At 44.5% G+C, this 241,561-nt stretch overlaps 4 protein-coding genes across 7 annotated transcripts; 2 read left to right on the top strand and 2 right to left on the bottom strand.

Annotated features, from left to right (window-relative positions):
• Positions 1-6,343: 6,343 nt before the first annotated feature.
• On the top strand, positions 6,344-76,285 carry SCTR (secretin receptor). Its single transcript, XM_052635762.1, has 13 exons — positions 6,344-6,403; positions 20,632-20,737; positions 38,115-38,222; positions 42,788-42,891; positions 48,961-49,058; positions 50,270-50,402; positions 52,477-52,630; positions 61,942-62,002; positions 63,188-63,257; positions 67,528-67,619; positions 69,379-69,505; positions 74,828-74,869; positions 75,973-76,285. The coding sequence occupies exons 1-13, from the start codon at positions 6,344-6,346 to the stop codon at positions 76,120-76,122; spliced, it is 1,305 nt and encodes a 434-aa protein (XP_052491722.1). The 3' UTR covers positions 76,123-76,285.
• A 2,543-nt stretch (positions 76,286-78,828) lies between these two features.
• Positions 78,829-84,740, bottom strand: TMEM37 (transmembrane protein 37). The gene is made up of 2 exons (XM_052636151.1): positions 84,682-84,740; positions 78,829-79,713 (listed from the first exon to the last, which is right to left on the bottom strand). Exons 1-2 carry the CDS (start codon positions 84,700-84,702, stop codon positions 79,123-79,125), a joined length of 612 nt encoding a protein of 203 aa, XP_052492111.1. The 5' UTR covers positions 84,703-84,740; the 3' UTR covers positions 78,829-79,122.
• Positions 84,741-102,727: 17,987 nt separating this feature from the next.
• Positions 102,728-219,205, top strand: C2H2orf76 (chromosome 2 C2orf76 homolog). Of its 4 annotated transcripts, none has more exons than XM_052662540.1 (7): positions 102,728-102,843; positions 164,349-164,417; positions 165,740-165,884; positions 195,251-195,301; positions 203,178-203,215; positions 210,244-210,325; positions 219,060-219,205. In XM_052662540.1, exons 3-7 carry the CDS (start codon positions 165,752-165,754, stop codon positions 219,134-219,136), a joined length of 381 nt encoding a protein of 126 aa, XP_052518500.1. In that variant the 5' UTR covers positions 102,728-102,843; positions 164,349-164,417; positions 165,740-165,751; the 3' UTR covers positions 219,137-219,205. The 4 variants fall into 4 exon arrangements, with proteins under 4 accessions (XP_052518500.1, XP_052518523.1, XP_052518509.1 ...); XM_052662563.1 differs by lacking the exon at positions 102,728-102,843 and adding an exon at positions 119,475-119,550; XM_052662549.1 differs by lacking the exon at positions 102,728-102,843 and adding an exon at positions 127,187-127,203.
• Positions 121,887-127,052, bottom strand: DBI (diazepam binding inhibitor, acyl-CoA binding protein). Its single transcript, XM_052662575.1, has 4 exons — positions 126,916-127,052; positions 125,743-125,860; positions 123,487-123,549; positions 121,887-122,171 (listed from the first exon to the last, which is right to left on the bottom strand). Exons 1-4 carry the CDS (start codon positions 126,922-126,924, stop codon positions 122,098-122,100), a joined length of 264 nt encoding a protein of 87 aa, XP_052518535.1. The 5' UTR covers positions 126,925-127,052; the 3' UTR covers positions 121,887-122,097.
• Positions 219,206-241,561: the final 22,356 nt, after the last annotated feature.

The raw sequence follows: 241,561 nt of genomic DNA, 5'->3' as shown, positions 1-241,561 counted from the left end.
TTTTATTGAGTGCACATGAAATCAGACTCTGATGCACATCACTGGCTTCTGATGGCAAAGACAAGTAGAAATCTTACCCTTTCAGCCAGACACACATAATCCATCACACACATGCTAACTGTCTTTACCAAAGGAAAAACAAAACTCTGATCTTTTTGACAAGCTGGAAAATTACAACTTGGAGTCAAGCATGTAGGCTGAACTACCACAGTATTAGGAAGACAGGGCACCATTCTCCTGGACAATCATGTTTCAAAGAGAAGGTTTCAAGATCTTCAAGAAAGACGGTCCTGGGATGCAAAACTGGCAACAGACTTATTTAGCTTTTATAAAGATTTACATACATCTCAGAGACAGAGGTGGAGGAGGTGATGGCACCCCACTCAAGTACTCTTGCCTGGGAAATCCCATGGACAGAGGAGCCTGGTAGGCTGCAGTCCATGGGGTTGCGAAGTGTCGGACATGACTAAGTGACTTCCCTTTCACTTTTCACTTTCATGCATTGGAGAAGGAAATGGCAACCCACTCCAGTGTTCTTGCCTGGAGAATCCCAGGGACGGGGGAGCCTGGTGGGCTGCCGTTTCTGGGGTCGCACAGAGTCGCACATGACTGAAGCGACTTAGCAGCAGCAGCAGCAGCAGAGACAGAGGGGATTTACAAGTTTTCTAAGGGAAATGCTGAAGGAAAAGGGAGAGAAGAAAAGCTTTCTTTCTCTTTTGACACTAGGGAAATTTTTATATTTTGATGTGGCGGGGGAGAAATCTTATTCTTTCTCCTCTCTCAGGTTCAATGGCTGAAGCCTGAAATCAATCTGACAAGACAGATTAACAAGAGAAAAAGTTTTAATTGCCCAGATAGGCACAGGATTTCACAAGGAAATTTCACAGAGCCCAGGAGGCAGCAAATGACTGAGGTTTCTACACTGTTTTAGGCTAACAAAGGAGAAGTGGTTTGGGGGCTTCTGGGTGGGGGAGGCGAGCTGGGAAGGAGATGGGGGAGCTGGACGGTAAAAGGGCTCCCCTTGTGTCCTCCTGTGCAGGTTAGACTCTCGAAGGTAAAAAGACCAGTTCTCTTCCTCTCCTCTCCTGTACAAATGAGTCCCTTTGTAAAGCAAATTTCCACTTCTTAAAAGTCTCCTTTACAAAGGGGCACTTTCGTACTTTACACTTTGGCATCTCTGGGGAGGTGAAGAGCTTTTCCTGTACCTGCTGGTTCTCAGTTGCCTTTGGCTCAAAACAATACTTATGCCAAAGTGGCATCTTTTGGCTAACATTCAGTATTTCTGACTATATTTCTGAATATAACATTCATATATTCTGCCTCCCTGGGGTGATAAAGACTATCTGTATGAAGCAGTAGAGAACAAGTCACCCTGGAACCAAATACATGACCTCCCATCCTCAGGGTAACTTAAAAATTTTTATTGAAGTATAGTCCTGAGTATTCATTGGAAGGGCTGATGCTGAAGCTGAAGCTCCAATACTTTGGCCACCTGATGCGAAGAACTGACTCATAGGGGAAGACCCTAATGCTGGGAAAGATTGAGGGCAGGAGGAGAAGGGGACGACAGAGGATGAGATGGTTGGATGGCATCACCAACTCGATGGACATGAGCTTGAGCAAGCTCTGGGAGTTGGTGATGGACAGGGAAGCCTGGCATGCTGCAGTCCATGAGGTCTCAAAGAGTTGGACATGACTGAGCGACTGAACTGAACTGATAGTTGATTTACAATGTTGTGTTATTAAACAGTTGCAAGTGTATACAAGGTGATTCAGTTGCATATATATATATGTATATATATAGTAGTTTGTATTTGCTAACCCCGAACTCCTAATTTATCCCTTCCCCACCCCTCTTCCCTTTTAGTAATCTTAAATTCGTTCTCTGTGTCTGTGAGTCTTTGTTTCTGTTTTGTAAATAAGTTAATTTGTTTCACTTTTTTAGATTCCACATATAGTGATATCATATGATATTTGTCTTTCTCTGTTTGACTTATTTCGCTTAGCATGGTAGTCTCCAGGTCCATCCATGTTGCTGCAAATGGCGTTATTTCATTCTTTTTATGGTTGAGTAATATTCCGTTGTGTATATGTACCATATCTTCTTTATCCAGTCCTTTGTGGATGGACATTTTAGGATGCTTTGAAGTCTTAGCTATTGTGAATAGTGTTGCTGTGAGCATTAGGGTGCATTATCTTTTTGAATTGAAGTTTCACGGTAACTTTTAAGTTACTGTTGTGAGAACATGACTTAGAGTGTTTGGGGATGGTCGTGACTTAGTTTCCTATGCCCCGCTACACCTACCTCTCCAGTGTAATTTGGAGAAAGGAATGAGGCTCCAGACCTGGAAAAGCATCAGAATCAAAGAGACACCCCTCTCTGTTGCTCCTGGGGGTTATAATGGATTTAGAGGGTGGACATAAAGTATTTCCCCACAGCCCCACTAACAGCACTGGTATTAGTACTAGTACTACTAGTACTAGGGGCCTCACGTGCTCCTCCAGGATCTTCCTACTTTCCATCAAGAGGCAGAGTCTGTGTTGCCTCCCCTAGAACCAGGACTGGCTTTTATGATTATCTGGACAACAAAAAGCAGTAGCAGCAGACGAGGCTGGGTCATAAATCACGGTGCACCTTCGGCCTGCCCTCTCTCAGGACAAGCACCTTTGGGATCACGGTTTAAGAAGCCCAGACACCCTGAAGCTGCCTGGAGCTAGGGCCACATGGAGCAAGCCCAGCCCCAGTCATCCAAGAGAGCATGTCTCCGGGGGGACTCTTGACTGCCACCGTGTGAGACGTGCTAAACCAGGGAACTGTCGGCTGAGCCCAGCCAGCCCCCAGGACTGTGAAGTGATAGTAAATCACTGCTCTGATTTTCCAGCACTAGTTTCAGGTGTAACAGACATAAGTGTGGTGGAGAACTCAGGCTGGGAATAAAAAAACCAGAGTTTCAGTGCTAACAATCCTGTGTGATCTGCAGTTCAGGCCCCACCCATCTTCATCTGTTCGGGTTTCTTCATCTGTTAAATGGCTAGACTGATATATCCTAGTGGGGTTATTCTTCTTATGCCTCATCCCTCTCAAATCTCTTTTCTGCCTTCTCCACCCAGGAGGGAGGTTAAACTCTATGGACATAGGGAAATGCTATGGACAGTTTCTCCCCAATTTGTCTGTCTTGTCTCTGGCTTTGGGTTGGGTTCAGCCAATGGAAGACATAGCCAGGAGATTCAGAGGGCAGAAGAGAGGTCAGGGTATTTATCCCAACACCTGACAGTTTTTCCATTTGTTTGTTTTGGTTGTATTATGCAGCATGTGGGATCTTGGTTCCTAAACCAGGGATGGAACCTGCACCTCCCCCCTCACAGAGTCTTAACCACTGGACCACCACGAAGTCCCAGACTGTGGTTTTGACAGAGGCTGCATTCCCCTCTGGTTAAGATCCTGTGGGTGGCTCCACTTCCAAGGATACCTCTTGCCTGCTTGGGGAGACACTGCTTTCTCTCTTTGCTCCTTGTTAAAGGAAAATTATCCTGACACTTATTAAAATGGTAAAGAAGCCTTCATTCAAGTCTGTTACAACAGGCGTGTTGCAACAGAGGAGAGAACCAGGGCTCAACTCAGAATATAACAAGAAACAAAGGGGATTTGTAGCTATGGAGCAGGGTGAGGGCAACCGTGGATGGACGATTACTAAGAGGAGACATCAAGACAGGGAGATTTCTGCGAAACTGACTTAACACCCTTCTTGCTGAAGGCAGGACAGGATTATCCATCAAAGGTGGGAGAGACAAGGAACTTGACGAGATATCAAGGGGGGAGATTCTCACTAACCCATGGCAGGAGTCTTGCTGAGGCAGGCCAAAGACAGGTGGGGCCAAGGTCAAAGCAGAAGAGGCGCAGAGGAGTCTGACCAGGCCTATCGCTGCTGACCTGGTCACCTGCATGTCCCCTGCTGGTTCCCTGAGCCCCACCCACACCTCTGCATGGCATCTTCTCATTAAACTTTCAATGAAACCATGTGAGCAATGGAGTCTCCCTCTCCTGTAGCCCCTGATCGCCGGTCCTACAGACCCCACAGAGCTGTTTCAAGGATCAAATTAAATGCTGCATGCAAAAGAGCTTTGGAAAGACTGAGAGTAAGAAAGTCATCTTCAGGATTGAGAGAAGTTCTAGTGCCATGCAAAGGACATGGGCCTGGGCTTCGGACTCAGTCCTGGGTTCAATCCAGGCCCTGCCCCTTGTTGGCTGCATTGTTGAGGCAAATGGTTACCTTTCCCAAGCCTCAAGTTCCCATCTGATTCATCAAGGAAAGTCAGTGTCTCTCAGACAGTCTTGGAGGATTGTCTATGATGATACACCCAATTATTAAATAACTCCCCAGCACATGGTGGGTATTAAATACATGATTAGTTCCCCACATGCTCCCTTCCACCCTATTCTGAAACTGTGTTCTCAGGCAGGTTCTACAAAGCCACTGACGGCATCCATGGCTTCCCACAGAGCATTTCAGATCATTTCCTCGATATTCTGAGAGACAGAGACTCCTATTTAAGGAACAATGTCTTTCCACAGGCCAGAAATTGATTGAATTGCCCAGAACAAATGTCGTTTTGCTTTTTCACTGGTGATCACGAGGCTCTGGTATAGAGCACAGATTGCATTTTGCATTATTTTCTTTTTTTTGTCTTTCCATCAAAAAAGCAATACATCCAGTCATTACAGAAACTATTCATCAACATGAAAGTCTATAAGTAAAAATGGCATATCCTTACCACATGCACTTTTTCTAATGCACATTTATGATGTCAGAGAAACTAGTTCATAACATTTTTCCGGCCTGAATCTTGAATCAACTGAGAAATACGAGGAAGACAATGGGACCCAATATCACTTTTGTTGGTGATAATGGTCTCAAAGACTGTGGTTTATACTTGTGGACCAGAGGGGAGAAACCACCACCTGCCACTGGCCACACCTGATCAAGGCAGTTAGAACCTTAACTTTCAAGGACAGCCTGGGCCAGGGCAATCCAGTTACTGGCTCTCTGCTGGTGGGGACGCTATGAAAGGAAAGGGTGTGTGTGTGTGTGTGTGTGAGTGCACGCGTGTGTGCATGAGGATGTACACATGCCCAGAATCTCATGCCAGTCCTTATTCCAGGTAGAGCTCACCTCCCTTCCATGTGTGGGGAAGAGGGTGAGGGAGAGAAGTCAATGAGCTGATGGCCTTCAAGTGCCTGAGAAAAAGATCTAGATAGAAAGAGACACAAAAGGAAAGGGGATGTGCACCAGAGCAGAAACAAAAAACAAAAAAACAAACAAAAAAAACTGGGTCTACAAAAACCCTCGGAGGGTGCCTTGTACTGTACTGAGAGGCCAAAGCCAACCTTCAGGAGATCCGATGAAGAAGGAAATGGCAACCCTCGCCAGTATTCTTGCCTGGAGAATCCCATGAACTGAGGAGCCTGGTGGGCTACAGTCCATGGCTTCGCAAGAAGTTGTACACGACTGAGTGACTAAACAACAAGGAGATCTAAGCCCTCAGACTCAGGATGAGCAGCTGCTGGGCACACCTGCCTAATACTGAAATAGCTCCCGGGGAAACCAGAGAGCACAAAAGCTCCAGCACAGCGCCAAACGCTGGGGTGCACCGATGGTCCTCCTTGGTCTCACCTGATCATCAAAGGCTTCTCAGTGTGATGGAGCTCATATGTGTGCAACTTTCTGGAAGGAGTGTAAATATCTAATAAGAAAGAAAAAAAAAGTGAAAATCGGAAATGGAGTAGCTGTCCCCCCGAATAGTGCCATAGGGATTTAACGAGCACCGGCTGTGTCACAGGGCGCTAGTACAAACTTTTCACCCAGAAGGCAGGTATTATTAGAGGTACTGTTCGGATGAGAACGCTGAGGCTCCAAAAGGTGGCCTCCTGCCCATCCTCACGCAGCGCAGCGGTGGCTTTTGGGGAAGGCTCTTTCAGTCCGTGGGGGTGTGGCAGCGGGGCCTGCCGACCATAGCCTGCGGGAGCCGCTCTAGCCTCGCGTCCTCCCTCCACCTCCTCCGCAGCGGGCCTTCGCGCTGGCCCCCGCCAGCCGGCCAGCCAGCAGGGGTAGGTGGAGGAGCGCACGCCACGCCGCGCCGCGTCCTTATCAACCGGCGGGGCGGCGTGGTGCGGGGCCACCCCGTCAGGGGAGGCGCAGTCCCGGGCCCGCCGCGGGTGGGGCCATGGCTCCCCTGGGCGCGGCGGCCAGCCGGGGTCCGAGAGGCGGCAGGGAGCGCTGAGTGCTGAGCGGCGGTGCGCGCGGGCAGGCGGCCGTCGGGGCGCCAGGGGAGCGCACGCCGCACCATGCGCCCCCGCCTGCCGCCACTGCCCGGGCTGCTGCTGCTAGCCTGCGCCGTGCACGCGGTGAGTACGCGCCCTTCCGCGGGTCCCTCTAGGGGTGAGGGGTGGAGGGGCCCCACCAGATCTGCTGGGCAGCGGGAGGCGTTTCTCCCCATCCTTTCCCCGCAACTATGATTTTTGTCTGCTCCTCTCCGGAGGGTCCTCTCCTCCGAAATAAAATCTGTATGTGCCCGGGCGCAGGCAGCGCTGAGATAACTTACCTCGCCCTTCACCCCACCCGGGCGCTCCTGGGCGGAAATTCGGAAGCCGCCCCGGCCGTGCCTTTTGTGTGCGGGCACTTTGCCTGCAGTATTTCCTTGAAACCTCATCATCGACTTTCGAAGTTGCTATTTTCACCCTCACTTTGCGGACAAGGAAAGCGAGACTTGGGAAAAAAAAAAAAAAACTTGCCCCGAGAAAAGACAGCTGGAACCCAGTCTGTCTGCCCCAGAGCCTTGCCATTTGCAGGGACAGCGGCTGCGGACGGGGAGGCTTGAAAGCTTGGCCGTAACTGCCAGCGTTTGCCGCTTCCTCCTTGGTCTTGTGGGTTTGGCTCCGCGATGTCGATGGGTCTGGGGACTTCTGGGAGCAGCTGGTCTCCCCAAACCAGGTCCAGGGAGGAACTGGCAGAGAAAAGGGAAGGCAGCAGAGTGAGGGGCTTATGTTGCTTTCTCACAAACTCCAGGAGTCCTGGCCTCTGCCTGTGGGGTTTGTGAAAGAGGGTGGCTGCGGCCAGTGGGGAGAAGGAGCGGTGAGGAAGGGGCACACAGATCCCAGAACTTCCCCTTTCCACCAGCATTCCAAACAGGCCCCCCACCGCCTCAGTCCCAGGAAACTCCCCAGGGAAAGCACTTAGGAACTCAGTTCCGAGCCTGAAATCTCTGTCCTGGGCAAACCCTTCCTGCAAACACATCAGTGGCCCTCCTGTGGTCCTCTCCTGGTTGGCTATAAGAAAGACCTGCTTCTGGAGCTGGTGGGAGTGTTGACACGCAGGAGGCACAGCTCCTGTGGTGTCCAGAGTGGGGTTTTCGGCTCTCCTGTGCAGCTCCCTTGTGTTAATAACTTGGAGCCTCCTGTCCTTAGCGCTGCAGTTGGAAGGTGCTAGGACAACAGCACCTGCTTGCAAGTCTGAGCTCCCACTTTGGGGAAACGCCATCTGAGACATGGGGACAGTTCAAAGCCAAATTCAGCCTCTGAGTGTGTTATTTGGTGCCCAGAGCTGGGAGGCAGCCCTTTTGGTGACCTCACCCCACCTCCCGCCCACCGCCAGCCTCCTTTTTAGGTATCTGCAGTAACACTGCGGTTGTCAGAAGAAATCAACAAGTGGTTGGGTCTTCAGGACTAAGGTTCAATGTACATTTTAATCTCCAGCGTCATTTTAGGAATAAGCCCAGGGGAAAATGAGATCCCTTGGTTCAGGTCTTCCGTGTGCCTTGGAAGGATGCTTTATTATGCCTTGGTCCACTTTCCTCCTTTTGCAGGGGAGCAAACTGATACCCACAGAGAGCAGGGACCTGCTCCTTATCAGTAAGTTTGTGGCAGCTCTGGGACTGGAGCCCAGATCTCGCCTTTCTCAACAGCCCAGGGCTGTGTCTGAGTTGTCGCTTGTCTTTGCTCACATCTTCCTCTGCTCACGCACCACTTTATGTTCCTGCCAGGTGGTTTCCTGTGTGTAAGTCTTGGCTCTCTGGTGGTTTTATGGGCTTATCCAGATCTGAGGTTCACACTTCTTGGCAGAGAACTCTGTCAACAAATAGGGATGGAATTGCTCGGCTTTGGTTGGAGGATTTCCCAGCCTATGGAACCCTGCTTTTTTCCTGTTTGAGTGGTCAGACATTTAATTTTGAAACTGAAGGACATTCAAACAATTCTTTATCATTTCATGCTTCGTCTTGGGGGAAATCATAGGCAACTTCCCAGTTGGTGGTGGTGGGGGATCACTAAGGCCAAATTGCCTATTAGTACTCCCCCCAACTCCCCACCTTTTCACACAGAGATGTAGGGAGGGTCCCTTGCAAGTGGACTGAAAAGTGCTGGTGGCTGGTGGGGCAGTTTTTTGAGACCCCCATAAGAAACTCTGGCTTCACCTCCCCTTACTGTCCCCACCCATGTCTCTCATGAGAATTTTTACCTGGAACAGTATTGTCATTATTTACCAGCGCACCTGTCCTTCCCGTCCTCCCCAATACGTTCACTTAGAGCTTGAACCTTGAGACTCAGTCACACTCATCCTTTATCCTTAGAACCTGTCATATCAGAAGAAAGAGTCAGTGACTGTGTGTGGGCTGAATGAATGAATGAAGTGATGGTGCTATCCATAGTGGCTGCCCTCATGTGGGGCACTTTCATGTAACAACAGGTAGTGAAGAATGACATCTTACAAACAATCATTGCTTACAAAATTGTACATAAATCTGCCAGGCAAAGGTGCAGTCTCTCAGGCGAGGGCTTTTAAATCCAGGGCATCTTGCCAACTGCCCACCTGAGAACCTGAGTGTGTTAAGTGGGGTACAAGGGGCTACTTTTTCCTTCAAGCAGGGTTTCTTAACTTGGACACTGTAATTCTGGATATTAAATCTGAGCTTTCCACATGGGATGCTGGGACAAGAGCTATGCCCTCCCCTGGCATGGGAGGGAATGAGAGGGTGGAGATAGTGGTTAGAGAGAGGGGAGCAGGGGGTGGGGGTGCCCTGTACATTGTGTGCTGTCCAGCAGCGTCCCTGTACTCTGCCTACCAGAAGCTAGTATCTTCTCTCCAAGTTGTGCCAACAGAAATTGTCTCCAGACATTGCCAACTGTCCTCTGGGAGCAGGCAGGGCAAAACTGCCCTGGTTGAGAACTACTGCCTTAGAAGTTATTATGTCTCAGGGGAAATGTGTGAACAAGATTCGCAATAGGTGTCACTGGATGTTGGATTCAGGGTAGTGGGGTTGGTGACAGGGAATCTGAGCTGGAGACAGAAGCAGGTGTACCAGTGAAAACCCATCTCCGGATGAGAAGACCTCTGTAGGGCATGGGTTCCTTTGGCTTCTCCACCCTCCCTTCCCACTCCCCCATGTCCCTCTTCATTTCTTCTCGGCTGATGGCTCAGAAACACAAAAACTCTAAGGTGGGGTCTGGCATGTGGTGGTCCCTACCACTTTCTGGACTGCATCTGGACCCAGAGGTTGACAAGCTGGGTGAGCAGAATTTTAGGAAGGCCTGCAAGGTCACCAGAGGATCTGACTACTGATGCCTCTTAGAGAAAAGTCACTGGGAGCTTTGTATCCCTGAACAATATTCCGAGGTAGTATTGTGGATTTCTTTTTTAGTTTTTGCTCTTCCTAAAATTCATGTGACTGATGACCATGATGATGATGATGGTGAAGGCTTCCCTCAGTGCCTACTTCACACCAGATACTCTGCCAAGCTGTGCCTGGCACTACTTGACTTCTCTCACCAACAGTCATCATCCTCACTGTGCATGTGAAAAAACTGAGATGCAGAAAGAGGTGAAACCATTGGTCAAGTCACCCAGCTGACATGATGGTGTAAGGACCCAAAGCCAGCTGTGCTTAGCCAGCACGTGCATCTGCTTCCAAAGAGAGGCCGCTCTGGTTTTTGGCTTCCAAGGCACTGTCATGAAATCTTTCTCAAACCACGAAATGACAATAACTACAGTTTAATCTAATCACTTCATAAAAGACAAACCAAATACAGAATTACACACAGCATTTTATTGAGGGTTGCCAAACATAAGCTTGGGGCCACAAATTCAAAAAAACAGGAGAGATGCTTCCCACACTGTTTAGGGGAGTCCTTTAGACTTTGGCACCCCCTTTAGGAGTTGCTACAGAGCTCCCCTCCTGTCCCGTCCCCCAAATCCCCTCCCTTGACACTGGAGGGCACAGGTCTCTTCCTGGCACCCCTTGTTGAAAGCCCAGATTCCACAACCAGGATTAGAGCTCTGCCCCCAGAGTGGCCTCTGGTTTGGCCCCTGCATCCCTGACCTTAGCCAGCTGAGGTCACCACTGACCTTTGCTCGGGCTCTGGAACAACCTGCAGCCCCAGATAAGACCCACAACACTCAGATTCTATCTACTTGCTTACATGACAGAGTATATAAGTATTCATGAGGATATGAGAAGGCAGGGATCTCTTGGGGCCCACCCAGCTTCAATATTCCATGTCTGAAAGAGTCCAAGGGGCGTCTGGGGAAGGGACCTCCCTGATGGGTCATCTCCTGGTGGTTGTGCTGCCAGGATTCCTGAGTTTTCCAGACTTCTCCAGAATCACCACATTCCCCACATCACTTCCCTCTCTCTTGGCTCCCCAAGGCTCCCCTTGGTGTCTTCAGAGATTTCTGACCTTACTACCTCCTTTCATTTTCAATAGATGGGTGTACCTCCCGTATCCTGAGAGTCAGAGAATGCACTTCCTCTGAGCAGCATCTTGCCCTCACAGATGAATCTAAGTTGGACCCTCCTGTTCCTGTCCTCCTGCACCCAACGTCATGCCATGCCAGAGCAGCATGGACTGAGGGGCTTGAACAGTGGAAATTTATCTTCTCGTAGGCCTGGAGGCTGGATATCCCAGATCATGGTTGGATTCTGGGAAGACCTCCCTCCCTGGCTTGTAGTTGGCTGCCTGGTCCTCATGTAACCTTTCCTCTGACTTCTGAGAGAGTGAGTTCACTGATATCTCTTGTAAGGATGTTAATCCTATCAGATTTGGGCCCCCTATGACCTTATTTGACCTTAATGAACTCCTGGGCCCTGTCTCCTAACAGAGCCACACCTGGGGTTAGGGAGTCAATGTATTCTTTGAGGGATACAGGCATTCAGCCTGCATCACGCCTGAATGGAATATAGGCTTTGCTCCAGCCCCATGCTCCTAACCTCTTCCCCCCACCATGCTCAGTGACTTTTGTCCTGAGATGACACAGAGGTAGCCTTCATCCTGCTCCTCTTGACTGGATTTTCCATCAGCTAGTCAACCTGCCCAAGCCCATCCAGCCAAGTGGCAAAGGAACTTCACAGCTCTGGCCATGGTTCCTCTGCTACCGCTCATGGCCAGCATTTTGGAAGATGCATCTATGATCCCTGCCTCCACCTCTGTCCATTCCTCAGCCTGCAGCACCCTGGCTCTCACCCGTTCCCTACTCGCATCAGTCTCACCAGGCCCTGCATTATCCCACTTTCCCTAGACATGGCGTGGTCTGTGTCCCACCCAAGGGGAACACATGGTTGATGAGAGTTTGGACGCTATGACTAATGACATCAAGGCAGCGAGCACACTCCCTGACTGTTCTGGGCAAGATGGGCAGGGCACCCATGGGACTCCAGCCTCTTAGAGACATTTGGTGCTGGGACACTCTGTCCCTCCCCCTCTTCCTCACCTTGGTGCCTGCCTTTCACAGGCTTGTGGTTCCCACTGCGCCCCAAATGAGGTTTTCCCTCTTTCGAGGTTTCCCCGTGTCACATGGTTCCTTCCTCTTGTGTGATCCCTCCTCCCGCGTGGTCCCTCCTTTTGCTCATCTTCCCAGCCTGTGAGGGTCACTGTCTCAGGCACTGTCTCTGGCGCTTGTTCTGCTTATGCTTGCTGCTCTCTCTTACTATGTGAGTTTCCTTGCCCATCTTAAGGTGATGTAAATCCAACCTTAACCATGCTTATCTCACTTCAGCTGCTGCCAAACTCACATCTCTTGTCCTTGTTTTCCCTGTTGTTGGAATTACTGAGGTACCCAAAGCAGACACATAGGAATGATGCTGGCCCCTGTCCTCAGCTGGCCCTCAGCCCCTGCTGGCCCCTGTCACATCTGTGCACATGCCCTCCTTATGGGGGTGACTTCTCACCTACGCGGTGCAGTGCCTCCCAGGGGTTTCCTGCCACTGCTTGTGGTCCATGGTGGCCTGGCCACTACCTTCCCGCATGCTCCTGCCACAGGTGCCTCTGGACCCCTTGGAGCCTGTGAGCTACGGCAATAAGATCTGCGTCCGCTCACCTTCGATTGCAGAGCATCCTAGGGACCCAGTAAGTGTTAGATGCCATTTTGGGTTTGGAACTAGTTGTAGGATCGAGTTCCCTCTTTATTTGTCACTGTATAAACTAGACTAATGTCTCTCTTTTTTCCCCTGTGAAACTATTCTTTTCCAGTCTCAGGTTGGCAGCAAAGTGTGTTGAGTTTCTTCCCATCCTTTGGAACTCAGTAGTTTTTCATTGGAGAAGGTAATGGCAACCCACTCCAGTACTCTTGCCTGGAAAATCCTGTGGATGGAGGAGTCTGGTAGGCTGCAGTCCATGGGGTCGCTAAGAGTTGGACATGACTGAGCGACTTCACTTTCACTTTTCACTTTCATGCATTGGGGAAGGAAATGGTAACCCAGTCCAGTGTTCTTGCCTGGAGAATCCCAGGGATGGGGGAGCCTGGTGGGCTGCTGTCTACAGGGTTGCACAAAGTTGGCCACGACTGAAGCAACTTAGCAGCAGCAGCAGGTGAATAAAAGCTTTTTCACTCCTGAAAAGATTCAAAAGTTGACATCCTTATTTGTGCTTTCTCAGGAAGTTACTGTAGAATGTGTTTCTGAAGAACAAGGAAGCAAAGCCAAGAAAAAGACAGAGAATATAGGAAATGGAACTGTGCCTGGGGGAGCCGGGGAGAGGCCCCCTAAAAGCACAGCCAGGTGCCAGGCCCCACTGGCAGAGGTCTGTGGGAGAGAGGGCTCCAGGGACTGAAAGAATAGACCTCTTGATAAATGTCTATCAAGGCTGTTGGAGCATTGGATAAATTAATCCTATCTACCTAGATAAACTAATCAAATGAAAACGCAAAGTCAATTGTTGACCACAGGAAAAACAAAATGTACAAGAAGAGACATAATCATTTTACATGGCTAGACTCAGCAGTGTACAATATTTCATAGTCAAAATAAGTCATTATAAATACAGACCATTCATTTAACTAAAAATTAAGAGAAGGCTATGTCAATATATCATATGGGGGGAGGGAAGTATATGTAGGGAGGTTTAAAAACATCTAAATCTTTCTCTTCCATAATAGAGTTTTGGATAATGTCTCAAACTGATAAACCAAGAAATAACAATATGAGATAATTTTGAAATACAGAGATAAAATGAAAATATACATCTAAAGAAAAGGAAAGTGGTTTTCTCTGGAGAGCAGGAAAAGTTTAGGCAAGGGAACTGCTGTTTTTCGCTATAAGCACTTTAGTACTAGGACAAGTAAAAGAAAAAAAAGTGCCTATCCAAACTTGATTTTTAAAAACTATTAAAAGGGACCTTTTCAAGACTAATAGCTCTTGCTTTGAGGAGTATTTTATATAAATTTTAGCAATACTTTCACCGTCACTTGTTTCTCCTGTGAATTTAGAGGAAAGTTTTAAAGGGGTGCACTATAGAGCATAGTCTGTTTTTGTCTTAAAAAGATTTTTTTGGCTGTGCTGTCCAGCTTGTTCAATCTCTGACTAGGGATTGAACCTGCCCGTGCCCTTGGCAGTGAAAACACAGAGTCCTAAGCATTGGATTGCCAGGAAATTCCCAATATTTTGAAATTTATTGATTATATAGAAACATGCACAAGCATACATACATTTGACCTCTAAATATCAGCCTCTTCTTTCCTCTAGGAAAACCTAGATGATACGGGGGCTTTTTTCCCCTTCATTCTACCTCTGAGGCATCTAACAAACTGTTGCTCCATGAACACAATCTTCCCAGCCACTCCCAGCTACGCTGATGGCCCCACTCTGTCACTGAGGCCACTGTCTGCAGGCTGAAGACTCATCCACAGACTCAGCCCTTTCAACAGAATACTGTTGCTGTCATACAAACAGTGGATGCATACGTTTCTGCAATGGACATGCCACCACACAAAATAATCTTGCTTTATTCAGTTTTAATGAAAGGATTAAGGGTAAACGAACTGTGAAATGATCTACTTCACACCCACTAAGGTAGATATTGGAGCTTGCCAGGTTACGCTACTGGTAAAGAACCTGCCTGCCAATGCAGGAGATGGAGAAGACGCAGGCTTGATCCCTGGGATGGTAAGATCCCCCGGAGGAGGAAAAGGTAACCCAGTCCAGTATTCTTGCCTGGAAGATCCCATGGACCGAGGAGCTTGGCAGGTTACAGTCCATAGGGTCGCAGAGAGTCAGACATGACTAAAATGACTTAGCACAGCACAATAGATATTATTAAAACAGAAGAATAAGGGTTGAGGATGAGGATGTAGAGAAACTAGAACTCTGTGCATTGTTGGCAGGAAGGTAAAATGGTACAGCTGATGTGGAAAATGGTGTGGTGGTCCCTTAAAAAAGTAATCGGAATTACCATATGATCCAGCCATTTCGCTTCTGGATATGTGCGTGCTGCTGCTGCTGCTGCTGCTAAGTCGCTTCAGTCATGTACGACTCTGTGCGACCCCAGAGACGGCAGCCCACCAGGCTCCCCCATCCCTGGGATTCTCCAGACAAGAACACTGGAGTGGGTTGCCATTTCGCTTCTGGATATGTACCTAGAAGAACTGACAGCAGGGACTCGAAGAGATACTTGTACACCTCTGCTCTTGGCTGCATTATTCACAATAGCCAAGAGGTGGAAACACCCAAGTGATGAGTAGATGAACAAAGTGTGGTCTGTCCATAGAGTGGAATAGTATTCATCCATATAAAGGAATGAAATTCCAATAGATGCTACAAGATGGATGTGAAATGAGATACAGAAGAGCAAATATTGTATGATGCCACTTACAGGAACAGACATATTCACAGTCAGAAAGTAGAATAGAGGTTGCTGTTTAATTGGTACAGAGTTTCTGTTGGGCTGTAGAAGTCCTGGAAATGGATAGGAGTGATCACTACAACTTTTCATTTAATTCCACTGAATTATACACTTAAACATGATTGCAATGGCAAATGGTATGTATATTTTGCTACAACTTAAGAAATTTAGAATTAAAAGAAGCTAAACTATCCTCTAATGTTTATTTTCCCATTGTTGTTGTTTAGTTGCTAAGTCCATCTGACTCTCTGTGACCCCGTGGACTGCAGCGTGCCAGGCTTCCCTGTCCTTCACTATCTCCTGGAGTTTGCTCAAGCTTATATCCATTGAGTCAATGATGCTATTCAACCATCTCATCTTCTGTCACCCCCTTCTCCTCCTTCCCTCAATCTTTCACAGCCTCAGGATCTTTTCCAGTGAGTCAGCTCTTCCAATCAGATGGCCAAAGCATTGGAGCTTCATCATCAGTCCTTCTGATGAATATTCAGGGTTGATTTCCTTGAGAGTTGACTGGTTTGATCTCTTTGTTGTCCAAGGGACTCTCAAGAATCTTCTCCAGCACCACAATTTGAGGCACCAGCCTTTGGCACTCAGCATTCTTTATGGTCCAATTCTCACATCTCACATCTAGTCAAAAACCATAGCTTTGACTAGACCTTTGTTGGCAATGTGATGTCTCTGCTTTTTAATATACTGTCTAGGTTTGCCATAGCTTTCCTTTTAAGGGCAAGCATCTTTTAACTTCATGGCTGCAGTTACCTTCTACAAAGATTTTGGAGCCCAAGAAAAAAACAAAATCTGTCACCGCTTCTGCTTTTTTCCCATCTATTTGCCATGAAGTGATGGAACTGTATGCCATAAACTTAGTTTTTTGAATGTTAAGTTTTAAGCCAGTGTTTTCACTCTCCTCTTTCACCCTCATCAAGAAGCTCGTTAGTTCCTCTTCACTTTCTGTTATTAGAGTGGTATCATCTGCTTATCTGAGATTGTTGATATTTCTCCCTGCAGTCTTGATTCCAGCTTGTGATTCATTCAGCCCAGCATTGTGAGTGATATACTCTGCACAGAAGTTAAAAATAAGCAGGGTAACAATATACAGCCTTGATGTACTCCTTTCCCAATTTGGAACCAGTCTATTGTTCCCAAATGTCCAGTTCTGACAGTTGCTTCTTGACCTGCATATAGGTTTCTCAGGAAACAGGTAAGGTGGTCTGGTATTCCCATCTCTAAGAATTTTCCAGTTTGTTGTGATCCACACAGTCAAAGGCTTTATTGTAGTCAGTGAAACAGAAATAGATGTTTCTCTGGAATTCCATTGCTTTTTCGATGATCCAGTGAATGTTGGCAGTTTGATCTCTGGTTCCTCTGCCTTTTCCAAATCCAGCTTGTGCATCTGGAAGTTCTTGGTTCATGTATTGCTGAAGCCTAGCTTGAAGGATTAGCATAACAACCTTGCTAGCATGTGAATGAGTGCATATTTTCCCATAGTCCTAGGGAAAAACATGAAGAAGTTGAACCTTTCTTGGAGAGAATTCCCACTGTAGGTGTTCCCCCGTTCCTCATCTTGCTCCATCGCTTACAAGAGCCCTCTGTGCTACAGTGCTGCTTTCTTCAACCTCCAAGAATGCACATCACCACCCACTTTCAGGAGATGCCACCCCTACCCAGTCATCTATGCTGTGTAACAATCACAAACACTCAGTGGCATGTAGCAATGCATGTTTCTCTCTTTCTTAGTGTTTGCGAGTGAGCTAGGGCTTGACTGACCAACTATGATACTGACATTGATCCAGGCACTGTGCAGAGCAAGTCTGCGACCCTGAAGACCCATCATGGCGCACTGGTACAGTCATACCTGTCTCCCTCCCACCCTCAGCTTTCCTTCTCAGCTGACACATTAATGTCTCAATCTCTACAATTTTACCACCGCAAGAATGTTATGGAAATGATGTGGAATCTAAAAAATGATGCAAATGAATGTATTTACAGGACAGAAACAGACTCACAGACATAGAAAATGAACTTACGGTTACCAAAGGGGAAATGCCGGTGGCGGTGGGGGTGATAATTAAGAGTTTGGGATTAAAATATACACACTACTGTATATAAAACAGATAATCAATGAGGACCTACTATGTAGCACAGGGAACTATACTTAATACTGTGCTGTAGCAACCATATGGGAAAAGAATCAGAAAAATAATGGATATATGGATATGGATAATGGAATCACTTTGCTGTACGCCTGAAACTAACACAACATTGTAAATCAGCTATACTCCAATCTAAAATAAAAATTAAATTTAAAAAGAACATTATATAAATGAAATCATACTGTAACTCTTTGGGATTGGCTTTTTTCACTGAACATACTTCTCTGGAGATTCATATAGGTTGGTCCATGTATCACCACTTTGTTCCTTTTTATTGCTGAGGGCTTCCCTGCTGGCTCAAATGGTAAAAGAATCCTCCTGCAATGTGGGAGACCTGGGTTTGACCCCTGGGTTCCCTTGGAGGAGGGCATGGCAACCCACTCCAGTGTTCTTGCTTAGAGAATCCTCAGGGACAGAGAAGCCTGGCAGGCTACAGTCCATGGGGTCACAAAGAGTTGGACCTGACTGAGAGTCTAAGCACAGAATTTCATAGTATGGATGTTCCATAGTTCACCTCTTACACATTGAAAGGCATCTGGATTGTTTCAGTTTTGAGGTATTAGCAATAAAGCTGCTGTAAATATTAGTATACAAGTATTTGTGTGTGTGTGTGTGTGAACATAAGCTTTCACTTCTCCAGGATAAATGCCCAGGAGTGCAATGGTTGGATCACGTAATGTTAATAGTTACATGTTTAGCTTTTCTTAAGACCTTGCCAACTTGTTTTCCAGAGTGGTTGTCTCATGTTACAATCCCACCAGCAAAATGTGAGGGACCTAGTTTCACCACAGCCTTGCCAATGTTGTGATTTTTTATTTCAGGTCTTCTAATAAGCATGTAGTGATATCACATTGCAATTTCAATTTGCATTTACCTAATAGCTAATAATGTTGAACATCTTTTCATGTTCTTGTTTGCCATCTGTATATCTTCTTCTGTGAAATGTCTCTTCATGCATTTTGCCTATCTTCTAGTTAGATTTTTAAAATTTGCTTACTATTGGGTTTTGAATGTTTTTTATATATTCTAGATATTAATCCTAATTTGTTAATTGCAGATATTTTCTCCTAGTCTATAGCTTGTCTTTTCATCCTCTTAACAAGGTTTTTCTTGGAGCAAAAGTTTTTAGTTTTGATAAAGTCCAGTTTATCAGTTTTTCTTTTTATGGATCTTGCTTTTGGTGTCAAGTATAAAGAATCTTCATCTTGCTCTGCATTTTGAAGTTGTTCTCCTGTGCCTTTTTCTAAAAGTTTTAGTTGAATTTTTTGTACTCAAGTCCATCATTATTTTGAGGTAATTTTTATCATAGGTATGAGTCTTAGGTTTGTTTTGTTATCTATAGCTGTCCAGTGACTATAACACTGTTGCCTATTCTTCTGTTAATACCAAGTTCTTTTGACTACTATCAGTTCAGTTCAGTTCAGTTGCTCAGTCGTGTCCAACTCTTTGTGACCGCATGAATCGCAGCACGCCAGGCCTCCCTGTTCATCACCAACTCCTGGAGTTCACTCAAACTCACGTCCATCGAGTCGGTGATGCCATCCAGCCCTCTCATCCTCTGTCGTCCCCTTCTCCTCCTGCCCCCAATCCCTCCCAGCATCAGGGTCTTTTCCAATGAGTCAACTCTTTGCATGAGATGGCCAAAGTACTGGAGTTTCAGCTTTAGCATCATTCCTTCCAAAGCACACCCAGGGCTGATCTGCTTTAGAATGGACTGGTTGGATCTCCTTGCAGTCCAAGGGACTCTCAAGAGTCTTCTCCAACACCACAGTTCAAAAGCATCAATTCTTCTCGGTGCTCAGCTTTCTTCACAGTCCAACTCTCACATCCATACGTGACTACTGGAAAAACCATAGCCTTGATTAGATGGACCTTTGTTGGCAAAGTAATGTCTCTGCTTTTGAATATGCTATCTAGGTTGGTCATAATTTTCCTTCTAAGGACTAAGTGCTTTTTAATTTCATGGCTGCAGTCACCATCTGCAGTGATTTTGGAGCCCCAAAAATAAAGTCTGACACTATTTCCACTGTTTCCCCATCCATTTCCCATGAAGTGATGGGACCTGATGCCATGATCTTAGTTTTCTGAATGTTGAGCTTTAAGCCAACTTTTTCACTCTCCTCTTTCATTTTCATCAAGAGGCTTTGAGTTCCTCTTCACTTTCTGCCATAAGGGTGGTGTCATCTGCATATCTGAGGTTATTGATATTTCTCCCGGCAATCTTGATTCCAGCTTGTGCTTCTTCCAGCGCAGCGTTTCTCATGATGTACTCTGCATATAAGTTAAATGAGCAGGGTGACAATATACAGCCTTGACATACTCGTTTTCTTATTTGGATTCAGTCTGTTGTTCCATGTCCAGTTCTAACTTGCTTCCTGACCTGCATATAGGTTTCTCAAGAGGCAGGTCAGGTGGTCTGGTATGCCCATCTCTTTCAGAATTTTCCACAATCTGTTGTGATCCACACAGTCAAAGGCTTTGGCATAGTCAATAAAGCAGAAATAGATATTTTTCTGGAACTCTCTTGCTTTTTCGATGATCCAGCATAGCTCTGCAGCAAGTCTTTAAATTAGGTGGACTGATTTCTCCCAGTTATTTTTTTTTTAATTAATAGAACTTATTTTGTTGAGAGGACTTAAGTTTACAGAAAAATTGTGCAGAAAGTGCAAAGGATGACCATATACCCCTCTCAATCCCTCCTCCCCAGTGTCTCTTGTTATTAATGTTTTGCATTAAAGTGGTGCATCAGTTATGGTTGGTGTACTAATATTGACACATTAACTAAAGTCTCTAGCTTCAGTTACTTTTTCTTGCAAGTCTATTGTTGAAGTATAGTTGACGTATAATATCACACAGGTTACAGATGTATACGGCTAGTGGTTCACATTTTTGAAGGCTATGCTCCACTTATAGTTATTGTAAAATATGGGCTATGTTCCCTGTGTTGTACAATGTATCCTTGTGGCTTATTTTATACCTAACAATTTATGCCTTTTACTCCTCTGCCCCTATTTTGTCCTTCTCCCATTCCCTTTTCCCACTGGTAACTACTAGTTTGTTTTTGTATCTGTGGGACTTCCTTGATAGCTCAGTTGGTAAAGAACCCACCTGCAATGCAAGACACCCTGGTTCGATTCCTGGGTTGGGAAGATCCCCTGGAGAAGGGATAGAAGTCCGCTTCTTTTTTGTTACATTCGCTATTCTGTCTTCCTCCTTTTGAATCTCTGCTGTCTGGCCCCAGTCTTGCTCACAGAGAGGCCTTATGTGCTAGAATCAGCTTTGTGATGCTGACTGGTGCTCTTGGTTTTGGGTTTTCAGGTTGGTACCCCACCTCGACTGTGTGATGTGCTGCAGGTACTGCGGGTGGAGAGGGACCAGTGCCTGCAGGAGCTCTCCCGGGAGAGCGTGGAGCATCCAGCCCCAGGTACGTGCCTACCTGCATCCACTCTGGGATGTGCTCGTGTCCAGGTCCACTGGGTTTGTGGGAGGTAGGGGCTGGACCAACTGTATTCTTTCAGAGAATAAGCAGAGGGGAAGGGTCTGGAGCAACCCTGGTGAGCTGTCTACATGTGCTGAAAATCGCATCATCACCCCTCTTTGTTTCTCCGAGTTTATGGGTACAACCAGGGTTTTTAAACCATTAGCTTCTGCATGATGACTTCACCCAGGTGAGTGTTTTGATGAGAGTTACTTCTCATGGTGGTGTACCTCTTATCTGTTCTCTCACCTCCATTGATAGTTTGATGGGAGAGGTAACAGAAAGGCAGTGTGGGGTCTGGAAAACTCAGGGTCCATTGCTGGCTGACCCTCACTGGCTGTGTGAATGAGAACAAATTATTTAATGTTCTGAGCCTCACTTTCCTGATCTATAAATCAGAGGTGATAAAGTATGTTAGGATTATAAATATATGTAAATAAAGATGTTAAATATAGGTGCTTCTTAAAGATTATTAATTTAAATATTTATTATTAGTCAAGACAGTCAATATTATTAATTTGCTCTTTACATATTAATTTTATTTCTATTCCCTTCCTTCACTTATCTTCCTAGCTTTTATTCATCTAAAGGCAGTGGAGGCTGTGGCATTAAGAAAAGAATCCTTCACAAATAGTCAAACAAAGACTTGTACAGACAAGGTCTTCACTGTACTGGTTACAGTAGCCAACAGGTAGAAACAACCCAAGTGTCTGTCAGCTGATGAAGGATGAAGATGTGGTCTGTACCTACAATAGAATAGTGTTCAGCCTTAAAAAGGAGTGAAGTACTGGTATATGCCGCAATGTGGATAGATCTTAGGTGGTGCTGTTGGTAAAGAATCTGCCTGCCAATACAGGAGATGCAGGAGACAAGGGGTTTGATCCCTGAGTTGGAAGACCCCTTGGAGTAGGAAATGGCAACCAACTCCAGTATCCTTGCCTGGGAAATTCCATGTACAGAGGAACCTGGTGGGCTACAGTCCATGGGGCTCCAAAGAGTCAGACGCGACCGAGTGACCAACCACACGTGCATGTGATATGACTCTACTTATAGGAAACGTCTAGATTCGGCAAATTCACAGAGACAAAAGTTAGATTAGTGGCTGTCGGGGGCCCAGGGGAAACGGCATGCGGAGCACCTGCGTAGGCACTGCCTCTTAGTGGCGGTTTAATGTGTAGAACTAGGTAGAGGTGCTGGCCACACAAGACTCTGTCCTAAATGCCACTGACTGTACACTTTAAAATGCTTTCACTTTCATGCATTGGAGAAGGCAATGGCAACCCACTCCAGTGTTCTTGCCTGGAGAATCCCAGGGACGGGGGAGCCTGGTGGGCTGCCGTCTGTAGGGTCGCACAGAGTCGGACACGACTGAAACGACTTAGCAGCAGCAGCAGCAGCAGCAGTGGTTAATTTTATGTTCTATGAATTTCTTTTCAATAGACTTTATTGAAAAGTCTCTTCCAAGTGGCTGCACCGTTTGAATTTCTACCAGCGATGAGTGATCATTCCTGTTGTTCTATATCCTCGCCAGCATTTGATGTTGTGCTTTGTTTTTTTAATTGTAGTAAAATACCTACAACAAATTTTATTATCTTAACCATTTTCATCTATTTATTTTTCTTCCAGTTTTATTGAGATATAGTTGACATACAGCGTTGCATAAGTTTAAGGTATATAGCATAAGGATTTGACTTACATACATAATAAAAGTATTATCACAATAAGTTAAGTGAACATCTGTCATCTCATATAGGTACAAAGTTAAGAAATGGAAAAAAGTTGTATGATGAGAACTCTTAGGATTATTCTCTTAACAACTTTCATACATACCATACAGCAATGTTAATTGTCTTTATAATGGTATACATTATATTCCTAGTACTTACAACTGAAAGTTTGTACCTTTTGACTACTTTCATCTAATTCCTCCTAACCCCGCCTCTGGTAACCACAAATTTGAATTGTTTTTGATGTATAATTGACCTATAAAACTATGTAATTTCTGTTACATAATTAGTAATTTGATATTCTATACATTTCAGAATGATCACTGCTGATGAATCTAGTTATGATATGTGACCATACAAAGATACTACATAGTTGTTAACTGTATTCCCCTCTCTGTACATTTCATACCCCTAGCTCATATGCTTTGCACCTGGGACATTTGTATCTCTTAATGTCCCTCATCTATTTCTTTCTTCCTCCACCCAGCTTCCCTCTGGCAACTCCCTGTTTGTTCCCTGTATCTGTAACTCTGTTTCTGTTTAGTCTTGTCTGTTCATTTGTTTTGTTTTAGAGATTTCACATATAAGTGAAGTCATACAGCATTTGTCTTTATCTGACTTATTTCACTTATCATAATACCCTCTAGGTCCATGCATGTTGCCACGACTGTCAAGATTTCATTCTTTTTATGACTGAGTAATACTCCGTTGTGTATATATACACCACATCTTCTTTATCCATTCATCTACTGATGGGTACTTGGGTTGCTTCCATATCCTGACTATTGTAAATAATGCTGCAATGAACATATCTTTTCTAATTAGTGTTTTTGTTTTCTTTGGATAAATACCCAGGAGTGGAATTGCTGGATCACATGATAATTATATTTTTAACTTTTTGAGGACTCTCATAGTTTTTCCAGAGTGGCTGTACCACTCTACATTCCCACCAACAGTGCATGAAGGTTCCTGTTTCTCCACATCTTTGTCAACACTTGTTATTTCTTGTCTTTTTGATAATAGTCATTCTGAGAGGTGTGAGGTTACATCTCATTGTGGTTTTGATTTGCATTTCCCTGATGATTAGTGATGCTGAGCATCTTTTCATGTGCCTGTTGGCCATCTGTATGTTTACTCTAAAGAAATGTAATCTAAAAAAATACATAAATTTCATCATCTTAACCATTTCTCAATGTGCAGTTGTGTTAAGTTCACATTACTGAGAGCTCAATCTCTAAAAACCTTTTATATTGCAGAACTGGAGCTCTGTACCCATTGAACAGCAACTGCTCTTCCTTCTTCCATTATCCCCTGGGAACCATCATTCCACTTTATATTTGTATGAATGAAATGGTTCTAGGAACCTCGAATAACTGGACTCCTACAGTTTCTGCCTTGTTGTGATCGCCTTATGGTATCTCACTGGGGTTTTGATCTTCAGTTACATGATGATCAGTGATACTGAGCATGTTTTCCTGTGTTTCTTGGCCATTTGTATGTCTTGTTTAAAGAAATGTTCTCTCAAGTCCTTTGACCATTTTTAAGTAGGGTTGTTTAATTTTTAGTTATTGAGTTACAGGGTTCTTTATATATTTGGGATATTAGCCCCTTATCAGTGTGTGATTTGAAAATAATTCCTGTCATTCTGTAGTTAACCTTTTCATTCTCTTGATTGTATCCTTTGATGCACAAAAGTTTTAAAGTTTGACTTATTATAATCTATCTAATTTTACTTTTGTTATCAGATCTTTTGGTATCATATCCAAGAAAGCACTGCCAAATCCAGTCTCATAGAACTTTCTCCTGAGAATTTTAAAATTTTAGCTCTTATATTTAGGTTCTTGGTCCATTTTGGATTAATTGTTAAATGGTATAAGTTAATTGTTCTTTTGCATTTGGACATTCAGTTTTCCCAGCACCATTTGTGAAAGGATAGTCTTTTTCTCATTGAATGGTCTTGGTATCTTAGTAAAAAAAATCATTTGACCATACATGTGAAGGTTTATCTGTGGGATGTTTAGTCTATTCCATTGGTCTATATGTCTGTCTTTATGCCAGTACCACACTGTTTTGATTACTGTAGCTTTCAAATAGGTTTTGAAATCAGGAATTATGAGATCCTCAACTTTGTTGTTTCTCAAGATGGTTTTAACTATTCCAAAATCCTTAGTTAAGTCACTTGCTCAGTCGTGTCCGACTCTTTGCGACCCCATGGACTGCAGCCCACCAGGCTCCTCTGTCCATGGGATTTTCCAGGCAAGAATACTGGAGTGGGTTGCCATTTGGATATTCCTTTAGGAATTTTAGGGTGAATATTTCTATTTCTGAAAATGAAAGAAAAGTGTTAGTCACTCAGTCATGTCCAGTTCTTTGCAACCTCATGGACTGTAGCCTGCCAGGCTTCTCTGTCCATGGAATTCTCCAGGCAAGAATACTGCAGTGGGTAGCCATTCCCTTCTCCAGGGGATCGTCCCGATGCAGGGATGGAACCCAGACTCCTGCATTACAGGCAGATTCTTTACTGTCTGAGCCACCAGGGGAGACTGATTATATTAAATAAATTCTAAATAAATAAATATTAAAATATTTCTGTCTTTTGGATTTTTAAAAAACGGCTATGCCACATGGCTTGTAGGATCTCAGTTCCCTGACCAGGGATTGAACCTGGGCCCCTGAAGTGAAAGCGCTGGGTCCTTACTACTGGGCCACCAGGGAACTCCTTGTCATTGGAATTTTAATACAGATGGCATTAAATCTGTAGATCACTTTGGGTAGTATTGACATCTTAAAAATATTAACTCATCCAATACGTTAACACAGAATGTCTTTCCATTTATTTGTGTTTTTAATTTCTTTGAGCAACATTTGGTAGTTTTCAGTGTGCAAGGCTTTCATCTTGTTGGTTAGGTTTATTCCTAAGTGTTTTATTCTTTTTAATGCTATTATAAATGGATTTATTTCTTAATTTCCTTTGTAGGTTATTTCTCATTAGTGTATAAGAATGCAACTAATTTTTGTGTGTTGATTAAAAAAAATTTTTTTACAGTCTTGTGTTCTCTTCCACTGCACAACAATGCAATCAGCTACAACTACACACATATCCCCTCTCTCTTGAGCCTCCCAACCCCACCCTGCCTCTCTAGATCATCCCAGAGCACCGGACTGGACTCCCTGTGTTATACAGGAACTTCTCACCAGCTAGCCACGTTACACATGATAGTGTACATATGTTGATGCTAGTTTCTGCATCCACACCCCTCTTCCTCCCCCACTGTGTCCACAAGTTCATTCGCTACATCTGCATCTCCATTCCTTCTCTGCAAATAGGTTCATCAGTACCATTTTTCTAGGTTCCATATGTGTGTATTAATATACAATATTTGTTTTCTCTTCAAATATTGTATAATATACAATATTTGTTTCACTTCATTCTATATAACAGGCTCTAGGTTCATCCACCTCATTAGAACTGACTTAAATTCACTCTTTCTATGGCTGAGCAATATCCCACTATATGTATGCACCACATCTTCTTTATCCATTCATCTGCTGATGGACATCTAGGTGCTTCCATGTCTTGGCTATTGTAAATAGTGCTGCAGTAAACACTGGGGTACACGTGTGTTTTAGAATTGTGGTTTTCTCAGGGTATATGCCCAGTAGTGGGTTTGCTGGATCATATAGTAGACTTATTCCTAGTTTTTAAAGGACTCTCCATACTGTTCTCCGTAATGGCTATATCAGTTTATATTCCTACTAACAGTGTAGGACGGTCCCCTTTTGCTCACACCCTCTCCAGCATTTATTGTTTGTAGATTTTTTGATGATGGCCATTCTGACTGGTGTGAGATAATGCCTCATTATAGTTTTGATTTGCATTTCTCTGATAATTAGTAATGTTTGTGTATTGCTTTTATATCTGCCCTGTCACTTAGCTGAATCCACTTCAGAAATCACTGGGGCTTTCTACATGTAAGATCACATTGTCTAAAAACAGATAATTTTACTTATTTCCTCCAATTTAGACAACTTTTATTTATTTTTCTTGCCTAATTGCTGTAGACTAGCACTTCCAGTGGGCTTCCCTGGTAGCTTAGCTGGTAAAAAAGCCACCTGCAATACAGGAGACCCTGGTTCGATTCCTGGGTTCGAGAAGATCCCCTGGAGAAGGGATAGACTTCCCACTCCAGATTCTTGGGCTTCCCTGGTGGCTCAGATGGTAAAGAATCCAACTGCAACGTGGGAGGCCTGGGTTCAATCCCTGGGTTTGGAAGATCTCCTGGAGGAGGGCATGGCAACCCACTCCAGTATCCTTGCCTGGAGAATCCCCATGGACAGAGGAGCCTGGCGGGCTACAGTCCATGGGGTTGCAAAGAGTCGGACATGACTGAGCAGTTAAGCACAGCACAGTACAGGGCTTCCAGTACTAGGCTGAATATAAGTGGCAAAAGTGGGCATCCTTGTCTCGTTCCTGATCCTACAGGAAAAGCTTTTGGGCTTCATCACTGAATGTGATGTTCACTGTGGCCTTTGCATATATGACCTTTATTTTATTAAGATAGTTTCCTCCTATTTCTAGTTTAAGTGTTTCTATCATGAAAGGATGTTGGTTCTTGTCGAATACTTTATCTGCACCGGTTGAGATGATAATGTGTTTTTTGTTCTTCTGTTAATGTGGTGCCTCACATAAAGCAATCTTCACATGTTCAACCATCCTTGCATCCCAAAGATAGATCCCACTTGGTTATTGGGTATAATTCTTTTAAAGTGCTGTTCAATTCAGTTGCTAGTATTTTGTTGAGAATTTTTATATCATTGTTCATCAGGGATATTTGTCTGTAGTTTTCTTGTAGAGTCTTTATGTGTGTTTGGTATCGGATAATGCTGGCCTCATAGAATGATTTTACAAGTATTTCCTCCTTTACAGTATCTTGGGAGTGTTTGATGAGGCTTGGTGTTAATTATTCTTTAAATGTTTGGTAGACTGTATGAGTGTGGCCATCTGGCCTTTCCTTTGTTGGGAGATTTTTTGTTACAGATTAAATCTCCTGACTAGTTAGAGGTCTGTTCTGACTTTCGTTTGCTCCTGCCTCCGTTTTAGTAGTTTGAGTGTTTCTGGAAAATGATCCTTTTCATCTAACTTATTCACCAGGCGTATTCTTTTGCAGTATTCTTCTCTCCAGGTCATGGCCTTTGTTCATGAAATTCTTGAGCTGTTGGTTATTTGCTTTCTTATTGTCCCCCATGGCCAGGCCCGTGACCCCTTTCCCACCCCACCCCACACCCCCCCAGGAACCAGCCATCACCCGAGCTGCTGCTCCTGCTGTGTTGCAGCCTCCTTGTCCTCTTAGCTGTGTCTGCGGGGCTCTCCTCTCTTCTCCCTTCCTGTCTGCTTCCTTGCTCCAGGGAAGACACCTGTTTGACCTCTAGTCTAGTTGTGATGGTGGCTGTAAGGTGGAGGCAATCCCATCTCTGTATGTGAATTTCATTTCAATTTTTAAAGGAAAGAAAAAGGAAGAGGAGTGGAGGTGAGGAGAGGGGAAAGGAGAGGCCCAGGCTTTTAAATTAGACAGTGTGATCTTGAACAAGTCCTTAATGTCTCTGGACCTCAATCTCCACATCTGTTTTATGGGATTGGTGTGAAAATAAAAGCATTCATTCAAAAATATTTCACACTTCTTGTTTTGAGATGAAAATGGTAAGATTGTTGGCACATAGACTCCTCTCTTCTGGCTTAGGAATATGTTTTTGTACACGTGGCAGAGACTTGATATGCAAGCTTCATGATACAGGGGTTGCTTTTTCACACATCACAAAAGATCCAGAGCTCATGCAGAGTTCCTGGGTATCATCAGCTCCCATATTCCTCCTCTCTTTCTGCTCAATGTGTGACATGCACCGCCAGGTTGTAAGGTGGCTGCAGCACCTTGGGAGGAGGGGAGAGTATTTTGGGTGAAGAAAAATGAAAATCATGAGTTCGGATCAAGACACACATAATGGAGACTTCAGAGGAGGATTGGGCTGGGGAACGCTTTTCTTTGGGTGGCAACTGAGACTGAGGTTGTAGGAGGAGTGGCCTTGAGATCCCTGCACTTACCCGCCAGGTGCAGCCAGAGACAGGAGGAAGGTGGTGCCCTGGGAAGCAGAGGTCAAGCAGTGTGGATGCTGTGATGTGCTCTGGCCAAGTTATTAGCCTCTGCATGAGGGGTGGGCAGGATGAGAAATTCCTTCCCCTATGCTGGCTGTGGAAGGTGCTGTGGGGGAACCAAACTGGGACCTTATGGCTCAGAGGGGGCCCACCATTGAGTCCCAGGGCACCCCCTGCCACCCCAGGAACAGCAGCTGCCCTCATGTCCCCAAGGAAAATGTCTAAAATTCCAGTGACAGTGGGACTTGTATTCAGGCCTTAGGGATAAAGCCCAGAATGTCAGGCCCCTGGGAGAGATGATGGTAAACTTCAGCTCACACCAAGAAGTTATAGATGATTATTTTAAAAATTAGCATCTGGAGTGTTTAAATGTGCCAATTGTTCCCCAGGGCTCCAGGATGAGGGTCAGCTCCTGACTTGGCCCTTGTTCATGCATCCACTCCAAATGTTTCCGCTTGGCTCATCCAGATTGCTTACAACTTTCTGGCCATGTCAGTTCTCTCATGCTTCTGGGCATTTGCACATTCTGATCCCTCTGCTTCAGCTCCATTTCCTCTTCTCCAGTCCTGTCAGCCACTCCTCCAGGAAATGATTTCTGCTGGCATAGCTGGCCACCCTGACTTCTGCAGGACCACCCCACCTCCACCCTCCACGTCTCTTCCCCTCCTGGCACGTCTGTACTGCATCGTGGGCATGTGTTTGCTGACTGGGACAGACTGCGTCCCTTTCCTCTAAGACCGAGCACTTGGTGTGTGTTTGTTGATTGACTTACAAGGTGAATGAGTGCAGACCCTCGACTGAGAGCAGAGAGAGGAGACGGGAAGGAGACGGAGGGAGATGAGGCAGAGCCTTTGTGGTAGAGGATGTGGGTGCTCCCAGCTTGCCCAGCTCATCACAGACCAGCCGAGGTGAGTGGTGTGGCCACGTTGCCCATGGCAGGTGCTTCCCAGAGCCTGACCTGGCCCATCACCCTGTGGGCACTGACCTCAGATTGCAGGACCAGGGAGGCTGTGAATATACCCAGGTTGACTGACTTGCAGCAGGTCTGACTGTCTTCTGTCCCCAGAATGCTACTTGTGCATCCAGGGCTGAGAAGGCTCATTAGGGACTCCCACCAGGTTCTGCTGTGAGCTCATGGGGAGACCTTGCTCTCTCCATGCAGTGAGGCCGTCCTTTACTCGCAGTGTTTGCCACTATGTCCTGCCAGGCCAGTGAGCAAAGGGGCCCAGGTTGACCCCACCCTAGCACAAAGGCTCAGACCTCTTCGATCTCTTTTGCATTTTGGCCTTCTGCAACTTTATTTAGGAAAAAGTGTCTGTTGTTCTGAAAACCTGGTTTAAAAGCCCCTGGGGCAGAAGATGTGTGAGGACCCTGCCTCCTGGGAAAGTCTTCAGGCCTTTTCTGCTCAGAGGTTGAGAAAGCTGAGCCAGAAAAGCCATAATGGAACTTAGAACGGATGTGGTGGCTGCAGGGGAAGAGTCCCTCTAAGAAAGAAAACAGGAGAAACAGCAAAGCCGTGCGGCCCTTGGGCAGGCTCAGCCCCAGCATCCCCATCAGAACCTGGTGGGTGGAGGGGCTGGGCTGAGGCTGCCTGGATGCGGGTCCAACCCCGTAACTCCGCTCAGGAGCATGACTCCTGAAGGCCCTTCTATCCCCAGGAAGGATCTGTCTGGTGCCCGAGGCCAGGAGGGGCTGGCAGACTCTCTGTTGGGGGTACAGGGTTAATGGTTAAGCTGCCTGGTCTTCCCTGGGGAGGAGGTTAATGTTTGAATGCTAAGAGAGAGACAGGAAATGCCACTCACCAAGCTGTCACCAAACTCGGCACACTTACCACAGATAAAAAATTACCTCCTCAGCTATTCTGGGCTAGGTAAGGCCTTCCCAGCATTTCCTGGGAGCATTTCAGGGTCACCCTAATAGCTTCATGGCCTGCCTTACTGGGCTATTTATTACTTTGTTTTCAGAAGCTGATACCCTCTCAGAGCTGGCTGGTGGAAGGGCTCTGCCTCACCCTAGGGAGGAATGTTCCAGAGACAGAGTGGAGGCAGGAAAGGTGTGGGCTTAGTGGTCGGACAGATCTGGACAGGGGCACTGCTCTGTCACTTAGGGGCTGTGTGACCTTGGGCAAGACCTCTCTGGTTCTTCATGTCCTTGCCTTTAGAGGGGGAACTCCCCATCCCCTTTTCCTCTTCTCTTTGACAGTGGGCTCCCCACTCCCAAAGAACATGGGCTGCCTTCTAAAGGGTTGGGGGGGTCAGTGTGCCTTTTTATTGAGGTGAAATTCACATGGTATTAACCATCTTATTGAACAGTTCAATAGCATTTGATGCATTCACAGGGCAACCACCACCTCTATATAGCCCCAGAGCATTCTCATCATCCCAAAATAAAACCTGTACCCATCGCTCCTCATCTCCCTCCTTCCTCTGCCCTACTCCTGGCAACCGTACCTCCACTCCCTGTCTCTGTGCATTCGCTGACTCTGTTCATTTTGTATGAATGGAGTCACAATCCGTGACCTTTGAGTCTATCTCCTTCCACTAATGTTTCCAAGGTTCATCTATGTAGTGGCACGTATCAGTGTGTCTTACATGCTGGCCTTTGATGCGGTTTCTCTAACAAACATTCCAGGTCCTTTTCTGGATTCCCCTGGCCCCTGATGGCCTCTGGCAGACAAACACTCTGGGACAACCCTCACCCTACCCAGAGCTCACCTCTCCTTTCCTTGCCACAACTGACCTTGGCTCATTTTTCAGAAACAAGAAACTTATGTTTATGTAGCACTTTAGACATTTTTTTTTTTTTTTTTAGTTCTTAAAGCAACCCATGCAGTTAAGTACTGTTACCATCCCACTTCACAGATGAGGAAGTTGAGGCTCTTAGAGGCACAGGATCACCCAGTGCTGAAAGAGGACTCTCAGCCCACATCTTTTGACTGCAAATCCTGAGGATTGTTTATTTTGCGATCCCGACTGAACTGAGTGACTGATACTCTCACTCTCCCCAAGAAGATTTGCATTTGAAAAAAAAATAGAGGAAGAGAGAGATTGTTGGTGCCAATTAATGTCTAATTAGAGTGAGAACATGAAAGGAAGCATTTCAGCTGGAGGAGGAAGAGCTCGTGGGTGGTTGAGGAGGACTCTGTGGGGCCAGTGCAGTTTGTACAGTCTAGGGAGGAGGAGGCTCAGGATCAGTGCTCACAAGCTCAGAAGCACTTGCCTTGGGCAAGTCTCTTGGAGAGAGAAGAACCAACCTGCCCCAGGGAAGTGGCCCCCAGCCTCCCACTCAGAGGCTCTGTATCTCATCCAGTGCAGCCTCCTAGCTGCATGACCCTCTCTGCTTGGATTCTTTCGGTAGTGGAGAGCCCACTTCTCCCCAGGATAGTTCATCCCAAGGACTAGCTTGTGCTTCTCGGTTTAAAGAGAAGCACCCCAGGCTTTCTGTTGTGCCTGCCTCCTGTGCTGTGCTTTTTAATGCCTTTGCTGCCTGGGCCTCCAGTTCCCCTGACCCCACCCTGACCACCTCTGTGTGTGGTCCAGCCATCACAAGTAGGGCAACACGGTTCCCGACCTAAATACTGTAGGTCAGGTCATTCGCACAGAGGGCCGAGGAGACCTCCTTAGGGTGCCCTTGGGGTGGGCGCAGGAAGGCAGAGGGGGCTTGATGGAGCCCGGAAGCCGGCTGCTGGCTGTGCTTGTCTGATGTGTCCCCATAGCCATTTCCCCTCTGGGTTTTCCCACTGTCTGGGGCAAATGGGCAGCAGGGCCCTTGAGCCTCTTTCGGGAACCTTCTGTTCCCTGCTCATCACATCACTCTTGTCTCCCTAGTCTGAGTGAAGTCTTGCTCTGTTCCTGTTTTTTCAGAATTATGATTGCAACGTTGCCATCAAGAAAATCAAAATTATGATTTTCTCAAGAATTGTGATTGCACCAGAATTCCTCTTTATCCTCCTGCGTTAGGGGCCCTTTGGAAACAGGTTAGGGAGATTGTAAGTTTTCCTGCCCTTCTAGGAGGCTGTGAACCAGTAATCTAAGAAGGAAGGAGAGAAAAAAGGGAAAAAAAATGCCAGGAGGGAAAAAAGATCCACTGCACACACACATCATTTACTTCCCACCAAAATTCTGGGGGGCATTATTTTATAGATGAGACCAATTTTATAGATGAGGAAGGTGGGGCTCATACATGTAAGTGGTGTGTTCAGAGTTCACTCTGTCCCCACCACACTTCACCTCAACCCAGGACCCCACGCTCTGCCGCGGGCACTGGGCAGGCACCCCCTGCTGCCCACATGGCATTAGTGGCTGATGGTGTCTTTTCCTGTTTCCCTACTTGAACTTTCCCCAGTCTTCCCCTCCTGTCCCCTCCAGCCAGGTGGTCAGTGTTGACAGGTGACCTCAGAGATGGTAGAGGGTCAGGGGATTCCCTCTGCCCTGCCCTCCCTAGTGGCTCAGTGACAGTAGCTCTGCTTACAAAACTCCTCCATCTCTTACCTCCTGGGTCCCCCCCAACCCCGACTCAGGCACTGAGCTTTGCAGCTCTGGGTCTAAAACTCCTAGCCCTCCCCCAACCCACTGACCCGAGTGCTGTGCCAGAGCCCCCGGGGAGGCCAGACCAGGACGCCATGCCACCTCTCTTTCGTGCTCCGCCTGTGCAGCCATCCCTCGCTCAGCAGGAGCCTGTAGGGAGTGGGGTCCAAGGCCCTCCGTTCACACCCTGGAGCGGTGCAAACGGGGTCCCTGCAAGCAGCCAGGAGGCCACTCTGCTGCCTGCTCCCCCGGCCATAGGCCTTCCAGCCCACCTGCACCAGGCACCATCTGTACTGTGGTCTCCTTTATATCAATGGGGTGACTCTTTTTTTCATCATGCTGTACATGAGATCTTAGACTTACTCATCATATACGGCTTCCCTGGTGTCTCAGTCAGTAAAGAATCTGCCTGCAATGCAGGAAACCCGAGTTCAATCCCTGGGTCAGGAAGATCCCCGGAGAAGGAAATGGCAACCCACTCCAGTGTTCTTGCTTGGAGAACTCCATGGATAGAAGAGCCTGGTAAGGTATGGTCCATGGGGTCGCAAGAGTCAGACACGACTTAGCAACTAAACCACCACCATCATATATAACTCCAACTCTGTAATCTTTGACCAACCTCTCTGTCTTCCCCCCAACACCCACCCCTGGTAACCACCGGTTCTATTCTCTGCTTCTATGAGGTTAACATTTTTGGATTCCGCATACCAGTGAGATGATAACAGTATTTGTCTTTCTGTGTCTAGCTTTTTTCACTGAGCACAATGTCTTCTAAGTTCATCCATGTTTTCATACATGGTAGGATTTCCTTTTTAAAAAATTAAAAAATTTTTAGGCTGAATGATGTTTCATCATGATTTTCTTTATCCGATTCTTCCTTTAATGGACACTAAGGTTGTTTCCATACTTTGCCTGTGGCAGTAATGCTGTAGTGAACGTGGGGCTACCGATAGCTCTTGAGACAGTGATTTCATTTCCTTCAGATGTGTATCCGGTAGTGAGATTGCTGGATCATTTGGTGGCTCTATTTTAATTTTTTTGAGGAAGCTCCACTGTTTTCCCCAGTGGCTATACCAACTTACATTCCCACCAACAGTGCATGAAGGTTTTCTTTTTAAACTGACTTTTTTTTTTAACTTAAGTCAGTTCAGTTCAGTCGCTCAGTCGTGTCCGACTCTTTGTGACCCCATGAATTGCAGCACACCAGGCCTCCCTGTCCATCACCAACTCCCAGAGTTCACTCAAACTCATGTGCGTCGAGTCAGTGATGCCATCCAGCCATCTCATCCTCTGTCGTCCCCTTCTCCTCCTGCCCCTAATCCCTCCCAGCATCAGGGTCTTTTCCAATGAGTCAAGTCTTCACATGAGGTGGCCAAAGTATTGGAGTTTAAGCTTCAGCATTAGTCCTTCCAATGAACACCCAGGACTGAACTTAGCTTCATCCTAAACAGCAGTAACTACAAAATCACAGCTGTGATATACTTGTTGTATAACCTTTTATGCATATTAAATTGTTTTTAAAAAGGTGTAACTATTAAAATTAAAAGTGTTCAACCGTGTACCAGCCACCAGAGCCTACCAGTGAAACGTGCTCCTCACATGCTGGGCCAGGTCTGTTCCAGTGCTGAACCTGTCCTGACAGCGAGGCCAAGGCTCGGAGAGGATGGCCGTGTCACAGGGCTCAGGACATGAGCAGTACTGTGTGGAGTTAGTGTCCAGGGCTGCTGCCACCTATGGTCAGCCTGGAGGTGGGATCCTAGCTGCTGGCGCCCTGTATGTCACTTTGCCTCTTGGGGCCTAGGTTCCTCATCTCTGCTTTGGGGCAGTGACCCTACTTGACCCCTGCATTGTACAGCGCCAGCCTGGATAGCCCCTTCCCAGCCTTTCTTTCCCCCTGGCCAATAGGAAGGATATGGGCATAAGCCAGCTGTGGGGGAACCTGTGTCCCTCTCGCTCTCACCCACCACCAGCTGCTCCTCCCTTGCTTTCCGCAGCACCAGGCCATTGTCCCTGTGGGCCAGACCTGACATGACCCAGCTCAGGAAGCCTGCCAGATGCCCTGGCACCCTTCCCATCTGTCTGGCTAGCCGGACGTGGGTTGGGTTGTCCGGCCTCAGGGACTCGGGCCAGTGCCCTGGCTGACCTGATCAGCCTCAGTCCTGAAGCCGCTTCTCCCAAAGGGAGAGGCTCCTTCGTGTTCCCATCAGCCCCAGTGCTTCTAGGAGGAAGGGTGGCCGCGTTGTAAACGGGGCTTCTGCAGAAGGAGTCGGGATGTGGGGTGGGCCTCACCCTCCAGCCTCCAGGTGCTGTGCCAGGCGAAGTCACACCGTGCCCCCCTGTCCAGGGCCTCTCAGGACCATGTCACTGTCCCAGGGGCATCTGGGGAGGCGAGAGTCACTCAGGGGCCTGGTGAGCCACATCTATGGTGGGAACCTGGAGGACCGGTGCCCAGACAGTGCAGAACCTTCCTGTGTACCCTGGGGAGGTTCAGGAAGAAAGAAGGTCCAGCCTACCTTCTTTCAGTGCACACCGTGAGAGTTGGGGTGAAGGCTCTGGAACATCCAGGGGGGTTTCTTATGACCCACTTTCCTCAAAGAACTCAGACACTGGTCCTTGGCCCCCTGGAAGCTTCCACTGTCACTGTGGGAGCTCCATTAGGCCCCACTCTGAGTTCCCGTGGCATTCTCCTCCTCTGTTCTCTCCCCACTTTGCTCAGGGCCAAAACCTCCCAGAGCTGCTCTGCCCCAGCCAGGCATCTTTCCCTAAGAAACTGGGGCTGGTGCGTCTGGAGACAAGCAGGTGGGCAGAGCCCATGAGGTGGCACCCAGGAGCCTGGCTGGACAGTTACCTCACAGCCCTTCCGTTTCCTGGCTGGGTGACTCCAGGTACCCACCTCCTTGCTTTATTGCTTCATTTGTAAATGAGGGCAGAGTTGGGTGCCTTGCAGCGCTGCTGTGGGTTGAATGCTCTCCTGTGTGTAAAGCACAGAGTGACTCCTGCTGGCATCAAGCAGAGCTGGCAAGCAGAGGACGTGGGATTCAGAAATCATGTGTGGTATCACGGCGAATGCCCATTTACAAGGAATGGGTGACGAGGAGGGGAACAGGGGCCAGAGACTCGGGCATTCATCCTTTCCTTAGATGGTTGTTGAGTGCCTGTGCCTTGCCTAGTCCTTGTGGGCACAGGCCTCCAGCGGTCATGAATCAGACTGGTTCCTGCTCTTTATATCGACTGCCTGGGGCGGGGAGCCATTTGCACCCAGGCACCAGGAGGAGCCCTGCCCCCTCCAGCTATGACCTCCCTTGGCCTCTCACAATCATCTTGGATGGGCTCCTGGAGCCCAAGGCTGGTGTGAGCCCAGAAGAAGAGGCCTCTGCAGCAGGAACGGAGGGATGCAGTATGAAGATTCTCAAAGCAAAGCCTAATGACCACATACAGAACACCTGTAGGGAGGTCTTAGCCTGCAGATTCCTAGGACTCAGGACGACTGAATCAGAACCTCCCCAGTGACACAGATGTCTACTGCAGGATCAATACCTCTAAAGTGGGACAGATCGCCAGGGGGACTTCACGTGGAGGGAACAAAAGTGTCCAGGATGATGCTGAAACTTTGAGCCTGGTTTTATTCATGCCTGAAAAGAGACTCTTGCTCTTTATAAAAACTGGGAATTAGCCAGCTGGGTAATCCAGGGACCCCTTCAGACCGCTATCCATTAGTCCCTGGAGCTAAAAATTGCCTTGCAGTTCAGAGGACCCAGCTGGGTACCGCCCCCCCGCCCCCCATGCCAGGATGAAACAGAAGACTTGGTGAGGAAGAGGACTGGGGAGGATGACAGGAGGGAGCTGCCATTCCCTGGCACCCGGTGAGTGCCAGGCTTTCCACGTGGAGATGATCTCTTCCCCTGGACAATCTCAGGAGGAAGCCATCTGTTTCCATAAAAGAGCTGAGGGCTTGGGCAGCGAGGTGTGGTGAAGAGGACTGGAACCCAGGTCTCTGGGACTCAAGAATCTTGAGTTCTTTCTGAGGTCTGTGGGCTCAAGGGTGGTGTGGTCTGCTTTGTGTTCCCCAAACTGGATGCAAGGTGACTACGGACCTCATGGTATCACCTCCATTTCCAGTGTGCTCCAGACCTTCCTGGTGATGTCCTCCCAGGTGGCATGGGCCCCCAGAAGTCTGTCACAGGAGCAGTTTCTCTGATTTTCTTCCCCTGGGATCTACTGTGGGAGAATTGGTGGCTGGTTGTGTTAAATGATAATTTCTAACAGAGTATGCCTGCCAAACATTGTGCTTAAGTAATGAGAGAAACAGTGATACATTAACCACTGGTTCACAGGAGAATTCAAAGTACTGCATATATAAGGCAAATAGATGCAAAACTGGCTGGAAACAATTTCACATAAGTTTTAGATAATTCATAGTCATGCAAATGCAAAGAAAGTGACAGAAATGTGGTCCCAAATGCCTCTGGACAGGAATCGTTAGCATGGCCATCAGTTATCTACAATTTATTGAGCTGTGAAATAGCTCAAAGACACAACAGGCCAGAGAACCACAGAATCAGGTAAACCAGAAGGCCGTGCTTAAGACAGCATCTAGTTTTGCATTATAGACATCCAGTAATTTTTTTCATGTCAAAGTCTTTCAGTTACCGGAAGTGGGCCACTGAGCTGGCTCTGAGCTTCCTAGCAGCCAAACAAAACAAAGAAGAAACAACCTCAAATTCAGTGTCTATAAGGACAGATATATACTAGCTGTTCACCATAAGTTCAGCTTTGTGTTGTATTGAGACCAGATTATCCGTGGAAGGGATGTGGGGGGCAACACCAGGCACAGGTGCTGGGGATGTGCTAGGCTGTGGGGGTGGGGTGGGGGGCCGTGTCCACGTTGAGACGCTGTCTGATGCTGCTGCTCTTCTCGGCAGGCTGCCGGGGGCTATGGGACAACACCAGCTGCTGGCCGTCCTCTGCACTGGGACAGACGGTGGAAGTGGCATGCCCGCGGTTCCTCTGGATGCTTGTGGGCAGGAATGGTAACAACTCAGCCCGGGGGCCCAACTGGGCAGCTGTGGGGCAGCCCTCTGGGTGGGCCTTGGCCTGGAAACATGAGGCCAAGACTTCTCTGCGGACAGGAAGTGAATGGAAGGATGGGAGTGGTCCTTGCTGGTGACTGGAAGCCTTGCTTGGGGGTGTGTGGGGTGGGCTGAGTTGTCAGTGCCAAGCAAGGGGCCAGAGGGCCAAGTACCAGGGAAGAGGTAAAGGAGGCCAGGCTTGCTCCTCTCTGCCCTGTGTTCCCATTGAGGGGCTCCCCTCCTTCCTTGCACATTTCTGGCCCCTTAGCACCCAGGGCCCTTGCTCCAGCCCTCGTGTCTGGGTCCCACTTAGCCCTGGGTGGCTTTCCAGGATGCTCACTTCCTCTGTGCCCTCTCTACTAGGCCCTGCTGAAGAACTCTGTCCTTTATGGAAGCTTCTGGTCTCCTGGGGGATCTCTCACCCAAGCAAAGCTTCAGTTTATAAGGATTTCCTTAATTTCAGACGAGGAAGTGAGGAAGTTGTCTCCGACAGGGAACACTTAGGGACTAACAGGGACTAATGCTGGACAAAACCCTGTCATGTACTAGGCATTTTTACAGACAACTTTAGTTGTCACAAAACCCCTGCAAACCACAGACCTTTTCTCTTCACTTGGCTTAGTTAAACAGTGAAAATAACAAGGTCTGGGAGGGGTTTAGCCTTGGCTTCAGGTTCACAGCTGGGAGATGGAGAGACAGGGACTGCAGTTTCTTCTCTCAGCCACCCAGTGTTGCTGTGGGGCTGCAGGATCCACCCACCTGCACGGTCTCACGGAGGCGCTGCCCCCTGGGTTCCATGCTAGGGATCCAGGGCATGGTTGGGGGATGAGGGTCAGCGGGGATCATCTCAGCCTGGAGCCTACTGTGCTCGTACCCAGCTGCGGGCCCAAGGGATTGGCCAGCCCAGGAGCATAAGTCAGGAGCAGTCCAGCCTCAAGTCACCTAGAACCATCTGTCCTCTATCTGCTCTCTGCCCATAAATCTACCTTGGGTCTGGAGTCTGAAGAAAGGCTCTACAATAGTGTCTCAAGGGTTCCAGGGCTCCCCACCCCAAGAAAGGAAAGTGTGTCCAGTGAGAACAAGCTGGTGCTCCAGACTCTTCCTTTTGAAGGAAGAAAAAAAGTAGAATAAACTGTTTCTCAGGGTACCTACTACATGGGCCCAGGCAGAATGAGTATCTGTGTGGCTGGGAAACCACAGGCTAGATTATGTACCCAGATACTTGTGTGTCTGTGCTGGAGCCTAGAATATTCCATCTATATATGCATCAAAGGATGCATTCCTTTGATTCTTAAGAGGGCCCTGGTCTTCCAGTATTTCTTCTTTAAAAGCACACTTCCTGAGTGGGGTCAGGCCTTGGCTTTCTTCCCCTTCTGTCTTGATGGGGGATGGGAGCCTTACAGCAGCAGAGAGTCCTAACCTGATGAGGCTTTTGAGAGTCAGATAAAAGCTTTGACCTGGCTCTTCCCTGGACTGCTTGCCTGCACATGCACACACAAACACACATTTGCACAAAAATACTGACTGTACTTTTGGGGACCCTTGAAGTGTTTACTGACCTGAACCTCGGTTAGAACCCCTGACATATTAGGAATTAAACCCAGGGGGAGTGGATAGGAGCCCATGGGAGCCCACCCCTTGTGTCCTCTGCGGTTCTACTAAGAGCCATGTCCGCAGAGGGCACCTGGCCTGCATCTCATGCAGTGTTGTCATGGGAATCCTGCTGTGTCGGTGAGGAGAGGCATCCAGACAGACAGCCCAGCCTCCAGGGATACACTGTCTGATAACCATTTCTGGATTCCAGGGAGTAAGTGTGCTTTTATTTCAGTTTCTTGTCCAACCAGCCACCCTTTGACCACCATTCTTTCCTCTCTGACAACCTAGCTTGCTTGATTTAATAACAGAAAGCTTCCACTCATCTCCTGAATTCCAAGACTCCAGGCCCCAGCATTTCTGGTCTAATTTAGAAAGGCCAGAGGCAGAGGGAAGTAGCCTGATGGCTTCCTCTCTGTGTCCAGCACCAGCCTGGGTTTCCTGCAGTGTAGGTGATTATTCCTATTTGGTACAGAAAAGTGATGCACCTAAGGGCACGCAGCAACCGAGAGCCAGTGCTGGGTTTCGAACTCAGATTCTTGACCCGTGCTCCAGGTCTCCTGAGCCGTCATAGACCTGGCATGCCTAGAGCCCAAAGGCCATGGTCTCCTGCTAGAGTTGCCTCTGGGATCTCAGGGAGGGGGCAGGCAGGAGGGTGGGACAATGATGGGCCACATTGAGGCTGGGCTCTGTTGCCCAATTCTGGGCCTTGGTTTTCTTATCTGTGAGGTAGGCCCGCAAAACCTCCTTCAGAGGAGTGCCATTAGGATCAGCATGTTAACATAGTGGCTAGTTCTAGAAATGGCCACCATGTTTTCTCCAGCTGAGTGGAATCTGTTTGGTCCTAAACCCTGAGAGACGGTGGCCTAGACCATGGGGCCAGTCAGAGAGAAACACACCAGGCCCAGCTCGGGTGGCTGGGGAGCCCAGACAGGATACTGATTGGAGCAAAAGGAGCAGCAGGGCTCCTTTGGTCAGAGCTGGGGTCAGCCCCCTGCAGCCTCGACAGCAGCCAGACCTGGGGACTGGAACTCGGCCCCCCCTTGGCAGCCCAGAGTGGAGGATGCAGCCGAGCAAGTCTCTGCAGGCAGGGAAGCTCCCTGCATGGCTTTCCCAGACTTCTGTCTTGGCTTGGCAGCTCCTCTACCCCAGTCTTCGGGCTCTTGCTCTAAAAAGCTCCGCCTGGGTAAGCTCTTCCCTCTTCCCTTATGAAAACGTTTAGAACGGGCCCTTCCTCCTCCCTCATTTGTTTTCCTAGCCAGCCAGCCTACAGATGTTTGATGAGCAAGGGCTCTGGGGAGGCAGGCCCTAGGGAGCCCCTGAGAATCTCTGGGAGGGGAGGCAGGGGAGCCACGGTCACTTCCGTGTGAGAGGTACACACTGCAGGCTTGAGAGACAGAGAGGGCTGCAGTGGTCTCGTGGTTTATAGCACAGAGAAGCACCGAAGAGAGGCTCCCTGGGAGGTTATGTGTGCTAGCTCTGCTGATTTTCAGACACTGAGCAGCAGGGTGTGAAGTTATGTATAAAGTAGAACTTCTGGGACTTCCCTGGTGGTCCTATGGCTAAGACGCCACGCTCCCAGTGTGGGAGGAATGTTTGATCCCTGGTCAGGGGACTAAGATCCTGCATGCTGCACAGCCAAATAAATAGATAAATAGAGCTTCTTAGCGCAGGAGTAAAACCAGGAGCCTGTAAAAAGTTAATTATGGGCGTGGCCAGGTCCTCACCAAGCAGGCAGATTTCTCTGGGGCACTCACCCATTAGATGGCTGTCCCTGATAGCTCAGTGGGTAAAGAATCCGCCTGCAATGCAGGAGACTTGGGTTTGATCGCTGGGTTGGGAAGATCCCCTGGAGAAGGGAAAGGCTACTCACTCCGGTATTCTGTCCTGGAGAATTCCAGCCCATGGGGTTGCAGAATCAGTTGCAAAGACTGAGTGACTTTCACTTTTCAGGGCCTGGGAGTAGGAAGAGCAGAGTAAGAAAGGGATTAGTACAAAGCCTGCGGCTAAGAACATAGGCCTGAGCCCTGGGGTTCAAATCCCACGTTCTACATTGACTGGAGTGTGGTCTTGAGCAAGTTCTTTAACCACTGTGTGCCTCAGTTCCCCTAGCTATAAAATGGGTGTAGTATTTTCATGTTACAATACATTTTACTATAAAAGTAACAGTGCCGACCTCATAGTCTTGTTAGGATTGAATGAGCTAATACCTCTCACATGCTTAGAGCAGTGCCTGGCATATAGCAATCACTGTGTATTGTTATAGTAGAGCATGCGGTTTTATAATTGAATAAACACACTGTCATTAGTGGGAGGTCAGTGTTGTTTGGTTTGGGGTGTGTAACCTGCTGTTCTTAAGCACTGCATATGGCCTCTCTCATCATTGGAGGCATTGCCATGCCTGCCAGAGGAAGGTTTTATTATTCTCTGAGGGGCACCCAGGTAGCTGAGCAGTGACCCTGGAAGTTGTGCTGGGCCTGGGGCCTGGGGCCTGTGTCAGTCACCTCCCTCGTTGTGGAGCCTGGTGCCTGGCACAGGGGGTGTGGGGCACGGGCTGTGGGTGAGGCAGTGGGGGCCCAGGGGAAGATGAGCAGTGCTCAGAGGCTGGGAGGGCGGGGGTGGCTAACGGTTCAGGGCCCACCAGGTTTGCAGGTCAAGGGATCCAGAACCGCGGCTCTGTGTCTCGCATATACACGCGCATCCCCACTTGGGCTGTCTGCCCACACCTTTCCTGCCACTTTTCCGGACTGACTCTTACAAAGCCTTCAAGGGTCAACTGAGCAATTGGAGCTGCCCTGTGTGGTGTGGTTCGGAGAAAGGGACAGAGTGACAGAAGGAAGCTCCCTCCACCTGCAACTAAGTGGGGCAAGGCACCCAGAAACCTGGCCATCAGTCCGTCCCTCCGCTCACCACAGCATGCTTGGTCCCCACAGGTTCCATGTTCCGGAACTGCACACAGGGCGGCTGGTCAGAAACCTTCCCCAGACCTGACCTGGCCTGTGGGGTCAATGTGAATGACTCTTCCAACGAGAAGCGGGTAAGCCTGCCACGCCTCCCTGTGGGGTGGAGGGGCCTGGGGAGGTAAAGTGAAGCCGGCCCAGGGCTAGGTCAGGTGACCCGGGGCTGCCCTCCTCAGCCCCACACCCTCCCAGCTCTGTCCTGGCCTACCAGCCTGGAGGGGTTGGCCCTGAGGACCGTGGTGCAGTGAGAACTGCCACGTGCCTTGGGGATGCTGTGGCCAGGTTGGCCTGAAACCCAAAGCTCAGTGACTGGGGCTAACTGCTTGGGCCAGTGGTGAGTCCGAACCTGCCCTGCGGCCTTGGTGGAGGTGAGGAGGAGATAACCTCTGTGCCTCAGTTTCTCCATCTGGGAAATGGGGTAATAGTCTTGAGCTCGTCAGGAGGAGCAGAGTGAGCCCTGGAAGTGCTGGGAAGGGTGAGGGGCCACAGCACCTGCTCACAAAGGTCCCTTCTCAGAGGAGATTCAGGCTCCAGGAGGCAGGAGCACCCAGCTGCAGGCAGGCATGGTTTAAGAGAGGATGCTGGTGTGTGGGCACCCTGAAGAGGCCATTCGGTTCAGAGTCCTTCCTAAAGGAGATTGGGTGAGGGATGGTAGTGGAGGATGGAGTTCCTTCTCTCCCAGAGCTTATCATCCAGTTAGGGAAGATACATGAGGTCTTCAGATCCAGGTGGAATAATTTAATAGGGATTACGCATGGTCTTAGAGGGCCAGTGGATGGGCCCAGACCTCTGTAGATTTCTGTTTCTGTCTCTGACCTATGTGAAGACAGGAGGCTTATATGGATCACATTTGTAAAGTCTGTAAGATTCAGAAGGATCACATGTATAATGGATGGCAGGATGGAGGTTCAGAAGGATGCATAGGCTGCAAGTGACAGAAACTTCCAAGGGGCTTCACAAGTTAACGTGGCTCATGTAACTATGATACAGTGGATGGGCGTCCGGCTCTTGTAATGAAGCAGCACCCCAAAGCCACTCAGGACGAGGTTTCTTCTCTCTTCCTGCTAGCCTAGTGACTTATCCCGGGGCTGGGATCCTGTTGTCATGTGTGTGCCATTGGTGATAGCAGCCGTAGACTCCCAGGCCTGCTTGTCCAGGAGGAGGGACAGCCTGACCTCTTGCTAACCACAAGAAAGCTTCATATGCAAACAGCCAGTAAGCCCGTCCTCACATCTTACTGACCCAACGTGACTTGAGCCTGTCCACCTCTGCACGTTTCCAGGCAGAGGGATGGGACACATGCATGGCTTGGACCAGCAGTTCTCAAACTTATTGGCCTCAGAACCCTTTTATACCCTTAGGAATTACTGAGGACCCTAAAGAGCTTTTGGTTTTGTGAGTTATCTCTGTTGAAGCCACACTTAAGAACTGTTGGCTAACACTAGTCAGCTGGATAAGAACAAAGGCCAGGGCCTGAACCATGATATTCATGGCTGGGTTGAAACTCTAAAATGCCAGAGAAGGCACAGAGATTTAACAAAGATAAATGCAAAGTTCTGGACTTAACTGAGAAAATTAATTGCCCAAAAATAGTAAAAAAAAGAAAAAGAAAAAAAAGAAGAAGAAGACCTACTATAACTTCAGCTCATGTAAAAAAATATTAGAATCCCTAAGATTGGTGTAAGTTTTTCCAGACCATGGGATATGCTGGTCCCTGATGCCAGACCACAGACAAGCACTGCTGCTGCTGCTGCTAAGTTGCTTCAGTCGTGTCCGACTCTGCGACCCCAGAGATGACAGCCCAGCAGGCTCCCCCGTCCCTGGGATTCTCCAGGCAAGAACAGGCTTTGTCTTTTCTTCTTTTGGCTATGTGGCTTGTGGGATCTTAGTTCGTCAACAAGGAATTGAACCTGGGCCCTTGGCAGTGAAAGTGTGGAGTCCTAACCACTGCCCTGCCAAGGAGTTCCCCACAAACTTAGTCTTTTATGCTGAGAATTGAATCATCCTTTCTGAGTGTTAAAATGTCTTTTCATCTTTTAATCAAATGATTGTGAAAGTATGTATTTACTGATTGTCTTTTTGCAACTTCCTGACTTGGCATACACCAGTTGCCAACAGTGGACTCAGATTAGCAGAAAGACCAGGCAAAGCTGCCACATGAGTACATAAAGCTGACTTTGTTTACCCGGAGCAGAGGTTAGAAAACTAGTGCCCTTGGGCCAAATCCAGCCTATCACCTGCTTTTACAAATGAAGTTTTATTGAAACACAGCCACATCTATTTGCATTGCAGGGGCTGAATTGAATAGTTGCAAAAGAGACGGAATGTTTACGCTTACATGTTTGCTATGTGTCCCTTTATGGAAAATGTCTGCTGTCTCCTAATGTAGAGGATGGAGAAGGAAGGGACCCAGTCAGGACACACAGCAAAGATACAGGTAGCCTCATCTAGGACCGACGGCAGCGAGGCTTCCTTCTGGACCCCTAGCCCTCTGGGGGCAGGTGTCGCAGAGGTTGAGGGCACTGAGGTCACATCTGGCTTCGGGGGAACAGGGGTCTTTTGGGGTCAGAGCTCGAAGACAAAGGCAGAGCTGGCGGGGATGTCCTGAGGGTCACCTGGCAGACAGTAACCCAGCCACAGGACAGCATGGGATCCTCAGCCTGGACCCTCCACACTTGTCATTCATGCCTCCTCGTGCTGCCACAGGCTGACCCACTGCTCCTGACCCAGGGCTGCAAAACCAGGTGTCTCCTGAGTCAGCTGATACCCTCAGCTCTGGGGTGCATCCCACACGTGGCAAGATTCTAGGGATGGCACATCAGTCTCCAGATTTTTGACAAATCACTGCTCTTTGAAATCCTAAAGGCTAGAAACCATTAACCCAATGCAACCTGCTGCCCTCTTGGTTCCCCGCACTCATTCCTGAGAGGTGGTTCCTGGATTCTGGAATTGCAGTCACCTCAGTGGGGAAGGCAATGACACCCCACTCCAGTACTTTTGCCTGGAAAATCCCATGGACGGAGGAGCCTGGTGGGCTGCAGTCCATAGGGTCGCTAGAGTCGGGCGCGACTGAGCGACTTCACTTTCACTTTTCACTTTCATGCATTGGAGCAGGAAATGGCAACCCACTCCAGTGTTCTTGCCTGGAGAATCCCAGGGACGGCGGAGCCTGGTGGGCTGCCATCTATGGGGTCGCACAGAGTCAGACACGACTGAATCGACTTAGCAGCAGCAGCAGCAGCAGCAGCAGTGGGGAAGGGCAGTGTCATATGGCAGCTAACCTGTGAAAAGTCCCCTCTGCTGTCAGAAGAATTTTGGTCCTTCTAAGTCAAATCTACTTTCTGATAACTTCTGCCCTGTCTGGAGCTTACAATTCAGTCTTACTCTTTTATACGTCAATCAGTTTAATACCCTTCTTCCCTAAGTTTGTTTCCTTCAGGATGTGGTGCACTCAAGTATTTTAATGCACTCTTCAGATGACATGGTCACCCCCCTCCGGAAATGCTCCAGTTCATTAATGTTCCTCTTAAAATAACATACCCAGGCCTGGAACACTCCAAACATTCCAGGGTGGCTTGCTGCTCCACAGCGCTCCATTAAGGAAACTGAGAAGAGGCCTAATTGTTCTAGCAGCTCCCTCATGCCTCATACTTCATACCACAGTCTTAGACTGCTGACTCAGACCGAACAGTGGATAGTAGCGTAGAAGGTGAAGATGGAGAAAATTAACAAGGGCTGAGTGTCTTCTAAGGGCCAGGCATTGTCTAGATACTCTACCTGACACCATTTCTGTTCTTCCAAAAAGCCTGCACGGTGGATGTTATCTGCATTTTACAGATGAGGAATCTGAGGCTCCCAGAGAAGTTTAGAGATTTGCCTAGGGTCACCCAGAAGTTAAGCGATTTGCCCAGGGCTGGTGAGTAGTAGCGGTCCTGGTTTGGAACCCTTGTCTCTTGACTCTGAAGCCTTTCTGTGTTCCCTCGGCATACACTTCTTTAACACCATGGAGCGTGGACCACTCAAACCTCAAGGTCATTTTTGTATAAACGCCTGTCAGATTTCCTCAATAGTATCTGTGTGCTGGTGTTTTCTTGTTACCCTTTTCTTCTGGTTACAAGACAATACTTACCACTGAAGAAAAGTGAAAGATACAGAAAAAAATACAAATGGAAATAACGACTGTATCCACCAGTTTGTAATCCAAAGTTAATCACTAATAGTATCTAACACAACTCCTTACAATCTTGTTTCTATGAATGTGTGAGATTGAACTGCCTGAGATGACCAATATTCAATCTTTTTTGATCTTCAAAAAAGGGAAGAGTCATACAATTCAACAACACTTTTCTTTGCATAAATCAGAAATCACATGTAAAATGTGTATTCTGCCTTTTCACTTAGCATTATGTTATGTCCTGACATCTTTTGAAACTCTTGATAAGTAGCATTTTAATATAGCCTAATTTTGAAATAATTTGAATTTAAAAGAATTTAGTTAACTATTCTGTGTTTGGCATTTGCATGTCTTTCATTAAAAACAGTTCTGTGATAAACATCTTTATATATAATATGCTTTTATATTTCTGATAATTCTTAGAATTAATTCCTAGAGGTAGAAGGGAAGTCAGAAGGAACGCGTGTGGTTTTTGCTCTGTGCTACTTTCCAGAGAGACTGAGCCAGTTTTCACTCCCACTGTACCCTCACCTGAGGCTTCCCTGGTGGCTCAGTAGTAAAGAATCTGCCTGCAATGCAGGAGACCAACTGCAATGCAGAAGACGTGGGTTCGATCCCTGGATCAGGAAGAGCCCCTGGAGGAGGAAATAGCAATCCGCTCCAGTATTCCTGCCTGGGAAACCCAATGGGCAGAGGAGCCTGGTGAGCTGCAGTCCATGGGGTTGCAAGAGTCAGACATGACTTAGCAACTAAACCACCACCACCACATGACCTCACCTACATAGAATATTAGTACTTTTAAATATTAGTTAATTTGGTTGGTAAAAAAAAAAATGGTATGGCATTATTGCTTTACTCTTTATTTTTTTGGTTCTTTTAGAGACTGTTGTACAATTTATTTTTTGAATCTAAAAAGTACAGGTCTTTACATTTATTTCTATATACATTATTCCACTCCATTGAGATGCTGAGTCAAAGCTGAGCCAGTGGTGTGTAGTGGCTGCTGAATAAGTCAATGACTGCCTGGCTGCGTTAACAGGAGTACAGTGTGTAGAACAGGGATTGCCAGGTATAAACCAGGTCCCCCTCTATTTCTCCCTGGTCAGAGAGCACATCTGTAGCTTTTCAAGTGTCCAGTTCAGGGTGTCCTGTTTAAGAAGGACATTCACAAACTGTAGCATATTAATTGAGGAAAATGGTGATGGGTAATGGAAAAAGATTAAAGACATAGGGAATACTGAATGCTGAGTAAGCGGGGGAAAAGTTGGGCAGAAGAGCTATATTCAGAAAGGACAAACCTCTCTGTGGCGTCTTTGTCACTCTCCTGTAAGTCTAAAGCTATTCTACCATGAAAAAGTTATTTTTAAAATAATGATGAAGAAAATGGGATTTCCCTGGTGGCTCAGTGGTTAAGACTCTGTGCTTCCACTGCAGGGGCCCAGGTTCGATCCCTGATCTGGGAAGTAAAGATCCCACATGCTGCACAGTACGATCTAAATAAATAAAAATACTTAAAAAAATGATGAAAAAAATAAAATAATGATAGGCTTTAGGTATAAGACAGATTCACTTTATTTGCAGTGACTCCAGAAGCAGAAAAGGGACCAATAGGTACAATTTTAAAGTAATAGATTTTAGATTCATTGGAGAAAAAAATATCTAATTCTTTGCACTGTTGTCTACCCAGTGAGTTCCTCAAAAACCAGTGAAGATACCATCCCTGGAGGTATTCAAGCAAAGACTTGAATTCAGGGTGGCAATCAGGGGCCTTGTATATGGGGTAGAAGTTTGAACTGGCATCAGATAATGCCCAAAGTCTTTTCCCAAGCCAAGATATCATGAGTCTATGAATTTGTGTCCTTGGGGGTATGAACAGAATAGCAGTCAGAATTGAAGGGGTTCAAGCCACCTGGAGCAGGTAAAAGGGCAGATTCCGTCGGTGGATAGGTGACACAGGTCTCTCTCTCTGCAGTACGAGTACCTGCTGAAGCTGAAGATCATGTACACTGTGGGCTACAGCTCCTCCCTGGTGATGCTCCTGGTTGCCCTCAGCATCCTTTGTGCCTTTCGGTAAGAACAGGTACCAGCTCTCCATCTCCGTAGCCTTCCCCAGGCACAGCACTTTGGGTCTCTTTTATCTGCTCAGACCAGAGAAGAGAAGGTCTGGTGGGCCACTTTGTCTTCTCTAGATCTAAAGCTTACCTGTGGCAAAACACTGAAGTTTCTGTGACCTCCTTCATCCCTTCATTCATTTGACATTTACTGAACATCACTAAGAACTTACTGTGCTGGTTGCTTTAAATGTATTATTTCTGATGTTCACACAATATTAAGAGATAGGTATCACCCTCATTTTACAGATATACTAGCCAGACTCATGTTTGCAAGAAACAGAAATCCATCTTAAAACATCTTAAGAAAAGCAAAGGTGACCTGAAGCATTTAACTGACAATTTCAGGGGCATCTGGCTTCAGGTGTGGCTGAATCTAGGTACTCAAAGGTATGTGCAGAACTAGGCTGTCTCCTACCATTGCTTTGCCCTGCATTGGCTTCAGGCAGGCTTTATGCAGGGACAGTAGGGACAACCACCAGCAGCTGCAGAGGCACATTCTACTAGCTCAGAAACACCAGGGCAGGGAGACCCCTTTCTCCATTGGCTGCAATGAAAGTCCTGGGGGAATTCTTATGGGCGAGCAGGCTTGGGTCACGTGCCCAGCCCTGAGCCAATCACCACAGCCAGGTGTGGAGTGCTCTGATTAGTCAGGTCTCTCATGAGGGTGGGAGTGGTGTTGTCTGTACCCAGAGCTGGAATGGGTCCCCCCATATGAAAGCCTGGTCCCTGTAGGGAAGGAGGGGAACAGGTGACAGACTTCTGCCCCTACCGCAAGGGGAACACCTAGGCTCTGGTTGAAAGGCTTGCTCAGCTAGGTCGTGTAGCTGAAAAGAGGCGGAGCCTGGATCTGATTTCTCCCCACAGCCTGTGTACTTTCTGTGCCACATGCCCCCTTCCCCACCCTCCCTTCTAACAATTCTGGGAGCTGCAGGAGGTGGTCGAGGCAGAATCGAATCTCACTCTTATAATCTCAGCTTTTTTTTTTTTTTTTCAATTGCAGCATGAAACAGAGTAGGCTGGCCACTGGGGGCCTGGACTCTCATTCGGAGATTCATAGAGATGTCACGTCCAGTCCCTGGGTTTCCCTGGTGCATGGGGTAGGGGGTGGGGGTGCTGAGCTGAGCCCTCCGGCTCTGCCACCTATGGCCCTGCGCGCTCTCTTTCCAGGAGGCTCCACTGCACCCGCAACTACATCCACGTGCACCTCTTCGTGTCCTTCATCCTGCGCGCCCTGTCCAACTTCATCAAGGATGCCGTGCTCTTCTCCTCCGACGATGCCACCCACTGTGATGCCCACAGGGTAACATGCCCACATGGCCCATGGTGTGGCCAGGCCTGCCTGCTTCCCCCCAACCCCATTCATTGAGCCTGGATTTAATGCCTAGAATCAAAGGGGCCAGCACTGGGGCTGGAATAGGAGGTTCAAGGAGTCCCATGTCCCCACACGTGCAGCCTGGGACTCCTATGAAGGCAGTTTGCTGAGAAGCCAGGGGGGCGACTGTTCAACTCCCAGTGTCCTGGAGTGCATCAGCCTCTCTGGGAATTAGACACATAGCAAGGCTCCTCCTTCCTCTACTCCTGCCAAGTCCCAAATGTAGACAGATGGCCAAGTCTAGAGATGGTTGGGATTGTAGAAAGAAAAAGGTGAGTGCACCCTGGACAGGTCTGCATCTGCATGCCCAGATGTGCAGTGGAACATAATCTCACCCTCTTCCTCCTTCTGAACAAGCAGAGGAGTCTTCATTCATTGCAATATCACTCTGTGTATCAGTTGAGAATCTCTTCCGCTGTACATAACATAATCTCTTCTGCTGTATATACATCAGTGGCTTAAACAGCTGGGGGTTGTGCCCCACAGAAGCAGTCCACAGATGGGCAACCCAGAGGTGGCACAGTGGCTCCTTGCCACAATGAACACAGTCCTTTTACCTTTCTGCTCTGCCAGTTTTGATCCCATGCTTTATACTGCATATTAGCAACTTGACTGCTGCAACCCCACACCTCACATCTATGTTTGAGGCAAAAAGGAGGGAAGTCGAGGTTAAACATTTTTCTCTTTGGGAGGCTTTGGCTTTTCATTTGGAAAAGAATGTGCTTCTCAAGACTGTGTTCACATCTCACTGGCTAGAACTGTGTCATGTGACTACATCTAACTGCAGAGGAAGCTGGGAAGTTCAGTTTTTTACTATCATAGTCTCCATAGTGGAGGCAAGCAAGGGTGAAGGGACTGGAGATAGAGATTGGTTTAATCAGCCCGCCTGTCGCTTCCCACCACTCACATCTGTAATTGCTGATAGTTCTGTTAAGTTTGTATATTGCTTGTAGTTTTTCACACGCATGTGTATGTGCGTGTATTTTCTGACTCAAACTGAGAGGTCCCTCAAGCTGTGCTCCTGTGTGTCAGGGAGATTTCTAGGATGAAAGAAGAGTACCAGCTTGGAGTTAGAAGATTCTGACCCCACCTCATCACTGACCAGTGAAGTCCAGCAATGCCCAGCAGGGAACCTTTTCAGGTTCTTCTTAACTGTAGACTCACCATCCAGCCGTGGGCCATGCCTGGAATAAGATAGGAGACCACAGGCAGGAAGCACACCTGGCCAGCAGGGTGGCCCTGGGCGCTCCCCTGTGGCCGTGACCCTCCTGCACTTTGTCAGCAGCCCTCTGGCCATCCCAGGAGCTGTCATCCCTGAGCTGTCCTCAGGGAAAGACTAGGAAGAGAGGATGAAGGGAAGGGAGACCCTCATAGGGTGCAAGTGGGAGCCGTGAGGGCGTGGAAGCTTCGTGCCCCACAGCCCTGCAGGCATGGCTTCCCGGGATCCTGACAGGGGACACGGCTGTCACCTAAGTCATGGCGGCAGGCAAGGCCACCCTATGGCACCCCCTTGAATGTTTCAAGGTCTGCATTCCAGATGCAGTACAGGCAGGGGTCCTGTGTTCTCTCATCAGTACTGGCTTGTCCCTTCTCCATCTGTTTCTAGGAAACTTAACCAGGAAAGAATTTTATCAACCTTTTGCTCAGCAATCCATTTCCCTCTTTAGGCCTCAGGTTCCTCCTCTAAAAAATGCCCTCATTTGCTGTTGGGAATTGGGCAATATCTGACACAGTTTGACAACTGGCGGCCAGTTCCAGAATTTGAGAGCTGCTCCTGCTGCTGCAGCAGCCCATTGGCTGTGCTGACAGAGCCTGCCGGCCTCTGGACTTGCACTCTAGAGACACTATGAGCCTGGTCTTCTGATAGTGGAAGGCCAGGGGGCATGGCCGTGAGCCCGAGAGATGCTCTCTGTGGCCTGGCTGCCGACTCCTACTGCACCCCTCGTCTCCTGGGGGGAAGCCCAGGATGGCTGGCCTGTGACTCAGCTGCCTCTCCTTGTAGGTGGGCTGTAAGCTGGTCATGGTCTTCTTCCAGTACTGCATCATGGCCAACTACTCCTGGCTGCTGGTGGAAGGCCTCTATCTTCACACGCTCCTTGTCATCTCCTTCTTCTCAGAACGGAAGTGGCTCCAGGGATTTGTGGCCCTCGGATGGGGTATGTTCTCCAGGGTATGGTGACTGTGTGACAGGTGGGAAAGGGCACTGAGGCAATAAGGGCTTGGGTTCCAGTTTCAGCTCCACACTTAGTTAAGTTAGTGAACTTGGGTGCTGGTAGACAAGTTTCTTGATGGTTAACTCTCTGGCCTCGGTTTGTCTGTCAAATGGGAAGTAATAGCTAAAACCTAGGTCCGATTTCTGGCACCCAAAGCCTTTTACGATTTGATACCCCCAACACCTGTTGCCTTATCTTCTCTAGACATTCCATTCACATGTCCTCATTCTCACCTCCTTTCTGTATCGGGTAGGGTGCTTTTAACTGTAGCTATCAGAAAACCTGACTTAGATAGGCTTTAAACTTAAAAGGAATTAATTGGTTCATATAACTGACAAGTCCAGGGATCACCATTCAGGTGAGGCTGAATCCAGCAGCACAACATTATTTCTTTTTGTTTTTCTACTTCACCTCCTGTAACATCAGTGTTATCATTAGGCTGGTGTTCCCAGTGTAACTGTCAGCAGCTTCTGGGCTTTCTCCTGGCTTCATTGCTACATCTAATGAAAGAAAGAGGCTGTGTCCCAGCATTCCAGCAAATACTCAGATTCACTCTGATTGTGTCATACACATCCTTGAACCACTCACAGGGGCCTGAGGGAGTGGAATCCTCTGATTGGCTTAAGCTACTCAGACCACAGAGCTTCTCAAAGGAAATTCAGGATTCAGTCCAGGCAGGAGAAGAAATGGTAGTAAGACAGCCAACTGTAGGTTCCATTGCTTCTCTTCCCCCTTTCCTTTCTGGTCAGTGAAGGTGATAACAACTCCGATGTCTTGCGCACCTACTGTATGCAAGGCATTGAGCTGAGCACTTTAATCATCACAACAACCTCCAGAGGCCTCGTAGGAACCTTGGCTCAGAGACGTGACACAACATGCTCAGCTCGCACTGTGGACAAGAACAGAGTCAAGATTCAAACCAAGGCCTGTCTCTTTGCAAATCCCCTTAACTCTTACTCTGCCACAAACAAACGTCCATCCATCCATCCTTCCAGTCATACACACGTCCATCAACCTGTCCACCTGCCACCCATCCATCCATCCTTCAACTGTTCATTTGATAAACATATGTAAGCTACCCACTGGGTTCTAGACAGAGTCAGATTTCTGTGAGTGACTCACAGGCTTACAGAGGTACTCATGTGTACCAGCCATTAGCTTCATTTACTCTCTTCTTGGTGCCTTTAATTAAGAAGTGTCCCTGCCAGGAATGCCCTCCACTGTCTTTTCTGCTTGTCTAAATCATGTGTAAGGGTTCTGCCTCTATCAGACCCTCAGGGAGGTTGCCTGAACTGCCAGAGTTTGCCAAGCCCTCCTGCTTCTGAACTCTTGACAGTCTGATTAACACATGACCCTTGGCCAGCGGAAGTTTTAGGGCCCTGCTGATCTGGATTTCCACACTGGCCAGTAGTCCCAGAGGGCCTGGGACAAGGGACTTACCTTATACAGCCAACTCTGCCCCAAACATCCCCAATATGGAGCCAGCTCCCTGAGCCTTGACTCCCAGATCTGGCAGAATTTTCCTGAATGAACATGGGCAGTTTCATCATCTATAGTATCAGGATCGTAATTTATTCAGCTTTCTTTGAGCACTTCTTTGTGCTCAGAAGGGCTTACAGAGGTTCCAAAAATAAAACTGATTCCATCACTGAAGGGGTTTGTAGTCTAGCAAGGAGACAAAATTGCACTGTGATAATATCTCCATCACAGATTCTTAGCAGGTTTAATGAGATGAGAACCTTCTTTTCTTCCTCAAATATTTGTTGAGCATCTACCATATGCCAGGCCCTGGGGTTAGAGCCGCACATAAACCAGCACCGGTTCCTTCTCTCCAGGCCTCTTTGCCTGCACAGCCCCAAGGGGACATGAAAGGACTCAGGAAGGTCTAAACTTTTCCAACTGTGAAAGGCTTTTCTCTTGCAAAAGCAGTAGCCCCTGCCTCAGTTTGTCCTTATTTCCTGCTGCAGGCCCCGAGATAAGTTGCTTAAATGAGTATGTGATCAACCATAAATCTTTGCAAAAACTTTTTTTTTTTTCAAATTAGAAAAAAAAAATTACCATAGTCTCATCTATTGAACATTTTCTGGGGTTTCTTTTCAGACTTTTTTATACTCCTAGTTTTTCCCACTTGGTTACAATCATCCTGTATGTAGAATTTTGAATCTTGCCTCTTTCCTTGAACACAGAAGCATGCTCTGTATTCTTTCAAATCTTCAATAAACATTTTTAATACTCTGTGGATGTATATAACCAAATACCTATTTTTTTTTGATGTTAAGATTGTTTCTCATTTTTCACTGGGACAAATAACACAGTGAGGAGTGCTTTTGTGGGCAAAGCACATATGTAATAGAGAATCCTGGAACTGGGACCCCTGAGTCAGAAGGCACAGGCATCTAAAATTTTTAATACTTATCCAGAGCTTTTACTTTTTCAAGGTGGCTGGAATGTCAGTCTGTGCCCAGAAAAGTGTGACACCTCAGGCTTTTGTAGAAGATGAATCAAGCTCCCTCCCACTCACAGAGGGAACTCAAACCAGTGCTCCTCCAGCTGGAGCTGCATTGGAATCATGCAGAGGGCATGTCCACCCACCCGGCCCTGGGCCCCTCCCCCGGCCAGAGTCTTGGTCTGCTGGGCAGGGGTGGAGCCTGAGACTCTGCATTTCTCACTGGGCCCCAGGTGATGCTGACACCCTTGTCCCAAGGGCCACACTTAAAACCATAATTTAAGCAGTTATCAGGTTTTCTAACTTTTCCACTGACTCACTGTTAAAGATGTAAAACAAATAATAATAAACAAGTGGCCCTCAGAGTCCATATTTGCCCAAAGTACCCAGAATTTAGGTAAAGAAGTTTTTTATCAATGTCATACGTGCACTTGGTTTAAAGAATTAAATAGAAGTACAAGTCTAGGACTTCCCTGGTGGCACAGGGATAAGAATCTGCCTGCCAATGTAGGGGACATGGGTTTGACCCCTGGTCTGGGAAGATGCCACAGGCCACGGAGCAGTTAAGCCTGTGTGCCACAACCTCTGAGTCCAAGCTCTGGAGCCCCCAAGCCGCAACTACGGAGCATGTGTGCTGCAACTACGGAAGCCCATGCGCCTAGAACAAGAGAAGGCACCGCCGTGCGAAGCCCTTGCACCACTGCAAAGAGTAGCCCCAGCTCTCTGCAACTCGAGACAGTCTGCACCAAGCAACAAAGACCCAGCACAGCCAAAAATTTAAGAATAAATTAGAATTTTTAAAAAGAGGATAAACTTCCTTAAAAAATAAAATGTCAGCCTAAGACAAAAAAAAAAAGAAAAAAGTGCCCTGAAAAGGCTCGCACTTCTGCCTCTCAGAGGTAATACCTTCCCATTTTTCAGTTCTTCCTCCTGATATTTACTCTCATATTTCTAAACGATATTCTACTATTTCATGATTTGTCCATCTGAGATATTACTGGTTGACTCCTTGTGATGAAAGGGAAGGACATGAAATTCTTCATCTACCACCTCATCTTCCCATTAGAGTTGTTCACATTTGGGGCTGAATCATATTCAGTGTATACATTATTATGTCTATATAAATTTTCCTCATAGCTCAGACGGTAGAGCAACTGCCCGTAATGTAGGAGACCCGGGTTCAGTCCCTGGGTCGGGAAGACCCCCTGGAGAAGGAAATGGCAACCCACTCCAGTATTCTTGCCTGGGAAATCCCATGGACAGAGGAACCTGGTGGGCTACAGTCCATGGGGTTGCAAAGAGTAAAACACGACTGAGCGACTAACACACACACAAATCATATTCAATGTATACATCATTCAGTTCAGTTCAGTTGCTCAGTCATGTCTGACTCTTTGTGACCCCATAGACTACAGCATGCCAGGCCTCCCTGTCCATCACCAACTCCTGGTGTTAACTCAAACTCATGTCCATCGAGTCAGTGATGCCATCCAGCCATCTCATGCTCTGTTGTCCCCTTCTCCTCCTGCTTCAATCTTCCCCAGCATCGGGGTCTTTTCAAATGAGTCAGTTCTTTGCATCAGGTGGCCAAAGTATTAGAATTTCAGCTTCAGCATCAGTCCCTCCAATGACTATTCAGGACTTATTTCCTTTAGTATGGACTGGTATACATCATTATGTCTATATAAATATTGTTCACTACCAAGCCAAGTGGTATAGAATCATTTTACTTCCAATATTTGACTTTTTATGTTTTATGGAGTCATTTTTAAATTTAATTTTTATTTTATATTGGAGTATAGTTGATTTACAGTGTTGCATTAGTTTCAGGTGTACAGCAAAGTGGATCAGCTGTACATATGCATGTATCTACTTTTTTTCAGATTCTTTTCCCATATAGGTTATTACACTGTATTGAATAGAGTTCCCTGCGCTGTACAGCAGGTCCTTGTTGATTGTTTTATATAATGTCATTGTTCAGTTGCTCAGTCATGTCTGACTTTTTGCAACCCCATGGACTGTAGCACGCCAGGCTTCCCTGTCCTTCAGCATCTCCAAGAGCTTTCTCAAACTCATATCCATTGAGTCGGTGATGCCATCCAAGCATCTGGTCCTCTGTCACCCCTTTCTCCTCCTGTCTTCTATCTTTTCCAGCATCAGGGTCTTTTCAAATGAGTCAGCTCTTCGCATTAGGTGGCCAAAGTATTGGAGTTTCAGCTTCAGCATCAGTCCTCCCAGTGAATATTCAGGATTGATTTCCTTTAGGATGAACTGGTTGGATCTCCTTGCAGTCTAAGGAACTCTCAAGAGTCTTCTCCAACACCACGGTTTGAAAGCATCAATTGTGTGGCGCTCAGCCATCTTTATGGTCCAATTCTCACATCCATACATGACTACTGGAAAGACAGACAGTCAGCAAAGTAATGTCTCTGCTTTTTAATATGCTGTCTAGGTTGGTCATAGCTTTTCTTCCAAGGAGCAAGCATTTTTTAATTTCATAGCTGCAGACACCATCTGCAGTGATTTTGGAAAATAAAGTCTGTCACTGTTTTCATTGTTTCCCCATCTATTTGCCATGAAGTGATGGGACTGGATGCCACAATCTTAGTTTTCTAAATGTTGAGTTTTAAGCCAGCTTTTTCACTCTCCTCTTCCATCTTCATTAAGAGGCTCTTTAATTCCTCTTTGTTTTCTGCCATAAGGGTGGTATCATCTGCATATCAGGTTATTGATTTCTTCCTGCAATCTTGATTCCAGCTAGAGCTTCATCCAACCGAGCATTTGCATGATATACTCTGCAAATAAGTTAAACAAGTAGGGTGACAATATATAGTGGTATGTATATGTTAATCCCCAAATTATGGAGTCAATTTTAATTGACTCGTTTTATGTTGCTGTCATTAATTCTCCCAAATTCTCAACAGAACTGGAAAACCATCCAGTGCCAGGTTTCCTATCATCAAAGGCAACAGAATGTAATCTATCAGTCCTATTTGTTTGGTTTATTCCTGCTCTATTAGTGTCCTAGGGCTGCTGTAACAAGTTGCCACTGGCTTAAAACAACAGAAACTTATTCTTTCCCACCGTGGGGACCAGAAGTTCAAAGTCAGGCTTTGGCAGGGCCAGTTCCTTCTAAGGTCTCCGAGGGACAATATGCTCCATGCCTCTGTCCCAGTTTCTGGCAGTCCTTGGTCTTCTTTGCCTGGTAGGAGCGTCACTCCAATTTCTGCCTCCATCTCGACATGGTCTTCTTCCCTTGTGTCTCTCTTTGTGTGGGTCTCAGTGCCTTCTTAAAAAAATAACAGTCATATTGGATTAAGGCCCCTATAAATATGACCTCATCTTAACTAATGACACCTTAAAATACCTTGTTTCCAGGAAAGGAAAAGGTCACACCTAAGGTTCTAAGGATATGAACCTCTGGGGTGGAGGAGGATATGCCATTTAACATAATCTACTAACCCGTGTTCTTTCTAAAGGAGCTTTCTGCCCTCTTGCTCTGTCCTCTGGTCGTTCTGTAGACTCACTCACTCCCTTAACCTTCACGCTGAGTTTTTCTTCATTTCCTCCACAAATCCTATACCTTGACTTCTTGTTTCCCTATCTTTGGTTTACTGTTTGGTTGTGTTGGAGTTCATCCTCTAGTATCTGTCTAACAGAGAATGCATGGAAGGTACATTCTTTTGCACTCCATATCTAAACATATCTTTTTTATTTTAAGTATATTTATTTATTTGGCTGTACCACGTCTTAGTTGTGGCATGTGGGATCCAGTTCCCTGACCAGGGATTGAAGCCTGACCCCTGGATTGGGAGTGAGAGTCTTAGCCCCTGGACCACCAGGGAAGTCCCTAAACATATCTTTGTTCAGCTTTCACACCTAAGTTATAGTTTTCCTGGGCATAGAAATTAGGTTGAAAATTGTTTCCCCAGAATTTTGAAGGTCTTCTATTTTGGCATCTGGTGTTATGGGACTTGCCATGTCATTCTGTTTCCCAAGCTTTTACTCACCTCTCTGTATAAGCTGCAGAATCTTGTCTCTGTCCCCTGTGATTTTTTTTCTTTTTTTCTTACTTTTTGACTGTGCCATGCAGCATGTGGGATCTTAGTTCCTCAACCAGGAATGGCACCTGTACCCCTTGCAGTGTAAGTGCAGAGTCTTTTTTTAAAACCCTTGCCTGAGATTGACATGTACACGCTGCCTTATTTATGTAGCTTTGGCTGTGCTGGGTCTTTGTTGCACACAGGCTTTCTCTAGTTGTGGAGAACTGGGGCTACTCTCTAGCTGCCATCCGCAGGCTTCTCGTCGTGGTGGTGTCTCTTGTTGTGGAGCACAGGTTCTAGGCACACGAGCTTCAGTAGCTTCATTAGCTCTGGGCTTGAGGGCCCTCGAGTGTGCAGGCTTCAGTAGTTGTGGCTCTCGGGGTCTAGAGCACATGCTCAGTTTGCAGCTCTCAGGCTTAGTTGCTCCTCAGCACGTGGAATCTTTCTGGACCAGGGAATCAAACCCAGGTCCCCTGCATTGGCAGGCGATTCTTATCCACTGCACCACCAGGAAAGTCTGGAAGCATGGAGTCTTAATCTCTGGACTGTCAGGGAAGTCCTGGTCCCTTGCGTTTTGAAATGTCATAGGAATGTGCCCCCATGCAAGTTTGTTTTCATCCTTTTTGCTGCTGAGTGGCGGTCCTTTCATCTGGAGACTCACATATGTCATTTCTTGGACAGTCTTCCTACACTGTCCCTTTGATCTTTTTTCCCTCTCTGGTTTTAATCCTCTCTTTCTGAAACTTTTAATCAGATGGTTCACATCCTGGAATTGACTTCTAATTTTCTCCTTTCTTTCCTCCTATTAATACTTTTCATTCCACACTTTGTGTTCTGGGCAGTTCCTGGTCTTTATCTTCTAGGCAATCTATGGAATTTTTTAAAGTCTTGATCATCATATATTTAGTTTCCAAGCCCTCTTCCTTGTTCTCTGAATGCTCCCTGTTTTCAGCATCCTGTTTGTGTCTTGTAGAGGTAATCTTCCCTCTGATCTCTCTGATGATATTCCTTAGAACTGTTTTGCTCAAGTTCCTCCTGTAGCCTGTATGGTCTATTTCCTCTGAGTTCCTTTTCTCTGCTTGTTTTGGTCTTTGTCTTTTATGTAATCAGCCTTCCTCAGATGTTGGTGACCTTGACCATTCATAATTAAGAATGAGTCACTTCAGTGTTGACTGAAGCCTGTCTGTGTGTGTGTGTGTCTGTGTGGGGTGGTGGTGGTGCTTGGGGGTTGGGTCACATCTCTCATGGGAGACTGGGCTGGAAATGGCCACTGTGTTGGGGTCCTCAGCATGGCTATCTACAGACCCTTTTTCTAAGGCTGTTTGCTTCCTCCAGGGAGGAACCCTTTCATCTCCCACCTGGGGTGGAGGTTGGAGGGCTGGAGCAGCGTAGAATCCTGGCTGCTGGAGGTCTGAAAACTGAGCAGCCTAGGGGTGGGGCTCTTCTCAGTTAGGGGATAGATCGGCATGTCCATTAGAAATAGAATCTGAGTTATATTTTATATAACTTAAAGTTTTTCAGTAACCACAGTAAACACAGTGAAAAGAAACTAGTTTCAATAATTAGTGAAATTCAATAGTATGTGTTATGTAACCCAATATAACCAAAATATCAACCTTTTAATGTATGATTTAAAAAATTGTTAATAACATATTTTACATTCTTTTATTCATGCCAGATCTTCCACATCTGCTATCTTGTGCTTCTGGCACATCTCATTTGAGAGCAGCCACGTAGCAAGGGCTCGGAAGCCACACGTGGTGAGAGACGGCAGTACTGGGCAGCACAGGCATAGCTCAGCTGAGAGCCCCTCCCACCCTCTGCTCAGTTGCCCCCAAGAATTCATTTCTGTCAGAGATGAGCAGCTGACTATTTGGCTGTGGGAGGGTGGTTCTGACCACCTGGAGTGGTTACCTGCCTCCTGTCCAGACTTCCAAACCATCCTGCTGCCCACCCCCAGGCGCAGAACAAGTGCCTTCTCAGAGGCACCCCCTGTGCAGCACTCTTGCTTCAGCTTTCTCTGCTCCGGGACACCAGTCAGTTACTGCTCCTCTGCCAGCTACCAGCCTCCTAAGCGTGTTGACATCTCTCATCTGCTCTACCCTCCTTTTCCATTCTTTGGGCTTATAGGCTTGTAGCATTTTAATTTTTTACTATCATTTTGTAGGGGTGTCAGTGAGAAACAGATAAATGTGTAACTTCAACTTAATGTGTTCAACTAGAAGTCAGGAAATGTTCTTGTATTTTGTCTTTAAAGTTCTTGTGTATTACAAGTCTCTAGTCTAAAATCTATTTTTGTTTAAATGATGTCGATAGGTTACATTATCAGTCAAATGGCTAAAGTTCTTACAAATCAATATTTGAATAGAACTGATTGTTCTCCTGTGGTCTTGAATCCCCTCCCCAAATATCCCAGTTTGATAAAGGGCCTGCACCAGTGGCCTCCACAAGGTCAGGGTCCCCTCCCTTCTCCCCTGCAGCAGTCCTTCAGAGTCTGGCCCAAGTCTGGCCCAAGGAGACCCCTGCCCTGAAGTGGCCTTCAGGATATGTCTGATCCTGCGTCAGTTCCCAAGGATTCCTTGGCCCCGTTGAAGCATGAGGCTGCACATTTACACAGGATGGCAAGGGGGTTTCCATGGCAACTAGACCTCAGCATCTGCTCACTATCTGGCCTAGAGTCACTGATTGTCCTGTTTCTCATAAGGGTGTGGAAAACTGAGTCATCTCCCTTCTGCCCACCCTCCCCCTTTATTTTTAACCCTCAGGTTCCCCAGCCATCTTTGTTGCTTCGTGGGCTGTCACCAGGTACTTTCTGGAAGATGTCGGGTAAGCTGTTGGATGGAGAGGTAACAAGAGTATATTTTATATGGTTCAGTTCTTTCAATAGGATGGACCCTTCTCTGAAGCTGTTATCTAGGAGAGGCCTGTGTCTCAGACCCGGAGCCACAGGTGGGTTCTCTGCCATGCAGGCCGCTGAGTGCCCAGCTCTCCTGGATGTGTGTTTGCAGACATGCTGAGCCACCCTCCTACTGCCCGATCAGCTCTGTGCTTGGGTCAGGTGCCTGACGAGAGTTGTGCTGCTCAGGGAGGAAGCTCTAAGGACCAACCTAGCTTTTCTCTTCCTGGCAGCTCCCTCCTCCACTCCTCCCGACATGGGATGTGTGAGTCCTACAGACTCAGGAGAGCAGGAGGGGAGAAGCAGCTTTCAAATGCCCGATGGGTGCAAAGAGATCTAGTCTCATTCTCTAAAGATTTGGCTTAGGGACAGGGTGAGCCTGGGGGCTACTGTGAGTGGGCTCATGGATGGAAAGCTTGAAAGAAGCTGGGGAGGTGGTGAGGCAGCATGGCCCCATGGGAGGCCATGTTTCATCCACGTAATGACACAGCCAGGCCATGGCGGATGAGGTGTAGAAGTGTCTTGCTGTCCAAATTCAGTCTAAAATAATCCTTTTAATTGAATTAATTCCCTTTTAAAAAAAAATCTGGATTTTTAATTTCTCTAGAACAAATGGAAAGTTCTGTCAACATTCCCTAGGTCCCCTGTGGCAAAATGAGCTGGGCAGAGTTGTGGCCACCTTAGACCAAGCGCAGTCTGTCTATTTGCTAAGTCCCCCCATTCCCCCAGGGCATGATGTCCCCAGAGCTGAGGTCACATGACACTCACCCAGACACTTCATTCCCTGACACTTCACCTGCCTGGCTGCTGTTGGCCACCATGCTCCCCAAGGATCTTGACCATGCACTTGGCTCTGGGGTCCAGAATCTTCCATCTCAGATCTGTGTGCTTTTGCTCCCTAGACACTCACTGGGCTTGCCTGGAGCCTGGATGCTCCCCAGCCCTGGCAGTGCTCTTGGCAGCAGAAGACAGTCAGTCCTAAGGGTGTTAAGCCCACAGTCTCCAGGGGGCAGGACCACAACGTAGTCCTTCCTGCAAAGGGCACCTCTGAGAACAGATCTCTTCTAGTCAGCCCAGTTCCCCACTACTAGTGATGCCTGGCTGTCCTTCCCTAGGTGCTGGGACATCAATGCCAATGCGTCCATCTGGTGGGTCATCCGAGGGCCTGTGATCCTCTCCATCCTGGTAAGTAGCTAGCCCCCCTGATCTGGGCTCCAATGGGAGAGACCAGAACAGTGACAGGCTTGCGGGGTGGAGGGCCTTGGCAAGGCCAGCATTGCTGCCTCCAGGTGTGTGGAGGAATAAACCAGAGTTTCCAGAGGCTGGGCAGCAGCAGGAGGGTCTGGGAGCCCTGCCTCCAGAGACTGCCAGAGGGGAGGGGAGCGAGGCCAGAGCAAAAGTTTGCCTTGGCCTTGTCCACTGGGAGCAGCTTCAGTGTACCAAGCAGAGCTCCTTACCCGGAGTGGCTGGCTCGGGTCACTTGAGATTCTGCCTCCACTGGTTCAGATGGTTGGATCTTGATCATTTTTCTAATCATTCTCTGGTTGAACTGGGAAGACTCACTGAGCCAGAATCACGGAGGGGCTAGCACCTGGGGAAAGCCAAGGCTGCTGTGGTCTTGTCCTCTGTGGTGATGTGCCGGGGCAGGAGGGCAGGCCTGAAGGGGTGGCCTCAGGGGCGAGATTGAGGAGTGACTCTTAGACAGGGCAGTTCAGGGTGTCTCAACCTTTGCTCTCCTGTCACCTGGGAGCCTTTAAAAAAAATACCAATAGCAGAGATTCAGGCTCTCCTTGTCCTGGGGAGGGGCCTGGGCACTCAGCTTGGTTTTAAGTTCCCAGGTGATTCTGCTCTGCAGTCCAGAGCCCTGTAGCTAAGCCTGTGGGTGTGGCTAAGGATAAGGAAGATCCACGAGGTGGGGAGGGCGCCGTGGGGCAGCCCTTTTCCTAAGTAATATGCACAGTCTCAGAAGGATGCCAAGACTACAGAACCAGGTGACAGGAAGTGCCCTTCCTAGGCTCACAGGAGGGTCAGACTGGGCAGCAACCCCCTCTTCCACTAACTGGCTGGCTTGCCTTGCGTGTCTGGTTGAAGGGGCCATCCCATAACCCATTTTCCTTTTTTTTCTTTTTTCAAAAATAGTAGAATTGGGGGGTGGGGGGAATAGTAAAATTTGGGACTTCCCTCGTGGTCCAGTGGTTAAGACTTGGCGCTCCAAATGCAGGGGTCAATCCCTGGTCGAGGAATTGAATATCCTGCATGCTGCATGGTGTTGCCAAAAAACAAACAAACAGAAAAGAGTAGAATTTTACACCATCCTCCCTATTATCTCAACTCACAACAGGAGAGCTAGAAATTGTAGAGAAATCTGAGTAGCAGCCACAGTTCAGTTCAGTTCAGTCGCTCAGTCGTGTCCGACTCTTTGCGACCCCATGAATCGCAGCACGCCAGGCCTCCCTGTTCATTACCATCTCCCGGAGTTCACTCAGACTCATGTCCATCGAGTCAGTGATGCCATCCAGCCTTCTCCTCCTGCCCCCAATCCCTCCCAGCATCAGAGTCTTTTCCAATGAGTCAACTCTTTGCGTGAGGTGGCCAAAGTATTGGAGTTTCAGCTTTAGCATCATTCCTTCCAAAGAAATCCCAGGGCTGATCTCCTTCCGAATGGACTGGTTGGATCTCCTTGCAGTCCAAGGGACTCTCAAGAGTCTTCTCCAACACTACAGTTCAAAAGCATCAACTCTGCAGCACTCAGCCTTCTTCACAGTCCAACTCTCACATCCATACATGACCACTGGAAAAACAGCCTTGACTAGACAGACCTTAGTCGGCAAAGTAATGTCTCTGCTTTTGAATATGCTATCTAGGTTGGTCATAACTTTTCTTCCACGGAGTAAGTGTCTTTTAATTTCATGGCTGCAGTCACCATCTGCAGTGATTCTGGAGCCCCCAAAAATAAAGTCTGACACTGTTTCCACTGTTTCCCCATCTATTTCCCATGAAGTGATGGGACCGGATGCCATGATCTTCGTTTTCTGAATGTTGAGCTTTAGGCCAACTTTTTCGCTCAGGAGAGCATAATGACTTCTCCCTATTTCTGCTTCTCTTAGAGGGTGTGAAGGTCATTCATTAATTTGGAACCACTCAGGGTAGGAGTTAGGGTTAGAAACGCAGTGACTGATATGGTCGGAATGCACAGTTATCACCAGTACAGAGGGTGTCTAGTGCTTTAAACACAACTTTATTTTTGCTGCCCTGAGACATTGCTACCCAAAGTTACTTTATGTTAATAAATAAATAATTTGATTATAATTTTGATTAGGCCAACTTTAGCATAGTGTTTTCTAATCTGACTAAATTAAAATTTAAGGGATAGTGAAGGATATTAAGCTTTCATTTCCTATTATAGTCTTAATACACTGAAAACTGTATACTGAAATCTGCTATTATTTATCAAAAGTTGTTTTTTGCCAGCTTGTCACATTTAAATAATTTCTGAACATTTTTTATTAGCATAATAATATGCCAGAAAAATATTGACTATTCTATCACTAATTATGTTATACAAAGAATGTACTTGTTTTATGTTAAATCAAAACATTCTTACTTCTAAAATAATAGTAATACAATTTATATAAAAATGGAAAAATACAAAATGTATTTTTAAAAAGGGACTAAAATCACCCATATTTGTAGCACCTAGATGGACATTATGATGCTGTGCTTTTCTGTCCTGCAATTTTCTTTGAGTGCAGGTACTTTTTCAAAATGCTTATTACAGTTTTGTGTCCTAGTTTGTTTTTTTTTCCTTAGCAGTAGATGTAAGCTTTCCAATGCCACTTGAAATTATTTGATCAACTGCTGTGCTATAGCTGCTAAATACTGAGCCAGTTTCCTTGCTATAATTCTGGAACTTTGACAGGCCAGTCCGGGAAAGCCCCAGGGCCCAGGCTGATTTCATGAGACTGTGGTCTCTCTAGTGATTGAGGATATTGGTGGGCGAAGGGGCACTCCTGATGCCAAGTATCTCTCTCTCAGCCTGTCACGGGGCCCAGAATTCCTCTATTTAAGATTTATTCTTGAGATAGTTAAATTTTTCCCTTTCGCTTTCAAATGCTTCCTATTAAATACAACTCAAAGAGCCTTTGTTAGTTTATACCATGCTTAGAGCAAGATGCACAAAGAGTGAGCTGAGAAGTGTTCTGACCAGGGGTGCTGAGCTGGGGTCCTAGACATGCCACTAATCCTGTGTCTTCTGGCAAGCGGCCCTAGGCCTCCAGGCTACTCGTCTGAAAATGAGGGTGCCCGCCCAGTCAGTTCCACTGATCCTGCTTCTGCAAAATGATTCTGGAGCTGGTGGGTGAGGGGAGGAGAGAGGGTGCTATATGGGCAGCCTCGTAGTGTGGCTGGCACTGGGCACTGGAATGGGGGAAAGGATGTGGTCCCTGTCCTTTAGAAAGGCAGGATTGAATCGGCAGTTAATGGACACACGTGGATGCTTGCACTTGGCCCCTTGAAGTATTTCAAGTGCCCTTACAAGTAGCATCATCCCTAACTACAATAAATCAGGAAAAGGAGGTGTTCAGAAGGCTTCCTGGAGCTGGTGATTGAGCTGCAGAGCAACTGTAAGTCTCTGAAGCAGTGATTCTCAAAATGTGGTCCCTAACCTGGCAGTTTCACCAGGGAGCTTGTTAAGAATGCAAATTCCCCTGTGGTCTGGTGGTTAGGACTCCAGGCCTTCATTGCCGAGGGCCTGGTCTCTGGTAGGAGAACTAAGATTCTGCAAGCTGCAGCTAAAAGAAAGAAAGGAAGAAGCAGCAAATTAAACCATAAATGTTGGGGGTGGAGCCTGGCAATCTGCACCTTAAACTTTGAGAACCTCTGCTTATAAAGCCTTTGCTACTTGGGCGTAGTCCAAGGTCCAGCTTTGGCATTCATTCCCTGGAAAGTGAAAATGAAGTCGCTCAGTCGTGTCCGACTCTTTGCGACCCCGTGGACTGTAGCCTACCAGGCTCCTCCGTCCATGGGATTTTCCAGGCAAGAATACTGGAGTGGGTTGCCATTTCCTTCTCCAGGGGGCATCTTCCCGATCCAGCGATCCAGGGATTGAACCCGGGTTTCCCGCTTTGCAGGTAGACACTTTAACCTCTCAGCCACCAGGGAAGCCCCTAGAGCTTGCTAGAAATGCTGAATCTCAGGCCTGCATTTTAATAAGATTCCAAAACATTCCAATTGTGAGTGATCCACCCTGCAACTGAGCAGACCTCAGAGCTCCTGCAGCCCAGGAGTAGAGGCTGAGCCATGGAAGACTGTGTGTTTCTCCAGGACTGGGTGTGCTGGAGGGCGTGATGTGCCGTCTTGCTGTGGCTGAACTGCCTTCCCTGCCTGGGGCTGGAGCCAGGAGAGGTAGCTGGAAAGCAGATCATCTTTAGCCTCACCTCTGTCTTGTGTTTTACAGATTAATTTCATCCTTTTTATAAACATTCTAAGAATCCTGATGAGAAAACTTAGAACTCAAGAAACAGGAGGACATGAAGTGAACCATTATAAGTAAGTGGAAGGCAAAGACAGGCACTCAGTCAGTCAGCAGGCATTTACAGAACACCTACTGTTTACCCAGCTGGTGCTCGATACTGTTAGAGGTAGAGGAGGAGGAAGAACTGGGACCTCATCCCAGGGAGTTTACAGTGGGGTGGAGGGAAGGAGGAGTGGGTCCTTTCCTCTCCATAGAACTGCCCTGGAGGTGGGGAGAAAAGAAATCTAAGCAGGACCCCTGTAGGCAGATATCTAACCCTTGGGATGAGGCTAGGGAGTCAGGGGCCCAAATTCAAGTTTTTATGGGGACAGTGGCCGTCCTTATCTGTGGGTTTTGCAACCAAGGATTCAACCAACCTTGGATTGCAGATTGCAAATATTTGGGGGAAAAAATCCAAATCAAAACATTTTCATTGTGTGAGGTATTATAAGTAATCTAGAGATTATTTAAATATATGGGGACATGTGCATAGATTTAAGCAAATACCCCATTTCATATAAGCGACTTGAGCATCCAAGGATTTCATTGTCCGCAGAGGGTCTGGAGCCAATCCCCATGGGTGCTAAGGGTCGACTGTGTATTTTCCAGCTTTCACTAGACTTTCACCAGATTTTCAAGATAATGTGATTCAAAAATACTTTAAAATCATTGAGATGGTCAAGAAAGATGCTATATTAGTCTGCTCAGGCTGCATAGCAAGACACCACTAAAGTGGTGACTTAAGTGGTTGAGTTAAGAAAGAGAAACTTAATTTCTCACTATTCTGCAGGCTAGAAGCCTAGGAATAAGGTGTTGGCAGATTTGAATTCTCCGGAGGCCTCACTCCTTGGCTTGTATACAGCCACTTTCTTGATGGGTCCTCACATGACCTTTTCTCTATACATGTGCAATCCCCATATCTCTTCTTAAAAGGACACCAGTTGATTAGACTACAGTCCCACCCTGATGGCCTCATTTAAACTTAATCACCTCTTCATAGTCCCTATTTGCATATACAGTCACATTCTGAGGTAGTAGGGGTTAGTTAGAGCTTCTACTTAAAATTATATTTTGTGGGGAGGGGGATACAGTTCAGCCCATGACGACTGTTAAAGGCAAATCAGTATCCACCAGGGGCTTTCTCTGTGATGTTCTGGGTTCTCAGAATCTGGCAGAGGCCTGGATGACTTGGTGACAGATTTTCCTAGGGTATCTTTAGAGCAGTGGCTCTGAAGTAGGGTCATGCTGGGGTCAAGAATAAAGTTGCCAGATAAAATACAGGATACCCAGTTTAATCCGAGACTTGTATAAATAGCTAATAGTTTTTTTGGTACCTACACCAAAAAAACCCCCCACAAAACTATCTGCTGTTTATCTGAAATTCAAATTGAACTGGGCATCCTGTATTTTTGTTTGCTAAATTTGGCAACCTACCCTGGGAAGAAAACAAAAGAGCTTCTCCTTACAGATATTCATTAACCAACAAATGAGAATGGTGGCTTTGCTAATAATATGTTAGACAGTGTGTGATATCTTAATAGTAACATATGCACATATGTTATAACGTAATTCCTGTGGCTATGGGTTCAACGCATTTTACTGATAAGGTTGCATAATCCAAGAGTTTGGAGAGTGAATCCAGGTACTGGGTATGTGGGAGCTGGAGATTTTCCAAAATGAAAGCTAAATAAACAAGCAGTGGGGACACCGTGGCAGAGCGTCCTGTAGTCAGGCAAGATGGGGGTGCTTGTGGGTGTGGGGTTCCCCGAGACTGCAGTGCCTCTTTGCCCCCAGGCGTCTGGCCAAGTCCACCCTCCTGCTGATCCCCCTCTTCGGAATCCACTACATCATCTTCGCCTTCTCCCCAGAGGATGCCATGGAGATCCAGCTGTTTTTTGAACTGGCCCTTGGCTCATTCCAGGTAAGCTCCAGGGGCAGCAACTTTAAGATGAAAGGAGGCATTCTTTCTCCTTAGGCCAAAACCCAGATCTTCCCGAAGGTAGAGGAGTGCCTCATCTGGCAGAGACCCAAGAGAGGCAGGGGCAGGGCCTCACTGTGCTGTGTGACCCTCAGAGGGTCCCACGTTCCCCACCAGTCACGTGTCATATGGGGTGGGAGATGCAACTCAGGAGAGAGAGACTGACTCCCGGGAGGACAGAAGCGAATGTAGCTCTGCTGCACTAGACCACACAGCTCTCAGCAGTTAGAAACAACGCGAGCAGTGAGGCCTTGAGCTGAGCCATCGAGGGGTGGAGGGGGGCAAGATGAGCCAAGCGGGAGAGGAGGGTGGGGTGGAAGGCTGTTTAGAAGAATATCCTCATCTACACACTGGGAAGTCCATAAAAACGCCCCGAGCTGAAAAATCCAGAAGGAACCGCATCAGCACATTATGCAGAATCAGTCAGGAGAGTTCCAAGTCTGAGGAACAGGAAACACAGGCAAGGAGGTCAGGAGGCTACTGTTTTTTTCTTTTCTTTCTTTTCGTTTTGGTGACAAGAGACATTTGACTCTTTGAAACAAATTACATACACAATTTACTAAAAATAAAAACCAACTTTAAAAAAAGGGGGAAAAGGGGAGAGGAGAAACGACCTACCTACTAATTCAACAAGATGTTGTAGTTAAAAAGTATAGTAAACCTATCTGGCCAGAAGAAACTTTTAACATGAATCCCAAACTTCACAATGTTATTTGTTTATTTACTCATAACTATCTCCTTCCAAAAATAATGATGTAGCTTTCAGAGAAAACATAACAAAGGACAAAAAATAAGCAGATGAGGGATCAGTGAATAAAGAAAATAAAGCCAAAACTGAGTTCATACACAGAAACAAGTTTGATGCAGTTCTGTAAAGAGGGGAGAAGTGTGTCATAAATTTTGGTCTGGAGCTTCCCAGTAGCCAAAGCAAAGACAGGAACACTCTGTTTCAAGACTTAGATGTAAGCAGCCTGGTTCCCAGGGAAAGCCTAGGATTATAGTTTTGGGGCCTGAGAGAAATCTCTCTCTGTGGGCTTTTCTGAGGAAGCCAGCTTGTCATCAACACACAGCCCATCCACAGAGACTTCCTCACCTGGGCAGGCCTTGGCCTCAGGGTGAGGCTGGGTGCCTCCCTCATTCCTGGAGTTCTGTTCGGAACAGGGTGTGCCCAGAGTCATCTCCCCCTGTCCTGCTCAGGTTCCAGGGAAGACACATCAAGAACGCATTCCTGAGTGGGGTCTGGCCCTACCCCATGCCTGCAGACCCCACCCCAGGGCTGTCCCTGATGCACTCTTCTGAGCCTGTTCTCTGCCCAAAGACTCTCGCCAGCACCCCAGACCCCTGGAGACTTAGTCTCTGTGTATAATCATGAGCTTTTTCTCTGGATTAGGAAGTTTCCGTGTAACATGGGGGAAAGTTGGGCTCACCATGGCCCTTTTATCAGGTGGGCGGGGCTGTCCAAAGATGGGTGGAAGGTCTTGACCCAGCTGACAGAAGTGGGTAGTGACCCCGATGAGACCCAGGACAGCATAGATGAGGACTTCCTGTCTCTGGAACTAGGCTTGTGGCTAGGGCTGCAGACTACACCCAATGGAAGGCCATTTAGCTCCTCTCTGGGGACGTGCTTATTAAGAGAAAACTGAAAGCACTTTCCTAAATGTTCCCATAGGAATGTTTTAGTTCAATTCAGTTCAGTCGCTCAGTCATGTCCGACTATTTGTGACCCCATGGACTGCAGCATGCCAGGCTTCCCTGTCTATCACCAACTCCCAGAGCTTACTCAAACTCATGTCTATTGAGTCGGTGATCCCATCCAAACATCTCATCCTCTGTCATCCCCTTCTCCTCCTGCTTCAACCTTTTCCAGCATCAGGGTCTTTTCCAATGAGTCAGTTCTTCACATCGGGTGGCCAATGTCTTAGAATTTCAGCTTCAGCATCAGTCCTTCCAATGAAAATTCAGGACTGATTTCCTTTAGGATTGACTGGTTGGATCTCCTTGCAGTCCAAGGGACTCTCAAGAGTCTTCTCCAACACCACAGTTCAAAAACATCAATTCTTCGGTGCTCAGCTTTCTTTATAGTCCAACTCTCACAGCCATACATGACTACTGGAAAAACCATAGCTCTGACTAGACGGACCTTTGTTGGAAAAGTAATGTCTCTGCTTTTTAATATGCTCTCTAGGTTGGTCATAGCTTTTTTTCCAAGGAGCAAGCGTCTTTTAATTTCATGGCTGCGGTCACCAGCTGCAGTGATTTTGGATCCCCCCAAAATAAAGTCTGTCACTGTTTTCACTGTTTCCCCACCTATTTGCCATGAAATGATGGGACAGGATGCCATGATTTCAGTTTTCTGAATATTGAGTTTTAAGCCAACTTTTAAACTCTCTGCTTTCACTTTCATCAAGAGGCTGTTTAGTTCTTCTTCGCTTTCTGCCAAAAGGGTGGTGTCATCTGCGTATCTGAGGTTATTGATGTTTTTCCTGGAAATCTTGATTCCAACTTGTGCTTTATTCCAGCCCATAGGAATGTTTACGAAGAAAAAAAAAGATCTTTAAGGGTTTTTTTTTAAAAAAGAACCATTGTTCAAATACAAACATATATATCATTTATTATATTTTATACATACATATAGTGATATAATAAATATTTTTAAAATTCTGTATTATGGAAATTTTTTCCATATACAAAAGTCAAACGAGCAATATAATGAACCTGCGTATAGCCCTTACCCTTCTGTGACCTGTCCTATTTCACCTCCATCTACTCCCCATCTCTCATCATTTTAAGTAAACTCAAGCCATCATGTTATTTCAAATGTAAACATTTTAGTATATACTTTCTGAAAGACAAGAACTTAAAGGACACACGCAGAACCACAATACCATTATCACTGTCATATATTTCTAAAGACTGAAGTTTATTAGGGGCTTCCCTGGTGGCTGACAGTAAAAAATCCACCTGTAGTACACATCTGGGTTCCTTACCTGAGTTGGGATGATCTCCTGGAGAAGGGAATGGCTACCCACTCTAACAGTGTTGCCTGGAGAATCCCATGGACAGAGGAGCCCGACAGTCCACGGGTTGCAGAGTCAGCTCCTCCTAATTATAGAAATACTTGCTTACTGAGGAAAATTTGGAAGTAAGGAGAAGTTAAAATAGAAAGGCAAATTCATCCAAACTCTCATAACCCAATGTAATAACCTCTGTTAAAATGGTGTGTTTACTTCTAAGTCCCCTTTCTAGCCAAGAAGACATACACATGTACACACACTTACACACATGTAATTGAGATCATGATGTGTGGTTTTTTAATCCTCCTTGTTATATTTAATTCTCTATCATTCCATCATGAACATTTTCCCAGCTCACTAAAATTCTTCAGAGACTGCATTTTTAATGACTGTATAAAACTGGCATTTCCTAAACTTGTTGGCTATGGGAGGCCACCCTTTACTTACCTGGGGCACATCTAACCTGCCCTCACCCAGGGCTCCTGCCCTCACTTGAACAGAGAGACTGTGTCTCAACATCTCTGAGGCCGGGCAACCCTGGTCCAGAGAGGGGCAACAGCCTGACCTCCAGCTCCAGGCCCACCAAAACCCGTAACTCAGGTCCCTCACCTGGAAGCAGGGATCCTCCCTGCCTACCTTCCAGAGCTCTGGCAAGGATTAAGTGAAGCACCTGGAACCCAGAAGCCACGATTACATAGGCTAAGCTGTGGCCCAAATCCAGCTCTTGTTTATTGCAAAGCCTGCCTTTCACACTCTCTGACAGCAACTCCTGGTCAATGATGCACATTTGAACCATCTGGGGCTCTTTCAGAGCTGCTGCTGGTCCCACCCCAGACATTCGGATCCGGGGCACAGAATGCACCTAGGCCAGAGCTCCCAAGTGATCCTCATGTGCGGCCAAACTTGGAAACCGCTGCCCTGAGTACATGTTCCTGCCCCACCCACATAGTCCCCGTTTTGTGTGACATCATCCATGTCTGAGACTCCAGAGCAGATCCTTCTAGTTTGTCTCTAAAACTCTTGTTAGAATGTCAGGATCCCAGCGCAGTTACGTGTATGAAACCCACTGTAAACGGGCTGGTTCATCCCTCTTTGGAATCCTGTCCATGTCTTAAGTAGCCAGGAGCAGGCCTGGTTGGCACTGGGAGGAGGGGTTGGGCTACCTGTAGTCAGGGCTGTGGCACCCAGGCCTCTGTGGGGCAGGGTGCTCACCAGCCTAGGAGGTCTGAGGGCAGGGCCTGTTAGCAAGGGCAGGCTGGCCTTCGAGGGTCCTTAGGTGAGCTGGACATCTAGACTGCTAGACCCTGTTCAAAGCTCATGGTTCCCTACAAGCCTTAGGCCTCAAATCCCGCATCTCAGCCTGGAGTCCCTGCCTGGTGGGCTCCATGCCAGAATTCTGGGTATTCCATTAGGAAAAGAGGAGTCCAGGTGCTGGAGAGGGAGGGTCCTGATAGTTACGATGCCCACCCCACCAGGGAACTTAAAAGCAAACATAGCCCTGAGGCCTCTGACCTTGGAGATGTGAGTGGGGAGTCAGGCCCCCTGTTCGCTGGCTGAGACCTGCACTTGAGCTCTGCTCAGACTTCAGTTGCATTAAGCAGAAGCTGCTAACTCAGCCACAGGGACCAGGCAGGTCACTGGAATTAATAAGGGAGGCCATCCAGGAGAAGCAGGGCTTGGTGGCACCTGAGGCATTCCCATCCTGCCTGGAGCTGAGCAGGTGGAGCAGCCATGTGAACCCCTGGGCCTGGGTGGGCTTGTTTGCAGGACCAGCTAGAAATCTGGAGAGGTTTAAACAGGGATAGCTACTCAGATAGAAAGACAAAGCTGTGACTGTGTGGTCAGAGCAGAGCTCTGGGCGGGATGGACAAGTCTGAAGTGCTACCGCTCCCTGCTTCTCCTGGGTGCCCCACCTTACTAATTCCCATGACCTGCCTGGTCACCGAGGTTGAGTTAGCAGCCTCTGTTTAATGTAACTGACACCACCCTGGCGCAGGGCACCTCCCTGGACCCGGGGTCATTCTTGCCCCCAAGAGTCTCAGTCTGTGTGGGTGATGCCAGCACAGCTGGGTGCACTGCAGGGCCAGAAGAGGAAGCCCCTATTCCCTCTGGGGTAGCAGAGATGTGGGAAGGCTCTGGAATAGTCATGGGGAGAAGTGAGCCTGGGGTTGGTGATGAAAGGACCCCAAGGGCCTAGGAGGCCTAATGCCAGAGCCCCTCGCCAATCCCGTTGCCCCTGCTTCCTCCGCAGGGCCTGGTGGTGGCCATCCTCTACTGCTTCCTCAACGGAGAGGTGAGTGTTCTGGGGTTGCTCTGCTGCCTGGGGAGCTCCCTTGTCATTGGATTGTGGTTCAGAAGGGCCACCTGGAAAGGGTGGTAGGGAGTGGGGTATGGTGTGGGTGGGGGAGACCAGGGCCTCCTGGCTCAAAATCTGTCTTCCAGGAGTCTGAGCTCACTTAATGGGATCAACAGAATCACCCGGAGGCCTCGTTAAAACAACTGCTGGGTCCCACCTTGTTTCTAAACAGGCAAAAAGGCATCCTTTAGGTCTGGACTGGAGGCTGAGAATGTTTTAACAAGCACTCCAGGTGATTCTAACCCTTAGGCAAATTCAGGAAATGGAAAGTGGAGGAACCCCAACCCTAACAGAGGCTGCTGACTGCTGGTTGCCTGATGAGTGACCTCGGTCACTGCCCTGATCTGGGCCTCGGGCTTCCCATCTGTAAAGAGAGTGACTCAGGTGAAACGTCTGCCCCTCCATCCTCAGAGACCTCCAAAGAGTGTGACTGCTGAGCAGGGCTGTGGGAGCTGCACACTTAACTTTCAGTCTCTGTGCTTGCCCAGAGCATCTGGATCAGATCAGGAGGCTCCCGGCACAGAGGCCATGCAGTTGACATTAGTTGAACACAGTACTGCATGCAAATAAACCCTTCCTGGGGCTGTCAATCATCTGGTTCACCCCACTTGAATGGGAGTAGCCTCTGATATTTTCCCAAAAGTCAAGCATCAAACCTAGCCCCAAATGCTTTGCTGCTGCAGCTGGGGGTTGTGAAGGAAATTCCAAAGAGTAGCCCCTTGGTCCCTAGATGAGTTCTGAGCTAGAGTGGCTTCATGGGGACGTGTCCAGTTGTCCCAGGTGACCATCTGGAGATTGTGGAACGATCACAGGGCCCTTCTTCAGGATAGGTTTGCTGAGGTTTCTGGTGAAAGGTCCTAAGGGAGAGGGGCCCCTCAGTACCTATGGATGTCAGGGCTGAAAATGGTAAATCTGAGTGGAGGGGAAGGCATGCCCTCTGGGCAGGAGTGGCAGAGCCTGTGCTGAGGCCCCAGTGGAAAAAGCAGGACTCGGGCAAAGATCACCCTTCCTTCTTGACTGACTCCTGGTCTCCGGGGCAGGTGCAGCTGGAGGTTCAGAAGAAGTGGCGGCAGTGGCACCTCCGTGAGCTCCCGTTGCAGCCCGTGGCCCCCAGCTCCTCCTTCAGCAACGGCATCAAGGCCAGTCCCTCGGAGCAGAGTCGGGCCACCCATAGGACCAGTGTCATCTGAGGCTGGTCACCCCAGGTCCTGAGGGCTGACTGTTGCAGTAGGAGAGCCTGCCTTCCTGCCAGATGCTGTGTGGTCTCTCCAGTGACTATTACACCCCTCCTCCTGGCCTTGGGGTGGGGTTGTGGTCATGACTCCTCACAAATGATGGGGCCTGGGATAGCAAAAGGGCCTGGGATTCAGATCTGTTGAGTTTCCAGGAGAGGGCAGGGGAATAAATGGTAACTGGGATGAGACTTGGTTGGTATTTGTCGGTCTTCTTGTCCTTGAGACACAAGGTGGAGGATGCTGTCCCCCACTACTTTCTGGAGAAGGGGGCTTCCCTGACCTCCCTGCTGCAGTTTTCAGGAATAAGCTTAGAAGCCCAGTGATCCGGAAGATAGTGAGGAATAATGAAGCCTGGCGTGCTGCAGTCCATGGGGTCACAAAGAATCAGACATGACTTAGCAACTGAACAATAACCAGTGAACCAGAGAAATTGCCCTTGGCCTTGGGTGGACCCTCCCCAGCCCTCATTGCAACTCACCCATCCAGCTCTTACCCCGGAGCCTTCAAGACAACTCGATCAAGTTACAGGGAACCTTTTAATGACCCTAACAAGGGATGAGGCACCCTGTTATTCCTGCTTTCAGTTATCTGTGGTGGTGGTGGTGGTGGTTTAGACACTAAGTCATGTCCAACTCTTGAGACCCCATGGACGGTAGCTTGCCAGGCTCCTCTGTCCATGGGATTCTCCAGGCAAGAATACTGAAGTGGGTTGCCATTTCCTTTTCGAGGATCTTCCCGACCCAGGGATCATACCTGGGTCTCCTGCATTGCAGGCAGATTCTTTACCGACTTAGCTACGAGGGAAGCCCTCAGTTATCTGTAGTACTGCAGAAAATGGGGCAGAATCCATTTGACAGAAGAGAAACTGGTTCACCAATGTCCTGTGACTTGACCAAGACACCCAGCTGGAAGTGGCAGCTCAGTGCAGGACTTTTGATTTTAAATCCCCAGGCTCGCTCCAAGGCTGTCTGTCTTCCCTGCTCCCAGGCCGGGATGAATGGGGGCTTGTCTCCCTGTCCCACTGGGAATTTTCATCTTATCCTTAACTGTCTGGATCTCAGTTCCCTCGAATATCAGCATTCCTTCTCTGCTGGACATGTGAAGATTAAAGGACTGAATATTTGAACCTTTTTACAAAACACTGCCTATGTGCTCAGAGAAAGCATTTAGGACAGGAGCAGAGGCAACCCCTCTCCCGAGTAGAGGGAAGGGCATCTTGCTGGTGGGTGGGCCCAGCTCTAGTCCTGGCTTTGGGTGACCTGGACAAGTGGCTCTGGCCCCCAACTTCTGCATCTCACCCCTGCAGACAAGGAGGTCACCCTCTCTCACCTCATAGACCGCCCCTGGGGTGAAAAGGCCAGCTTGCCCATTTTCCAGGGCTAAGAATACATGTCTGCCTGTATGGTTGATATAACTTTCTCCAGAGACCCCAATGAACTCTGTACATCTTCGAATCAAGTTAAAAAAAAAAAAAAATCACGAGGTATAGGCACCCAGAAAGAGGACCTGGCAGGCAGAAACCCAAACCTCATGAGGCCAGAATGAACCAGGGAAGGCCTGAGCTCATCAGGTCAGGGAGGGGCACGGGGCTAGTATAGAATGAAATAGGCTGAGGGCAGAAAAAACCCCCAACTACTGGGCAGAAAAGGGACTGAAAAGGGGGCAATTTAATGCACAAAAATATAAAGCGGCCGGAAAGGGTGGAAATCTCCACTGATTCCTGTCTCCTTCACCTGCAGGCCTCTGTATCTAGGCTGGTTGTTAATCATTATCCAAGGTTTGGCCAGTTCCCTGTACCCCGTGGAGTCCAGATACGTGCTGTCTGGAGTGTGTTCTAGGATCAAAAATGGTACTGAGGCTATCTGGCCCTGACCAAAGATGGACACACATGCTATGTCAGAGATCCATTCATCACATGTTCAGTTGTGTCCAACTCTTTGCAACACCATGGCCTGTAGCCCGCCAGGCTCCTCTGTCCATGAGGATTTTCCAGGCAAGAATACTGGAGTGGTTTACCATTTCCTCCTTCCGGAGATCTTCCCGACCCAGGGATCGAGTCTCCTGCATTGGCAGGTGGATTCTTTACTGCTTGAGCCATCGGGGAGGTCCCTACATCAAGAGGACAGTATTATAAGTTAGGCAGCTCTCCTGGAAGGGCTTCAGGCAGTACTCACTAGGAGAGTACTCAGAGGGACAGCCAGCTGCTGGAAGCAGGGGTTATCCTGGGATTTTGAGGTACCCACAAAGGGCAGGGTTCAAATAAAGTCAAATGGTTTGAAAGCCTACTATATGCAAGCAATCCTGAACTCTGCTTCCCTGGCATGACCAAAGCTAAAGCAGGGAAAATGCAAAGGCCCTTTGAGCTGGTGGAAGAAAGTCTGAGGCACTAATTGGACACCCTTTGCTGGAAGGATGATTCACTCTTAGTCTCCCAGGAGGCCCAGGGGCCCTACAGCCCACATCCCAGCAGGGTCAATAAAACAGGTGTGAACTGTGCTTCCCTGTGCAGCCAGCCTGGGCACCAGTGACCCGAGCTGCTTCCAGGTCTATTCCCATCCCAGGAAGTGTTCAAGTAAAGGTTTTAAAATATGTTTATTCTTGTAAAATCAACATCCTATATAACACGGCTGCGGGTAAACTGGTGCAGCTGGTGGCATGGAGGCTCCCACCTGACCTCTGGGCTGCAGACCAGCTGCAAAGACCCCTGGGCCACTGGCCCAAACACACCAAGGCCAAGAGGCATCAATTTGAATGTCATATGTTGGAATTAGAAAAGTCATCTTTTCCGACCCCTCGCACTGCACGGCATGTGGGACTCAGTTTCCCAACCAGGGATCTAACCCATGTCCCCTGCATTGGAAGCCCAGAGTCTTAACCACTGGATCACCATGGAAGTCTGGAAAAGTCCCTTCATAGGCAGGCTTTCCGGTAACTTGATGTCCTTGGAGGAGGGTCCTAAACTTTTGTAGGCAGGCCCCAGGGATGCATGTTGTTGTTGATGTGGGTGATGCTGTTGATGTGCAGGCCACTGATAGCATTCAGGAAGAGAAGGAAGGAAGCTGTGAAGTCACTCCAGAACATCAGGCTGAGGCCCAAGAGCGTAACCTGGCTCCTGAGAAGGACCAGGAAGCTCAGGAGGCCCCCAAAGGAGAGGATGAATGAGATGAGTAGGAGGGTGGAGCCCAGAGCCCACTTCCGCCAAGCGAGGGAGTCCTCGCACACTTGGGACACTATGAGAAACTCCAGGCCAAAGATGGCGACCACCACGGCCAGGGTGGCCACGACACGGGCCACAGCCATGCCCGAGGCCAGCCAGGGCACCTGGGCCTGACTCAGGTCTCGGAGGCAGTGCAGCTCCGTCTGGTTGGAGGCAGTGCAGAAGCGCCACAGTCCGAAGAGGCGGTCGTCTGCCAGGAGCCATTCGCCATCACAGATTGATATGGAGGAGAGGACCACAGCCAGGGAGGTGCACAGGATGATGAGGGCTCGGGTAAAGCACTCAAGGAAGGACCGGTGGGGCCTCCTTTGGCCCAGCAGCCTCTGTGCCTGGAAGACAGCATGGGGCAGCATGTCAGGGAGTGCCCCCCGCCACACCCCACCAGCCTCTTCAGGGAGGACCCACAACATGCGATTCAGATTCCCACTGCCACTGGAACCCTTCTCCCATCCTGCCTGTTCCTGGCCCACCCTCCATTCAAGACCTATAAGCACTGTCTGTGGATCCAGTTATTTATCAGGCAAAGAGTTCCCTGCCCTTTCTTTAATGATTTTATAATGAATAAAAAGCCCAAATTCCATTTGCCTGTCTATACTCTTTAGCCCATTCTGAAGTCAGAAAACCTGTTTGACCTGGCTGTTGTGACCTTGGGCCAGCAGACAGCCTTGGTTTCTTTATATGCGAAACAAGAACACGACACAGAGTTATTAGCACATCAGTGATAGTTTCCTCCCCTGACTCCTGGTCTCCCCCAGTTTCATCCTAATCTGTACCTTCTGAACTTGCCAGGACCCAGGTGCTCAGTGACGTTTGCACTTCACCCTTCAGTCTGGCTTAGCCTGTACCCCACCCAGAACATGCCACCACTAGGTGTTCCAGCAGCTTCTGGGGTTGGAAGGGGAGTCCCTGGGGCTCCCCTTCAGTCTCTGGTTTCAGCCCTGGAAAAGTGCACTGTCCTCTCTCCTGGCAACCTGGGCCAAGCGCCCAGTGAGGTGTCTCTTGTTACAACTCTGGGGCACCCTCCAGTCACAGTCCCTCAACCCAGAAGCAAAAAGAATGCTTCAAAGAGTGGCACGCCTTAGATGGCCCACAAGAGCTCCCAGAGCATCCTCCCCACCACCCTGCTCAGGCATACAGCCCTCTTCCCATGCCGAGGACAAGCCTAGAACTTTCTTCCTCACCTACTGGCTCCTCCACTTGGAAGACTCTTCTGGCTGCCCCCCTTTCTCCATTCTTCATGTCTCGACTAAAACACCGCCTCCGTAACCACCCAACCCAGAAGGGACTCCCTCTGGTCACTCTCAGAGGAACCGTTCTGATAAGTTACCTATTTCTGTCTGAATAGTGGTTGTATGTTATCTTCTGTCTCACTCGGAGACTGAGGTCTCCAGGAGGCCAGGGCCTTTCCCTAGCACCTGGCACCGTGCTCAAGAGCCATGAGATAAATGAACGTCAAGCTTGCAACCACTGCCGCTTTCACCTGAAGCTCCCTTTAAACCATCTCCTGCCCAGTCCTAAATTATGTCCTTTATAGTGAGTGTGGAGGCAGCCCAGGTTACTCCTTGGTTTGGGAAGTAAGCAAAGCAGAAAACTCAAGCGTGACGATCACTGCTAGGGAAACCAACCAAAAGGGGACTCTAGGGTCAGCCCTACCCACGTGCAAACAGAGGCTTCCAGAGGCAGGCCTGGGCCACCCCCTCAGTGAGGGGCAGAAAACAAGGCCTCACTCCTGGGAGACCCTGTGGTCAGAGCCCCAGCAGGAACATCAGGCTGCCTGCTAACCTGCCCACCTTAGCAGCCCCAGGGATACAGGAAAGAATCCTATTTGCTTTCAGCACTGCTGCCTAAGTTAGGATCCCATTTCACCCTTAAACCCGAGTCTGGACTTCCCTGGTGGTACAGTGGATAAGAATCTGCTTGCCAATGCAAGGGACAAGCATTCAATCCCTGGTCTTGGACAATTCCACATGCCAGAAGAACTAAGCCCGTGTGCCACAATTAAGCCTAGAGCCTGTGCTCCACAACAAGAGAAGTTACTGCAGTGAGATGCCTGGGCACTGTGATCAAGAGTAACCTCTAGGCTCACCACCACTTTAAAAAAAAAGAAAAGAAATAGCTGCTTTTTCATTAAAAAAAAGAGAACAAACTAGTCTGGTGGAGTAGGAAACTTCATGGGGGGTATGCAAAGACAGCAACTGTCACAGAGGCCAAGGGACCTGCCCAAGAGCATTGACCTACATCACAGTAAAGTCTGACACAGCGGCTCAACAGCTGTATCATGTGGCGAGGTGGGGGTGGGGATGCATGCTGCCAATAAATACTGACTTGGGCCATCCTGTGAGGGGCTCAGTATAGTGGTGAGGAAAAGGAGTGGAGGGGACTGAGAGACACCCAAGGACACCGATGCAGATCCAGACATAAAGGCAGCCTGGTGTGCTGTAAAGAGCATTCAGGTGGGAGTGTCCTTGTCTCTTAGCAGGGGGAGGGGGGCCCCTCACTTCAACCCATCAGATCCTTTTTTCCTGCCAGAGCCACTGGGAATCTGAGTCTGTACTGGATTTCAATAGAAAATTTGGCTCTACTGCTAGGAAAACCAAGGGAGCTTTGAAACCTCTGATTACAAACCATAAAGGTGCTTGTCTTTGCAAGGTTTCTTAACCCCCTTGACTCTGGTTTCTCATCTACATTCTGTAGGAGTTAGTGACTGCTGCAGGAAAGCATAGCCATGTAGGCACCTCATGAGGTTTTAACACCCCTAGAGGTTGTTAAGTTTCTAGGATGGGAAAACCCCAGACGCAGGCAACAAGTCACAAGAATACAGTACCCAGAGGCCTTTTGACCTTGGACATCACGCTGTCTGGAGAAAAAGCACATGCTATCCTGCGCTCAGCCCTACCTGTCCTGGGCACTGACTGGACTTTAATCTCCAGGCCCTCAGACATTCAGAAAGACAGCTGACATCAGGTCATTTTCCCCCTCCCATCCCAAAGTAGGGCCTCATTCAAACTCTGACACCAATAAAACTCCCAAGGATTAAATGAGATTATGTATATAAAGATGCTTGGCACATGAGCAGTCCTGATTTACTATAGCTAGTCCTAACATTAGGAACAATAAGTCCTCATTCCTCACCACTCCCCCTCCCCCCCCCACACACCTGAGCTTTGAGCCATCCAAGGCCTGAACCTCTCCTGGAGGTCAGTTGAGCCTCAGCATGGTAAGTGGAAGGTTTGTGGACCACCCAGGATGAGGGCAGTTGAGCCCTGTCCCTGATACTGCCCAGCCCAGCTCCTTGACCTTGGGCAAGTCACTTTAGTCTCTTAGGGCCTGGACTTTCTCCACTAAAAAAGAAAAAAAAAAAAAATGGAAGAGGCATTTCCCCTTTTCATCCAGCTCCCTGAATGATTTCCAGTGACCTGTAGAACAGGTCTTGACACTCTTGGGCTGCTGAGTCCACTGCCAAGATCCTGTCTTCCTCTACAACCCAAGACCCCATCTGATTCCATCAGCCCCTAAGTAGACACTCCGGGCTGCTCACTACTCATTCTGCACATCACCCCTCCCTCCTTATTTGCCCCAACCCCCCATTGCCCACTGAGCCCAAGGCCAGGTCAGGCCCTTCTCCTCATCAGCTGGAAATCCCGTCTGTGCTCAGCCGCTGAGTCGTGTCCCACTCTTTGGGACCTCACTCTAGCCAGGCTCCTCTGTCCCTGTGATTCTCTAGGCAAGAGTTCTGGAATGGGTTTGCCATTTCCTCCTCCAGAGGAGCTTCCCCCACCCAGGGATCAACCTGGGTCTCCTGCATGGGCAGGCGGATTTTTTTTTTTTAACCACTGAGCCTCACAGAAAATCCCTTCTACAGCTTCCTAAACAGTAAGCCCATTCTTGCCAGCATGACCCCAGGACACTGATCAGAGAGGTACAGGAGCCAGTCTGCTTGGTTTTTAGCTCTTTGACAAGTTATTTATCCCTGGAGATAACTAGTCTTGCCTCCTGCCCTCTTGGTGGAGCTGAACCGAGTTCTGAACACCGCAACTGCATAGAACAGTCCCAGGCCTGCGGTTAAGTGCTCCTAAGTGTCAGCGACTATCTTCAAGCACAGCCTCCCACCCAGCCAGTAGCGCTCCAGGGTTTTAACTTCATCTTTTCCGCCCACCCCCCCAACCCCCTTCTCCATCCTTCGCTAAAAATCAAGTCCTTCAACCCGGCTACCAGTCTTCCTGCCCCTCCCAGCCCGGTAAGAAGCTCTCCCCGACCCCTTAGTCCTGTCGCAGTTTCTGATCTAGCACTCACTTCCCCGGACCCATCTGAATCGTGCTTGCAAGTCTCTCCCCAGCTGGGCCGCGGGCCCCTCGAGGCGCGATCACACCCGATCCCACCCCCCACGCATAAGGTCCGGAGGCAGACCGGTCGGGACTTCAGATTATGCCCAGAACAGTAGGGAGTAACTCGCTGCATCCCGCTCTCGGGCTGCTGAATCCCGGCCGCAGGAGGTTTGCGGGAGGCTTGTGGGTGGAGTTTCTCCTGTTCGGGTCTAGTCTGGCTCTCACTCGATTCTGGGGCTGAGCTGGCCGCCACCGGCAGGTCACTTCACCTGAGCCTCAGCCTCCGCATCTGTAAACTGGGCGGAGCTCTGGGGTCAGTGCTGTGGCGCTCTGAGCGCTCGCGGGCTGAGCGTGCGGCCCGCCAGGACCATCAGGTCGGGACACGGGCCGGCGGGACGCGTCCGCTATGGAAGCTCGGCCGCCGGGTAGGAGAACGACACGCCCGAGGGGCGGAGGGAGACGGGCAGGTTCCCCAGCAAACGCCTCGCATCGCTGAGAAACCTCATCTCTGCAAGGCCGGCCCCTCACCTCACTACAGTGTTCCCAGGTTTCCGCGCGTCCCAGCGAATCCACCCCCGTCCCCGTCCCCACAAAACTCAGTTTTGCGGAGGGGAGATGGTACTCCTGGCTCGGGTTCAGGAAAGTTCTGGCTTCCTGAGACATGTCTCCTCCTCTGAGGAGCGAACCTCACTCTATAAGTGGATTCCGTCCATCCTCCGCCCCCAAAGCGCCCCCTTTTAAGAGGGACCCTTCTGTTAAACCTAACCGATGGAAACAGAGGACCCCAAAGAGAAGTAAGACAACCCCCTGACCCCGAGACTTTTGGGAGCCTCGTGTGTGCGAAGGACCCGAGCGACAAGACCGAGCCACAGAACAGTGCTGGGGTGGAAGAGGGGTCCCAGGTGGCTTCCTGACTGCCCCCTGGACCCTGGCAGGGCACTCCTACCGCTCTCACCGCGGCCGCTCGCTCACCTGAACGCCGAGGGCTGTCATCCTGCACCCGGGCTCTTCGCGAACTCCCACCAGCTGCCTCCACGATCCCTAGCGCCGATCTGCCGAGGCAGACCCTCGCGGCTTAGGAATCTCTTCTCAGGGGGCGGGGCCGGGGGCGCAGGGTGGGTCGGAGGGCGGGGCGAGCGAAGGGCGGAGCGGGGAAGGGAGGGGAGGGGAGGGGCGGGGAGGAGCGGGAGGGACGGGGGGGAGCGGGAGGGACGGGGGGGAGCGGGAGGGACGGGGGGGAGCGGGAGGGGCGGGGAGGGGCCCTGGGTATCAGCAAGCTTGGTGCTGCTGGACGGGCTGCCGGCGGGGCTGTTCCCCGCCCCGGGCCCCTGGGTGGACGCAGAATCTGCGGGGCCGCGGGAAGGAGCCACTGGGGAGGGGTGGGAAGCCAGGACAAGGCCAAGAAGTGTAGGCTTGGTCGGCGGACCCGCGAAATCCAGGCCTGGAGTTATTCCCTCGCTCTGAGGACTGCTGTGCGCCCGGCACCGATTTCCCAACGGCCAGGACCGCGCAGGAGGAAGGCCAGCGACCCAGGACCTGATCCCGCCCCAGCGTGTCCGCCTGAGCGTCAGGGGAGGCAGAGGCGTCTAGAGCACAGCGCCCGCCTGGGCTCCGCGGCTTCCAGCATCTTGTACTGTGTGATCCCGGGCTCTTCTTTTTCTGTTGTTCAGTCGTTGAGTCGTGTTTGATTCTTTGCGACTGGACGGACTGCAGCACGGCAGGCTTCCTTGTCCATCACCACCTCCCAGAGTTTGCTCAAACTCATGTCCATTGAGTCTATGACACCATCCAACCATCTCATCCTCTGTCGCCGCCTCCTTCTACCTTCAATCTTTCTTAGCATCAGGGTCTTTTCCAGTGAGTCGGCTTTTCTCATCAGATGGTCAAAGCATTGGAGCTTCCTCAGTCCTTCTAATGAATATTTAGGGTCGATTTCCTTTAGTATTTAGACTTCCCCGGTGGCTCAGACGGTAAAGCGTCTGCCTACAATGCAGGAGACCTGGGTTCCATCCCTGGGTCGGGAAGATGCCCTGGAGAAGAAAATGGCAACCTACTCCAGTATTCTTGCCTGGAAAATCCCATGGACAGAGTAGCCTGGTGAGATATGGTTCATGCGGTCACAAAGAGTTGGACAGGACTGAACGACTTTCACTTTCACTTTTCTTTAGGATTGACTGGTTTGATCTCTTTGCTGTCCAAGGAACTCTCAAGATTTTTCTCCAGCACCACAATCTGAAAACATCAATTCTTTGGCACTCAGCCTTCTTCATGGTCCAACTCTCACACCTGAACATGACTACTGGAAAAACCATAGCTTTGACAACACAGACTGTTGTTGGTAAAATGATGTCTCTGCTTTTTAATATGCTGTCTAGGTTTTTCATAGCTTTTCTTCCTAGGAGCAAGCATCTCTGAGCCATGGTTAATAAATGAGATAATATTCATGAAAGATCAGAGTCTTGCCAGGCCCTCAGTTAAGTGTGAAAATAGTGGAATCTTCAGGCCAGTCTTTCCTGTGTCGCTTTTCTCTCCCCCAAAGAGGGATGTACAGCTCTAACCCTAACACCCCCTCCTTCCCAAAGGGAGAATGTATAACCCTGCCTGCCTCCTTGCCACCTCCTGCGTGCATGCTAAGTTGCTTTAGTCATGTCTGACTCTTTGTGACCCTATGGACTGTAGCCTGCCAGGCTCCTCTGTGCATGGGATTCTCCAGGCAAGAATACTGGAGTGGGTTGCCATGCCTTCCTCTGAGGGATCTTCCTGACCCAGGGATGGAACTTGCACCTCTTTTGTCTCCTGCATTGGCAGGTGGATTCTTTACCACTAGCACCACCTGGGAAGTCACCTTGCTGCCTCAGGGACCATCAAAAAGGCAAATGACAGGGATTTCCCTGGTGGTCCAGGTGGTTAAGACTCTGCACTTCCATTGCAGTGGGCATGGATCCCTGGTTGGGGAATTAAGATCCCTCATGCCAGGTGGGATCAAAAAAGGATTAAAAGAAACAGCAAACAGGACAAAACAAAACTCATTGTTTTTCCTGGACTTTTGACAAGGCCAGAGTTCTCAAGTCCCCACCCGCAAAAGGGTAAATTCCCACTAAGACCCTCCCCTCCCTTCTCAGTTGTAGGAAGGTGTGTGTTGATAAACAGGGAGGGGGTTTCTCCTTAAGGTAAAGCAAGATTGCCTTTCTCCTTAACTAAGTGAGTGAAGTGAAGTTGCTCAGAGAGTTCAACTCTTTGCGAACCCATGGACTGTAGCCTATCAGGCTCCTCTGTCCATGGAATCTTCCAGGCAAGAGTACTGGAGTGGGTTTCCATTTCCTTCTCCAGGGGATCTTCCTGACCCAGGGGTCGAACCCGGGTCTCCCACATTGCAGGCAGATGCTTTACCATCTGAGCCACCAGGGAAGCCCCTTAACTAAGGAGGTTGAATTAAATGATTTGGCTCATTCAGGCAGGCAGGTAGCTCCCCAGTGACTTCACTCATGTTTTTAGTTGCTGTTCATTCGCTAAATTGTGTCCATCTCTTTGTGACACCCCATGGGCTATAGCCTGCCAGGCTCCTCTGTCCATGGAATTCTCTAGGAAAGAATACTGAAGTGGGTAGCCATTCCCTTCTCCAGAGAATCTTCCCAACCCAGGGATGGAACCCAGGTCTCCTACACTGCAGGCAGATTCTTTACCATCTGAGCCACGAGGGAAGCCCCTCACTTGAGTTTGAGTGAGTGAAGTCGCTCAGTCGTGTCTGACTCTTTGCGACCCTGTGGACTGTAGCCTAACCAGTTCCTCTGTCCATGAGCTTTTCCAGGCAAGAATACTGGAGTGGTTGCCATTTCCTTCTCCAGGAGATCTTCCCAACCCAAGGATTGAACCCAGGTCTCCTGCTTTGTAGGCAGATGCTTTACCATCTGAGCCACCAGGGAAGATCACTTGAGTTTACCCAAGGATATTTTCACTGAATGCTCCCACCCCCTTCTCCCTGTTGGATGTTCATCTGATTCCAGTACTGCCTAAGACACCTTGTCAAATCCCTTAACCTATCGCCCACTTTGTTCTTCCTAAGATTCTGTGTGTGGTCAGGCACATTTGTGTGTATGCTGCCTGTTATGTTTTTTTTGATAAGAATAGAAAGTCTTGAATCAGTGGAAATTAGAGTGACATGTCTTGTCAGCAAGATCTCTGGAGAAGCAGAAATGACTTAGGAATAATAATGAGGAAGTGATGGTCCTCTTCCAATCATTTTATGGTCATAAGAAAGCCCAGGTTCTTCACTGATGGTCCAGTGATTAAAACTCCATGCTTCCACTCCAGAGGGCACCAGTTCAGTCCCTGGTTGGAGAACTAGATCCCATATGCTGCATGTGGTCCAAGACACAGTCAAAGTCTAGGTGGAGTTTGTGCCAAGGACCAGGCATCCAGTCTGGGCACCTGGGCCAGCCCTTCCTTTGAATTATAGGGTACCAGGGTTTCCAAGGTCCCTCCACAGTGCCAGTGAAACAGAAGGGAAGAGGGTAGGGCAGCCTGAGAACATGACATAAACTGGTTAGAACCAAATGGGAACAAGATGGTGGACAAGTCCAACTTCCACTAGACTTTGAGACTAGTATATGTTCACTGTAACACATTAGATAAATGACTTACCCACAGGTGCCATGACAGTTCCAAAGCCAACCATTAAAGACCAAAAAGTGGGTGATAATCCAATTCCTGGAAATCTCTTCTCCAAAGTAGTTGCAATAATCCTTCCACTCATTAGCCTGTGAAATTACTCAGTCCATGAAAGCTAATCACACATTTTGAGGCTGCTCTCACCTTCTGGGATGGCCCATACACTCTGTCTTTGGAATGTGTTTTTCTCTAAATAAATCCGTTTCTAGAGGAAGAGATGTTTTGACAGAAGCAGAGGTCTGAGTGAGACCATTGCTGGCATTGAAGATGAAAGGGATGAGAGCAGCCTCTAGAAACTGGAAAAGAATTTCCAGGCTTCCAGTTCAAGATGGTGGAGTAGAAGGATGTGTGCTCATCACCTGCGAGAACACCAAAATCACAACTAGCTGTTGAACAACCAAGGATAGGAGAATGCTGGAACCCACCAAAAAAAAGATACCCCATGTCCAGGACAAAATAGAGGCTGCAGCAAGATGGTAGGAGGGGCACAATTATGATAAAATCAAATCCTACACCCACCAGGTGGGTGACCCACAAACTGGAGAACAATAATACGAAAAAGTTCTCCCACTGCTGTGAAGATTTTGAACCCCACGTCAGGCTTCCTGGTCTGGGGATCCAACATAGGGACTGACCCAGGGAATCTGGCCTTGAATGCCAGAGGGATTTGAATATAGGACTTCCACAGTATTGGGAGAACACAAACAAAATCTTGCACGCACCAAGACCCAGAGGAAAGGAGCAGTGATCCTACAGGAGACTAAACCAAAATTACCTGCTAGTGTTGGAGGGTCTCCTGTGGAGGTATGGGTCAGCAGAAGTTCATCACAGGGATGGCACTGGCAGCAGCAGTCTGGGAAGGTCCCGCTTGGCATAAATCCTCTTGGAGGTCACCATTAAGTCTACCATAGGGGTCATAGAACCCTGGGTCACCTCAGGCCAAAGAACTACCAGGGAGGGAGTGCAACCCCACTCATCAGCAGATAATTGGATTACAGCTTTACTGAGCAAATCCCTTCCCACCTGAGCAAGATCCAGTCACTCCCATCAGGAAGCTTACACAAGCCTCTTAGCCTCTTCCATCAGAGGGCAGACAGAAGAAGCAAGAAGAACCACAGTCCCACAGAGGCTAGAACAAAGCTACATTACAGAAAGTAAACCAGCATGAAAAAGAAAGTTCTGTCCCACATGAAGGGACAAAGTAAGTTCAGTTCAGTCGCTCAGTCATGTCCGACTCTTTGCGACCCCATGAATCGCAGCACACCAGGCCTCCCTGTCCATCACCATCTCCCGGAGTTCACTCAGACTCACGCCCATTGAGTCCGTGATGCCATCCAGCCATCTCATCCTTGGTCATCCCTTTCTCCTCCTGCCCCCAATCCCTCCCAGCATCAGAGTCTTTTCTAATGAGCCAACTCTTCGTGTGAGGCGGCCAAAGTACTGGAGCTTCAGCTTTAGCATCATTCCTTCCAAAGAAATCTCAGGGTTCATCTCCTTCAGAGTGGACTGGTTGGATCTTCTTGCAGTCCAAGGGACTCTCAAGAGTCTTCTCCAACACCACAGTTCAAAAGCATCAATTCTTCGGTGCTCAGCCTTCTTCACAGTCCAACTCTCCCATCCATACATGACCACTGGAAAAACCATAGCCTTGACTAGACAGACCTTAGTCGGCAAAGTAATGTCTCTGCTTTTGAATATACTATAACTTTTCTTCCAAGGAGTAAGCGTCTTTTAATTTCATGGCTGCAGTCACCATCTGCAGTGATTTTGGAGCCCCCAAAAATAAAGTCTGACACTGTTTCCACTGTTTCCCCATGTATTTCCCTTGAAGTGATGGGACTGGATGCCATGATCTTCGTTTTCTAAATGTTGAGCTTTAAGCCAACTTTTTCGCTTTCCTCTTTCACTTTCATCAAGAGGCTTTTTAGTTCCTCTTCACTTTCTGCCATAAGGGTGGTGTCATCTGCATATCTGAGGCTATTGATATTTCTCCCGGCAATCTTGATTCCAGCTTGTGTTTCTTCCAGTCCAGCATTTCTCATGATGTACTCTGCATAGAAGTTAAATAAGCAGGGTGACAATATACAGCCTTGAGGTACTCCTTTTCCTATTTGGAACCAGTCTGTTGTTCCATGTCCAGTTCTAACTGTTGCTTCAAAACAACCAAATGAAGTGGAGATAGGCCATGTTGTAGAAAAAGAATTCAGAATAATGATAGTGAAGATGATCCAGGATCTCAGGGAAACAATGGAGAAGATACAAGAAATGTTTACTCAAGACCTAGAAGAACTAAAGAACAGAGAGGAATAACACACTAGAAGGAATGGATAGCAGAGTAACTGAGGCAGAAGAGCAGATAAATGGCCTGGAGGATGGAACGGTGGAAATCACTGATGCAGAACAGAATATAGAAAAATGAATGAAAAGAAATGAAGACAGCCTAAGAGACCTCTCGGACAACAATAAACACACCAACATTTGCATTATAGGGGCCCTAGAAGGAAAATAAAGAGAGAAAGAGCCTGAGAAAATATTTGAAGGGATAATAGCTGAACACTTCCCTAACATGGGAAAAGAAATAGTCAACCAAGTCCAGAAAGCACAGAGAGTCCCAGGCAGGATAAACCCAAGGAGGAACACACCAAGACACATAGTAATAAAACTGGCAAAAATTAAAGACAAAGATAAAAGATTAAAAACAACAAGGGAAAAATGACAAATAACATACAAGAGAGCTCCCATTAGGCTATCAACTGATTTCTCAACAGAAACTCTACAAGCCAGAAGGGAATGGCATGATATATTTAAAGTGATGAAAGGGAAGAATCTACAACCAAGAATACTCTACCCAGCAAGACTCTCATTCAGATTTGATGGAGAAACCAAAAGCTTTCCAGACAAGTAACAGTTAAGAGAACTCAGCACCACCAAACCAGCTTTACAACAAATGCTAAAGGAACTCCTCTAGGCAGGAAACACAAGAGAAGGAAAACACCTACAGAAAATAAACCCCAAACAATTAAGAAAATGGTAATAGGATCATACATATTGATAATTACCTTAAATGTAAATGGATTAAATGCACCAACCAAAAGACATAGCCTGGCTAAGTGGATGAAAACACATGCATGTATGCACTTCCACTTACCACATCACTCTGCTTGACCCCCCAAATTGTATGTAATTATTTTATATTGTTAAGTTAATCATGTTCCCATTATGGCTTGCAATTGTAATTATCTTTTATGTTTTCCTCTGTCTGTTGAATGTGAGGGCTTCCCTGGTGGCTCAGGTGGTAGAGAATGTGCCTGCAATGCAGGACACCTGAGCTTGATTCCTCGGTTGGGAAGATCTCCTGGAGGAGGGCATGGCAACCTACTCCAGTATTCTTGCCTGGAGAATCCCTGTGAATAGAGAAGGGAGTCTGGTGGGCTACAGTTCACGGGGTTGCAAAGAGTTGGACACGACTGAGTGACTAAGCAGAGCACATTGATTGTGAAAATTGATAAAGATCTTTCACTATTGTGATTATGTAACTATACTCACTTAATACCATTGTTTCATGATTGGTCAACAGAAAAATAATAGAATCCTATATAATCAAAATGATCATTTGGTAGAAAAACCTGTTATCACTTTTAAAAATCCAGATGCATATCAGAATTATCTTGGAATTTTTTGAAAAATACCCAGAAAAAAGAAAAAGCCCAGGTATTGCCTGTTCTCTCCAGAGCTCCAGATATGTTTCTAGTGAGCAGCCTTGGACTGGACTATATGACACTCTTTTACTTTTATCTAGTTTCTTTCACGTTTTCTATTTCATATTCAGTGCTCCCATTTCATTTAGTTTATGTTTTCCAGCTTCTCCATCTCTCTCTCTCTCTCTTTTTTTTTTTGATGTTCTTTCTCAAGACTTTATCAAGCATAGTAGAAAAGCTTTTGTATACATATATGTAAATAGTATGTATAATACATATTTTAGAAAGCTTATGAATTTTTGCCTGACTAAAAAGTTATGTCATTTTGATTCCACTTGTTGGACAGTATGAATAGAATGCTAGATTTCTAATTAAAAAAAATAGATATGCAGCAAGCGACAAACATTTACTGTATAGCATGGGGAACTATAGTCAATATCTTGTAATAACCTATAATGGAAAATAAGCAGAAAAATAATATATGTGTATATGTATAACTGAACCACCTTGCTGTACACCTGAAATATTGTAAGTCAATTATACTTCAATAAAGAATATTAAGAAACAAGAAATTAATCCATTTCTTTCCTATAACTTTGTCTCTCACCAAATTCTCTCTGTGATGAGACATGAAGAACTTTCATCAAATCCTGAAACCAGGTGTGTGACCTCAGTTGGAAGACTGGGTTTTGACTGAGTTCGAGTCCCGGCCACATGGGTTCAAGTCCCAACCTGAGTTGCATGGTTTCACCAGGTCTGAGCAGAGCAGGTTGGCAGTGCCCACCGCATTCCCAGGTGAGGCAGTGAGAGGCTGACAATCCACTTAGCAGGAGGCGACTGTCTGGAGGGGCAGGGCTTCGCAGTGCGGGGTGGAAGGAGGGAGTTGGCAGGGGCAGAGGTGCAGGGGAATGAGAGGGTGGGCCCTTCAGGGGTGAAAACCAGAACAGCCTGGCGTGAGTGGTGGGAGAGCAGAGAAGCTACCTTCTTGCTTGGCTCTCTCTGCCATTTTTGCACCTGTCCTACTTCTAGGCCTGGCCAGTGTTGGGGAAAGAGGACTAGTATAAAGAAAGCAAGGATGTGGCCCCCACTTGCCCCTCTGACCACTCTTGTCTGATGAGAAAGACTCAGGCACTTGTCTTATAATAGAACACTCCAAGGCAAGGGCACAGGTATCATTTAATGACTCAACCAGCTCAGCCAGCAAGTACTGCTCACCTCCAGACCGTCTTACTCTAGGCTGCTTCCTCTGCCTGAAATGTACTTCCTCAAGACCCTCACATCTAAGACCCACCACCTCACCCCCTGCCGTGATCACCACATCTGAAAGAGAGCTCCTTTGTCCTCTTTTCGCTTCCCCATTACCACCCCCCACCCCCTACACGTCTCCTCTCCCTCCACCGTGTAAACTCCAAGAGGCCAAGGACTCTGCCGTGTTCACTACTATATCCCTGCTGCCTAGGACAGAGCCAGGCACACGGGTTGTTGTTGTTTAGTTGCTAAATCGTGTCTCTTTGAGACCCTGTGGACTATAGCACGCTAGGCTCCTCTGTCCTCCACTATCTCCCAGAGTTTTCTCACATTCGTGTCCATTGAGTCTGTGATGCTGTCTAACCATCTCATCCTCTGCTGCCCCCTTCTCCTTTTGCCTTCAATCCTTCCTAGCATCAGGGTCTTTTCCAATGAGTCAGTTCTTCACATCAGGTGGCCAAAGTATTGGAGCTTCAACTTTAGCAACAGGCACCTAGTAGGTGCTCAATAAATATTGAATGTATGGATGAGTTAACTATACCTATTGTGTTTCCACTGTCCTGGCTAATGAGAGACAAAGAAGAAAAAGACAAAGTTCCTGTCGGGGTAAGATGCTTGGGTTTTAGGGTCAAATTCTGCCTCCCTTCATTTCTGTTTCCTCCCCAGCCTCCCCAGTTGAGGCCCACATCCTCCTCCCATCTGTCCCCCCATATCCTGGTCCACACCATCCTCTTCTGTCTCCAGCTCTAGGCTCCAGCACTTCTAATGTGGACAATGTTTAACAGCCTCCAGCTGGACCTCCCTGCCTCCACTCTCAACCTCCTCTGTCCCTACGTGCAGCTTCCCATTCCCTCCTTCCCAAGGCCCATGAGGCTGCTGGCTGCTCTACCCTCAGAGCCTCATGCTCTTGGCTGGCCCAGGTGGATGTGTGGCACCCTGAGTGGGGAGCTCTGTCCAGTCTTAGGTTTCCTATGCTCATGGTCCCCTGGTGTGACAGGCCTTCCCTGGTGACAGCTGGACAGGCTGTCACCTCTTCAAGGACCTCCTTTGACTTCACCAGCTAGAGTAGCACCCCCCCACACTTGAGCCTGTTACTTTTGTATTTCTTTTCTTTTCTTGTGTATATACTGTCTCACTCTTTAAAAAAAAAAAAATTTATTGAAGTACTGTTGATTTACAGTGTTGTAGACCTTCATATTCTCTTGACCATTAGCTAAACTTCTCTACCTGTCTGTTTCCCTCTCTAAAACACAACACACAACCGCAGCACTAGGCCTCTCTCTCACCCCTGCATGCCCATTGCAAGAGCAGGGAATGGTCCATAGAGCTTGCTGTTTGATGAAGCAGGCTCAGATGCACTGTGGGCAAATGACTCCTCTTCTGTGAGCCTCAGCTTTCTGTCAGATGGGGAAACACATCTTTCTTGGTGTTGCGGGGGTCGTGGTAGTGGACTGGAGCAGTGGGTGTGTAGGGTCCAGCCAACTGCCCGGCACAGAGTGTGGAATGACCCCTGACCCCAAGGAAGCTTAGATGGGGCAGGCGGCTCTGCTTTGACATTTAGTAGGCCCCTGCCCTGGGGTTTTCTCCTTTGAGGAGCTGGGGCACAGGGTCTACAAGATGAGGTGGGGCAGATACCCAGGGAGACCCAGAGGCAATAGTGGGGAATCTGTTAGGAGTTGCCTGGTTCACTGGGCAGTGTCAAAGCTGATAACTACCTCTGCCTGCCTTAAGCCTGGATGTTGGGTCCCTCCAACTCTCACCTGCCTTATGGGCCAGCCCCCTTCCCTGACCCCTGCCCTCCCCACCCTCTCCCACGACTCTGCCCTCACCCACCAGGTCTTCCTCTTTTCCTAGCCCCCTCCTTGAGGTTTCTTGATTCTAGCCCAGTCCCATCCCCTCCATGCCAGACCTCCCCTGCACTTTGCCTTTTCTTCCTCAAGCTCCAGCCCTGCATTCTGACCTCCTCCAGGTGCCCAATTGCAGCACAGACCTTGTTTTCTGCATTCTAGTGGCCCAGGGGCTTCTCTGCCCGCCCTGGGGTTTTACTCTATAGCACGTCCCCCATGGCCAGGAGGGCAGCAGGTGTGAGAGCCCCAGGGCATCAGTGATGGTGATGGGAGGTGGGCAAGGGGACTGAACTGACCAGTGGAAGGGATGAATGAATGAAGCAGGAACCAGACATCCTACCTGAGCATCCCTGTATATCAGAACCACCTCTCTGCCATGTTGTCCAAAGGTGAAAGGGAGTGATGTAGGTGGGCTTGGAGGGTGGTCTTTCTGTAGGGTCTCCCCTTTCTAAATTCAAGTCTGCCCTTGAAAATGGGTGCCCTTTCAGAGCACTAGTACCTGCATATTTCCAGGCAGAGTCAGAGAGACTTCTAGCACCTTCTCTTCTTTTTTGTGGCTATACCACAGGGCCTGGGGGAATCTTAAGTTCCCAGACAAGGGATTGAACCCGTGCCTGAAGTGGGAGTGCAGAGTCTTAACCACAGGACCACCAGAGAAGTCCCTCTAGCATCTTCTTAGCATCTTCCTTGGACTTCTCAGCACACACTCCGAGACACCAGTCACTAGCGGATGGTCTCCACTAACCAGACACACTAGACATATACAGGGTGCTTATATAGAGCAGACTGCCGGCCCGTCCCTTCCCAAAATGCACTGGTGCTCCCACCTGTCACATCAAAGGGTCCAAAAAGCAAAATTAGATGCCAGAAATTGATCATGAGCATGAATGGTGACAAGGGAATTTAAATGGTTTGGACAGGAATTCACCTAAATCCTGGGGAAGCCCAGGCAATATCCTACTACCCACTTTATAAGATTTGATATTTACAAGGAAGGTAGACTTCCCTTCCCTCAGAAGGTCCAGAGGAGTGGTAAGGGAGAGAGGTATGGTCTCCATTGGGGAGTAGAGGGATGGGGTGGGAGGTAGCTTCCAGACTTTGAGGCAGCAGGGTCTGGGAGTCTGGCCACTTACTACCTCAGTCTGTAGACATGTTAAAAACAAAAAATGTTGTCAATTCAAAACTTGGGAGGTTTGGGAGGCTTCCCTGGTGGACCAGGGGTTTAGTCTTCCTGCTAATGAAGAGGATACAGGTTCAATCCCTGGTCTGGGAAGATCCTACATGCCTTGGAGCAACTAAGCTGGTGCCTCACAACTACTGAACCGAGCTGTAGAGCCTGAGCTCGGGAACAGGAGAAGCCACCACCAGTGAGAAGCACCGCAGCTAGAGACTAGCTCCTGGTTGCCACAACTAGAGAAAGCCCATGTGTGCGTAACAAGGAAGACCCAGTGCAGCCATAAATTAAAAAGAAAAAAAGGGGGGTGGTGGTTTGGAACGTCCCTAAAGGTCAGGACCTTCCCTGATGGTTCAGACTCCTTGCTCCCACTGCAGGGGGCACAGTTTCAGCCGCTGGCTGGGGAACTAAGATCCTATATGCTGTGCAGCGCAGCCAAAGAGAAAAGATGATTTGGACCCCCAAGCGTTCTTTTACTGTGTGAACAGTGGCCACTTTGGATGACTGCCCTTTGGATGGATGGTCTTCCCAGGTGGTGCTAGTGGTAAAGAACTTGCTTGCCAATGCAGCAGACATGAGATGCAGGTTTGATTTCTGGGTCAGGAAGATGCCCTGGAGGAGGGCATGGCAACCCACTCCAGTATTCTTGCTTGGAAAATCCCATGGACAGAGGAGCCTGGCAGGTTACAGTCCATGGGATTGCAAAAGAGTCGGGCACAACTTATCAAATGAGCATGCAAATGCCTTTGGATGGACTGTTCTCTCTGGGGCCCCCAATCTTACTGTCGGCTCTGTTCACTCCACCACGTTGCCTGCCTGGCCCTTGTAGGATTTAAGTTGATAATCCCAGTCCTGTATTGTGCTGGTAAATAACCCAGCCACAACTTCAGGGTCTGTTTCCACCACTTCTTCCCTGACAGGCCCCAGATTTTGTTCTCTGTAACTCGGCTTGCTTGAGACCCAGCCATCTCTCTTGTTCAGATTTGAGAACTTCTGCTGCAGTTTCACCCCCATGGCAGTGATTGCCCCCTTCCTGGTTCAGGTTCCTGAGAGAGAATCTCCTTAGTCCAGAAAGGTGAGGTTGCTTGAAAAAGCAGGTGGCCTGAGTAGGTCATTCTGGGGCTCGGGGTCCAACTTTGTTTGAAAGAGCTGTATCCAAGAGCTGGGAGCAGGGCATCCTCCTGAGCAGCAGAGGCTCTGGGCAAGAAAGCAATGAGGCAGGGGCTGTACACTCAACAGAGAACCCCTCCCTGGAATAATGGTATCCCCCAATCCTGGGCCCCTCCCCTGAAGTGTGCCAGGGTATGCTGTCCAGCCAGACCACTCAGACTCTCCTCTTTGCCAGCCTCCAAGCCGACTACCTCCTTTCCACCTGGTATCAACTCATGCATGGTGAGGGGACCCTTCTTTCTCTCTTCAAGCTTTGCTCTGGGTGATATTTTGTCTCTGACCTTATGAAGTGATCGTTTATGTACATTTCAAGAATTCTAAACGCAGCATTTTCCAACTCTGATATATTTCCTGGCTATTCATGTGATTCTCAGACTTCTCCTGTAAATGACCCACCCTCATCTTTTCATTTTGTTGAACTGAGGTTCAGAGCCTAGCCAATCATTCTTAGACCATAACACTTGAACATTCAGATCCCCCAGGAGTTTCTTTTCCTTTTTTCATTTCCCCAATGGGATGGCCTTTATGTGTTTGATGTATATCCTTAACCATTGTGTATCATTGTGTGTGTGTGTGTGTGTATGTGTGTGATTTTTGCTTTCCTAAGTGGCATTATGCTATAAATCTTGTTCTGTTTCCCACTATTCTCACCCAGAAGCATGATGAGAGGCCATCCTTATTGATAATATGTATAAATCTGACTCAATATTTTATACATAGTAGGTTGGGTCCCAGTAGTGGCTGGTGAGATCAATTCTGCCGGGGCATAATCACCATATATAGGAAAAGAATACAATATATAAGACAATATCAGAGTGCCTCAGACATCATCAGGGTAAATATTGTTTCATGGGAGCTTCCCAGGTGGTTCAGTTGTAAAGAATCTACCTACTATTGCAGGAGCCACAGGAGACCCAGGTTCCATCCCTGGGTACAGAAGATCCCCTGGAGGAGGGCATGGCAACCCACTGTAGTATTCTTGCCCGGGAAATCCCACGGACAGAGGAGCCTGGCATGGTATGGTCCATGGGATCAGAGTCAGACACGACTTAGTGACTGAGTACATACACATTGTTCCATGAATTTTTCCCAAATATAGATCGATTAGACTTCCTCGATGGTCCAATGGTTCAGGATCCGCCTGCCAGTGCAGGGGACGTGAGTTTGATTCTTAGTCCAGGAAGACTTCACAAGCCACTGGGCAACTAAGCCCATGCACAACAACTACTGAAGCCCACTGCTGCCTAGAGCCAGCGCTCTGAAACAAGAGAAGCCACCAAGACAGGAAGCCCTCACACCGCAGCTGAAGAGTCACTCCTGACTGCTGCAACTCGAGAAAGCCCGAATGCAGCATTAAAGACCCAGTGGAGCCAAAAGTAATAAATAAAGTGTTAAAAATACTAATAAAAAATAGATCGACAGATATAGGTTGCATTGTAAAAACTATTCTTTACTGAGGGTCCCAGTAAGAAAACTTTAAACAGTCAAGTTCATTGCTGCCTATTGCTTTCAATTGCTCTGTTATTCATCCACTGCCTTTTATTTGTTCACCTTAGTGATGAACAATAGGTCACTCAGAACCTGCACCCTACCACCAACCACACTGATGAATATCTTAATCCATGTCTGTCATGTGAGCCTTTATGTCTTGGATGCCTCCAAGCACAACACCAAACAGGCTGAGCCAGAGTTCACAAAATAGAAAGGCTCATAGGCCAAATTAGATGCCTGGATCACACAGGCTAATAAGTCAATTAGCGCTCAGCGAGAAGGCCAGGTGGGCGGGGGAGATGGAGCGGGTTCACATGCAGACCTAGGATGCCGTACAAGAGGCTGGGAGGTATGTACCACCTGAATCTTGGTATGTGGGCCTCACCTGTCTTTTCCTTCTTACTCTCTCTGATACTGGCCTTTTGCAATGAAGGTGAATTATTAGCACAACAGTTGAGGTTTGAGCCAGGGTCCCAGCAGACAGAAGGTGACTGAGGGCACGCGATCAGAGTCAAAGGACAAAGGATGAGTAGGTCTGGCCACAGCTGTGACTCAACATTTAGTCTGATCAGCAGCCCTGGGCTTGCTGCAGCAGAGGACCCTTAGGGCAGAGCGGTTGTCACCAAATAAGAGCTGCATCCAGATCATGACTGTTATGTGCCTAATGTTTCACAGTCTGTGCCTCATGAAAACTGAATGGGGCAGGGGCACTGAGCGCCTTCTGGGCCCTCCATCCCTTTTCATCTATATTCACGGTGTGTTCTCTGGATCTGTCTCATGTCTTATCTACCTACACTTCACAAACCTTCTGAGTTTCACCCTTCCCATTTGCCTGATGGAACTGAATGTTCTCCAGCAACTTGGCCGATGCACACTACCTACTCCCTAGATGCCAGGTCAGGGGCATATGTACACACTTAGATTTGTTACACATGCCCCTGGCTGCACAGAATGACCCCTCAGTGGACATGGGCACCCAGAGCAGCAGAGTTTTCATTTCCCAACATCCTTGCCAAATGTGATTTTCTCCTCCTACTAACATTTGTTATTTTGATGGGTATAAAATATTGTGATGGATACATACTTCATAACTGCACTGCTTGGTATCCTGGGTGCTCTTTTTAAAGGGTTTCACAAATCTATCTCAGATATTTCCTAGAGACTTTGCAGAATGTCAAGCCACTGAGATGGTGAGCGGGGAACCAGAAAATGCCTCTCTCTGGGGAAAGTATCAGTGGGGATCGGATAGAGTGGGAGATTTGTGGACCTGGGGCTCTCAGCCTACCCGCCCCATTGCCCCAGGCAGTCTGGCCCGGCTAGGCAGTGCTAGAGACAACGGAAGACACCTTCTGTCACTCTTCCCTCCCTTGCCACTCACCCCAGGTTGCCACCCACAGAACTGGTCCCAGCTGGGAATACATGGGGCTTCCCAAGTCTTGTCTACTTGGGCAGGATGCCACAAAATCCCAGCAAATCACTACACCTCCCTCTGCTGGCCTCTGCCTGCTATTGTTACTGAAAGGAATTCGTGGGTCCGGCTGCTCACCACTCAAAAGGCAATAAAAAGGTCAGGTTGGTGGAAAGGAAAGTTTGTTTTATTTCAGAGCAACAGCCCTGGGCGAGGGTGGCGGACATCTGTCCAAAGGCCCGCTCTCCACCCCTGACAAGCAGGCGTCAGAGCTTTTACAGACAGAGTTGCTGGGGTGGGGGTTGGGAGGGGGGTGCGTGTTACAGGCAGAAACAGCACAGTCATCTTCAACAGTCATCTTCAAATTGGTTGTCAGTGGTCTGACCAGCATCATGATTGTTTTAGGTAGTTAATCTTCAGTTCCGGGGTCCATTTGTCCCCATTTCTTCGTGGTCCATTCTCAGAACTGTGGCAGCTCCTGTCCTGGATCCAGCCTGGTCATCATGTAGCTAACTCCTCCACCTGGTGTTTCGGTATCTATAAGACAGGTCACAGGATATGGCTCAGAATATTATCTGTAGCCCTTGAGAAAGAACTAAAGTCCTTGACTATGTCTAATGACTACATTATTATTATTTAGTCTCTTTGACTGTTTTCCTTTGTTTCCGCATTTCTCACGTCTCTGATTAAACTTATCCTTTGACTAAAGTTTTCCACAGGCAAAGGCAGGCAGAGGACGTGGTCTGGGGTTGGGAGGCCTACGGTCCTGCTCCGTCTCAGTACTGCAGGCAAAGAATCCACTTGTAAGTCTGGCAAAGCCTGGCACCAGAGCCTGGCACCCCATTGCCTCCTTTCAACACACACCTCTGCTGATGCCGCCCAGTTCTCCTGGACAAGGTACGGCTGTGGGTGTTGTGGGTGGAGTCTTGTCCTCTCCACCGTGAAGTCTTGTCATCTTGTCCACGTCACTCCATCCCACTGAAGCCAGGATCTCAGAATCGCACACCCTGGCTGTGACAATAGGCACACGGTCCGGGGCAGCAACAGTGATGGCCTGCTGAGTGGATGCATAACCCAGACAGGGCAGTCCAGGGCTTCATATAGGTACACGGTGCTAGTCCCCTTGCTCCGGGCCTCTCAGGCGGGTCATCAGCTTGGGCTGTGTGTGGCCTCAGCCCTCCTCCTGGCATAAGGTAACCCATCCACAGCAGGAGGGAAGCAGGCCAGTGTCTATTTTCCATAGCAGACCATCTCAGCTCCTGGATCCAGTCTGAGTGGGCTCCCCAGTTCCTTTCTTGAGAGCAGGGTTTGCTGTGGGAGTGGAAACAAGTGGAGGAAAAGACCCCCAAGGAGGAAGCTGGGGGCTCCCTAGAGGGGTGGTCACTTTCCATCCAGTTTTTGGATATTCAAGATGTATTATATATGAACACATATTTTTTGGCTGGCAGCATCTTAGTTCCCTGACCAGGGATTGAACTTGGCCCCTCGACAGTGAAAGAGCCAAATCCTAACCACTGGACAGCCAGGGAATTCTCAAGATGTATCATATTTAAAATCTATGATTATTATGTTGTTTCCAGATATTTTATAGCTGGTATGAATGCAGATTACTTTCTTATACGTAGTAATACAATTGAATAGAGAGGGTCATGAGCATAATGTTCTTCCTTATTTCTTTGTATTTTGAGAGAAATTGTTAAATGAGAGAAAAACACAGTTTGAGCTCCTTCCTGGCAAGCTCCAAGGCATGACAACTGTGTCCCAGAGCTTCAGATAGTTATCGCTTTCTTAGTCACCTCTGGCTCTCAGTTTCCAAGTTGAGACAAATCCAGAGTTTTCCACTTTTATCTTCTGCTTCAGTTATTTGTGATCATGATCAAGACTGCATCGTAGTTAATCACGGAGGATTTTATTCCAATCAGAGTTGCAGTACTATGTATCTTAATAGGTTGACGATCCAGCAAAGAATGTGATGGTAGAAATGGGCATCTCTTTTCTAGGGAGAGAATAGGTTTTACTTTCCAGTGGCTTAAAAGACTGATGACTCTCTTGTTCTTCAGGCGGTAGCTCCAAAGAATGAGGCATGTCCCAGGCAGGAAAGCAGGCATGGCTGGAGCAGGGCGGCAGCTTCATCAGCAGAGGCTGAGGCACTAGTACATTGAATGGCTTTGCATCCCGGCCAGGAGGGGGCGCATGTCCTCTGACTATTGACCCCGAGCGTCCTGCTCGGCCCTTAGTGGCCGGCAGGTGGAGCCAGAACCTTCCTGGCCTCTGCACGGGCGCATGCGCACCTCTCCGGCGTCCTTGGCAAGGAGCGGATTTTTCCCTCAGGAAGACCGAGGGCCCGCCACGGTGGCTCTGGGGCAGTTGCCTGGCGTGGTCGCGTCCGAGGCGGCAAAGCGCTTCCGGCTACGCGGCGCGTCTGAGGAGGTGATCATGTGAAGGGGCTGGTTGTGCAGCGGGCGCCGGTGCGGAAGCTGGGACGGAGGGCGTGCTGCCGAGATGTCTGTCAGGGGCAGGGTGGTTTGTGGGGGATGGCAACCCACTCCAGTGTTCTTGCCTGGAGGATCCCAGGGACGAGGCAGCCTGGTGGGCCGCCGTCTATGGGGCCGCACAGAGTCGGACACGACCGAAGCGACTTAGCGGCAGCAGCAGCAGCACAGATGTATCGTCGAGGAGGGAGATGCGGTGCTGGGGACCCCGCAGCCTCGGGAGAGGGATGAGGAGGACTAGGACCGGCCTTGGGAGACGCAGGATCCCTGGGCAGAAGGGAGAGTTTACAGTTATCCCCGTTCTTCCGTTACTGTGCTCACTTGCCCTCGAAAAGTTATAAAAATGTCTGTTTTCCTTAGTGCCTGAGAGTGTTTGCCTCCCCTTGTCCACAGGGCACTGAACTATTCAGTCACTGGTGCAAAGATCTTTACTAAATTCCTGGTCTGTGCGGACAATACGGATAGAATGGAATAGTAGTTGAAAAAATACTGAAAAAGTAAAGAGGAAGTGTGTTAACATTACTTTAATATTTTAAGTATGCAAAAACCAGGATTTTCTATAACTTTAATTTCCTGACTTTAAAGGAATGCAAATTATCTAAAATATACTTATTATACTTCTTAACCTCATTTCCAGATAAAGATGCTTGAGAAAGGAGCTTATTAAAAAATAAGATTATAGACATTCTAATTTACCATTCGAATCGAGATATACAAAATTAATCTAAATGCCTTCAGATATTGAAGTTATTAGGAGAAAGTTTATAATTTACAAAAGTATTAAAAAAAAATACTAGCCATGCTTGACAGTTTATTTTAACACAGTGGCCATCTTAGATATGTGTAAATATTAGGTCATTGAAACATCTTTTGCAGGATTACAATGCAACTAGACATGTTAAAATAATAATATCCAGGCCACTACCAAGTTTTTATAAGAATATAGTGAAAATACTGCAAATCACTTTTGGAAGATCCAAAGACAGTTGTGATTTAAAAAAAAATACTAGCCATTGTCTATTAAGATAATTTAAGATGAATTATATTAAAACTCAAAACTTTAGCATATTTAAGAGCCGAGACTGGCTGCTGATTAGAAACTTTTGTAAATTATAAACTTTCTCCTAATAACTTCAATATCTGAAAGCATTTAGATTAATTTTGTATATCTTGATTTGAATGGTAAATTAGAATGTCTATAATTTTATTTTTTAATAAGCTCCTTTCCCAAAAGAATTGATATTTTTATATGTACTTCTTCATTCCCGATTTCTTTCCTTTTCCTTTATTTATTTTTTGTATCAGAAAATGTATGTCTGTGTCTTGTTAAAGCTTTTCATTCTTCTAACATATTTCAGGAGGTACATTCTCTTCCTGTAAACAAGGAGAGAGCCCTTCTAATAAGCATGCATTTTATATATAATCAGGAATTTTCCAAGGAGCACGTAACAGTTTCCACTTGGCTTACAGTATCATCTTGTCTTAAAGCCTGCATAAATATTTGTACAATAATGTCCTTTTACCAACATGCTTCTGATTTCACCATGGTATATTTCCTGATGTGACTTTATTTTATCTTATTTTTTCATGTCATTTTTTTAAATTGGAGTATAGTTGCTGTACACTGCTGTGTCAGTTTCTGCTGCAACCCAATCCAGTATTCTTGCCTGGAGAATCCCAGGGACAGAGGAGCCTGGTGGGCTGCTGTCTATGGGGTCGCACAGAGTCAGGCACGACTGAAGTGACTTAGCAGCAGCAGCAGCATCCCACTATATATTCCTGTTTTTGAATTTCCTTCCTATCTAGGTCACTACAGAGCACCAAGTAGAGTTCCCTGTGCTATGCAGTAGGTTCTTCTTCTTAGTTATCTATTTTATACATAGTAGCGTATATCTCGGAGAAGGCAATGGCACCCCACTCCAGTACTCTTGCCTGGAAAATCCCATGGATGGAGGAGCCTGGTAGGCTGCAGTCCATGGGGTTGCTAAGAGTCGGACACGACTGAGCGACTTCTCTTTCACTTTTCACTTTCATGCATTGGAGAAGGAAATGGCAACCCACTCCAGTGTTCTTGCCTGGAGAATCCCAGGGACTGGGGAGCCTGGTGGGCTGCCGTCTATGGGGTCGCACAGAGTCGGACACGACTGAAGTGACTTAGCAGCAGCAGCAGCAGCAGCGTATATCTAGGGCTTCCTGGGCAGTACTAGTGGTAAAGAATTGCCTGCAGTGCAGGAGACACAAGATACCTGGGTCAGGAAGGTCCCCTGGAGGAGGGCATGGCAACCCACTCCAGTATTCTTGCCTGGAAAATCCCATGGTCAGAGGAGCCTGATGGGCTACAGTCCATAGGGTCACAGAGAATCAGGCATTACTGAAGCAACTTCGCACACATGTGGTGTATATATGTCAATCCCAATCTCACAATTCACCCCACTCCATTTATCCCCTTAGTGTCCATATGTTTCTTCTCTACATCTGTGTCTCTATTTCTACTTTGCAAATAAGATCATCTATACGGTTTTTCTAGATTTCAAATAATGATTTTATTTAAAATATTAATCTAATAATACAGTATTTTTGACTTTGTTTTTTTATCATATACTAATACATACTTTAAGAGGACACATATTAATGTTTGCTAAATGTAGTTACTTTGCATGAGATGGTAGCTGATTGCATTTCATCTTGGTGCCCATTGGGCATTCTTATGAGTGTTTAAACTACTTTTTAGAACAGATATGAAAATATCTCCCATCAGGAAGCTTCCATTAGCCTCATATCCTTATCTGTCAGAGGACAGACAGAATGAAAATCACAGTCACAGAAAACTAATCAAACTGATCACAGGAATCACAGCTGTGTCTAACTCAATGAAACTATGAGCCATGACATGTAGGGCCACTCAAGACAGGTCATGGTGGAGAGGTCTGATAGAATGTGGTCCACTGGAGAGGGAATGGCATATCACTTCAGTATTCTTGCTATGAGAACCCCATGAACAGTATGAAAAGGCAAAAAGATACGACACTGAAAGATGCACCCCTAGGTCGATAGGTGCCCAAGATGCTACTGGAGATCAGTGGAGAAATAACACCAGAAAGAATGAAGGGATGGAGCCAAAGCAAAAACAACGCCCAGTTGTGGATGGGACTGGTGATGGAAGCAAGGTCCAATGCTGTAAAGAGCAGTGTTGCATAGGAACCTAGAATGTTAGGTCCATGAATCAAGGCAAATTGGAAGTGGTCAAACAGGAGCTGGCAAGAGTGAACATCAACATTCTAGAAATCAGTGAACTAAGATGGACGGGAATGGGTGAATTTACCTCAGATGACCATTATATCTACTACTGTGGGCAAGAATCCCTTGGAAGAAAAGGAGTAGCCATCATAGTCAACAAAAGAGTCTGAAATGCAGTACTATTTCAAAAATGACACAATGATCTCTGTTTGTTTCCAAGGCAAACCATTCAATATCACGGTAATCCAAATCTATGCCCTGACCAGTAATGCTGAAAAAATTGAAGTTGAACGGTTCTATGAAGACCTACAAGACCTTCCAGAACTAACACCCCCAAAAGATGTCCTTTTCATTATAGGGGACTGGAATGCAAAAGTAGGAAATCGAGAAACACCTGGAGCAACACGCAAATTTGGCTTTGGAATATGGAATGAAGCAGGCCAAAGGCTAATAGAGTTCTGCCAACAGAACACACTGGTCATAGCAAACACCCTCTTCCAACAACACAAGAGAAGACTCTACACATGGATATCACCAGATGGTCAACACTGAAATCAGATTGATTATATTCTGTGCAGCCAAAGATGGAGAAGCTCTATACGGTCAAAAACAAGACCAGGAGCTGACTGTGGCTCAGATCATGAACTCCTTATTGCCTAATTCAGACTTAAATTGAAGAAAGTGGGGAAAACCACTAGACCATTCAGGTATGACCTAAATCAAATCCCTTATGACTATACAGTGGAAGTCCCTTGTGACTATACGGTGGAAGTAAGAGATAGATTTAAGGTACTAGATCTGATAGAGTGTCTGATGAACTATGGACAGAGGTTCTTGACATTGTACAGGAGACAGGGATCAAGACCATCCCCATGGAAAAGAAATGCAAAAAAGCAAAATGGCTGTCTGAGGAGGCCTTGCAAATAGCTGTGAAAAGAAGAGAAGCGAAAAGCAAAGGAGAAAAGGAAAGATATACCCATTTGAATGCAGAGTTTCAAAGAATAGCAAGGAGAGATAAGAAAGCCTTCTTCAGTGATCAATGCAAAGAAATAGAGGAAAACAATAGAATGGGAAAGAGTAGAGATCTCTTCAGGAAAATTAGAGATACCAAAGGAACATTTCATGCAAAGATGGGCTCAATAAAGGGCAGAAATTGTATGAACCTAACAGAAGCAGAAGATATTAAGAAGAAGTGGCAAGAATACACAGAAGAACTGTATAAAAAAGATCTTCATGACCCAGATAATCATGAAGCTGTGATCACTCACCCTCACCTAGAGCCAGACATCCTGGAATGTGAAGTCAGGTGGGCCTTAGGAAGCATCACTAGGAACAAAGCTAGTGGAGGTGATGGAATTCCAGTTGAGCTATTTCAAATCCTGAAAAGATGATGCTGTTAAAGTGCTGCACTGAATATGTCAACAAATTTGGAAAACTCAGCAGTGGTTACAGGACTGGAAAAGGTCAGTTTTCATTCCAATCCCAAAGAAAGGCAATGCCAAAGAATGCTCAAACTACCGCACAATTGCACTCATCTCACACACTAGTAAAGTAATACTTAAAATTCTCCAAGCCAGGCTTCAGCAGTATGTGAACTATGAACTTCCAGATGTTCAAGCTGGTTTTAGAAAAGGCAGAGGAACGGAGATCGAATTGCCAACATCCGCTGGATCATTGGAAAAACAAGAGAGTTCCAGGAAAACATCTATTTCTGGTTTATTGACTGTGCCAAAGCCTTTGACTGTGTGGATTAGAATAAACTGTGGAAAATTCTGAAAGAGCTGGGAATACCAGACCACGTGACCTGCCTCTTGAGAAACCTGTTTGCATATCCGGAAGCAACAGTTAGAACTGGATATGGAACAACAAACTGGTTCCAAATAGGAAAAGGAGTACGTCAAGGCTGTATATTGTCACCCTGCTTATTTAACTTCTATGCAGAGTACATCATGAGAAATGCTGGGCTGGATGAAGTGCAAGCTGGAATCAAGATTGTCAGGAGAAATATCAATAACCTCAGATATGCAGATGACACCACCCTTATGGCAGAAAGTGAAGAAGAACTAAAGAGTCTCTTAATGAAAGTGAGTGGAGAGTGAAAAAATTGGCTTAAAGCTCAACATTCAGAAAGTGAAGATCATGGCATCCGGTCCCATCACTTCATGGCAAATAGATGGGGAAACAGTGGCTGACTTTATTTTTTTGGGCTCCAAAATCACTGCAAATGAAATTAAAAGATGCTTACTCCTTGGAAGGAAAGTTATGGCCAACTTAGATAGCGTATTAAAAAGCAGAGACATTGCTTTGTCAACAAAGGTCCATCTAGTCAAGGCTGTGGTTTTTCCAATAGTCATGTATGGATGTGAGAGTTGGACTATAAAGAAAGCTGAGCACCGAAGAATTGATGCTTTTGAACTGTGGTGTTGGAGAAGACTCTTGAGAGTCCCTTGGACTGCAAGGAGATGCAACCAGTCCATCTTAAAGGAGATCAGTCCTGGGTGTTCACTGGAAGGACTGATGTTGAAGCTGAAACTCCAGTACTTTGGCCACCTTATGTGAAGAGCTGACTCATTTGAAAAAAACCCGATGCTGGGAAAGATTGAGGGCAGGAGGGGAAGGGGACGACAGAGGATGAGATGGTTGGATGGCATCACCGACTCAATGGACATGAGTTTAGGTTGACTCTGGGAGTTGGTGATGGAGAGGGAGGCCTGTCATACTATGGTTCATGGGGTGACACGACCTAGCGACTGAACTGAACTGATATTTGTCAGGTATATTTGTCAAGTCAAATACCAACAGGCAAATTTGGCCTTGGAGTACAAAATGAAGCAGGGCAAAGGCTAACAGAGTTTTGCCAAGAGAATACATTTGCCATAGCAAACACCCTCTTCCAACAACACGAGAAGATTTTACACATGGACATCACCAGTTGGTCAATACCAAAATCAGATTTATTATATTCTTTGCAGCCAAAGATGTAAAAGCTCTACACAGTCAGCAAAAACAAGACTGGGAGCTGACTGTGGCTCAGATGATTAATTCCTAATTGCAAAATTCAGACTTAAATTGAAGAAATTAGGGAAAACCACTAAACCATTCAGGTATAACCTAAATCAAATCCCTTGCAATTATACAGTGAAAGTGACAAATAGATTCAAAGAATTAGATCTTATAGACAGAGTGTTTGAAGAACTAGGGCGGAGGTTTGTGACATTGTACAGGAGGCAGTGATCTGCCGGGAGCCAGCACGAGGAGTCCCGCTCTTGGCAAAGGTCATGAGGTTAAGGGGTCTGACAGGCAAAGGTGAGTCCGGCCTTAAGGGAGCCTCGCTGGCTTTTCTTGAGCATCTACCCCTGAAACCAGAGTCTGCCTGCCGTACTGCATTATGCTTTCGCTTACGCTTCTGACATTAACAGGGGCTGTCCCCCACCACCTTCCTCTAAAAGGAATTAACTTAGAGCTCCAGTCAGTAAGTCTCCTGGGCATAAAAGGAATGTCTCGGCTTAAACCCCTCTGATAGCTTTCTAACTTACCTGATTGGTCTGTCTGGACTTTTACAACTACGCATGTGATTGTTTACAGCCCCCCAACTGTGAGAGGCACTAAGCTTAAAACATCTTAAAGATACAGAGCCTTTTTTAAAAAGCTAAGAATTATATCGGCGTAGGTTTTCATTGTTGAGTTAATGACTGCCGCCAGGCCTCCATATCCTTTATCTTTTAGGCACCTGGAGGATATTAATCAATGTAATTGGGATGTAGAAAAAAGAATATAATAGTTTTGATGTTAGCAATACTAGACTTTTGAGTTAATGAATTTTCTCTTTGTTATAAATCACCATACTCCTCTTTCCTTGTTATAAATTGTTGTGTCCTTGCTATGTAAGAATGTAACCTTAATTAGTGCTTTCTGAGAGTGGCACCAGACTTTAGTAAGAACAACACTTTTAGGGCAAATAAGTTTTCTGGTTGAGGGACCCTTATCAGAAAAGGGCCATAAAATACTAATAGGCCTCCTGGCCAGAAGATGATGTAAATCACCTAAGACCTGTGTATACAGCTAAGTATGCAGAGAGAAAGCCTGGTCTCGATAAGGGTCAGGGCTGCTGACCCTGCATGACTTTGTATTATCCATTGATATCTATGTACAACTAAAAGTATAAAAGCTTTTCCTGGAAAATAAAGGACGGACCAGTTTCTCAGACCAGTTCCTGGAAAGACTGGCTTCCCTCGTGTCTTTTCTTTCTTACTCTATTTTCTGGCTGATTCCCGTCTGGAGCATAGAGGCTCATCGTGTCTACTTATTTGCCTGGGCTTCTAAGACCCACATGAGAGGGAGCCCAAGACAGGGCACCCTCTGCTATTCAAGGGGGCGCCTGTGGGCTTACGCAGATGGTGAAAGTCTCTTGTCTGAAGCTTTATTGGCTTTCTATGTAAACCAAGAAATACAGCCTCTTTCTCTCGTCTATTCTCTTAACTGCAAACTCTTTCCTTATCTCTCTCTAAATCTATATATCTCTCTCGCCGTGCTGTCCCCGCTTCGAATTACCCTGGATCCACCGGGGCTGGGCCCTGGCAGTGATCAAGACCATCCCCAAGAAAAAGAAATGCAAAAAGGCAAAGTGGTTGTCTGAGGAGGCCTTACAAATAACTGAGAAAAGTAGAGAAGCTAAAGGCAAAGGAGAAAAGGAAAGATATACCCATTTGAATGCAGAGTTCCAAAGAATAGCAAGGAGAGATAAGAAAGCCTTCCTCAGTGATCAGTGCAAAGAATAGAGGAAAACAATAGAATGGGAAAGACTAGAGATCTCTTCAAGAAAATTAGTGATACCAAAGGAACATTTCATGCAAAAATAAGCTCAATAAAGGACAGAAATGGCATGGACCTAACAGAAGCAGAAGATATGGCAAAAATACACAGAAGAACTATACAAAAAAGATCTTTATGACCCAGATAACCATGATGGTGTGAATACTCACCCAGAGCCAGATATCCTGGAATGTGAAGTCAAGTGGACCTTAGAAAGCATCTTTATACTCTCTTAATGGTATTTCCCACTGTGGTTTTAAATGAAATCCTACATAATGAACAGTTTTTCTTCATCTCAAATGAAAACTTGCTGGTGGGCCCTATAGTTTGATACTTTCCTCTCACATAATAAAGTGGCCTTAGATGAAGTGAAATAAGCCTTACAGAAAGGATACACAGGTATGATTTCACTCACATAAGTTGTAGAACAGGCAAAACTAATTTATGGTAGAAAAAAAGTGAGAGTGATGTTTGCCTCTGGGAGCATGATGACAGACAGTGACTGGAAAGGAACGTGAAGGAACTTTCTGGATCAATGATAGCATTCTATATTTTTGTTGCAGGAAAGGGCCCCCTTCCTGGGCCCTAGACTGAGCTCTTGTCTAACACTCAGAAATGGATTGTCCAAGAACAAACATGGTGCTGACAAAGCAAGTGACTTTATTGGGAAGAGGCACCCCAGTGGAGAGCAGGAGGGTGAATGAACCCAGGAGAAATGTCTACCATGTGGCTTGCAGTCTCCAGTTTTAGGTGATGTACTGTCCAGATTCTCTCTGATCAATCGTTCTGGCTCAAGGTCCTTCCTGTGGTATACACCTTGCTTAGCCAAGATGGATTCCAGCAAGGAGGATTATGGGAGATTGGTAGGACTTTTGGCATCTCTTGCTGACCTTTCCCGAACTCCTGTGGTTGGTGGTGGCTTGTTAGTTCCATGTTCCTTACCAGGACCTCCTGTTGTAAAGTATCTGGTGCAGATGATTACTATGGTGCCTGGCCCAGGGTGAGTGGTTTCAGTCAGTGTTTCCTCTAAGATTTTGATAGGGATCTGGGTTGTACAGGTACATGTACTTGTTGAAACTTACCACTTGGTGTATTTAAGATTTTGCATTTTATTATAAATAAATTTTATTCCAAAGAAATAATAAAATGTGAGCAAATGTTGAGCTGTACTTAATAATATTCCATAACATCTTACAGAAACACCAGAATGAACTTTTTGGCCAACCCAATATATAAGCTGAAGTATTCAGTGAGAAGCATATGAATGCCTGCAACTTACTTTGAACGGCATCCAAAAATCATTCAGGTTGCCGGATAAGAGCAGTGGAAGGATAGCTAGCTATATGATAAAACAGCTAGAGTAAAATCCTGTGGTAAAAATCTAGGTAGGAAGTACTCGAGAGCTCACTGTAAAAAACAGTATTTTCACTTTATGTCTTCAGTTTCATTAAAAATGGGCAGAAATAAGTTAAAAGTCCTTGAAAAGTCCTTTAAAGTTGGGCGAGGCTAAAAGAAGGCCAGTTTCTCTTGCTCTGCTGTGCTGTGCTTAGTCGCATCAGACTGTTTGCAACCCCATGGACTGTAACTCACCAGGCTCCTCTATCCAGGGGATTCTCCGGGCAAGAATACTGGAGTGGGTTGCTATGGCCTCCTCCAGGGGACCTTCCCAACCTAGGAATTGAACCCAAGTCTCCCGCATTGCAGGTGATTCTTTACTGTCTGAGTCACTAGGGAGGCCCAAGAATACTAGAGTGGGTAGCCTATCCCTTCTCCAGAGGATCTTCCTGACCCAGGAATCAAACTGGGGTCTCCTGTATTGCGGGCAGATTCTTTACCAGCTGAGCCACCAGAGACGCCCCTCTTGCTCTGCAGTCACCTGTTTCTGAGATCCTTTCTCAGTCTGTGTCCTCCTGTCCTGTGGCTGCCCATGCAGGAGAGCGGCTTCCTCCCTCCTAGCCAGGAGCTTATGTTCCCGGGCAGGCTTGTGTGTCTTGACTGGTTGGCCTGGTGTAGGAGGACTGAGTCCTCACCCACTGCCTGCGGTGACTCCAGGAAAGGCTAGGCACTTAGCCTTCTTCTCCCAGCCTGTGGCATCCGGCCTGTGCAGCCTGCCTGGGGAAGGCACCTTTGCCCCATGCCGCTTTCTTGGGTGCCGTCCAACTCTGCACTCCTGCCATCTCCAGGGGCTTCCTAGCTGACCATTTAATATACATGGCCTTGGTTAATGGAAAACATCTGGCCTTGTGCTCCCTAGCAGAATGAGACTTTGGAGAGCAGAGGTGAAACTGAGAAAGAAACGTTTGCTCCAGAGAAATGAGCAGAAACTGTGAAAGATGATGAAAGATGGCTGGGAGGCTGAGAGAGAGAGAGGGAGAAAGAGTCTGTAGGAGCAGAGGTCACTAAAGAACCTGGAAAAGACAGCCCTCAAACACTCTCACTTTCAAGGGAGTCTCAAACTGCAAGACACCACTTTTTACCTGCCAGATCGTAAAAAGAAATTTTAAGTGATAATATTCAGTACTGGCAAGGAAGTCATAGTGAAAAACCATTATTTTGGAAATAACTTAAAAATAGGTATAAAAGATGATAAATTTTGAATCAATAAATTACATTCTAAGTGAAAAATCAAAATGTTTTCAAAGATCTGTATATAAAGATGTTTAACAAATTATCATAATAATAACAAAAAGTAGATATTGTCTATCAGGGTACTAATTAAATTATAGTCCAACAAAGTGATGCAACTATCATGCAGACATTTTTCATGAAACGATTTTAGGAAAGAAGAATCAGGGTACAGAATTTTATATACCATGTGATTCCCATTATATGCTATAAGACTATGAGATTTAACTTGTTCTCTTTTTCACATTTCTGGCATTTCCCAAGTTTTCTGCAATGCATGCACATTGTTTTTCAAATCACAAAATAATTTGTTTAATTTTTATTTTATTATTTATTTCATTTTTGGCTGTGCCAGGTCTTCACTGCTTTGCATGAGCTCTCTCTGGTTTCTGAGAGCGGGGGCTACTCGTGACTGTGCCGTGCCGGCTTAATGCGGTGACTTCTCTTGCTGTAGAGCAGAGGCTCTGGGAAGCTTGGACTTCAGTATTTGCGGCATGTGGGCTCAGTAGTTGTGGAGCACGGGCTTAGTTTCTCCGAGCATATGAAATCTTCCTGGACCAGGGATTGAACCTGTGCCTTCTGGATTGGCAGGCAGACTCCTGTCCACTATGCCACCAGGGATGTTCAGAAAAAAAAATTTTTTTAAATGCTGCACAGTCTGGGACTGGGCTATGAGAGCGATGTCTGCATAGGGATTTGGGATATGTTGTAAAGAAACTGTATCTTAAAAGACTTGTTTAAAAACTCTTAAAAATCAATTTGCAAAATCTTTTGTTTATAGTATAAAGTCAGTACAGGTCCCAGTTTTGGATCATATTGATGTAAATGTTAAGTTGGTAGGTAGAAGGAACAAAGATTGCTGCCTAAGAGCAGAGCTCTGTCTGTACTGGGCTGGAGCCATGTATTACAAATTTCCTGAGTGTACTTGTAAGCATAGGGTATGAACTGTCCATGATGATAAAGGTTGCTGCTACTGCTGTTTTGCAACATGCTGCTACTGCTGCTAAGTTGCTTCAGTCGTGTCTGACTCTGTGCGACCCCATAGATGGCAGCCCACTAGGCTCCACCGTCCCTGGGATTCTCCAGACAAGAACACTGGAGTGGGTTGCCATTTCCTTCTCCAATGCATGAAAGTGAAAAGTGAAAGGGAAGTCGCTCAGTCGTGTCCGACTCCTAGCAACCCCATGGACTGCAGCCCACCAGGCTCCTCCGCCCATGGAATTTGCCAGGCAAGAGTACTGGAGTCGGGTGCCATTGCCTTCTCCGGTTTTGCAACATAGATGACATTAGTTGTGGATTCTCACTATCCACAGGGGAAATGAGTTATTGGAAGGGAAGGAGCGGGGATAAGGGAACTTTGATTATGGAGCTCTTATAGTTTGCACTTTGCTGTGAGTTTTGCAAGCATTAGCAATCATCTAATCCTTAGAGTAGCCCTGTGAGATATTGTTATATTGTTGTAACCAGGAAGTGACAGAAACCTATGTTAAGCCAGCTGAAGCAGAATGGGAGTGTAGGGGTTCAGTTATCTGGAAAGGACAGTTTGATGGTGGCCACATGCTATATGGTCATAAATCTCTGGCAGGTTATACTAATATTTTCCCAAAAGAGCAGCAACAGTGTCTCCTATCTCACCAGCCTTTCCTACATTGTGATCATGAGACTTTCCATCAAGAATGGGGTCCGTGTTCTTTCTCCTTGAATTTGGGTAGGCTTGTGACTATGGTAGGGGTCATGCCATGTGGCTTTCCAGGCTAGGTTATAAAAGGCAGTACGGATTCACTCTGAGTCTCTTGGGACACTCACTCTGGGAACTCAGCCACCATACTGTGAGGAAGTCCAAGACACGTGGAGAATTGTGGATCGGTGTCCTGGCTAACAGCCACTAGACATGCGAGTGAGGAAGCTCTGAGGTGACCCCTATCCCCACCATCATCTAGCCTCAACCATATGAGCCATCCTGAACAAGAGCCACTCAGCTGAGCCTAGTTAAGTCCAGAACCATGAGAATGATAATGAAATCATTGTTAAGTCACTAACCTTGGGGGTGACTTATACAGCAACAGATATCTTTTTTCTTCTGGTATCCAGATAGAATCTCAGGTAAGAGATTTTACTGAAATCATTCTTTGCTATGCCAAACAGCTTCTTCCGTGCTTCTGGGAAAGATGGCAGCAAGCAGCTCCCACTTATAAAGTCCCTATAGTTAGAGATTTTGGAGGACGGGAGAACTTTCCAACAAGGCCTGGCCACTTTAAGGTGTTCTATGCCCCTGGCCATGAGATTGGTTCAAAGACAGTCAAGTGACCCAGGCAATCACTCTTTCCTAGGATTTTCATGCTGAGACCTTCAGGAAAAATGACCCCTCTTATACTCTAGGACTCTGGTGGACTAATTGCCCTTGAATAGGGGAGGGGGTGTTATTCCTCAAAAGCAGGGATGCCGGTCCAAGCACACATGAACACAAAAGATACAGTTTAAGATCAGGGAAGAGTCTGGGCTGTCTCAACCAGAACCTCTCAAATTTAAAAAATCTAAATAGATGAATCCATTCTTTAGTCATCTTAAATGCTTTTGTTGATAGTGTATATTCATTTTTCTTTTTTGTGTTAGGCATTTATTAAAATCTCCACTCAATTCTGCACCATAGAGATTATCCCTATTTTATAGACAAAAAAAAAAAAAGAAAAAAATCTGAGGCTCAGAGGAAATAAGCTGGCTCAAGGTCAGAAAGAGCAAAAGTAGCCACTTTGTGGTTCAAATTTAAATCTATCTGGGAAGCCCATCAGAGAAGGCAATGGCACCCCACTCCAGTACTCTTGCCTGGGAAAATCCCATGGATGGAGGAGCCTGGTAGGCTGCAGTCCATGGGGTCGCTAAGAGTTGGACATGACTGAGCAACTTCACTTTCACTTTTCACTTTCATGCATTGGAGAAGGAAATGGCAACCCACTCCAGTGTTCTTGCCTGGAGAATCTCAGGGACGAGGGAGCCTGGTGGGGTGCTGTCTATGGGATCACACAGAGTCGGACACGACTGAAGTGACTTAGCAGGAGCAGGAGCAGGGAAGCCCATGCTATTTCCACCAGTACATATCTTCTGGTGAACATAGTGTCCCTCAGGGCCACACTTAGGCAAAGCTGTGTGAAGGGCTGAGGTAATCATTCTCTCCAACACCCTCCCACTTTGCAGTCCCCACTCTCTTTTGGTAAAACTCATGCCCCGGTGCCCATGGGTGATTTCTAAGAATGGTCACCTTGGCAGCAACCTGAGCTTTTAGCTTTTTCATGATTTCCATCAAAACTGTGCTAACTCTCATAACTTAAGGCTGGTGATTTTTAACTGCTGCTGCTGCTAAGTTGCTTCAGTCGTGTCTGACTCTGTGTGACCCCATAGATGGCAGCCCACCAGGTTCCCCCGTCCCTGGGATTCTCCAGGCAAGAACATTGGAGTGGGTTACCATTTCCTTCTCCAATGCATGAAAGTGAAAAGTGAAAGTGAAGTCGCTTAGTTGTGTCCTGACTCTTAGAGACCCCATGGACTGCAGCCTACCAGGTTCCTCCATCCATGGGATTTTCTAGGGAAGATTACTGGAGTGGGGTGCCATTGCCTTCCGTGTATTTTTAACTGAGGTGAGCCCAATCAGGTATTCACCAGAGAGCCCTCTGGGTAATGGTGTCTCATTTGTACTTGACAAAGACCTTAAGGGTCTTCTGAAGGAGGGCTGCTGGTGGACAAGACCAGCCCATGGACAGCCGTATGAGGATTATTAGCAGGCATATTAGTTTCCTGGGGCTCCTCTGACAAATCACATAAACTGGATAGTTTAAAACAACAGAAATTTATTTACCACAGTTCTAGATGCTAGAACTCCAGATTCAGGGTGTCGGCAGGCCTGGTTCCTTCTGGAGACCTAGAGAAGATCTGTCCCTTGCCTCTCTCTTGGCTTCTGGTGCTGCTGGTAGCCCTTGGCACTCCTTGGCTCCCAGATGCCTAATTCCAGTCTCTGCCCCCATGTTTACATTGTCTTTCTCTCTGTGCTTATCTGTGTCTCAATTTTCACTTTCTAAGAGCAACAGTTATTGGATTAGGGCCCAGCCTTAATCCAGGATGATCTTGTCTTGAGATCCTTATCTCAATTGCAACTAGAAAGATCCTCTTTCCAAATAAGGTCACATCCTGAGGTGTGGTGTGTGTATTTGGGGGTGGTGGTACTTAGGACTTGGACCTATATCCTGAGGGAACACCATCTACCCCACTCTAGCAGAGTATTTGGAAGCCCCACAAGTTACACACTGAAGCTACTTGAGATTACCCCCCCCCCACCAAGTGCAGAGTCCTTTACTGTCTTTTATATCTCACTGATTATTCTGGAAAGGCTTTGTAGGGGTATCTAAATGTTTGCAGGCTAGACTTACATTAGTTCGTTCATTCCTGAGCAAGGATACTTATCAAAAAATCATAAAACAAAAATGGTGTAGGTCAACTAATTTCCAGTCCTCCAAGGATTGAGTTGCATCCAAGGCAGGAGGGTGTTGTGAAGCAAGGGGGATGCTCTGCTTGGAGGTGTGCTCAGAGGGCATTCCTGGGCCCTTCTGGTGCACTTCCTGGTTTATGGCTCTTTCAGAACAAGGAGGGCATCTGACTGATCTTTAAACCCTAGGATCCTGGTGGGGCCATGCTCATTTGGGGGGGTCTGTTCTTAGCTACCCCACGTCCCTTCAAAAGACAGGTTGTGTGTAGTCACACAAATAAATAAAAAGGGAAGAACCATTCTGCCCCTTTCTTTCCTGGGAGCTGCTGAGGGCAGAGGCGCTGTCCTGCACTGAGCCAGTCCAAAGCCTCAGCTCCTTAAAGCCTGCCTCCGCTGGTTATTTCTTTTGGTTCATCCTCAACTCTGAATACCTGTAATTTTACTTTACACACCTTTATGCTGCTTAAACCACCCACTCACAACTTTCCAGCAAGCCAGGAAGCCCTGGGGTCTTTGCGTTCCCGTTTTGCCTCCTTCCTTTCTGTGCTGGACCCCATGACCCGCTCAGCCCCATTTTACTGATGAAGAAGCTGAGGGTTACAGAGGTGACACAACTTGCTCTATGTCTATGTAACTTGGGCAGTGCTTAGCCAAGGTCCAGTTGCAATCCAGGGGCCTTTCTGTGTCCCCTAAGATGCCTGGTCTCTAGCAGCAGTTCCCAGGCTTTTGGATCTTGGAACTACTTTAGTGTAGGGAAAACATGGTGACCCCCTCCCCCCAGCCTTATTATTGAAGCAGTACTAAGGAGGGGGCGCTTCCCAGGTGGCTCAGTGGTAAAGAATCCGCCTGCCAATGCAGGAGACCTGGGTTCATTCCCTGGGTTGGGAAGATCCCCTGGAAAAGGAAATGGCAACTCACCCCAGTATTCTTGTCTGGAGAATCCCATGGACAGGGGCTATAGTCCATGGGGTTGCAGAGTTGGACAACTTGGCAACTAAAGAGCAACAAAGTGGGGAGCCGCAGCTTGTGTCCTCAGGCCACGGCTTGTCCAAACGGTTGGGCAGGGAAGTACTGAGGGTGAGGATGCTGGCTAGGGAAGGCCTCCAGGCTGCTGCTGCTGCTAAGTCACTTCAGTCATGTCTGACTCTGTGCGATCCCATAGGTGGCAGCCCACCAGGCTCCCCCGTCCCTGGGATTCTCCAGGCAAGAACACTGGAGTGGGTTGCCGTTTCCTTAGTAGTCACTATTTGCTGGGCATTGTGCCAAGCACTTTCCCCATTTTACGGGCTCATTTTCCAGATGGAAGAAAGTGTGGCTCCAAGAAGACAGGTGATTCAGCACCTGAGAGGCTGGAGTGGGATTCACATGTAAGTCTGTCAACTGCCTGCAATGCAGGAGACCTGGGTTCAATTCCTGGGTCGGGAAGATCCCTTGGAGGAAGGCATGGTGACCCACTCTATATTGTTGCCTGAAGAATTCCATGGACAGAGGAGCCTGGTGAGTTGCAGTCCATGGGGGCTGCAAAGAGTTGGACGCGACTGAGTGACTTTGACTTTATGTTAGCCTAGCGAGACAGGGGTCACCAGGTAATGAGTGGTGACCAGAGGGGACGTGACAGAAGTGGACAAGCAAGGCCCTTCTGGTCAGAGAGCCCTGGGTTCGATCAACTCATCACCTGAGCCGCCTTTTCTTCATCTGAATAATGGGCATGGTAACACAGCAGGGAGGTACAGTTCCCACCTCAAGGCACCGTGGATAAATTTCAGAACTGAAGCAAAGAGCCTGACCCTGCAGGTCCTTTGCAAATAATGGCCATTCATCAGAGGCCATGCCCTTGGTGGGCAGAGGGGCCTTGGGTCTGTCTTTTCACTCCAGTGTCTCTCCCATTGGCATCCACTGGAGAAGAGATACAAGTCATCATAGTACAATATAAGCCGAGTGTAACTGCAGAGGGCCATACTGTGCTCTTTGTCAGGGCTTCCCTAAGCTCAGGTCCACTCTTCTGGGATCCTGGCTGGCAACGAGGCAATGACATATCTGAGCACAGGTCTGCGCTGCCTTTCCAAGCTAGAAATAGGGCAGGGTACCAGGTAGTTGATTTTCTTTCCCACCATCTCCAGTGTTAGGCTCTTGGGCTAGGTCCCTGACTGATAGATATTGCAAGGGATGCTGCCAGGGACAAAAACTGGTTTGAAGGAGGGTGGGAGAGATTCCTGATAAAGTGCTACACACTGTGGTGTCTCCTTTATGGCAGGACCTTCTCACACCCCCTGGAGGCTACACTAGGCCTGACCCTGGAGCCAGGTCTATTTAAGACAAGCACCATACCTTGGACTCTAAGATTGTTTTTCCTTTGGCTTACTCCCCAAAACAGCCAATAACTGAGCAAAGATGATCTAAATATGGGTCCAGGTGGGTGGCTATGGCTCCTTACTGCCTCCCTTAGGGCTCAGAGGTGCCCCCTGAATTGGGTGGTCTTGGCAGCCTGGGTGGAGTGGAGCCAGGTGGGAGGCCAGGTTCCCTGCCTCATATACCCTTAATCACATCAACACCTAGAACTGGTGCTGCACAAATGACACTGCTACTCAGGACATCACCTCCCCTACACTGCACATCTGAACTGTGGGATTTCATTTTCCATGGGCAGCCTGGGCTGGAACTGGATGACTCACTATTCTCAATAATCACTGATACGGTCAGACTGACTGTCTGAATGCCTTGACCATGTTGCCTCCCCTGTAGCTCCCCATCACCTATGGTCAAACTGTACTTTTAAACTTGGTTGTCAACTTCCCACTACCTAGTCTCTTTCCACATTGAAGGCACGCTGTATTCCAGCCAACCAGATGCCCTCCCTGCTTGCTCCTGTTTTTCCCACCAGTGCTACTCACTCCATTGAGGCTGCCTTGGCTGGTACAGGTATCTGAACCAAGACCTGCACCTGAATGCTGGTCCTGGGTTTCTTTGCCAGCTGAGCGACCTTAGGCAAGTTACTGTAGTGCTTAGGTCTCACTGTCCTGGAGCAAGGCTGAACTATGTCTAGGAGCAGGGCACTGGCTCTGGAGGGGAGATTTAAGAGCTGCCTGGCCTCAGAGAGCCTCTCTTTAACTCCTTTCTGCCTCAGCATCCTCACCTGCAAAATGGAAATATGACTGCCTCCCTTGCAGGACTGTGGAAGTGACTGAAGAGGAACAGGAGGCACAGAGGATCTGATTGCTGTCTCCTTTAATTCTTACTATTCAACCACCTGCAAAGTCAAGCTTCAGCCTGTCTTCTTTGCAGCCTTAACCCCTTGCCCTTCTGAGGTCCTGACTGCCCTTCTCCCTGCTAAGCCCTCACTTCTCTTACTGGCTTTTTGCCTGCCCAGGTGCATGTGGCCAAGCTTCCTCAGAGGACACTGGGGATGCTCCCTGAAAATGCACATTTCGCCCTGACTGGGGCTTCCCTCCTTACTTGTTTACCCTGCAACCATGGACTGGTTGGACCTCAGCCAAACCTCAAATGCTCATCAACTCTGCCTTCCTCAGAGTATGAGGCCAGCAGTGTTCTTGACAGAGGGTTGGCAGTACCTGCAGATTGGTGTCTCAGCTCACCTGACTGGTGTAGTTGAAGCCGGGGAAGATGGAGACAGGGAAGGCCACTGCTATAATAACTCCTCTGCACCGAGGTGAACACAGGTCAGGTCTGAACAGGTGGGTGCGCCTGCCCACCCTCCAGCAAAGTGTACAGGGGGAGATAGGTAAGTTCAAACACTTCTAGATGAAATCTTTAGAAAAAGTGAGGAAGAGAGATCGGAACAGAGGACATTATTTCAAGAACCCAAGTTATCGAAGTAAAGTAACAAAGATACTTTTAATTCATCTACTGATAAAAATTACTCAGCAAGGATTAGTAACCGTTTCAGCTCCTAATCTGTTAATATCCTGGGCTGTCTTGAGCTTCTGGTTTAGCTAGTTATTTATTAACTTCATCCACAGTATTAGAAAAACAAGGCATTAAATCAGTTTAGGTGAAATGAATGGCTGGCAGCCAAACCCAGTCCTCTTATATTCCATATTTTTTCTTTAGTTCTTCTACTTTGTCAACATAAGCTTTCATGGCATCTTCTTTAGAAGTCCCTGCAAGGCATCAACAAGGTTATTTGTCAGAAAGGCAGTACTGTAGAAAGGCAGCAAACTTTAGAGCCCCAGGTTAATGCTGTGAGGCTGTTTCTCACCTGTGAAGGGGGTGGGGTTCTACTACCTACACCTCACAGACCTGGCCAGGATGTGACTTTTGAAGTCCTTAAGGAGCCTGGCCCACAGGGAAGGCTCCATAAAGCACTGAGCTCATAATGTGTGTGCAGCTGCCTGAGGCCTGTCACTGGCTTGCTGGCCAGGTGAGTATCCCACTGTTGTGTCCCACTGACTTTCACGATTGGCTTTGATCTATCAAGTATTTCTCTGTTGGGCTCTTATCTCTCAGAGCTGTTAAGCTGCCAGGGAAGAAACAAAGCCAGATACCCTCTTCTCCCCAGAGAGCAGCTTTGGGAACTCTGAAGACAAGCAGCTGGCCCTTGGAGCAGAATACAGAGGACACTGGAGATATCCCTCAGAGATAGTGATGCCTGGTGTCCTGGATTCTATGCTGAAGGAGAGATACTCAGTGGGAATTAGTGTATGTTCTGGAGCAAGGGCGAGTACATGGGGCCTCAGAATGGTATGGAAATGCCCGATGGGAATGGACAGGCAGAGGGGCATTCCTGTTTCACTTACTTGCAGATCCTAGGAGTGTATTTATTGTATTCTGGCCCCTTTTGAATTCAAGGGTTTCTCATTTGCAGGAAGACAGAGGGCTTATTCAGAAACGAGCAAGCTAGGACACAAAAGCTGACAGGCACTTCAGTGCCAACTTCTGGGTCTTGCTGCCGCAGGTGGCATGTGATTAAGTCACAGCCGGGATACTTTTTGGCCTCTGTTCTTAGCATATAATAGCTCCATTCACCGAGGCTACGATGTGCCAGCAACCTGCCATGCATTAATTCATTTCTGTTTTTAGGTGCCTTTCTGGCTGGAAGGGAACTAGGGAGGGCTACTTGGGCCGGGGGGTCACTGCCTGGCCTTGTGAGGGAAAGGAAGGTGTGGACAGGAAGCCAACCCTATTCTGAATATTATAAAGCCCAAGGCAACTCATCACCTCCCCATCTGTTTGTCAGTGGCCTGGTCCCCTGCCCCTCCACTCTCCAGATGATATTATGACTCAGAGATGGTGTTTTTGGAAATGGCACACATGGTATCATAAGCGGTCTAGTTTTTTTTTTCCATTCTGATCTAGGTCAAACTGGTTCCCAGCATGTGCCTCATCCATTCTGTTCTCTCTCCTCACCCCTTACACTCCTTAACAGTATTTCATTACTGGGGCTCCCAAATGAGGGAAGTGTATCAGAACAATTACCTTTCAGCTCATTCCAGGCATCCCACTTGGCCTTGCCTTTGAAGTCCAACATTCCAGGACGTTCTTAAACAAGGGAAGGAAAGACATTAGACCTGCTGCAAGTTCTAATGGGGAACTTTATCCATTTTCTTGCCATGATAGCCATATTTTATCTTCTTTTTCCAGGCTCTGCTGTGGAGTTAAATGGGTCTAGTATAGTGGGTTCTGCCTTCAGAAACCCACATGTACAGAAATTCAAACTTAAAATCTAGAGAAAATAGGAGGAAAACTGTTCTCATTACTAGAGAGCCCCTTTCTTATAAATTAACTCCAAAATTTCTTTTAAAAACCGTACTGTATTTTTTTTAAACAAGTACCACAATCCATTCACCTGGCTTAAAATTCAAACACCACAAAGGGATTACTATAAAGTTTCCTTCCACTCTTCCCACCCAAGGTCTCTCTCCCATGTTATTGTTATCAGTTTTGTAGGTGTCCTTTTCTGTGAACTGTCTGTTCATATCCTTGCCCCGTTTTGCTACCAAATTGTTAGTCTATTTCTTATTGTTTTAAGGGAATTTTATTCCACCCCTCCCCACCGAGGGCAAGCTTCTTTTAAGGTATACCATGGTTTTATACCTGTAGACCTGTTATCAGTTGCACTTAGGGAACACACTCACCGCCTCCCTGCTGACCTAGTTCACTGCCATGCTAAGAAGAAAGCCCAGGGGAGCAATCGCAGTGCCCACAGCCAGGACCACAGAGTCTGAGAAACATAAAGTCTCCCCCGAAGTGCTTGCCGGGAAGCATTCCCAGGGACAGCTGAGGGAAACCGCGCCCCGGAATCATCATCAGAATCTGAGATTGGCACATCCCAATGGCCCTCTCATGATGATGGAAAGGTGGTACATTTGCACTGTCGAACTCAGGGGCCTCCTGCCACTGGTGCCAGCTGAGCACCTGAAGTGTGACTGGGGAGTTAACTGTTGACTTTATTTCATGTTAACTATTCTCAGTTTAAATTTAGATAGCTGCATGTGGCTAGTGGCTGCTGTATTGGACCGAACAGCCCTAGAGGGAGCTGATCAGGAAGCTGTAAGAATCCCAAGCCAGTCTTCCTACACTAATGCGAAAGCAGGGCAGAGGACCACTCTGTGACAATCACATTTGTCAGAAAAGTGTCTCAGTCACTTTGGTCACCCCTACTTCATTTCCCCTGCCTCCCTGGGAAGAGGCAGAATTTATAAACCCAGGGTAAAACTTACCTTCACCACAAGACCTTTCTTAACTAAGCCCTCCCTGTGATTTTTATTTTAAAATATTTTATGTATTTGGCTGTGCTGGGTCTTAGTTGTTGCATATAGGATCTTTAACTGTGGGATCTAGTTCCCTGACCAGGGATAGAACCTGGGCCCCCTGCAGTGGGAGTATGGAATCTTAGCCACTGGACCATCAGGGACGTCCCACTCCCTGTGATGTTGGATTTGGCACTGCCCAGGATCCTTAGCAGCCAGCCCACCTGCTCTACCCTCTACCCTAACTGCAATGGAATTAGGGGCTATGCTCACCATCCTAAACAGGAGCGAGGGGTGACCTCCTCTATGCTTCTGTGGTCAACATCTCTGAGTTCCTGTGTACAGTGCATCATGCTATTGCCATATACTCTGGAGTTTGAAGAACTTAGGGGCAGAATGAAAACTGTCCAAGCGAGAAAAGACATTATAGAATATGGTGGTCCAAACCAAGGCTTCAAATCTGTACCTAGATTTTTTGACAGGGAAGAAATGGTGGAATTGCTGTCAGCAAAAATGCTTCTGACCTGCCGCAGAAACCCTGGCTGTAGGAGCTGACATCAGGCTTGGCCCAGCTGCCAAGCTCCCCAACTTTGATCCTATTGGACTGGGGTGGAAACAGTGTGGTTCAACAAAATTACTACTGAGCTGAGAGCTTGGAACAAGGCTCTTCAAAGCTGGGATCTTTGTTCCTCCCAAATAGATGGAAAATGCTGGTGATAACGAGACAAGTCCTCAAACTGGGATTTGAATTCTGCTATCTGAGCCACCAAGAAACCAAGAACTGTGTAGGGTCTGTAAACCCCATTCAGGAACATGATCTTTGGGCAACCTCTCCCAGCTTAAACCCCAGGAACCGCCTTAAGAGTAGGGCTGTGGGTGGTTTTGAGAATGAAGTTCCCAGAGATAAACAGTTTCAGCACCAACCAAGGCTGCCAAGCCTACTTTGATGAATCTGGGCCCTCCCAACTCCACCTCAACATACCTGTATTTATGTCACCCACAGTTGCTTGTTTGTAGTGGCTGTAGATGAACAGCATCTCCTCATCTGCTGGCTTGGTCTTAAGCTGCTTAACTTCCTCAGCAGCTTTGTCAAACTCAGCCTAAATATGAGGGAGAGAAGAGGCCTGACTAGAGTTTGGTAATGAGGATGGAGGGGTTGGAAAGGAAGCACTCTCTTGCCCTGCTGGTGAGGAAAAGCAGTCTTCCTCATCTCAACAGGGCAGCTAGAGAGATTCAGCAAAACCAGGAGAGTAAGCACATCCCTTCACTCACTTGGACAACTATGTATGGGGCTCTCTCACTAAACCAGGTATTATGTGCTGGAAACAGAGGTGAAGGAGGCAGGCTGAGACTGGCTGCAGTGGACACACACTTCACAGAAAAAGCAGCACAGCCAACTGGCTGGCCAGACAGAGGTCTCAGGATAGCCCTGACTTGCGATAGGGCTGGAAATGGGTGACTGAAACAGCGGAGAAAACTGCATGAGCGCAGCGGTGTCAGCGGCCAGAGCCCGCTGGTTCCCTCCCTCTGAGGCCAGGGGATCCGGCGCCGATCCCTGTCCCAGTGTCCGTACTGAAGACGGGGAAGGAGCCAAAGATCACCGCCCCCCCCCCTCCCCCGCCCCGCCCCAACTGCTAGGTCCAGGAAAAGCGTCTACAGTCGAAGAGAAAGGCCTCTAGGTCACCCCTCCTCAGGCTGCGACCCTCCCCTGGCCTCGCGCTGGACACTCGGCCCCCTGACCTCCAAGCTCTCAACCGCGGCCTCCTGGCTTCTCCACTCTATATGGCACCCCTACTCCTGCCGTGTCCTTCCGGATGGGGCACTCTGTCCCCTTAGTCTTTCAATCTATAAAAACCATTACATCCCATCTGTCTATGTTGGACGCTAGCCTTCGACCTCAATTCCTGCTTCACTGCGAACGAAGTCTTCCTTATGGGCAACTTGCTAGCCGTTGCGGGCTCAGTAAGGGTGTTAGGAGCCCCAAACCGGAAAGTTTCGCTTACAGGGTTCTGTTCAGTCTGGGCTGGGCAAGGGTCCAGAAATAACAGCAGAGCACAGAAGGGAAAGACCCTGCGGAGTTGTGTCTGCGGGATGACCCCGCACCAGCTTCCCGCCTCGTGGTACCTTCGCAGCCAAGGCTGGGCACGCATATTACCTGAGACATGCCGGCGGTGTTGCAAAGATTCCAGGAAGCCCGCGGAGGCGGCGAAGAGTAGGAAGCAGGAGCACAAGAGACTCAACTGGCAGCGCCTCAGGAAGCGCAGCCTTAGGCCTTTCCACCGGTGCTCGGACCAGGAGAGACAGCCAATCAGAAGCCGGATGTACGCTGGGGGCGTGCCCAACCAACCCACGCTGCCAACCTCTCTGTCAACAGCGCTTGAACCAGGGAGGGTTTGCTTGCGCAAGCGCAGCGGGGAGGAGCGGAAGGGGACGCCAGGAGCAGGTGAGGATAGCGGAAGTACAGCGTTCTCGGTGGTGACTGCTAGTTGGTCAGAGCGGGAGTTGGGTTCCCGGCTCACCGTGGGGAATGACCAGCGAAGCAGAAGACAGGGGGTAGAAGCTGAAGAGCGGAGGTTTTAAAATTTGTTTCATTAAATCTTGTGTCCTGCGTGAAATGCCGGAAGTCGCGTCGCCGGACGAGCAAACGCTCACGCTTGGGGAGGGCGAGGGGCCCGGTCCTTCTCTGGGGACTAGAAGAGACTTTCTGGGGGTGGTCCCTGGAGAACTGCGCGAGAGAGGGAAGCTGGATTGGTTCCCAGAGGGTCGAAGCCGAGGCTCTTCCTCTGAATTGTTGACATGTTCTGTGACTTGCCGTTGGCCGTGATTTGCAGTCCTGTTTCGTGTGCAGTAATCCGTCTGGTGCACTCAAGTCAGGGGCAGTGTCTTAGTTGTCTTGACCTCCCTGGTGCCTCAGACGGTAAAGAATCTGCCCAGCAGTGTGGGAGACCCAGGTTGGTTTCCTGGGTCGGGGAGATCCCCAGGAGGAGGGCACGGCAACACCTTCCAGTATTCTTACCTGGAGAATCCCATGCACAGAGGAACCTGGAGGAGCTACAGACCGTGGGGTCGCAAAGAGCAGGACACAACCGAGCGAGTAACACTTTCACGTTCACAGACTCGGCCCGGACTAGGTGCTCAGCAGGCATCTGTTACGACTTTTCTTCCTTCATGAATGTGTACTAAAGTCTTGTCAGGTTGCTTGCACTGCTCCAGACCGTAGTGTGAAGGATTAAGGGAAGGTAACTTTTGAGAAAGCCCCTCAAGAGGAAGCATTCCAGGCAGAAAATGAGTGTAAATGTATGAGCAGGGAGTGAGGGGAAGATAGGGGATGAGGCTGGAAGGTTAAGGAGGTGGCAGGCTGGCTGGATGATGCAGAACCTTGAATTTTATTCTGAGTGAAATGGAAAGTTAGAGGCTTTTGAGCAGAGGATAAGAAGACTAGCGCAGTTTTGCAAAGTTGTTGCAGAGGCTGATAGTCTCCATGGGAGAAAGGTGAGTGGGGGAGTTTGAAGGTGATACCTAAGAGACCAAAGGGAGAATTTTCAGGCTGCAGCTACAGAGGAGCTAGGTGAAAGGAGGGAATTGATGGAAAATAAGTCTCCAGAAATCTTTTGATAAAGAGAGACCATTCCTCTCCAATTCCTAATTTGTAAGGAGGAGTGGACTGCAGATCAGCCTCCAGATCCTTCCCACATTAATTTATAGCTGTAGGTGTTTAAAGAAAGGCCAGGTAGATGCTTTCAGATATAACTTACTAACTTAATGGAGATCAGGCTTTATAAAAAGGGGAAAAGTAGAGATGCAATAGCAGGGAGCACATCTCGAGTCTTCAGCCTATGTGTAATTTTGTTTGAGAAAGCAAAGCCAAGTGAATTAACAAATTTTGGAGCTAACTTTGGGGAAAATTACGTTTGAATTGTAAGAGATGTGAGTTTCTTCCAAAATGACAATTCAGAACTGTCTTTTTGCCCTTAGTCCCATGTGAAACTTGGATTCACTTTTGCCTCCATCATTTGGTGCTTACAGCTTCCTTGATGAAATTCAGATTATTCCTTGTGTGGATCATATTTGCAGTCAAATATATTTTCTAGTAGGTAGGTTTTGTGCTTCCCTGGTGGCTCAATGTCAATGATTCTGCCTGCAGTGCAGGAGCCTCAGGAGACGTGAGTAAACACAAAGTTATTGTGTTTATGTTGTGTTTGGCACATTTGAAAAGATTAGGTACCTCTGAAAATGAAATTTTCTTTTTATTCCTCCAAGTTTGGGTAGTGTGATTGAATTTTGACTGAAGTTCAGCATTGGAGAAAGCAAAGCTAGTGTTTTAAATTAACTTGGTAATCTCCAGCTTAAGTGGGGTTGATTTTTTGGTTGCTTCTTTGGAATATATACCACTCTTCTTGAAAAAACCGACCTTCCGCACGGTGGTTTTGTGCCCAGGTTGCTTAAAGTGATGGAAGTATGGAACTGATCTCAGGGAGCCTGAGTCTGCAGTGGCTTGAGGTGGGGCTTCAGTTCCTTAACCAATGATTGAGGCCAGGTTGCTGTGGTGAGAGCCCGAAATCCTAGCCACTAGGCCAGTGGTCAGTGACAAGGGCCCTGGCCCTTCAGCTTTGCAGAAAAGAATTTCCACGAAGTCAGAAAGTGGTGAAGCAAGTGGAATATTTATTGAGAGGAAAAAGAGTACATTATATGTGGATAGAGACACGGGAGGACTGAGAGAGAGTCCCTGAGTTGTGCCTTTGTGGTAATTTGAATTACTTTTATGGGACATTTCTTCCAAGTTTCTGTTGGCCAGTCATTTTGAATTGCCTGGTTCAGAGTCCATATTTGATACATCTCAGGATCCTCCCACATGTGTGTATGTATCTCTTAGCCAAGATAGATTCTACCAAAAAGGCCTAAGGGTAGAACATCTCTTATCATCACTCCCCTTTTGACCTCCACAGAACCCTTTTGCACGTATGTAGCTGGGGAGTCTCCTGACTTCAAGAATGGGAAATATGTGGTCTGGGCAGGGAACAGCCTCCTCAATTGTTCTGCTGTTCTCCACGTGGAGTTCTGGTCCACAGAGAATGAATCTTCAATTGCTTTACCCTGGGGTTGTGGGTGGGAGGGGAGCTGTGGCATCTGCCTCCTGCCTCAGAACTAGTAGTGATTGCAGATCCCAGGGAACCGGGTGCTATGTGATCTTGAGGAGAAGGAAGAATGTTTTTCCTTGTTAGGGGATCCAGCCTAGGCCAAGTTTCAAAATAGCTGAAGGCATGCTTACTTTGTGCTTCCTTCCCTCACTTTTCAGTGACCTTTCACCTATGCAAATGCTGCTTTATGCCCTGGAGATCAGTCCTGGGTGTTCTTTGGAAGGAATGATGCTAAAGCTGAAACTCCAATACTTTGGCCACCTCATGCGAAGAGTTGACTCATTGGAAAAGACTCTGATGCTGGGAGGGATTGGGGGCAGGAGGAGAAGGGGACGACAGAGGATGAGATGGCTGGATGGCATCACCGACTCGATGCACATGAGTTTGGGTGAACTCTGGGAGTTGGTGATGGACAGGGAGGCCTGGTGTGCTGTGATTCATGGGGTCGCAAAGAGTCGGACATGACTGAGTGACTGAATCGAACTGAGCTATCTCTGCTCTAGGGAATTGGAATGTCATTCAGCTTTTAACATAAAGAGAGGGTAACAAGTCAGCAGCTGGTATTTAATTTTTTAAAAGTAAATTTTAACGTATAGTTGGGGTCAATAGATGATATGAATTTAAAAAAGTAATTTATTTGTTTTTGGCTATGCTGAGTCTTTGTTGTCAGGCAGGCTTTTCTCTAGAGTTGGCTAGCAGGTGCTGCTCTCTGGTTGTGGTGTAAGAGCTTCTCGTTGCAGTGGCTTCCCTTGTTGTGCAGCGCACGCTCCAGGGCACGTGCAGGCTTCAGTGGTTCTGGTACGTGGCTCAGTAGTTTCAGCTCCCGGGCTCTAGAGCATGGGCTCAGTAGTTGTGGTGCACGGGCTTAGTTGCTCTGTGGCATCTTCCCGCACCAGGGAACCATGTCTCCTGCACTGATTGGTGGATTCTTTACCACTGACCCACCAGGAAAGCCCAGAATTTTTTGATTCTACGTTTTGACACTACTGGAAGGGTCTTCATATCCCAAGAAAGGGCAAGGTTGTTAGCTCTGTTCGTATTCTTGTTAGCAACTATCACGGTTGGTAATTACTTTTTGTACTTATTTTATTTACAATCATTTTATTTTAATTTACTCCTCTACTGTCTGAGCCCCTGCCCTACCTAAGTCAGGGAGGATAGGGATCACTGAGTATCAGTTAGTGTTCTGTCTCCAAGCACCTGGCTCTTAAATGGTGGGTGAAGGAACAGAGTATTTTTCTCTCTATGACACATTTTCCTTCTAATTAGCCATGAACTTAGAAACCAGCCAAGTTTATTAGAACTAAATGTGAGACTATGAGCTAGATTAAAGTAGATGAACTCTGGTGCAAGGGCTGTGTCATCTCTATGTTCTGCCTGCAGTCTTGGAAATAGAACACTTGAAATATTAAGGGAAGATGAGAACCTGATGAGCTGACTTGTCAGCCTAATTGACCCTCCGAGTTAGTGGAGGGGCCATTATCATTACTGCAGTTTTCCCCCACATCCTTGTCTTGCCAGTTTTGGCTACTCACAGGCTTCACTTGCCGGGTGTCAGTGTAAAGCCAGCCAGGCAAGTTATATTAACAGGTGAAAGCAGTTCTTGCCCAGTGGGTGTGAATAGTAGTTTAATATTATGTTTCTTGGTGTAAACTAAATCTCTAATTTCTAAGAGTAACCTAGTCATTAAAACGTGAAAATTATTACCAGAAGTTTTATGGTAAAGCTTTACTAGAAGGCAAGGGTTAGTGTATTCACAAATAATGAATTATATTCATTTTGTATTTATTTTCTGGTTTCTTGGCATAAGAGACTGGGGTTAATCATTTTGGTGACATTTTAAAATTGTAATTTCTAGTTTCGGGAGTCAGGGTGCTCAGGTTTACCGTTCTCTGGCCGGGTAGTCCATGGCTTGGGGGTCTATTAGCTCATGTTGTCCTGGAGAAACAACCTGAGTTTGTTCATTAATGATGATACCTATAATAGCAGTTTTAGAAAGATGTTATCAGTAACAGCGATTATAGTCATCTGACTCTGGTTGCTTAGTGCTCAGCACCCAATTGAGGTCAGAGGGGATAAAAAAGGGAATAAAATTTTGAACAGAGAGATTAACCATAAACTTGGTAAGGGAACTTGATTTTAGGGGGACTTGGGTTCAGAGGCACTTGGGAACTGCTGCTGGGATAGGAGTGGGGAGAGCTGGATAGAGTTGTGGCCTTTATTTTGTGAAGGTGGGGGGAACTGACAGCTGAGGTGAAAATGTACCATAGCTTTTCTTCTCCCGCCCACCCCCCACCCTCCTGCCTTTTCTCCCCTTTTGTCTCTTTTTCTTTTCTGATGAAAAAAACTGGTAAGAGGAGGCCTGGTTACCAGAGATCTTAACCAGCCCTTCCCCTTTGCCATTCTTTTCTTCCTTTGGGTATTTATATTTGGAGAAATTGGGTGAGAGAAGAATGGGCATGGGTGTAAGACACATGAGTGTATGAATCTCACCTTTCCCCTGTCCTGTTTTTGCCCAGCCAACATGTGTTGGGGGAGTGGTTTGGGCTTAGTTGAGACATGAAGACCAGGGCTTGGGTAGAGGTGGGGTGTATTCCTGGCAGGGAGTGACCTTCACTGGCTGGGAGTTAAGAAGTAAGGAAAGTTACTTATAAGTTGGTCATGCACTGGTGAGCTGCTACCTGTGTTCTATTTAGAAATACTTAAGAATGTGGGCAGGCATAATGAAGTGCTTTACAGAGATAAGTTCAGTACTGTAGTTCCTGTTCAACTTCACTAGAAGAAGTATAAACTCTCTTCTAAATCTACTTTGTCTTCCTCACTTTGCCTGTTTCCCTAGCTCCTAGTTGCATGTGACAAGCTCTTGGTAAATGCTTTGAAACTAGGTTGTTAGGGATGAATTTTCTAGTGTGCTTTCCTATTGCCTGTCAACAACAACAAAAAATAGAAATATTAAAATTTGATGACAAATGATTTGGCTGATAATTCCTTTGGAGATAATGCTGCTGCTGCTAAGTCGCTTCAGTTGTGTCTGACTCTGTGCGACCCCATAGACGGCAGCCCACCAGGTTCCCCTGTCCTTGGGATTCTCTAGGCAAGAACACTGGAGTGGGTTGCCATTTCCTTCTCCAATGCATGAAAGTGAAAAGTGAGAGTGAAGTCACTCAGTTGTGTCCAACTCAGCCAGATAATGCAGTTTTATTTATTTGCTTATTTTTGATTTTTTTTTTTTTTTGGATGTGGACCATTTTAAAAATCTGTATTGCTTTTGTTACAATATTGCTTCTGTTTTATTTTTTTCATTTTTTTGGCCACCAGGCATGTGGAACCTTAGCTTCTCAACCAGAGTTTAAACCTGTGCCCCCTGCAGTGGAAGTGTGGAGTTTCTTAACCACTGGACAGTCAGGGACGTCCCTCTGTGCTGTTATCCCTTGTACTCTTTGTCCTGATGGTAACAGCTTGCACAGCTATTGTACCTCCCACAAATAGTACATTGACAATAATAGGTTGAAGATACAGAACATTTTTATCATCGTCCTTTTATTGCCCTGTGATAGCCACAACCACTTCCCTCCTGTCCTTACTCTTCCTCTGTTCCTGGCAACCAGGAATTTATTCTATTTCTATAATTCTGTCATTTCAAGAATGTTATGTAAGTGAAATCATGTAGTTTGTAACCTTTTGGGATTGGCTTCTTTACTCAACCTAATTCTCTAGTGATTTATCCAGATTGTTGTATGTACCAGTAATTAATTCTTATTGCTGAGTATATTCCATCATATGGATGAACCAGTTTGTTTAACCATTCACCTGTTGAAGGACATCTGCACTGTTTCCACATTTTAATTGTTACCAATAAAGCTGCTGCTAGTCACTCATGTACAGATTTTTCTGTGAATGTTTTCATTTTTCTGGAATGAAAGCCCAGGAGTGCAGCTCTGGGCCATATGGCCATTCCATGTTTGGTTTTGTAAGAAATTGCCATTGTATCTGTACCATTTTACATTCCTACCAGTAATAAAGGAGAGATCCAGTTTCTCCACATCCTTACCAGAATTTGGTGTTATCACTATTTTTTATTTTAGGCACTCTTATAAGTGTGTTATGGTATCTCATTGTGGTTTTAGGTTTGCATTCCCTAATTATTAATGATGTTGAGCATCTTTTTATGTGTTTTTTTGTGCCACATGTATAATCTCTTTTCTGAATTTTCTGTGTCTTTTACTTGTGTTTAAATTGGATTTTTTTTAATGTTGAGTTTTGGGAGTTCTTAATATATTCCAGATACTATTCCTTTGTTGGATATGTGGTTTACAAATATTTTCTTCCAGTTTTTAGTTTGGTTTTTTTTTTCATCTTCTTAACAGAGTCTTTCACAAAGCATAAAATTTTAATTCTGGTGAAATCCAGTTTTTCCAATTTTTTCTTTTATGGATTACACTTTTGGTGTCATGTCTAATAGATTTTGACCGAGCCCTAGATTCTGAGAATTTTCTCTCTTTTTTTTTTTTTGTAAAAGTTTTATAGTTTTGCATTTTAAAATTCACATAATTTATTTTGAGTTAATTTTTGTATAAAGTATAAGATTTAGATTGAGGTTCTCCTCCCCTCCCCTACCTTGGATGTCTTATTGTTCCAGCACCATTTGTTGAAAAGATATCTTTCCTTTAATGAATTGCTTTTTGCACCTTTATCTGTAACCTCTTGGGCATGTTTATGTGGTCTTTTCTGGGTCCTGTTTTCTGTTGATATGTGCATCTGTTCCTCCACCAGTACTGCACAGTTCTGATTATTGTAGCTGTATAATAAATCTTGAAATCGGGTAAACTAATTCTTTCTACTTTATTCTCCTTTTTCAGAATTGTTTAGTTATTTTAGTTCCTTTCTCATTCCATATAAATTTTAGAATAAACTTGTCTATGTCTAGAAATTCCAGAACTATGTTCTAGAACCATAACTATATTGAATAAGAGTGATGAGAGTGAATATATACTTGCCTTGGATTTGTAGAGAATATTGGTCTGTGGCTTTTGTTTTTATAATGTCTTTGGTTGGTTATCCTGTAACTATTAACTTCATAAAATGAATTAGGAAATGTTCCCTCCTCTTCTGTTTTCTAGAAGAGAATGTATAGAATTCTTCAGTGAAACCTTCTGGGCCTAGAGATTTCTCTTTTGGGAGTATCAAAATTATGGATTTTCCTTAATAGTTTCCTTAAAAGTTCCATTCAGATTATCTATTTCTTATTGGATTAATGATGTAGTTGGTGTTTTTCAAGAAATTGGCCCCTTGAATCTAAGTTGTGAAATGTGTTTATGTAGATTTGTTCATAGTATTCCCTTATGAAATGTACAGAGTCTTAGCGAATATTTGTTTCATTTCTGATATTGATCATTTAGATCTTCTCTCCTTTTTTGGCCAGTCTTGCAAAAGATTTATCAATTTTTTTGATCTTTCTGAAGAACTAGCCCTTTTTTCATTGATTTTCTCTTTATTGTCTTTCTGTTTTCAACTTTATTGATTTCTGTTCTCTATTATTTCTTTCCTCCTGCCTATTTTGGGTTGTTTTGCTTTTATTTTTCTAGGTGCCTGAGATGAAAGCTTCCTGACTCTTCACCAGGCCCCTGTGACACTAGCTGCTTTGTTTTATTAACGTTTGTGAAGTGGAGCGCAGGTTGCTGGATGGCGAGCTGTGGTCAACGGAGGACCACAGAGAAATTGAAATAGAGATGTTTATTATTCACCCGTCCTGAAGGAAGTACATGGCACTACTCGAGGACCCACGTGGGGAGGAGGTCAAGACTGAGTACAGGGAGAGAGTGAGCTGTAGGACCTGGAACACATGGTCTATGGGTGGAACCCCTGGGGTTCCCAGGTTAACACTGGATTGATCAGTGCAAACCAAACGTGCAGGGTTCTAGTAAGCTCTGTGGGGGTTTTATCTAAGGAGTGTCAAAGAGCAGGCCCCGGAGGCAGGGGAAACTGGTGATCACAAGGGCTGTTGGGGAAGTCTTATCAGGAGCTTGTTTTTCTCTGTGATTCAGGGCTGTTATCTAGGGCACATACTTCCATGAGGGGGCAAGTTTCAGTTTAAGGTCCTTGTGGGGCTACACAGCCAAACAAAATGTTTGCTGGGGCAGCAGTATCACGTAGTAGCTTAGGTAAACTCTCCACAGAGCCCCCATGGGGAAGGGGAGGGCCTTTTATTTCTGTGGAGGTGGGAGAGTCCAAGCTCTTTACTGACTCCAGGATGCTGAGGAATCAAGCGGGTGATTGATTGCCCAGCTCCCTATCAGCCTTCTCTAATGTGACCCTGGCGGGGAGGTTGGGGCTCCTCATTAAGGCCTGGGGAGGGCAGAAGTCTAGGCTCCGGCTCTACCTTTGCTAGTGGGGGTGGGGCAGCAGTTTCTTATGTGATTTCTGGCTGGATTAGAGGGCCCCTTTGTCTAAAAGTTTTCTTTCTTGGCTAGGCTGCCTCTTTCCTGGTCCTTTGGCTAGATAGAGAAGACTTGTTCAAGCTTTTCTTTTTTTTCTTTTCCTGCACCTGTTTGTGATTCTGGGTTGCTGACTTCTTCAGCTCTGTGTCTGAGATACATGAAAAACCAGGGACCTCTCCACCAGGTTGTTCCTTAGGTCTGTAGATCCCTAGCTAATCTGTTGCCCTCCCTCCACCTTTCTGATCCTCTTACATTTGTTTTATAGATAATGTCCAGGATTTTTAGTTGTATTTTATCAGGACATATAGGGAAAGAAACATCTACTCCATCTTCCTACAGACAGAAATGAAGAATAGTACCACTTAAAATTCATCATTAGTTTCTCCATGAATTAGACTAGATTCTGAATTCATAACCTAAGTTGTGGCTTTTAAAGTTGAATAAAAACTCAGTGTTCTCCATTCTTTTCAGAAGAGCATTAGTTCTCTTTTGGCTGTTTGAAAGTTGTTTCACATGGTTGAAGCTTGAAGTGAAGTGAAGTGAAGTCGATCAGTCGTGTCCGACTCTTTGTGACCCCATGGATGGAGTAGTCTGCACCAGGCTACTCCATCCATGGGATTTTCTAGGCGAGAGTACTGGAGTGGGTTGCCATTTCCTTCTCGAGGGAATCTTCCTGACCCAGGGATTGAACCCAGGTCTCCCACATTGTAGACAGACACTTTACCGTCTGAGCCACCAGGTTGAAGCTTACAACCTCCCAAATTCAATAGCAGGATTATTTTCTTCTTAAGAAGCCAAGTGATAGGGGAATATAGCCAATATTTTGTAATAAGTGGAGTATAACCTTTAAAAAATGTTGTTCTCTTGTAACTTACATAGTATTCTATAGCAGTGGCACCCCACTCCAGTACTCTTGCCTGGAAAATCCCATGGACGGAGGAGCCTGGTAGACTGCAGTCCATGGGGTCGCTAAGAGTCGGACATGACTGAGCGACTTCACTTTCACTTTTCCCTTTCATGCATTGGAGAAGGAAATGACAACCCACTCCAGTGTTCTTGCCTAGAGAATCCCAGGGACGGGGGAACCTGGTGTGCTGCTGTCTCTGGGGTCGCACAGAGTCGGCCACGACTGAAGCAACTTACCAGCAGTAGTAGTAGCAGCAGCAACTTCTTCAATTAAAAAAAAAAGAAGCCAAGTGGTCAAATACAAGCCAAGTGGTTTGCCATTAAAAGTGAGTTTGTGCTGTGCTATGCTAAGTGGCTTTAGTCATGTCCAACTCCGTGCAACCCTATGGACTGTAGCCCACCAGGCCCCTCTGTCCATGGGATTCTCCAGGCAAGAATACTGGAGTGGGTTGCCATTTCCTCCTCCAGGGGATCTTCCTGACCCAGGGGTCGAACCTGTGTCTCCCACATTGAAGGTGGGTTCTTTACCACTAGCACCACCTGGGAAGCCCAAAAAGTGAGTTTCAGTAAGGCCAAATCCAACTTTAGCTAGTGCTTAAATAATGTATGTTTTAAAATATTAATTTAAAAACAATTTATTTTAAAAAGCATCCTTCCTGGGATGGGTGATACAAAAAGTAAGTTTTGAATTTATCTTAACAGTATTTCAGGCTTCCCAGGTGGCCCTAGTGGTAAAGAACTCACCTGTCAATGCAGGTAGAAGTAAGAGATGTGGGTTTGATCCCTGGGTCAGAAGGATCCCCTAAAGGAGAGCATGGCAACCCACTCCAGTATTCTTGCCTGGAGAATCCCTGGCAAGGGATTCCAGAGGAATCCCAGGCTCTAGAGGAGCCTGGAGTCCAAAGGGTCCCTTAGTCCATAGGGTCACACAGAGTTGGACACAACTACAGTGACTTAGCACATGACAGTATTTTCTGATTATGTGTAACAGTACCAGAAATGTTGCTGCAGTGACACTGATTGTTCTTTAGTAGAGCCTGCCAAATACATTATTTGTGTATAGGTAGCTCTTGATGGAAGTCAAGGCATGTGTTCTAGTCTTGTCTCTGCTACTGAATTAGCTGTGTTATTCTAGATTCACACGTCCTTTGTTTCCTCATTGGCAAAATAGGGGCAGTTGCACCTGCTTTGCTGATAGGTAATTGAGGATTATTAGTGACATTGTACATGAGACAGGGAGCAAGACCATCCCCAAGAAAAAGAAATGCAAAAAAGCAAAATGACTGTCTGAGGAGGCCTTACAAATAGCTGTGAAAAGAAGAGAAGTGAAAGGCAAAGGAGAAAAGGAAAGATATACTCATTTGATTGCAGAGTTCCAAAGAATAGCAAGGAGAGATAAGAAAGTCTTCCTCAGTGATCAATGCAAAGAAATAGAGGAAAACAATAGAATGGGAAAGACTAGAGATCTCTTCAAGAAAATTAGAGATACGAAGGGAACATTTCATGCAAAGATGGGCTCAATAAAGGACAGAAATTGTATGACTATGCCAAAGGCTTTGACTGTGGATCACAATAAACTGTGGAAAATTCTGAGAGAGATGGGAATACCAGACCACCTGACCTGCCTCTTGAGAATTCTGTATGCAGGTCAGGAAGCAACAGTTAGAACTGGACATGGAACAACAGACTGGTTCCAAATAGGAAAAGGAGTACCTCGAGGCTGTATATTGTCACCCTGCTTATTTAACTTCTATGCAGAGTACATCATGAGAAATGCTGGACTGGAAGAAACAAAAGCTGGAATCAAGATTGCCGGGAGAAATATCAATAACCTCAGATATGCAGATGACACCACCATTGTGGCAGAAAGTGAACAGGAACTAAAGAGTCTTAATGAAAGTGAAAGAGGAGAGTGAAAAAGTTGGCTTAAAGCTCAACATTCAGAAAACGAAGATCATGGCATCTGGTCCCATCACTTCATGGGAAGTAGATGGGGAAACAGTGGAAACAGAGTCAGACTTTATTTTTGGGGCTCCAAAATCACTGCAGATGGTGACTGCAGCCATGAAATTAAAAGACACTTACTCCTTGGAAGAAAAGTTATGACCAACCTAGATAGCGTATTCAAAAGGAGAGACATTACTTTGCCGACTAAGGTCCATCTAGTCAAGGCTATAGTTTTCCCAGTGGTCATGTATGGATGTCAGAGTTGGACTGTGAAGAAGGCTGAGCGCCAAAGAATTGATGCTTTTGAACTGTGGTGTTGGAGAAGACTCTTGAGAGTCCCTTGGACTACAAGGAGATCCAACCAGTCCATTCTGAAGGAGATGAGCCCTGGGATTTCTTTGGAAGGAATGATGCTAAAACTGAAACTCTAGTACTTTGGCCACCTCATGGGAAGAGTTGACTCATTGGAAAAGACTCTGATGCTGGGAGGGATTGGGGGCAGGAGGAGAAGGGGACGACAGAGGATGAGATGGCTGGATGGCATCACTGACTCGAGGGACGTGAGTTTGGGTGAACTCCGGGAGTTGGTGATGGACAGGGAGGCCTGGCGTGCTGTGATTCATAGGGTCGCAAAGAGTCAGACATGACTGAGTGACTGAACTGAACTGAATTGAACAGAAGCAGAAGATATCAAGAAGAAGTGGCAAGAATACACAGAAGAATTGTACAAAAAAGATCTTTATGATCCAGATAATCATGAAGGTGTGATCACTCACACTCACCTACAGCCAGACTTCCTAGAATGGGAAGTCAGGTGGGCCTTAGGAAGCATCAGTAGGAACAAAGCTAGTGGAGGTGATGGAATTTCAGCTGAGCCATTTCAAATCCTAAAAGATGATGCTGTGAAAGTGCTGCGCTCAATATGCCGGCAAATTTGGAAAACTCAGCAGTGGCCACAGGACTGGAAAAGGTCAGTTTTCATTCCAATCCCAAAGAAAGGCAATGCCAAAGAATGCTCAAACTACCACACAATTGCACTCATCTCACATGCTAGTAAAGTAATGCTCAAAATTCTCCAAGCCAGGCTTCAGCACTATGTGAACTGTGAACTTCCAGATGTTCAAGCTGGTTTTAGAAAAGGCAGAGGAACTGGAGGTCAAATTGCCAACATCTGCTGGATCATCGAAAAAGCAAGAGAGCTCCAGAAAAACATCTATTTCTGGTTTATTGACCATGCCAAAGCCTTTGATTGTGTGGATCATAAACTGTGGAAAATTCTGAAAGAGATGGGAGTACCAGACCACGTGACCTGCCTCTTGAGAAACCTGTATGCAGATCAGGAAGCAACAGTTAGAACTGGACATGGAACAACAGACTGGTTCCAAATAGGAAAAGGAATATGTCAAGGCTGTATATTGTTACCCTGCTTATTTAACTTATATGCAGAGTACATCATGAGAAATGCTGGGCTGGAGGAAGCACAAGCTGGAATCAAGATTGCCGGGAGAAATATCAATAACCTCAGATATGCAGTTGACACCACCCTTATGGCAGAAAGTGAAGAACTAAAGAGTCTCTTAATGAAAGTGAAAGAGGAGAGTGAAAAAGTTGGCTTAAAGCTCAACATTCAGAAAACGAAGATCATGGCATCCGGTCCCATCACTTCATGGCAAATAGATGGGGAAACAGTGGCTGACTTTATTTTTTTGGGCTCCAGAATCACTGCAGATGGTGACTGCAGTCATGAAATTAAAAGACGCTTACTCCTTGGAAGGAAAGGTATGACCAACCTAGACAGCATATTAAAAAGCAGAAACATTACTTTGCCAACAAAGGTCCGTCTAGTCAAGGCTGTGGTTTTTCCAGTAGTTGTATGGATGTGAGAGTTGGACTATAAAGAAAGCTGAGCGCCGAAGAATTGATGCTTTTGAACTGTAGTGTTGGAGAAGACTCTTGAGAGTCCCTTGGACTGCAAGGAGATCCAACCAGTCCATCCTAAAGATCAGTCCTGAGTGTTCATTGGAAGGACTGATGTTGAAGCTGAAACTCCAATACTTGGCCACCTGATTCAAATAGCTGACTTGTTTGAAAAGACCCTGATGCTGGGAAAGATTGAGGGCAGGAGGGGAAGGGGACGACAGAGGATGAGATGGTTGGATGGCATCACCAACACAATGGACATGGGTTTGGGTGGTCTCCGGGAGTTGGTGATGAACAGGGGAGCCTGGCGTGCTGCCGTTCATGGGGTCGTAAAGAGTCGGACATGACTGAACAACTGAACTGAACCGAATGATATTTCTAAAGCATTTAGCACATTCCGAGTAGCTATTATTATCATCCTTAATGCACTTTGTTAAAGCAAAAACCTTGAAGCATATTCATAGCAATATTAGAGATAACTTGCCCCAGTCCTTGTTATAAATGATCATAGAGTTGAGATTGAGGAATCTGTGACTTTTCTTCATTGACTCCATTGTAGTTTTTCAGGAACTGTTTGCAGTGCCATTTAATACAGATTGGTGTAGAGACTTTTTTGGGGGGGCAGCTGGTTGAATTGTGTTCCTAGACTCAATTCCAGTGTACATATATGGAGGCTTCCCCACATCAACAAGCAGTTCTTGATGCTAGGAGGGTATTCAAAAATTCAACTCAGTTCTGACACTACCTGTCCAGATAGAATCAGATTCCATACACAAAGGGCTCAGTTGCACAAGTCTGCCCTCCACTTCAGAGGCCAGTCACACAAGTTGTTATCTGTGCTTTTGACCAGCTGCAGACTGGAGGTTCTGTTTACCCCTCCAATTCAGGGTGCCAGCTGCAAGTCTAGGTTGCAGCCCATACTTCTGATCAATTGGCTATAAGTCAGAGGTTCCCACAACTCCCTCTTGGCATTTAATTAGCTTGTTAGAAGAGTTCACAGAACTCAGGAAAACCTGTTTACTCACTAGATTACCAATTTATTATAAAAGGATATTAAAGGATATATATCAACAGCCAGAGAAGATACATGGGTTGAGGTCCTACAAAGGGACTTCCGTAGTCATGGCTGATGAAGCTGAGCATGGGGGCATGTGGAAGTGTTCTGGTTCTCCGACGTGGAAGATCTCTGAAAAAGGTCCAAAAACCTGTTATTTGAAGTTGTTTATGGAGGCTTCATTACATAGTTATGATTGACTAAATCACTGGCCAGTGGTGATCGATTCAACTTCCAGCACAGGGTGGGACTGAAAGTTAGTTTTCCTAACCACCAGCCCCTACCTTTGTGTGGACCCCAAAAATCATCTTCCCTGGAGTGGTTTTCAGAAACTGAGGATGAGAGACCAAATTCCATTCCATTGTTCAAGAGATTCTAAGAGATTTGGAAACCGTGAGCAGAAACTGTGGATGAGGACCAAATATACATATACTTCCTATAAATCATGACGTTTCTGTGTAGTGAGGCTTCACTGTGACTGTGGCTCATATGTATTTTGTACTGTACCATGCAGCATGGAGGATCTTAGTTCCCTGGATCATCCCCCCTGCAGTGCAAGTGCTGATTCATAACTCCTGGACCACCAGGGAACACCTGTTGTTCATATTTTAATAATTAGGTTACTTTCAAAAATGAAAGTTTTAGTTTAAGCTGACAAGTGTTAAAACTGTCATTCGTGCCCCTTTATCCACTGCCTCCCTCTGTAAGAACAGCTTTCACTTCTATATATGTCTTTGCAATTTGACATTTGTGTTAGTCTCCTAGGGTTGCTATAGCAAAGTATCATAAGCTGGGAGACTTCAAACAACAGATATTTATTGTCCCTTAGTTCTGGGGGCCAGAAGTCCAAAATCAATGAGCAAGCCTGATTCCTTGTGAGGGTCGTGAGAGAGAATCTGTTCCTTGTCTCTCTCTTATCTTCTGGTAGCCCCAAGCATTCCTTGGCCTGTAGAGGCATCACTTCAGCCCCCCATCTTCACATGGTGGTCTTCTTGTGTGCTTGTCTTTACAAGGCCCTCTGCTTTCATAAGGATGCTAGTTGTATTGGATATGAGGCCCAGCCTACCCCAGTATGACCTCACCTTAATGAGTTGCATGTTCAGCAACTGCATTTACAAATAAGGTCACATTCTGAGGAAGGGGTAGGTATTAGGATGTCAACTTATCTTTTTAGGGAGAACACAGTAACACCCACAACATTCACCTAAAAATCAGAAATGAATGAATTGGTATTAAAAACAAGCACTTTTCTTCAATCATTATTGTTTTATAGTAGGGGAAAACAGAGCAAAGGAATAATAAGTGGAGCTGAGTCAGTCAGAAAAGGTCCTCCTGATGTGGTACTAATTACACTGATAGGGAGGATCCAGTTTTAGAAAAAGCAAGAATGTTTCAAGCTAGAGAACAACCTGTTGTCTAGTTTCTGGAATGATCCAGAAAGCTGGATGTATTGGAAGAACCAAAGGAGGACTGGTGTAATTGTTGAGCAGTGGCATAGGGGGAGATGGTGTCTAGGGCAAAATCATGCAGGGACTAGCTGGCCATAATGATGAGTTCACTTCTTTCCTTTAGGGGCTCTGGGGAGCCTGTGAAGAATTTTAAGCAGGGGAGGCATATTCAGATTTACATATTATGGAGATCACTCCTGCTGCTATATGTTACATGGATTGAGAGAACTGGACTGGTATTGGGACCAAGACCAGTTTCTATTATTTCAGTAGAGACAGTGAGAGTGGAGGCTTAGACTAGTGTAATGGAGGTGGAGAGAAATGGGGAAAGTCAAGATACGTTTTGGGGAAAGAGCTGAGAAGATTTGCTGGGTTAGCTAAAGAGTAGGGAAGAAGGAATGCTCTGTTGATGGCTTGAGTAACTCAAGTGTAATGGACTGAGATGGGGAAATTAGAATTAGGGGTTGGGGTCAGATTTAACTGCCAGGTTCAGTTTGGGATATGTTATATGCCTGGGGTGATAACTGACTAGAGAACTTAAGTAGCATCTGATGTCTGAGTTTTAAACTTAGGTATGGAAATGTATTTGAGAGAGTGGTCAGAGGAGCAGTAACATTTCAAGGTCTCGGAGAGGAGAGGAGCCTGGAGAAGATCTAGGAAAGGAGCCATGCAGTAATAGACAGCTGGAGAGAGGCAGAGAAGGATGAGCAGGTTCTTCAGCTCTGTTGAGTGCTTCTAAGAAGTTGAGTGTGATCAAAGGGATATGAAGAAAAGGAGAGAAATGTATTCAGTGGATTCACCTCTGCTATTTTAACTGAGGGGTGAGTGCAAAGTCTTTCAGTTTTATTCAGTTCAGTCGCTCAGTCATGTCCGACTCTGCGACCCCATGGACTGCAGCATGCCAGGCTTCCCTGTCCATCACCAACTTCTGGAGCTTGCTCAAACTCATGTCTGTCAAGTCGGTGATGCCATCCAACCATCTCATCCTCTGTTGCCCCCTTCTCTTCCTGCCTTCAGTCTTTCTGAGTATCAGGGTTTTTTCCAATGAGTCAGTCCTTCACATCAGATGGCCAAAGTATTGGAGCTTCAGCATCAGTCTTTCCAATGATATTCAGGACTGATTTCCTTTCTCTAAAGAGTCTTCTCCCACACCACAGTTCAGAAGTATCAGTTCTTTGGTGCTCAGTCTTCTTTATGGTCCAACTCTCACATCCATACATGACTACTGGGAAAACCATAGCTTTGACTAAACAGACCTTTGTTGGCAAAGTAATGTCTCTGCTTTTTAATATGCTGTCTAGGTTGGTCATACCTTTTCTTCCAAGGAGCAAGCATCTTTTAATTTCATGGCTGTCGACATCGTCTGCAGTGATTTTGGAGCCCAAGAAAATAAAGTCTGTCACTGTTTCCATTGTTTTCCCATCTATTTGCCATGAAATGATGGGACTGATGCCATGATCTTCGTTTTTTGAATGTTGAGCTTTAAGCCAGATTTTTTACTCTCCTCTTTCACTTTCATCAGAGGCTGTTTATTTCCTGTTCGCTTTCTGCCAAAAGGGTGGTGTCATCTTTATATCTGAGGTTATTAATGTTTCTCCCGGCGATCTTGATTCCAGCTTGTGCTTCCTCCAGCCCAGCGTTTCTCATGATGTACTCTGCATATAAGTTAAATAAGCAAGGTGACAATATACAGCCTTGATGTATTCCTTTCCCAATTTGGAACCAGTCCATTGTTCCATGTCTGGTTCTAACTGTTGCTTCTTGATCTGCATACAGATCTCAGGAGGCAGGTAAGGTGATCTGGTATTCCCATCTCTTGAAGAATTTTCCACAGTTTATTGTGATCCACACAATCAAAGACTTTGGCATAGTCAATAAAGCAGAAGTAGATATTTTTCTGGAACTCTCTCACTTTTCCAATGATGGAATGGATGTTGACAATTTGATCTCTGGTTCCTCTGCCTTTTCTAAATCTGGAAGTTCTTAGTTTGTGTACTGTTGAAGCCTAGCTTGGAGAATTTTGAGCATATCTTTGCGAGTGTGTGAGATGAGTGCAATTTTGCAATAGTCTGAACATTCTTTGGCATTGCCTTTCTTTGGGATTGGAATGAAAACTGATCTTTTCCAGTCCTGTGGCCACTGCTGAGTTTTCCAAATTTGTTGGCATATTGAGCGCAGCACTTTCACAGCATCATCTTTTAGGATTTGAAATTGCTCAACTGGAATTCCATCACCTCCACTGACTTTGTTGGTAATGATGCTTCCTAATGCCCACTTGACTTTGCATTCCAGGATGTCTGGCTCTAGGTGAGTGATCACACCATTGTGGTTATCTGGGTCATTAATATCTTTTTTTTTTTTTTGTAGTTCTTCTGTATATTCTTGCTAATATCTTATATTCTTGCTTCTTCATATCTTCTGCTTCTGTTAGATCCCTACCATTTCTGTCCTTTATTGTGCCCATCTTTGCATGAAATGTTCCCTTGGTAGCTCTTATTTGCTTGAAGAGATCTCTAGTCTTTCCCATTCTATTGTTTTCCTCTATTTGCATTGATCACTGAGCAAGGCTTTCTTATGTCTCCTTGCAATTCTTTGGAACTCTGCATTCAGATGAACATATAAATTTCCTTTTCTCCTTTGCCTTTCACTTCTTTTCTAAGCTATTTGTAAGGCCTCCTCAGACAACCATTTTGCCTTTTTGCAGTTCTTTTTCTTGGGGATGGTTTTGATCACTGACTCCTGTACAATGTTAGAAACCTTTATTCTAATGTCTTCTTTAGAATAGATTGAAGAGAGAATGGGAGGTGGGGAATTACATCAGCAGAGTAAACATACCACCCCTATGCTGGGGGCAGACACTATCTTCCAAGGCCATAGACTATATAGATATCCTGAGAAAAGATAGCTGAGAACAAAGGCCGCCAGTGCTTCTGCTCAGTAAGACATGTAGAAATTCAGACTCATGGAAAATTGTCACTGGCTAGGAGCCAGTCCCAGGTGGCACTGGTGGTAAAGAACCCGATTGCCAGTGCAGAAGATCTAAGAAATGGGGTTTGATCTCTGGATCGGGAAGATCCCCTGGAGAAGGGGCACCCCACTCCAGTATTCTTGCCTGGAGAATCCCATGGACAGAGGAGCCTAGTGGCTACAGTCCATGGGGTCACAAAGAGTCAGACATGACTGAAGTGACTTAGCACGCATGGCAAGAGCCACTCCTCATTTCTATAGCATATTCCAGTGAATTTTCCTCTGAGTATGCCACTCTCTCAGCCAGTCTGGTTAATCTACTGACAGGCTGGGACTATATCAATTCTGTTCATCTCAGACAGCATTTTGTTAGGACTACTGTCAGTAAGACTCCAAGCAGCAGGACTAGGGCAACCTGCAGTGTTGACCTCCACCATACCACCAGGGTCCTGAGCAAATCCCAGAAACTACCCATGGGCCTTAAAAAACCAGGGCCCTTTCTCTTTAAGTTTCTGTATTGACCTTCCCTCTGGGTACAAGACATCAATCTAGGTGTAGCAGCTTGTATTAGCCTTGGCAGAGACTTCACCCTGGGCAAAAGGCAGGAGTCTAGAGTCTGCCACCCATAGCCACGCTGGCCAGTGAGTGAACCCTTGCTAACCTGCAGGACAAGGTGGTGTCACTTATCGCTTTAGCTTAAGCTGGGAATGGATTTCAAACCACCCTTTCTGATTGGATGGCTCACTGTGGAGGAAACTGCCCATAGGGTCTACTTAAGATAGTTAACCCTCCTAGAAGCTTTCCTGAGTTCCCTAGGGCTTTTTTGGAGAGATTGCTACCTCTAACCTAGTTGCTGGTCATCTGAGATCTTACTCATGTGTGTTCTTAGACCTGTTTTTGGGAGAGAGGCAAGTGGTGTGCACATGCACACATACACACATACACATTCACGCATACAACCAGTCACAGGCCTGGAGGTGCATTTGGTATCCCTGGAAAAAAATTTCTTTACAGTTTGCAACTGGGACTCACTTGGTTCGGAACAGATAGGTTGTCAGGGCCTCCAGTATGACCCTTGACCTGCTCAGCCCAAATGTATCACTTGGGTTCATGTTATTGCACTTAGGCCTTGTTTTTGGAGGCACTGCGTGAGGGCCGACAGTCAGTCTGTCTTGTTTGTTTAGGCTGCCCGCTGAGTGTCATTGTCTGTAACACCACATGCTGAGCAGTGGCTGTGGGAATGGGGTGGAGAAGATGTCTGGAGGTGTGGACAGATGTCTTGTATGAGAAATACAGGAGCTGGGACAGATGTTCTGAGACACTTGTTTTCTTGGTAACAGTGATCACATAGGGGTCAGAGCCATCTGTCAGGGGTGGCAAATTCAGGAGTCAGTTAAATTTGAAGTGCTTATACCAATTTTGGGGAAGCTTGTCAGGGTGTTTTGCTTCATGTGAACTGCTCCAGGGCAGCGCGGAAAGATGAAAAATCGTTAGGGAATGATCCTTCCCACCCGTATCTCCTGGGGTACGGAGATACCCCAGGTATCTCCAGGTTCTCTTCTTCAATGGTGAGGTTAATTCCCTCCCTCCACCTCCACAAAAATGTGTGTGTCCCATTCCAGGCCCATGGACACTGCTGGGTTTGAGCTTATCCAAACCATCTGTGAACTAAGTCCAGGCATTTAGGGCAACCTCGGTGAACAGAGCATCCTGCTGAGTCAGTAGCTGTGTCAAGGAGGTGAGGAGCCCAAAACGCAAAGGAGTGCCTCCGAATGGAGGCTGTCTCCCTTTGCTAGAGGCTCTAGTTGGCAAAATCATTAGCCACAGAGACTGGTACCTCAACGAGGTCGTTGGGTTGTGGGAACCAAAGTTAGACATGTAGTGCAGCTTGTTGGACCACTTTTGATGCAGTCGGTTGATTTGGGCACCACTCAGGATGCTGCCTTGTAGGTTAAAAGACCATGTAGAGTGTCCATGTGAGGACTGTATCAATCAGGGTTCAACTGGAGAAGCAGCAGAACCAGTAGGGACAAAATACACAGACACACACACACACACATGGAATTGACTTACTCCATGGTGGGGACTGGATAAGCAGGTTGGAAATCCAGAGGCCAGCAGTCAGGAAGGGCCCATGAGGAGCAGACTGGACCCCACAGACACCAACCAAGGCCTGTGGTCCCAGGCAGTGATCAGGAGGGAGGACCCAGGGGGGAGGGAGAGCAAGTGCAGGCCTCACTGGAGTTTGGACTCTTTGAGCCCAGGGATGCCTATGTCCTCCTGTGCTGTGCTTAGTTGCTCAGTTGTGTCCAACTCTTTGCGACTCCATGGACTGTAGCCCACCAGGCTTCTCTGTCATGGGGGTTCTCCAGGCAAGAATACTGGAATGGGTTGCCATGCCCTCCTCCAGGAGATCTTCCCAACCCATGGATCCAACCCAGGTCTCCTGCATTGCAGGCAGATTCTTTACTGCCTGAACCACCAGGGAAGTCCTCGTAAAGGGCTTCTAACTGATTAGGTCAGGCCCGCCCAGGAAAATCTCCCTTTTGATTAATTTAAGACCAGTTGATTATGGACTTTAATTTATCTACAAAATGAATATGCTACAAAATGGTCACTGCCCCCTTCTTCCTCTGACATTCTGGAGAGAATATCCCTTGTGCATTCTGGGGACTGTAGCTCAGCCTGGCCACGATGAGCCACCCCAGGCATATACTCTCTCCAGTACCCAAAGAGTGTAGCAAGGTGCTAGGCTTTCTCTTTGGTGGTGGGAGGCTGAGGAGGCAGCTGTTGTTCCTTGATCACCAAAGGGCTTGGGCATTGTGAATCCACCCACATGATCCCAGGAAGCTTTACTTGTTGAGTAGGGCCCTGGATTTGGCTGGCTGAGGTGTGGTAACAGCACAGGCAGGACTGTGGAGACTGAGGTGTCTGATTTGCCAGCCAACAGGACATCTTTTATATACTGAAAACTTTGAACATCAATGGGTAGGGCAATTACATGTTGTCTTGACCCACCCACTGATGACACACAGCAGGGGAGCTTCTCCCACTAGCGTTTCTCTATCTATAGCTCTTCCTCATGGGGAAGAATCTCCTCTGGCACTGTGGACGGGGAAGTATTAAGGATATATAAGCATCATTTGTACAATCAGATGTAGAAACAACAGCAGTACTTTGAATTGGCCTGAAGCACCCATCTGCTACATCGTGTTAGTTTCCCTCTCCCATTGTGAATCTTGTCCAGATTCCGTTAGCTGAATCTGAGTACCTCCTCCTGCACAGGGCCAAGTAGCACAGTGACGTGGGTGCCTGTATCCACAGAGCCACAGATATTTGAGTCCCTCCTTTCCTTGGAGTTCTCCAGTATGCTTGGGTGCGTCAGGTCTTCAGTCTCTCTTGGGAGCAGAGAGGCCTCAGGCCACCGCTGATGCTTCTCCTAAAAGCAGATGTCAGGGTAGAGGGCACAGGGCAGGATCAGGGTTACAAAGGGGTAGAGGAGCTTTGTGCCAGTAAGCGTGTGTGTGTGTGCTAAGTTGCTTCAGTCGTGTCCAGCTCACTGTGACGTCATGGACACAGGCTTCTCTGTCCTACCAGGCTTCTCTGTCCATGGGATTCTCCAGGCAAGAATACTGGAGTGGGTTGCCATGCCCTCCTCCAGGGGATCTTCCCGACCCAGGGATTGAACCTGTGTCTCTTAATGTCTCCTGCATTGGCAGGCAAGTTCTTTGCCACTAGCGCCACCTGGGAAGCCCCACTTATCTTTAGTTCCATATGGCTTGGTGAATAAACATGGCTCAACTTAATGATTTTTCAGTTATGCAAAAGCTCTGCATCCTCACTGATGACGTAATCTGTTTCAGCTCTGAGGACTCTACTCAATAGCTGCAGCTGCATTGCTTCTCATCTGGAGTCAGGGGCTGGTGCTTCACTGCCTCAGTAACATCCCTTCCTGCTCCCACCCGAGGGAGTGTGAGCAACAGCAAAAGGTCCACTGGGCAGATGTTTCAGTCCTACCTTTTGCTGCTTGTCCTCTGAGGTCAATTAGTCCTAACACCCCCAAACCCATCACTTGGAGAAGAACCTTTGTTACTGCATCCCAGGGAATCTTCTTGTGTACCCTAAACCCATGGGACCCTTGTCTTTTCTGTTCCAGAAAGCCATGTTTCTGCCAGCATCCCATCCTTGTCACCTACTGTTAAGAACTGTGAAGAGTCTTGAGATTTTACCCAACTTGGAAGCCAGCAAGTCAGCCTGTCATCCTGGATGCTGGCAGAAGACATGGGACTCTTGGTTCGGAGACAAAGGACTGTATATCAGCACAGCCAACAGCATGAGCTCCCTGTCTGTGTCATTTCCTTTTGTCCCATGAGTCCACAGCTGTGAATTTAGGTAATCCAAATATTGCAATATATTTTAAAGAACTACAGCGAGCCTACCCAACGTTAGCCCAGAGGGAACCGTTGTTTTTTTTATACTAGACAGGAAACACACCTGCCCTCTATTCTGGAAGGGGGAGAATATCTGTCTTCCTGGACTGTTTGCTCTATACACATCCTTGAAAAGAATATCTGAGCACTAGAGCAGCCAGTGCCTCTGCTCACAAGGTGTACAGAAGTGTGAGAGCACCATGGAGAAGTATCTCCAACACACTGTGTAAGGATTGACGTTTTCATTGATGATTGTGTATCAAGAAAAATCGAATTGGTATTCCATGTACCTTGTTACAAACAGGAAGGACGGCGTGAAATATTTTTACCAAATGGTTAACTGTTAAACCCTTTGGAAAACTCAACTGTCCAGAATAGTTAGCTCTCTGAGAGTTTTGTTTTTGTCCTTGAGCAGAGAAACCAGATTATGATTTTGTGTATTTGCCCCAAATCGAAGGTCATAAAGGCAGGTCTGTGGAATTGTAGGCGTTGATTTGTCAGTGAGTGACACACTCAGGGTGAACAGCAAGAGTTTACTTATTAGAATTGACCATGTCTCCTTCTCAGGAAAGGCTAGCTGCTAATGCCTTCTTGCAGGGAAGCAGTTACAGTATGAGAATTATTTGCATAATCATCTGATTTAGCAAATGTTTGCTGTTTAGTCTCTAAACTAAACTATGTCAGACTCTATCGACCCCATGGACTGTAGCCTGCCAGGCTCTTCTGTTCATGGGGTTTCCCAGGCAAGAATAGTGGAATGGGTTACCATTTCTTTCTCCAGGGGATCTTCCCCTCCCAAGGACTGAAACCATGTCTCCTCTATTGGCAGGCAGATTCTTTACCACTGAGCCATAAGGGAAGCCTTAATTTAGCTAATTATTTGTCTTGCACCTTCTGTGTTATCTTACACATCTAATGTATGAGATTTTATTTTTCTGACCTATCTAAAAAATGGCTGAGGTCAAAGACTTTGAAGTCTTTCATAAGTTAATACATTGAAAATCTCTTTCTCAAAAGTTTTGTGTCACTGAAAGATGAATAACTGATTTTTCTAATGTAATAGTGTTTTGATTTCAATTATACAACTAAACATTTGGAAGAAAAAGGCTAGGAGATTTTCACATGTTTATTTGATTCTCCCATGGACCTATTCTATAAAGTTATAGCTTATGATCCTAAAATTTATACTTTTGAAAGTATTTAAAGCAAATTTCTGTTAACTTTTTTTTTTATTATAAAGACCAGTTTTTGGTATTTCATTTTTACCAAGGTCTAATTTTAGAATAAAATTTTGTTCTTCATTTATGAGTTTAAAAATAATTACACTTTTAAAGTAGGCTGGAATATATTAGAATGAAATTAACATTTTAGACATAGTCTAAAATAATTGACTTGATTATAATTTGTCATTCTTATCAACTTCAGTTAAATTGGAATTTTATATAAACTTACTAATTTGCCAAGGTTATGTTCTCTTTAAAAGGTGAACATTTCTCATTCACCTATTTAGCAGTGTGCTAGGTGCTCAGTATTTTTAAGAATAGTATAAAGAATGTAGGTCAATTGTAGTGAGGTGGATGAACCCAGAGCCTGTTATACACAGTGAGGTAAGTCAGAAAGTAAAAATCAATATCATATATTAAAGCATATACTCAGGAACCTGCTTACAGGGAAGGAATGGAGGTGCAGATGTAGAGAACGGACTTAGGGACGTAGCAGGGGAAGGAGAGTGTAGGGTGAACGGAGAAAGTAGCATTTACATGTAGACATTTTGTTGTTGTTCAGCCGCTAAGTCGTGTCTGACTGACTCATTGTGACCCCGTGGACTGCAGCACTCCAGTCTCCTCTGTCCTTCGCTGTCTCCCAGAGTTTGCTCCGATTCATGTCGATTGAGTCAGTGATGCTGTCTAACCATCTCATCCTCTGCTGCCCCCGTTTCCTTTTGCCTTCAATCTTTCCCAGCATCAGGGTCTTTTTCAGTGATTCGGCTCTTCCCATCAGGTGGCCAAAGTATTGGAGTTTCATCTTCAGCATCAGTCCTTCCAATGAATATTCAGGACTGATTTCCTTTAGGATGGACTGGTTTGATCTCCTTGAAGTCCAGGGGACTCTCAGGAGTCTTTTCCAGCACCACAATTTGAAAGCATCAATTCTTACACGTACCATCCATACACTATCATGTGTAAAATAGGTAACTAGTGGGAAGCCGTTATATAACACAGGGAGTCCAGCCTGGAGCTCTGTGACCTCCTGGAGGGGTGGGATGGAAGGGGGGGAGGGAGACACTGGAGGGAGGGTGTGTGTAGATAATTATGACTGATTTGAGTTGTTTAGAAGAAACCAACACAACAATTTAAAGCAGTTATTCTCCAATTAAGAAGAAAAAAGGCAAAAGCATTAAAGGAAAAAAGAATGTAGGTTTTCTTTCCTCTCCCTCTTTGGCCTCAAACAACTTTTTCTAGGAGTAAAATCACATATTTGGGTGATATTTAGTAGTACATATGATTATTTTCTTCAGAATCATTGTCAGACTCATTTGCATATTGAGTAATTTTCGTCTTAGCAGGACTCTTCTTTTCCCTAATTTTATGCCAGTTTAGTTTCCTCATATAAAAGAACAATAAACTGTATTTCTTCTTTTTATTGATTTGTTTCAAAAGGAAGGCAAATTTACTCCTTGCTGTGTTCTGTTAGTTCCTAAATCTAGAGGAAAATTAAGCATTTAGTGTAATATGTTTTTTGTATGTGCTTAGAACATTAGTTTTTTGAAAGCTGTACCTTTTTCATATCGGTAAGACAAGTTTTAAAGCAAACTTGGTATTATGACAGTTTTGATTTTATAATACTTAAATTTAGGAAGTAGATATAACTTTACAAAATATTTTAGTTTTTCCAAGTGATTCACCTTAGGAATCTGTTAAATTTCAAGTTACGTACACCCTTTCTCCTTCCTGGTGATTACAGAGTCTGAATGCTTAACTGCCTGAGTGGTGAGTGCTTTTCTACACTTAAAACTTCTGATTCTTTACATGTATGTGTATGGCTGCGTCCCTTCACCTGAAATTATCACAACATTGTTAATCGGCTATACACCAATACAGAATAAAAAGGTTTTTAAAACTTTTAACTCTCAAGGACATTTGGATCCTCTTCCATTCTCTGACGAAAAGTGAAGAGCGTGCTTTCTTCAAATACTGGAAAGCACATGAAAGTGAAAGTTGCTCAGTTGTGTCCAGCTCTTTGCGACACCATGGACTATATAGTCCATGGAATTCTCCAGGCCAGAATACTGAAGTGGATAGCCTTTCCCTTCTCCAGGGGATCTTCCTAACCCAGGGATCAAACCCAGGACTCCCACATTGCAGGTGGATCCTTTACCAGCTGAGCCACCAGGGAAGCCCAAGAATACTGGAGTGGGTGGCCTATCCCTTCTCCAGTGGATCTTCTCAACCCAGGAATTGAACCTGGGTCTCCTGCATTGCAGGTGGATTCTTTGCCAATTGAGTTATCAGGGAAACCCGGAAAGCACATACACTTTTTTTTTTAAACTGTAATGCAGTCAATCCTTGTTACTCACAGACTGTATATTTGTGATTTGCCTACTCGCAACCCCCAGAGCAATACCCAGGCACTTTCTTGGTCATTCTCCAGTCTGCAGGGCTGTGACACATTTGAATCAACAGAATTCACATTGCCAGCTGAGGTGAAACGAGGCAGCTTGCTGCCTTCTTGTTTCAGTTCATATTGTAGACAGGTGTCCACACTGTGCTTCGTTTAATGCCATGCTTTTCACATTTTCATGGTTGTTTGTTGGTGATGTCACTTTAAAATGGCCCCCAAATATCTTGCTGTCTGTGTGTGCTTTAGAAAACATGTGTGTTAAGCGAACTTTGTTCAGGCATGACTTGTAAGACTCCTGGCTGTGAGTTTAACATTTATGAATCAGCAGTGTACAGTATATATCAAAGAAGGTGTCTTTAAACAGAAATGCACATAAAACAAGGTTATGTATTTACCAGTTGATGAAAATTGTGGCTAGAGGAAACAGATGTCCCAGAACCTGACTCTCTATTTCCCCCGGAGCAGTGGTCTAGTATTCATGAATTCAGTGTTCGAGGCCACTTTACAGACAGCATCCACTGCAAGTAACTAGAATCAGCTGTAGTTATTTTATTTTATTTTGTTGAACTGATAGAGATCATCAGTCAAGTATTTTACGCATACATGTGTTTCATGCTTATGTTAATGCTGGGCTGTGCACTTTCATCTCAGGAGCGCCCTAGCTAGTTTACAGCTCATCAGCTCAGAGCTTTGCCTCAGAGAGAGGCATCAGCGCTGGCATGAGAGCCATTGGCTGGTTAGGGAACCTGGCTTGCAGCTTGTCTTGGCTTTCCCTGACCACTCCATCCTGACTTTCCACCTTCCCTTTTCATGCTGCTGCAGCCTGGGCCATGAAAAGCAGCTGCAACCTGACCTGTGATGCTGGTCCAGGAGGGGAGGATATTGGACTGCGTCTATTCTTGGCTCTGATGGTGCAGGGACGTGGGATGTGGGAACTCCTCGTGAGAGCCTTCTTATGTGGGTTTCTTGCTTGCTTGCTTTGTTTCTTTAAGAGTTTTGCTTTGCTATGGTTATGGGTTTTTCTTCATTATCCCAAACCAGCTGGGTAAGGTACCAGCCATGACAGGTTTCTAAGGCAGGGAAGTTTAAAGACCTTCCTAAGCCCTGAAGTGAAGTCGCTCAGTCGTGTCCGATTCTTTGTGACCCCATGGACAGTAGCCTACTAGGCTCCACTGTCCATGGGATTTTCCAGGCAAGAATACTGGAGTGGGCTGCCATTTCTTTCTCCAGGGGATCTTCCCAACCCAGGGATCGAACCTGGGTCTCCTGCATTGCAGACAGATGCTTTACCGTCTGAGCCACCAGGGAAGCCCTCCTAAGCCCTAGGCACTGTTACTTTTCAAATCCCCACCCTACATTGTAGAAAATGGTCTTGTATCCTGTATTAAATCTGAGATTTAAAAGTAGAGTTGAATTGGTGTTGAAATGTTACTTGTAGTTACTTAAATGTTAAATTTGATTTTTTAAAAATTTCATGTTCTAGAGCAGTAAGTTTTTTCTCCAGATCTCAAGCATTTTCATGGACCCGGGAAAAAACTCATAGGTACCTGGGTGCTTCTCTAGTGGCTCTGCGGTAAAGAATCTGCCTGTAGTGCAGGAGATGTGGGTTTGATCCCTGGGTCAGGAAGATCCCTTGGAGGAGGAAATGGCAACCTGCTCCAGGATTCTTGCCTGGAGAATCCCATGGACAGAGGAGCCTGGGGGGGCTACAGTCCATGGGGCTGCAAAAGAGTCGGACACGACTGAACGACTAAACAACAATAACCGTGTCTGTAGTGCTGGACTGTGTCAGGAATTCAGGTGTTCCTTAGCATTGCAGTTATCCAGACACTGATGGGGGCTCTGATGTGCCTCATGACACATATGTTGCTTTGGTACAGAAACAAGCCATAAACAGATGACTGCAGTATGATGTGGTCAGGTGCTGTGGCTGGACAGAGGGCCTTTAGCTGGGGCAGAGGAGAAAGTATTGTGATGCTATCCTGGAGCAGATGGTGCCAGCCTGGGTTTTGGAGGCTGCCTGTGTAGTAAGGTGAAGAGTGGAGGGACAAAGGGAGTTTGGAGAAAAGCTGGGGGTGGAAAGGTGTGGCAGGGGCTTGGAAACAGCCTGATGTGTGTGGGAAATTGTGGGCTGACATTACCGCCGGGGTAATATGTACAAAATGGGTTGTGGTGGTGACAGATACCTTCAGAGGAGCAGGGAGGGGCTGAGTATGGAAGGCCTTTTGTACTTCTTAGACAAGTGTAAACTCGTCTTGGGCCTGTGACCTGCTTCTAGTGCCTCTTGACTGCTGAGTGATACTTTCTGAATTTATCAATAGTTGGTATCCTTCAACGCATATCAGTAATATAACTAAGTTTCTGACCCTCTCTGTCCTTTCTAGTATTTGCTAAGTTCTGTTTTGTTTGCTTTTGCTCAGTAAGCTCTTTTTTCTTAAAGGAAATAGAAATACCTTAGTTTTAAAAATAACTTTTTGTTGATGTATACCACATTCCTCAGAAATGTGAAAATGTAAGTATACAGAGAAATTAGCCTAATTTCAAAACACATACTCATTCTTAAAACATCAAGCAATATTAAAAATTTATAAAACAAGTAGCAGTCTGTTGGATTTCTACCATTCGTAGCTGCTGTGAACATTTTAGTCAATGCTGCTCTGAACCTGTCTCTGATCTTATGTAGACACCATGCACCCATGGTTTTCTAAATTTATTTTTTCATTCACCAATATTTCATACCCATCTTTTAAAGTTAATATCTGTGGATTCATTTCACCCTTTAATGGCTACAAGGGATTTCATTTTATGACATGACATAATTTACTTCATTAATGAACTCAATTGATTTAATTGATGAATTCAGTTACTTCATTGAATTCTAATTTTTATAAACTATTAGAAGCACATCAGTGGAAAAAACCTTCCTAGAATGTACATTTTTGTACATTTATCTTTTCTTAAAATGATTTTATTATTAAAAAATTTCAAGCATCTAAAAACTGTGTAGTATGATAAGGTCCCATATACATTCAGCTTCAGCAGTTACTAGTGTTCTTTTCAGTCTACACATCCATAATTGTTTTTCCTCTGTCAAGAGTATTTGAAAGCAAGTACCAGGCATAGTATCATTTTACCTATATATGTCAGTCTTTTAAGTTAGACTAACAAGCATAATAATATTAAATAAACAGAATTGATACTGATTCCTAATATCTTCTAGTATTATGCAGATTAAGATCCATGCATGATCTAAACATTAGTTGACATATCTCTTTTAAGTCTCTTAGTTTACAACCTTCCTCCCCTTCTGTGTATTGCATGCTAATTATTTTGTGTCATTTAACTTGTTCTTGCAGACACTGTCATAACCCCTAAGCTGGGAGTTAGATCCAGAGGCTTAATTCATTTGTTAAGTTTGGTTGCTAAGTTTAGCCCTTGAAGTATCCATTCTAAAATTTCCCATCAATCTTTTACCTAATGGTTTTGTCACCCCTTTCTGATCACTGCCTACTGTCATTACTTCATTAGGGTTTCCAAAATGATGGGCTTTAGCAACTTTTATTTTGAGATAATTGCAGAGTCACATGCAGTTATAAGAAATAATACCAGTGATCCTTTCTGCCCCTCATCCAGTTTTCCCCAAGGGTGACATCCTGCTTCAGGGTGGTCTTAGATCAACCACATCTAGGGAACTGATGTTGATACAATCCATGGACCATATTCACGTTTCACTGGTTTTACAACCTCTTCTGTAGGCATGTGTGCACGTGCATGTGTATTTGGTTTTAGGCAATTTTATCACATGTGTAGATAAGTGTGGATAACACCACGGTCAAGAATTAGAAACTTCCCATCACAAGGATCTCTTTTTACGCTTTTACAGCCGGAGCCACCTCCTTCCCTCCTTGCCAACCCCAGGGACACTAATTATTCTCCGTTTCTATACTTTTGTCATTACAAGAATGGCATACAGGACTCCCCTAGTTGTCTAATGGTTAAGAATCCATCTTCTGATGTAGAGGGCATGGATTTGATCCCTGGTCCGGGAGGATTTCACATGCCATAGGGCAACTAAGCCCATGTCCCCTACCGCCCATGCTCTGCAACAAGAGACACCACTGCAGTGAGTAGCTGTGCACTGCTACGAGAGAGTAGCCCCTGCTTGCCACAGCTAGGGAAGGCCCATGCGCAGCAGTGAAGACCCAGAACAGCCGGAAATAAACACACAAGTAAAAGTCTGCTGTTAAAAAAGAATGATGTATAATGGAACTACGCAGTATGTGACCTTCTGAGATTGATTTTTTCTTTTCAATTTAATTCCCTTAAGATCTATCAAAATTGTTATCTGTGTCAGTAGTTTTTTCTTTTTTATTCCCCAGTGGTTCATGATATGGATATACCACACTTGGTTTAACCACTCACACGTTGAAGGATGTTTGGGTTGTTTCCAGTTTTGGGGTATTAAACATGGATATACTATGAGCATTTATAGATAGTTTTTTTGTGTGTGAACATAAGTTTTCATTTCTTTGGCATAAATGCTCAAGAGTGCATTTGCTAGGTCTATGGTAAGCATGTGTTTAGTTTTGTAAGAGATTATCATATTCTTTTCTAGAGTGGCTGTACCATTTTGCATTTCAGTAGTGAGTGAAAGATTAGTTTCTCTGTACTCTCACCAGTATTTGGTGTTATCATTGTTTTTATTTTAGCCATTTTGATATTTATGTAAATCATAATTTTTAAATTCTGTCATTCCTTCAGTGCTTTTTAGCTATCATTCTTCTTTAAAGAAGAAACTTTCCATCAGCTATTTGGTAATCTTGAAATACAAACTGTATAAGAATCTGATTATTTTTCTCATTTTCAATGCCCTGTTCCCTACCTTGGTAAGCCAGTTTTCAGGAAAACAAATAAGTGCCCTTTTAGCTTCCCGAGTGACTAATCGACTTAAAAAAATATCATTATAAACTCATGGATTTTAAAATATTTGATGTGATTGTCTTCTCCGGATAAATTAGTAGAAGGAAAATTGTCATGTCAAAAGGTAGGCAAATTTAAAATTTTGATATCGGTTATCTCACTCCTGGATGGCATCACTGACTCGATGGACGTGAGTCTGAGTGAACTCCGGGAGTTGGTGATGGACAGGGAGGCCTGGCGTGCTGTGATTCATGGGGTCGCAAAGAGTCGGACACGACTGAGCGACTGAACTGAACTGAACTGAACTGATCTCCACTCCTCTCCAGAAAGACTATCATTTAATGTTCTTGGCAAGAGTATGTAAAATATTTACTTTTCTATATCCTTGCCAACACTGGTGTGACCAGTTTTTAATTTAAATATATTTTACCAATCTGTGGCTAACCAGTATCTTACTATTTCTATTTTTCAGTTCTACAGTTACCAGTAATATTGACTTAAAAATTTAGCCTATTGCTCATTGATTACCTTTATCCATGTTATCAAGACATTTGTCTTTTCTTATAATTTTTTTTTTTTTTTTTGCTATATCTGTCAACCTTTTCCTTGGTGGTCGCTGATTTTTATTTGCTTAGAAAGGTCTTTTCTACCTTAAGCTTATAAAAGTTTATTCCCATTTTTTGATGCCTTCCTGTGATTTTACAGTTTAGTTTAAATATTTGTTCTACGTATAGTTTATTTTGTATAAGATATGAAGTAAGGATCCAGAATTACCTTTTTCTAAATGTCTGACCAGTTTTCCTAATGCCATTGATTAGGGTGTCTTTTCCTCACAAATGTGAAATGCCATTTTTATACTAAATTCTTGCATCTTGAGTCTTTTCTGAGTTTTCTCTTCTCTTCTACTGATTTGTCAGTCTCCAGTGTCACATAATTTATGGTGCTGCTGGTCTCTCTGTCTCTCTCTCTTTTTTTTTTTTTTCTTTTATGACTTTAAAGTTCACAAGCATGTTCTTCTAGATTAGAAATACTTGTTTTAAATCCAGACCACCCTGTTATATTTTGATGGGGACTTTATTTAATTTATAGATTAATTTAGGGAGAATTATTTCTTTACAACTCTGAGCTTTCATAGTTAAGAAAATGGTCTATCATTTCATTTATTCACACATTTTTTCTTGTTTTTGAATATGTTTTGTTAATTTACCTCTAAATTATTGCTTTTGGTTTCTCTGTCCCTTCATTTGAAGGATACCTTTTAAACTTGATCAGATTCATTTTTTAAAAGTAGGTCAAACCTTCTGGGAAAACATCACATTTATAATTTGTAATACTTGCATTCCAAGCTGTCTCTTCAGTATGTTTGGCTCCCTAAACTAACAACCTATATTTCCCACAGTACTTGAGACAAATTAAATAATGGCGTCATTCTAATAGTAGCTAATATGGCTTAGTTACTGAGTATAAATTACTACAAATTTCTGATGAAGATGACATTACATTGTTAATCAAATTAGACAGTAACGCACATTTGGAGTTTTAAATCGAAAACTTCAGCTATTTCAGTACAGCATATGGGGCAGCTTTTTTTAAAGTGGAAAAAATAAGCCTACAATTATAAAAGTTTCATAAGGCATACATGTGCTAGCTTGCTTGGCCTCTTTTGTTAGTCCATTTACATTATTTATTTCATTGCACCTGGGAATCTTGTATCTTTATTTGCTGCCTACATGAGCTGTCTTTATGCCCAAACCTGTTTAATCCCAAGTAGACCCTTGATAAAAGCAGCTACTATTTATTGAGATCCAACTATACATTAGGGCTGAGAAGTAGAGTCAGTAATTAAGTTTGATCTGTCTAGCTCTGAACGCTTTAGGAATTTGGACTTCATTGTAGGGCTTCTGTCCATGTGTGTGTGTGAGTGTGTGTGTGTGTGTGTGTGTGTGTGTGTGTGTTTTGGAGAGCTTCTTTGTTGTTTTGGGGGCTAGGTGAGAGGAGGAAGAAATTGGTCATAATTTTCACAAACCTGTTAACACTGCCTCTAAAATATGGAGTCTTGTTTTCTTTCTTTTTAAAATTTATTTATGTATTTATTTGGTTGCTTTGGGTCCTAGTTGTAGCGTGCAGGATCTTCGTTGTGGTGGGGGCTCTCCAGCTGTGGCTTGCAGGCTCCAGAGTGCATGGGCTCAGTAATTGCAGCACTTAGTTGCTCCTCGGCATGTGGGATCTTCGTTCCCCCACCAGGGGATCACACCTGAGTCCCCTGCATTGCAAGGGATTCTTGCAATGGATCCTTAATCACTAGACCACAGGGGAAGTTCCTAGAGTCTTTTATGCTATCCCTTTCTTGAGAGAGATTCTTTATTAGGTATCTCAGTAAATTTTAAATTGTAATTTTGTAGATGTCTTGCTAAACTGCCATTATTTGGTAGATTTTAGGGTCAGAATTTTGGGGAAGCCCTGTAAAGCCAGATTTAATAACAAATAGTGTAACAGCTAATAATGGAATTTCCAAAAGATTTAATTTAAGCTCTCAAGCCACAAAATAAGATTATATCCTTTATTTTAGAGGAAAAATACTATTTTTAATTCAAGACCAATTAATTAAAACCATTTGTTTAATTATAAACAGTACACTATAATTACAGATTATTTTATGCATTAAAACAGCTTGAACCTTTGCTTTTCACACGTAATATGCTGCATATTCTCTCAAACTTAGTGAAATATTTGTATAAGCATTTTGTGATCCAAAGAAACTTTCCAGATCAAATTAGTGTGGCTTCTTTGTGTATGTTATGAAATATTATGAAATATTCCAGACACATTAAAAGGCTTAAAGAATGGTAGCTATACTGTCCATATACTTGACATCCTGCTTAAGATATAAAATGCAACCAGTATGATGGAAACACCTGTTTTACTTCTCCCTAATTGGATAATCCTTTCTTTGCTCCAAGAATCACCTCTTTTTCAACATAATGAAACCTTTGTTTTTGAATTTTGTGTAAATGATGTGTTATTCATGATTCAGATAATCATGATGATTTGATTACTAATCTAGAGCCAGGCATCTTGGAATGTGAAGTCAAGTGGGCCTTAGAAAGCATCACTATGAATGAAGCTAGTGGAGGTGATGGAATTCCAGTTGAGCTGTTTCAAATCCTGAAAGATGATGCTGTGAAAGTGCTGCACTCAATATACCAACAAATTTGGAAAACTCAGCAGTGGCCACAGGACTGGAAAAGGTCAGTTTTCATTCCAGTTCCAAAGAAAGGCAATGCCAAAGAATGCTCAAACTACCGCACAATTGCACTCATCTCACACGCTAGTAAAGCAATGCTCAAAATTCTCCAAGCCAGGCTTCAGCAATACGTGAACCGTGAACTCCCTGATATTCAAGCTGGTTTTAGAAAAGGCAGAGGAACCAGAGATCAAATTGCCAACATCCGCTGGATCATGGAAAAAGCAAGAGAGTTCCAGAAAAACATCTATTTCTGCTTTATTGACTATGCCAAAGCCTTTGATTGTGTGGATCACAATAAACTGGAAAATTCTGAAAGAGATGGGAATACCAGTCCACCTGACCTGCCTCTTGAGAAATCTGTATGCAGGTCAGGAAGCAACAGTTAGAACTGGACATGGAACAACAGACTGGTTCCAAATAGGAAAAGGAGTACATCAAGGGTGTATATTGTCACCCTGCTTATTTAACTTCTATGCAGAGTACATCATGAGAAACGCTGGACTGAAGGAAACACAGGCTGGAATCAAGATTGCTGGGAGAAATATCAATAACCTCAGATATGCAGATGACACCATCCTTATGGCAGAAAGTGAAGAGGAGCTAAAAAGCCTCTTGATGAAAGTGAGTGGAGAGTGAAAAAGTTGGCTTAAAGCTCAACATTCAGAAAACAAAGATCATGGCATCTGGTCCCATCACTTCATGGGAAATAGATGGGGAAACAGTAGAAACAGTGTCAGACTTTATTTTTGGGGGCTCCAAAATCACTGCAGCTGGTGACTGCAGCCATGAAATTAAAAGACGCTTGCTCCTTGGAAGAAAAGTTATGACCAACCTAGATAGTATATTCAAAAGCAGAGACATTACTTTGCCGACTAAGGTCCGTCTAGTCAAGGCTATGGTTTTTCCTGTGGTCATGTGTGGATGTGAGAGTTGGACTGTGAAGAAGGCTGAGCGCTGAAGAATTGATGCATTTGAACTGTGGTGTTGGAGAAGACTCTTGAGAGTCCCTTGGACTGCAAGGAGATCCAACCAGTCGATTCTGAAGGAGATCAACCCAGGGATTTCTTTGGAAGGAATGATGCTAAAGCTGAAACTCCAGTACCTTGGCCACCTCATGGGAAGAGTTGACTCATTGGAAAAGACTTTGATGCTGGGAGGGATTGGGGGCAGGAGGAGAAGGGGACGACAGAGGATGAGATGGCTGGATGGCCTCATGGACTCGATGGACGTGAGTCTGAGTGAACTGCGGGAGATGGTGATGGACAGGGAGGCCTGGCGTGTTGCGATTCATGGGGTCGCAAAGAGTTGGACATGACTGAGCGACTGAACTGATGTGTTATTCTGATGCTTTTGTGACTTGCTTTTTTTGCATTCACCGTACTATTTCTGAGATTCCATCTGTGTTGATGTACATCGTTCAAGTTCATTCATTTTCACTGCTTGAAGTATTTTGTTGAATGAAAGTACCATAATTATTTATTCTCCTGCTGATGGACATTTAGTTGTTTCCAGTTTTTGCAATTAACAATGTTAATATTGATGTTCTTTTACAGTTCTCCTGTGCACACATGTGAGAGATTCCCAAGAGCACCTACATGTGAATGACATTGCTGGATTGAAAGGTATATGAATCTTCAGCTTTACTAAATATTGCCCAATTGTCTCCAGAAGTAGAATCCATTTGGATGCCCACCTTAACTGATTAAACTCTCATTTTTCTGCACTCTTGCCAACAGTAGGTATTGTCAGGCTTTTTCGTTTGTTAGTTTGATGAGCAATATATAGCTCATTGTTACTTTGAATTTCTCTGATTACTGGTGAGGTTGGACATCTTATTTTATTTTGTTAGCATTACAGGTATTTTTTTTTTAGTACTTGTGTATTATGGCTGAAAGTTATATGCAAAGTTGAAGGCATGAAGTAGTTGCTGCTAATTAGAAATGTACCATAATTTTATTTTTAAAACATTGGCAACTTTGGAGATTTTTTGGAGGAAATTATTTGGGGTGAATTTGTTTTTAATAGTATATTATATATTAGATCATGAAATTTGGAATTAAATTGGTGCTTGAATCCTGGCTCCATGTTTTATGACCTTGGGCATTTAGTGCAATGAATTTTTCCTCATCTTAAAGTAAGTATCATTTGGTAATAAAGTATGGTTTGGTAATAGAATTAAATCTGATAACATTAACACTGGCATGTAGGACTATTACATAGTTTAGGGTGAAATAAACATATTCAAATTAAACAATAGTGTGGACAATGGGTGATAGTATGCATGCTAAGTTGCTTCAGTTGTGTCCAGCTCTTTGCAATCCTGTGGATTCTAGCCCACCAGGTTGCTCTGTCCATGGCATTTTCCAGGTAAGGATACTAGAGTGGGTTACCATGCCCTCCTCCAGGGGATCTTCCCAACCCATGGATGGAGCCCTGAGTCTCTTTCGTCTCTTACATTGTCAGGGGGATTTTTTATCACTAGCACCACCTGGGAAGCCTAGGTAATACTATGACGCATGATTAAATCAGTTCTGAAATCTGGCAGCATTTGTGAAATGAAAATGCAGCCTGATAGTTGATGCTAGTGTCAGTGAACTTCCTCTCAGGGCCAAATGAGATTGGTGGTGTAGCACACCAGAGCAGAAACGTGTGCAGCCCCTCTTCTCCACATACACCCACACTCCTGCGTCGGTGTTCATCTTCTGTACCTTGTCAGTTTTCTACCTGTCAGAACATCAGGGACTGTGGTAAAGCTGTCCAGGATCACGGTGGGTAGGTGGGAGCGACCTTGACACCATTTGGTTGTCCTGGAATCTGGTCTGGTTCTAGGAATTCTGTCATTAACTGTGCAGTGTGGGAGAGATGGGCTGGGTGCCTGAGAGCTGATGGAGGAAATGCAGGCTGATGGATAATTATGAGTTGATGTTATTATCCCTTGCCACAGGAATTTCTGCACATGGCTTCCGAAGATGTGACCATTACAGTTCGCCTCATTCGTTCATTTGAGCATCGCAATTTCAGACCTGTAGTATATCATGGAGTTCATTTGGACCAAACTGTGAAGGATTTTATAGTATTTCTAAAGCAAGGTATGAGATGTCTCAGCCACTTGGCTTTATTAGTGTTTCAAAAAAGAGTAGTTGAGTATTAGAGTGATAGTAACCTTTTAAAAGCACTTTGAAAGATACCAATCTGTGTTCTAAGCCAGGTGTGAGGCTTGCTCTTGCTCTGGGCCTTGGTATCAGCAGCAGTATCTCTCCAAGGCTTATTTAACAACATGTGTGCCTTCCTCAGGGATTGTCACTAGCATGTTAGACTTCTCCTTTTTTTTTTTTTAATTAAAAAACGTTTAAGATCTACGATTCCTCATGACAAATGGCTTTATGTATTTGGAGGCTAGTTAACAAGAGAAGGTAGTGTTACCTGGCTGAGCACACAGAGGGCATCCTGGGGAGCATGACAGGAAGGTAGCAGGCCTCCATCTGTCCAGCCAGGAGATCACGAGAGCATCTGGTCGTTGTGGGCACAGAGTGATGACCAGCCTCACTGGTGTAGTGTATCATTTCAAGCTCAGCATACAGCAGGTGTGAATGTAGTCTTCATTTAGATAGGTCCTTGGTGGGTTTCTGTCCTCTGGTCTTAATTACAGAAGTGTTCCAGTCATCAACATTTGACGAAACATCTAGAATAAGCTTTTATTGCTTTAATTGAATGGCGATTTATATATGGTATAATGTACAGATCTTAGTGCACATTTCTGTGAATTTTGGCAGATGTAGCACTTTATATCTAACTTGATTTTTTCAACTGACGTAATTTGAGACAAAGAAGTTGCCAGAACTCCTGAAAGCTCTTCACACAAGTTCCCCAAATGTCACCATTTTGTTACATTTGTTTTTCTCTCTCCTCATCCCCAGTTCCTTTCTTACTCTTCCACTTCATTTTTCTCTCTGAACCATTTAGAAGTATGTTGCAGACATTATTCCCTTTTACCTCTAAACATTTCAGGGTATATTTTCCAAAAATAGGGAATTTGCTTATATAACTGTAGTTACAGTAATGAAAATCAGACTTAACATTGAAACAATGCTATCAACTATTTATAGACCTTACTGAGATTTTACCTGTCCCAGTAAGGTCTTTCTGAACAAAAGAAAATCTGAAGACATATGTTAGTTCAGTTTTTTTAATCTGAATTAATTTCTTTATCCAGGAGTCTTTTTTGTTGTTGTTGATTTTAATTATTTTTTTTGAAGGGATAATTGCTTTACAGAATTTTGTTGTTTTCTGTCAAACCTCAACATGAATCAGCCGTAGCTATACATATATCCCCTCCCTTTTGAACCTCCCTCCCATCTCTCACCCCATCCCACCCTCTCTAGATTGATACAGAGCCCCTGTTTGAGTTTCCTGAGCCATACAGCAAATAGATGGTTGGCTATCTGTTTTACATATGGTAATATAAGTTTCCATGTTGCTCTTTCCACACATCTGATCCTCTCCTCCCCTCTCCCTATGTCCATAAGTCTGTTCTCTATGTCTGTTTCTCCATTGCCTGTAAATAAATTCTTCAGTACCATTTTTCTAGATTCCATATATATGCATTAGAATACAATATTTAACTTTCTCTTTCTGACTCACTTCAGTCTGTATAATAGGTTCTAGGTTCATCCACCTCATCAGAACTGACTTAAATGCATACCTGTTTATGGCTGAGTCATATTCCATTGTGTATATGTACCACACCTTCTTTATGCATTCATCTGTTGATGGACATCTGGGTTGCTTTCATGTTCTAGCTATTGTAAATAGTGCTACAGTGAACAGCGGGATACATGTGTCTTTTTCAATTTTGGTTTCCTCAGGATATATGCCTAGACGTGGGATTGCTGGGTCATAGGGTGGTTTTATTCCTAGTTTTTTAAGGAATCTCCATACCGTTTTCCATAGTGGCTCTATCAATTTACATTCCCACCAGCAATGCAAGAGCATTCCCTTTTCTCCATACCCACTCCAGCATTTATTGTTTGTAGACTTTTTGATGATGGCCATTCTGACTGGTGTGAGGTGATATCTCATTGTAGTTTTGATTTACATTTCTCTAATAATGAGTGATGTTGAGCATCTTTTCATGTGTTTGTTAGCCATCTGTATGTCTTCTTTGGAGAAATGTCTGTTTAGGTCTTTTCCCCACTTTTTGATTGGGTTGTTTGTTTTTCTGGCATTGAGTTTTGTGTGAGCTGCTTGTATATTTTGGAAATTAATCCTTTATCAGTTGTTTGATTTGTTATTACTTTCTCCCATTCTGAGGGTTGTCTTTTCACCTTGCTTATAGTTTCGTTTGCTGTGCAAAAGCTTTTAAGTTTAATCAGGTCCCACTTGTTTACTTTTGTTTTTATTTCCATTACTCTAGGAGGTGGGTCATAGAGGATCTTGCTTTGATTTATGTCATCGAGTGTTCTGCCTATGTTTTCCTCTTAGAGTTTTATAGTTTCTGGTCTTACATTTAGGTCTTTAATCCATTTTGAGTTTATCTTTGTGTGTGGTGTTAGGAAGTGTTCTAATTTCATTCTTTTACATGCAGCTGTCCAGTTTTCTCAGCACCATTTATTGAAGAGGCTGTCTTTGCCCTATTGTATATTTGCCTCTTCTGTCAAAAATAATGTACCCATAGGTGCATGGGTTTATTTCTGGGCTTTCAATCTTGTTCCATTACTCATTCTATGAGGCCACCATCACCCTGATGCCAAAACCAGACAAAGAAAACACGCAAAAGGAAAACTATAGGCCAATATCACTGATTAACACAGATGCAAAAATCCTCAACAAAATTTTAGCAGATAGAATTCAGCAAGACATCAAAAAGCTCATACACCATGATCAAGTTGGGTTTATTCCAGGAATGCAAGGATTCTTCAATATATGCAAATCAATCAATGTGATACACCATATTAACAAATTGAAAGATAAAAACCATATGATCATCTCAATAGATGCAGAAAAAGCTTTTGACAAAATTCAGCACCTATTTATGACTAAAACTCTTCAAAAAATGGGCATAGAAGTACCCTGCCTCAACATAGTAAAGACCATATATGATAAGCCTATAGCCAACATTATTCTCAATGGGGAAAAACTGAAAGCATTAACCCTAAGATCAGGAACAAGACAAGGTGTCCACTTTCACCATTATTATTCAACATAGTTCTGGAAGTGCTAGCTACAGCAGTCATTGAAGAAAAAGAAATAAAAGGAATCCAGATCAGAAAAGAAGTAGAGCTCTCATTGTTTGCAGATAACATGATATTGTACATAGAAAACCCTAAAGATAGTATCAGAAAAATACTAGAGCTAGTCAGTGAATTTAGCAAAGTTGCAGGATACAAAATCAATACACAGAAATCACTTGCATTTCTATATACTAATGAAAGGTTGTTGTTGAATCATGATGCCGGGATTCTTGGCCCCGGAGGAGAAGAATTCAATCCAGGGCCAGAGACGAGGCTTGATTGCTCAGAGCTTTTGTGTAATAAGGTTTTATTAAAGTATAAAGGAGATAGGGAAAGCTTCTGACATAGGCATCAGAAGGGGGCAGAAAGAGTACCCGCTTGTTAGTGTTAGCAATGAAGTTATATACTCTCTAGTGAATCCAAAGAATGTCTGGAGGTTGTAAAGACCTCACCAGACCTACTCCCTTAATTTACCTTTTAAGATAAAAAAAGTGTCCTTTCTTTCTCCTTGAGAATTCCAGACCCCTCTCTCCTTGGGGACCCCTAGACTTTTTATCAACCTGCCTAGGAAATGACTCTCTCATTCCCCCCTTTTCTTTTAGGAGAATTATGTTGCCTAGGGAAAAGGGGCATCGTTCTCGTTCCATAACTGCTTTCGAGCTGAGAAGGGGCGTTGTCCCTAAATTGGCGAGGCAACATATTCTCCTAATCCTCATATTGAGGATATCTGATCCAGGGGCCCCAAATAGTAGTTGGAGGAAGGTGCAGCAGTAGCAGGAGTTTGAGCAACCATTTGTAACTTAAAAGCTTTCATGCAGCTAGAAACAAATCCAGTTATACAATACAGATGTAAGGCAACATAGTCATTAAAACAAGTTAAAATCAAAATTAAAAGTCACATTATGTCCATAGTTAAAATGCAACGTGTTGTACCAGTCCATTTTAGGGTTGGTAGATGTCATCAGATGAAGAAGAGGCATTGCATGTGATTGTTGTTGAAGGTATTCACAGACTTGGAGAAAGTCCTTTCCTTGAAGTGGAGATGTCCACCACGGGAAGCCTTCCACTGATGAAGAGAATCTTTATAACCTCCTTAGCCTGTTCACTACCACAGAGAAAAGCCTCAATCCATCCAGTAAAAGTACCTACCCAAACTTGTAAGCAAGAATATCCATTAGCTTTTGGCATATGAGTAAAATCAATTTCCCAGTCCTCTCCAGGATACTTCCCACTTCGTTGTACAATATATAGCAGTTAAAAGTCTCTCGATCTCCCTGAAATGCTTAATAGGTTCTCCTGTTGCCATTTTAAACTGTCTTTCTTTCCATATTGCAGCATGAGCATGTAAAGTCAAATAAGCATACTTAGAACTCGTGTAGATATTTACCTGCTGCCCTCTGCTTAACTCTAGAGCTCGGGTCAGAGCCACAAGCTCTGCTAACTGAGCACTGGTTCCCTGGGGGAGAGATTTTGCTTCCAAAATCTGTTCAGCAGTCACCACAGCATAACCTGCTTTACGCTTTCCATCCCGAACAAAAGAACTGCCATCTGTAAATATTTCCATGTCAGGATTGTCTAATGGGGTATCCATTAGATCTTCCCGAGCTGCATAGTTTAAAGTTAGGAATTGAGAATAATCGTGATCAGGTGTTTCATTTTCCTTCTTAGGAAGGAAAGTGGCAGGATTTAAATTTCACAAACTTTAAGCTTAGTTACTGGTCCTTCCAACAACAATGACTGGTATTTAAGAAGCCTACTGTCTGTCATCCAAATATTAACCTTAGAATTTAAGATTCCACTCACATCATGAGAAGTCAGTACAGTAAGGTTTCGTCCATTAATTATTTTTAAAGCTTCAGGTGCTAATAAAGCCACTGCCCCAATTACTGTTAGGCAGTGGGGCCACCCACGTGAAGGTGAAGGTGAAGTCGCTCAGTCGTGTCTGACTCTTTGCGACCCCGTGGACTAGCACCTACCAAGCTCCTCCGTCCGTGGGATTCTCCAGGCAAGAATACTGGAGTGGGTTGCCATTTCCTTCTCCAGGGGATCTTCCCGACCCAGGGATTGAACCCAGGTCTCCCGCATTGGAGGCAGACGCTTTAACCTCTGAGCCACCAGGGAAGCCCAACCACATGAAATTACATCTAATTCTCTGCTTGGATAAGCAATAGGTTGCTGGTGAGGCCCTCAGGGTTGTGTCAAAACTCCCAAGGCCATACCTTTTCTTTCAGTGACAAACAAATTAAATTCTGACCCTGTGGGCCAGCTCAGAGCTGGAGCTTGCAGGAGAGCAATCTGAAGAACCTTAAAAGCCTTTTGAGTTTCTGGAGACCAAACCAGTTTGTCAGTTTGGGCCTGCTGAGTTTCAGCTATAAGTTTATATAAAGGCCGGGCAAGTTCCCCATAACCCGGAATCCAAATGCAGTAACCTGTGATTCCCAAAAATCCTCTCAATTGTCTTAAACTCATAGGTAGGGGATGATTAAGTATAGGTTTAATTCTCTCAGGGCCTATGGCCCTAGTCCCTTCTGATATGATTAGGCCCAGATACCCATATTGTTGACAAAGCTGAGCCTTTTCTCTGATGCCTTGTAACCACAGCCTGCCAGGAAGTTTAAGAAATCTTCTGAAGCTCGAGAACAAGCTTCCTCTGTCTCAGCACAGAGCAAAATATCATCTACATATTGTAACACCACCACCTCAGAGCTATTAAAGTTTTGTAGATCCCGTGACAAACTTTGTCCAAATAAGTGAGGACTGTCACGAAATCCCTGGGGCAAAACTGTCCAGGTTAACTGAGAAGCTGGCTGGGTAGGGTCTTCAAAGGCAAATAGAAATTGACTTTCCTCCGCCAAAGGCACTGAATAGAAGGCATCTTTTAAATCAATTACTGAGAAATATTTGGCTCGTTCAGGAATTTCAGACAATAGAGTATAAGGATTAGGCACCACGGGGTGTAAAGGAACTACAGCCTCATTTATTACACGTAAATCTTGAACTAGTCTCCATTTACCATTCGATTTCTTTATACCCAAAACAGGAGTGTTCCAAGGACTGTTACAGGGAATTAATAGTCCCTGTTCCTTTAAATTTTCGAGGATGGGTTTAAACCCTTCCTTAACCTCAGGTTTCAGTGGATACTGCTTCTTATGTGGAAATAAGTGCAGGTCTTTGAGCTTGACAACTACAGGAATAGCATTTTGTGCTCGACCCACAGATTTTCCATCAGCCCATACTCTAGGATTTACATTTTGTTCAACTAAAGGGAGAGAAAGGGAGGGCTCCATATTCATGAAAACAGAGGCATGGACCTTGCTCAGTATATCCCTCCCCAAAAGGGGTGAGGGAGATTCTGGCACAGTCAGATACTCGTGTAAAAATAGCACAGAATCCCAGTTGCAAGATAAAGAATAACTGAAATAATACCTTTTGGCTCATCCAGACAGTCCCATTATGGAAGTGGATCAGGAAGAATGTGGGCCAGGGGCTTCAGTAAGCACAGAGTAAGTTGCCCCATTATCTAAAAGGAAATCGACGGATTGGCCCCCCACAATTATTGATACCCGGGTTCCTCAGGTATAATTAGGTATAATTAGGATGGGAGCTTGTGTGGGGACCCCTGGGCACCTTCAGTCCTGATTGTCTTGAGAGTCTGACCCTGGAGTGTGGTCCTTTGCAGACATGAAGCCAGGGGTGGGGGTGGGGGGTGGAGGGGGGTGGCTTAGATGCCTGAGGGCAATCCCACTTGAGATGCCCCTCCTTTCCACAGTAATAGCAAGCCCATCCCTTTTCACCTGGGTCCCTCTGGGCATTTTTCTCTGGCTGTTTAAGAACGTTTTTCATAGCCATTGCGAAAGCTTCCTTGGTCTTTTCCTTGGTCTTCTTTTTTTTGCCTTTCTTTCTTTTCCTCATATTCCCTACCATAATAGACCATCTGAGCCAGTTGTAACAGAGTATCTAAAGACTGATTTGGTCCATACGCCCGTTTTTGTAGCTTTTTGTAGCTTATGGCGGATATCTGGAGCCGACTGAGTGAGAAATCTTTTAAGATCACTTTTCCTTCTTCACTTTCGGGATCAATCTCAATGAATCTGCGAAGGGCTTCTCTTAGTCTATCTAGGAATTTACCAGGAGCTTCCTTCTCCTTTTCTATGTCTGCCAATTTGCTATAGTTTAAAGGCTTAGAACGCGCCTGCCTGAGTCCTTCAAGAATGCATCTGACAAAATGACTCTGATCCCATCTTCCTTTAGCTCTGTTGTAGTCCCAGTCTGGTTCTATAGTTGGGACCGCCTGATTCCCAGTGGGGAGGGCCGCTATCTTGTCTGCTATCTCGTCCTCCCTCTTCCCTACTGATTCATTACCAAGCCATTCATCTCCATAAGCAACTGCTCTTCCCAAAACTCGAGTCTTTGAGTCAGGAGTCAGCGTTTGTCCCAAGATATACATCACATCCTTCCAAGTAAGGTCATAAAGCAGAGTAACACCTTTAAAAGCTCTAATATATTTTTCTGGGTCCTCTAAGTAGTCTCCCAGATCCTCCTTGATTCTTTGTATTTCTTGATAAGAAAAAGGCTTATTAACTCTCATAGACTGATTATTTCTCCCGGTGGGTGTTTCATGAAGAGGAAACAGCTTGTGTGGCTGTTCCTGTCTCTCTGGCTGCTCTGCACATATGATCCCAGGGATAGATTGGAGAAACCTGTTTTTCTTTTTCTCTTTGTCTCCTGTCTTCCATCTCATCTCTTACTTCGATGGTCTGAGTTTCTACTGAAACCAGAATAGTCTGAGGTCCTACTGAGACAGGAGTTGTTTGGACCTCCACGTGGGCAGTTTGAATCTCAGTTTGGATTTCCACTGAGACAAAGGCAACCCTTCTAAGGGGGGGTTCTCTGGTTTTCAGTTAGCTCAGCTTGGAGCCCCGGGTACAGGGGCAAAGTAGGAGGACAGGAGGGAGCTGAAGGTTTCACGCCCAAATCTATACCCTTAGGACATAAGTCTGGCATATTTCGCAGAGAGAAAAAGGGTAACACACATGCTGCTTCTACCCATTTCCCTTGTTCCTTACAGAACCGGTCTAATTGTAAAACAGTATTATACTTAAGAGACCCTCCAACTGGTCACCTTTCGCCGTCCTCCAGTGGATACCGTGGCCATGCAGTATCGCATAGGAAGACCAGGTGTGTCTTCTTTAAGCCCTGGGGATCAAATCTATCCCAGTTTTTCAAAGGAGTGAGGCTGAAATTGTTAGCTCCCATTTGTAAGAGAGAAAAAAGTGACCAGCACCATTTTTCTACCAGAGGCATCCCTCCTTGCTCAAGATGGGGGTGTAGACAGACTTTACACCAAAAGCTTTTCCTTCCTGGTCAGACTTAGTCTATCCCTTACCGACACAGGCACCATCTTCAACCCTCCCGGTTCTACCACAGAGATGGGGTGGAGATGTACCAGGGGTAGACCTGATAGCATCTCTACCTGATGTCCAGCTCTTCACGTTTAACCTTGCTTGCCTCTGATGCCACCCGGGGTGCAGGCAGAGTAACCTTCCGGAATGCCTCCCAAGCTAAGACTGCTGGGGGAAACATTCGTCACCTGAGTGCCTGTGCACGACCCTGAGTATATTCCTGACCAATAAGACCAATATGAACATAAAGCTGAGATGTTCTTTTCAAGCATCACCACACCAGTATGAGAACCTCCTCTGGTCCACTAAGAGCCAGCGGTACCAAAGGAAAAAACCCATTGCAGTCCCAATCTGAGTAACCTTTAACCTCAGAGATGTTCTTGGAGCTAGAGCTCCATCTAGTTTCTGAACTTCCGATTCCTAGGCGAGGCTAGGTGCTTTCTTAACTACCAATCCAAGTTTGGGACCTAAGCCACAGTACACAGTAACAGTATAGATCACAAGTTCTTTGAAAGTCTAAGATCTGATAGATTAGGTTAGTACTTCTAATTCCCAAGGAGTTATGAAATGATCAAAGAGACCAAAAAAAGTTTGACCGAGAAAGGAGAGTTTGGTCCACACGCTTTGCCCATTTCTGGTTGGTTCCCAAAGGAGACATGGGGTGCCTCTTGGCATTGGCAGGTCGGTATAAACCCCCGACAGGTTTCTGCCATAAGTCCTATGAGATCACTGTGGAACCGCAGAGCAGGGCTCCTTACTTGCTCCATGCAGGGCATGTCATTCATTCACACAAGCACACCATAGAGTTAGTAAAGCACAGCAGAAAACGTGTTCACTAAGAGAACAAAGAACTAGAGCTCCAAGCATCCTTACCTTGTCCTGAAGGATCCCAGACGAGCCCCCAAGATGAAAGGTTGTTGTTGAATCATGACGCCGGGATTCTTGGCTCTCGGAGGAGAAGAATTCAATCCAGGGCCAGAGGTGAGGCTTGATTGCTCAGGGCTTTTGTGTAATAAAGTTTTATTAAAGTATAAAGGAGATAGGGAAAGCTTCTGACATAGGCATCAGAAGGGGGCAGAAAGAGTACCCGCTTGTTAGTGTTAGCAATGAAGTTATATGCTCTCCAATGAATCCAGAGAATGTCTGGAGGTTGTAAAGACCTCACCAGACCTACTCCCATAATTTACATTTTAAGATAACAGAAATAGCCAGAAGGTTTAATCCAGAGGCTGTCCTCAGGCAGAATACATTATTGTTATATAATCCTTGTAAAGAGCAGGTATACTCCCATAATTTACAGAATTAGCCAGTTCAGTTCAGTCGCTCTGTCATGTGCGACTCTTTGCGACCCCATGAATCACAGCACACCAGGCCTCCCTGTCCATCACCAACTCCCGGAGTTCACTCAGACTCACGTCCATCGAGTCCATGATGCCATCCAGCCATCTCATCCTCTGTCGTCCCCTTCTCCTCCTGTCCCCAATCCCTCCCAGCATCAAAGTCTTTCCCAATGAGTGAACTCTTCGCATGAGGTGGCCAAAGTACTGGAGTTTCAGCTTTATCATTATTCCTTCCAAAGAAATCTTCGGGCTGATCTCCTTCAGAGTGGACTGGTTGGATCTCCTTGCAGTCCAAGGGACTCTCAAGAGTCTTCTCCAACACCACAGTTCAAAAGCATCAATTCTTCAGTGCTCAGCCTTCTTCACAGTCCAACTCTCACATCCATACATGACCACTGGAAAAACCATACCCTTGACTAGACGGACCTTAGTCGGCAAAGTAATGTCTCTGCTTTTGAATATGCTATCTAGGTCAAAGGCTTTGGCATAGTCAATAAAGCAGAAATAGATGTTTTTCTGGAACTCTCTTGCTTTTTCCATGATCCAGCGGATGTTGGCAATTTGATCTCCGGTTCCTCTGCCTTTTCTAAAACCATCTTGAACATCAGGAAGTTCACGGTTCACGTATTGCTGAAGCCTGGCTTGGAGAATTTTGAGCATTACTTGACTAGCATGTGAGATGAGTGCAATTGTGTGGTAGTTTGAGCATTCTTTGGCATTGCCTTTCTTTGGAATTGGATGAACACTGACCTTTTCCAGTCCTGTGGCCACTGCTGAGTTTTCCAAATTTGTTGGCATATTGAGTGCAGCACTTTCACAGCATCATCTGTCAGGATTTGAAATAGCTCAACTGGAATGCCATCACCTCCACTAGCTTTGTTCGTAGTGATGCTTTCTAAGGCCCACTTGACTTTACATTCCAGGATGTCTGGCTCTAGATGCGTGATCACACCATCGTGATTATCCGGGTCATGAAGATCTTTTTTGTACAGTTCTTCTATGTACTCTTGCCACCTCTTCTTAATATTTTCTTCTTCTATTATGTCCATACCATTTCTGTCCTTTATTGAGCCCAGCTTTGCATGAAATATTCCCTTGGTATCTCTAATTTTCTTGAAGAGATCTCTAGTCTTTCCCATTCTGTTGCTTGCCTCTATTTCTTTGCACTGATCAGTGAGCAAGGCTTTCTTATCTCTTCTTGCTATTCTTTGGAACTCTGCATTCAGATGCTTATATCTTTCCTTTTCTTCTTTGCTTTTTACTTCTCTTCTGTTCACAGCTATTTGTAAGGCCTCCCCAGACAGCCATTTTTCTTTTTTGCATTTCTTTTCCATGGGGATGGTCTTGATCCCTGTCTCCTGTACAGTGTCACGAACCTCCGTCCATAGTTCATCAGGCACTCTATCTATCAGATCTAGGCCCTTAAATCTATTTCTGACTTCCACTGTATAATCATAAGGGATTTGATTTAGGTCATACCTGAATGGTCTAGCGGTTTTCCCTACTTTCTTCAATTTGAGTCTGAATTTGGCAATAAGGAGTTCATGATCTGAGCCACAGTCAGCTCCCAGTCTTGTTTTTGTTGACTGTATAGAGCTTCTCCATCTTTGGCTGTGAAGAATATAATCAATCTGATTTCAGTGTTGACCATCTGGTGATGTCCATGTGTAGAGTCTTCTCTTGTGTTGTTGGAAGAGGGTGTTTGCTATGACCAGTGCATTTTCTTGGCAAAACTCTATTAGCCTTTGCCCTGCTTCATTCTGCATTCCAAGGCCAAATTTGCCTGTTACTCCAGGTGTTTCTTGACTTCCTACTTTTGCATTCCAGTCCCCTATAATGAAAAGGACATCTTTTTTGGGTGTTAGTTCTAAAAGGTCTTGTAGGTCTTCATAGAACCATTCAACTTCAGCTTCTTTAGCATTACTGGTTGGGGCATAGACTTGGATTACCATGATATTGAATGGTTTGCCTTGGAGACGAACAGAGATCATTCTGTCATTTTTGAGACTGCATCCAAGTACTGCATTTCAGACTCTTTTGTTGACCATGATGGCTACTCCATTTCTTCTGAGGGATTCCTGCCTGCAGTAGTAGATATAATGGTATCTGAGTTAAATTCACCCATTCCAGTCCATTTTAGTTCGCTGATTCCTAGAATGTCGATGTTCACTCTTGCCATCTCTTGTTTGACCACTTCTAATTTGCCTTGATTCATGGACCTGACATTCCAGGTTCCTATGCAATATTGCTCTTTACAGCATCGGACCTTGCTTCTGTCACCAGTCACATCCACAGCTGTGTATGGTTTTTGCTTTGACTCCATCCCTTCATTCTTTCTAGTTATTTCTCCATTGATCTCTAGTAGCATATTGGGCACCTACTGACCTGGGGAGTTCCTCTTTCAGTATCCTATCATTTTGCCTTTTCATACTGTTCATGGGGTTCTCAAGGCAAGAATACTGAAGTGGTTTGCCATTCCCTTCTCCAGTGGACCACATTCTGTCAGACCTCTCCACCATGACCTGCTTGTCTTGAGTTACCCCACGGGCATGGCTTAGTTTCATTTAGTTAGACAAGGCTGTGGTCCTAGTGTGATTAGATTGACTAGTTTTCTGTGAGTATGGTTTCAGTGTGTCTGCCCTCTGATGCTCTCTTGCAACACCTACCATCTCACTTGGGTTTCTCTTTCCTTGGGCGTGTGGTATCTCTTCACGGCTGCTCCAGCAAAGTGCAGCCACTGCTCCTTACCTTGGATGAGGGGTGTCTCCTCACTGCCGCCCTTCCTGTCCTTCAATGTGGGATGGCTCCTCTAGGCCCTCCTGCATCCAGGCAGCCACCGCTCCTTGGACGTGGGGTTGCTCCTCCTGGCCACTGCCCCTGGCCTCGGGCATGGGGTTGCTCCTCCCGGCCACTGCCCCTGGCCTTGGGCACCAGGTGGCTCCTCTCGCCACCGCCCCTGACCTCGGACATGGGGTGGCTCCTCTCGGGCACCGCCTCTGGCCTCGGACGCGGGGTAGCTCCTCTCGGACGTCGCCCCTGACCTTGGAAGCGGGGTAGCTCCTCTTGGCTGTTCCTGTGCCGTTGCAGCCTGGCACTCTTGGCTTCTGCCCCTGACCTCGGACGTGGGGTAGCTCCTCTCAGCCGCACTTAGTGCACCGGCTGGTCGCAGCCACCTGTGCTCAGTGCACCGGCTGGTCGCAGCTGCCTGCGCAGAATTAGCCAGAAGGTTTAATCCAGAGACTGTCCTCAGGCAGAATACATTGTTGTTATATAATCCTAAAGAATGTAGAGAAGGAAAATGAGTTTGTCCTTTCTTCCTCCTTGAGAATTCCAGACCCTTCTCTCCTTGGGGACCCCTAGACTTCTTATCAACCTGCCTAGGAAATGACTCTCTCACTAACAATGAAAAATCAGAAAGAGAAATTAAGGAATCAATCCCACTCACCATTGAAACAAAAAGAATGATATATCTAGGAATAAACTTACCTAAGGAGACAAAAGAACTGTACATAGAAAATTATAAGACACTAGTGAAAGAAATCAATGATGACATAAACATATGGAGAGATATTCCATGTTCCTGGGTAGAAAGAATCAATATTGTGAAAATGACTATACTACCAAATGCAATCTACAGATTCAGTGTGATCCCTATCAAATACCAATGGCATTTTTCACAGAACTAGAACAGAAAATTTCACAATTCATATGGAAACGCCAAAGACCTTGAACAGCCAAATCAGTCTTAAGAAGAATGGAGCTGGAGGTTTCAACCTTCTTGACTTCAGATTATACTACAAAGCTACAGTCATCAGGACAGTATGGTACTGGCACAAAAACAGAGATATAGACCAATGGAGCAAGATAGAAAACCCAGATATAAACCCATTTGGGAGTCTTTTATTGTGTTTCATAACACTGGCAATTTTGAATAGTACAGGCTAGTTTTTTTGTAGAATGCTTCCCTCAGGTGGGGTTTTCCAGTGTTTTCTCTATTAGATTTAGGTTATGCTTTTGGCAGAGAACATTGAAATGATGCTGACTTTCAGTGCATTTACACCAAGACACACATGCTGTCAAATGGCCACATTGCTGACAATGGTGACTTCAATCAGTTGGTTAAGGCACAATCAGATTGATTATATTCTTTGCAGCCAAAGATGGAGAAGCTCTATACAGTCAGCAAAAACAAGACCAGGAGCTGACTGTGGCTCAGATCATAAACTCCTTATTGCTGAATTCAGACTTAAATTGAAGAAAGTAGGGAAAACCACTAGACCATTCAGGTATGACCTAAATCAAATCCCTTATGATTATACAGTGGAAGTCAGAAATAGATTTAAGGGACTAGATATAATAGATAGAGTGCCTGATGAACTATGGATGGAGGTTCGTGACATTGTACAGGAGACAGGGATCAAGACCATCCCCACGGAAAAGAAATGCAAAAAAGAAAAATGGCTGTCTGGGGAGGCCTTACAAATAGCTATGAACCGAAGAGAAGCCAAAAGCAAAGAAGAAAAGGAAAGATATACTCATTTGAATGCAGAGTTCCAAAGAGTAGCAAGGAGAGATAAGAAAGCCTTGCTCACTGATCAGTGCAAAGAAATAGAGGCAAGCAACAGAATGGGAAAGACTAGAGATCTCTTCAAGAAAATTAGAGATACCAAGGGAACAAATATTTCATGCAAAGCTGGGCTCAATAAAGGACAGAAATGGTATGGACATAATAGAAGCAGAAGATATTAAGAAGAGGTGGCAAGAGTACACAGAAGAACTGTACAAAAAAGATCTTCATGACCCAGATAATCATGATGGTGTGATCACTCACCTAGAGCCAGACATCCTGGAATGTGAAGTTAGGTGGGCCTTAGAAAGCATCACTAGGAACAAAGCTAGAGGAGGTGATGGAATTCCAGTTGAGCTATTTCAAATCCTGACAGATGATGCTGTGAAAGTGCTGCACTCAATATGCCAACAAATTTGGAAAACTCAGCAGTGGCCACAGGACTGGAAAAGGTCAGTTTTCATTCCAATTCCAAAGAAAGGCAATGCCAAAGAATGCTCAAACTACCGCACAATTGCACTCATCTCACATGCTAGTAAAGTAATGCTCAAAATTCTCCAAGCCAGGCTTCAGCACTGTGTGAACCGTGAACTTCCAGATGTTCAAACTGGATTTACAAAAGGCAGAGGAACCAAATTACCAACATCCCCTGAACCATTGAAAAAGCAAGAGAGTTCCAGAAAAACATCTACTTTTGCTTTATTGACTATGCTAAAGCCTTTGACTGTGGATCACAAGAAACTGTGAAAAATTCTGAAAGAGCTGGGGTTACCAGAACACCTGACCTGCCTCTTGAAAAACCTATATGCAGGTCAGGAAGCAATAGGTGGAACAGACTGATTCCAAATAGGAAAAGGAGTACATCAAGGCTGTATATTGTCACCCTGCTTATTTAACTTATATGCAGAGTACATCATGAGAAATGCTGGGCTGGTGGAAGCACAAGTTTGAATCAAGATTGCCGTGAGAAATATCAATAACCTCAGATATGCAGATGACACCACCTTTATGGCAGAAAGTGAAGAAGAACTAAAGAGCTTGTTGATAAAAGTGAAAGAGGAGAGTGAAAAAGTTGACTTAAAGCTCAACATTCAGAAAACTAAGATCATGCCCATCACTTCATGGGAAATAGATGGGGAAACAGTGGAAACAGTGTCAGACTTTATTTTTTGGGGCTCCAAAATCACTGCAGACAGTGACTGCAGCCATGAAATTAAAAGATGCTTACTTCTTGGAAGGAAAGTTATGGCCCACCTAGACAGCATATTAAAAAACAGACATTACTTTGCCAACAAAGGTCCGTCTAGTCAAGGGTATGGTTTTTCCAGTAGTTGTGTATGGATGTGAGAGTTGGACTATAAAGAAAGCCGAACACCAAAGAATTGATGCTTTTGAACTGTGGTGTTGGAGAAGAGTCTTGAGAGTCCCTTAGACTGCAAGGAGATCCAACCAGTCCATCCTAAAGGAGATCAATCCTGGGTGTTCATTGGAAGGACTGATATTGAAGCTGAAACTTCAATACTTTGGCCACCTGCTGCAAATAGCTGACTTATTCAAAAAGACCCTGATGCTGGGAAGGATTGAGGGAGGAGGCGAAGGGAATGACCGAGGATGAGATGGTTGGATGGCATCACTGGCTCAATGGACATGAGTTTGAGTAAATTCTGGGAGCTGGTGATGGGCAGGGAGGCCTGGCATGCTGCAGTCTATGTGGTCGCAAAGGGTCGGACATGACTGAGTGAATGAACTGAACTGAACTGAACTGAAGGTGATATCTGCCAGGTTTCTCTACTGTAAATTTTGATTGTACTTGAAAAGTAACTTGTTAGGGATACATTCTGAACTACGTGAATGTCCTTTACTTCCCAATCTTTCATCCACTAGTTTGATGATTCTTGCCTGAATCAGTTACAATGTTCAGCAAATGATGATTCTTCTTATTCCATCATTCCTTTTACATATATTAGTTGTTTTTCTACAGTAAGGAAGAGCTTTTTATCCTACCCCCCCATTCCTGCTCCTGCCCCATTTATTTAATCTTTGGTTTATATCATTGTGCAGTCAAGGATACTTACTTTATTCAGAGGATTATAATTCTTTATTTTTATTTTATTCTGATGGTCTAATAATCTTCATTTTGGCTGGGGGTAGCCAAAAACACTATTCAAAATTGCCAATGAAAGACAATAAAAGAGTCCTGAATGAAGAAATTAATTCAGATGAAAGGAGCTGAACTAACGTTATGTCCTTGGATTTTCTTATGTTACAGAAAGAAAGGACAAAGCTCCATGTCCTTTTAACATGTCCACATCCTTCTTTGAGCATTTCCTTACTTTTTGATCTAAGATGTTCCAGATGTGTCCTGTTCTTTCTCTACCCCAGTCTTGGGATCAGTCATTTCTCTGAGGAGCTGTGATTCCATTACTGGAGAATGTTATTGGGAAACCACAAACTTGGTTTATATGTGTGCAATATAAATGTACACAGTTAACTTTTAAAAATGTAGTGAATTCTTGACATTTAGCTTCCTGATTGACTTTGTAAAATTTCTAAACTCTTCTGCCTTTTTTTTTTTTTTTCATCTAATTCAAGTGGTTTTACTGCTCAGTGTTACTTGCCTAAGAAGTAAGCATGGTGTTTTAACTCATAGAGAAGACAGGCTAGTCACTCTGCTTGTTAGGGGGAGACTGAGAGTTGGTACTAAGATATTGCCAATTACAGAGTGTCCTGTTTTTGAAAGGCTATCACCAAAAGTATATTCAGATTTTGAAAGAAAAACAAATCCCTACTTTTTTTATTTTAAAATCTTTGTGTGTATTATGGGTTACAGTGTTTCTTAGTACAGTAAGTGCTCTGCTTGGTACAGTGCAGAATAGATTCTCTGAAGCCCTTGAGAACAAGATGTAGTCTTCAGGCTGCTCCAGTGCCAAGGGAAGATATATTCTCCCCAGTGTCACTGTGTTCTTTTCCTTCCCAAGTACCGCAGAATTGCTCCCCATTAGAGCAGTGGTGTGGATCACTGCAAACACTCAGCACAGCCTACTCACATCTTTCACCTGTTACTTGTTTCTATTAATATTGTGCATGTGGGACATGTGTTCCACTGATTAAAAGATAAACTTTGGGCTTCAGCCTTTCTGAGCTGTGTGCTCTGTGCCTGCCTTTGTCCTATAATTTGAGGTACAGTGGAACTCTGCAAAGTTAGTGAATTTACCTTTTATGAATTGTGTACATAACAAAGACCAAATAGCTTATTACTGAGGGATGTTTGAACTAATTTGTGCTAAGAGCTTTATATAGATTTTCTCATTTCATCCTCACAGTATCCTTCTAAATTAGGAACTGTTATTATCTCCATTTTGCAGATGAAGAAACTAAAGAACAGAGAGAGAAGTTGAGAAGCTTGCCTGAGATTACATGGCAAAAACAAGGCAAAGCTGCAATCCAGCCCTTGCAGTTTAGCTATACAATCATGTACTCCTAAACAGTACACTCAGTTGCCTCCTTATTCTTCTCTATTACTTTACTTGTTCAAAATAGGATCTCTGAAATAAATGGATTTGCTTAGAGTCAAAAGAGTCTTTGAATTTAGTTCATCATGCTCTGCTGTTTTATTTTTAGTGGAAGTATAGTTGATTTACTGTGTTTCAGGTATGTAACAAACAGATTCACACACATATTCTTTTTCAGATTCTTTTCCATTATATAGTAGATTGAATATAGTTAGCTCCCTGTGCTATACAGTAGTCGTTGTTGTTTAAATGCTATACATAGTAGTGTGTATCTGTTAATTTCAAATTTCTAATTTATCCTTCCCACCCTTTCCCCTTTGATAACCATAATTTTATTTTCTATGTCTGTGAGTCTATTTTTGTCGTATAAAAAAGTTCATTTGTATTATTATTTTAGATTCCACAGATAGGTAATGTCATATAATATTTGTCCTTCTGTGTCTGACTTCACTTCATTTAGTATGATAATATCTAGGTTCATCCATGTTGTTGCAAATGGCACTACTTTGTTCTTTTATGTGGCTGAGTAATATTCCATTGTATGTGTATACCACATCTTCTTTATCCATTCCTCTGACAATGGACATTTAGGTTGCTTCCACGTCTTGGTTTTGTAAATAGTGCTGCTGTGAACATTTCAGTTAAGACTTTTTGTCTTTTTTGCACATGTGCCCAGGAGTGGGATTCCCAGATCATATGGTAACTCTGGTTTTAGTTTTTTAAGGAGCTTCCATCCTGCTCTCCATAGTGACTGCACCAATTTATATTCCCACCAACAGTGTAGGAGGGTCCTGTTTTCTCCACACACTCTCCAGCATTTATTATTTGTAGACTTTTAAAAATATTTCACTTATATATTTATTTGGCTGCAACAGGTCTTAGTCTCTGGGCATGTGGGGTCTAGTTCCCTAACCAGGGATTGAAGCCAGGCGCCCTGTACTGGGCACACAGAGTCTTGACCGCTGGACACCGGGGGAGTCGCCTATTTGCAGACTTTGAGGGTGGCCATTCTGACTGGCCTGAGGTCTGGTCTGACCTCATTATAGTTTTGACTTGCGTTTATCTAATAATTAGCGATGTTGAGCATCTTTTCATGTGCCTGTTGGCCTTGCTTTAACGTTTTGAACACTGAAAGCTGGAAGGATGCTTGACATCGTGGCATAGAGAATCTTGTATAGAAACTGAATGTTCATTGTGGTGAATGACTTTTGGGGGTTATTTTAGATGCCTTCTTGCCTTTCCAGCTGTCCTTTTGATAAATCACTTTTGCCATCCATAGCTTAACATGGTCTCTTCCCGTAATTGTCTTTTTCTCCCTCAACCAAGCAACTTTGGTTAAATTGGATTCATTCTGCCTTGAGAATCATTGAACCACTATATCATGCCATTAAAATCTAAAGTTGTGTAAATAGAACAAATAAGTGTAGTGGATGTAAACTAGCATTTATGAAGTGAAGTCACTCAGTCATGTCTGACTCTTTGTGACCCCATGGACGGTAGCCCACCAGGCTCCTCCATCCATGGAATTTTCTAGGCAAGAATACTGGAATGGGTTGCCATTTCCTTCTCCAGGGGATTTTCCCAACTCGGGGACTGAACCCAGATCTTCCGCATTGCAGGCAGATGCTTTACCATCTGAGCCACCAGGGTGTAAATATAATAATACATGATTGTATCCATGTATAAGCATATAAATATAATAAAACAAATCTATTATTAACATAGGGGAAATGGATATTGATCATGTATTACTTTATATAGATGACAAAATTTCAGAATAATATATAAACCGATTATCTAGACTGTATGACATTTTAATTATTTGTTGATCTGGCATTTTAATACTTTGCAACACTTTAGATTTGGGTTCTGAATGTAAAATCATTTCATCTATTAAATAAAGAAAAGCTGTGGAGATTTTATCCAAACTTCCAATTCAGAACTCAATTGTTTATACCCGGTTACTCCTGGTGAGCTGTTACTTTGTAGAGCAGTCTGTTCTGTTGGGTGACTACTAGAATAGTTAGAAAAATTTTCCTTATCTTTTAAATCTTTATTTATTTGTTTATATTTAATTCTCCCCTCCACAGTTTCCCCTGTTATTAACATATTAGTATGCTGCATTTATTGCAATTAATGAACCAATATTGATGTCTTATTAACTACAGTCCATAGTTGATTCCCTGGTGGCTCAGATGGTAAAGCATCTGTCTATGAGGCGGGAGACCCGGGTTTGATCCCTGGGTTGGGAAGAGCCCCTGGAGAAGGCAATGGCAATCCACTCCAGGACTATTGCTTGGAAAATCCCATGGACAGAGGACCCTGGTAGGCTACAGCCCATGGGGTCGCAAGGAGTCGGACACGACTGAGCGACTTCACTTTCACTTCACTATAGTTGATTCAGGTTTCCTTAGTTTTTACTGATGTCCTTCTTCTGCTCCAGGATCCCAGCCAGGATACTACATTACACTTAGTTGTCATGTCTCTCTAGGCTCTGTGAGCTGTGGCAATTTCTCAGGTTTTCCTTGTTTGAGGACTTCGACAGTTTTGGGGAGTACTCATCAAGCTTACTGTAGAATATCCCTCCAGTGGAATGTGCCTGATGATTTTTCTCATGATTAGACTGGAGTTGTGGGTTTTCGAGAGGAAGATCACACAGATAGTGTCACTTTTCTCACATCACATCATATCAAGGGTACATATTTTCTAAATGATTTATGGTTGTTGATGTTGACTTTGACCACTTGGCTAAAGTAGTACAGGTTTCTCCACTGTATCACTGGTTACTCTGGTATCTCTCTGTTCATAAGGTACTCTAAGGAAGGCACTATGCACAGCACACAGTTAAGGAGTGGGGAATTATGTTCTCCTTCCTTTAGTGTGGAATATCTACATAATTTATTTGAAATTCTTTTGCATGGGAGATATTTGTTGCTCAGATTGTTACAGATTTGGTCACTGAAAACTTTCAGTTGTCCTCTGTGCCCCTTGGACGTATGCCATCTGTGTGTGGTTTTTAAGATGGTCCAGGCTAATTTTGTGTATTTCCCGTGCCAATCCTAAAACCAGCCATTTCTCTAGGAGCCTTGGTTGCTTTTATTGGAGAATGGTTTTAGACCAAAATCTGGGTGCTAGGTATGCTCTTCACTACTTTAATTTCTTAGGCGTTCTTGACAGAACAAGGAAATATGTCAACCTGTGTATTTATCAGTTCAGTTCAGTCGCTCAGTCATGTCCGACTCTTTGCGACCCCATGAATCGCAACACGCCAGGCCTCCCTGTCCATCACCAACTCCCTGAGTTCACTCAAACTCATGTGCATCGAGTCCGTGATGCCATCCAGCCATCTCATCCTCAGTCGTCCCCTTCTCTTCCTGCCCCCAATCCCTCCCAGCATCAGAGTCTTTTCCAATGAGTCAACTCTTCACATAAGGTGGCCAAAGTATTGGAGTTTCAGCTTTAGCATCAGTCCTTCCAACGAACACCCAGGACTGATCTTTAGGATGGATTGGTTGGATCTCCTTGCAGTCCAAGGGACTCTCAAGAGTCTTCTCCAGCACCACAGTTCAAAAGCATCAATTCTTCGATGCTCAGCTTTCTTCACAGTCCAACTCTCACATCCATACATGACTGCTGGAAAAACCATAGCCTTCACTAGCTGGTCCTTTGTTGGCAAAGTAATATCTCTGCTTTTCAATATACTCTCTAGGTTGGTCATAACTTTCCTTCCAAGGAGTAAGCATCTTTTTATTTCATGGCTGCAGTCACCATCTGCAGTGATTTTGGAGCCCCCAAAAATAAAGTCTGACACTGTTCCCACTGTTTCCCCATCTATTTCCCATGAAGTGATGGGACCAGATGCCATGATCTTCGTTTTCTGAATGTTGAGCTTTAAGCCAACTTTTTCACTCTGCTCTTTCAATTTCATGAAGAGGCTCTTTAGTTCTTCTTCACTTTCTGCCACAAGGGTGGTGTCATCTGCATATCAGAGGTCGTTGATATTTCTCCCAGCAATCTTAATTCCAGCTTGTGCTTCTTCCAGCCCACCGTTTCTCATGATGTACTCTGCATATAAGTTAAATAAGCGGGGTGACAATATACAGCCTTGATGTACTCCTTTTCCTATTTGGAACCAGTCTGTTGTTCCATGTCCAGTTCTAACTGTTGCTTCCTGACCTACATACAGGTTTCTCAAGAGGCAGGTTAGGTGGTCTGGTATTCCCATCTCTTTCAGAATTGTCCACAGTTTATTTTTACGTATGTATAAATATTTTCATATTTACCATCTGAATCTGTATGTTAAATGTGAGTTCTTACTGGTGCTTCCAACTCTAATCCATTATCACGTGGATCATTTCAGCCTTCTCTGTTTGCTTATCTGTACATCTTCACTCCAGCTGTGAGAAACCTGGCTCCTGTCATCTGCCATCCATTTACTTACCTGTTTAATTCCAAACACAAGCTGGAGTCAATTGCCCAAAAAATCCCCCATGCTTCCATCTATTCATCCTCTTTGCAAGCCCCTGACATCCACTGATCTTTTTATTGTCTCTAGTTTTGCTTTTTTCCAGAATATCATGTACTTGGAATCATATAGTATGTAGTCTTTTCAGACTGGCTTCTTTCACTTAGAAACATGCATTTAAGGATTTTCTGTATGTTTTCATGGCAGGTCCTATCTTCTTAACCTCCTTTAACCTGGAACAGGCCTCACCTTCAGTTATCTGTCATTTTATTGATTTTTTTTTTCGAGAAAAGTCCAAATCTGAGTTTTTATAGAATGCCCCACAATTTGAATTTGTCAGATTGTTTTCATATGATTAGATTCAGATTAGACATTTTTGACAGGATTACCATGTAGGTTGCAGGTTGACAACTCACAAGCTATGGGTCAGTCTGACCTTCCCCCTGTTTTTATAAAGTTTATTGAAACACAGCCACACCCATTGATTTACATATTATATGTACTGCTTTTGTGTTTCAGTGGCACTTACATAGTTGTGACAGAAACCATGTGGCTCACAAAAACTAAAATATTTTTTACTGATCTTTACAGGAATAGTTTGCTGATCCCTAACATTGGTGATTCCTTCTCATTGCATCATATCAGGAAGCACTTGTTATTGGTAGTATTTATGAACTTACTGGATCAGCCGTTTGTTAGAGGATTAAACTGAGGAATGGCCAGATGGAAAATATGCATCGGACAAAGCATGGGGAAAGGGGGTGGAGCTTCCGTGCCCTCCTGGCGGGCACCATTCTCCCTCGTGTCACATGAGTTCACCAACCTGGAAGCTCTCGTGATAGATGTTTAAGTCATTTGGTTAAGATGCTGTCTATTAGATTTCTCTGTTGTAACGGTATCTTTTCAACTCATAAATGGTTGAGACCATATGTGTATGTTGTTTCCATTAGTTTTAGTATCTATTTTGTTTTTAAATTCATCTTTAAATTTTTTGGCCACACCAAAACAGTTCCTCAACCAGAGGTCGAACTTGTGCCCCCTGTATTGGAAGCCTGGAGTTTTAACCACAGGACTGCCAGGGAAGTCCCAGTTTTAGTATCTATTGATGATCTTTACCCAAATCTCTGGTAGCTGCAGTAACTGGGATTTTTTTTTAACTCTGTGACTCCTTCTATGTTTATTGTTTAGCATTTTTTCTGTAAAGAGGCGCTCCCCTGGTGTCCCTCCTATTTAGAAAGAAACAGGATAATTTTATAGTAGCAAAATCATAGCACATTATCACCTTATCACAAAGGGACCATTCCTTCAATACAGTGTTAGGGTAATACTCTCTTGTTTGTATTACAAATGTACTATAAATTCCTTAGTTTAAATATTCCATAAATTTAAAACACAAAATAATACTTTATATTCTGTGGCTATGACTTAACAGAGTGAAAATATAGCAATGAAGAAAGTGATGCTAACTTAAGGATAGTTAGTGGTTACTTCTGGGAAGGGAGGTTGATGGTACTAAGGAAAGAAATCTTTGATTTCTGCCAAACATCAACATGAATCAGCCATAGGCATACTTATGTCCCCTTCCTCTAGAGCCTCCCTCCCACTTCCCACCGTTTCCCACCCTTCCAGGTTGTTATGGAGCCCTGGTTTGAGTTCCCTGAGTTGTACAGCAAATTTCCATTGGCTGTTTCACATATGGTAGTGTATATGCTTCTACAGCATCCACTTCTGTTAGAAACTTTTTCAGTAAAGTTGGAATAGAAGGGAACTTTCTCTACCTGATTAAGGATATTTGTGAAAAAAATGATATCCTACATCATATTTAATGGTGAAAGACTGAGGACTTTCCTCCTAATACAAGGAACTAGGCAAGTTGTTTTCTTAGAAATTGCTTCTATTAAACACTGTGCTGGAAGTTCTAGCCAGGTCAGTAAGATAAGATAGAGAAATAAATGGCATCCAAGTTAGAAAGAGGTAAAATTGTCATTATTCACTGGTGAGTTGATTATCTTTGTTGAAAATCTTATGGAGTTTATAAAAAGACTACTGGAACTAGTAACTTGAGCTTTTAGCAAGGTTGTAGGATATAAATGAATATATAAAAAACTAATTATGCAATATACAGTTGGAAACTAAAAAAGAATAATAGCATCCAAAAAATTGAAATAGGGTATATTTGATAAGAGTTGTAAGACTTTTGCACTGAAAACTCTAAAACATCACTGAGAAGTTTAAAAAGACCTAGATAAGTGGAGATATACTATGTTCATAGATCAGAAACCTCAATATGGTTAAGATGTCATGACTCCTCAAAATAATGTATGGATTCCAATCCCAATCAGAATCTCAGCAAGCTTTCTTTTTTCCTTCAGATAATGTCTACTTATTCTAAAGTTTATGAATAAGTTATTCTAACGTGTTCAAAAATTATAAGGAAAGGAAAGATATAATATATAAATAAATAATGATATAAATAAATAATGATATAAATAAATCACAGAAAGAAATAAGCTGGAAGAGTTGCACTATCAGATTGCATGACTTATTACTATAAAGCAGTGGCAGGATTCAGTGGTATTGTTATACAGATGGCATGTATATCGATGAAAAATAGTCTTATATGTTTAATTGGTTTTTGATCACAGCATTTTAGGGGGAAGCTGTCATCTTTCTAAAAAGGAGCTGAAACAATTGGATATTCACATACAAATAAATGAACTTGAACTCTCACGTCTTGCCATACACGAAAAATGATTTGAGATTGGTCAAGGCGTAAATTTAAAATCTGAAACTGTAAAAACTTCTGAAAGAAAACATAAGAGAAAATCTTAAAGACTGATTTTGCAAAATTTCTTAAAGTACAATGAGCCAAAAAAAAAAAAAATCTAGCTAGGGTTCATCAAAATTAAAAACTTTTGCTTTTTATAATACACTGTTAAGAAAATGAAGAGGCAAACCACAGACTTTGGTAAAGCATATATCCAACAAGGAATTTGTGTCTAGAATAATAGTAACTAAAGAAAGAGACCAAACTCTTAGCACTCAAGTTATATGACATATAACCCAATTAATAAATGGGCAAAATATTTGAACATGCACTTCATCAAAGAAAATGTATGGACGACGAATATGCACATTCAGTGATACTCATCATCAGTCTTTAGTGAAATGCAAGTTAAAGCCACAATGAGAGCATAACACACCCACTTAACATGACTAAATAAGAAAGCTTTAGAAGTTAAAAACCAAGTTTTTGGCTAGGATGTGAAAGAACTGGAGCTTCTTATATGTTGTTAGTGGGAGCGTTAAAAAGGTACCACTTTGGAAGATGATTCGGCAGATTCTTGACAAGTTAAACATATGAACCTACCATACAACCCAGCCATTCCACTTGTAGGTGTAATGAAGGTGTGTGTCTACATATGAATACTCATGGCCGTATTCATAGCGGTACAAAATGGGAAACAACCTTTTTCATAAGGAAGTGTTCGTTCTTTTTCTCTTCCTCTTCATTTTTATATGTAAAGTTCACCTCACCAGAATGTGTTTAACATCTATTCTTTCTTTTCTTTTGCCACCGCAGAAGATACCAGCTTTAGTCCTACCCTTCTTAGTGTGGCAGATGGAAGTTGGGAGGGCTGGATCCTAGTCCTGGCTCTTGACACTTTGGGCTGATCGACTGCCTTCTTGGGACCTCAGTACCCTAACCTGCTGATTAAAGGGATTAAATGATACATTTTTACTCATGTCTGTTTTAGAGCACCTGCCATGTGCCAGGCACTCTGTTAGGTTTTGGCAACATGATGAAGGAAATAGGCTGTAGTCCTTGCCCTCATTGGAACCAGTATTTATTAACATATAATGTGCCAGCCACTGTCCTAGGTTTTGGGAAGACAGGCCATTGTGTCTTAATCTCTAGGAACTTATGAATTAGTAGAGAAGAGAGACCAAACTAAGTAAACAGAGCTCTAATTGTAAAAAATGTTATGAGTGGAGGACTATGAGAGGAGACCCCTCTTTTAGTAGGGCTGTCCTGGAAGGCCTCTTTGTGGAGGTGACCACTGAGCTGAGATCCACAGATGGAAAAAAATGGCTCCTTTCATGTCTGTCATAGTCTCTTCTCCAGAAGCCTAGACCTCTGAGGTCCAAGGGGGGTGATTGGTGTCCTGACTGTAGACGTCTCTAAATGAGAATAGTGTCATGGCACTGTTTCTTCTGTGCCTTAGTCCTTTCTTCAGGGAGTTTTGCTGTCTAGTTTAGGAAATACAAATGGCAATAAATTAAACAGATTTAATTCTTTCTGATATTTAGTCAACACTTCTTTGGCCTATAATTCAAAAGTAAGAAGCAAAAAATAAAATGAAGTTCTGTGCTCTGCTAAGGCTGAAACAGGTTTCACATGGAGGTTGGACAGGCGTGTGGACTCCACAGACAGGTTTCCTTTGGCCTACAGCATTTTTTTTTTTTTTTTTTTTTTTTGGCTGCATTGGGTCTTAGTTGCTGCACATGGGATCTTCATTGTGGCATGTGGGCTTGTTGCCCTGTGGCATGTCTTGCCTGGGAAATCCCATGGACAGAGGAGCCTGGTGGGATACAGTCCATGGGGTCACAAGAGTAGGATATGACTGAGGGTCTAAACTACCACCATTGTGGGGATCTTAGTTCCCCAATCAGGAATACACCCTGTGTCCCCTGTGTTGGAAGGCGAATTCAACCACTGGATAACCAGGGAAGTCCCTGCCTACAGTATTTTAAAGTGAAAAGTGAAAGTAAAGTCACTCAGTGTCCAACTCTGCGACCCCATAGACTGTAGCCTACCAGGCTCCTCTCTCCATGGGATTCCCCAGGCAAGAGTACTGGAGTGGGTTGCCATTTCCTTCTCCAGGGGGTCTTCCCAACCCAGGGATCGATCCCAGGTCTGTTACATTCCAGGCAGAGGCTTTAACCTCTGAGCCACCAGGGAAGCACCTCCCCCACCCCTACCCCAGACTTAGTGTTTCCATTTAAACCTTTAGGTGACCAATTAGAATGAAGGGACTGTACTCCCTTTAATGGGATGCTTGCTCTTACCTCACGGCCCTCCTGTTTGCCCAGCCTCACTCAGTCCTGTCATCTGGTTGTCCTCCTGTGATTGTGTTTGTCTAAGAATCATCTCAGCAGGTTTTCATTTTGAGTCTAAATATGCTTGGGACTGGCTGGCTGTGAGTCTGATCTCTGGGTGTGGGGCTGGGTGATTCTAGCATGTGGCAGGTGAGATCATAGCCCTAGCTGTGAACACATCTTTGTTACAGGATTCACAGGGAGCGTGCCCTCTCAAGAGTGGGGACTTGTCTCAGTAACTTCTTATTTTCCCTGTCTCTGGAATACTTGGTAGTGGGTACTTTAAATGCTTGTAACGTAAATGAATAAATTATATTTTAATTTTGGTATTTATTTGACCTTTAAATTTTGGGCTTTCCTGGTGACTCAGTGGTAGAGAATCTGCCTGCAATGCAAGAGATGTGGATTTAATCCCTGGGTCAGGAAGATCCCCTGGAGAAGGGAATGGCTACCCACTCCAGTATTCTTGCCTGGAAAATTCCATGGACAAAGCAGCTTGGTAGGCTACAGTCCATGGGGTTGCAAAAGAGTCAGACATAACTTAGCAACTAACACTTTTTCACTTTTACTGACCTTTAAAAGGTTAAATGTACTTGAACACTTTTCCTAATTCAGATGTGTAGGTTTTTAAAAAAGTTTTCTTTGGTAACACATTCCTATGGTTTTTAAGGATGAATATATAAAAGGAATACAGTGAAAAGTCTCCTTCCCACTTCTGTTCTTTATCTGACCAGCACCTCATGCTCTCTCCCATGGAAGTATAAACAAAAGCAAATACATATTCTTATTTTTCCTCTCTTTTATTCAAAAGGTAGCATACTAAAAATAATGCTCTGCCTTATGCCTCCTTTGCTCTTTAAAAAAAATTATTTACTTATTTAATTTTTGGCTGCACTAGATCTTTGTTGCTGCGCACAGGCTTTGTGTAGTTGCGGCACGCGGGGACTACTCTCTAATTGCTGTGCACAGACTTCCATTGTGGTGGCTTCTCTTGTTAAGGAGCACCAGGCTCTAGAGCGTGGGTTCAGTCATTGTGGCGCACAGGCTTGGTTGCTCTGTGGCATGTGGGACCTTCTGGACCAGGGATTGAACCTATGTTTTCTGTGCTGGCAGGCAGATTCTTTACCACTTGGACCACCAGGAAAATCTTGCCTTGCTTACTCTTGACACGTCTTAAAGATCTTATGTTAGTAAAGAGCTTCCTTCTCCTCCTTTTTTGGTTGTTTTACTGGTTGTTGAAAAATATGTTTAATTGTTTAGACATATTATAGTTTATTTAGGAAGTCACCTCATTGAAAGACACTTGGATTTTCCTAGGCATTTGTTATTGCAAACAGTGCTACAGTTAGTACCTTTGTTTAAGTCATTTCATACACACGCACACACACACGAATGTGCAAAGTATATTTCTATGGTAAATTCTCCAAGTGGAATTGTTATGTCAAAGGATATATGCATATGTAATTTAGATACATGTTACTTAATTTTCATCTGTAAGGGTTGTAGTTTAATTAATTATTAATGAAAACTAATACTAGTGTTTGAAAACACTGTTTTAAGAAAATTTTATAGTCTCTTTGCTGAGTTAGCGTAGTTACATTATAGATTATATGAATTTTGGTAAGAGTGATAAGATTGTTCTAGATCTTTGTTCTGCTACTGACCCCAAGGGATTCTCAGACTCATGTGCTAAATGAACATCGACTATATAATAATGTTTCACTCATACATACTATATATTTCAAGTGTATGTAGATGCTATTGTATAATAAAGTGCCAATTCTCTTAATACTATGACTATTTGAATATTTTATAATAAAAATACTCTTTATCTTACAGACATCCCTTCGAGGACCAGCCTCCCACCACCATTCAGAAATTATAAATATGGTAACCAATTTTTCTTATTCTTTTAAAACATATAATTTCACATTAGTTTTATTTTGAAGTGAATTTAAATTTGGTTTTCAAAAATGAGTTTGCAACCTGTATATAAAAACCAATATGGAAGTTCTTTAAAAATATAGGAATTCTAGCATATCGTTAAAGTAAACACTACTTGTGTCATCAAGTGGCCTATTTATGAGGAATAGCATGTTTGGAAAACTATTTGAAATGAATTTCTTTGTCAGGTAGTCAGAAAAGGAGAAATGATTAAAGACAGGGAATTAAAAGAAGAGATTTAACATTTTAGATGTCAATAACTTGAGTATGCTGGCTTCCCTGGTGCCTCAGTGGTAAAGAATTTATATGCCAATGTAGGAGCTGCTGCTGCTGCTGCTAAGTCGCTTCAGTCGTGTCTGACTCTGTGAGATCCCAGAGATGGCAGCCCACCAGGCTCCCCTGTCCCTGGGATTCTCCAGGCAAGAACAGTGGAGTGGGTTGCCATTTCCTTCTCCAATGCATGAAAGTGAAAAGTGAAAGTGAAGTCGCTCAGTCGTGTCCGACTCCTTGAGACTCCATGGACTGCAGCCTCACAGGCTCCTTCGTCCATGGGATTTTCCAGGCAAGAGTACTGAAGTGGGTTGCCATTGCCTTCTCCAGCCAACACAGGAGAGGCAGATTCAATCCTTGGGTCAGGAAGATCCCCCGGAGAAGGAAATGGCAACTCACTCCAGCATTCTTGCCTGGGAAATCCCATGGACAGAGGAGCTTGGTGGGCGATAGTCCATAGGGCTTTTAGCACATGAGTCGGACTCTACTTAGCTGACTAAACAACAGCAGCAACTTGAGCGTGTTACATAGTAATTTTGTATGTTGCAATTATTGACTTTAAAATGTAGTAATAAGTGAAGAAGCTAGGTTTCATTATTCATTATAAAGATGGTACAGTTATTAATCTTCAGGATAGTGACACTCACTAAACTTTGGATTTGAGACTTCACTTGAGAATTACAATGCACCTAATAAATATTTCTGTTAATTGGTGCAGACATTTTAAAGCATAAATTTTTAATTACCCTAGATCATTTCTGGAGTGGTTTTTAATTCTGCTGCCATTTGTTAGAGCAACTTATGACATAAAATACTTTGAAATCACAATCTTCACCGTGTGTATGCATTTTAATATTCAGAGACTAATTGCGAGGTCACAAGGGGTAGTCAAGCAGAAGTTAGAGGCACTGAGTCGAAAGTACTTTGATTTATTGGACTTAAAGAATTTACATACTAAATATTGAATAAGAGAAAGAAATAAAAAGCATGATTAAGTAATTATGAAACTTTTCAGTTCTGTCTTTCACGGCTTTCAAAGTGTCAAGCCTTGAAATAACAACCTTAAACTTGAATCTGCTTACAGATACCACTTCAGATTAGCATAGTTACATGTGGGTACCCTTTTTTACATGCTGTGGATATGTATTCAAACTATGTTCCATGGAAATTATTTTGAAAGATAAGTTTTAGACAATGAAATTATCAAAATATCTGGGTACTAATCATCATGATGGTAAATAATGTATTCCTTCAATTTTTCCCTTTGTTGGTATTTGTATATTTAGGTGTGATATTGGGTACATATATTAGTTTGTTAATAGGTGGAGTATCTTCTTGTATTGATTCTTTTATCATTTTATAGTGTCTTTCTTTCTTTATGGCCTTTGTTAAAAAGTCTGTTTTGTCTGACATGAGTATTTTGCCACCCCTGCTTTCTTATCCTTTTTGTTTGCATAAAATATCTTTAAAAATCTTTTTTTATTTATTAGTTGAATTATACTTAATTTATAATTTTTGTTATATAACAAAGTGACTCATATGTATGTATGTATGTATGTACGTATGTGTGTGTATGTATTCTTTTTCATTATGATTTATCCCAGAACATTGAATATAATTTCCTGTGCTATACAATAGGACCTTGTTGTCCATCCATTCTATATGTAATTTTTGCATCTACAAAACCCAAGATTGCCGGGAGAAATGTCAATAACCTCAGATATGCAGATGACACCACCCTTATGGCAGAAAGTGAAGAGGAAGTAAAGAGCCTCTTGATGGTGAAAGAGGAGAGGGAAAAACTAGCTTAAAACTAAACATTCAAAAAACAAAGATCATGGCATCTGGTCCCATCACTTCATGGCAAATAGATGGGGAAACAATGGAAACAGCGAGAGACTTTATTTTCTTGAGCCCCCAAATCACTGCAGATGGTGGCTGCAGCCATGAAATTAAAAGATTCTTGCTCCTTCAAAGAAAAGCTATGACAAACCTAGACAGCATATTAAAAAGCAGAGACATTACTTTGCCAACAAAGGTCTGTCTAGTCAAAGCTATGGTTTTTCCAGTAGTCATGTATGGATGTCAGAGTTGGACCATAAAGAAGGCTGAGTGCTGAAGAATCGATGCTTTTGAACTGTAGTGTTAGAGAAGGCTCTTGAGAATCCCTTGGACTTCAAGGAGATCAAACCAGTCAATCCTAAAGAAAATCAACCGTAAATATTCATTGAAAGGACTGATGCTGAAGCTCCAATATTTTGGCCACTTGAAGTGAAGAGCTGACTCATTAGAAAAGACCCTGATGCTGGGAAAGATTGAAGGCAGGAGGAGAAAGGGATGACAGAGGATAAGATGGTTGGATGGCATCACTGACTCAATGGGTGTGAGTTTGAGCAAGCTCCAGGAGATGGTGAAGGACAGGGAAGCCTGGTGTGCTGCAGTCCATGGGGTCACAAGAGTGGGACGCAACTGAGTGACTGAACAACAGCAAATCCAAAATTCCCAGTCTGTCCCTTCCCACTGCTCTTGGCAACCACAGATCTGTTCTCTGTGTTTTTGAGTCTTTGTTTCTGTTTTGTGGATTCGTTCCTGTCATATTTAGATTCCACATTAAAGTGATATTGTATGCTATTTGTCTTTCTGACTTACTTCACTTAGCATGATAATCTCTGGTTGCATCCATGTTGCTAGAAACGGCATTGTTTTCCTCATTTTTATGACTGAGTAGTGTTCCATTGCATATATGTACCACATCTTATTTATCCCTTCCTCTGGAGATCCAACCAGTCCATTCTGAAGGAGATCAGCCCTGGAATTTCTTTGGAAGTAATGATGCTAAGGCTGAAGCTCCAGTACTTTGGCCACCTCATGCGAAGAGTTGACTCATTGGAAAAGACTCTGATGCTGGGAGGGATCGGGGGCAGGAGGAGAAGGGGACGACCGAGTATGAGATGGCTGGATGGCATCACTGACTCGATGGACGTGAGTCTGAGTGAACTCCAGGAGTTGGTGATGGACAGGGAGGGCTGGCGTGCTGCGATTCATGGGGTCACAGAGTCGGACACGACTGAGCGACTGAACTGAACTGAACTGTTAATAGACATTTAGGTTGTTTCCATGTCTTGACTATTGTGAACAGTGCTGCTATGATCATAGGAGTGCATGTATCATTTTGAATTATAGTTTTGTCCACATATATACACAAGAGTGGGAATGTTGGATCATATGGTAACTCTAGTTTTAGTTCTTTAAGGAAATTCCATAGTGTTCTCTATAGTAACTACACCAATTTACATTTCCACAAACAGTGTAGGAGGGTTCCTTTTTCCCCACACCCTCTCCAGCATTTGTTATTTGTAGACTTTTTAATGATGGTCACTGTGACTGGTGTGAGGTGGTACCTCATTGTAGTTTTGATTTGCATTTCTCTAATAATTAGCAATGTTGAACATCTTTTCACGTGCTTATTGGTCATCTCTTGTCTTCTCTGGAGAAATACCTGTTTAGATCTGCTCATTTTTTGATTGGGTTTGTTGTCATTGTTGTATGAGCTGCTTGTATATTTTGGAAACTAAGCCCTTGTGGGTCGTATCACCTGCAATATTTTATCCCTTTATGTAAGCTGTCTTTTGTTTTGTTTATGGTTTCTTTGGCTGTGCAAAAGCTTGTAAGTTTGATTAGGTCCCATTTATTTTTCTATTGCCTCTTTCCTTGGGAGACCAACCTAGACCAACCTAGACAGCAACCTATGACCAACCTAGACAGCATATTAAAAAGCAGAGATATTACTTTGCTGACAAAGATCTGTCTAATCAAAGCTATGGTTTTCCCGGTAGTCATGTATCGATGTGAGAGTTGGACTATAAAGAAAGCTGAGTGCCGAAGAATTGATGCTTTTGAACTGTGGTGCTGGAGAAGACTCTTGAGAGTTCCTTGGACCGCAAGTAGATCAAACCAGTCAATCCTAAAGGAAATCAGTTCTGAATATTCATTGGAAGGACTGATGCTGAAGCTGAAACTCCAATACTTTGGCCACCTGATGTGAAGGACTGACTCATTGAAAAAGACTCTGATACTGGGAAAGATTGAGGGTAGGAGGAGAAGGGGATGACGGAGGATGAGATGGTTGGATGGCATCACCGACTCGATGGACATGAGTTTGAGCAAGCTCCGGGAGTTGGTGATGGATAGGGAAACCTGGCATGCTGTCGCCAAGAGTCAGACATGACTGAGTGACTGAACTGAGCTTGGGAGACTGACCTAAGAAAATATTGGTACGATTTATATCAGAAAATGTTTTGTCTGTGTTCTCTTCTAGGAGTATTATGGTGTCTTGTCTTATGTTTATGTCTTTAAGCCATTTTGAGTTTATTTTTGTGCATGTTGTAGGGATGTGTTCTGACTTTAGTGATTTACATGTGGCAAAATCACTTGCTAAAGAGACTTTCCCCTTTTATACTGTTGCCGCTTTGTCAGAGATTAATTGACTGTATGTGTGGTTTTATTTCTGGGCTCTCTGTTATGTTCCATTGATCTGTATGTCTGTTTTTGCCCCAGTACCGCACTGTTTTGATTACTGTAGCTTTGTAGTATTGTTAATATTATAGTACCAGTCGACTCCTTCCCGAAGTTTGGGGGGGTTTGCCTTCTGATTTGTTTTTTCCCTCAGGAGTGCTCTGGCAGTTGTGGTCTTTTATAGCGCTATGCATGAATCTTCCCTATTCCCTCACTCTCAATGTATGTGTGCCCTTCACCCTAAAGCGGGTCTCTTGTAGGCAACATATGGTAAGCTGTTGCTTTATTATCCAGTCTGTCACTCTGAGTCTTTTGATTGGAGCATTTAGTTAATTGATAATTAAGGTAATTATTGCCAGATATGTTTTTATTGCCATTTAAACCTCGTTTTGCAGTTGATTTTGTGCTTTTTCCTTGTTCCTTTTTCTTTTACCATGGTGGTAGATAATGTATCTTTCTTATTAGTCCACCTTATTAACATCCACTTGTCCTCTTATTTCTATACTACTCAGATGAATTGGCAGAAAAATGAACACATTTACCTGTGAGGAAATTAGAGAACCACCATGGTTTTGGTAGAATTCTGGTGACTGCGTTTGGCTCTCTAACAATCTGCCGCTTTGATTTTGACAAGAAACGCTGAAGTGTTCCTTGCTCACCTGTCCTTGTCCTGCTGTATTGCTACACTCTCTGTGGGACTGAACACGCTGGGTGTTGGGGAGTGGAAAGGGCACAGAGTCAGATTTCACTTTTGTTGGTTGCCATCTCTGTGTCCTTGGACAAAGGTCCAGTCTCTCTGCCAAGCTGCCAAGAGTCAGAGATTTCTCAGAGCCCTGCCTCCCATTTAATTGGCATCTGCATCTATTACTGATTTACCCTGGCCAGATGGTGTGTTCTTAAAGCACAGGGGATGTTGTCTTATTTTTAAATTCTTTTTGTTTAGGCATGGTGTATGTGTGCAGTGAATGTTTGTTGTTGTGCAATGTGAGGCTGCTAATTCTGTTTGTTTCTAAGGCTGTGTGAGATTACATTAAACAATGTGAACACATTAAATACTCTGCAAATGTAAATCTTCTTGTAAATCTTATTTTTATCTTTATGAGGTTGTTTTCCTCAAGAAATCTGCACTAAGGAAACAATACCTGCAGAAGTTGTTTCTGTTAATAATTAAAAAAAAATTTTTTTTTTTAAGAAGTAAAAACAAGTGAAAAAGATGATTTAACAAGGGAAGGGGCATTTCTTTTCTTCCCAATTCTTACCAATTTCTGTTGGAGAGAAAAATTTGGTAAAAGTTTATGTTCAAAGCATTTCTTTTTCTGCTAAAAAAAATGTTGCCTCCTTATTGTGGGGTTGCAGAGCATATTAAAGCAAAGATATTTCTAACTTAAAGAGTTACTAGCAAAATATATAGAACATGATGATACTTGGAGAGGTCAGTATGCAATTTTCCAGGTCGATTATAACTGACTTTAATCAAGGTCCTTTTGTTTAAAAAAAAAAAAAAAAGCAACTACTATTGGCTTCTCTAACTTGTCTCTAGTAACAAACAATATATATTTATAGTGAGAAAAAGAGTGTAATAGGTAACTCAGTATAATAGATAATTCAAAAGTCACATTTGTTTGTTTTCTTGTGTACATACATTGTAAGCTTATTTTTAGCCATTGTGACCTATTTTATGTCATAAATGTGTATATTTCACTTAGGTTAGATTGATTTTTATAAGATGACCTTATATTAAAAATCGTAATAGGCAATTGAAAGTTTGCTATTTAAAATAATGAGCATTTCAGAGTGCCTGTTCTTAACTAAATAGGTACCCTAATTCATCTTTATTATTAGAACATAGTTAAATCAAGGTTTTTTTTTTTTTTCTTTAACACAGTCTTTCATTTCACTGAAATTCCTTGTTGAATCAAATAGCATGATTGATAGAAATGAATTTTAGCTTAAGGTTAAGAGTTTATTCAGATGTAATAATATATGTAACTATAGTAAATTAATTAAATGGCTAGGTAAAACTGAGTGGAGAATTAGTAACTTTCTGAATTTAAACCTGTTGAATGCTATGTTTGTTATATAATTAAGAACTGATTATTGCCCAGTTAGAAATACCCAATGTAGAGAAACTACTTACTGGAAAAACACAGTGTAGCCTGACTTCAAGATAAACAGATTAAGGAGTGAAGGAGAGATTGAATAAAGCAGATTAGATGGTGTGAGCCTGTGCAGTATTTGGAAACCAGGAGACAGATATTGGTAGTCTTTGGGTATTAGCAGCCTTGATCAGATTACCAGTGCATCCTTGATGGTGTTTAAATTCTGAGACTGGTAGCAACTTGTTGCTATGATCATTTGACCTCCTGTCACTGAATCCCTTCTGAGAGATTAGTAGAAAAATAGTAGTAGTAGACATTAACAAAGACAGACTTTTTAAAAAACCTTATTTGCTAATCTTAGCATTTAAGGACTCTAACAAACAAGATAGAGTCATGTCATTCAGCTGTCTTCTAAGGGAAAAAGGGCTAGTTGACTACAGGTTATGGTACAAATACAGCTCTATTTGTCAAAGGCCAGGGCTTTAAAATATTTTATACAGTGATCTGTAATTTGAATAATATGCAAATGTAATATTTCTTTTACTGCATATTAGATTTTTAAGTGAACCTGATCATAAGGCAGGGACCCAGATTTCTCACTTTCCTAGCTGCCACCCTCCCCAGCTCACCACACGCCTCATCTCACTTTGTGTATGTGTGCACTCTCTTGTGTCTGACTTTGTGACCCCATGGGTTGCAGCCCACCAGGCCCCTCTGTCCGTGGGATTTTCCAGGCGAGAATACTGGAGAGGGTGTCATTTCCTTCTCCAGGGGATCTTCCCGACCCAGGGATCGAACCCTCATCTCTTGTGTCTCCTTCATTGGTAGATCGTTTACCACTAGCGCCACCAGGGAAGCCTTTTAATCTCACTTCAATAAGTTTGAAATGAAGCTTTAGAATAATTTTAGTAAAAAGACAACTTTTTTTTTTCTTTCAGATAAACTGAAGATTGTTCATCAAGCACATAAATCAAAGGTATGTTTCATATGGATAGTATCTGGCACATAGCAGGTAATCAGTTTTGGTTGACTTAGTGAATAAATGAATGAACATGTGTACTTCTAAGATATTTTTTATTATAGTAGCATTTTTCATTTTGAATTTACCCTTTAAATAGGCTTTTATCCATTAAAAGAAAAAAAAAAACACCTCTAAATTGTATTCCTGTTGGTAATAGATTCTTTTTTAAAAAAGTGTTAATTAAAAAAAAAAGGTTGTTAATATATTGAGTTGACCAAAAAATTTGTTCGGGTTTTTTTGGTGCAGAAAAACTTGAATGAACTTTTCGGTCAACCCAGTATATCAAGCAAATGTTTAACAAGCATAAAACTTGTTGAAATAAATTCAGCTTACAAATAAAGGAAATCAAATATTATATTTAGTCCAATTTCTTTGATTTTCTTATTTCTATACCAGAAGAGGGCATTATGAAAATAACGTGTTTTCTCTCATTTGACTCTCTCTGTATGTTAAGGCCCTGTACTGTGGCTCTCAGAAACAGGCCTACTAGTTTCACAGAGGACATTGGCTGCCCCAAAGAGGACTGCTTAGTTATGTGTTTATAGTATGTTTACATTTCCGTCTTCATACTTTTTATAGAACAATGTTTTTATGTTTGCATCTCATGTAGATAGACCAGAGTGATCTTTTTTCTTGAATCTCAGTGACCTCGTATAGACTTCTCATTAAAACAATAATCTCTTCTATTATAGAAACTACTCAAGGATAAGGGACTGTATTTTATTCCTCATATTTCCAATACCTAGCACAATGCCTCATTCAAAGGAGTGTTTCCTAACAATTTTTGAAGGAAGTATTTATTTATGGATTCACTTAATTTCATTCTCTTTGCTATTCATAGATGATGCCCCCCATAAACTCAGTCAGCTTTCAAATAAACGTATAACAAGAGATCATAAAGAGGATGGTATTAGGATATGTCTGTTGACTGTGGATTAGTAACTCAATTTTTTTTTTCCCCCTGTGGCTTAAAACAACACACATTTACTGTCTTACAGTTCTGGAGGTCAGAAATCTGAAATCAGTTTCCCTGGGCTAAAATCAAGCTGGTTCTTTCCAGTAACTTTATTTTTCTATACCAAGGACTATGTATACAAATTTGACAGGATCCAATTGTCAAATGCTTTGAAATTTGGTGCTTGTGTATGTCTGCGACTATGGTATGGAGTCTTTACTTTGTATGGACGCTAGAATTGTATCTGGTCACAGACTCCATCCATTTTCTCTTGTCCAAGCCAGGACTGTTTTTAGGCTTGTCCTTAAAATGTGGAGAGTAGGAATCTTGATCTTATTGTAGAAAGAAAATAAATGAAGTTAAAATGAAACAATAGGCTCTTTAAAAAGGTTGTCATCCTCCATTTAGTGTTGCATTTATATCATAGCTTGCTCATATGCTCATGTTTGCTAAAAGGGAATAATAAGTAGAGTATTCCTTTATCCTAATGAAGACCTAGTTCATAATATTCAGATTAATCAGTATTATATTTTAAAAAATCAGAAAGTTTTCCTGCTATAGTTGGAAATATCTTAGAATTGTTTCTTATATTTAAAACATATGTTCCATCTTGGCACATTAGAGTTGTGAAATTAGAGCCCATTTTTCAGTTGAGCAATGTATTTACTTAAAGATTCTCCAAACAAATTGAGTCACTGAGGATGTTTCTGGAATCTGGCTTTATAAACTTTTCATCTAAATTATAGAGATTCTAGTTGAGATTGTTGTTATTTAGTTGCTAAGTTGTGTCCAACTCTTTTGCGACTCTGTGGACTGCAGCCCCGCCAGGCTCCTCTGTCCATGGGATTTCCCAGGTAAGAATCCTGGAGTGGGTTGCCATTTCCTTCTCCAGGGGATCTTCCAGACCCAGGTATGGAACCCATGTCTCCTGCTCAGGGGTTCTGTACCCCTGAGCCACCAGGGAAACCCAGTTAAGAGATAATTCTTCAGATTTCCTCTTTAACTTTTGTAAGGAAGGAGTCAATATATTTTTAGAGATACAGTTTTAAGACTTAAAACTTTTACCCACATGTTCCTCCTTTGTGCCTTTTCCAACTGCCAGCCGTGGTTCTCGTTTTTGCATGTGCGTCTACTTCCCATTTACAAGGCCTGTAGACATCACTGGCCCAGCCTGTCGGTTCTCTAACCCTGCTGTAATTTTTGTCTACTTCCTTAGCCAAAGGGAGAAACTTCCAACTAACTCCTGTATCTTAATGAACTTGTTCACAAAAGGCATGTTCCCCATTTCCCCAAATTTCTAGGTTTAGACTTTCTTAATTGAAATTAGGTGTCCACAGAAATTTGGTGCCATCACCACAATAAAAAAGTGACTGGATACCTTCCCACCAAGCCTCCTGTTTGGATGATGAGCTCAGTGTTTCTTGAATGAATCAGTAGTCCAGTGCAAGTAATTATTATAGTATGGTTTATTTTGGCAAGAAAATGTACTTGTGTGTCTATGTGTGTAGTATGGAGTATAATCAGTAGGCTACTTGTAAAGTCATAATAATTCCTATCAAAAAGATTTGAAAGAAAAACCCCAATTTCTGTCTTACATTTTGTGAGTTTGGAAACTGGATAGCTATCCTTGGTAAAAGTTTATGAAAGGAAGAAGTCATACCCTGTAGTAAACTTTGTAAGAAATATGCAAGATCTTTAAGAAGAAAACTTTAAAATTGCAGAGAGGTTATTTGGTTGTCCAGACTCATTGAGCTGAACTTCTCTTAAGAACTATCTGCTATCTTTATATGAAATTCCACCTTAATTTAACAAAAAAGAAAAGCATGCAAAGAGGGATATAAGATGAGATTTAAGTGGAAATGTAAAGGTTATTTGGACGGGAAGAGGCAACAGTATGAAGATGTCAGTTCTTTCATAGTTAATTTACAAATTTAATCCCACCCAAATAAAATTCTAGTAACAGTGGTGTGTGTATATATATTTGTGTATGTGTGTGTGTGTGGTGTGTATATAAAAGCTAAAGAAACTGATTATAAAACTAACATGCAAAAGATAAATAATGAAGAATAGTCAGAAGAAAGAGAAATGAAAGTGACTAACCCTGGCACATTAAGACATATGGTAAAACTATAGTAATTAAAACAGTATGGTACTGTCACATGAACTTTTAGTTCAAAGACACAGGATCAGAAGTCCAAAAATAGACCCAATTATATATGGAAATTTAGTATATAGTGAATATTGCATTTCAAATTTATGGAGAAAATATGGAGGATTCAGTAAATGTTACTGGAACAACTAAAAAACAGTTAAATTGAATCCATATCCTTTTCCTTATGCCAAAATAAATACTCAAATAAGTCTAAGATGAAACCCATAGGTAAGGATAGAGATTAACTAGGTTAACATGAGTGGATAATTTGTTCAAGTTGGGTGTTAGGTACATGAAGGGTTCATTGTACTATCCTGCATACATTTTATGTTTGAAATACTCTGTGATTAGAAGTTTAAAAGATGAAGTTAATTAAAATATTTTAAGGAAACATGGGATTTTAAAGTAACCTTACACTGAAGGTCTTTTTAAATATGATAGAAAAATAAAAGATTGATACATTTTCCTTTATTCATTCAGCAGACATTCCCCACCTTCTTTAAAAAAAAAGGGCTCTAGAAGGAAAATGAAGGAACAAAGGAAAACTGGGAGATTTTCTAACTTGTATTACAGAAAAGACCTAATTTTCTTAGTGAAAAGTGACTGTTAGTTACTCAGTTGTATCTGACTCTTTGTGACTGACGTGGGTAGCCATTCACCATATGAGCCTTCAAGGAAGCCTGGTTTTCTTAGAATGTAACAATATTCCACAATTCCATTTAAAAATTATCCAACAAGTTTATTAAAAAATAGAAACTATTCACACCTTTGAATGAAGTCGCTCAGTCATGTCCGACTCTTTGCGACCCCGTGGACTGTAGCCTACCAGGCTCTTCCGTCCATGGGATTCTCCAGGCAAGAATACTGGAGTGGGTTGCCATTTCCTTCTCCAGGGGATCTTCCCAATCCAGGGATCGAACCCAGGTCTCCCGCAGTGCAGGCAGACGCTTTAACCTCTCAGCCTTTATTCACAGCCAAATAAATATAAATTACTCTTCTTGGGGGCTTCTTTGGTAGCTCAGTAGGTAGAGAATCTGCCTGCAGTGCAGCAGACCCAGGTTCAATCCCTGGGTCAGGAAGATGCCCTGGAGCAGAAAATGGCAGCCCACTTCAGTATTCTTTCCTGGAAAATCCTATGGATAGAGGAACATGGAGGGCTACAGTCCAGGGGTCACAAGAGTTGGACACAACTTAGTGACTAAACCACCACAACACTATTCTTAATCTACATTTGCTAGGTTGGCAATATCAAAATCTTTCGATAATACACTGTGCTGGTGAGGGTATGGGAAACAGGGACTCTCCGTGATGGGTGAAGTGAAGTGAAGTTGCGGAGTCGTGTCCGACTTTGCGACCCCATGGACTGTAGCCCCCCAGGCTCCTCCATCCATGGAATTTTCTAGGCAGAATACTGGAGTGAATTGCCATTTCCTTCTCCAGGGGATCTTCCCAACCCAGGGATCGAACCCAGGTCTCCTGCATTGCAGGCAGATGCTTTACCATCTGAGCCACCAGGGAATCCCAGTGATGGGTAGTGGTGGTATAAATGGGTACTGCTTCTTTGGAGAGTAATTTGGAAATATCTGTCAAAATAAAAATTGTACTTCCTCTCTGACCAAACAGTTCTAGGAATTTATCTTACAGACAAAACTTGTACATATACCAAATGATACATGGACAAGGACATTTGATGCAGGACTGTAGGATAGGAGATAGGAAACAACCTGAATGTCCATCAGTAGGGACAGAGAGAGTGTTAATCCTTCCATTGGAATATACTGCAGCCTTGATAAATTATGATGCAGCTCTTAAACTGATTTTGAATGATTTTAAGATATTTAATTTTGTATTGTGGTATAGCTGATAAACAATATTGTGATAGTTTCAGGTGAACAGCTAAGGGACTCAGCCATATATATACATGTATCCATTCTCTCCCAAACCCTGCTCCCATCTAGGCTGCCACATGACATTGAGCAGAGCTGCGTGTGCTATACAGTAGGTCCTTGTTGGTTATCCACTTTAAATATAGCAGTGTGTACATGTCCATCCCAAACTCCCTAACTATCCTTTCCCCCAGAAACCGTAAGTTTGTTCTCTAAGTCTGAGTCTTTTTTTGTAAGTCTTGTTTTGTAAGTTCAGTTGTATCCGAATGACTTTAAGATATTTAAAGAGAAGTTATAATACAGCATATACCATGCCACCATTTGTGTGAAAAAGTTTATAGGCACATCTCTGCCTGCATGTACATGTACAGCAACAGTCTCTGGAAGGTACAAGGACAGTCTCTGGAAGGATGCATAAGAATTAGTACAAATTCTCTGGAGGAGAGGTGGGTAGCTGGGTGGAGGAGGGAGGAGCCCACATCTCATTCTGTCCACATGTACTTGGAGAATTTTGTCTTGTGAGTATGTATTGCCTATTCTAAAATGATTTTTTCGGTAAAGTTTTTCCCCCCTTTTAATCTGTGCACGTTTAAGCCCCTGTGCTCTTTCTAGTGCGTAAAGCTGTGGAGCATGCCTCCCAGGGTGGCTCTTTTGACTGCTGAGAAGGCCTTTCTTTTGAGCCTCCCTCTCAGCCATATTCTGGAAAGAGAATCTGGTACTAAACAACTGCGTTCTGGTTGACAGGTGGTACTGTGTGCCCAGTGAGTGCTCACTACTAGGTGCTGTTTAGAGGCAGGATCAACATTTATGATGTTTAAGTGGATTTGTGAGTAGCATTGGAGAGCAAACTTTCCCTAAATCACAAAGAGAAATGTTAGTTAACAGGACTTGGGACCAAGTGTTTATTAGCTGGAGCAGGGTTTTTAAATACATGAGCTTTCAGTGAAGGCAAACTTGCTTCTCTCAGAAGTCAGACTGGTCAAAACTGGATCTGTTGCAGGAAGAGGGACACCTACCAGGACCCAAGACTGAGCTCTGGTCTAAGACTGGGAGATGAATTGTCCGAGGAGACACACCTGCTGACACAGCAAGAGGCTTTACTGGGAAGGGCTCCCGGGTGAAGAGCAGGAGGGTAAGGGGGCCCAGGGGCACTGCTCTGCCATGTGGCCTGCAGTCCCAGGTTCTGTGGTGATGAGATTAGCTTCTGGGCTGTCTCTGGCCAGCCATTCTCACTCAGGGTCCTTCCTGGTGGAGCAAGCATTGTTCAGCCAAGATGGATTCCAGTGAGAAGGATTCTGGGAGATTGGTAGGACATGTGGCATCTCCTTTTGACCTTTCCCAAATCCTTCCAGTTGGTAGTGGCTTGTTAGTTCTGTTTTCCTTACTAAGATCTGCTGTTGTAAAATCACGCAAATGGTTACTGTAGTGCCTGACCAGGGTGGGCGGTTTCCGTCAGTGTTTCCACTGACAGAACCTTAGTCCCCTGATCACATTCTCAGCCTGTGTGCTAACCTCTCTGAATCCTCCTGGGGTATTGTGAGGATGAGATGATGATGAAACAGAACACTGACAGCTGACACTGCTCCCTATGTGACTGACACTGCACTGGGGGTTTTATATACTACATCTCTCTTCATCCTCACCACATGGCAGTAAGAAGATGCGTTGCTACCCCTACTTTTTTTTTTTTCTTAAGGCTATGTAATTTATTGAGACCACACAGCTGGATATTTGTGGAACCTGAATTTTAACCCAGCTCTAGCACAAAAGCTCTGTGTTCTAGCCCTGTCTCCATAGTGCTTTATGTAGTGTATATTTAGGAAGCACTCACTATGTACATGTTCACTGCTTTCCGTACAGCGATGGGAGCAAAATGTGACTTGGATTATTGCTGTGACCCAAAGTAACAATTCATTTGTCTTTGAGGAATCTCACCAAATGTGAAACTAATAAAAGTACTGGTAAAAAGTGGATTTTTTTTTCTTTCTAGACAAATGAACTTGTGTTGAGTTTGGAAGACGATGACAGACTCCTGTTAGAAGAAGATAGCACCCTGAAAGCAGCTGGAATTGGTGAGAAAGTGTGTGTGTGTGTGTGTGCATGTGGGGCTGGAGGGGGCACTGTCTTTCCCGGCCTGGCTGGTGATGTCTGGCTGATTATATTCAGATAACTTAATGCAAAGTAAATGCTACCCTTGGTGCTCTTTACACTACCTGATAGTTATTTAGAGGGGAAGGACAAGAATGATGTACATTCAGATCGTTTGACTGAGGGCAGTAGATATCTGCTTTCCCAGCATTCAACATGCAAATAGTTCTTTCCAGAAAGTATGCTCAGAATTCTGCTGAGGGTTATTTTAAGTGATTGACAGGTTATTACTCACTTAATAACCTACTTACTCATATCAGCTTCATTTGAGCTGATAGTTTAAGAGAAAAGGGCCCGGTAGAAGTATCGTGGAATAATGAAGTGAGATGTTGTTTGTATAACAAGCAGCGTGGTTTCTGACAGTTATCCAAATCACTGTGAGCCAACCAAGTCATGGAATTTCAAATAGGAGCGTATGGTATGCAGTTGAAAAATTGCCTGATTTAACCTTTCCATTTGGAATATGCATGCAGTTTTGTTTTAAAGAAATGCTGTGTGACATGTGTTGTGACCATTAGATGTCACTGTAATTCTACTTACACGTATACTTAGAGATGATGTGGTAGTACAGCGAAGGTTTTGAGAGAAATGTGAGCAGTTGAAGGCATTATGCCTCTGACATAATGAAGCAGCACAAATCACACTTACTTTCTAATTTTTTATATGCACTGGTTGAGGGACACTCCAAGGTCCATGGGGTTGCTATGAGGTCACTAAGAGTCGGGCACGACTGAGCGACTTCCCTTTCACTTTTCACTTTCATGCATTGGAGAAGGAAATGGCAGCCCACTCCAGTGTTCTTGCCTGGAGAATCCCAGGGACAGAGAAGCCTAGTGGGCTGCTGTCTATGGCGCTGCACAGCGTCGGACATGGCTGAAGTGACTTGGCAGTAGCAACGTCCATGAAGTCCATGTTAGGAATCCTTACATTTTTTTGACAGGTGTTTTATTTTCACATCTGTCAGGAAGTCATTTTTAAATGACACATGTGGTTGAAGTGGATTCCTGACATCTCTAACTTAGATATCATTTTGAATGCCATGTTATATAATCTCAGACTTGTTTTCTGTGTCTAAGTCTATACTCTTGGCTAGATTTAGTGTCTTTCCATATTGTGACTAAGATTGATTGCTGTTATCTGAAAAAACAATGTTTAATTTGGCATTTATTTCTTCTTAATTTGGTGCTTATTTTATTACAGCAAGTAGCACTTAACTGCTTATTAAGTGTAAAACTGTACTTAGTATAACAGACTGGTATTGATACGGGCCGGAGAAGGCAGTGGCACCCCACTCCAGTACTCTTGCCTGGACAATCCCATGGATGGAGGAGCCTGGTAGGCTGCAGTCCATGGGGTCACTAAGAGTCAGACACGACTGAGCGTCTTCACTTTGACTTTTCACTTTCATGCATTGGGAAGGAAATGGCAACCCACTCCAGTATTCTTGCCTGGAGAATCCCAGGGATAGCGGAGCCTGGTGGGCTGCCGTCTGTGGGGTCGCACAGAGTCAGACACGACTGAAGCAACTTAGCAGCAGCAGAAGCATTGATACAGAAATTGACAGCTCCATGGAAAAGACTGGAAAATTCAAAAACCAACTAAAAGCAGTTTCATGGTATGAAAAAATTTTGACATCTCAAATAAGTGGAGAAAAGAATGAATTAGCCAGAAACTGTTGGGTCCATTGCCAAAACATTTGAGAAAATAAAACTTAAGTTCTTAGTCTTTATTCTAAAATAAATTGTATATAGATTAAATGTTTGCAGTGTAAAAAAGGTTTTAGGTAAAATGTAGGTCAGTAGTTTCATAATCTTGGGGAGAAGAGCTTTCTAGGCATGCCCTTGAAGCCAGAAGCCATAAAGCAGGGAGAAATGATAGATTTGACCACATAAACAGAGTTAAAAGGAGAAGCAATAAATTGTGAAAAAATATTTGCAGCATATATGACAAAGAAAGCCTGACTTTATAAAGAGGTCTTATAATTAGCACAAAAAAGAGAAATAAACTACTGATAGAAGAAATAGCTCAGAGAAGGCGACGGCAGCCCACTCCAGTACTCTTACCTGGAAAATCCCATGGACAGAGGAGCCTGGTAGGCTGTGGTCCATGGGGTTGCGAAGAGTCGGACACGACTGAGCAACTTCCCTTTCGCTTTTCACTTTCATGCATTGGAGAAGGAAATGGCAACCCACTCCAGTGTTCTTGCCTGGAGAATCCCAGGGACGGGGGAGCCTGGTGGGCTGCTGTCTATGGGGTCACACAGAGTCGGACATGACTGAAGTGACTTAGCAGCAGCAGCAGAAGAAGAAATAGCTAACATAAAAAATAGTTCAGCCCTATTAGTAATGAGAGCAATATACATGAAAATAGAGACTAAATTTTATGTACTTTACTACTCTAGTGATTAAGAATTAGAGGCTGAAGTCAGAGTGCTTGGGTTAGCAGCTTGACTGCCACGTACTGTCTGGGTGACCTTAGACAAGCAATAATTTAAGACTAGCAGACACAAAGAACAGTGGTTGTATCTGAAGGAATGTTAGAAAATGGATGTTCCCTTGTACTACTGTTGGGAAGGTGTATTACCTCTACCTTTGTTGATCAATTTGACCAGTAAGACTTTCTCAACCTTACTAAGTAATTTGCTGTCATATCGATTACCAGGCCAACAGAAAAATGCTTCCTCAACTCTGTGACTCCTCCAAGGTTGTGATACACGTTCAGAAGTGTTATCTCTCACCTTCCTGGTTTGAGATTCATTGATGTAGAGCTTTATTGAATGGAAATAGAAAATGTATTGTGTGATACCATTGTTATTTTTAAATGTATGTATTTACATGTCTGTATATGTATATGAGGACTTCCCTGGTGGCTCAGATGGTAAAGCGTCTGTCTACAATGCGGGAGACCTGGGTTCGACCCCTGGGTTGGGAAGATCCCCTGGAGAAGGAAATGGCAATCCCCTCCAGCACTATTGCCTGGAAAATCCCATGGACAGAAGAGCCTAGTAGGCTGCAGTCCATGGGGTCGCAAAGAGTCGGACACGATTGAGCGACTTCACTTTCACTTTCTTCCATATGTATATGAAGAAGAGACCATATACTAAAATTATAGAAATGGTTTCCCTGGCTGGTGGCATTGCTAGCAATTTTTTTTTTTCCCTTTTTTCTCCATTTTATCTAGTTGTTCTTGTAATTTAAACTTTCTTGTGTAATTTACATGTATTGCTTATAAAGTAAGGGCCCAATTTTAAGGAATCAACTCCTAAATTTAGGGAAAATTGGTTTGAATGATGGCTCTGTATCTGTGACCTTCTGGAAGCCATTTAGACTCTCTGAACTTCTACTTTGATTTCTGTAAAATGAAACAGAAATAATAAACCTATTTCAGAGGGTTGTCATAGGGTTAAGTAAAAGAATGTATATGAAAGCATCTGGAGCAATGCATGTAAACGCCCTCAAAAACACTTCATTTTATTTGGAAACCATTTTGGAGAAAGCAATTGGCAAATGTTTTGAATTTGTTAAAATCTCAAGTTGTTGGTTTAATTGTCATCAATTTCAGACTTATATAACAAACCACCTATAAAGGTATAAATCAAATCACTTTTTTTTTTTTTTGGTCATTCTTGTTTTAAGGCGATATAGATCTTCGATCAGAATCGGATCGTTTTCATGGGTTCTCCACTGGTTTCAGATTACTTCAAACTGTTCTCATGCCCTGGCAAGTCTGTAGCTCTGGTTGAGGGTGTCTTCCATCCCTGTTGGGAGCAACCCCCTCTTCTGCATGTTCCCCTTTGTTGCTGAGAGCAGTGTTTCTGTACCCTTGAGAACAAGCCACAGTTACTACTCATGGGGAAGGAGGTGATGGCCCCTGGAGAGCAACAAAAAATTCTAAGTGGGAGTAGAGTTGTAAAAGCAGTACTTGAAATGTGTGATTTTTCTAGGGAATTTTCCCTCCCTTGGTGCTGTGCCTGGTTAGGTTTTTAACAGGTTTTAGGAGAAAAATTCTAAGTCATCGCTTTCTCCCTTCTTACCACTTGATCTTGCTGTAGAGCTGTCACTCTGCCATCACAGCCAGTTGCCATGGGAATAAGGCCAGTGTAACAAATGTATCATTATGACTTTTCTGTAAAAATCATGAAAGGAAAAGAGACTGTAAGGGGGGGAATTAGGGGAACAAACTGGTTTGAAGATTTCTTTTCTCACCAAGAAATTCTCTAGCCTTTTATCTACATTGCAGATCCCAATTGTATATTCTACGCTTGACATCAGGGGAGGTTTTTGCTTGTGGATTTAGTCCTAAAATACATCAATAAAAAGATTTGTTTTGTGGAAGAAGGAAGAAGGCCTTACCTAGAATTGTTGTTTATAATTTAAAGATCTTGTTGTTAACAGTTGTAGTTTTATGGACTAATTCCCCTAGGTAATAAATTTTCATGTTAAATATTTTTGGGGTTATATTTTATCTCTTTGATTTTGCTGGATTCTACTATTGCTATCTTTTGAATCATCTCCGGTTTAGGAAAGAAACTGAGATAGGGTAACTCTTCTAAAGTCAGTTATGTTTTACTGGAAATATTTTAGAGCAAGACACAGTCTGGCAAACTCTAAGTGCTCACCTCTGGGAAGAGTCCGCATCAGGCCACATCTTGTACTAACTCCCCAGCTCCCTTGTGGCTTGTTTCCACTTTGTGTGTCACTCCTCTATTGTCTGCCCACAGCCGAAACCCAGTCTTGGTGCCCGGCACCTCTCGGTGACCTTGGCTAAGCAGCTCAGATTGTAGGCTTCCTTGGCTCCACTTCTTTATCAGGCTCATATATGATTAGTGTTTCCTGAAGGTTTGAGTCCCTTTCCCATTCTCTTTTTAGGTAGTAATATCTTGGGGGCACACATGCTTTCCTGCTTTGACAGTGTGTTTAACTGGTTGTTCATGTTAACATCATAGCAGTGATGATCTGGAACTTGCTAAAATAGGTGGTAGGCCCAGGGAATTTGGGATCCCAGAGAAAGAAGATCAGAAGGAACCTTCCAGACATGATTCTTGCCTTTTTGCACTCCCCTCGGGCTTCCCTGGTAGCTCAGATGTAAAGAATATGCCCGCCAATGCAGGAGACACGGGTTTGATCCCTTGGTCAGGAAGATCCCTTGGAGAAGGGAATGGCAACCTGTTCTAGTATTTTTGTCTGGAGAATTCCATGACCGAGAAACCTGGAGGGCTACAGTCCATGGGGTCACAAAGAGTCGGACACGACTGAGCAACTAACACTTTCACTTTGCATGCTGATATGGAAATCACAGTGTCCGGTCTATCAAAGGTCAGATTTATCTCTATATTTGTTTTCTCCAAACTATAGTTTGAAATCTTTCTCAACCAGCTTGAAAATGGATTCTCAAGCAAATAAGAAATAAAAGACACATGGTTGTTTGGAACTACTTGTTGGATTGTTGACCTCCTTTGGTAAAAAGTTAGAAATATAACACAGCTGTGGGCATGGTTTTGAATGATTTGTAGATTATACTTTGGTGAAACTTGCAAGGATGAGTCCTGGACCAGGTGAAACAGTGAAACTTTGTCCTTTTGGTGTCAAATTGCTGCAGAAATCACACCTTGCCCTTCCTGGCTTTTTTTTTTTTTGCCAATAATCTGGAGTTATTATTCACATTACAGCCTGCTCTGATCATGAATTGTCTGTACTACAGTCAGGACACATTTCTCAGCCTCTTTTCTCGGACGACAATTGCTGTGCTGCACACAGCTTTGATATGAGGCTCGGGATTTAGAAGCCATACAGTAAATCCTTGTTGATAAATGGGTTTATTGAAATAAGTTAGTTGAGGAGTTTAAGTTCATTATACTCAACTTTCCTGAGATTTTTGCATTTAAAATTGGTTTTTCTTCTTTTTTAAAAAATTTGAAGTCATTATTTTCCCATTGAAGGTGTATATATATGCATTTTATAATGGAAACATTATAAAATTCTTAATTATTAATTTCATATCCAACATTTGAATGTCCTGGCTTGTGTTCATTTCATTAAACTTGAAAGTCAGTATTAAAATGGTCCACAAATGTGTTTGGAGCGTTCTTACTTGGTTTCATTTGCTAGTAAGACAAAGGGATGAGCTGGTGGTATATTTATTGGATTTGAGAATGCACATTCATTTCACATTCACATGCCAAGGCACTATGCACCTGAGTGCACTGCCGCCCGCAGCACATTTAATTTAAAATCAGGAGCCCTAGGGGACCAGCGTGTGGTAGACTTCCTGAGGGTTCTTCTGGAGCCATTTTAAATAGAATTTGGGATAATGGAGGAAAGGGTGATTATGTAGAGGTCTTGAAAATCTTTTGTAATTTGTTTTCACTGTAATTGGCAAGTAAATTTGCAGTCTAAATACGTGAAATCATTGTCTCAGAGATTTCCAATAGGGTTCTGTAGATTTAAGAAAAAAACATTATATTCTGTTTCTGCTTAAGAAACATTACTAAACTTTAAAATCCAACTTATGTCTTTCTTTTGAATGTTCAAACCAGCTAACTCCTAATTTGTGTGTTATTCTCCAATTGTTAAGGGTGAACATTTTTATCAACCTGGACCATTTGAGTTTAACCCATTTGTCAATCTAGTTTTCCTGAAAAAAAATTCATTCATCTGAAAATAAAATATTTACCTTAGATGACCTCATTTTTAAGCCTGTAGTGTATAAATGATGGATTGATCTATAACTTAATTAGACCCAAGAGAACTTATGTGTCAAAACAGGAATGCTTTGTCAGTTTTTTCTATACATTCATTTAATTCTAAACCTATTATTGGTATCCTGAAGAGCCGTAAGATGTACTAGTTTCTCAAAAGGGGTACAGATAAATGTCAGCTGCGGTTAAGTGAAAATTGTAATTAGGGTTAGTGTGTATTGAGCAAAGTGCTGTGTGGGCAAAGCACTGTGTAAAGTTCTATATGTAAATAGCACATTGTGTATGAAATCTTGCATTGTGATTATTAAGAACAGGGGACTTTTGCTTATTCTCCTAACATCAGGAGAAGGATTTTAGAATCACTTGCAAATTTTGTAGGTCTACCTTTGGGCTTGCTTCTCTTCCAAAAAGGAGCTTTTTATTTAAAGGATAGATCTCGGAATATCTTCTCTTTGAATACTGAATTTTTTGAAGCCCCCTTTTCAACTTTTTACTAATTCCTAGTATAGAGCTCTTAGCTATTATTTTAAATGCCATTTTCTTGTAAAATTTAACTGTACATTAACTTATTGTTTGCCCAGGGTGCATTTGTATACAGCCCCTCTCATCGATTCCCAGTTTCTTTCTGCTGTGTCTTCCCTGCTTGCCTACACACACACACACTCAGGCTTATTGTAACAAGAGTTCGTAATATGATTTTTATCAAGATTAATCTTCATTTAATCTTGAATATATAAAAGGGCTGGAATGAGAATCTGAGACCCTGGGTGATTTTATTTTCTTCTTTCAACATTTCCATATTTTCTGTAAAGACCACAGAAATTTAGGTTTGAGAAACATTAAATCTGGTATACTTAAAACCAGCAAAAACATTTTTAATGAAATGTTATGCTAAGCTCTTTAATTTCATTCTTCTGTGATAAATTCTAATGAAGAGATGAGAGCTTTAAACTGGGAGACCAGTGGTAATCCTTGGCATCCTTCCTGATTATCCTATTTATTTGGCTTGAAGAGTTTCACTTGTCTGTTTTTAGAGAATATGTTAATTGAGTGATCAGTATTCATTACAAATAATCTTGTCTGTTTTCTTGTCAAGATTCTGAAGGCCCTTTTGCTCTTTCTGTAAAAGCTAAGCAGGCTGTATTAACTTCTGATTTAATTTAAAAAAATGTGGAACTTGTTGGTGTAACACCTTAAAGAATTGCATGTTTAATAATTGGAAGGCTTTCCATCAAATTTGTCTCCAGTCTGAATTAATAATGTTGCTGACTTATTGTTTTAGAAGACAGAGTCCTTGACCTGCTAGGTTGAAAGAATTGTGACTGCTCTGAACCTTTGTGGGTCCTTTAGCTGTGCCATATCCCTTGTGAATAATTAGAGGTATTTGAAGGTATTGCGGTAGAAGCCAATTTGTGTCTTTCACTTTGCATATTGTTGAAGCCTCATGAATTAGTCATAAGCGGGCAAAAAATTAACTTCTTCAGACACATATTTTGATGGGTCATGAGGGAGAATGTAAAGTGATCTGTAAAATATTCTACTGATCCTCTAAGTATTAAATTATTATACCTACAGGCTAATTTCAGAGCGGGGAGAAAAGAGTTTTCCTCCTCCTTCAGGACCAGAGTAACACATTTGGAAAAAAAAAAATAATGGTTTATTATTTCTAGGATTGTCAGGAGGACTATAAATGAACAATTTTATGATTTCTTGGAAACCAGATTCATGTGTTAACTCTTGTTTTTAATTTTTTTGGTAATTTTTCTTTTTACTTTCAAATTGGTTGAATTCTAGATTCTCGTACTTAAACTTCTTGTTGATTTTGTGCAATGTGAAACCATACTTGTTTTTCTAACTTTGGGCCTTGGAAGCACTGAATCAATGAAATATGTATTTCCATACTTATTTAAAATCTAGTTTTACATTACAATTTTTTTTCCATTTTCTATTCTTTTTTTCAGCCAGTGAAACTGAAATTGCATTCTTCTGTGAAGAAGACTATAAGAACTACAAAGCTAATCCCATTTCTTCCTGGTGAAAACCTCACAGAGCTTTGTTTTTTTGCATACTTGTTTTAAGCTCTTTATTCCACTAGTGAGTTTCTGAAATTGACAAATAAACTTAAAAAAATTAATCCCAGCCTCTGCTGTTTGAGGTAAAATCTGTGGTGTGTTCTCTCTTGTGCAGGTCTCATTTTTTTCTTTCTTGTTGTAAAATAATGTGTTTATTTATGGGAAAAACATCTGGTTTTAAGTGAAAGAAATAATTATTCAAAAATCACCAGGAGTGTTGGCTCTTTCGTCATCATTTGTTTCTCTAAATTAGAGTTCATTTTGGTGACTTGCATGTTGGATTCTTTAAAAAAGATTATAAGACTAAGGTCATTCTCTTTTATTTTGTGTTGTCTCCAAAGTTTTCTAATTGGAGCCCGTGTTACTATCTTTGTCTAGCAGGGATTCTTATGACCATGAATGACCATAAGAGTCTCTTATGACCATGAATGCCATCTTTTCAGTCACTGTGATAAACACCACCACACATGAAATTAAACTGGGTATATTTTAGGGAGGTTTTCTGATATGAGAGAGTTTCTTCTTTCTTTTCATATTACAGCCCACACAAATAACATTGCTGAAATGTGTTTTTCTGAGCTATGTTTCCTGACTTCAGGAGCAAACTATAATAGAATCAAACGCATTTATTTGGAGAGAGGAGGTAGCAGGAAGTTTGCACTTCTGGAAGAAAATCGTCCATTGAGAACAAGTCCAAGTTATGGATGATACATTCTTTCAAAATAATATAATACTTTGATGTCTGACTACCAGCATCTGAAGAATAGTGGATTCAAGGGGGCCTCTCAGCCAGCATTTATCTAATCAGAACTCTGAGAGAGGTTAGTTGGCTCTAGAATTGTTCCATGAAGCCTTAAATTGCTAGTAAGGCTTCATTGTGGTGAGGCTAATATAAGAAAATCTATTCTGCTAAAACAGACAAGCAAACAAACAAAAATCAAACTTGAAAGTCTGGTTAACATGGCCAGAAGATGCGTTGCTTTGTCTAAAGGCAAAGCACTTGGAGTAGAGGAAGATAAGGGCAGAAAGTCCATTGAGCTAGGCCTTATAAGGCATGCTGAGGAGGTGGAACTTTACCTAGCAGGTAGTTGGGAGCCAGTGGGAAGATTTAAACAGGTAAATTACATGATTAGATTTGTATATTAGAAAGTAAGCTTTGGCAGCAGTGTCCATATGGCAGAAAGACTAGAAGACAGTTGTCATAGACCAGGTGAAGGTTGGATGGCCTCAACCTAGGACCCAACAGAGGGGAAGGGAGGAGACCTTGCTGAAGTAGTGCTAAACTTTGGTCACGCATCAGATGGCAGGCATTGTGTTAGGTATCTACATGTGTTATTTAATTTTTACCACAACTCTTTAAGGGGCTTCCCAGGTGGCACTAGTGGTAAAGAACCTGCCTGCCAATGCAGGAGACATAAGAGACACAGGTTTGATCCCTGGATTGGGAAGATCCCCTGGAGGAGGGCATGGCAACCCATTCTAGTATTCTTGCCTGGAGAATCCCCTGGACAGAGGAGCCTGGTGTGGGCTATGGTCCATAGGGTTGAAAAGAGTCAGACATGACTGAAGTGATTTAGCATGCACAGCTCTTTGGTCTTGATAGTATCATATCTATTTACAGATGAATGAATTAGGGCCCAGAGAGGTAAAGTAACTTACTCAAGGCAACACAGTAATGTGCACTGCGAGCAGAGCCGGGTCTGTCTTAAATTCTTGACCTTGCCCATTTTATCCTGTGGCCTCCTAGAAGAGCTTTGAGGTAAAATCTTTGGGACTTGCTGAATGGCTGTTGTGGAAGGTGTAGAAGAAGGAGGAAAGAAGACTTTAATTCTTCCAGATTCTTGCTGGAGCGAGTGACTGGATTGATGGTGACAGCCTGAACCCAAACAGAAAGTTAAGTAAGTAGAAGATTAAGTTAAAGCATATTCAGTTTGATTATTTTTCAAATATTCAGTTTACCCACACTTTTTTCTTTTTTAAGAAAAATTAAGCATTCTTTACCTTTATGTTTTCTTTTTAACAAATAATGCAAAAATATGCATGTATGTCTAATCCTTTATTTTGGCCTGTATTTTTTTTCCTTATTAGAAAGTTACATATAGCCTTTTCTCACTTGTAAACACAGATGTAAAAGTCAGAAATTAAAATATATTATGACTAAGAAGGATTTTTACCGGGAATGAAAGATTGGTTGAAGACATAGAAAATTTATCACTGTACATAATTTGCAAAATGTATAAAGAAGGAAATTGTGCTATCTCAAGAGATGTCAGAAAGAAGCATATGATGATGTACAACCCCATGTGTGAATAATAGAACAGAATCTCCCTAACCTGATGAAGGTTACCCACAGGAAACATACTAACGGAGAAGTGCTTAAGCAAACCTATGAGATGAATGGGACGGGGAGGACCAGTATTACCAATACGATTCAGAATGGTTCTGCCTCATATTGCAGCCAGTGCAATAAGAAAAAGTAGTGAGAACCACAGGCATTGGAAAGGAGGAGACAGAACATTTATTTGCAGGTAATATGATTGCAGGGAAATCAACCGACAGGTTATGAGAACTAACAGGAGACTCTGAGTGCTTAATAATGAACTTAAAATGTGCACAAAAGCTATAAAACTGTTAACTAGAAGATATAAAAGACCTAAGTAGAGAGATACTACACGTTCATAGATGGAAACTTTGGTGTGTAGTAAAGATGTTGATTTATACCTAATCGGTAATTTAGTGCAACCTCAGTATTTGTATTGGGATTTGACAAATTGATTTTAAGGTTCATTTGGAAAAGCAAATGTATAAAAAGAGCCAAGATCAATTTGGAAAAACAAGGAGTAGGGAGGATTGCCTACTCCGTGTCAAAATACATTGTAAAACTGAAGTAATTAAAGCAGCTTGGTTGTGATACAGCAAACCAAAACATCAGTGAATAGAAACTGACCAATGTCTATGGAAACTTAGTATATAATAAAAGTGTTTATAATCAGTGGAAAAAAGATGGATATTTAGCACCTGCCTAGGTCTTAAAAAAATGATTAAGGACCTTACTTCCTACCATTCACTGAAATTTCAGATGGACTAAATAAACATGAAAAAATAAATGAATTTATTAGAAAAAAAAAGATTATTTTTATGACCTCAGGGTAAGGCTGGCTTTAAAACACAAAGTGTGCAAATGCCATTATTTGCTGAATTTGATGTATTGGTATGAAAAACTAGATTCTCCTCCCATGCCCCCGCCAATATAAACAGATTGAAAGACAAAGACTGGGAAAAGCTACTTGCACATATAAGGTGGACAGAGGATTAGTTTCCAGAATATATGAAGAACTCTTATAAAAATCAATGAGAAAAGGACAAACCTGCAACAGAAAAATGGACACATTTTGTAAAGAAGAAATTTGTAAAAAAGGAAACATATGGCTTATAAAAATTTGAAAAGACACACATCCTGTGATTCAAGGAAATTAAAACAGTGGAGAGTCATTTTTATTCATCAAGTTGGCAAAAAGTTAAAGGTTTTGTTAGCAAGTATTGACAGTGATGTGTGCCTACACTGGGAGTATAAATTCGTGTGCAGTCACTTAGTCAAGCAATTTGATGTACTGTCTGTTAAAATAACAAATGTGTGTCTTCTCTTGACCTAGCAGTTCACTTCTTAAAATGAATCTCAAGGAAACCGTCTAATGCCTGCAGAAGAAGGCATTTATAAGAGAATTGACTGCAGAATTATTATTAGTAGAAAAACACTAAATGCTGTTAGTAGAGAGTAACTAAGTGACATTTGGTGTATCTATATTTTGTGTTGCTACTTACTCTGAAACAATGAGAGCCATTCATATTACTTAGTGACATGGGATAATCTTTGAGACATCTTGATGGGTGAAATTGCAAAGGGTCTCAAACTGATGGCATTTGTTTTAAAAAGGCACAAAATGATAATATATATAATGTTATATATACGTGTGTATGTGTGAATACACACATTGTATACACATATGTACATATACACGAAAGACTATACACCAAACTGATAACATTGATTACCCCTTGGTAGGGGCCTAGGATTGGGAGGTGAAAGTGGTAAAAGGCTTTATCTATAATATTTAAGGAGAATGTATCTGTGTTAAGAATTAGTAAAAACTAGTACACTATAGAGATGAAAAGAGGCAGGAAAAGAACCCATCAGACAATTGCTATTAATATTTTGGCATATTCCACCTAGGTTATTTTTTCTATGTATTTTTTTTTAATGTTTCTGATCTTTTTGTTGTGTTTTGAGTTATACAAGTAATATGTGCTTGTTCAAAACAACTCTAGAGGACTTTCCTGGTGGTCCAGGGGTTATGAATCCACCTTGCAATGCAGGGAACATGGGTTCAATCCCTGGTGAAGGAACTTAAATTTCACATGCCATGGAGCAACCAAGCCTGTGAGTTGCAGATACTGAGCCCGTGCACTGTGACGTTCAAGCGCCACAACTAGGGAGTCTGTGAACAGCAATGAAAGATCCCCAAAGATGCAACGAAGACTCCGCGCAGCCTAAGTAAATAACTAAAAACAGCTCTAAGGTGAAATAAAATGCCCTTCAGCGGTCTCTTTTTTGCACGACTTGGTGTTCATACTTTAGTTGTTTTTTTTTTTTTCTGCACATGTATCAGTTTTTAAGTGTGCATTTTAAAGCATTATCATTTAAATATTTTAAACTATTCTCATATGTATAGACGTCTCATTTTCTTTCTTTTTACAAACTCTATTTGTTTTTGGCGGTGCTGGGTCTTCGTGCCGTGTGTGGGCTTTCTCCAGTTGCAGCGAGCGTGGGCTGCTCTCTAGTTGTGCTCAGGCTTCTCATTGCGGTGGCTTCTCTTGTTGTGAAGCACAGACTCTAGGGTGAGCAGGCTTCAGTATCTGCAGTACTTGGGCTCAGTAATTGTGGCTCAGGGGCTCAGCAGTTCTGGCACACGAGTCTACTTGCCTTGAGGTACGTGGAATCTTCCCAGACCAGGGATCACACTGGTGTCCCTTACATTGGCAGGTGGATTCTTAACCACTGGACCACCAGGGAAGTCCTGGAAGTCTCATTTTCTTTTTGAAAAATCACTGTGTACAGACACTGCATGCGTTTTATATACTAAGTCCTTGAGTTGGATAGAGCTATGAGTAGCTCCATCTGTGAAGTGGAGGTGATGATGCCCACCTTACAGGATCTTAGTGTCAAGTGAGACACTGTCCACAGGGCACTTAGTAGGCAGGGCCTGGTGTGGGGTAAGTGCTCATTGAATGTCTTATGATACTCATGAGTTGTGAAGCAGCATCAGCTTCAGTTTGAAGCCCCAGACCCTGATGCCCTCAGGTATTAAGCCACTTGCCCAAGGCCTAAAATCTGGAAGGTCAAACAGCAGGTTTCTTCTGGCTTCAGATACCATGTTCTGCCACTCTTGAAAAACAAGGTGTGTTGGGCACTTGAAGAAACATGATATGAAGATTGTCAACCATGGGCTGAGAGGTGGGGTCCCAGTTTTGTCGATTGTCACCCCTTCTCCAAGCATTTTTGCCATTCTCAGTTGAAGAGAGCTTTCTTCCTCTTGTGCCAAATGAACATACAGGTTCTGCTGCTGCTGCTAAGTCGCTTCAGTCGTGTCCGACTCTGTGCGACCCCATAGACGGCAGCCCACCGGGCTCCCCCATCCCTGGGATTCTCCAGGCAAAAATACTGGAGTGGGTTATCATTTCCTTCTCCAACGCATGAAAGTGAAGTCGCTCAGTCGTGTCCGACCCTCAGTGACCCCATGGACTGCAGCCTTCCAGGCTCCTCCGTCCACGGGATTTTCCAGGCAAGAGTACTGGAGTGGGGTGCCATTGCCTTCTCCATACAGGCTCTAGCCCCACTTAATAACCACACCTAGTTTTATGTGTCTGAGGCTTTTTAACACAGCAAAGGTGTTTTATTTCCCTTCTCCTTCTGCCTGTTTTAGATACATGCAGGAGAGGTGGTGGTGCTCTTGCCTATGTGGGGCACCCAGAGAGCTGGCCTGGGCTGGGCCTCTTGGGAAACTGCTGCTCATTGCTAAGGAGGGGAGGGGAGGGAAAAATGAGGCTTTCTTACTTTGGGCATGCAGGGGCAGGGGCCAGAGGAGTCAGGCTGCTGAACCACATCTCAAGAACACAGAAAAGTCCAAGTAAGACAAGTCAGTCAGTCCAAGGATCTGGACTTGTTCATTTTTTCTTCACTGTGTGGGCATGCATGTGTGTTGAGACAGGGGGTGGGGGGAGGGGGCTCTGATTATTGGTTATAGACAGTTTCCTTTCATTTTACTCTTAAAACACTCTCATAGTTAATCAGGTAGGTTAGCAAGGGTAACTGAAGCAAGTGCTCTAGTTAATTCCTTGGTTTGAGGTGGCCATTTTGAACCCCACCATCATGATGGGGGTGGGGCTTGGGTGTTTGAGGGCCTGGAAGATACCTGTCTTTGACTTTGAGCCTCCTGCGTGAAGCTCATGGCCACTGTCGAGCTTTCACTCAGCACTTCCAGCATGATGGAGAAGAGCATGGCTTTTGTCATTTCTCTCCATCAAGGGAGACGTATTTCTTTCAATGAATCAGACCGGAGACCAGTTCTCCCATCCCTAGGTGTGCACTTTGGACCTTGGATAATGGCCCTTGGAGACTCATTTTTTTTTTTTTTTTTTGATTGTTAGTCAGTGAGAGGATTATATAATGTGCAATGACTTAAGAGAAACATACAGGATATGTGTCATGCTGCTTTATGACGTGGGTTTTCTAGAGAGCAGTGACTCAACTCTTCTGTGCTTCTGGCTCTTCACACAAGTATTCAGTCAATAATGTCATTCATAGGCAGCAAGATTTAGGATGGAGAAAATCCACTTCAGGTTCCAGGTGATGTCATACAACTCCTGAAATATGTGAAGGCAAATGGTTTGGGGAATTCTGGGAATGCCTTAGAGATCAGGCCTTTGGTTTTAGCTTCATTCATAAGTCCAATACACAGGAAAAATGCCACCCCCAACAATGAAATTTTTGTCGTTCATGAGTGAGCAGAGGCTCTGATTCTTTAACAGGACTAAGGCAAGTGATAAAGACAAGATTGTGGGGGCTTCTTCCCCCCATTTCTCACTTGGTGGGAAATGAAAGCGAGAAAGATCAAGGACTATTATCCGCATTCCTTTCTTTGTTCAGTCCTACTTAGTGAAAAACCAGAATCTCATTTAATTTCCTCATCATTATTGCCTCTTTGCCTCTTCCTCCCTCACATAATCCCCAGTTTTGTGCTTTCTGCCATCAGACTATACATCACCTGCCTGCCCAACCCTTTGTTGCAGGACCCAACACCAGTCCCCCTTATTCCTTGCAAACTCAGGTCAGCTTTTGGCTCATGCCAGTACTACTACTGTCATGATTTGGTATAGTCAAGCCTTCCAGTACCATGGAGCCTTGCAGCTCAACTGTCTCAGCCAACTGCTTACCCTCATGTTCACACTTTAGTCATAGTTATCATCACTAATCACATCCTAGTCCATAACTTCTCAATATCAGGCCTCTCATTCATCAATGACTGTGTACTGTCTTTCCAGTTCTTTCCCTCTGGTGCCCCTCCTGCAGTTCTTCAGACTCGTGAGATGCCACCAGCATTGACTCTACTATCTTTTCACTGTCCCTCCTAACCCCACTGAGATTCTCTGGTCCTTTGGAGAAGACTCTTGCAAGTCCCTTGGACAGCAAGGAAATCAAGCCAGTCAACCTTAAAGGAAATCAACCCTGAATATTCATTGGAAGGACTGATGCTGAAGCTGAAGCTCCAATACTTTGGCCACCTAATGCAAAGAGCTGACTCACTGGAAAAGACCCTGATGGAAAAGATTGAAGGCAGGAAGAGAAGAGGGTGACAGAGGATGAGATAGTTGGATGGCATCACTGAGTCAATGGACATGAGTTTGAGCAAGCCCTGGCAGATGGTGAAGGACAGGAAAGCCTGGTGTGCTGCAGTCCATGGGGTTGTGGAGAGTTGGACACAGCTTAGCGACTGAACAACCACAACTGGTCCTTTGTATGGATCCTCAGTTCCCTTACCACTCCCAAGTCCCCAGGCTTAATTCTACCCTCTGCCTTCTCCACGTTTGCCTGGCTGGATAAAAACATGTGGGCTGACAAACCATTTTGTTTGGTTTGTGACTGCTAAACTCAGGTGAGTTCCTAATGCTGCCCTGCAGTTCTTACACTTCCCTAGTTCCATCACTCTCCTTGGCCTTCAATTTTAACACCTCCTTTCCAACTTTGAGCTGCTATCCCTGCTTTCTATTTCACTTGAGAAAATAGAAGTCATCAGAAGATAGCTTGCTTCTGTCCCGCCAGTTACTGATGAATGAGAAGACTCCTTTTGAGTCTGCCCTCTACTTGTGTATCCATCCCTGCCTTTCAAGCACCACCACAGCACTTGGCCTCTCTCCCTCTCTTGTGTTGTCACATCTGCCCTGGCCCCCAGATCATTCCCACCAGTGTATAAACATATAAACATGCTGTAACATCTCTCATCTTGAGCCCACAATAGTCGTCCCATTTTCCCTTTACAGCAAAGTTCCTTAACAGAGTTAACCATACCCTCCTTTCCCCACTTTCTCTCTTCCCATTTTCCCTTGAACTCACTCTAGTTGGGCTTTCACCCCCATCTCTGTACTGGCTTGGGTCTGGTCAGGATCACCAGTGGATTCCCTCTTGCCAAAGGAGGATGATGCTTCGGCTTCAAATTACTGGGCCTATCAGAAGCGTTTGACACAGATTCACCTGGCACCCTCCTGCTTGTGAACACTGTCTTCATTCAGCTTTCTGGTGCTCCCCTGGCCACTCATCCCAATTTCCTTTACTGGTCCTTCCTCATCTTCTTTCCCTTTCTACTCCCTTGATGACCTCGTGCATCTCACAGTTTCAATTGACAGCTAGATGCCGTGGACTCCTGATTTTTTAATACTTTTATTCATTCATTCATTTTTGGCTGCACTGGGTCTTTGTTGCTTGGTGCGGGCTTTCTCTAGTTGCAGTGACGGACTTCTCATTGTGGTGGCTTTTCTAGTTATGGAGCACAGGCTCTAACTGTGAGGGCTTCAGTAATTGCAGCACGTGGGCTTGCTGTTCCAAGGCATGTGGAATCCTCCCAGATTAGGGATTGATCCTGTATCCCTTACATTGGCAGGCAGATTCTTATCCACTGTGCCACCAGTGGATAAGTTAGAAGTCCCTTCTAACTCTACTCTTAAAAAATCTTTTTCTGGTCAGTCTGCTATCAGGCTGTCCCCACTATATAGAACTGTGCTGGCACTTAATAGGCCAGCATAAATATTTCTTGAATGAATGAATCCTTTGGGACTATATCTGAATCTTAAAACTTTACAGACTCTTGAAGCTCATCTCTTAGCAAAGTAGACCCGAAGTAGATTGGATAAGTTCTACACACTTTTTTACTTGAAGACAGTCATCTAGATTTGTATATGAATAGACTGGGCCCTGTAGTAATTGGCCAGCAGTCCTTAGTGCATATGTGCTTCAAATGGTATTGAGGAAATGAGATTAAAAATCTTGTTACAGTTGGCGTTTATTTGTCTGAATCTGGTGGCTGTCACACCTGCCTATGGGTGCAGCTGACAGCTCTCTTCACTGTGCAGTCCCGGTGTGTGCCTGGAGGCCATCATGCACCTTGTGTGAGGGTTTTTTACCAGCTGGAAAAAAACACAATGTTGAGTACTCACAACAGACAAGACAGGTGTCCTAGGTTGTCATCTCTTTCTGTTTGAACCGTCCCTGGAAAGCTGAGTAGAAAACTGCACAGTGGATCCTACAGCTGTACAAATTACAGCAGTATTTTCTCCCCTTCTTGCCTTAAAGCAAAGTTTCTTGTTTTAAAAGTGACCTAGAAGTGAACTTGTGGTGACATTCAAAGTTATACAGGTTGAAAAAGGCAAAGGGTACACTTCTGCCTGTATTGGAATTATTTATCTTTCAGTGTTTGCTTTAAGCAAGTGTGAGCAGGAGGAAAGAGCATTGGCTCTGAAGTCAGCCCTGGGTTGAAGGACAGACACACTGTCACTAGCACGGAGATGTGACCTTGGGCAAGCCGCTCAGCCTCTCTGGGCCGCAGTCTGTTCTACTGTTGGTGTTTACTCGCTAAGTTGTGTCCAGCTCTTGTGACCCCATGGATTGTAGCCCTCCAGTCTCTGTCCATGGGATTTCCCAGGCAAGAGTACTGAAGTGGGCTGCCGTTTCATTCTCCAGGGGATCTTCCCAACCCAGGGATCGAACCCGTGTCTCCTGCATTGGCAGGCAGATTCTTTCCCACTGAGCCACCTGGGAAGTCCCTTTTCTCCCATTGCCAGCATGAGAAACTCCGCCCATGGCAAAGGTCATGAGGAAGGAGGCTTGGCATACGCAAAGGCGTGATCAATTCTCAGGAAACCCCCTGTTCCCGAGCATCTACCCCCAAACCAGAGTCTATCTACTTTACTGTTTCATGCTCTCACCTACACCTCTGACTTTATGGGGGGCTGTTCCCCACCGGTTCTCTCGGAGAAGGAGTAAACGTGCAGCTCCAAGTCAGTAAAAATTCCTGGGCGTGACAAGAGTGTTTCAGCTTACGGATTCCTCTGAAGGTTATCTAGCCCTCCTGTATAGGTTCGTCCGGCCACATGTGATTGTTTACAGCCTCCCAACCTGAGAGGCATGAGATGTTTTAGACTTACTAAAGGCAAATTCTTTTGGGAAGTTAGAAATTATTAGTATAGTGGGTTGGTTAGGAATTATATTGGTGAAGGGTTTTTCATTTGTTGTGCCAATAACTGCTGCTAATTCCCTGCCCTGGGTGGGACAAGGGTGTCTCAGGTCAAACCTCTCTGCTGGCAAACTAGCTTGTGTGACAGGATTATCCATACTCCTGCCACTACCGCACATGATTGTTTACTACCTCTCAACCAAAAACAGCACAGAGAGTTTTGGAGTATTTTGAAAGTCTTAATTAGCATAGGGCTTTTCTCATTGTTGAGTCAATGATTGCCGCCAGGCCTCCATATCCTTAGGCACCTGGGAATATATTAATCAATGTATTTGGAATATAGAAAAGGAAATATAGTAGTTTTTAAGGTTAGCAATACTAGACTTTTTGAGTTAATGAATTTTCTCTTTTGTAATAGATCACTGTACTTTGTTATAAATCACTGTGTCCTTGCTATGTAAAAATGTAACTTTATCACTATCTTAAGACTTAACAGATCTTAAGGGGAACATTGGTGAAAGGATTTTCATTTGTTGAGCTGATGTTTGCTGCTAAATCTCCATATTCCCTGCCCTTATAATGAACATAACTAACATATAGGAGAAATAAGTATTAACCTTTAAGATTAATCATGTTAACCTTGGGTTAAATAAATTCCTTTCTTGATTGTAACTCACTACACCCTCACCCTATAGGAATGCAACTTTATTTGGAGGGTGGTGCCTGGTTTAAGAAAAAACACCCTTGGAAAAAATAAGTTTTTTGGTTATCAGAAAGAAAGGGTCGTAAAATGTCAGCAGGCCTCATGGCCAGAAGATGATGTAAAACCCCTAAGATCTTTTTTTATGTAAAGCACCTGATTTTGATAAAGGTCAGGACTGCTGACCCCTGCGTGACTCTGTATTCATCCCTATGTGTAACAAAAGCTATAAAACTTAAAAATAAAGAAATCGGGATCAGTTTCCGGAAAGACTGATTCCCCCATGTCGCTTCTTTCTTGCTCCCCGTTTTTCTGGCTGAATTCCCATCTGGAGCGTGGGTGCTCACCATGTCTACTTACTTGCCCCGGCTTTCAAGCCCATGCGAGAAGGAGCCCAAGGAGTGGCACCTTCCAATATTCAAGTGGCACCGGTGGCCCAACGTAGATGGTGCAAATTCCTTGTCTTGGAATTTTATTGGTATCCCACGTAAACCAAGTTATTCAGCCGTTTTTTCTCTCCTGCTATTTTCTGGCCGAATTCCCATCTGGTGCATGGGTACTCATCAAGCCTGCTAATTTTGCCTGGGCTTCTAAGATCGGACCGGGGTGGGGGGGGGGGGGGTTGGCCTCAGTGCCTCCTCTCCTTCGGGAGAATGGGAAGATGCCTGCAGCCTACGTAGGTAGTGATTGGTATTCCATGTAAACCAAGTTATTCAGGCTCTTTTTCTCTGCTAACTTTCTAATCCCTCTCTATCTGTAATTAAATAAGTTATTTCCAAGGACGCCGACTCCGTCCCCACCTTCGAATCACCCTGGATCCACCAGGGCTGGACCCCGGCATCCCATTATGTGGGGGGATAATAACTCTGACTGCACAGGATTGCTCTGAGCTTTAGCAAAATGGCCTACTCAGTGCCTGGGATACAGATACTCTATTTTGGGAGGAACTATCGTGTTGGCTGTTTCCACAAAGAAGACCATTCATCCTATTTAGGGACAATCTAAACAGAGAATGGGGTTGTCCCACATCAAACACTGGGCAGTAGAGCCAAGCCTTTACAAGTATATCCTGCTGCTTGCCAATTTTCTCTTGACCTGTTGGCTCCAACGACACAGCCCAGTAATGTTCTTGGGACCTGGTGAAGAATTCATTTTTCTTTTTCCAAGAAATCTTCCCATCTTATTCCCTTTCCTGCAGAGCCTTGTCCTTGAATGCAGCTAACCATTAACAATGTTAGATGTTTCTTGTACCTGTCCCTTTTCTTCTGGTTGGTGTTATTCCCAGTTAGGATTGAGTTAATTGACAACAGCAGAACAATTTAAATGCCCCCTTTAAAAGAATAAGGAATATTCTTTTTCTATATTCTGGATATAACTTGCTTAAAATGTGGATAAGGGCAGGAGTTGGTAGAATGAATGGATTCCAGAGAGGTGGATACAGAGATTGTTCAAACAAATTTCATTTATGGGAAGAACAGTTTTGAAAAGCAGGTTTTGCCATTTGAATTTTCTAGATACCTGCGTGGGATTCTTTATTGGTGCTGATTAATTTCTGGCCATTAATATGACGATCTTACAGAGCAGCTCTTCCTCTAATGTAACATCATTCTTGCCGTTTTAGCCGATATCCACTGCAGACCAGAAGTCCAGGCAGCAGGTCAGGTGAAAGGAAATCCTCTGTGGACTCAGCTCAGTCTGCCCGCTGTCTGCCACCAGGTGTCAGCAGAGGCCACTGGGCCTCAGAGTTGCCAGAGCAGAGAGGGCTGAGCCCTTTGTCAAAGACTGCGCTTAATGGATGGGCTTCCCAGGAGGTGCTAGAGGTAAAGAACCCACCTGCCAGTGCAGGAGGTGGAAAAGGCGTGGGTTCGATCCCTGGATTGGAAAGATCCGCTGGAGGAGGGCATAACAACTCACTCCTGTATTCTTGCCTGGAGAATCCCATGGACAGAGGAGCCTGGCACGCTACAGTCCATAGAGTCACAAAGAATCGGATATGACTGAAGTGGCTTAGCAGCAGCAGCAGAAGGTAGGTTTATATACCTGTCAAGTCGGCCTTGCAGTACTTCAGCAGAAAGTCAAAGCCTTCAACCAGTAAATGATTTGTTGTACTCCTGTTCAAAATGATCATGTGATTTCTACTGCCTAAAATTTTAATTTGTTTCAGAAATCAGCACCTAATGAATACAAAACCAATGGCTACTTTTAATCAGTTGCACCTCTGTAATCTTCCTTATTTCTACAATGTATACCAGTAAGGTGTTCATGCTTCAGAAAATGCTTCTACTTATTTGTTGAGGATTATGTTTTGAAGGTAAGGATTGAGAGGTGGCAAGGAAGTTTTAGTAGATCCTTTTCCAAAAGCTTCCGAGTACACTGCATTATGTGCAACTTCCTTTGTTCGGCTGAGGTTAGATGCTTAAGCCAGTTCCTTCCAAACCAGTGATGTTTGTGAAAACATTCTACTTGGCGGAAGACCTTGGGAGCTCTCTTTTTTTGAGCTTTAAAGCAGTGCCCACAGCTCCAGGAGCAAAGAGTGACTCGCACCTCAAGGACATAAAAATTACTTTACACAAGGTGATGTCTCTCTTCCATTTTAAAGGCTGAATGTACTCACACATGATTAGGCAATGCCTTTCACCCCTAACAGTTTATAAAAACCCCTGTGTTTGTTTCTGAATTATTTAAAAAAAATTTTTTAAACATCATTTTGAGTTAGTGAACAGAATTAAAAACCAATCTGGCATGGTACAGAATTGCCTCTGTGGGTTCTCTTCATGGTTCGGCTTCAGTCCGGCCATTAGAAGAAAACTTTTTGTGTAGACAGAGGGCTGAGCTGGTGCTGGGAGTGGGGCCTAGAGTAGATTTTAAAACTTTTTTAAAAAATTCTTTATTTTTTATTTTTGGCTGTGCTGGATATTTGTTGCTGCATGGGGGCTTTTTCTCATTGCAGAGAGGGGGCTTCTCTTCATTGCTGTGTCTGGGGTTCTTCTTGTGGTGTCTTCTCTTGTTGCAGGGCACAGGCTCAAGGCGCACAGCTTCAGTAGTTGCAGCATAGCACGAGGGCTCAGTAGTTGCACGGCATTTGAATCTTCCCGGACCAGGGATTGAACTGGTGTCCCCCGCTTTGCAAGGTGGATTCTTAACCACTGGACCACCAGGGAAACCCCTGACAGTACATTGAAGTAGCAGTGTCTTTTTATAGCTTTGGGGACTCTGTTGGTGTCTAATTTCAGCTCCCTGTGCTGTCTATGTCACTCAGCTCTTTAATGCATGTACCACAGCTGGTAGATGCTTCCAGACTAAGACATTGATGAGAGGCTTGGCAAAGTGTGAGATGAAACACAGTGACTGAAAAGGAGGAGGAGAATTCTAAGAAGCCTATTTGATGTAGGAATGAGTCCAATCCTCCCCTACCTCTCCATTTTCCAAATTCTTACAGGCCTGGGATGAAAGGGGCTTCTTTGATTAGTGAGCATTCTGTGGTCTTAGGTCTCCCATATTTCATGGAAATGTGTTGGGACCTACCTGTTGTGCAAAGGCCTGGTGACTGCCCTTCCTCAAGGTCTCCAGCACAAGGGGACAGAATAATATAGAGACAGGAATTTGTGTGTGGTCCTCTGTATTCTCCCCTCTTCTTATTCTAAGATAGTTGGGCTCTTTGGTGTCCTAGCCCAGGGGTGCTTGAAGGGTTGAAAGCAGAAGCAACTTGAAGATAAATTCTGTAAGTCTTTCTTGAAAGCCTTGGCTAGTCAGGCACATTTTGGAAGGCAGAGCTGGGGAGACTGGGAAGCTGGAGTGATTCTCCAAGACAGGAGGGGAATGGAGGCCTATGAGTTCTACCATAAGCAGCTATCTGCATTCTTGGGGCATGGCAGGTGGGTCTGACCTTGGAGACAAAAAGGTAGTTCTACTCAGGGGAGCACTCCAGCTCCACCCAAGACCCCAGGCTTCTCTGTTCCTCATGAGAGCAGCCAGGTTGTTAGCCTCTCGGAACCACATGGATTGAGATAACAGGCATCTCTGGGAAACCAAGTATGAACTGAAGACTAAGAGCCCCAGAAATATTTTGCCCCAGGACCTTTGAGTAACCCTCAGGTAGGGTGTAAGAAAGATCGGTAATGTCTGAGGTTGAATTTCAAGCCAGATAGGGACTTGAAATCAGACTTCAGGAAATAAAAAAATATGAAATTTCTTTTACACATACATTCATAATTGCAAGTTCATACACACTATACCGTGAACTCCTTATTGCCAAATTCAGACTTAAATTGAAGAAAGTAGAGAAAACCGCTAGACCATTCAGGTATGACCTAAATCAAATCCCTTAGGATTATACAGTGGAAGTGACAAATAGATTCAAGGGATTAGATCCTGATAGACAGAGTGCCTGAAGAACTATGGACGGAGGTTCGTGACATCGTACAGGAGGTGATGATCAAGATCATCCTCAAGAAAAAGAAATGAAAAAAGGCAAAATGGTTGTCTGAGGAGGACTTACAAATAGCTGTGGAAAGAAGAGAAGTGAAAGGCAAAGGAGAAAAGGAAAGATAAACACATTTGATGCAGAGTTCCAAAGAACAACAAGGAGAGATAAGAAAGCCTTCCTCAGTGATCAATGCAAAGAAATACAGGAAAACAATAGAATGGGAAAGACTAGAGATCTCCTCAAGAAAATTACAGATATCAAGGGAACATTTCATGAAAACATGGGCAAGATAAAGGATAGAAAGCCTTTGACTGTGCGGATCACAATAAACTGTGGAAAATTCTGAAACAGATGGGAATACCAGACCACCTAACCTGCCTCTTGATAAACCTATATGCAGGTAAGGAAGCAACAATTAGAACTGGACATGGAACAACAGACTGGTTCCAAATAGGAAAAGGAGTACCTCAAGGCTGTATATTGTCACCCTGCTTATTTAACTTCTATGCAGAGTACATCATGAGAAACACTGGACTGGAAGAAGCACAAGCTGGAATCAAGATTGCCAGGAGAAATAGATAGGCAGATGACACCACCCTTATGGCAGAAAGTGAAGAGGAACTAAAAAGCCTCTTGATGAAAGTGAAAGTGGAGAGTGAAAAAGTTGGCTTAAAGCTCAACATTCAGTAAACAAAGAACATGGCATCAGGTCCCATCACTTCATGGGAAATAGATGGGGAAACAGTAGAAACAGTGTCAGACTTTATTTTTTGGGGCTCCAAAATCACTGCAGATGGTGACTGACTATAGCCATGAAATTAAAAGACGCTTACTCCTTGGAAGGAAAGTTATGACCAACCTAGATAGTATATTCAAAAGCAGAGACATTCCTTTGCCGACTAAGGTCCGTCTAGTCAAGGCTATAGTTTTTCCTGTGGTCATGTGTGGATGTGAGAGTTGGACTGTGAAGAAGGCTGAGCGCCGAGGAATTGATGCTTTTGAATTGTGGTGTTGGAGAAGACTCTTGAGAGTCCCTTGGACTGCAAGGAGATCCAACCAGTCCATTCTGAAGGAGATCAACCCTGGGATTTCTTTGGAAGGAATGATGCTAAAGCTGAAACTCCAGTACCTTGGCCACCTCATGCCAAGAGTTGACTCATTGGAAAAGACTCTGGTGCTGGGAGGGATTGGGGGCAGGAGGAGAAGGGGACGACAGAGGATGAGATGGCTGGATGGCATCACTGATTCGATGGATGTGAGTCTGAGTGAACTCTGGGAGATGGTGATTGACAGGGAGGCCTGGGGTGCTGCGATTCATGGGGTCGCAAAGAGTTGGACACAACTGAGCGATTGAACTGAACTGAACAGAAGCAGAAGATATTAAGAAGAGGTGGCAAGAATACACAGAAGAACTATACAAAAAAGATCTTCATGACTCAGATAATCACAATAGTGATGACTATGATGGTGATTACTCTCAGTGATCACTCACCTAGAGCCAGACAATCTGGAACGTGGAGTAAAGTGGCCCTTAGGAAGCATCACTACAAAAAAAGCTAGTGGAGGTGGATGGAGTTCCATTTGAGCTACTTCAAATCCTAAAAGATGATACAGTGAAAGTGCTGCACTCAATATATGAGCAAATTTGGAAAACTCAGCAGTGGCCAAAGGGCGGGAAAAGGTCAGTTTCATTCCAATCCCTAAGAAAGGCAATGCCAAAGAATGTTCAAGTTCAGTTCAGTTCACTTAAGTCGCTCAGTCATGTCCAACTCTTGTGACCCCATGAAATGCAGCATGCCAGGCCTCCCTGTCCATCACCAACTCCTGGATCCTATGCAAACTAATGTCCATTGAGTTGGTGATGCCATCCAACCATCTCATCCTCCATTGTCCCCTTCTCCTCCTGCCTTCAATCTTTCTCAGCATCAGGGTCTTTTCAAATGAGTCAGCTCTTTGCATCAGGTGGCCAAAGTAATGGAGTTTCAGCTTCAACATCAGTCCTTCCAATGAACACCCAGGAATGATCTCCCTTCGGATGGACTGTTTGGATCTCCTTGCAGTCCAAGGGACTCTCAAGAGTCTTCTCCAACACAACAGTGCAAAAGCATCAATTCTTCAGTGCTCAGCTTTCCTTATAGTCCAACTCTCACATCCATACATGACTACTGGAAAAACCATAGCCTTGACTAGACGGACGTTTGTTGGCAAAGTAATGTCTCTGCTGTCTAGGTTGGTCATAACTTTCCTTCCAAGGAGTAAGCATCTTTTAATTTCATGGCCGCAGTCACCATCTGCTGTGATTTTGGAGCCCCCAAAAATAATGCCAGCCACTGTTCTACTGTTTCCCCATCTATTTCCCATGAAGTGATGGACCAGATGCCATGATCTTCGTTTTCTGAATGTTGAACTTTAAGCCAACTTTTTCACTCTCCTCTTTCACTTTCATCAAGAGGCTCTTTAGTTCTTCACTTTCTGCCATAAGGGTGGTATCATCTGCATATCTGAGGTTATTGATATTTCTCCCGACAATCTTGATTCCAGCTTGTGCTTCATCCAGTCCAGCATTTCTCATGATGTACTCTGCATAGAAGTTAAATAAGCAGGGTGACAGTATACAGTCTTGACGTACTCCTTTTCCTATTTGGGACCAGTCTGTTGTTCCATGTCCAGTTCTAATTGTTGCTTCCTGACCTGCATACAGGTTTCTCAAGAGGCAGGTCAGGTGGTCTGGTATTCCTATCTCTTTCAGAATTTTCCACAGTTTCTTGTGATCCACACAGTCAAAGGCTTTGGCATAGTCAATAAAGCAGAAATAGATGTTTCTCTGGAACTCTCTTGCTTTTTCAATGATCCAGCAGATGTTGGCAATTTGATCTCGGGTTCCTCTGCCTTTTCTAAATCCAGCTTGAACATCTGGAAGTTCATGGTTCACATAGTGCTGAAGCCTGGCTTGGAGAATTTTGAACATTACTTTACTAGTGTGTGAGATGAGTGTAATTGTGCGTAGTTTGAGCATTCTTTGGCATTTCCTTTCTTTGGGATTGGAAAGAAATGGAATGAAAACTGACATTTTCGAGTCCTGTGGCCACTGCTGAGTTTTCCAAATTTGTTGGCATATTGAGTGCAGCACTTTCAAAGCATCATCTTTCAGGATTTGAAACAGTTCAACTGGAATTCCATCACCTCCACTAGCTTTGTTCGTAGTGATGCTTCCTAAGGTCCAGTTGACTTCACATTCCAGGATGTCTGGCTCTAGGTGAGTGATCACACCATCGTGATTATCTCGGTCATAAAGATCTTTTTTGTATAGTTCTTCTGTGTATTCTTGCCACCTCTTCTTAATATCTCTGCTTCTGTTAGGTCCATACAATTTCTGTCCTTTATTGAGCCCATCTTTGCATGAAATGTACCCTTCGTATGTCTAATTTTCTTGAAGAGATCTCTAGTCTCTAGTCTTTCCCATCCTATTGTTTTCCTCTACTTCTTGGCATTGATTGCTGAGGAAGGCTTTCTTATATCTCCTTGCTATTCTTTGGAACTCTGCATCCAAATGGGTATATCTTTCCTTTTCTCCTTTGCTTTTTGCTTCTCTTCTTTTCACAGCTATTTGTAAGGCCTCCTCTGACAGCCATTTTGCTTTTTTTGCACTTTTTTTCCTTGGGAATGGTCTTGATCCCTGTCTCCTGTACAATGTCATGAACCTCGGTCCAGGTTCATCAGGCACTCTGTCTATCAGATCTAGTACCTGCCAACATCCGCTGGATCATGGAAAAAGCAAGTGAGTTCCAGAAAAACATCTATTTCTGCTTTATTGACTATGCCAAAGCCTTTGACTGTGTGGATCACAAGAAACTGTGGAAAATTCTGAAAGAGATGGGAATACCAGACCACCTAACCCGCCTCTTGAGAAACCTATATGCAGGTCAGGAAGCAACAGTTAGAACTGGACATGGAACAATAGACTGGTTCCAAATAGGAAAAGGAGTACGTCAAGGCTGTCTATTGTCACCCTGCTTATTTAACTTCTATGCAGAGTACATCATGAGAAACGCTGGACTGGAAGAAACACAAGCTGGAATCAAGATTGCCGGGAGAAATATCAATAACCTCAGATATGCAGATGACACCACCCTTATGGCAGAAAGTGAAGAGGAGCTAAAAAGCCTCTTGATGAAAGTGAAAGAGGAGAGTGAAAAAGTTGGCTTAAAGTTCAACATTCAGAAAACGAAGATCATGGCATTTGAGCTCCGAAGAATTGATGGGTTTGAACTGTGGTGTTGGAGAAGACTCTTGAGGGTCCCTTGGACTGCAAGGAGATCCAACCAGTCCATTCTGAAGGAGATCAACCCTGGGATTTCTTTGGAAGGAATGATGCTAAAGCTGAAGCTCCAGTACCTTGGACACCTCATGCAAAGAGTTGACTCATTGGAAAAGACTGATGCTGGGAGGGATTGGGGGCAGGAGGAGAAGGGGACGACAGAGGAAGAGATGGCTGGATGGCATCATGGACTCGATGGACATGAGTCTGAGTGAACTCTGGGAGATGGTGATGGGGTGCTGTAATTCATGGGGTCGCAAAGAGTTGGACACGACTGAGTGACTGAACTGAACTGAACCTTAAATGTATTTCTCACTTTCACTGTATAATCATAAGGGATTTGATTTAGGTCATACCTGAATGGTCTAGTGGTTTTCCCTACTTTCTTCAATTTAAGTCTGAATTTGGTAATAAGGAATTCATGATCTGAGCCACAGTCTGCTCCCAGTCTTGTTTTTGTTGACTGTATAGAGCTTCTCCATCTTTGGCTGCAAAGAATATAATCAGTCTGATTTTGGTGTTGGCCATCTGGTGATGTCTACGTGTAGAGTCTTCTCTCATGCTGTTGGAAGAGGGTATTTGCTATGACCAGTGCGTTCTCTTGACAAACCTCTATTAGCCTTTGCCCTGCTTCATTCTGTACTCCAAGGCCAAATTTGCCTGTTACTCCAGATGTTTCTTGACTTCCTACTTTTACATTCCAGTCCCCTATAATGAAAAGAACATCTTTTTGGGGTGTTAGTTCTAAAAGGTATTGTGGGTGTTTATAGAACCATTCAACTTCAGCTTCTTCAGCGTTACTGGGCAGGGCATAGATTGGATTACTGTGATATTGAGTGGTTTTCTTTGGAAGTGTACAGAGATCATTTTGTCATTTTTGAGATTGCATCCAAGTACTGCGTTTTGGACTCTTTCATTGACTATGATGGCTACTCCATTTTTTTCTAAGCAATTCCTGCCCACAGTAGTAGATATAATGGTCATCTGAGGTAAATTCACCCATTGCAGTCCATTTTAGTTGGCTGATTTCTAGAATGTCGATGTTCACTCTTGCCAGCTCCTGTTTTACCACTTCCAATTTGCCTTGACTCATGGACCTAACATTCCAGGTTCCTATGCAATAATGCTCTTTATAGCATTGGACCTTGCTTCTATCACCAGTCACACCCACAACTGGGTGTTGTTTTTTGCTTTGGCTCCATCCCTTCATTCTTTCTGAAGTTATTTCTCCACTGATCTCCAGTAGCATGTTGGGCACCTACTGACTTGGGGAGTTCATCTTTCAGTGTCCTATCTTTTTGCCTTTTCATACTGTTCATGGGGTTCTCAAGGCAAGAATACTGAAGTGGTTTGCCATTCCCTTCTCCAGTGGACCACATTCTGTCAGACCTCTCCACCATGACCCATCCATCTTGGGTGGCCCCACATGGCATGGCCTGGTTTCATTGAGTTAAACAAGGCTGTGGTCCATGTGATCAGATTGGCTAATTTTCTGTGATCATGGTTTCAGTCTGTCTGCCCTCTGATGCCCTCTCTCAGGGCCTACCTACCGTCTTACTTGGGTTTCCCTTACCTTGGACAGGGAATCTCCTCACAGCTGCCACTCCTGACCTTGGACATGGGGTATCTCCTCTATGCTGCTTGCTGTCCCTGAGCTACGCAGCCCCTGTTCACCACCCCAAATACCACACAATTGCACTCATTTCACACACTGGTAAAGTAATGCACAAAATTCTCCATGCCAGGCTTCAACAATACGTGAACCGTGAACTTCCAGATGTTCAAGCTAGATTTAGAAAAGGCAGAGGAAGCAGAGATCAAATTGCCAACATCCGTTGGATCCTTGTAAAGCAAAAAGTTCCAGGAAAACATCTCCTTCTGCTTTATTGACTATGCCAAAGCCTTGATTGTGTGGATCACAACAAACTGTGGAAAATTCTTGAAGAGTTGGAAATATCAGATCACCTGACCTGCCTCCTGAGAGATCTGTATTCAGGTCAAGAAGCAACAGTTAGAACTGGACATGGAACAACAGACTGGTTCCAAATCAGGAAAGGAGTACGTCAAGACATGGAACAACAGACTGGTTCCAAATCAGGAAAGGAGTACGTCAAGACTGTATATTGTCACCCTGCTTATTTAACTTCTATGCAGAGTACATCATGA

The sequence above is a fragment of the Budorcas taxicolor genome, chromosome 2, assembly GCF_023091745.1.
Source record: "Budorcas taxicolor isolate Tak-1 chromosome 2, Takin1.1, whole genome shotgun sequence".
Classification (NCBI taxonomy): domain Eukaryota; kingdom Metazoa; phylum Chordata; class Mammalia; order Artiodactyla; family Bovidae; genus Budorcas; species Budorcas taxicolor.
This window is presented reverse-complemented; position numbering and strand designations above follow the sequence as displayed.

Coding starts and splice junctions, on each gene's coding strand:
- C2H2orf76 (XM_052662540.1), top strand. CDS start 165,752: ATGGCTTCCGAAGATGTGACCATTACAGTTCGCCTCATTCGTTCATTT. Junction 165,885..195,250: donor TATAGTATTTCTAAAGCAAG/GTATGAGATGTC, acceptor TTTATCTTACAG/ACATCCCTTCGAGGACCAGC. Junction 210,326..219,059: donor CCTGAAAGCAGCTGGAATTG/GTGAGAAAGTGT, acceptor TCTTTTTTTCAG/CCAGTGAAACTGAAATTGCA.
- DBI (XM_052662575.1), bottom strand. Junction 123,550..125,742: donor TGTGGGTGACATAAATACAG/GTATGTTGAGGT, acceptor CCCTTGTTTAAG/AACGTCCTGGAATGTTGGAC. Junction 122,172..123,486: donor TGCCTGGAATGAGCTGAAAG/GTAATTGTTCTG, acceptor GATGCCTTGCAG/GGACTTCTAAAGAAGATGCC.
- SCTR (XM_052635762.1), top strand. CDS start 6,344: ATGCGCCCCCGCCTGCCGCCACTGCCCGGGCTGCTGCTGCTAGCCTGC. Junction 42,892..48,960: donor ACTCTTCCAACGAGAAGCGG/GTAAGCCTGCCA, acceptor CTCTCTCTGCAG/TACGAGTACCTGCTGAAGCT. Junction 52,631..61,941: donor ATTTGTGGCCCTCGGATGGG/GTATGTTCTCCA, acceptor TTTAACCCTCAG/GTTCCCCAGCCATCTTTGTT.
- TMEM37 (XM_052636151.1), bottom strand. CDS start 84,702: ATGACAGCCCTCGGCGTTCAG. Junction 79,714..84,681: donor TGACAGCCCTCGGCGTTCAG/GTGAGCGAGCGG, acceptor GCTGTCTTCCAG/GCACAGAGGCTGCTGGGCCA.